Here is a 288,358-nt window from a genome sequence, read left to right on the forward strand (position 1 = left end):
ATTAGTTCGTGAGATATAGCATTGTGAGTGAAGCAGCTTTTGTTATTGTGAAAAAAGGGATAAAAATAATTTCGTGTGTTAATAAAGCATTGCTTTTTGGCGAAAAAAAATACTGTTGAAGCCAAGGCTTGGCTTGATAAACATTATTCGGACTCTGCACCAGGAAAATCAACCGTTGAGAAGTGGTTTGCTAAATTTAAACGAGGCGAAATGGGCATCGAAGACGATACACGCAGTGGACGCCCCAAAGAGGCTGTTACCGACGAAAACATCACAAAAGTCCACAAAATAATTTTAAATGATTAAATGATCGTAAAGTGAAGTTGATCGAGATAGCTGAGATTATTACATAGCGTTGTTGGAGCGTTTAAAGGATGAAATCACGAAAAAACGGCCTCATTTGAAGAAGAAAAAAGTGCTGCTTCATCAAGACAATGCACCGTGTCACAAATCAATGCAAACGATGGCAAAATTATATGAATTAGACTACGAATTGCTTCCCCATCCACCATATTCTCCAGATCTGGCCCCCAGTGACTTTTTCTTGTTTGCAGACCTTAAAAGAATGCTCGCTGGAAAGAAATTTAGCACTGATGAAGAGGTAATCGCCGAAACTGAGGCCTATTTTGAGGCTAAAGAGAAATCGTACTATAAAAATGGCATCGAAAAATTGTATGACCGCTATAATCGTTGTATCGCCCTCAAAGGCAACTATATTGAATAATAAAATCGAATTTTGTCAAAAAAATATTATTTACTATGTTAGCCTACGAACTTTTCAGCCCAACAGTTATGTGCCCCAATTTACCCAGATGTTATACCCACTAAATTTCTCTATTTACGAACAACCATAGTGGAAATTTGTTACATGTTGATGCCCCTTCCAAGTGTGGATCCTTCTGATATAACAGTCAAATCTCTATCAAAAATGCTGCAAAACCGGATGGAACATATTCCGCGTATTGTCCCATTATTCCCCAGTGCGCGCTGGAACATCGTGTGGAGAAACATATCGGCGACCCACCTCCCCACTCGAGTGCGCTCCATATGGTACTTAACTGTACACGATGCTATCGTCACTAGAGTACGATTGCAGAGATACCTTATGGCAGACAACTCCCATTGTACCAAATGTGCACAGGACGACACCTTAGTGCATCGACTGACGACATGTGTGACAGTCGTGGAACATTGAAAACACCTTAAGAAGTTACTTGGAATCATCTGCCGCCGCTCCCCGAACGACTTCACTGTGAACCATTTATTAACTCCAGAATTTCAGTATTTTCCTCTCACAAGAACACGTGCAGTGCAATTTCTCATAGGACATTATGTCTATTATGTGCTTGGCAACCAACCTCATGTACAAAAACTGTCATTCAAATTCTATGCCAGTGAACAATATTATCACAATGATCAGATAACCTGTAAAGCCTTGTATGCAAATTTCCTACATGTGATCCTTTGAAAATGACGTCCAAATGTAAAATCTGTGTAAGAAGTAGCTAATTTCAATAAAGAAAATTTAAAAAGAAAAAAAAAGCGGTTAGCAGAGCACGCTACAACGCCAGGGGTTCCGGGTTCGAGTCCCGGGTAAGGCATGGGTATTTGTGATTGTCTGTCCTGAAAAAGTCCTGAAATAGAAATGTGAATGAAATGATATGAGTGAATGTGATGGGGGAAGCTTCCGCTTAGGGGGCTTTCCTTTAATAATAATAAAAAAAAGTCAGTTAAAGCGTCGTCCCGGAATGCCAGAGGTTCCAAGTTCAAATCCCGGAGCGGTTGGAGTTTTTGGTTGCTTCCAATTCATTACCTCTTCAAGCCCATCCTTTACCCTTTCCTTCTAAGTCCTTTCCAGGTTCTCCAACTCTGAAGCTTGGAAGTACAAGCTTCAGAGTTCTCCCCATAGATGGCAGCACTTTTCTACTGAGAGCTGCTACCACCTGGTGGAAAGTACTGGAACTACGTCCATCTTAAATTTGCATTGTTCTCCGGACCCGTACCCTCCCTCCACACACTCATGCTCGCTCTTATCTTATTTTTATTATTAACAGTATCATGCCACCAATGATTTGTTGCAGCAAAGAATCAAACTACATGCTTTATATTAATATTTCTGCAATTGTGGATTTACTTCTCTTCTCTCTTTCACATTTGAAAAAAATATATTAGCTTATTTGTTCATTACAATTTTCAATAAAAAGGGAAAAGGTTATAAAAACCAAACACACAAATTGCAACATTAATAAATTTATTTTTTTAACTCCAGAAGCTATACAAGAATTTACATTGTCTTTTTAACAAAGAAATAAAATTTTGGCTAAATATACAAAAACATACAAACAATTATATTTTACATTTTGAAGTGTAACATACAATGCAAGGCAAGATAACATCCATCTTTTTTTAGAAACATATGGAAAAAATTATATTCACACTGAAGTATTTTTTTTCACATATAATTTATTTCAGGTTCCTTGCTTCACATCCTCCAAATATATTTGTAAGTTTATAAACAGTGACCAGAACTAACAACTTTATAGTCACTATAATCTTCTTATCTTATAATCTTTTTGGAAATTGGATTACAGTTGCACTAGAAAAAAAACATGTATTGTATAATAATCATTTTTTAAAAATAAAATAATTCCATGCATAAAAGCCTAAATTATCATTCACTATGTTTTAAGAATAAGAAACCTTCTAGCCAAGACAGTCAAAATATAACTCGTGACTATATTAAATGTACTCGCTTTCTTTTTAAACAAAATATTGCACAAAAAACATTCACTTAACAAAAACTGGCCATAATTTCTTGTTAGTATCACAGTATTTGCATGAGAGATGGACAGATACATTTTACAGATATAAAGATATGCAGATGTAAGGTTTAACAGGTATATTGATATACAAATTGATACATAACTATAAATGTTCCTTGAAAGACATGAATTCTTTACTAACCTTCTTAATTGACATATGTAACCAGATGACTGCAATGAGTTTAACTTTGAAAAGGGTATATGAATTTATATGTTTAAGAATATAAAAATAAGAACAAAATGGTGGAATTTTGCTCCAAACTTCAGGCTACCACAAATACAGATGTTATCAGATTGATAAAATGATGGCAATTTTACTGACAGATGGATAGGTTTGTATCGGCAGACACTAATAGAGAAAACACATTTATACATAGTGTATGTTGCGACAATTTCATCTTTTCTAACAGAACCTACAATAATGTCCTGCCTTTAATGACATGTTAACAGTATGTATGTTCTTTGTCCCTGATGTCTTCACATCTGCCGGAATGGAAGTGCTGTTTGAAGATGATGAAGAGCTGCTTTTCACACTATTTGCCTGGCATTCAAGTCTCCTTCCAATTGCAAAAACCTGCAAATGCAAATATGGATCAATGTACAGGTGCAAGATAACAGGAAAATTGATGTATTTATGTATATAACTGATTATACATAAATACCACAGATGTGCTTATATGTCATTAGTATACCAACAGAAAATTTACAAACACTAGTAAATTACAATGTACAGATCCAATGGAAAGTTACCAAGTCTCAAATCTGTACAAAACATTCATCTTAAAAATACATCTGCAGCTTAGTTCAAAAATAAATTTAATTCAGCTTGCCTGGGTGCTAATTTCATGATAGAAATTATGCCCACTGAATAGTTTCAATTCGTCATGAACTACAGCCCAATTTGGCCTTTTTTTGTTCACAAGTAAATTAGCATCCAGAAGAGCTAGGTTAAGCCGAAATCTTACTTTCATCAAAATGTAACGTTCACACATTGAGAAACTTTTAATTTTGCTTTCAGTATTGTCTAGGGTTAGAGCTAGGGTGCAAAATGGTTGAAGACTGGTGGGAGGAGAAGGTTCATACTGGGGCTGTTAATTGCTAAACTTTTCTGGTGGTGGCACTACTCCCATTGTGTCCCTAAATAATTTCGTTCGTCACTTGGTTGCCCTAAGTTTTACATTGGAGAGCAAAGGTATGTTATTTTCAACTAAGGTTTTATTTACACTAGAGTTTTAGTGTAAATCGATAATACAAATGTGTTTACTTTATGATTATGCAGTAAGTTACAAGTTTCCGAGGGCCTCCCCAATGGCACAGTGGTTGAGCTGGATGACGATGGCATCGTCACCTTGTAATCAAGGGGTTCCAGGTTCGATTCCTGGTGAAGGTACATAGTGGTTCGGATCCTACTTTATACTGCATGTTTAGTCCCGATTAGCCTCATTGTGCATGAAGTGGATTTAAAACACCAACTCAATCAAAAGTTTCCGAAAATTACATTATTCTGAACCCAAGAATGAATATATTAAAGTGCAATGGCAGGGTACCTTGCACTAAACTTAATGTCATTTATGTTGTCCCTAGCTGCCATAGGTCAATAATACAAAAAATTAGATTCTACACTATGCTTTGTTTTTCTGGTTGTGAATATGTATAATTCAAGGGTGGGAGCAGGAATGGGAGAAACTCCCAAAATTATAAAGAAAAAATGTATTAAGAGCATAAGCATATGATATTATTATTATACACTATGTCCTATCTGATAACTTAATAGTAACCTATGTTTTCCTTTGTGGCCGTACGATCTAAGGCACTGTGCCTTGGGCTCTGGCTGTGGGACAGCATGGGTTCGAGTCCACATGAATTCTCAGCCTGTGTATAGGACCGGTGGCAACCCACGATTGTGAGGCAATTGGGGTGCTACGAGTGAGTAGCGTAACCCAGTCACAGATATCTCCTCTAACGGCTGGGAGTTTGACATGCTGAACCCCACGTCACTCCATTACTGGTTGAAGATCTCCACACCTCTAGGTAGGACTGTGGGAGGGACACTAACAGTCAGGATAGGCCACGGCCCTTACGAGTTTTAGAGTCAGGGGTTATTATTATGATTTTATTATGTTTTCCTTGCATTAATTAGACATTTTTCCTTCATACTTTCATCCTTGTTTTTTACCAACAATTTCAAAATTATAATTACCATAAATATAAAAGCCTTAGAAGTTGCGAGACATGAAACAGAATGTTTTTTTTTCAATTAACAGATTCATAACAATAAAGCACTTAAATTGTGAAAATTGCAGTGATGTAAGCATATGCTGTGTAAAGTTTAAGGTTTTTGAATCCCCATATCTTATTGACGATCATCTTTTTTAAAATCTTAGTTTTACAGCACTGATTATTCATCTATCATATTCAGATATGAGGTTAAGATAAAATTTAACTTGCAAATATAATAGCAGCACGTTCAGCAACAAATTCCCCATGTATTTAAATGGAAGAACAATTGGGACACAACAGGGGTGCTGCCACCTACAATACATTTCATTGACCAGGACCATTCACGCACATTCATATATTTATGAAGTAGCAAACTAATTACTTTACCAACTGGTTAAAAATGTCTATTAATTACAAAACAGTTGAAATGGTTTTACAATGTATAGGTTTTTATTTTCTATTAATATTCATCAATTACATTTCCTACTTATATATTCTAGTTTTACTTCTATTTTGAATGTATTATTATTGGTGTAAATCTGTTAATGGTCTCTTGAAAAGAGAGAGAGAGATCTAGCAAAACACACACACACAAAGAGACAGACATTATCCTGCATTATTTTTGTGCATTTTCAATATTATCCTTGGTAAAGTACATTTGAAGTCAAAACTAATTGCTTATCTGTTATTTGTGTCCCCTCCACCAAATTCTGCATCCCCACCCCTGCAAACTTAGTTCTTTTTCTAGCTCCTGCTAATAGAAGGAGTGTGTAAACTGTATATGTAACATATATTTACTTTCACTTGTTATTTTATATTTCTGCTACTTTATGTCAATTTTCTGCTACTTTTAGCTATAAGCAATGAGGAAGAGTAATGATTAAATTAAATTAATGAAAGGACACTAATAAAGAACACCCATGCCAGGACTCCAACCTGGAAACTTAGTAGTGAGATCAAAATTCCTTAGGGACCAAGCTGGCTCTAAACCCATTTTGTATGAATGCATATCTTAATCTAGATGCCCTACCTGGTGACTGTAGTTCCTAGATGCAATCAACCGCACTTCCTAGTATACCTGTAAATGAAAAACGTAATATAAAAGATGCTATCAAAGTAATATATTTAGTAAAGTAAAATAGTTGTGTTAGTGGCATAGCAATATAATTGTTTACTAATATATGTCTAAATGCCATAGGAATTTTGAAAAAACACTTTCAAGTGTTGTTTTTCATTCCTTTCTCATACGTAAGCATAAAAGCTTCCCCGATGGTGCAGTGGTAGCATAGTTGCCTTGCAATCAAGGGGTCCCCGGTTCGATACCCAGTGGAGGCACAAAGTGGTTTGGATCCCACTTTAAACTGTAGGTCCACTCCCGATTAGCCTTACTGTGCATAAAGTGGACTTAAAACAACATCAACTCAATCAATAAGCATAAAAGTTTGAAAAAATACATATGCGCATCCAGAAAGTAAGTTTCCCACTCGCCCACAGGTGGCAGACCATGAATATTGAAACCGGTTTTCCGCATGCGTGTTTTAAGTTTTTAAGCCTACATTCCTTCTTTACCCCTCTTTTTTTTAAAAAAAAAACATCTTCCTTGGTTGCTTTATTGACAAGATATCAAATATTTTGTATGACTGTATTTTCCCTACACAAAACATTCAACAACTGTCTATTTGGTTCAGCTTAGAGGAAAGAAAGAACAAGCACCTTCTACCCTACCTTCCCTCTATGAGTATTGGGAGTACATTGCAGCGATTGTTGCAACAATGTGATCTGGGTTTAAGCAGTAACAAAAGCATTGTGAATTTTTTTTAGAATAGTTTTGACTTTAATGTGTGACAGTGACGACAGTATTGAGTGTCAGTGAAATGGCTAATCCAGGTACAAGTGGCAGCAAGCTATGGAATGTGGGAAGCTGTTGAAAGTATGATTTCATCGAAATGGATGGTAAGATTATTCGCTATAGTTCATTTTTTCACTCCACTAAACATATTATTTTAAATGAAAGCAAATGTATACCATTTATAAAAAGGGGATACATTAAATGTCTTGCATTTTTTTACTTTACTTCATACGAAATTTAATGTATCCCTTTTTATATATGAATGGTATACTCATATATAGTGCTTTCATTTAAAATAATATTTTTAGTGAAGTGCAAAAATAAACTACCTCTAGTCCTTTTTTATTTCCCTCTTTTGAGAATAATTTTCCTTTTTTTTGTCCATTTCATAGTATTCTTTTCCCTTTAAACTCCAGTATCTACTGAAGACCTTGAGTACCTATCATGGTTCATATTACAATGGACTATTCCATTTTACTGGTGCAATATAGCCCCATTTGCCTCATAGATAAATGTCTTTGAACCAGGCTACTTTTAACTAGGATTTGGGGTGTAAGGGGTGTTCCTTCCACGTAGTGCACCCAATAGTCAACCTCACTTCCACATAGTATACCCTGGACTTCAGACTAACGAGGCTCTGGCGACTGGCCCTATGGCCAGTATAATTTTGTTTGTGTTGTCCTGTGTTTTGTCCTTATTTGTGCTGAGTGCTGCTTTACAGCCTCAGCTTTTAACAAAAATCAGAAGATTTTAATATTTTATGATTTTAGTTCTGCAACGATAGAGTTGTTATTTGTAACGATAAGGGGCTGGACCTCGTATAATGTGACGGGTGCAAAATAGCCTTAGTGCTGACACACCCACAATTTTAAATTCAAATTCAAAAATTCAAATTTAACTAGGATTTGTATTATGGCTTTCAAATATATCCTGGATAATTTGACAACATTTAGGAGACGAAATCTCACATGCGTGTACAGCCACTGTGAATAGAACCTTTGTACGTGCCCATTTTTCAAAATTTGTTAGAGTGCACAAAAAAATCTTAGTTCATGAACTAATTGTCGTAGAGAGATTTTTTCCCCAGAATGGCGTAAGAAAATCTAAAATTTACACAACAATTTGTATTCAGTATGCCTCTGCGATAACTACAAGACCAAACTGAATTAAAAATGTAGTACTTCTATAACTGTGCCAAGTAACGTTGAATATGAGTGACGCTCCTTTGGGGAAAAAAATTATAAAGTATAACAGCAGTGTAGCCATCTTAAAAAATAGATTTTCGGAAAATTGCATCTAGCATTGAATACATGAACGCTGGATGCACAAAATTTGAAGGAAAGCATAAAGACCCTTCTCCCCAAATATACATTAATAAAAACGTTTTTTTTTTTTTAAAAAAAAATCATCTTTCTTGCAAATTTTGAAAAATCAAGGGCTACCACCAGGCCCTACATGGAAAAAAAATAGAGATTTTTTTGTAACTTACTGTGATTACAAAGTGATTGTTGCACCTAGTTTTAAGTAGGTTCAAATAGTTTAACATGTTTTAAGCCAACTTGACTCATTCACTGGAATCAGGTTACATTGTCTATGGCTGCCAGGTACCAAACTACAGAGGAGGGGGTGCATGGGCACTTTGCAAGGAATCAGTTTCTACAATCGTTTTCAGAAGACCATCTTCAAATGCTTGAGATGAGTGTCTGTGTGGATAATTTTCCAACAATGCTTTACTTGTGAAATGGATGGCATGTTCAAGAGCCATATCTGGTCCGAAAACAATGTTTATGTTTTCTGCAGTAACACAAACAGTATTCAGTTTGACAAAGTTTGTTATTCTCAAATAGGCTAATCAGGACTCATCCTACAGTTTAAAGTGGGATCCTAACCACTGCGTATCCACAAGGAATCAAATCCAAGACCCTATGATTGCAAGATAACCACCACTCCATTGGGGAAGTCCACGACATTTTGTACTACTGGTAGAGCAGAAAAAATTATCCTTAGTTCATTTTGATGGACCATTACTACAGAAGAGCACACCTTATAATTAAATGGGCAGCACAGCTTATCAATCACCATTTACTGTACTAGGTGTGTGATGACACTGATTGCTTTGAGCCTTGAGTGGTCTTACCCATTGTGTCATGAAAACTGACATTTGAAATGCACCAACCCAATACATAACATGGCAGACCTGTGCACAAAGATTATTTACAGAAATATTGGAATTATAAAATTCTAGCAACGTTACTGATGGACAAAGTACAACAATGTTGTAACCAACAGTTTTGCCAACAGAGATATTAAATTGGAAAAAAAATATTTTTGGTTTCTAGAATAAAGTAGTGACATGTTTTATGAATAGATGAAAGAGTTTTTTGCAATGTGGAACTTCCTGTTAGAGAAAAAATGTTGAATACAACATTGTTGGTGTGAATGATTCAATTGATATGTCGATCCTATCCCTGCTGAAATTATGGAATGTATCTTTACGCCTTCATTTGATACTTTTGCCTGAACTGGTGAAGGACAGATTTCTCACCTCTTGCCAACTGTACAACAGAAGAGTTGGAATCTAGTAGCACTCAGTGACGTGCACTGAGGAGTAGCTAGTCTAGCAGAGATAGATCAATCAATCTCACATCTCGAATTATATTCAAATCACAATATTTACTGTCTTGTTAAAGCCACCACAGCTCATACGCAACACTTTCTTTTCCACGCCCTTCTCGCCCATCGGTGTTCTCCGCGGGCAAAGCTGGCTGGATACCCTAGCTCGCTCTTCTTCCGCCAGACCAGTTTCCAGGTAGAAACGGCCGGCCCAAGGAAAAGGAAGATTTCTACCTCTAACTCCCTTGCCTCCTCGCCCCCCGCTGCAATGGTTGAAAGCCCAGGCTTTCAGGTCCCCCAGTCTATCTCCTATAGGACAGATAGGGGATTGGTTTCTCATAGATTTTTTGTAAATCCTCTAAAGAACACAGGGTAAAATTTTCTGCAGTACTTATGTTCTCTGTATTTACACAACCTTTTACACGTTGTACAATATGTGCGTATGTATAATATGGGATGTAGTTTTATTATTTATGAAATGGGAACGTGTTATGAGCAGACAAAAATGTTATGCTTTCTTTCTTTTTTCTTTTTCAAATATGGAATATATAATGATTAAATTACAAATATGTGCTCAGGCTCTCTCTGACTCTCGTTTTAGTAGTGTTTTATTTAAATATACTCCTCTTGGTCTCTAACAGTCATAAATACGGATGTATTTATTTGGGCAAGAGAACGCGTGTTCATATTGTTGTTGGTTTGGTTTATTTTACTTCGCTTTTCTGCCACATTTGGTAATCGCGAAAATGAGGATTGAGTGCATGGGCGTCCGGAAGGGGGGGGAAGGGGGGCCGTGACCCCCCCTGGAAAATGAAAGTCAACCAAAAATTAAGTATTTCACACATATAATTTCATTTTAGCCACAATAATATGTGTTAATTATTGCATGAACACCATAAATTCAAATTTAAGCAATTTTTTTCTAGGGAACAACACTACTTTTGGGGAAAATGTGCCTTGTTTGCCCCCCCTGGAAAAAAAATATCTTCCTTGCCCCTCCCTGGAAAAAATCCTGCGGACATCCATGATTGAGTGATAATATGATGAAATTGGTTAAGGGACCTCATATGAACAATCCAGGCCAGGATTCGAACCCGTGATGAGTGCGCATTCTTGTCCTATGTGTTGCAGTCAATAATGAAATAATTTGAAATAAAAAATGTATCTCAGAACTCAAAAAGTCAAATGAATATCATTGAAGAAACTACAAAAAAAGTATGTTGTGTTTTGTTACCTGTCACCAAATCAACCAAGCATGGGGGAGTGGTTATCACAGCGCGCTACGACACCAGGATTTCCGGGTTCGAACCCCGACCTAGGCATGGGCGTTCCTTGTGCTCGTCCCTTCATCAATTTCATCGTATCTTCGCAATTAACCAAATGTGACAAAAAAGCGACGCTAAGTAACAGAAATGAAATCAAATCATTGATTGATTGCTCAATTTGGTTTATTTTACTTCGCTTTTCCGCCACCTTTGGTACGACAAAATTGATGAAGAGACACACACAAAGAACACAAATGGCCAATCCGAGATTTGAGCCCAGGATCTCTGGCATAGAGTCAAATCAAATAGTTTTTTTTATTTTCGAATGTCGGTGGGGGTTACGTGTACTTTTTTCTAGTACTCATTCATAATTTTGCAATCTTTTCCTGTTATTGACATTCTTCTTTTTTGAAGGAATACTGGCCCTAAAGGGAGGAGGGGTGTGACCCACACCCCCCTCCCCTTGAGCACGCCACTGACTGCTACCCCAAGTGTCGACGTCACCGCAAGTCACTGGTAGCACTTTTAAAAGTTTGAGGAAACATATTTGTAATATTTGCAGAATTGACTTTAACTACTCTGCTGGATCGAGGTGTCACAGGGAAATGCTGAATGCCATCCAGGACTATGTGACAGTATTTTCGCCAAAATTACCATTCATTCTTCATTCCTGTATTCCTTTATGCATCATATGAAGGAATAGCATATTTGAATTACAATACAGTACGAGTTCACCAAAAAATTGCCACCAAATCAACCAAGCATGGGGGAGTGGTTATCACAGCGCGCTACGACACCAGGATTTCCGGGTTCGAACCCCGACCCAGGCATGGACGTTCCTTGTGCTCGTCCCTTCATCAATTTCATCGTATCTTCGCAATTAACCAAATGTGACAAAAAAGCGACGCTAAGTAACAGAAATGAAATCAAATCATTGATTGATTGCTCAATTTGGTTTATTTTACTTCGCTTTTCCGCCACCTTTGGTACGACAAAATTGATGAAGAGACACACAAAGAACACAAATGGCCAATCCGAGATTTGAGCCCAGGATCTCTGGCATAGAGTCAAATCAAATAGTTTTTTTTATTTTCGAATGTGGGTGGGGGTTACGTGTACTTTTTTCTAGTACTCATTCATAATTTTGCAATCTTTTCCTGTTATTGACATTCTTCTCTTTTGAAGGAATACTGGCCCTAAAGGGAGGAGGGGTGTGACCCACACCCCCCTCCCCTTGAGCACGCCACTGACTGCTACCCCAAGTGTCGACGTCACCGCAAGTCACTGGTAGCACTTTTAAAAGTTTGAGGAAACATATTTGTAATATTTGCAGAATTGACTTTAACTACTCTGCTGGATCGAGGTGTCACAGGGAAATGCTGAATGCCATCCAGGACTATGTGACAGTATTTTCGCCAAAATTACCATTCATTCTTCATTCCTGTATTCCTTTATGCATCATATGAAGGAATAGCATATTTGAATTACAATACAGTACGAGTTCACCAAAAATTTGTATTGTTAAAACAAATCTGAATAGTGAATAGAAAATTAGCAGTGCTCTGCACTACATTTGTGCAAAGTATATTTGAAAATTGAATTTCTTGAAAATTTCTAAAAAAAATGAGGATATTTCAAACCACAGGCTGGCGCTATTTGTCCCCTACTTAGTGCATAGTGAGGGAAGATTGTTGAACACCACAACCATGATGTGGCTGCCTTTGTCATTTCACAATACAACAAATCCAAAAGTTTTGTATTTAAATAATAATCATAATGCGCCCGCTTTCTGACACTACATTGATTGGTTTTGGTTATTTTATTTGTGTATTTTTGCCACTTTTGGCTAATTGCAAAGATGAGTGTGAGCGATATGATGTAATTGAAGGTTGATTGATTGAGTTGGTGGTTTAAGTCCACTTTAAGCACAGTAAGGCTAATCGGGACTGGACCTACAGTTTAAAGCTGGATTCAAACCACTATGTACCACCACTGGGTATCGAACCTGGAACCACTTGATTACAAGGCGATGATGCTACCACCATGCCATTGGGGAGGCAATGAAATAGATGAAGGGACACTTACAAGGAAAACCCATGCCCAGGCTAGAATTTGGACCCAGAATGCATGGCATTGTAGTATACTGTGCTACCCATTATGCCACAAAGGCTGGCCTTCTAACATAGCCAAGCTCTTTGGGTGGTTTCCACATGGGAAAGAACAAAACATTGACAAGTTCGAACAACCAGCTTCACTGGTTCAATATGAAATGGCAGCAGTAGTTCACATCAAAGATGACCGTAAACAAGTGACTGCTCACTGGGAAACATGTATCGGAGCACATGGAATGGAAAACACATAGTACATAATTATTACATCTGTTCAGTATGTGTTCACATACATGAATCGAAATCAAATCATATACAAAATGTAAATGTGTATGATTCATACATGAAATTATACAATTAGAACCTGGGCACTTACTTGTTTCATTAAAATCCTAGTTCTCTGCCTTGCACTGTTGTTAAGACTTGCACATTATGCAATTCAGGACTTATTCACAGATGGTACAGCAGCAGCAAATAGAAGTTTGAAGTGTAGTAGCAAGATTCACCCACTCCATCAATGCAGTCACCCTAATGCTTCATGGCATGTAAGGTCTACTAAAAATCAGAAAAACAACTAATTATAATCTAGCATCAATGTATTCTGGTAAAGAATGATGTTCATATTAGTGCATTAGAATAATAAATGAATTAGTTTGTAAGCAAAACTCACTTTTGCTACAAAAAGATAAGTAGGTGAGGTGGTTGTTCAATAAATTTCAAATATTTTCTTTCATCTGGGCATTGATTGAATAACACAGACAGATGTCGGGCAGTACCCTCTGACACAACCAATGTTGCCACTACACTTCATAATTTTTAAAAAAAAACATACATTGTAATGAATATGTCATAATTAACCCCATAAATCATCTAGAATCCATTAAAATGCATAAAAATGTATTGTTCTTTCTTTTAAAATCAATAAACACCCACACAGATCCTCGATACACATTTAAAATTATTGCAAGCAACTCCATAGATGTATTTTATTCATGTTTCTTTTTTACTTTGTACATTTTTTTAACACATTAGTAAATTTTTCCCCACACTGATTGTTCATGTAAAGAATCATTTTCTTATTTTATGTTTAAAAAGTATCCACATGGACAAAGTTAATACCTAAGCAAGGTTTATGTGTCTATCACTTCTAAAGGGTCCCAGGTTCGATACCCAGTGGAACCACATAGTGGTTCGGATCCCACTTTAAACTGTAGGTCTAGTCCCGATTAGCCTTACTGTGCATAAAGTGGACTTAAAATACTGACTCAATCAATCAATCAATCTATCACTTTTTGTACAAAAGTTATGAACGTTCACAGTCTGAGATGCATAACTTCTCAGACACCCTGTATTTGTATTGGCTGAATTATATTGGCATGTACATAAGAAATAAAATTTTCTGGGTGTAAAAAGAAAATTTAGCAAAGGTCAAATATACATAACTCAAAAGTGAGAACCATCAACTTTAAGGATATAATACTTATAATGGCCTATTGTTTATATTTTCACTGTAGAATGGTTTGAAACTTGACATGTTTTCTATTTATTACAATCACTTAAAATGTACCCCTCAGTATTTGAGACGCTCCAGATGATTTTACAGAAAAACTTGGCATAATTTATGTTATATTACTCAGAAAAGATGAATCAATGAATCAATGAATCAATATGATGAATCGATCTAGTGAAAATAGATTTCTTCATTTTTACACAAGAAACTTACCAAAACCAGTTTCTATAGCATTATCAAAGTTCGTCAATGTATTTTCTTTCATCGTGTAATCTCTTTTAGCGCGACTTCATAGTTTTTCTAGAAAAATGAATTTTTAACTATGTTTGCCTAACCTAAAGGAACCTAATCTAACCTTGCCGTGAATGGTTTTTGGTGCTATGTGTGAATGGTGTTTGGTGCTATGCATGAATGGTGTTTGGGGCTATGTGTGAATGGTTTTTGGGGCTATCCGTGAATGGTTTTTTGGACTATCCACTTTTATTTTCATGAGAAAAGCATAATTCCACCCTAAAGAATGTTCCGCAATGCATAATACGTAAGTAGGAATGTTAAAAACGATGAAATAAATGAGTTATAGGTGTTTTCACGAGATCAAAGTGGTACCCAATATAGAAACAACAATGTTACACCTAATTGTTGGAAAATAATTCATAAAAAATAACATGATGCATGGCTAGGAGATTGAACTCATACGAGATCTGCCACCAGTGATGTAGCAATGAGAGCAAACAAGTTGGGTTTCACGCTCAGCCCTCCATTAGCTTGAGAGGAAAGGGAAAGATAACGAATCACACGCACCCAATCTGGCGCAGGCAGCTATCCTCTGGCTTCTTTGGACTTGGCAGCAATGTAGGCCTGTGGTGACAACGAAGATGATGTGACAAACGACTAAGGTAATCCCGGGCACAGCACTTGCCGCAATCTGTGACTCTCTGCCTGACCATGGCTGTCACAGTTGGCAATGCAGATTCCCCTCTACTGCATTCCGAGTCAATATCTTCTCACTGGCTGCTGGACATTCACTCCCTTTGCACCCTTGCATTCTGGCAATGGATTATGGCCATTTTGCCTCAATGTATCTGTAAACATTAGACAAGTCAGGATCCTAGTTTCTAATGCAATATAACCAATAAATATGATTCAATGCAATTAAGAACAATCCATTTAATTGTCAGTTGACATGCACAATCACCACCATTGCTATACACTGGATCATCTGCTATGCAAATCCTAGATAATGCATCAGCCAACTCTACATGAGCAGGATTGGAAGAGTTTTGAAATTGTATTCATGCGAGATCAACTTTCGATTACTTCTAGGATCCAATAATAAATAGCAGTATCCATGGTTAGCTTGGGATCTGGCAACGGCCTATTTCTTACATGCTCACTTTTTATGCCTAAGATAAACACATCGCAGCACATGAAATCAACTATCAACGATATCATACCTAGATGGTTTTTTTTTTATTATTATTTTGTCTGCACGATGAAATCTGGAATACTCTGAACCAGGTTTTTGTTTAATAAGAGAAATTTGTGCCTCTCGAGCACAAGATTTTCATTGAGACTGAACTGTGAATTGATTTGGGTGCATGTGATTGTATAAATCAGCATGTTTACTGTGTCCTACTAAAAATCGGAAAAACAACAACTTTATATTATAAACTAGCATAAATGTATGCTGGTAAAGAATGATGTTCACACTGGTGCATTAAAATAATGAATGAATTAGTTTGTAAACAAAACTCATATATGCGACAAAAAGATATGTTGGTTAGGTTGTTGTACGATAAATTTCAAATCATTTCTTTCATCTGGGCATTGATTGAATAATACAGCCACATGTCAGGCACACCTGATACTACCCTCTGACATGCATCTTGGAGGCCCTGGCGGTGAAAGTACAAAGGCTGTCACAGAGAAGGTGAGACTAATTCCTGTATAGGAAAATAGCAACCTCCATTGGCTAGCAAATGTACTAGGGTGAAAATTTGGTTCATTAGCTGCCGATTGAGACCAAAATGAGTGCAATATGTCAAAAAGTCGTGACTGCGTAGCAGTTAAAAGACAAGCATGTACATGGACCCCTCCAAGAATCATTAAAATGAAACAGAAAAATTACAAACCACAAATTTTTTATTCACAATCAGCCATATCGAGTAGACGTACATCTTTTTCAAAATAGGCACCATTGACAGCTAAGCAAGCGTCCATACCCTCCTGCCACTTTGTGAATGTCTTTGAAAATTCGTCGTCAGGTAGCGAACTGAAAAAAACTTGCGCTGCGGATGACGACCACGTAAAGCGGCCTTTAAAAGTGGAAACAGCCAAAGGTCACAGGGTGCAAGGTCCGGGCTGTATGCTATGTGCACTTAGCTCTCTCACAGACATATGCCTATCATCACAAATAATTGCTGCAACAATATTCACTAGCGTGTCGTTAATCACGGACGGTCTTTGTCCAGGATGCGGAAGCAAAGCACCTGATTCGCACCCATCTTCGAACAACTTGTGCCATCGGTACACTGTGGCTCTACTCAGTCTGTCTTGATCGGCATATGCCTGTTGATACATTGCATATGTTTCCGCAGCACTTTTCCCTAAACGCCAACAAAATTTTATGGCATGTCGCTGTTCATCTTGAATACTCATAGCGAAAAACAATGTTAAACACAAAAACCTGGAGGGGTAAACGAAACACGTTCCATGTAAATCAACACAGCTGCTCACTAATGTGGTTTTGCAACATGTGACAACTTGCTACGGAAACAGAATGAGTTATCCTACATGACGCGACTAATGCCGAAACCATAGGCAGTGTTGCCAAGCCAGGAAAAAATCTGTCTCACCTTCTCTACGACAGCCTTTGTACATAGTGGCTCGGATACCACTTTCAACTGTAGGCCCAGTCCCGATTAGCCTTACTGTGCATAAAGTGGACTTAAAACACCAAATCATCACCAACAACAATCGGAGACCCCTGAGTAACCCTGGGAGTGGGAGGGGGGGGGGTAAAGGCGGCTGGAGCATAGTGATGATTACCTCTAAAATGGCAGAGATCGAGAATCTGTGGGGCCATACGCCCACAACCCATAAATGTGCCTTAATGGCACGGTGCACTTTGCCTATTTTACATTGAAAATAGTATCAAACTCGTACGTACCTGGAAAGAGATGTCCTCCACGTACTTGCACAAATGTGAAATGTCAATTGCAACATAACTTGCATGTAACACTTAACGCCATGCAATGTACAATTTATGAATATGCATCATTTATCATTAATATCTGCATACAATTTGAAAATCTTACGATGTGACTTAATCACACAATCAAACAACAACCAGCTTTACAAAAAGCATTTCTTTTAACATTTTTTCTAGCATAAGTGACTGATAATATCTTAAACGGTTTGCATTTGCGATTGCGTTGTGAAGCATGCGGAGAAAATTAGATAATGTATACAGCACGAAAGACTTCACTCTTCCTTTTTTTTCCCACACAAAAAATGTGTGGATTCAAGCATTGTGAAGAAAGATAGACACTTCTACTGGTGGTCACGGGGGGAGCTGATGGAGCTGCAGCCCCTCCCAAAATTTTCATAAGAAAGCAGTAAAACAACTCTGGAAAAACAAGTGGTAATTGCAAATTGCTTAAAATGAGCTCCAAATTACCATTTTTGTCTTTCAATACCTTCTAGTACGAAGGTTAAGAATATAAATTATGAAATATTTTATTTTGTATCCTGGCCCCCAGAATGCAGGTATCTAATATCCACACTTACATTTAAATTTCCAGCTTCCTCCGAAAAATTTCTGAATATGTTAGTGTCGACACCAGACGGCACAGCACAGACACGGCTGTTTGTCAACTTGCATTTTGTTACAATCATGTGCATCATTTTACATATGCATAGTTTTGTGATGTAAAAAAAAATTGTTAGGGAGATTTCAGACTGAAGGAAAAAGCGAGCAGCAACAGCAAAGGTTCACACCAAAGTTACAAGTGGCACAGGTGCAAATCATGGCAGTTGGGATGGGCAATTGCCCTTATTGCTCTCCCAGTGGATCTATGGCTGAAAGCTCCCTTACTGTCTGAAGCAAATTCATGTTAGGCAAAGTGGTATGTTTTTTTAAGGTTTCTCCCAAAGCCTTCAGGCACAAAGGCAAAGTTGATAGCACACATATTTTACAAACATTTGTATCTGAGGTCTGCAGAATTCTTGACCGGGCTTCACATAATAACAATATCACCAAGTTTATACCATTCTATTTCCCTCACTTTTCCATTTACAAAATAATTGAATCCATCTAAACGTTTGAACACTTTTGAGTTCATCGTGGATGTACTGCCCATAGTGTACATAAGAAATTTGTTACGCAACTGGCGGCCATAGTGACATATTGATTTTGAATAGTCTGTACAGCAGTTGATCATGCAAAGGATTCAGCAAGTCCACTCCTTCATGGCAAAGTTTGATGTTGACTCAGCACTGTGCTCTTGTCTGGTCTTACTGCAAGTGGCCTACATGCTGGCAAGGGGAGTGCAGCGGGGAATATGCTGCAGACCAACCAGACAACAGCGGTGGCGCCAAGATTCATGAAGTTGCGGGAGGAGGTGCTGCGTGCACCTCCTCCTACAAGCTACTGTGTTCCTCATCACATTTAATTGGTCTGCTTCCCCACTTCCCTTGCCAGCATGTAGGCTGCCTGTCTCAAGACCAGACAATATCTTTAGACACCCTAGATATATTATGCTTGTCCCATCATTTCTTCAGTTCATCATTCATCCTCATTGTCATGATTAATCCACAAGGTGGCAAAACAACATCAAATAACAAATTTGGAAATGGAAATTAGTAATATCCTCTTGAAGATGGAAAAGTCTACACCACTGCACAGGAAAGTGATTTATGCTCCCACAAACAGACAAATCACAACAGGAAATGCTTCATGACTACTTTGTTTCTCTATATTTCATGATAACATCATGTAACTATTATTCACTAAATAACTTAGGATAAATTATGTTTGTATGTCCAAATAATAATTGTGCAACAACAGCTGCCACTGCCACATTTGCTGCTGAACATGAAGAAAACAACAAAGTCAAAACAGCATGCAGAATTTGGAAGCTAATAAGCTTAGAGCATGCAGCTTGTTAAAAATTTACCGCACACCTCCTTCTGTTCCTTAAGTGAGGGAGTGACTTATTCATTACTACAGTCATGTGTTTAGGGGCAGCCTTGGTTTCCGAAATTTAACCTTGAAACTTCTATTACATGAACGTACACTATGAGAATCTGAAGTAGGAATGAGAATAGTTTCCGAATAGCTTCAGAAGGAGTGATTTAAAGTGTGACCCAAAGATAAAATGGACAGCTGGTGCCATCAGTCTATTGGGTGCAATTTTGAACTGGTGAACAGGCCAGAAGTAGGAAAACGAGTTTTAGAAAGAAAACTCTGGGGTTCATGCCATGGACAGTGTTTCAAACTCGAAGCAACATTTACTAAAGAACTACTTTGCAATATTTGTCATCATAGGAAAATTTCCAGTAAAATACAGAAACACATGTCGGGGTCTCATGGATCTTTCAGTAAGCTGGAAAAACTGTCATATCAATCCATTTTCAACAACACTGCATGGTTGTGGGAATGTTCCACTGCTACATGTTACATTTTTCTTCATTCACTTTGATTTATTGTGGTGGGCACAGGGCATGCCGAATAACATTTTCTTTTTCCTAAAATGATTATCCTTCTTCCATTCACTTTCATTGTTGGAAGGTACAATGTACAAATTTAACCTCCGCTAAAAGCCCTATCTTTAAGAAGGAAAACAAAACCATAGTTCCCAAGCTACAATTTTTTTTGTACATCGCAGCAAGTTTGAAGAGCATACACTTGAAAAGTTCCTGTTCAGAGATGCTATACACATGTGCAAGGCTCCATTTGCCAAACGTTAAATATCAGTCTTATCTAGTTTTACCAGGTGTATAAGCTTAAATCTGCTGTTTTGTAGTCAGAAAAACACATGGTTTGTTCATAGAAAGCAACAAGAAATTTATTCAAAGTACTTGCCCTCGCGAGCTACACATTTTGCCCACCTCTCGGGCAATTTGTGGATACCATGCCAAAAAAAGTCCTTCTCTTTCGAGGCAAACCACTCATGAAGCCATTTTCGGACGTCTGCATACGAATCGAAGTGCTGCTCAGCGAGGGCGTGGCCCATCGACGAAAACAGATGGTAGTCGGAAGGGGCCAGGTCTGGTGAATAGGTGGGATGGGGTAGCACCTCCCAGTTGCGTGTCTCCAAGTAATTTTGGACCAGTCTTGACGTGTGCGATGGGGCGTTGTCGTGGAGGAAAATCAGCTTGTCATGTCTTTGTTGATAATCCGGCCTTTTGTCACACAGAGCATAGTGCAATTTGATCAGTTGTTGGTGGTAGCAGTGGGCAGTGACAGTTTCACCAGGTTTCAACAGCTCAAAGTAGACGATACCCTGTTGATCCCACCAAACACACAGCATCGTCTTCCGGCCGAAGTGATTTGGTCTCGAGGAAGATGTTGATGGTTGGCCGGGATCAACCCACGATTTCTTGCGTTTAGAATTCTCGAAATATATCCACTTTTCATCGCCAGTCAAAATCCGATGCAGGAAAGGCTTTCTTTCTTGTCTGGCAAGCAAGATTTCGCATGTGTTTTGGCATCTCTCCAGCTGCTGATCGGTCAATTCATGCAGCACCCATTTTCCGATCTTTTGAACCTTTCTCATGGCACGTAGACGCATGGAAATGGCTGCTTGAGTAACACCCAATTGCTTGGTAAGAATCTCTTGCATTTGGGTATCGTCCTCGTCCAAAAGAGCCTGCTATTGATGACCTTCCTGGGCCGATTTTCACGATTCTTGTTGCTCAGGTCAAAATTGCCATCTTTGAACAGACAAAACCAATCCCTGCATGTTGTTTCCGATACAGCACTGTCACCATAGGCCTCCACAAGCATTCGATGCGATTCGGCAGCCGATTTCTTCAAATGGAAGCAGAAAAGCAGAGCTTCCCACATATGCTCTTTTTCTGGCACAAAACATGACATGCTTACCACAGGAACATTGTCTATTGTTGTCTGCACGTGCTGACGATGTGCACCGATTCGTGTTGGCAGATGTCCAACTCATACAAACACCAGGTATGGCATGCCCATGGTAGCTTCATACGCTCACTAACGCCATCTATGAGCAAACAGCAGATTTAAGCTTATACACCTGGTAATTTAACACAAATCTGCCTCAGTCTCATCTAAAGTTTTGAAAGACCACCTTGGTCTTGTCTTGAAATTTGTAAACCTGTGAGCAGTTGAAATTGAAGATTTTTTTGGGGATACCCTGCATTACAAATTTAAAAAATTACAAACCATACCTCAAAAATATTTAAACAGAATTAGTGTGTATGTATATATATGTATATATTATTTATTTTTAATAAATGTCAATATTTACAGTCTCACAGCACATCTCATATTGCTCTCTAGATAACCCTGCAACATCAATATATTGCACCAAACTGTATAAACAATATGTACATATTACAAATAACAATAAAAACATAAAATATTTATGTAGCAAATTTGCCATGTTCAGTCATCGTTTAAGAAAAATTATTTTACAAATAATGTACACTCCTCAGCCATAACACAACAATGAACTTGAGGTACATACTGCCATATTTATTTATGGCAAAAATACAGCTGATCATAGAGATGAATTGTGAAAATTTTATTCTGAAGACAAAAGTATAAAACTGCAGAAAGACCTTGATTGTCATTCAAAAATTGTGCTTTCATTTCAAACAATGTTTACAAATGTTCCAAAACACATTTCCTTCTCTAATATTATGCAAATTTGTTATCTTACAAATGCTTTTATCAATAAAATACTGTTTCTGTTCTTAAAGTAATTAACAGCTTCATGTGTTTTCTTGTAACTCTTCTATATACTCCGGAACTCGCAACGTACTATTAAATTTTAAAAAGGTTAAATAAATATGACATGCCTATTGATAATTCAGCTGCCAAAAATAGTGGAACCTCAAATTTACATTTTTCAGTGGACCAAAGTGAACAAAACTTGTGTGAAAATGTAAAATCTGGGAATTTTTTATAATATTTTTCTCCATTCACACCATGATCATTGAATGTACAAATGCAGTAAAATATACAATCCAGGAACATAAATTTAGAGTTTCACCGTATATGATATTCTGAGAAAATATAATCACTGAAAATTTCTATATATAAAGACAATATATTGCTAGGAAAGTTCCTTTACTAAACGACAAGTGGGTAATGTTGACAAGTTGTTTACTATTGTGATTTTGCAGAAAAAACTGATAGATTACAGCAGCTGCTGGTGGGTCCAAATTAGGTAAAGGGCCACTAAGAAAAAATGGGGTAATAGAAAAAATTGTATCAATAGTTACACACTTATTAGAAAATTGAATTTCCAATAAGTACGTGTAACTATTGATCTAATTTTTTCTATTACCTTCTTTTCTTCCTATTAGCCCTTCGCCTAATTTGTACCCACCACCACAGAAAGACTGCAATAGTCAAAAACAAAGATTACAGCCATTCAAGAAAATTTCAGAACCGATGAAATGAACATACATATTCATTTAGAAACCTAGTATAAGGTGGGAAAATAGAACGTATCAGACATTCAGATTTATGAAATTTGAAGTCACGCGCTAAGCACTAAAGAAACTCAGAAATTACAATATCGTAAAATATAACCACTTTTTGTATTCATGGCTTTAGATTGATTGATTGATTGATTGATTTAGTTTATTTTACTTCGCGTTTTGTGCCTCTTGGCTAATTTGCGAAGATGGGGATGAGTGATGAAATGATGAAATGGATGAAAATGGACATTCACAAACAACCATACCCGACCGGGATTCGAACCCGGGACCCTTGGCGTCGCAGCGCGATGTGCTAACCACTCAGCCACAGGGTCGGGCTTCATGGCTTTAGACAAAAAAAGGTCTGCAGAAGGAATCTTGCAATCTGAAACAAACAACGAAGTGATTCTTGCACTTTTGAATCCACATTTATAATACATAAAAAAATAAAAAAAAAATGGACAAATTGGAAAGATTACACAACAAAATGGTTCTGTATGAAATTTAATTCCATGGAGGAACATACAGGGTGTACCAAAAAGAATCATCCGATTTTAAACAATAATATCTTTTCTGTCTTTTCAGATATGTGAGTGAACAACGTACTGTTGGAAACAAGAATATCTCAAGTTTTACACGGTGAATGCCCACTTCAGTTCTGGTGAAAATGACATCTGGACAACAGAAAGTGTTTTGTGTACTACGTTTTGCGCAGTGCAAGTCAGTGATAACTGTTCAGCGTGACTTTCGTACTAGGTATGGTGTGGACCCTCCTACTGCACAGAGCATTAGACGATGGCATGCACAATTCCGAGAAACAGGCTGTTTGTGTAAGGGAAAATCACCAGGCCGCCCCCGAGTGTCCGACGCAGACGTGGAGCGCATCCGTCAATGTTTTACACGCAGTCCGCAGAAATCCGTTCGTCGTGCAGGTCGACAGCTCAACATGTGGGGGTTTCTAAAAAGACTCCGTTTATGTGCCTCCGTTACCAAGAACAATGAATGAACTGAGACATCGCATAACAGCAGCTGTGGAAGCTGTAACTGAAGACATGCTAGCTGCAGTTTGGGAACAATTTGAATACCGTATGGATATATGCCATGTATCTCACGGGGGGCATATTGAACACCTATGAAGGGGCAACAAAAACTTTTTGAGTTTCACTTTCATGGGCAAAAAAAAATATTTGTATATGTTTATTTGTTTCAGATATATAGACTTGCCAAATTGGATGATTCTTTTTGATACACCCTGTATTTCCGATAGGGTGACAATATCAAATTGCGAAAATGCATCACACTCGCATCCTCACACATATTGTGAATCTTACTTTTAAGAGCACATGGTAAAACATAGGACACCGATTATCATAAAGAAATATTAGAAATATTTATGTATTTATACAAGGGTTGGAACTTAAATAGTGGCAACACTGCTGTGGAGACACTATGCAATGGAATGTAGTAGTGGCGCTGATAGCACACGTTGTTGACATACCTACCTTACCTCCGAGCAAATGGACTCGCCCGTCCCACGTCACAGGCAGGCGCACAAGCGAGGGAAACACAGTCACTTGTGAGCGAGCGGTCTAACGTGAAGGTCACTATGTTTTCCAAATAGGAACAACGGAGTTGGATCAAGATTGAATGTGCCAGAGGTAATACAGCACGACAGTGTCATCAAGGGCTTCAAGAGGCATGCGGGGAATCGGCATTGCCGTACAGAACAGTGGCACGGTGGGTAAAAACCTTCAACGAAGGTCGGCAAACATGCATCGGGCAGGTCATCCTAGCGTCTCTGAAGAAGAAGTGCAAGCTGTTGCCGCGTTAGTGGACAGTGATCGAAGCATGACGATTCGTGAGCTCGCCCACAAAACCGGATTAGCGCATACGACTGTGCTTCGCATCCTGAAGGAACGCCTGGGCATGCGCAAAATGCATCACGATGGGTTCCACATGAGTTGACGGAAATTCAGAAATGGATGCGTTACGACGCTGCTCAGACGCACTTGGAGCGCTATGAGCGCGAAGGTGAGGCTTTCTTATGCCGTATCGTAACACTGGATGAGACATGGGCCAGATCTTACGAGCCAACACTGAAATGCCAATCCAACGAATGGCGTCATTATGGGTCGCCGCGAAAGTCGAAAGTGCATCAGAGCCCCAGTGTGGTGAAAGTTATGGTGATTCTCGTGTACGACTGTGATGGTGTTATCCTAACGCATTATGTTCCTCCACGGCAGACTGTCAATGCCCAGTATTACTGTTCATTTTTGGAGCATCAACTGCGACCAGCTTTGCGAAAGAAGCGGCGACACTTTCTGCGCAACCCACCCATCATTTTGCACGACAATGCATGGGCGCATACAGCGCAAGCTGTGGCTGCTCTGTTCGGTCGATGGGACTGGGAAGTACTGTACCATCCACCATACTCCCCGGACTTAAGTCCTTGTGACTTTGATTTGATTCCGAAGATGAAGGAACCACTTCGTGGCATTCGCTTCAGAACTGTTCCAGAGATTCAACAGGCAGTAGACCGCTCCATTCGCACCATCAACACAACAGGCTCTGCTAACAGTATACTACGCCTTCCACATCGCTGGCAACGGGTTCTACACAACGCTGGTGACTACTTTGAAGGACAGTAACAGGTACAAACATGTAACTTGTGTATCGGTTGTGAATAAATAGTTGCCACTATTTAAGTTCCAACCCTCGTAGATAGACATTCATGTGTAAAAAAGAAAGTTACTTAGCAAAAATGAAAACAGTGAAAATATTTTCCCAAATAACAGTTACTTAATCACAAAATTAGTAATTATTACAATTCTCTGAAAATATTTAACTGCATGGGTTCTTTGCGTTTCAAGTTCATTCTAAGTCTCATTAGATCATTTAATAGTACACAAAATTTACATAAGATAACAAAAATTGTGACATACATGAAAATCATATGTCGAAGTATTATATTCTATTAATAGTACACATTTACATTTCACATGTCACTCCCTCCATCACCCTAACATATCCATTCACACAAACAACAAATTTCACTGTACTGTTTTCTGAAAACTTACAATGTAGGAAAAGGAAGTTCTATCTCTAGCCTCTATTCAGCAAAGAAGAAGTAGAAATTTTACATTTTACACAGCTTTTTACATGCAAGAACAATTACATGTTGCTGCAATAAATTCATCTCTATTACATGTCTCTACAACTACAGGTAGGTACTAATAAATTATTATCAACTTCTATCACAATAAGATCAATAATTATTGCAATCTCCTTATGATCATAAAGGCTACAAGCCATATCTCTACAGAAATCTTTGTAGAGAAAAAGTTCATGTATGAAAAGTTACTAATACATGTAAACTTATTCAGAAATTGACTTGAATATCACATTGTGAAGATCTCTTCTACACTATCTCTTTGTTACAGAGAAAAATACTCCTGTATTTACCCTCATACTTGCAACATTTCACATAAGTTGGCTATATTGTAAACAAAAATCTGAACGTAGTTTAATTTGTATGGAAGATGACCAAGTGCATTTATCACTTGACACAATTCCGTGATACGGTTTAGATCCGTAACAGAGCTTTTAACTTTGTAGTCACAAATATATACCAATTAACTTTTACAGTTCCAATACTGTTGAAATACAAGAACAGCACGGAGGTATTAAACATTATGTATTTCTCCCTATGCTATTATTTTCAGAATCACATTAGTTTCTTATGAGGAAAAGTAATGCTCCCATTACAACTTCTGTTTTTGACTAAGCAAAGCGACATTTTTGGCATTTTTAAACAGAATTTAGTTCTGTTCACGTCCTTCTAGCGCTACTCCAAGCCAATATTTGGACAGCAACTCATGCATGGAGAAGGACATATATCTTTTCCCCTTACCATCAGATTTCGTTAATAACCATATGGCTGAATGTAATGGCCAAGATATAGAGTCATTTAGTGGCTCATATATCCATCCAAGTTTATCACATGGGAAGAACAAATCATATAATCAGTGCTTGAAGTAAGGGAGGATGTGGGGTGGTGGTATGCAAAGCAACCCCCCTGATTATCCTCCAGCACACATTCCTCCACCTAGCAATTTCCTCAAGCACTGCATATCATGAGTATAATTGACATTACTCACTGAAACTTCCTTATATCTGTAAATACTATATAAAAAGGCATAAACCCATGTTTACGGAATTCCACATACAAGGTACATTTATCAAGTTACTCATTTTCCATGATGCCTACAAGTACAGGAACAAATAATTATCTTCCTGGGTATTTTTATTTCTACATTTAATTTAAACATGCTACCAGCAGTGATGTCATGAAAGATTAATAAGAATTCTTTACTTTGGGGGATGGTAGTATGTATGCATGTAAAGTTCTACTATAACTAACATAATAAGACAAAGAACAGTTTCTATAATATATTTGTGTTTACATTCAGCTTTCCTGAAAATTATTAGATTTGAAATTGTAGACTTTAGATTTGGAATGAAATCTCAAAGCATTACTAATGTCCAAGCATATCAAGAACGAGAATAAGATATATACCACTTTCTTTTTCATATTTGTATATAAAAATGAGCAATGATTACATAACTTGCTTATTACCATTTTTTATTCTACCCAATATTTTGGTAAGATTCAAAATTATTGCTGAATCATATCTCTTTGTGGAAACTCACTTTGCACAAAATACTTTGCATCTTACAAAGAAATTAACATCTACATAAAATATTTCACAAACATAATTTTCATTTCTTCTTTCTTTTCAGGAAATACAATGTGTAATCGAGTTCACAAATTGTGTAGTATGATTGTAATTAGTACTCGAAGTGAAGGGGAATACAAGGGGATGGCATTCCCCCAGCTAGCCCTAAGGCTCAACCAAATGTCCTCAGCTAAGAATTTCCACTTGGAGCACAAGTTGTGATAAATTTAAAATGCTGACATTAAGCTGAGTTGGGACTTTTAATTTTCTTTCAAATTTCCTTTTTTTGTGTGTGTGGTGTTGGTTAAATATTTGCCATTTCAAAAATTATCTCTGTTTTTCAGGGCTTTTCAAACTTTTTATGTATATCTTGGATAATATTTGTATTAGCTTCGTTCACTGGCATTTCCACACACCTAGTGAACTATCCCTGAATAGGAATTTACAAATATTTCTCTCTGTATACTTTCAAGGACATGTCATTTACAAAATTACAGAACATGAAGTCAGTGCTTTCCAAAACAATGTATAAGAATAGGCTCAAATTATGCTGACATATAAATTAAATCCGAAAAGTTCATTCATTCACTCTTTACAGAACCTAATGAATTATTTGTAAAGAGAAGAACCAATCAGAAATTAAAAAAACAACTAATGTGCTTCTTCTTATCATACCCTATTATAGAATATTGTCACTACAGGAACTTCTAGTATGTTACACTGTGCGTTGAAAGTTGATATCAAGTATTAAAATTCCAAAACTGTCATTTGTACCAGGAATTGCAACAACTTGCAGTATTATCTAATATGTGATTAGACAGGTGACTCAAAGTTTGAAGAAACAATTAGGGAGAATCTACAGTGCTGCCGGCAAGCAATCACAACACATAACGGCTATTTTAACAAAATCCTGTTCCCCTGCTGGCTGGTTTGGGGAGGAGGGTTTGAAAACTGTAAGAATCGGTAGGCAGCGGGTGACAGCCATAAAGGGGGGTCCCATGCCTGGATTTAGCTTGACCGGAGTGTAATTCAAATTATTCATAATGTTATGCAGAAAACATGGCTAAAAATGCCATGAATTGTAGACGATAGTTTAGGAATTCAGGCAATGAAGATAGTGGCAGAAATCAGTAGCTTCAATACTGAAAGAATCTAACAATACAAGTACTGTGGTTTTTCATGTGATTCAAATTATCCTTAGAATGAAATCTACAGAACATAAATTCAAAAAAATTCAAGAATTAGTACAGATCAAAGGTTTCAGAATACCTCACTGAACATCTGAAACAGTAATTTTCCAGGAATTAGTTCATTCATGTGTCCAAGGAAAGCAGACACACAGCGAGGCTAAAAATCCCATCAAACCCCAAAGCCTCAGCTTTGTATAAGAACATTATAATACTAAATTGTAGAAGATAGTTTTAATCAAATCGTCTCCTTAGGAATTCAGACACATTATTGTCAGTTACATTTTCCTTAAATTTACTGTACAAAATAAAAGGAGTGAGAGTGTGCTGAGGTTCTGGAAAGCATATTCAACCCCATTAACAATGAACAACAGAAACAGTCAACAATGCACACTGCTACCCAAAAACATCAATACCCAAACAATGGACCATACAAATTGAATTTTGTAACTTGGAAAATGTTAAGTCATCAGATTTAATTGATGCATAACATGACACTTCTTACCATTTGTCACTCTTAATGTTTTGTATAATTATATATGAACATAATCATAAATCTACAACATAATGACAAGCTTAATTGATTTCCTATCATACATTTATGTAACTTTTTAGTAGCCTGGCTTTGGTAAAAGGATACACTTTTGTTCTTGAGTCAAGATACACATACGGTAATTTAAAACTGTATCGATAAAAAACAGGTAAGATTTACTCATAAAAATGTACCAATATATTTTTGAAGGAACAGTGAAAATACTGTATTAAAATATTCATAACTTGCATAAGAAGTTTCAAACGTCAAATGAATATTTTTTAGGTGTAAATATTGGTGTAAAGCACCAATACCTTTCTCAAGCATGCTTATCCATACCACCTTCTTCTTTTACATAAGTGAACCTGATGGCGAGATAGCAACAGGTTTTCATGCTGTATTAGAGATCAAATTCATGATGGATTTTTTTCCCACCGTAGAAGAAAAACTTACTAAATATCTCAGTGTAATAGAAAGAGGTCGTTGTAAATTGTATCAAAAAATAGAATGCACATTATACAAGTAGTTTCTGTATGAAAAATTATTTTCTATACAGATACTACGCAGATATAGTAATCTTGTCTTAGGCCTTAGCAAAACTTGTACGTCAATAAAATCAAGATAATGAAGTCTCCAGCCCATATGTTACATGGTTCTTACATGTTGAATGGTAAGACAGAAAATGATAATTGCATGAATTATCATAGAAGTTTATAGATCTGATACAGTTTCCACCACTGGGCCATCTTTGTTGTTGCCAAAATGCATGTTTAGTGCGAGTATGGTGATTGGCCTTACTGTTGGAAGAGCAACCAAGTAATGATGAGTTTTCAACAAGGATTCAGAGGTCGAGTTCATTATTGCTACTTAACTGAAATACCTACCCCTCATGTTGGTTCCCTGCTCCCCTGACCCCCATAATGAAAATGTGGCAACCAAGAGTTCAACGGAAATCATGAGCTCTAGGGAGAACCAAGTATGTACAATCCTATCAGTGAAAATCAAACTTAACTGGCCTAACATACACTAAACCACTTACTACTTCACAACAACGAAGTTTGTTTTAAGTCCACTTTATGTTAGACGAGACACAAACTACTACACAATGTGCTTCCACTGTGAATTAATACTGAACCAGCTGCCATAACCCCCCAAAACTGTTGAAATAAGTCTAGACCTTCCTAACTTACATCGATCATACATTGTTCTAGGAAAGATTGTCAAAAGTTGTGTTTAAAATGTAGTTATTCCACAAAGACTACCAAGAGAAAAACATTAGTTGTACAGTTTTAGGACAGATCAAATCTTAGTTTCCTTGGTGACGATACATCTTTCAAACTGATGATCTACAGGATACATTTAATTCATGTGGATTCTTCATTTATTGTTTTGTTAGCTACGTACATACATTTTTCAAATGGTTCATTCAATTAATTCGTGGGCATAAGAATGAAATGTCCCACTTGTAAGCTTAATTTCAAAAGTATGATGTTTAATATTACTTTTGTGAGAAAAAAGCATACAGAATGTTTTAAACACTTCAATGCTTGAATATTTCTTTGCCTTCGACGAAAAGGAATTTATCCTTACAAAGATTGCTATAATTACAAACGAGCCAACAAAAAAGACACTGCAGTCTTTATTTGAGCAAATTTCATTTTAGACTATGAAATTTACTCTTTCATGTTATAACTCTGGTTTTGTTCAAGAGCATGTGATAACTTGTCAAAATGTCACACAAAAGTTTATAAAACATATTTGTTAGTGCATGTGCAACATAACTCATCCTATTGCATACTCTTTCCCTTTTCTTGCTTCCATTTTAATTGAATCCTCTCCCTCTTTTAATTCCTCTTTTCCTACTCTCATTTTGAGTGACTGTCGTTCAAAGTAAAATAACCAGAATTCAAAACTCAAGTGTTACAGCAAAATGAAAGTATCAACAATGTGAACATTAAACTTCAGTCACATAATGTTGTAATACACGTGACTTTTGGAATACCTTTTCATTTTTCTTAAGTACCTTCAGATCACAACCAATAAAAAACAATGTAAATAAATGTGAACAATGTAAAATATGCGAGATCTTATCTGAAAAAAATGCAACGGTCACTATCGCCAAGGGTCTGTCTCGCTGTACATCCTCTCAATATTGTCTCTAAGCATCTTCTCTTGTTCTGAAAAAAACAGAAAAGAATGTTGTCAAGATTAAACAAGTAGTTCAATACAAGGTATCATTTTAGTTTTTTTCATATTTATTCATGTATCCTGTTATCTAAATTTTTAATTTTTACCAGTCAGTTCTTTCTGCATGTATTTTCTTATCAGTATTTACTGATAATGACAAACTGGCATTACAGAAGAATTGTTAATTGCAGTGATATGTTGATATTACAAAGAACTGGTAACACAGTGTACACAATGTTAATATATTTTTCATTGTTACTTTAAATATAAACATATCTACCATATTTACACGTGTATAATGCACACTCTAGTCTTTGATGGGGAAAAGCAACAAACTATTATATCTCGTATATAATGTGCAGTACAATTCAGGTTCAAGAAATTGCTTTCTTGGTTGTAGATCGTAAAGCTGTTGCTATGCCAATCAAGAATGAATGACATCATGAATATTCAATGAGTCACCTGTTATGTGGGACCAAGAGGAGAATATCGTCTTGTGTATACAATGAGTCACCAACCCATGCCACCTCCCCCCTCTCCCTCCACTGTCTTTAGCATCACAAGGCTTTCACTTCTGTCTGTAACCACCTTGTTTATTCTGTAGTACAAGAAAGAGAGATCAAAATGATGTTATGGATTTCCAGTACTCGGGAAGTTATTTTCTATTATTTCTTGCACGACAAATACCACTGATGCACATTCCATGTGATTAAAGTGAAAAATCATGAAAAATGGGCATTTCACTTTATAGTTGTTTTTTTAAAAAATTATTATTATTAAGGATATCCAGCCTGGTAATATGCTTTATACACAGTGACAAAGTGAAAACGTGTGGTTTCATGTTCGCTGTCCAAATTATTTTCTGCATAATATGCACAAGTTTTGGGGGAAATTTTGGAAAAAGGTGTGTATTATACATGAGTAATTACAGTACAACGTAAACATAAAGAGATTTATCAGTTTCGGAAACTATGGTTTCAAATTTAATCACTGATACCAGATAATACTTTTCTTGAATCCAACTTGGAGACTGAAGTTCTCAGATTTGAGTTCCAGTCTGCATAGTGTTATTTGTGAGCATCAAGTCATCACTCATCATCATTGCCAACTAGCCACAAAGTGATAGAAAAGCAATGTCAATTCTCTTGAATTCAAGTTTCCCCATTGTCTACAGAATTCTATGCAACACTTTTGTAAGTTTCAATATCCTCATTTTTTACATGTTGAATTTTCATTAATTTTATGCCAAATATTGTGGCAAAAGTGGCTTTCATGATTAATTTACAACTATTTTAATATTCTGATTATTCCATGTGAATATTTTAAAGCAAAACTCTGGTAGAGAATTCTGCTACAGCTGGTATATCATAATACTGTATACCATTATGATATACATTATCTTATACAAATCTTGAACAACTTTAAATTTACATTGTTCAAGTATCAATATTGGTAACAGTACAAGCGTCAGTATATAACACCAGAACCAAAAATATTGTTGATAAAAGTACACTACATACCATCCCTCAAGTTGGCAATGACACACTGCTTCCGTAGAAAATCCAGACAAAGCTCTTTGCTTAATCCAAATGCATGCATGTTGCAAGTGAAAGTCCTGGAAAGAAATACAACAACAATTGAAACAAGTAATACCTTGGTACCTTGTAAAATAATCCATTTTAACCTCATTTTACACATTCTTTTATTGTAAATAGGAAGAAATTGTTCAAAATTTATATAGTTAAATCAAAGGCATTCAAATACACAGGAAAAAATCAACTGTATTTTTGTTTTTACTGATGAAATGCCACTATTACTGATGCACTATTACTTATAGCAAATTTGCACCTCAAGATGCCAACTACTTACCCTAACTGACCAAAAGTGATATTCTCTTGATACTGTTTCTCGTCTGTAATGGCTTCTAGACTGTTCTGTTGGATGTCTTCCCGTGTGACGACAGGTCGATGAGCTCTCTCGCACTGCAACGCATCAAAGAAAGCTGCGTTCCAAAATCGAAGTGTGTGCCATATAGTTTGATCTTTGAGGTAAGTGCACAGGTACTCCTTGTATGGTTCGCATCCAGGTACATCAACTAAAAAGAGTAAAAGTTTTGCTACAACAATTCTTGCATTCAATTAAACTGATCTGCTCCAGGTTGTCTACCAAAATAATCAAAAATTCTTGAACTTTCTTTCACTTTCCATAACCTATATTCATTCAACACCTACTTACGTAAAGTTGGATATTAACAATTAAGAAAATAAATATTTATTTAATGAAAAAACCATAATAAAATGCTAGTTCAGATGAAAACTGAAGCTGTATTTAACAAGAGAATTAGACTTGCCATATCTATTAATGCATCCTGGACTGCATTTGGCAGATTAACGAGGCTCTGATGTTGGGACTCGCAGCCAGTATAATTTTATGTGGGGCTTGTGTTGTCGTCCCTATATAATTGCGATTGTCCCTTCATCCATCTTATCACCATTCAACCTCATTTTAGCAATTGACCGAAAGGGGCAGAAAAGTGAAGTAAAATAAACTAATTCAGTCATTGTGATAGCTAAAATTCTTCACAAGTATAATTTCTTGACTTTTTATTGACTTCTTGACCTACGTTTTCTTGACTTTCTTCACTGGTATACACCCTGTGCTATGAGTAGAAATTAAGAAAAATTGCTAAATATAATACAATGAACCTACAATCAGAAATTCATATTTATGTATCAATGGGAGTCAGAAAGTGCAGTTGACATAAAACAAGAGAGAGTAAAGAGCAGGGGTTTTGCAGAATCTTCCATCTTGGGGAGTATAAATTAAAATTTTGGGGAATGCAAGGGTAAATTTAGGGCCAAACTAACCATAAATTGAGCCTCTGTGAAAACTTGTATGAGGTGTTGATGAAAACTTTTGAGCAGTGTTATGGGTGTGTGGATTGAAGAGTAAGGCCTGCTGTGATGTCAATAAAATATACACAGCAAAAGGTTTGTGTGGAAAGAATCTATTGAAATAAAATGTAGAACATCACCAATTGCAACTAGAATCTGGTGACTACATGGCAAACTAGTCCCACTCTCATTCTGTGGAATTTACTACATTACCATATTTGTATATTATCTCGTGTGCTTTCTCATGCATAGTGTGGCAAAATGACTTCCATGCTTAATTTACAGCTATTGTAATCCATCTGCAGTTGGTCTTATTTTTAACATTAAACACTGTATGTAATCTACATAGATAAAGTAAACAATATTGTGCCAAACGTAGCATTGCATGTATAGACAATGCAGTTGTAGATTTATAATTGAAGGTACATCAATGTACATAATGACATTTGCTGAAAGAGCAAACACCTTATCCATTTAAAATGTTTTCTTTCTTACAAGGAATTGCACTCAGCACATGGACAAATCAGGGTGAAACGCACCTGAAAGTTGATGGAGGGTTGGTTGGTTACCAGGTGGAATAACATATACCTTGTAATATAAAATACAATATAGCTGTCCATACCAGCCAATACCATAGGTGGATAGGCCATTCGATGAATATGAAATCGGTCCACAACAAGTAAGCCCTATGGACACCATAAAAAATGATGTCCTAAATAAAATTAGGTCCCTTACTCCCTAGGCAAGGAATGAATGGATAGTCCCAGTCCTCCCTTCATTGAGACTAGGATTTGAGGAGTTGAAGTCATCAAGTTAATAGTGCACAGCAATGGAAAGTATAGTTTATTTGAATGATGTACAGTGAATTTTAAAAGCCTGATGGAAATGAAACAGGTCAAAATGTTACAAGAGATTATTTCATCCTTAGAATTCACAAAGATGTTATGAACGTTCAACTGGGAGAAGACAAGCATTGAAAGTTTAAAAATTAACTCTGTTCCAGTGAAAGGTTCAAGGACTGTGCTCATCATGGAAATGAAAGGGGGGAAAAGATCATGGATCTAGACCCTGGTTTTGGCTGCTGCGAAGACCTTGGAGAGGAAAGAGAATATTTGGTGTCAAATGTGGAGTCTCCAGTAGAGAACTCTAGGTGCAGAATTGCGCTGGTGCGACATATGGGATAAGCAAAGCGAGAGTGGGACGAAAGTAGCTGGTTCCCACGCATTGTGTGGCAATGTCAACCGGGCTGATTGCCTAGTACGAGCATCTGACCGACCTTTCTCTGGAGCACTTTCGAGTCCCATTCGATACAGAACTGATGATCGTATGAATTGAAAGTTCATCACAGGCCACATAAATGGAGTACCATATCTGTATGTCTGACTGCTCTTACACCTCTGACATGGCAACAGCGTGAACTTCTGCCACCTGCCAAATTTAATGGCCGTGGTTTTAATACAGTATGTACGTAATGTAGAGGCATGCATATTTCGTTTTTGACGAAAAAACGAAATTTGAAAAAACACATTGTAGTGTTAATTTTTCATGTTTTTGAAAGGCGTGAGATGCATTTTGTGACCATATTTTGTCACGAAATAATGCGAAATGAACTGCAAAAAGCGAAATTAACTCTTAAACACGAAATTCAGTGTTTATTCACCGACGCGACACCTTCTGAAGTCTGAATTATCCTGAGAGTTATGCAATTTCCGGAAAATTGATTAATTCTGCTGTTAATATTGGAGAAGCAAAATTGGACCCCTTTACACAGAAATAAACTTAATACTCTTATGGCTACATAAATGTGCTATTAGAAGTGAAATGTTAATTCTGTGGAATAAGTGTAGTTTTTAAATCAAATTTAGGATTATATTCACAATTTTAAAACCAATATGTCTCTTTATATACCGCTTTTCATCCATTTTTTCACCGCTATAACACCGATATTTTATTTTATTTACCGCTTTTGAACCCGAAATTGACTCAGTTTTTGTACCGAAATTTTGCTTATTATTTACCAAAAATATGTGCCTCTAACGTAATGTTGTAAAACTGAACTTACCTTCATGATAAAAAGTGAAGCACATATTCATGAGAGACTTCGCTGGTGAAAAGTCATCAGCCTCCGCACACTCAAAGAGGACGATGGCAAAATACTGTATTAGGCTGTAGAATGTGGATTCATCCACTTTCTTACTGTGCACTCGTTGAGCATTCACAAACCGAGCAAACCATAGCCTTCCAGCTTCATGCTATAACAAGGAAAAAATACATGTATTTTAATGCACATATAATGTACTTTCATGCTGTGTAGAACAAAAATAATTGAAAATACAATGACATGTAGTACTCAAAAATGAAAAATATATACATATTAAGTGGAAAGTAAAATTTGCTGTGGAGACATATAGTGGATCCCACTTGAAACTCTAGGTCCAGTCCTCATTGATCTATCTATGCATAAAGTGGATTGAAAAGTAAAATTTTCTAAATGTGCACATTGCTCCCAAATATGAATATACCAAGAATAATTTGAAATCTAATTACAGTCTGGAACTCGCCACTTAATGGTTGCGAGTGTTTCTAAGAGTACAAGTTTTCATTTCCAAAAGCACACAGGATGTGAACGGTTTTAATTGTAATATTCATTCTTAACTTTGTCAGAAAGTTCCAGAACTTATGTTGAAAAAATATCTTCATCTCACCAACTAATGGTCCTGTCAAAGTATCTACACAGCTTCCAGCATTTCTGGATGCCATGAAAGCCACTTCTGGGATGCTTCTCTCTCAGAACCTCTGTCACAGCCTTTTGGATTACTGGAATATCTTCCCTTTCAACAGTATTTTCACACGTAAAAACAGATGATGTGGAAGAGCAGGGATATAATGTTTGACCAGATTTTCCTGTACCAATACAGCAGTATGGGGTTATCTACTATCATACAAGAAGAACCACAGACCAGAAGTCCACAAGTCACATTAGCGGTACCGAACTGCTTCAGGTAAATGTCTTGGAATGGCCTTCTTGAAGTAATTTCCTTTTACATTCCACATTTTCAGCAGTACGTGCTCTTGAAGGTTAGCCTGGTAGTGGATTGCCTATCATTGAAACCCTGCCCTCCCGAAATCCCTTGTGCCATTCAAACACACAGCCTCTTGATTAAGCCTGCTCACAACAGGTTTGCTTGCCATGTCTTCACAGGTTTTTTTTCCCTAGCTTAACACAAAACTTAACATTAACTTTCTGCTTCGACTCCACGTCCATCACGTCCCAGTTTGACAATTAAATCATAGAACTTTTCAGACAATGGTTATAATTACTATCAACACCAAAGATCTACATCTGAACTTTCATAATATCCAACCAAACAACACTCAATGCAGAAATTTCAGTGAAAAATGTGTGTGCCAAATCATAAGGTAACACCCAATGAAACTTAAAAAAATTGTTCCAGAAATTGGTTGGCACCAAATAAGTTCAGAGCTCCAGACTGCAAGTACTAGAGTGCTGAAGGGAGAGTATTTTACTTGAGCAACAAATACTTCGCACAGACGATGCTAGATAGCATACGGAATTGAGAGCTGCTTCGCTCAAACAGGGAAAACAAGTGGTGTACACTCAAAGCCCAGAAGTACACATATAACCATCATTGTCTGTTAGTAGGCCCTCAAATGTGGATCGTCACGGGAAAATTAAACTTAAGTGAACGTAGTCATCATCACCATGTTAAAATGTAGTTTGGTCTATTTTACCAATGCACAATGATATATGAAAATGAAATAGATGATTGTGAGCTGAAACTACCAAGGCAGATATTTTACATACGAGGAGGTACCCAAAAAAAAACTGAATCATAATGTTGCACGGATTACCGATGTAGTTACAGCTTGTGCCGCTAGGTGTCATTAGTATGGGATATCTTGCATCAATCAGCAAGTTGGCATCTGTGCTGAGCGGTTCGTTCGTAGCGTTGCATTGTTTATAGTGTTGCGGCAAGAATCTGGCGATTTTTGAGTGATTGTTGAGATGGACCACAAGGAGCAAAGGACCTTTGTTTAATTTTGTTTCTTGTTGGGAAAAACGACTGCTGAGACAGTTGTTATGCTTCGCCAAGCTTTTAATGAAGCTGCTTTTGGGAGAGACACAAGTCTACGAGTGGTTTTGCCGGTTCAAAGATGGTGACATGTCAACTGAAGACTTGCCAAGGCCTGGCCGTCCTTCGACAGGCAGAAATGAAGAAAACATTGGAAAAGCTTGATATGCCATTAATGAAGATCGTCGAAAGACCATCAAGCAAATTTCTGAAGTGGAGTTATCCTGGAGTACCTGCCAGCGCATTTTAACTGACGATTTGACGATGAGACGGGTGTCTGCTAAATTTGTGCCTCGCTTGCTGTCAGAGGAGCAGAGAAAGAATCGAGTGAATGTTTGTCACGACTTGAAGGCTGAACTGCACAAGGACCCAAATTTTCTCAAACGAATTGTGACTGGGGATGAGTCATGGTGCTATGGGTATGATCCTGAATCAAAACAAGCATCCAGCCAGTGGAAGACTCCAAATTCACCATGTCCCAAGAAAGCACGTCAAGTTCGATCCAATGTGAAAACAATGTTGATTTGTTTCTTTGATGTGAATGGGATTGTCCACAGGGAATTTGTTCCTCAAGGACAAACAGTGAACCAGCAATTTTACCTGAATGTCTTGAGAAGATTGAGTGAAAGTGTACGACGGAAGCGTGCAGAACTGTGGAGAAGTGGAATGTGGTTACTGCACCATGACAATGCCTCAGCCCACACGGCCATGTCAGTGCGACAGTTCTTGGCAAAGAACAACATGATGCTTGTGCCCCATCCCCCGTACTCACCCGATTTAGCACCCTGTGACTTTTTTTTGTTCCCGCGGATGAAGAGGAATGTGAAGGGAAGCGATTCCATGACGTCAATGAGGTCAAAGATATTACGGACAAAACCTTGAAGAGTATTGCACCAGAGGAGTTTAGAAACTATATTCAACAGTGGAAAAAACGTTGGGACAATTGCATTAAAGCACATGGGCAATACTTTGAAGGTGGCTAGAGTAGACATGCTTACCTGAATGTACCTACAACATGTACATGTACAGTCAAAATAAAACAAGGTTACAAAATTCCATTTTTTTGTGGGTACCTCCTCGTATATGTGTCTACAATTATTGTCATATTAAAATGATACTCCATTGTACATGCCAAACTGTAGCATGCCCCAGGGTGGGAGACTTCAACGAATGCAAGCAAGCGAAAAGTAGTCCCATGCAAAACTCTAGTAGGGGACATGTAAAATCAGAAAAGATTTTTTAATGCTTTGCTTTCTTGGGACCATGAAGACTGATTACAGGAAAATGTAATATCCAGGAACATAAAATCAGTGTTCAACTTTACCTTTTTAATTCTTCTTGGTGCCTGACAAAAAAAATTAAAACTTTTTGAAAGGTCTAAGTCTACAAATGACATGGAAAGAAAAAACTTGCGACAAAATCCAAATGAATTTCAGTTACTTTGAATAATTTCAAATATCCTCATTTTAATTGCAACACTACATCTGGTTAATTCGGATTTTAAAGGGAAGTCCTTTTCTATTTTTCAACGCTGATCATGAAATAAAGAACAAGTGTTGATAATTATCTTCCACTAACAAGATTACATGGTTTCACTTCCATTTTTCCCCCTTTTTCAGAACATTTTCCTTTCTGGTCCCTTCATTGACTAGTCTTTCACAAAACCTTCAACAATTGTCTATTTGGTGCAGTTTAGATTGATTGATTTGCTTTATTTTACTTCACTTCTTGTGCCACTTTTGGCTAATTTGTGAAGAAGGGGATCAGTGATGCCATGATGAAATTGATGAATAGACACTCACAAACATACATACCCAGGCCAGAATTCGAACCTGGGACCCCTAGCGTCATAGGGCGATGTGGTAAGCACTCTGCCACGGGGGCCAGCGGAGCAGTTTAGAGGAAAGAAAGAACAAGCTCCTTTTACCTTACCTTCCCTCCGTAAGTATTGGGAGTATGTTGCAGCGATTGTTGAAACAATGCAATCTGGGCTTACGCAGCAAGACGCATTGTTTAAGCAGCATTCCTGTACTTATCTGCTATATTTAGACTTTTATTATAAGTTTTTTTAGAATAGTTTTAACTTAACTGTGTGACAGTGGCGACAGCATTGAATGTCAGTGAAATGGTGAAGCCAGATACAAGTAGCAGCAAGCTATGGAATGTGATAAGCTGTTGCAAGGAAGATTTCATAGAAACGAATGGTAAGATTATTCACTGTACTTTACCTTAAAAAAAAAGGAAATGAAAAAGGACAGTTTATTTTTGCAATCCACTAAAAATATTATTTTAAAGGAAAGCACAATATATACCATTCACATATAAAAAGGGATACATTGATGCGAAATTTAATGTACCCCTTTTTATATATGAATGGTGGTACATATATATTGTGCTTAATTTAAAATAGTATTTTTAGTAAAGTGCAAAACACTATAGTTCTTTTTTTGGCAATAATTTCCCCTCTTTAGAGCAAAATTTTTCCCTGTAAAATCCAGTCTCTAGTTATTATCTAAAAAAAAAAAGAAGACGACACAAACATCCACATGCCTTGACTAGGCCTCGGATCCATTAACCAACATGGCCGAGACTAATGAGTCAAACACTCAATATGCTCAGTCATACAGGATGACTAAGCTAGTTCTGTGTCATCCTTAACATTCAAACTATTCCACATTATATTTTTAAATGGACTCTGACTTCAAGATTATATACAATAAAAAAGTTACCTGTGCCAACTGACCAAATTTGGACTTCTGATCCAAAGGAATTGAAGAACTGTTCTTGAACAAATCTGCTACAAATTTCCTCATAAATTCAACTGCTTCGGCTGTTATGTCATCAGACTGACTGTCTAAACTGATGCTAGATGCCCAAGATTGTACAGATGCATCAGAACCTGAAAGGAATGGAAGATTGTATAAAAAAAATATTCAGTTGGCAAAACTGATGAATTAATATGACCACGGGTTCAAAATTATTTTCCATTTTGTCACGCGCTAACTAACAGAACTGAGCAACGCAACAACGCAGAATCGCTCGCCGTGACACGTGTCACGCGAATTAAACATTACATTAGTTATAATACGGTCAGGATAAGTGCCTACAGTCGGAGTTACCAAGAATAAACCTAGGAGGATTTGTTTTCTTGCACCTGAAATGATGTGACATAATACTACGGTGGTTCTGAATATACACATATATTAAAGCACAGATACCCAAACAGTACATCTTGCCCTCATTCTCTCTCATTCATACACACATTCCATGGCATATTGCGACAATATGACAATTACAAAGGTTCGATTAATTAATACTTTGACTATACTCATGCTATTTCTTGGCTGCATTGCCGTTTACAATTTACCGTTTATGGTTTTTAAGTATAAAGTGAATAATTGTTCCTTGTGCGAACCCCTTTTATCTTTTCTGAAGGTATAAATATATTCAATGAACTATTGTTTGCTGTTAACATAAACTCTGATCTGTAACATTGATTACTCCACCGGAATACCGATGTCTAGGGATGCCATAGCACTGATTTAAGTTATGCAATGATTTGATTTACGCAGATTCGCGGTAGATTGGCGTCATCTCTCTCACACACGCACATGGTTAGATCTTACCTTCGCTGCATTCCCTCTGACCTGGGTTGGGTGAAAGTGGTCCTACAGTTCTGGAAGACGTCCGCACTCCAGTGTTGCACTTCACGGTTATCCTGGTTGGCGAAAGTGGATCAGTCGGCAGCTCCATCTGGCATCATCGGATCCTGGCTTCACTCGTTCACTTCGCAGGGACGTCCAGGATGGTACACGTACACTGTCGACTCCATACGACAACTTTCGCAATAATAGGTCAGTTCTTCGCGGTCACTCGTAAGTACAGATACGTGGCTTGGGCGATGCGACGAACATACGCTATGAGCCATTCGAGGTTTTACATGGATATCAAATGTTATTAACTTTTACTACTTAGGACGTTGTTTCGGACGATTGACACAGGTGGACGTGTCTGGTGTTATTCTCACATAACCACACGTATGTGCACGGATGCGTTGACGGCGAGGGGGAAAACGACCCCCTGGTTCTACTCTGCTCTACTCCATGGCTCTGAAACACTCACTCGACGAAAAACAAGTCCAGACCATGGGTATGATTGCAACTCGCAGCTAGGTCGCGCGTAGCTCACACTCCGGTGGCGATTCTAGGCAAACTGTGTCTCGCTATTCCAAATCATCCCTTTTATTCCAGATTTGAACGAGGTGACGCTCTAGTCTCTGTGATCAGGTGCTTGTTTATTGTTTCTGGTGCTTTGACCGTTGTCCTCCTATCCTGGTCAATGATCACTCCGGTCCTTAACCTCTGGTAGCAGCCCCTTGTGTAGAGATTAGGTTAAATCCTCGGCTATTGTATTTGACACGTTCAGAGAGGCCAACTCAGTAGGGTAGCGTCTCCCATTGAATTCAGCGATAGATCTTTAATAATTCATAACTCCCGTACTTCTGTTCTGATAAGGCTCAAATCTTGGAATCTGTACTTTCAAGATGTGGTCTTTCGCTGGTTAAAATCTCATCCAATTCGGTCCATTGGTTTAGAAGTTGCTCTTTTCCTGCTATTCCCCATAAGAATGCATGTAAATCCAAATTCGGGCGAAAAACGGTGGTTGAGCAAGTTAGTGTTGGCTAAGACAGTCGCTATACCGCGTTTGTTACAACCTGTCGCCTTTCCCGCGCTAGGGAGCGCTCGACAGTTTCGGTGCCAATGAGAAACTAGGAAAAAATCATCTGCTGGGCAGCGAGGAACGAATGGAAGCCAGAAGAGAGGCGCTTACGTAGACGCTGTTGCGACGTTGCGTATTTTAATTGGCTGCCTGGCTTTGACTTTCCCCAGCACCGAGAAAAGCCAGGGAGCAACTAGCACGGGAACCGGGACAGGTTGTAACAAACGCGGTATAGACACCTTTATTCGCAACGGATTTTAATATTACCAATTGCAATTAATTCCTAATAACGGGTAATTAGATTAATTACCTGTTACTCAATATTTGACCGTTATAATTTAATGTTAAGTATTAACTTACAAGAACATTTTTACAGGTTTGATCTGGTATATAGTATATTTTCCCTCGTATATAAGGTTTAGCATAGTGTGGGAGCAAAATTGGCAAAAAGTGGAGGGGCAACTGTCCCCCCTCACCCCCTCCCCCACCTAATCGCCACCACTTATGACATGTATTTACATATAATCAGGTGAGCATTTCTTTATAAAAATAAACTATGTATTTAATCTTTCAATGCTGGCTCACTTGGGACCAGTACCTGCAAGCCTCATATGAGAGCTGAACCCAAGGTGTGTGACTTAAGTTTTTCAAAATTCCTTCAGAATAGCTATTCATACTTCACATCTATTTTCTTTTCTCCATTATATACATATGGAGGGCTTCAATGTCGTTGCAATATAAATATTGATCTCTCGTAGATTTCTTGAAAGCAGTTTCTTTTTAAAGAAATTGGCTTGAATTTAAAAGCAAAGTTTTTTCTAATATGATGATACCTAGGTATATACAAAAAAAAGATCATCAAATGAGAACTGTTTGTCACAGAATAGCAAAGACTTTCATGGTAACTAAAATTTAGACACCCCATCTGCATACAAATGAAATATTTGAATTAAAGATTTGAATAAAATTACATTCCTTTTCTTGTTTTTCAACTACGATTGTTGGAAGAGAGGATGGAAACACTTCCTTGCAGGAAAAAACTGCAAGACTATACGATAAGTACCCTAGTTGCCTTTCAAAGATGTGTTCCTTTTGGTATATTACTGCACATTTGAAAAGTGGGTGCCTGAAAACTTCCATCCAGAGAGCATTAACGCACGAAAGTTCCATTCACTACAGGTTAAATATCAGATTTCTGGCATAAATTAACAGACTAATTATGTCATTGACACATGTAATGCCCTAACAGATGACTGAATATTAAATTTAGCTCCATGGTTTGAGGGTTTAAGAAGGGCCCAGGACTAAGTCCTGGTTCACTTTGCATTTTTCCTAGGCCTCTGTGATAAGACAGAAGCAGTAGCGAGCACTCCACATACCAAGGGTTAGTGCCTGCTATCCCTGTCTAGGTTGCAAGGTAAGCTGGTATGGAATATTTTTGTCAACATTTTCATTGAGTGACACATGGCCAGGACATTTGAGTCTTATCAACACAGTTTTCCAGCTTTTGAGACCAGAGCCCACAATTTCTTCTTTTCAAGTAGCCCTGCAATTGTCCTCATGATGCTGGGTCAACACCAAAATTTTGAGATCTCACCAGGATTTGAACCCAAATGCAAAGACAAGAGCACCAACCACTTGGCTATGTGGAAGCCTTATTTGGAAGTTCATAAAAAATAGGCTACACAAGCCTCGCTCTACATTAACAAAACCATAACACAAAATATCTGAATTATGATTTTTTTTAAAAAAACATCAGTTTGATTGATTATCAAGAATTTCACTGACGTTATTATGAACTGATAAACACCTTCTAGTGCAATTAATCATTCATGTTCATTTTTTTAAGTATAAACCTGAAAACACATATAACAGCCACAATAAAAACTACCATTATGTGTTACACATTTTTCATTACATGATTTTGCTGAATTATGAGATACATTGTGAAAAAAGAGAAAGTAGGAATATAACAAAGAATCATATCATTTATACAAAGTGCAGCAAAAGTACCCTTTCACTAGACTACACTAGTACACTGTTATACTGTACAGATGATTACTGTTTGACATGTCTAATTGCCATCATTGTTTCTTACTTGGAAACAGCAAAAGAACAAGTGTCAGTCTATCTTCGCTGCACCCTGCATGCTAATATTAGACTGCACATGCGTATCTAATTGTAAATCAACTGTCATTAAAATCCATGGTTAACAACCATAAACTTGCTGACCAAAGCAGTTTATTAAGATTTAAAAATACTTTACATGTAACGTTTCTACACTCTATCACGGTCTTCCTCAGACGAGATACAACTTTATGGTTTTTAATATGGAAACAAGGATTAATTATATTACCATGTTCAACAATTATAGCACATTCAAATGTACACATCAATACGTAACATCTGTCAAGCCGCTCGAGTCTATTACCTGATCTCACCCAGAATCTCTTGGCATCATGATCAGAGGAATCTATACTTGTACTTGGTCCATATCCGTCACCTTCACTGGCTGACCCGCTGCTAAGAGCCTCTGGAAACATCAATAAAAAATTTAAAATACTACACTTCCACAATTACACAAGAAATTCAATATTTAAAAATTGAATAACATGACTAATGATGCTGATTAATGTGACTGTCTTGCTAGCAAAAGTTATCATCTGCACTGGCGGTGCTTTGCTTTTCTTAAATATCAGCCATTGAAATGGAGTACACTATATTACTTGTGGGATAACAGATTCGTCATGCAAAGAAACATATGGCAGGTTACTTAAAGATAACACATTACTCACTCCTTATCTGATATAAGACAGTATGTTCGTAATTGAGCAATAGAGATATTAAGAAGATAATTTACATGGTATCTGACACCAGTACAGATAATCAACTTAATAATACACAACCATCACTCTCACAACCAAATGTATTTATATGGTGATACTTCTTTCACCCAATTAAAAGACAAAAAGTTGCTTCAAATTTTCAAAATTTGTAACTTTCAATATATTTGTTTGACAAGTCTAATATTACACATTTGTCATATTGGACCAAGTATCTATCAGTAAAAAAAATGGAAACAAATCCACGACTATGAAGCAACCTGCTCAGGGTGATTTCACATGGAATGGCCCATAAATGTTATTACCTGATAAAAAAAAGGTGACACAAAAACACTTGCATCACTAAAGGCTAGGTTTTCAATTCAAATTCCTTGCTAAAAGCAACCAGATGTAAGTAGTCATTAGTACAGTCATGGAGACTTCAGGGTTGTAGCGATCCCATTGAAAGTCAGTGAGGTTGTTACAACCCACACGGGTCCACAACTGTACAATAGAATAACCAGTTTGAAAGAAAAACATGCAATAGCATTTCAACTATATTTTATAAACCTTGACTGCCTTACTTAACATCTTGGAAGGACACACAGTAAATAACCTATAATTTTAAAGGAACTAACAACTAAATTCCAATGAATTTAACCAAGAGCTTTAAATTTGAAGAGTACTAAACAAGTTGATTAATATACAAATATATCCTGTACCTGTTTTGTATTTTAACTTTTCGTACGGATCAGGACCAGTTGCTCTTAATTCAATCGAGTTGAATGAAAGATTGTAAGCATTATTGCTGTTGCTGGAAATATTAGAATGTTCTTCACTAGATTTCAGATCATTTAAATCCTCAGCCCTATCTTGTTCTTCTTCAACGGTGGCTTCCGGCACATCTTCACCTGCGTTTCCCTTCCTGTGCTTCCTTAGGTTGGCGTACTCCTCGAAAGCCAGCCCAGACCCAAACTGCGGGAACCTCAGCTTCGTATTAAAAACTTCCGAAGTCTTTTCCACGCCCGCATTGCTCGTGTGCACACTATCCCTCTCGGAGTTTGAATCTGTGCTGAGGCTTAAGGCAGACTCTAGCTTAGATGAAAGGCCTGTTATGAGACCGTTGCTTCCTTCTATCACAGTCAGCAGGCTAGATTTCAGCACCCCATGAGTCCTTCCCATAAAGTGCCTCAGGTGGCCTTCGCCTCCATCTTTAGAGGTCAGGAAATCAACCATACTGACTGTCGAGTGTCTGCAATAAGTATAAAATCAGAAATGAAATTAGAAATTATTGCAAGCAGAGCATTGCTGATAATAATGCATGACAAGATGGAACAGAAGGTACAAAGACATACATCATACAACCTTTCCCTTACAATTAATTACAGCCCAGAAAGTACACAAGCCCATGTCACATACAGCTTGCCAAAGTAAGAAACCTTGTTCTTGTGTGCATGGGCATCACCAGAAATTTTTATAAGTAGGGTTAGACCAGGGCACGAAATTTCCGGTTGCCAGGTCGCCATTGGCGACCAAAAGTTTGGGGCTGGCGACTAAAATTTTGTTGTTTCAAATGTGTGTCAAACATGCCCGAACATCTCAATCGAGACGATTGAAAACCCCGTGTCCACTCAACGCCGACCCCATCTTACAAATTTATTTAATGTAGCATACTATGTAGCTTAACATGGGAAGCCATTTAAAGACTTTGTAGATCTGCTGTGTTTGGCAGGAAAATTAAGTGTGAGTGTTCTACCTAAGTATGGCAATGAAAAGCAATGAGGAGAATTTATTCATTTCATAGCTGAAACTTTGAAGTTAGATCTAGTGGTGAAAATAAAGAAAAGTACATGCATCAGCCTTCTGATGGATGAATCCACAGATAGTTCATCAGTCGAGCATGCAAATGTGTACGTATGTTCGATACGTGGATGCAAATTATGGTAACATCAAAGAGGACCTTTTAGGAGTAATAGAGCTCACAAACTCTACTTCTGCTGGTTACTTCACAGCCATAACTGATTACTTTGAGAAGGCAATAGGTTCAAATAAATACAGAAACAAGTATTACATTGTTGGCTTGGGTACTGATGGTGCAGCAAATATGGTCAGGCACAAATCAGGATTGGCTGTGCAAATGAAAGCTATTTGTAATAAAATGATAACTATTCACTGCCTTGCACATCGTTTGCAGTTAGCTGTGTTGGAGTTAAATATCGTAGAGCATTTGATTCCTTGATTAGGAATATTTTTCAGTTTTATCATGGCTCTGCTAAAGACTTCACCTCTTGAGAGAAACTGCAGAAGTTATAGGAGAAGAAATTCTAAAACTGAGTGGTATTCACACTATTTGGTGGTTAGCCAATAAAGAAAGTGCTGTAAGAGATCTCTTGAAATCATGGAAAGCTGTTGTGACCAATCTTGAACAGGTGCTCCATAGAAAAGACAATGATGGCGCTAAAGCTAAGGGTTTGCTGAAAAGTTTGAAGCAATTTAAATTTGTTAAGCTTCTGTACTTCCTTTTGGATTTTTACAGGAAATTGAACCCTTTAAGCGTGGCACTACAAAATAAGAATCTTTTGATTTCATCTCTGAAAATAAGAATTGAACACTGTATTTCAGTTTCGGCTGACCTGGAATCTAATGTTGCACCTAGCGAACAAGATTTCTTGGACCATGTATCCATTTCAGGGAAGATCAGGGATGTGCAGCTCACAAACATTCAAAATGGAGAGCAAGAGTTTCAGACTGTTAGAGGAAATGTAATTAACAATGTGAAGGTGTACATCACAGAAAGATTGCAATCTACTATATCAACAGATGTGATTGCATCTCTGCATGTTTTCGTCACCTTGGGTTGGCCTCCCAAAGAAAATATTCTTCAGTTTGGGATAGAAGAAATAAAGAAGCCCTACATGCACTTGAACCCCAGCCTCTATAATGAAAAAATGGATGTTCTGTTAGCAGAGTGGACAACAGAATACAAACTTTTGTTTTCTTCTCTGACTTTGAATCAGACACTGGAGAAGATTCACAGTGAGGAGTGTTCAGCAAGATTCCCAAATTTGTTCCAGATTTTGACATTTTCTGCTGTTCTACGAGTGAGCACAGCTTCATGTGAGAGAGGTTTCAGGTGTCACAACAGACTCAAGACTACTTACACGAACTCTCTGACGACTGAGACACTGGATGATTTGCTCCCAGTTTCCGTAAATGGACCCCCCCCCCCCCTTGTCAGTGTTTGACCCAGCTTGAGTCCGGCGACTGACTTCAAACTTGAAATTTCATGCCCTGGGTTAGACCGTTGATACAACTTGAATAGAAATAATAGCAATAATAATTATTAAATTATTATTATTATAGCCTTTGGGATAGTTCTACTAGATCCACGAGATTAGTAGTGAATATTCAACACAACTGTTTTCCATTTTTTTCCTTACAGTTCAATTTTTACACACTTCATTGCAAAAAAAAGCTCTAAAGATTAGGGTGAAATTCCAGTCTTAAAGATTATATTGTTATATACACAGCATGAGCACGTGAACACTCATGTATATGTTTTAAATTACGTAGATATTAAATGCGCGCGCGCGCACACACATGCACGCACACACACACACACACACACACACACACACACACACACACACACACACACAGATATATATATATATATATATATATATATATATATATATATATATATATATATTCGAAAAAATCCTTCTTTGATGTTCAAGTATATACACACAATTTACTCTGACACGACGTCTTTCACGTCTGATAACTTTTTTAGATAGTTGGGAACACTGACTCCCACGGTGTTCCACGGATTGTGTTGAACACAATTCCTGTGCATGTTGCATCAAACTGGCAGCTAAGGGGCTGTTGGCCACTATACCCCCAAAAATGTTCACTGCGCTGAACGAACACATGGTGGTGAGCCCTGATGCAAGCGGCAATACTTCTTGGATCATTAGAAATTCAATGTGTGTCATCGACTTCGAGGGAAGAATATCACAATCAACATCGCAGAATGGAGAAGACACTCAACCTTTGGCTGTTGATACATGGAGTTGCAGTAAGGCAGCTCAGGGTAAATCTAAGAAGAGGAAACTTTGTGAATAAAGCAGTAACTGAAGGAAAATGCATCCAAATTACACAAAGGTAGCACCTCGTGGTAATGAAGTAAACATATCTGCACAGGAAATGAGAAACAGTGTTTTACCATTGACACCAAATGAACTCTTTGAAAATGGAAAGGTGTTTGGGAACATATAGTGAAGGAAACGGTAAGATATGCAGTGTCAGAGAAGAACTTGCAAAATTTTCAATTGAGTACTAATGATGTGAGTGGGTTCATTGGCATATTGTTATTTTCGGGATATCACAAGATTCCGCCAGAACGCTTTTACTGGTCACAGGAAGAAAATTTAGGTGTTGATTTTGTGAAAGAGGCACAGGAAGAAAATTTAGGTGTTGATGTTGTGAAAGAGGCTATGTCAAGAAACACTTTTCTAAAACTAAAAAGTTTGATTCACTTTAAAGATAACAGTTTGGCTGAAGCAAACAAGAATGACCCAGGATTCAAAGTGTGACCATTGATTAATATGATGAATTCTGTTTTTCAGCAATATGGTGTGTTTGAAGAATGTTTGTCTATAGATGAGATGATTGTAAAGTACTTTGGGCATAACAGACAGAAAAAAATTATTAGAGGAAAGCCAGTAAGGTTCGGGTACAAATTTTGGACTCTCTGTGGAACAAGTGTTATTGTTTCAATTTTAATATCTACTGTGGTAAGGAAGTGACAAATACTGGAAGAGATGACATTGCCCTTGGATCAAGAGTGGTTTTACAAATGCTGGATTGTGTCTCATCTGCAGACAGCCACAGTATTTATTTTGACAACTTCTTTACAGCCGTGATTTACTTACGACTACAGATTCAACACGTGTGGTGGAATTTTATTTGTGCGATGGAAAGACAACAAATGTGTGACCATAGCCACCAACGGTGACACAATTGAACCTGTTAGTGCTCCTTCCAAGGTGGAACAGAGCCACAAGACAGAAAGTTGGTATAACACAACTGAAGGTTCTGAAATCATACAACACACACATGGGTGGAGTAGACCGTCATGATTGGCTGGTGGGAAAGTATGCAAAAAGTATCAGAGGAAAGAAATGGTACTAGTGCCTTTTACTCGACTGCTTGATATGGCTTAGTCAATGCCTGGATTTTATATAAGATAGTTCATGGAAGAGAATCTATAGACCTTTTGGAATTCAGACTAGATGTAACGGTACCTTACCTAAAGTTAGGAGAAAACACATTATGAGAAAACTGTGAATGCAAAAAATATTTGTTCATTGTAATACGTGTATGTAAGAGTTTTTCAAGTGAATACAACAATAAAATAGCAAAAAAAATTTAAAAAATGGGCGTTTATGGGTTAATGACGACGATGAACAGATGCTAGCTATTATACCCTTTAAATCAGTGGTTCCAAAAGTGTGCCGAGGCACCCTGGGGCACCATGATTGACTTACAGGTGAGCTGCGAAATGTTTCAATATTTTCACTGAATTGTTAGTCAATGCTATGAATGTTTCAAAGATGGGTTTATTTAGTACATTTTTACATATGAAATGTTTCTGAATTTGAAATACGTTCTTTATTTTAAACTTAAGGCATGCAATTTTAACCGAGCGTTGCAAGTGTTACAGAGGGCTACATTCTGGCCGCCGCTGAAAAATCTTTAAATATTCAGGGTGCTGTGAAGCAAAGAAGTTTCGGAACCCCTTCTTTAAATGGTCGAAAATCAATCTCTCTGAACCATGGCAAAATGATGCTAGGAGGAAAAATACGAAACACTAGGAAAGATGGAATATGATTAATGTCACATTGACTGACACTTCAATCATAAGCATCACAACTGAGTTTTTGTGAGATGGGGACATTCTGTATAATACCCAAATATCTTAATGCACAAAATACATTTTTGTAACAAAATATAAGTTTTGTAGCACTAGCTTCCTCGCTGTGCAAGAGGACATTTTTCTAGAAGAACGCTCGAACACTGTTGCCAAACCTACCTCTAATCAAAGTCCACATTCCACATGTTCTACTACCTCGTCTAATGCTCTGCAAGTAATGAAGGAACAATGTGGCAATGCTGTAGACAGCCCAACGAATGCCGAACGTCACTTGTTCATATCATCAAACATGGTTGTTATGTTTATGTATGGAGAATGATTGGGGTAATGAAGAATTTAATCTTGCAACATATATAGACGTAAGTGTACAATTTTTACACGTGACCCCCAAATCTTAACTCCACATATGTTACCAGGACTGCATATTTAGCGAGTATAAGAAGTAGGAAAGGAATTGGAGACATTCTCTGTGTTGTACCCATCCTTTCTGAACTGGACACATCCTCCCCTCTGGCACAGGTTGACTAGCGTTGTCGATCACCAATGGGTATGCAGTGTTTCCAACCTTCTTCACTGAAAAATACCTAGTACGACTAACATTTCATTAAAATACCTAGTACGATGAACCATCCAGGGATAGCCCCTAAAACCATTCAATAGCCCCACGAACCATGTACGGCAAGGTGAGCTTAGGTAAGTCAAACATAGTTAAAATTGTTAATCAACGCCGTGCAACTTCACGATGCATTCTGCACACGTCATCCTTTCGCAAGTTCGTACTGAAAAATGATGCACATTAACATGCACATTCACGTACGTTCTGGAACGTTTACACAGTTACAAAACTGCGTGGTTGGAAACACTGACCGGGGGTTACGTCATCAAATGCACAGAACATCTGATTCACGTAGTGAAAGGTAATGGAGGCAAGAGCTTTTGTGCATCGCAGAGACATTAATGTCGAAAAATACATGATTTACCGGCCGAAGGGAGAAAAGAATTCCATGATCTTTCTAAAGTCTACAGAAACTCAGTTCCATACGTACTTTCTCCTGTAAAATTGAAGAAATAAGTTTCCCGAAGATTAAAATTTTACCAAGTGGATCAAAACTACATTCCCGAACTTCTCCAACACACTATTGATGCTGCCGCCATTTGCTTTCTGCACGAGAGCACAATGTTCCGTGTGTTAGATGACGTAAACCCCGAAGTCTGTGTTTCAAACCACACCGTGTTTTCGCTATAAGATGATGTGTCGAGGATGCGTTGTGAAGTTGTTGCCGGGTCTGGAAGATGCAGTGGAATTTGTAATTCAACACGGAATCTTGAAGAAAGAAGTGGAATGCAGAACCTGGAAAGTTAAAATTCAAAAGAATTCTGTGTATTTTCTTTCATCGAGAAAAACCGATGTTGTCCATATATGCTAAATTGAACAAAATGAGTGCTAATGGAACCTAACCTAACCTCGTGGGCATACCTCGTCCCAGTGATTGTTCGTAGGGCTAACGTCAATGGGTTTTTGGGGCTATCGTCAATGGTTTGTGGGGCTACCTGTGGATGGTGTTTTGAGCCAACGTCAATGGTTTAATAATTACTCTTTATGTCAAAAAATGATTTTTTTTCGTGAAAATTTCAAATCCGGGCACGAAAGTAGGTATTTTTTATGAACAAGGTTGCAACAGTGCATGCACACTCCAAATCGACAAAACAGTGGAACAACGTGCAATGAACGAGTACGCTATCGCCATATTGTGTGTGGAAATAAGGAAGAACAGAAGTCAGTACTCAAAGTAAGAAATATGTATTATTTTCGTTAAAAATTCATTATTTCACCTAAAGAAATGTTCCGCAATGCAGAACAGTACGTTAGCAATGTAAAAAAGTGTGAAATAAAGGATTTATAGGTGTCTCACCTTTACGAAAGTAGTACCAAGTTCCAACTATTTTTTGCTATACACTTTCCTATTTGGGAGAACCTTAAATTCAAGAAGTTCCCTTATATTTCATTTTCAGTTATATCTTACTGAAAATACCAAAATATAACTTCGTAAATACATCTTAATTTACAGACATGTGATCGCTCTGCCCTTGTACATACTTAGTTTTCTTGCATTATGTACAAACTCAAACGCAAAATTCTAGCTGGATATTAAATTTCGTACGTACCACACAGTAACTGTAATGTAATGAAATAATAACACCAGTATTGCAATAATGCCACAAATAGAGTGCGTACCGAAATGCTTCCCATACTTGATCACTCGGGCGAAAACGAATTCCATGTTATAACAGCATGACATGCATCATAAACTAAGTGTGACTTATCCGAATAATGTAAACATTATTTGTGAAATAACATTAAGCTTGAAATTCATATCATAAACAAAATCCGCAATGAAAGTGCCGAATGTTGCCGATAGCTGACAACTACAACAAATCGATCTCATCATTACAAATAATATAATATGAAACAATTCGTATTTACTATTTTCGAAAACTACATACGTAAAATATATTTACACCGAGACATGCGTAATGGTAACAAATTACTATTTTCTGTAAAGTTGACGTGCCGACCAGCAGTGAAAACCCTGCATACCCCGCAGTGACGTTCTAAAATGTCATCGTCAGCTGATCTTGATCATAATAATTTTCTACAGTTAAACAATACACCAACCTGTTATTATCCGTCAGAAATAACGTCAGCAATTACATATCATGTTCCCTCTTAACAGGCCTTTTACAACCACCACATTACAAGACACTAAGAAGCACAGGCTCTACATATCCAGGTGCCATGTGTAGACAGAGAAGAGGTGTGAAATCGTTTTAAGTCTCCCATTGGGTGATACATTACACGTGATCGTCGTCATGACAACGGGATTAATCGCAAGTTCCGAAGATAATGTGACCTTCAGAATTATCCACATACTGTTTTTATATTCTCATAGTTTAATGATCATTTTTCTGGATATATTACTCTGAATTCTCTGTAAATACAAAGATTGAAAGCCTGATGAACGTTTCCTGCCGAACTGGAGCAGTGGCGTATTAACGACCTTCTCTCGTGGGTCACATATAACACAGGGCCGCAAATTAAATTCAATTTAATGTTTGTTTTTTTTAATAGGTGAACTTTATTATTTGCGCCATGCTGATCACGAATATGAAATTCGTTTTTCTCTATCACGCAAGGTTTTCTTACAAATCAAATTTCAAAATTTGGGCTTTGTCCAATATTGCATACTGTTTTATTATAATTTTTCTTTTCTTCAATCAGAATAAGTAGCTTATCACACTAAACGCATCAACATGTTTATTTTAAAATGAATATAGACAGACACAAAGGACCCATATAATATAGAAAACGACATATAGCAGTATATAATATACACACAAGAAAATCATTACACAATACATATTTTTCAGTTCTGTTTAGCACGCTTTCTTCTGTAAGCTTTCCTAACTTTCTTGTGATTTTCTCCTGGCGTTTCTCTGTACAATGCCCAACAGTAGTCAGCCATGATGCTAACACTCCAATGTCCTTGATACCTTTTCTCCATATCCCTCATGTTCTGATGGAACCGTTCGCCTTGTTCCTCACTTAATTGACCGAGATTTTGTGGAAAGTTATCAAGGTGTGAATGCAAAAAATGTAATTTGTGATTCATGTTACAACCCAGCTCTTGAAATTTAAGTAACATATTCTCAACAACTTCTCTGTAATCAGGACTTTTGTGGTTCCCCAAGAAGTTCAACACTACACTTTTAAATGCTATCCAAGCATCTCTTTCAGCTACAGTCATTGTTTCCTCGAAGTCTTTATCATTCATTAATTTCCTAATGTCTGGTCCAACAAAAACACCTTCTTTCACTTTGCCGTACGACAGGGATGGAAATTTGTTGCATATGAACTGGAAACATGTCCTTCCTTGTTAAGTGCCTTCACAAATTGTTTAATCAGCCCTAATTTGATATGAAGAGGGGGAAGTACAACTTTCTCAGGACTGACTAAATGTTGTTTTACGATGTTCTTTGAACCCGGGTTCAACGTTTTCCGCATTGGCCATTCTTTTCTTTCCCAGTGGTAATTTCGTGCCCTACTATCCCACTCACACATGTAACATGGCATTTTCGTATATCCACATTGTAGTCCAGGTAAAATGATCAAAACTTTAAGATCACCATGGTCCTCATATTTAATTTTATTAAGAACAAGTTGCATATTGCTGAAGGTTTCTTTTAGTGACACAGAATGAGCAATAGGAACTGAGGGGAACGTATTTCCATTATGTAACAAAACAAATTTTAAACTTGTTTTATTCCAGTCAATGAATAGCCTCCAATCAGTTGAAAGACAAGGAAAATTTAACTTATTCAGCAAACCGGACACGTCACAAGAAAACACGAGAGAATCTTGTTCCGAGAAATAAGGTACAAACTCATTTTCTCGGTGTCTGTACCAGGAAAATGTTGTTCCACAAGCCAGCAAGTCTTTTCGTTAAGTCTGGAACCAAGAAGCTCAGCTGATTCTTTAGATAAATTTAGGTCTCTAACTAAATCATTGAGTTCGCTTTGAGTGAACGGTATAGGGTCACGAGATCCGTGAGGGGTGTCATAAATGTCATCTTCCATTTCACTTCCTTCCACTGAATCACTTAGTGAACCAGGATCACTTACACACTCAAGACTTGATGGAGGTGTCGGTACAGGCAAGTCTGGACCGTGCAACACAGGTCTCATTGCAGATGGAATATTAGGATACACTATCCTCTTCTTGTTTCTAATATTTCGACCTACAATTTCACAGGAACAGAAGTAACAATCATTGCTGTGATCCTGAGGCTCCCTCCACACCATGGGTATTGCAAATGGCATAGATGGCAGCTTTCCCGTGCTCCAGTTTCGTAAAGATTCCACACTTGATCTACATACCTTGTGTGGGGCCCACGATTTATCTTGATCTCCTAGTTTCATTTTAAAGTATGCGTAATACGCTCTTCTTGCAAAATCTGTAATTTCCTGTCTCTGTACCCGGGGAAAAAATTCACCCCAGATGTAGCAAAACACATCTGGGCTATTCAGACTAGGGATGGCCAGATCCGGATCCTGGCGGATACGAAATCCGGATCCGGTTGGTTCCGGATCCTAAGGATCCGGATCCTAAAATTTTTCGGATCCGGATCCAGAACTTTCGGATCCGGATCCGTTTTGCCATCCCACATGCGCTTCTTTGGAAAGTAAGAATGTGCTTATAACATATTGTTACCTGCTAATATACATATATATGTAATACATATAATATACATACACATATATATATATAGTGTGTGTGCGCGCGTGCGCGATTTGTAATTAATTAATACACTTACAAGGGAGGTCTAAGTCTCCCCCTCCGATTTCCATTAAACTTGGCAGGTGTATAGAGGCCCCCCCTCAAATGTCAAGATGAGGAGAAATTGAAGTGGGGATCTGACCCCGAAACCACGTAAATATGACATAGGAAGAAACAGGTGGCATAGGATCTCTCTATACAAGTGTCAAATTTCATGGTAATCGGAGGGGGGACACAGGGGTCACATGATCCCCACGTCAATTTGTCCTCATCTTGACATTTGAGGCGGGCTTTGCCCCCTAAAACAGTTTTTTAGCCGAAACAAAAAAAAAAACGTATTTCTTCCTTTGGGCCCCTCTATACACCTGCGAAGTTTCATGAAAATCGGAGGGGGGCACAGGGGTCATATCCTTACTTCAATTTGTCCTCATCTTGACATTTGAGGGGATTTTGCCCCCTAAAACAGTTTTTAGCTGAAACAAAAAAAACACGTAATTCTTCCTTTTGGCCCCTCTATACACCTGCCACGTTTCATGGAAATCGGAGGGGAACACAGGGGTCAGATCCCCACTTCAATTTGTCCTCATCTTGACATTTGAGAGGAGGTTGCCCCCTAGAACAAATTTTTTGCAGAAACAAAAAAAAACGTATTTCTTCATTTGGGCCCGTTTATACACACACCTGCCAAGTTTCATGGAAATCGGAGGGGGACACAGGGGTCAGATCCCCACTTCAATTTGTCCTCATCTTGACAATTGAGTGGGTTTCGCCCTGTAAAACCGTTTTTAGCTGAAACAAAGAAAACACGTATTTCTTCCTTTGGGCCCCACTATACACCTGCCAAGTTTCATGGAAATCGGAGGGGGACACATAAGTCAAATGCCCACTTAAATTTGTCCTCATATTGACATTTGAGGGGGGGGTAGCCCCCTAAAACCGTTTTTTAGCTGAAACAAAAAAAAACACGTATTTCTTCATTTGGGCCCGTTTATACACACACCTGCCAAGTATCATGGAAATCGGAGGGGGACACAGGGGTCAGATCCTCACTTCTATTTGTCCTCATCTTGACATTTGAGGAGGTTTTGCACCCTAAAACAGTTTTTTTAGCTGAAACAAAGAAACACGTAATTCTTCCTTTGGGCCCCACTATACTGCCAAGTTTCATGGAAATCGGAGGGGGACACTTAGATAACCTCCCTTGTTAGTCTTACACTTTGTAATTATTTAACACTGCATATATTATAATGTTTTATTTTAATTTGTAAAACTGTAACTGTAGAACAATTGTATAATTTTTGTATAACATTTCTATCTTGTTATATGTGTTAAAGGTTTCATCCTGGAATGGAATGTCTCACATTCATAGGCGCCGACTCCATGGGGCTTAGGGGGGCTCGAGCCCCCCCAATGTTAATGATGAGGGGGCAGAGCCCCCCCAATAATTTTGCTTAAGAGGATTTAATGTATTATTTTTCTTCTCTTGTAAAGTTTACTCTGAATTGTGCCACATGAACTTAGACTTAAATACACATTTGAAATGTTCTCTAGACCATCAACTTTGGGGGCTGAGACCGCTAAACCATCAACTTTGGGGGGACTATGACCGGAGACAGCAAAACACACGACTTATTACTATGTACTAAGTATATAATTATTATTTACTATTATATTAATCAGAGACATAATGAATTTAGCCAACGACTGGTTAAAGACTGTTTGGGAATCCCCTAAAAAGAATGCAAATATTTAGGAATATTATTGATGTGAATGAGACTGCGACCACTTTCCCCTCGTCGGTGGACACTGAGAACCTCCAGTATGCAACAGATCTTAAGGAACTATGAAAACCTTCTCAATTTTCTTGAGAAATTTTCTGAAGAAGATTCTACTGACGCAGCATCAAAATGTGCTGGATACCTGAAGACAATGCTTCACTTCAAGACATTTTTCTTTCTTTCCCTCTACTGCCATGTGATGGGTCCAATAGAAGAGCCCCCCCAGTCTCCACGCATTGGTGCTACAGAAGTGGAATCAAAACTAAAATGCTTGACTGACATCTTTCAAGAAAAGCGAATGTGTTTTGAGCAGTTCTGGCAGAAATGCACAGAGGGCAAACCCAGCCTCATTGATGAGCCAGAATTGCCACGGCAACATCACGTCTCTAAGAAACTTGAAAATCCCGATGCTGCCAAACATCACAAGTTCTACACTCCAAAATAGTATTATAAATCAATATACACTGACGTGTGTGACACAGCAAAATCATGTGTTAAACAAGGACATGAATCTACAGGACTACAAAAAGTAACAACCGTAGATAAAGAATGCATCTCAGCTGTGAACAGTTGCACAACACACTTTCAGCAAACGCGAGAATTCTTTCGCCAAGATTTGGATGCCGATAGGCTCTCTTTTCACATGTCCATGCTTGATGATATCGCCAAACAGAAGAAAGTGGTTCTAACTACCATGCGTGACATAAGGAAGTTTCTTTTGGAAGACAGCACCCTCCAGGAGCCAAATTCATGATGGTCCTCCGCACTGTGCCAGTGACGACAGCCACAGCCGAAAGATCATTCAGTGCTATTAGCCGACTAAAGACATATTTGAGATCTACAATGAGGCAGAAGAGACTAAGCAGCTTAGCGGTACTCCACATACATCAAACTGTGCTTGATAATTTGTACCCGAGACCGCTCGTTAATGAGTTCATAAAACAATAACCCACTGCGTAAAGCAACTTTTGCTTTATTTTGAAATCATGTTCATATGTTTTTGTTGTGTATGTTACTTTATATCTTAGTGTACATGCTATTTTTTTTATTATTGCAAAATTAAATTTAAAAAGTAAAATTTTGTAACAAGAACAAAAAAGTAAAATATTGTAGCAAGAACAACAAAGTAAAACTATTTTCCTGCGATTTGTGTTAGCATTTATGTAAATAATGAAATAAAACTGTTAAATATTCGTTATTTTATGGGTTATTTGAAACCCATCACATGTCTGTTGCGGACATTAAAACACACCCATGCCCTCGCCGGGACTCGAACCCGAGACCTCCCGATCAAACCGAGTTGAGTCGACCACCCAACACGCTCGGTTACCGAGGCCGGCATAAAACTGTTAGGTTGGTCTCTTAATGTAAATACATACTTTTCAATAAAAATGTTAATTGTTATCTAAAAAACAAATGAGCAGACACAAAAGACATGTTACATTTCATTTGCATGAGGAATATAATAGCTGCTTCAAAACTCCTATACGAAGACGTAATTTTTATTTTTAAAAAAGGGAGGGAGTGAGTCATTCATTCATTTATTTCAGTGATCAGAGCCCCCCCCAATAATTTTGACAAGTTGGCGCCCCTGCTCACATTTATGTGTGTTTTCATTTCCAATACATTCGAATGAATACATATTCGTTTCAATAGCATTTACAAAATCACCTCTGACATTTGTGCACGAGTGTGTTAGCCGATGCGTAGCAAAGTATTTTAGGAACAACACTTGAAAAAAATTCTTGTAGGATTAACGAAAAATTTCTTTGTAATCGAAGATCATAATACCTTTTAAGGTGTGGTAATATTATAATGGGATTGAGATACGAAATTTTCGGATCCGGAACTCTCGGATCCGGATCGAGATCCGTAACTTTTGGATCCGGATCTGGATCCGAATGGATCCGGATTTTTCGGATCCGGATCCGTTTGGCCATCCCTAATTCAGACAACCACGAGATGCCATGGCCACACCACAGTAATGTACCACACTGAACAACCAAATGTTAATGTAGATCAACGTATCTTACATGCCACCATGGAAGCAAATTAGGACTTTTGACAGTTACATATAAAATTAATTTCAAATGACATATCAATGTTTTACATAATATTATTTTCAGCATTTAGGCAAGACACATATTAATTAATTTAAATAAAACAAAACTTCTCTGTATTTAAAGCTTATCCGTCTTTATTACTTGTTGAATAATTTTGAAACGTACCAGTGACATCTAGCGACAATCACTTCAATTGCACCGAAACGTGCATACCACCAACCACATAAATCGTGAATTGTAAAAAATTCTTGCGTCATGTGAGAAAACTAATGCCAGTTTCAGCATCAGCAAGTTCAAATACATGTAAAACACCCTAAATTATAACAACAACAGAACCAATGCGGCCCTGTGTAATGAGATAACTTTTACGTTGATAAATTATTTATTGCTGAATAGCAGTAGCGGCGATTGAGTGCAAAAACTGGGGAGGAGAGAGGGGCAAGGACAGTTTACGGGTGACGAATCAAACACAATGATAGATTCATGCCTAAAAGTACCGTAACATTTGAGTTGATTTGGGTAGAGATATGCTGTATAAGACACCAATATCTTACATATAAAATACATTTTCTAAATTATTGAGGGAACACGCCCTTCGCCCGTCCACCTGCTAACGACTCCCGTGTTCATGTCTGACTAAGGTTAAAACCTGAGCATGGACGTCCGGAAGGGAAGCAAGCGGGGCCACGGCTCCCCATGGAAAATGAATGTCAAGCTTACCAACCTAAAATTATATATTTCACATGCAAGTTAATTTCAGTCAAAGTAATTTATGTTAATTATTATAAGGCGTTGCAGGACCATGATAACTTCAAAATGAAAGAGTGATTTCTTTTAGGGAAACTATTATTATAGAAAAACTCCTGGGGACGTCCATGAATCTGGGACCTCTAGTTTCTCTGGCCGTAATTATTCTCATTAATTTTTCACTAATTTAATTATTGCACTTGTCTTAACCCAAAACTGCAATTAAAATAGATGAAAATTAATTGCATTATGAAATCAAAATTTCAGTAAAGTTATGGGGTGCCAAAGACAGTTTGCATATCATTGGGCGTGTACATACTGCGCCGAATACGGTTACAGGGGTAAATAAGAAAAGAGTAGGTATTGGTTGCAAGTACGTATATATTTAGTACAATTGCATTTTATAAAGTAACGTTGGGAATATTTAAGGTAAAAATATATCCTGTATTTCAATTAACAGTTGGGCTGAAAAGTTCGTAGGCTAACATAGTAAAAAATATTTTTTTGATAAAATTCGATTTTATTATTCAATATAGTTGCCTTCGAGGGCGATACAACGATTATAGCGGTCATACAATTTTTCGATGCCATTTTTATAGTACGATTTCTCTTTAGCCTCAAAATAGGCCTCAGTTTCGGCGATTACCTCTTCATCAGTGCTAAATTTCTTTCCAGCGAGCATTCTCTTAAGGTCTGCAAACAGGAAAAAGTCACTGGGGGCCAGATCTGGAGAATATGGTGGATGGGGAAGCAATTTTATTACGGTTGAATATCGCTAAACATTGCTCCGAATCATCAAAACGTTGTTGCTTTTGATCGATTGTGAGCACGCGCGGCACCCATTTTGCACACAGCTTTCGCATGTTCAAATATTCATGCACAATATGTCCAACACGTTCCTTTGATATTTTTAAAGTCTCAGCTATCTCGATCAACTTCACTTTACGATCATTTAAAATTATTTTGTGGACTTTTTTGATGTTTTCGTCGGTAACAGCCTCTTTGGGGCGTCCACTGCGTGCATCGTCTTCGATGCTCATTTCGCCTCGTTTAAATTTAGCAAACCACTTCTCAACGGTTGATTTTCCTGGTGCAGAGTCCGAATAATGTTTATCAAGCCAAGCCTTGGCTTCAACAGTATTTTTTTTCGCCAAAAAGCAATGCTTTATTAACACACGAAATTCTTTTTTATCCATTTTTTCACAATAACAAAAGCTGCTTCACTCACAATGCTATATCTCACGAACTAATTATCCGGCAGCTGTGAATTTTATACACGTATCTTTTGAAGGTTAGTACTAAGTAAAAATCACATGGATTTAATTCTAGTAACGCCATCTATGAGTCAGCCTAAGAACTTTTCAGCCCAACTGTTAGTTCTCCTGTTCCACCTCAAGAAACGTGATTCTCAATGGTTGAGAGAACGTCTTACTCTCTTTCAACGCCCACAGTTACATCATTCCTGATAAAACATTCAATGGTATCAGCATAATTCAATGTACCAGTAGATATATGAACTACACTATATACTCACATTTCCATTTTTCTAATGTTAAAAAACAAACAATACGATGTCGATTGCACTGTTCCCTAATATTATAGGATTTGTTTTCGCATACGAACGCAAAGTTTGTCGCGGCATACTTTATCAGTGCCTCCTGCTTTCTTTAAAAAGTAGGTCAGTGTCCCATATTTGCTATCGGAGCTGTTACATGCTGTCAAAGTGCTGCATTTCGAGATATGGCATGTCCTTGTGTCAGTTGCGTAACGATAGGCGGTGCAAAAGTAATCTTTTTTTTCCTAATATTTTTCCGGCACTGAAGATAACTTGCTGTTATTGTTGTTTCTGTAGTGTCAAAATTGTTACTATTCCAATGTCGAGATATTGAGACGCATTTCCACCCAAGGTGAAATGTATGGAGATTCGCAGGGGCGGCGCCAGGGGGGCGCGAAGGGGTGCTAAATTTTATTCCGCACCCCCTCAGCACCCCCAGATGATTAATCCTGGCCCCGCCATTGAGAGATTGATCCTTGAGAAAGGTTGTCACAAATTGTTGAAGGCTCGTTCTTGGCATTAAGTTTCTAATTCCCAAAACTACTTGCTATCAAATGAAATCAAGGAAAGTTCGATATTTTTATGTATAATACTGAACGATACGTATTGAATACAATTGACTTGAACAGTATAATTACCTGCCTCCGTGAGGGAGTGGCCAGCGCTACGAAGCCAGAGGTTCGAACCCTAACCAGGCATGGAAGTGTCATTGTGTTTGTCCCATCATCCATTTCTCAGTTCGTCTTCGTCGTCGCGATTAACCCGAGAGGTAGAAAACCTACGTCAAATAGAAACAGAATAGTACAATTGCATTCTGTGCTTAGATTTTCCTGTGAAAACTGTCAACCCACAACACTCTCAACATCGCCCTACTGCTTCGATATTATTATTATTACCCTCATCTCCTGTATTTGACTCCTTTAACGTGAACGTTAATTTTCTATGTTTTGGACGTAGTTTATGAAAGATGCAGCAGCTCTGCTAAACGAAACATGTGGATTTGTAGCTATTGTGTTGGGATGAAACTTCCTAAATTGTACGGCGATTGACTGAACAGCTGTCTCTTGCTTCCTACTTCCAACGGAAAATTCCACTACGAACAGGAAGGTTGAGTCCTGATCTCCATTTTCAATGTTAAGTAAAACCACGTCTTTCCGTTCTTTCGAAAGAGACTGTGTCATGTTATCTGCCCTTCATTCAATCCCACGTTCTGTAAAACATATCGGGGGAAACGAATTCTTCCTTTGATAACGAGGAGAAAACAAGTAAGGATGTAAAGACTGAGGAAGTTATCATTTAAAGGTTCATTTCAATTTTGTTTTAAGAGCACTTCATGCACACATAGGCTAATCTGAATTGGACATGCAGTTTGAAGTGAGATCGTTGGCTGCGGCCTGGATCATGGATGTGTTTCACAGGACAAATTTAAAACATAACACTAACAATTACCAGAAACTCGTATAAATATAAGTACGGACGGTAGCAGCTGGTTGATATTTACGATGCCAAACAAAAAAACGCGAAAAACAGGATAATCAAAGCAGGATATTGCTTTGGAGTTTGAACGGCATTTCTTCTTGATTGCCATGCCATTCTAGCCGCCTGCATTCCAGTGGCAATGCTTAGCGACTTACGGAATCATCGAACTGGCATGCAAGCAATATTCCCTCATAAGGCTTTCCCATTCTGAGGCAATGCACACATTTGTATTTTCCACACACGTTTGGTTAAGCAACAAATGTTTCAGTCTAAGACGCTCCAGACGTTACTTTTCATTAAGCAATTTCGTTTGAATTGAATTTTCGTCTTAAGTTCACTTTATGCACAGAAAGGCTAATCGGAAATGGACCTACAGTTTAAAGTGTGATCTGACTACGTGTCTCCACCTAGAATCGAACCCGGAACCCCTTCATTACAAAGCGATAACGTTACCGCACTACGTGGAGACCCTTCAATTTTTTTGTAGAATAATCCTTGATTGTATATTCGTTTCACCTAAACTCATAGAATACACTTACAATACACCACAACATCAAGGACGTATTTAGGGGGTCCAGGGGGTCCGGACCCCCCCCCCCCGAAAGATTTATCAAGTATTAAAATTAAATAATGAAAAATATATTCGTTTAGCCGTTGTTATATAAATTCCTCTGAACTTTTTGTAAGACAAGGATTATATTGGAATCATACGGCTTTGAAGGACACGAAGGACGTATTTAGGGGGTCCGGACCCCCCTCCACACACACACACACAAATACCCGAAAGTCTTATTAAGTACGAAAATTAAATAATGAAAATATACTCGTCTAGCATTTGTTGTATAATTTCCTTTGAACATATTGGAAAACAAGGATTATATTGGGATCATGCGGCTTTGATTTGATTGATTGATTGATTTGGTGTTTTAGTGCACTTTATGCACAGTAAGGCTAATCGGGTCCGAACCTACAGTTTAAAGTAGGATCCGAACCACTATATGCCTCCACCGGGCATCGAACCCGGGACCATACGGCTTTGAATGACATTACATAGATGATTTATGTACACTATTACTCAAAATAATATGCATAATATTTTAATCAGAAACTTACTTTTCTCCAACTACATGAACATCATTTTTGTTATTCGATAAATATTCAATTATTCATCTATTTGACATTAATTTCATTGCCAGGGCACTTGTTTTTATGTAAGTTATTCCGATCTTAACTACAGGTAAGCTACGTATGAATATGCGCTGTTATATCTCTTTTCTTATACAGTCTTTGGACCTAATCGTGTGATAATTATATAATTTTAGTTTTTGTATTGTAATTAGTATTAATTTGATTTAATATAATTACTTTAATTTAAATATTATTATTATATTTTATTATTATTATTATTATATTATTCCTGAGACACTTGGTTTGGACCCCCCCCAAAACATATTCCTAGATACGGGCCTGCACAACACATACAATAAACTTACAAGTTTTGCATGTGATTATATAAGGTTGCATATTTGCTTATTGAGGTTAATCGAAACGAAGAGGATAAATTATGACTTCATAAAATAAATGAAACAACAAGAGAAACATCCATTCAGGGATTAGAACTCATAATTTTCGGCGTCTAGATCCTGAGTCGACCAATGCGTTTCGTCGTCGACGTTACTTGGCCACAGTGGCGTGGCCAGGATATTCGAAAGGGGGGAGGGGGTATGTATACATTTTTTTAGTAGCCGGTCCATATTTTGCTTCCTTCATTTGACGTTCTTCTTTTTAGGAATACTGAGCCAAAGGGGATTAAGACCCCCCTCATCCCTCTTTGGCACGCCACTGCTTAGTCATGTCAATAAATACACTGATGGTTAAGCATATAACATGAATACACACACACAATGGAAAGGTGACGATTTTAGAGGCTACAGAGTCAATTGCAAAACATGTGGGTGCCCGCAGAATTAAAATATTTGTGTCATTGTCTTTTCATGAGAAATTATTGAACTTTTTAGATGATTTTTTTCGCAAATGCCGCTTGAATATTTCATCTTAATGAAAATCAATGTTAGCACTACAACGATGTTTGGTCGATGCCAGCGAAGCCGTTTTCGAAACTTTCTGTCCTTCCAAAAAAACCGCTATGGTATTCAACATTATGAAAAATTACATCTGATTGCAACTAATGAAATAAACACATTCAATTCGAAATGTATTCCTATTATCACTATTATTTCCTTGGGAAGCCTCTTGCGGGCATTTTGGAAATGGGACATAAAGTTCCTCCCATCCCCCCCCCCCCCCACCAAAAAAAAAAAATCGGTGCCGACAGGCTAGTGACATTTCTCAACCTGGTGATGATGATGCCAATGTCTTCATACCAATTTTGTTGATTTACTTGTGTTCTACATAAATTATTATGGTTATCAGCTAATGAAATAACCGGCAAAGGTAAGAATATATTTAAAACAACAAACAACGCAGACATATTTCGTAGAAATTTAAGCGAAGAAAGCGAGATCAGATCATGAATCCGGTCTCTGGCACACCAATTTCTACGAAGCAGGAGCGTATTTTATAGGCTAGCTAAGCTATCTACGAAGCCTGAAGTCTAGAGAATAATATACACGGGAAAAATCGATCAGAAATTGTTAATAATATTATTCATATCAGTGAGATGATGATGATGCTGATCCTAGAGTTGAAAACCTGATTTCCTATGAGTTGGCAACCTGATTTCTTATGAGTTGGCAACCTGATTTCTTATATGAGTTGGCAACCTGATTTCTTATATGAGTTGGCAACCTGATTTCTTATGAGTTGGCAACCTGATTTCTTATATGAGTTGGCAACCTGATTTCTTATGAGTTGGCAACCTGATTTCTTATATGAGTTGGCAACCTGATTTCTTATGAGTTGGCAACCTGATTTCTTATGAGTTGGCAACCTGATTTCTTATGAGTTGGCAACCTGATTCCTTTTATGAGTTGGCAACCTGATTTCTTAGGAGTTTGTAAATTTATTTCTATTCATAGCCTAGGACCACTTGACATTGTGAGATTGCCCACATCTTGGACTCAGTATACGCTACTGCTACGAAGTATATCTCGTGTGTGTGTGTGTATGTGTGTGTGTGTGTGTGTGGTGGGTGTGTTTGTGAGTGTCAGTTCATAACGCAACGCAGACTTTTTTGAAATATTACTAAAAATAAAACATAGAATCTTATTTTTTGTGTGAACTATCAGTATTTTAGTATATTTTCCTATGAAAGAAAAATAATCTACTGTGGATGTTTCTGAGAGCCGAGCCGCACACATCGCAGGCAGATGGTTAACGCTCTCGCCTTTGGTGCGAACGGTTCATGTTCGATTCCCGGTGCGACCAACCAAAGTTTCGGCGTTGACCCAGCGACGTGAGAACAATTGAGGAGGCCCTGGTTCTTAGAGGGTTGTTGCGCTAAGAAGTTTAATTTATATTTACACATTTGACACGGCTTGGTACACATAATTTCGTTCCCTGATGATAATATAATAAAAATAATCGGCGCTTGATAATTGCTCCTATGGTTTAACATGGTGACAATGAGACAGCTGGGGGATGCTTTGAGAAAACTTTGCTAGCTCTGGGGATGCATACCCATCACTTTGAGCACCGATAATAATAATTAATAAATAATAATTAATAATACTAATTCAAATAATTACATTAGACAAGTAGATACAATCTCATTAACCCATTAATTATAAACTTTATTATTATTGTTGTTAATATTGCTAATATTATTATCGTTAATATTGTTCTGCGTCTTGCATATTTGTGTATTAGGTTGCATACTGTGCTCAGCACTTACAATAGACAATTATTTTTATTATTACATGTGAGACCCTTGGTTCTAACCTGATGAAAGGGGATGGGTAGATGAGTTCTCTCGTGTCGAAGCCGTTGTGAATCAGAAAGCATTAAGAATCTTCTCGTGTAACAAACACGTTATTTTGACGTAATTATAGAGAATAGAGAAAATTGAGCTACATGTCTGAATGCGATGGAATTTTGGAAGATTTTTAACGTGATGCAAACGAAATCCAAAAAGCACATTTCCTACCCAATCACATCCAGCCACGAGAGCCACCTGTGTCTATTGTCGGAACCCAATCTGCAGTATATCCTATTCTTAGCTCGTGTCGTTGACTCTTGGGGCCAAGGTATCAGGCACAACCATAGCCAGCCTGAGCATCTTAGCATTATGTGCCACGAGGAATAACTTAGAAATCTGTAGGTTAATTTCAGCAGCCAGAGGAAATTCTGGATAAGCAGAAATGAATGAAGAAATATATGTATCATCTGATAAATATTATAAACATTGATGAATTAATTTGTGCATTATATTTATGAAATTGCAGCATGGAAATTCGCAATCAAGTCAGACTTGTTTGCAAAGAAACTAAACGGAATTCCATAAATTCCACATGTCTGTTTCTGGGTTATTTTCGCACTTTCAAGCAGATATTTTATTTTGCTAGAGCTGTTCCAACTTGTTCCTCAAGGTTTATCCGGAATCTGGTATTCTATGCATTGGCACTCATAATTTGCATTCTTTCCTCTATTACGCAAGGCCACTGATCACCTGATATGATATGGCGCTTTCTCTTGCATATACTTCTGTGATAGTGTGTGTGTGGGTGGGTGGGGGGTAGAAGGTGACTCTCATGAAGAGAGCACATATAATCCTATCCAGGAGAACTTACCTACTGAGAGGACATTGACATTCCCCTGTCCAGGTTTCAGAGACATAAGTATAACTTATATGTGTGCGTGCTGCAAGTTCCTTAAACGTGAGGAGCATGGTTTATTGTCTATATTGCCCAGACTTAGTGTTACGGCTATTAATTGAACACAGAGATGGCAAAATTGCAGGAAGGTTCGGCCCACGGCACTTATCACCCGAGGGAGCTACTTGCCAAAATTAGTAGAAAGATGAAACGAAATCTAGATACGATATACAGGAAACGAAAGGCAGAAAGAGAAACATAACGATGAAGAAAAAAGGGGTAAATAGAAGAATATAAGATAATGAATGAAGGAAGCCAAATAGACACAACGTAGACCGGGTAAAAAATGCTATATTTGAGTAGGAACTAGGGAAGTAATAGTATTCCTCAGTACAGAGGGAAAGGATCACGTGATTCCTCTTGATATTTTACATATCTACGTATCTAGAACTCTTGTGCCCTCTCCCCGTTTCGCAGTTAACGATCTCACATGTTCGCTGTGGATTATTTTCAATGGCAGAAGTTAACGTTGGAATTTCAGACAACAATTTGTTTACGTGTGCAAAATACCAAGTCATAATAAATTAGAAGAACAATTCGTGGAATTTGCCTCCTGCAGTCCCATTCCACGCTGCAGTATCTTCAAGTGCAGTATTTCGTTAGTGTCATTTATCGTCGCATCTTCTTTTTTTTAACTAACCAACACGCAATATGTCGCATGCATGCTATAATATTGATATTTAAATTCTTTTCTCTCTCTCTCTATGTTTTATTTACTTTCTCTCAATTTATTTCAGTCTCACTTCCTCTTCTTTCTTTTTATCTATCTGTCTCTCTCGACATCCTTCTACCTCTTTCTGTCTCTCTTTCTTTTTATCTCTCTCCCTCTCGATATCCTTCTACATCTTCCTGTCTCTTTCGATATCCTTTTACAAATTTCTGTCTCTTTCTCTTTATCTATCTGTCTCTCTCGACATTCTTCTACCCCCTTCTGTCTCTCTTTCTTTTTATCTATCTGTCTCTCTCCATATATTTCTACCTCTTTCTGTCTCTCTTTCCCTTTATCCATCTGTCTCTCTCGACAACCTTCTACCCCTTTCTGTCTCTCATTCTCTTTATCAATCGGTCTCTCTCGACATCCTTCTACCCCTTTCTGTCTCTCTTTCTCTTTATCTATCTGTCTCTCTCGATATATTTCTACCTCTTTCTGTCTCTCTTTCCCTTTATCCATCTGTCTCTCTCGACAACCTTCTACCCCTTTCTGTCTCTCTTTCTCTTTATCAATCGGTCTCTCTCGACATCCTTCTACCCCTTTCTGTCTCTCTTTCTCTTTATCTATCTGTCTCTCTCGATATATTTCTACCTCTTTCTGTCTCTCTTTCCCTTTATCCATCTGTCCCTCTCGACAACCTTCTACCCCTTTCTGTCTCTCTTTCTCTTTATCAATCGGTCTCTCTCGACATCCTTCTACCCCTTTCTGTATCTCTTTCTTTTTATCTATCTGTCTCTCTCGATATCCTTCTACCTCTTTCTGTCTCTCTTTCCCTTTATCCATCTGTCTCTCTCGACAACCTTCTACCCCTTTCTGTCTCTCTTTCTCTTTATCAATCGGTCTCTCTCGACATCCTTCTACCCCTTTCTGTCTCTCTTTCTCTTTATCTATCTGTCTCTCTCGACAACCTTCTACCTCTTTCTGTCTCTCTTTCTTTTTATCTATCTGTCTCGCGATATCCTTCTACATCTTCCTGTCTCTCTTTCTCTTTATCTATATCTGTCTCTCTCGATATCCTTTTACCTCTTTCTGTCTCTCTTTCTCTTTATCTATCTGTCTCTCTCGATATCCTTCTACCTCTTCCTGTCTCTCTTTCTCTTTATCTATATCTGTCTCTCTCGATATCCTTCTACCTCTTTCTGTCCTCTTTCTTTTTATCTATCTGTCTCTCTCGATATCCTTCTACCTCTTTCTGTATCTCTTTCTCTTTATCTATCTGTCTCTCTCGATATCCTTCTACATCTTCCTGTCTCTCTTTCTCTTTATCTATATCTGTCTCTCTCGATATCCTTCTACCTCTTTCTGTATCTCTTTCTTTTTATCTATCTGTCTCGCGATATCCTTCTACATCTTCCTGTCTCTCTTTCTCTTTATCTATATCTGTCTCTCTCGATATCCTTTTACCTCTTTCTGTCTCTCTTTCTCTTTATCTATCTGTCTCTCTCGATATCCTTCTACCTCTTCCTGTCTCTCTTTCTCTTTATCTATATCTGTCTCTCTCGATATCCTTCTACCTCTTTCTGTCCTCTTTCTTTTTATCTATCTGTCTCTCTCGATATCCTTCTACCTCTTTCTGTATCTCTTTCTCTTTATCTATCTGTCTCTCTCGATATCCTTCTACATCTTCCTGTCTCTCTTTCTCTTTATCTATATCTGTCTCTCTCGATATCCTTCTACCTCTTTCTGTCTCTCTTTCTCTTTATCTATCTGTCTCTCTCGATATCCTTCTACCTCTTTCTGTATCTCTTTCTCTTTATCTATCTGTCTCTCTCGATATCCTTCTACCTCTTCCTGTCTCTCTTTCTTTTTATCTATATCTGTCTCTCTCGATATCCTTCTACCTCTTCCTGTCTCTCTTGCTCTTTATCTATCTGTCTCTCTCGATATCCTTCTACCTCTTCCTGTCTCTCTTTATCTATCTGTCTCTCTCGATATATTTCTACCTCTTTCTGTCTCTCTTTCCCTTTATCCATCTGTCTCTCTCGACAACCTTCTACCCCTTTCTGTCTCTCTTTCTCTTTATCAATCGGTCTCTCTCGACATCCTTCTACCCCTTTCTGTCTCTCTTTCTCTTTATCTATCTGTCTCTCTCGATATATTTCTACCTCTTTCTGTCTCTCTTTCCCTTTATCCATCTGTCTCTCTCGACAACCTTCTACCCCTTTCTGTCTCTCTTTCTCTTTATCAATCGGTCTCTCTCGACATCCTTCTACCCCTTTCAGTCTCTCTTTCTTTTTATCTATCTGTCTCTCTCGATATCCTTCTACCTCTTTCTGTCTCTCTTTCTCTTTATCTATCTGTCTCTCTCCGTATCTTTCTACCTCTTTCTGTCTCTCTTTCATTTTATCTATCTGTCTCTCTCGATATCCTTATACCTCTTTCTGTCTCTCTTTCTTTTTATCTCTGTCCGTCTCGATATCCTTCTACATCTTCCTGTCTCTTTCGATATCCTTTTACAAATTTCTGTCCTCTTTCTTTTTATCTATCTGTCTCTCTCCATATCCTTCTACCTTTTTCTGTCTCTCTCTCCTTTTATCTATCTGACTCTCTCGATATCCTTCTACCCCTTTCTGCCTCTGTTTCTTTTTATGCATCTGTCTCTCTCGATAACCTTCTGCCTCTTTCTGCCTCGCATCCCCACAAGGGGAGAGCTCGGAAATTGCAAATGGAGAAACCGATCAATGCCCTTCTATGCGCGCCAACACATTATTCTTATCATGGGAAAGAATGGAATGGGGGGTAATCTGCTGTCTCGGCAAGCGAAAACAGACAGGTAAGAGAGTTTTGGCTGGCCTTTGTTTTGCGTGCTTTGCTCCCTGCGTCGTGTCCGTCATGTGAAGAATATGTGAAGTTTTGTGAGTGTATGTGCGAACTTGACGGTTCGCTGACACTATCGCGTTGTGAAAGAAGGTGACTCTTTTTCTATTTCGTTAGATGATTGTTTTCATTAACGACTTGCATAAACCACACGAGTTAAGCATGTCTCAGGTGGTAAAGACGCCAGAAAAAGTTAATGGAGGTACTACAACGAAATATAATTTGCTGCCAAATGCCATAGGTAAAAGTTCATCAAATTTGCAAATCTTGTGTGTGTGTTCTTATTGATTTCCCAATCATCAATTCCTTTTAAGCATCATTCATCCTCATAATCGCGATTAGCCTGAAAACGACGAAAAGCAATGTAAAATTTGAATACAAAAAAATCCCATGCCGTAATATAACTGGAAAGATAAATGTTTCAAGGTTGCAACACCCTTTAGATTAGTTTTAACTATCTAATTCACTGCCTGGAAAGTTATTTACAACTGAAGATTTACAGCAAAACGTGAGCGTATATCCGCACTGAGCACCACCCGCAGTTACTGCCCACAGTTAATTTCTAACCATATCTCCAGTACGGAAAAAACATGTCATTCATCCAATTTTATGGAGTAACATATAGTTAAAAATACTGAAATCTACAAGGCTTATTCTTATCAGAGTTATGTATCAGCGGGAACTTTGTAATTTTACACCAACGTCCAAAAGATACGTTACGTCTTGCATTTATAGTTAACCATTAAATTCTGATTATGTGTTTTGTAATTTTTACTTTTTCCCTTGCTTCTCTTCTACTAGTTCCTATTTGCTTTCTGAAAATCTTCATCTAAAGACTCTTGGAAATATTAGTTGGCAGTATTCAGGTTTAACTTTAATCTTCATTGTTCATATTTTTTTAAAAATATATATGAAAGAGAAAACAAAGAGTTCAATTCCATTTTGCTTCTAATTTATGTTTTTTGACGAAATTGTAAGGTGATGATTATCATTTTTTTAAAAAAAAAATTATTTGATTTATTTTACTTCTTTACTACTTTCTTTTGCCTTTTTTGGCTAATTTGCGAAGATGGGAATGAGGGATGATATGATAAAATTGATTAATGGACACAGAAACATCCATGGCCAGGCCAGGATTCGAACCCAGGACCAGTAGTGTCGATTCGTGACTCATTTAAAATAAATTATATTTGAATTGTAGTGAAATAACAGAAGTAGCTATTACGCGGGGGTTAATCGTAATTGGACTTAGTTTGACCGTGCGTATCCCTTCCAAAAATCGAAGCATATCATATATATATACACACACACACACATACCCACACCATTCTTTCATGGTGTAGTTGTAACGTCGTCATCTTGTAATCAAGGGATCCTGGGTTCGATACCCGATGGAGGCAGTTAGTGGTTCGGATCCAACTTTAAACTGTAGGTCCAGCTCCAGTTAGCCTTTCTGTGCATAAAGTAGAATTTGAAAACAAAACTTGAGCACGTACCCGAAAAATCTGACGTTGAGACATTTTCAAAAAAACGACTTGTACCAGCTGAACCCTCCCCGTGTACACTTCCGGAGCAGTCACGTTGCCAAAATTAACTGGCGAGAGTCTCGACGCTTCCACGTGAACCACTCTCCGTTCCGCTCTCTCTCATCTTCCATCGCCACGACCCCGCAACCGAGAGTGCTAAATAATCAAACAGCAGTAATCGAAAGTGCCAATAAAACGAACGCAGCACAAAAGAAGCGAGGAAAATCTTCTGCAACGGTGATTGAACCGAGAACCCTCTCGGTCTACTTTTCATCGCGCTTTTAAAAAAACTTACTCTCTCTGTCTCTGAAGAAGCACTGCGTGCATGAACTAAAATTAAAGGCAGAGTTCCGGAATGCACATGAGTAAGGGCGTCTTGGCTCTCATTCTATTTGGCGATGTTTCAATTCGTTGCCGGCAACAAGGCAGCACCGACGAGCAGCGGATTTTTGAACTCCAAAATTAGCGACGTCTTCTTCCTGCCCAAGACGCCCTGCCAACTGACATCGAGTATCGAAGCAGGTGCGAGCGACCGAGGAAGGGGACGGGGTGTGGTGGGACAATAAGAATAACTTATAATAATAATAATTATTGTTGTTGTTGTTTATAGACGAAAGGAACTCTTATTGTGGTGCGGTGTGTGACAAATGGTGCTATGAGTTATAGCTGAAGGATACAATTACAGTGAAGATGTTGAACGTGAGTACTTTGCTAGCAACATTGATCTATATTTTTAATAACCTAATAGTTGTAAAGAAAAATGGAAACACAAGTAGCTAACCTAAACACAATATCTTTTCCGATTTTTGGTTTCGCCTGGTTTTGGCCAGTGGAGCAAACTGGATCTTTGGGAAAAAATTACGCTGCAACAGATGCTGAAACAAACGCATTTTAGTAGAAGAATGTAAATATATAAGATTATAGTGAAATAAGCTTTCCTGGCGGTGAATAATGAAGAGGTGTTCTCGGGATATGAACCAGGTGATTTCCGGATAGTCTTCCGAGCTTTCAAGAGCTAATGTCACTCTCATCTTCATTTTCAAACAACTTTAATCCCTGAAGATGAGAATGACATTAGCTCTCGGAAGCTCGGAAGATCATCCGGAAATCAACTGGTTCATATCACGAGAACACCTCTTGAAGATTATAGTGCTTTGAGTGGAAATATGATATCGTGGGATCCATATGCAGGTTCTTCATCACTTACACATATAGCCTATGGATATGTTGAAATCATGGAGTGAGAAAAGCAGATAAGTGAAGAAAAATAGGCATCTCATATTTCAGTCTCAACAGAGACTTACTTCATGATAAGCTTTGTTGTGGCCTTAGTTCTCAGTTCTCTGTTCTCAGCATCAGTGGCTCATTTGAATTTTACATACTTGAGGCATTTCATTGCACTTCTATGCATTATAAGATCCAGTCTTGAAACTGAAGAAAGCATGCGTAGATTGTGACAATATTACATTGTAGAAAGTTGACTGGAAACATGAATCGTGAACAAAGTAATTTTAATGGTTCATTTTTAAGAATATATTTGTGATGCACACAACTGCAAGTTATAATCATTATCAATCTACAAAATAAATTATTAAATTTGAAAGTTTTTCTAGCGTGTGTGTGTCTTAATATTCCACGCGGTTACTAACGCCATCCTTATTTATCAGTCTAGCGACAATAGAGAGAAGTAACGAATAGTTAAATTTTAACGGTAGCCATTTGTAAATTTTACTGCAATTTCTAACAGTGTAGGTCTGTAACAAATAATGTAATGGGAGAATTATTTTTTCCTTTCCAATACCTCATTTTTTTAAAACTGTTTTCTCGTGTTCCATATCGGTTACGGTAAAGTCACAAAGATCGTTATATTTTTGTTCCCTTTTGGGAAATAGCACTGGTTCTAATTGAAATCATATCCACACTTTCATTATTTGTTATTTCATTTTAGATCCATGTATAATTCTACCTATCTCACAAATGCATTTAATAAATTTCTGATTTCGGCTTCGGTTACTGAGATACGCCAATCAGTAAAAATGAAATACAAATGCTATTGATCTGTCGGTAGCATATCACAGGCACTGTCAGAATTAGAACGATGGCATTTATGTTGACAGAAAGATCTGGAAGATACTACATAAATTATCTTGACAAGTCCGTGTGAATGATGGTGCAAAATAACAATGTGTCATTTCGGATGCACTTCTTCATAAGGGATGAGACTCTTGATTTATTGGTTTTGTGTATTTTACTTCGCTTCTCTACCACTTTTGGCTAATCGTGAGGATGCTTTGACTCAGTAGGCTACCATACTTACTCTGTAAGAGTAGCAGCATATTGACTTGGTAGATACAAGTATATTACATATGTTGCTGCTTCATGTTCAAGAATGCTAGTAGTAAGCCAATGATAACAGACTAATAAAACCTTCGTTCTTGTTTTTGAAATATTTTCAATATTTGTTCTTGGGACATTTGTTTCTATGGAATCTGCACATATATGATTATATATATTACTATTCAATCAGGCTTTCTCTGTATTTTTTCGGACTAATAAACCTATCAGGTATTTACATGGTATAAAATATCTACATTTATCTTTGCGAATGATTGACTGTGCCTTACATATGAGACATAGCCTCTTAATCTTTCATCGTTGAAACATGACACATGACAAGATACGAGACATCAGAACCAATAATATACATCATCATAATGTAATGTGAAATCACATCATTCATAATATTTTCATGTTTGCTTGTATGTGGAAACAATGGTGAATTTTCTACAAACAAATTCAACAACCTTTTCGTTGAAGAAGTTTAATAGATAGCAACACCGTATGTTTCATCTTTTCGAAGTATTTTACATCTGTGTGTGTTTTTAAGTATCAAATTGTCGTTACACCCCAAACATTCAAACCAGATATTTAATTTAGTGAAATTATCTTAACTTTTTGTTGACTTAGTCGAGCTACCACATTGAAGAACGTGCTTCAGAGAGGAATAACGGTACTTGTGTCTTCGTTAGTGGAACATGTCCAATGTCACCAGACTCGTTCTTACGTGGTTTATTTCTGTTTCCCGGACCGCCTTCTGATACCAAATAGCGATGGTAGCAACAGAAGACGAGAGAAGGAGACTTCCAGACTTAGCGAGACGAGACCAAGAACGAGACAGCTGTAAAATCGAGAACTATGTGTGATGTTTGAAAAATTTACCTGAACCAAAGTTGTCTTCCGACATGCGAAGCAAATATCTCTAGGCCTAGCTGTTCTTTTTCTTGTGAAGAAATAACCCATTTTATTTATAATACTTAATACTTGCAAGTTCAAGTCAGTAATGTCCATTGTGAACTTGTGCTGCTAGGTTGCATACATGGTCAGGACAAACATCCCGTTGTATCGATTGATTGACTTATTTGGATTATTTTACTTTGCTTTTCTGCCACTTTTGGCTAATCGCGAAGATGAGAATAAGTAATAATATGATGAAATTGATGAAAGAACACTTACAAAGAACACTCATTCGCACCCGGAACCTGGCTATCCTCCTCTTAAATCCTAGCCTACATGCATTCACAATCACACAAACACCCGACATGCTTCTATGTCGAAATTTCCCATGTAAGAGACACTTATCTGTCAAATTTCTGGGGACGATATAAACAACGAAATCTCGTCGTTCCTGACTTATTTACTTTTTGATTTGATTTGATTTGAACTTGAACTGTCGGGTGCGTCAGCACTTAAAGGTTATTTTGCACCCGTCTCGTTATATGGGGTCCAACCTTACCTAAATTAACTGTAATGTCGTTAACTTAAAAATTAACGCATTCTGACTTTGGTTAAAATCTGAGGATATAAAAGGATAAGGACAAAACACAGTCGCCAGAGCCTCGTTAGTCTGCAAAATGCAGTCCAGGGTGTACTATGTGGAAGTGAGGTTGACAATTGGTTTTCCTGCGTGGAAGGATCACCCCTTATTTACTTTTTAAAGATACGCTGTAACAGATACATTTTGGGTGAAGTAACAGTTGAAGCAACCGGACGGCTACCATATCTACAAGGGAAAATGTACTAAGTACTTTGTTATACCCATAATTATTTGATCTAAACAGAGGCGCAGCCACGAATTTTCGTCTGGGGGTCAAGTACCAGGATAAATGTACCAATAATAATAATGATAATAATAATTTAAATAACAATGTCATTATTTTAATTATTATTATTATTGTTATTGTTGATTTGCTTTATTTTACTTCGGTTCTTGTGCCACTTTTGCCTAATTTGCGAAGATGGGGATGAGTGATGATATGACGAAATTGATGAATGGACACTCACAAATTTCCATGCCCAAGCTGGGATTCGAACCGGGGACCAACATTATTATTATTAGTAGTAGTAGTAGTAGTAGCAGTATCAAAGACATTATTACCCTCGTAAAGCATTTGTGTTCGAACAAACTATTTGAATTCATTTTTCAACACGTTCAATTTCACATTAATAATGGAAAACAAGCACACAAACTATTTTTGTTAGACAGAAAATGCTTGATAAATGCATTCCAAATATAATTCTTTTCTAAATTAGCATGTATAACTTTCATGCACGATATATGTTTCACACATATGCAACATGGAGCGACGTGGACGTTACATTGTGTTCGTATTCAAAGTTTCTTTAATACATATTATATACAACACTGTGTACATTACACATTCAATTCATGCATCTCACAATAAACCAACAGAAAAATTATATAAATTGTCTCTCAAATTTGCAAGCTCCCTTCCCTCAAAACATGCATTTAAAACACAATCAATTAAGACAGGTCTTATTTCTCTGTCTGGTAATGCATTACAGAGAACAATGGCATTTTTTGGATCCAATTTTTTTGCAGGCTGAAATCAATATTGATTTAATAGGGCGCAAATAATTTCATGCATTCTCTCTTTTACAACTTGTGTGTAATGGTAACATCGTTGCCTTGTGATTAAGGGGTTCCGGGTTGGATACCCAGTGGAGGCACATGGCACCGTGGTTCGGATCCCACTTTAAACTGTAGGTTCAGTCCCGATTAGCCTTTCTGTGCATAAAGTTGACTTAAAAACCAAAAATAAATAAATAAATCTTACAACTTATTTTCATGTAGATAGTTCGGTGCCCAGGGCCGACGCCCGTCTACGGTCTGAACTTGATAAGACTAAGAAATTGCGAGCGAAGCGCGCAAGAAAAGTTTACGAAAAGTATTTTTATTGGCAAAAATTTGAAGTTGTGAACTGTAATTGCCCCCTGTAGGTACACTTGGCCGTTAATGTTTGCCCCTTGTCCCCCCTAGAACTCATTTCAGTCCAAGGTTGGGGAGGCAATGTCACCTGCCCCCTGTGTGGTTGCGCCACTGGATCTAAAGAAATATTTATTATAAAAATAATATTCGAGTAAAAAAAATGCATATTTCAATGTTGTATTCAAAATGCGTTAAATTTTAGGTTCAGATCTATACGATCCAGGTTAGTATAGTACACCCTGAAACCCCTCGCATTCATCATTATCTATTTGATATTTGAAAATTTCATCTTGACAGGGTGGATCAGCATGGATTTTTGGGTACAACATAGCAAAGTCTGGTCCACCTTTGACACAGCTACTTTTAAAATGTAATTTTCCAAATAGTGGTTATCATAACGCGCCACGATGCTAGGGGTCCCTGGTTCGAATACCTGCCGGGGCATGCGTGTTCTTTATGAGGGTCCATTCATCAATTTCATCTTATCATCATTCATCTTCATCTTTGCGATTAGCCAAAAGTGGCAGAAAAGTGAAGTAAAACAATCCAAATCAAATGAAACCAAACTAAAAAAGCATAATCCTCACGCTGCGTGTACTATTGTTTGCAGATCTGCAGGAAATGACCCCAACGTTTCACTGCAGGCCCAATTTTTAATTGATTTCCGGACGTTCGTGTATCAACGTCTGTTCCATAAGGGAAGTGTTCTGAGTGAGCAGACGTAACTTTTCCTTTTATTGTGGCCTTCACATTTGCAGCAGACACTTCCATTGTGTATAAGGCCATTCTATTATGCCGAGAGCGCATGGTTCACTTGCTTCTGGAAATGAAAGGAAAGAAGAAAAAATCTCTCCTGACGAGAACACAGCACGTACGCACGTCATCATTGCTTCAAAAGTACAGGATTCCACACTCCTTTCTTTGTACTAGACTTGAATACATTTCGTACAAAGGCAACGAAGTAATAAAAATGACAGAGATAAGTTAACGATACAATCAAAAGTTCTTCTCAAGCAGAGAATGTATAGCTTCAATAGCAATAACTTATTATTATAATCATCATTATATTCACGTTACATGACTGTCATGACTGCATTTCCAATAAAAGTTAACTTTCTTAAAAAGTAAAAATCCTATCAAAGAAATAAGATCACTTTTATCAATCAATGTATGAGTCTTACATCGAAGCATTTATTATACATACATTATATATATATATATATATATATATATATATATATATATATATATATATACAGGATGTCTCATAAGTAATAGCGCAAACCGACACAGGTAAAAGTACACGATACTAGAAGCAGAAAAGTTTCAGTAAACATGGGTCTGCAAACGAGCCGTTTTCGAGATAATCGCGAATGTGTGATTACAAGCCGCCACTGACTTCATTGTTTGGAAACGTCGTCCTAGTTGTAAAATGCTAATAATGTTTGCGAATGTGTGGGTACAAGTCGTCATTGATTGCATTTTGTAAACACCGCGCGGTCCGAGTTTTGCTCTTTGTTTACAAAACAGAAAATTTCCGAGATGTGGCGTTGTAATCAAACAGAACATTTCAACATTTACAAATACTGAAGTCAGTGACGGCTTGTACCAACACATTATTAGCATTTTACCAACTAGGACGACGTTTACAAACAATGAAGTCAGTGGCGGCTTGTAATCACACATTCGCGATTATCTCAAAAACGGCTCGTTTACAAACCCATGTTTACTGAGACTTTTTTGCTTCTATTATCGCGCACCTTCGCTTGTGTCAGTTTGCGCTATTACTTTTCAGACACCCTGTATGTGTATGTATATGTGCGTGTGCGTGTGTGTGTGTGTGTGTGTGTGTGTGTGTGTGTGTGTGTGTGTGTGTGTGTGTGTGTGTGTGTGTGTGTGTCCATGACACAGTGACGTATTCTGAAAATTTGACCTGGTCTACTTATTTATTCTATATATTGATTACCCGACCCATCTACATTAATTAGATGTAGTAGAAATAAAACACAAATTCAATCACGCAAGTAAAATAAAAACTGAACCCCAACGACGTTAAATTTTCGGCAATTTCTGTATTTTTCATAAAATCTTCCTTTTTACCTGAAACTGGACCTAGATTTACCTGCACCAAGGGAAATGTCACTTCATATAGCAAAGCTGTTTCTGCTACAATCGGGGAGGAAACCCGTTCGTCAGAAGGGCGCGATGGAGAACGATTAGTGGCTTATATAAACTAGGGATGGCCAAATGGATCCGGATCCGAAAATCTGGATCCGGATCCGGATCTGAGAGTTTCGTATCTAAATCCCATTATAATATTACCACACCTTAAAAGGTATTATGATCTTCGATTACAAATAATTTTCTCATTAGTTAGTCCTTCAAGATTTTTTTTCAAGTGTTGTTCCTAAAATACTTTGCTACGCATCGGCTAACACACTCCTGCATAAAAATAATCTTACTTGTTTAACATAAAATGGCAGACGTGATTTTGTAAATGCCATTGAAACGAATATGTATTCATTCGAATGTATTGGAAATGGAAACACACACAAATGTGATACATTTCATTCCAGGATGAAACCTTTAACACATTTAACAAGATAGAAATGTTATACAAAAATTATACAATTGTTCCACAGTTACAATTTTAAAAATTAAAATAAAACATTATAATATATGCAGTGTTATATAATTACAAAGTGTAAGACCCCCTCCGATTTCCATGAAACTTGGCAGGTGTATAGAGGGGCCCAAAGGAAGAAATACGTGTTTTTGTGTTTCGGCTGAAAAACTGTTTTAGGGGGCAAAACCCGCCTCAAATGTCAAGATGAGGACAAATTGACGTGGGGATCTTACCCCTGTGTCCCCCTCCGATTTCCATGAAATTTGGCAGGTGTATAGAGGTGCCTATGCCCCCTGTTTCTTCCTATGCCATATTTACATGGTTTCGGGATCAGATCCGTATTTCCATTTCTCTTCATCTTGACATTTGAGGGGGGGGGTGTTTGCCCCTAAAACAGTTATTTAGCTGAAACACAAAAACACGTACTTCTTCCTTTGGGCCCCTCCATACACATGCAAAATTTCATGGAAATCGGAGTGGGACACAGGGGTCAGATCCCCGCGTCAATTTGTCTTCATCTTGACATTTGAAGGGGGGGTTTGCCCCCTAAAACCTTTTTTTTTAGCTGAAACACAAAAACACATATTTCTTCCTTTGGATCCCTCTATTCACCTGCCAAGTTTCATGGAAATCGGAGGGGGACACTTAGATAACCTCCCTTGTAAGTGTATTAATTACAAATCGCGCACGCGCGCACACACACTATATATATATATATATATATATATATATATATATATATATATATATATATTAGCAGGTAACAATATGTTATAAACACATTCTTACTTTCCAAAGAAGAGCTCATGTGGGATGGCCAAACGGATCTGGATCCGAAAATTTTTAGGATCCGTATCCGAATTTCGGATCCGCGAGGATCCGGATCTGGCCATCCCTAATATAAACCAGTCTTAAATTTGTTTAAATAATTTACTTAAATTCTGCTTTAGAAGCTTGTTTTAATAATTTGTATAATAGACGGTGTTCAAAAATTATTGTTCGATTTTGTAAGGCCTTATTTTCACCATGATATTATCACAATTTGAAAGTGGAATGAATATCTATAGCTTCACACAGACCTTAAATGCATCTATGTTCAGCCGGTAGTTCCATTCTAGCCAAACCTTCTCAAGCATGTTTTATGTGACGTTTCCGATGAAACTCAATGTGTGATTTCTGTAAGTGGGGTTTCATCAAGGACAATTTTTACGTTCCTTCACTTCCATAGACACTGTGACAGAATTGCGAAAGTGAATCGACATCGCCATCGGAAACGTCACATAGACATGTTTGATAAGGTTTGGCTAGAATGGAATGGAAGTACCACCTGGATATTTGTCGTGAACGTATCGAATGAATTTAAGGTCTATGTGAAACTGCACTGAAGCCCTCCCCGAAATCTTACAAATATCTAATTAGCGATAATTAATTTTAATTCCTTAGCAGGATTAAACATCTTGTATAATAACTTGTAATGCACTGAGAAATTGATCTTCAGGGTTTCTACCCCCCCAATTTTTAGTATATAGATGTCGGCTGCTGATATGGGACGACCCCCCCCCCCCGCCCGAAATAAAATTCTGGCTACGGGTCTGCATGGGTGTTTATGCCTTCATCAATTCATCACTCATCCTTATCTTCGCGCTTCGCCAAAAGTGGCAGAAAAGCTAAGTAAAATAAATCAAATGAATCAATCAATGTATTTACTTGAGAATACAACAAGTAAAAACAAAACTATTTCTTCTTTAAATAGTTTTATAATAGAGACGAAGTGGTTATTGTCTAATAAGGGCACATGGAAAATGTAAAATGTGACCATCTTCTAGCCATTATAAGATACACGAGCAAAAGCAAAAGAATTAATCGATTTCCAAGCAAATGATGAACTATTTAAAATACGGGTGCCCGAAAAGTCTTTCCCTGATTGCAAACTTTATTCATATCCGCTATATGAAAGCAGAGATATGAAAGTGGTGCCAAAATGTTAGAAAACTAACCAAGTTTTCTTGTTGCAGGTTTCAGTAACGTGGCTGCATTGTAACAGTGTCAGTGCCCAGGAAACCGAAATGTTCACAAATCAGGAAAAAAAGATGTGTGTGTCCTCTGGTATCACGAGACCCGGTCACCAATAACAGTGGAGCGGAACTTTCAAACAACTTATGGAAAGATGCCGCCCGATGTCGAGAGCATTAAGTCGTGGTATGACAAGTTCAAGACCACAGGATCTGTTCCTGACTTACCGAGAAGTGGCCGACCATCAACCTCAGCGATTTCAAACAACGTAAAACATCAGCCAAAAAGTTCTCTTCATGATATCTTACACAAACGCTTATTGTTTCGTGCATACAAAGTGCAAATTGTATAAGCTTTATTGCCTAATTATACCAGTGAACACACTGAGCTTCTTCCTGATTTGTGAATATTTCCGGTTTCCTGGGCACTGACACTGTTACACTACAGACCCGTTACTGAAACCTGCAACAAAAAAAACTTGGTTAGTTTTCCAACATTTTGGCATCACTTTTACATCTCTACCTTACATATAGCGGATATGAATAAAGTTTGTAATCAGGGAAAGACTTTTCGGACACCCGGTACTATATTGGTATCAAATTAATAATAAGCTAGAAAGTTTATGTTATTTGTGTGATATGAATGAAGAATAGTTAGTTCGAAACAGGTGGTAATAGGCTCATTTAGAGTGATGTCGTTGAACTCCTTCGCCTCGATGTTGATTTACGAAAACAAACTCTGGTGCTGCGTCATTGCTGTTAGAAATGCAAATGTGCATTACGGAAGTTAACAACTCACTACCAACCTTATACAACGTGCATGTGGATTTTGTCAAATGAGAACAAACGCCATAACTATGAGAATGAGTAGAGAGAATGTGGTATAACATTTCATCCAAACAATCTCATTCTTTCCACAGTAATGATGCTGTAAAGGGCGCTCAACAAAAACCAGCGCAATAAATAAATAGGTTCTGTTTATGTTTTAATGTAGACGAGATGTCCCTGGTGTTTGTCAGGGGCGCAAACTTTTGACAAACATTGACTGGGCATAAATACTTGAGTTATAAGGTCATTAAAAATATATGCGATTGCATGTATCATGACATTAATTCGCACCAACAATGCATCTTTAATTATTTTCTTAAAAAGTCTGTTGTTTACTGATTTCAATAAGCATTTCACCGCGATAATAAATATAATAATAATAATAACACGAGAAATTATTGGGTAGGCTCGGATGCCACTAGTTACAATTTCATTAACGTGTATTCAATTTATAGGAAAGGCATTTGTTCTTAATTTTACAAAGTTTAAAATGCCCAAATAGAAAATACGGAAGCGTATAGAGGTCAGTGCATCTGCATACATGTTGTTAGGGTTTTATTTTTGAGCCACTGAGGAAGTCAAAGCGTCCTACATTCTAGAGCTGCAAAGTTATTCAATCGAGAAAGGGAGGGAACGTGGGCAGGAAACAAATCAGCGAATTGCAGAAGACCACACACATCACGAATATAGCCGTGATGTCAACAAATGTGTTTATGCACATCCCGGAAGACGATAAGGCGATTGAGAGAAGGGGCCTGCTGCGGTGCTGATAGTTCACGGGGGCATTGGTCCGCGTATCATGTGAGTCTCAGCTGGTCGCTAATCAACGCGTGAAGTGAGGTTTTCATCCTCGGAGCTGAGGATCTTTTCTCTCTCTTTGGATGGACTAGGCTAACCCCGTCGCGGTAGCAGCCTTTCGTTAACTGTTTTTAGACCGTGTGCCAAATAAGAAAAACGCAGACGGCGTCTGATCTGGCGGGCTCGGGACAGACCCAGTGGCGGACGTGATGTTTTCTTCCGATTGATATCCAAGCTTCCACGTTAAAGAAACGCTCGCATGGAAATTTTCAAAGTATTATCCATACACACCCTTTCTTTTGGTCCAGTATCCCTAAAAAAAAAAGAACATCAAAGGCAGTAAAGGTTGGCAAAATGAGGGCTGACTACTAAAAAAATATCCGTAACCCTCCCCCCTCCCTTTCGAAAATCCTGAGCACGCCACTGCGTATTTTGATTTTCTTCGGTGTACCGATATTGGCGTATCTATGAGGAGCCGATGGAGCTACAGCCTCTCCAGAAAATTTGAGAAAGTAAACATTTTAAAATGAAAGCAAGAAAGAATTCGTTAAAAAAAACCCAAGTGCACCCTCCTTTAAATGAACCCCCGTTAACCATTTTTGTCTTTGCACAAATTTCAAAACGACATTTAAAATGGTAATCACATTATAAAATATTTTACACAGTGTTATCCGCCCCTACCTACTTTTACAATTCCAGCTTCCGAAAGAAAGTCTGTCGTCCACTAGTATTCACATCCACGAATGAAACCGATTTCGGCGTACATTACTACATCGTCTGGCACCATTAAAGTAATTCTTGCTAGTCCCACTCTCGCAACAGACTCAATCTATAGCAAATCTAGCCTATCGCTTCGGTGACCAAGCGCGTTGGCTAGTCAGCTCGCTGTCTCGTCACCACATGTTCCAGCATCGAGTCCGTACTTTGGAATGTCCGTGTCATAAATATCATTCCATCATCATTCATCGTCATCGCCGACCTTCGTGGGGTAGTGGTTAGCACAGTACGAGGCCAGGGCTTCCGAGTTCGAATCCCACCTTGGGAAAGGGTGCTCTTTTGTGAGTGTCCCTTCATTGATTTTCTCTACCATCACTTCGCATCTTCGCGATTAGTGAAAAGTGGGAGAAAAGCCAAAAACAATAAATCCATCATATAAATCAAAATTATTCATCCTCATCGTTACAATTAGTCTAAAGAGCCAAAAAAAGTAACGTGAAATAACAAAAATATACGAAATGTCAACTCTAGCCTGGTACTTCATTTGTAATATTGATAAGTTGTGTGGTTGAGATAATTTGTTGACTCGCAATTCTTGTACATAGCATTGCCCTTATGATTGTCCTATACAACTGCAATAATGGTAATAGACACTGAAAAAGTTGACAACCTCATAGATAGAAAATCATAAATACAGACGTATATTACAAATTTAAATAACATACATGAGAATGAGTTAAGTAAGCAAGCCTTAATTTGTCCAGGGGGTCTCCTAAGCTTGCCTGAGGATCAATGTTAGACAACAGTATTTTTTTTTATTAATAGCAAATCCGAAAAAAAATCACTGATACTTGCCATTGGGTTTAAATGCAAGTTAGAAGTACAATAATTATTATGTACAGTGATAATGCTCAAGAAAGATTTTGAAAATTCTGACTGTCACTGTCCTAACCTTCAACCCCCTCCCCCTGGCTCCTCTTTGCTCGTGTAGAAAAAAGGAGGAAGTTTCGTTGCTCATTTATACACGGCACGTGTTGAGACATTCTGTAAAAAGAAACGTCGCTTAACAATTAAAGCTAAGAATAACTTAGGGCAAACGCTGCCACCCAACAGACAAGACAACTTCAAAAGAATCTAAGAGACGTGGATGGGAGGGGAGGATCAAATGCTGGCGATCTCTTCCCGCTTTTGTTTCTATTGGGCAATACTTTCTGCTTCAACTCGAAACTATCTTTAGTTGGATTCGGGTTTTTATACAATTTGTCCGTAGGTTTGTTTAAACTTTAGGATTGAAACTATTGGCGGGAGGGGCAGGTGCCACTTACAGAAGAAATGACTAAGAATTATAACAATATTGATAGCATTATATTACAACGATAATAAGCAATGCAATATTGGCAAAAAATAAACGTTCGGGTAATCTTTCTCCAGATAGTAAAAGAATAAAACAAATTTGAGAAAAAAATGTATTAATCAGGAAAAGATTTACTAGACAAATAAGTCAACACCGGAAATCGAATCCGGGGTTTATTGGTTACAAGACAAATCGTTAACTGATGGACATATGAGAGCATTTTAGGCGAAATGTTTCACATGTTCGTGACAGTTTCTCTTAAGGAAATGAATTCTCAAGTTTCACCCTTTTTGTAATTACTGTTCATACAAATAACAAAAAAACTACTTCTGTTTCACAAAAATCTACTTCTGCTATCACCTTATAATCAAAGAGTCCTGGGTTCGTTTCCTGGTGGAGGTACGAGTACATTAGCATTCCACTTTTAACATTCAGTCCCGATTAGTTTACCTACGTTTATATACATACTGGACCTAAGACGAGCCCTTGTAAATGGTCTTGATATAATGTCCAAAAATGTTGACATTTATTTCTAAAGTTATACATTATTCATGTGCTTGCAGCATATTCCATGCCCCTCTCAGGAATAACTTCTAGATCGGCCTATGATTAAAACTAAGTTTCAATCAGCCCTTTGAGGGCTAAGGCCTGAAAACTGGCTCTTCCATTGAGTAAGTAACAGCAGCTCACACAAGATGATATACTCTATAGAAAACATAGGAACCATATACACAGTTCCAGAATACATGTACGGGAAACCAGGGGGGGATTCTCTCTCATCCCCCCTTCCAATACAACCCTCTTAATACATATAGTAAATAAGTAAGTAATCGACATTGATGGCCTAAAGATATAAATACACAAAGGTAGAGAGACAACATAATATTTTTCTTTTATTTTTCTGTTTTCCTATTTGAAGTTTCATTTTCCGCATTCTCCCCGATTTCCGTGGCGGAGTGATTGTCACAGCGCGCTACGACGTCAGAGGCCCTAGGTTCGAATCCCGGTCTGGGCATAAGCGTTCTTTGTGAGTGTTGCATCATCGATTTCATCATATCATCAACCCACCTTCATCTTCGTGATTAGCCAAAAGTGGAAGAAAAGCGAAGTAAAATGGACTAAACCAATTTTTCCGGTTTCTCAGGGTAAGCGCGAAGATGAGAAAATTGACGATTGCATGCAATTGACACACACATGCCCTGGGAGGGGTCGAACACAGGAGCTTGTTGTTATATAGTGAACGAACGAGTTCAACACATGTGGTGGTAAGTGTTTACTTTCAAGATTCCGAATGAGTTATGCTACATCATTTTATGTTGAAATAATGTAACAGTGAAAAAAAAGACAATGGCTAACTGCCCCAGTATCAGTGGCGGCGATTAGGGGGGGGGTTGCTGCCCTACCTTTTGCCCCCGCACTGTAGTTGATTTGATTTATTTTACTTCGTTTTTCTGCCACTTGTGGATAATCGAGAAGATGAGGATGAGTAATGAAATTCATAAAGGGACACTCACAAAGAACACTTATGCCCAGACAGGGATTCGAACCCGGTTCCGCTACCGTACTATGACCTCATAATGCTAAGCATTGTCCATTAAAAGAAAGTAAATCGTTTTGCCCCCCCCCCCCCCCCCAGCGGTTTTGGCTCCCGATCACCGCTACCAGTGGCGAGCCCAGGATTTTCGAAAGGGAGGGGTTACGTATACTTTTTCTGGTAGTCAGCCCTTATTTTGACTTCGTTTCCTACCTTTGATGTTCTTTTTTTTAGGAATACTGGGCTAAAGGGGAGCTTATGACCCCCACCAACCCTCCTTGGGCACGCCACTGGCCGCTACTGCCCAGAATTATTTATTGGTTAATCTTGTGTTCCATATCCTAATCGGAATTCAATTAAGAAATCATCAAATGTTCACTATAAACATCTGGAATAATAATGGGGTCATTGCGAATAACCCAGAAAAGTAGAAAATTAAACTAAAATTAAGGAATTTCTTTCCGCCCTCGTGACGAAGTGGTTACCGTAGCGGTCCTGTGTTCGAATCTGACACCAGGCATGTTCTTCTCCTTCCTCGTTTCAGGAGTTCAACATTCATCTTCATTGCATTGATTAACCTCGCGGGTAGCAAAGTGACGTAAAATAACGAATATGCTTATTTGTATTAGTAGTGACAGGCGCAATAATGATGGCGATGACAACAAACAATTAACTTGAAAAAAACATTCGTAAATGAAGCAAGCTGGTAACTGTTCCCTGTAGTATGTTGCATGTTGAAGGTATAGCTCACTCAAATGTCAAAATGCCAATGCAGAAAACAAAGTGACTGACTTTTTGATCACCCTGTACTTTGTGGGCATTTTCGTCTTATGGAAACCAGACAGCATTCCCGAACATCTTTTACATGAAATAATCTCTATATTTAAAATTTAGCCAGTCTGGCTTGGCACATATTGAAAAGATGTTGAACTAGATGTCCCGAGAAGAGCATCCAGTCGCAACCCGATATTCCGACAGTTGGCAGAGGTGATCACTGCCAGAAAAACCTGTGCAACCTTGGTAACATTTGAACACGAGATTTGGCTCCGACTTCCGAAATGGTAAGAAGTTCCCTTGAATCACGGGAAGATATCGTCCCATGGCTCTGATGACGTGGGTCGGGCGACGTAGGGTAATAGAAAAATATCCACTCTAACCCTGGAATACTCTAATTTTAACGTTATTTTGCAATGGGCAATAGGTTTCATTTAGACGCTGATCTGGCAAGCGTGCAAATCTCACGTTCAAGCCAATCAAAGGAACTGTTTCCAGTACCATGACGACACTGAGGAATGGTTCGTAAATACGATTTAGCAACACTGCACTGCTGTTGCATGCGTTAAGAGACCACACACGTCACGCACACGTACGACCTGTGTAAAATTGGATGCTTTCACGTCATTCTTGTTGAGTGCTGTACGAGAAATTTTGCATACTTTTGCAAGACTAAAGTAGTTTCAGTCGGAGTGGTTTGTTTGGTAGAGGCATTCTATCAGTTGGGAGCAGGGTGCAAAATCCTGGGGGGGGGGGGATGGGGATTTCACCCCACCAACAATCTTGGCCTCAAAAATCCCCCCAGCAAAAAATCCGGCGGAAGAGTTTTTGATGTAACAACAAAAGCTAAGCAATTAATTTGAACTTCAAATAAGCTATTACTTGGACTTTACTATGGATAATATTGAAAACACACACAAAGTGGTGTTCGTGAATGTTGCATGCTATTTATTCCTCTCTCTCTCTTTTTCAAGATACTATTAACAGATCTACACCAATAGCATTTATACACACAATAAAATTAAGACAAGAATACAAGACGAATATTAATAGATCTAAATGATTAATATTAATAGAAAGCAAAACCTAAACAAAAACTTGTAGATTATAAAACTATGTACTGACATCTAGAAACAGTTAGTAAAGGAATTACTTTGTTACTTTATAAATATCTGATATACGTATGTAAAAGTAACAAATTAATTTCTTTATATTTAATAATAAATCATTTTCAAATATTTAATTTAATTTTATATTTACTAACATTATAAATATGTACGTGTATCATATAATAATCATATGTGTGTGTGTAGATCTTCCTTCCCCCACCAGTCTTCAATGCAAAAGTGTGAACTGCAGCTATAAAACAGGATGTCAAAGAAATGTCACAAAATGTCAACAAATATTTATCTCTTTGACATTCAATTAATGAATTCATACCACTAGGTTCGAAAGTTAAGTTGTAAGTACAGTTACCGACAATAAAAATGGGACATCTATAGTCGCTTACCTTCAAGTGTGTTGTCTAACTCAACGGGCGACAAGTGGATTTAATAGCAAAATTTTCAATGGCAACTTCTAAAACCGCCGTAGAGTTAGGCAAAACACATAACGCCTTGCAGCGAAGCGAATATTTCAGGATCTAGGTGTCCCATTTTTATTGCCGGTGACTGTACACTCAAGGTTCATGGAATGGACACAGAGGGCTGCTGGAAAAGTTTCTGCAATCAATGTAAAAAAAAGACGTGAAATTCTGGGAATGGCTTTATTGTTTTTCAAAGTATTCACCCTTATGATCGATACACTTTGCATACGCTCAAACCAATTGTGAAAGCATTTTTTCCACTCTGAAACTGATACCTCAGTAACCGCTGTTGAAAATAAGATCCTTAGGAAAATATTTGGGTCTAAAAGAGATGAGGAGACAGGTGAGTGGAGGAGGTTACATAATTTAGAAGTACATAATTTGTATTCATGTCCAGATATTATTAGAATGATTAAATCAAGAAGACTTAGGTGGACAGGCCGTGTGGCACGAATGGAAGAGGAAAGAAGAGTTTACAGGATTTTTGTTGGGGAAACCTGATGGTAAGAGACCTGTAGGAAGACCAAGACGAAGATGGAGGGATAACGTTGAGATGAACCGGGATGGAGAAGAGTATATAGATCTTGCTCAGGATAGGGACAGATGGAAGGCCTGTGTTGCTGCAGCCATGAACCTTCGAGTTCAAGAAGGCTAGAGAGTTAGTTAGTTAGTTATTCAAGAGAGGCTTTTCCCCCACAAATAACTCTGCCTTAATTTGCATCAGTTTAATTTAACCAGTATCACTCATAATTGCCGGTCCTTTACAATAATTAACACAAATTACCGTGGCTGACATGTGAACTATATACTCATATTTTTAAGCTGACGTTCATTTTCCAAGGGGCAACCCTCGGGTGAGCTTTGGGGAGCATTCAGACGGAAGCGACACGCGACAGGAGACAAGCGGTACAGGAGTTTCGCACCGAAGTGACAAGCGACACGAGCCAATTCGTTCTCTAAGCAAGCATTCACCGTGCATACGCTACCAACAGACCGTGGAGACAAGATGCACGAAATTGATGAAGAGGTACGTGTAGCTTGTCTTGTCGCTTCGGTAAGATTGATTTCCAAGCGACTCGTGTCGTTTGTCACTTCGGTCTGAAAGTTCCATGAAAGTGTGGGGACAAACTTAAAAAAAATAAGTAAGCACTTTAAATACACAACCATTCGAAACTTCCCGATTCTTCCTGTCGTCTTAATGCAATTTATGCATTGCATTGCACAAAATGTAGCGTATTTACGATTTGTTTCAAATTCATTTACAGACATCGGACCAGGGTGCGAAATCATATTTATAATCTTAATAGATATAAAAGGAAATTACTAAATATTTAAATATACATTACTATTAAATACATATAAAGCAATTAATTTGTTACTTTAATGTAGGCTATATAAGATATTTATAAAGTAACAAACTAATTCCTTTACTAACTGGTTAAAGATGCCAATAAATTACGAAATAGTTGTATTGTGTATACATTTTTGTTTAGATTTTTTTCTGTTAATATAAATCAATTAAACTTCAAACTTATATTGGTCTTTCTTGCATCCTTGTTTAACTTCTATTGTGTTGTGTATATTGGAATAGATCTGTTGATGATCTTTTGAAAGAGAGAGAGAGAGAGAGAGAAAGAAAGAAAGCATTCAACAATCGCAACCACACTACTTTGTGTATGTCTTCGATATTATCCTTAATAAAGTGTATTTGAAGTTAAAACTAATTGCTTATCTTATATTGTTTAAAGAAAAACTCCCTCCCCCCGCGAATTTTGGTGGTGGGGATTATCAAGGGCAAGATTGTTGGTGGGGGAAATTCCCCCTGTCCCCCCAAGGATTTCGCACCCTGCATCGGACACAAGCTAAAATTTGCCAGCTAGCAACGTGAACGCTTCAATAGCCAACTGTGCGTCGGCGAGCGTCGACCTTGGCAATGACAATGGTATCCCGTGGCACCAAGTGTGTAGCTAATCACATGCTGCTTACTCGTTATCTGGCCTTGGGGCAGAAAATAAATGGCTTATCAATGCAACATGTTGCCTCGAAGTCTTGTTAAAACTAGGAGTTCTACGATGTATCGGAGCATCCACCAGCTTACTCTTTGCGTTACGCAATCACCACCGTTGATGATTGTGATTTATCTCGTTACACAATCGTGCATTCCGCAATTAGGAGAAATTGTAGGATGGAAAAATGCTGCACGGTGTTTATGTATTTGGCTACGCCACTTAATATTTATCCATGCCAGAATTTTCTTTTAATGTCTTAGGACACACCACTGAACAATTGAAATTGCAAAGACATGCAGCAGGGTTTGAAGCTGTAACCTTCAATATACGAGTACAAAAGTTTCAGATATTATTAACATCTTGAAATATAATGTGAGACTACAAATTTAACATTATATAAAAGTGATTGATTGATTAATTTGGTTTATTTTACTTCGCGTTTCTGCCACTCTCTGGCTAATCGCGAAGATGAGGAAGAGAATCAAGAAGACTTAGGTGGGCAGGCCATGTGGCACGAATGGGAGAGGAAAGAAGAGTTTACAGGATTCTTGTTGGGAAACCTGATGGTAAGAGACCAGTAGGAAGGTCAAGACGAAGATGTAGGGATAACATTGAGATGGACCTAAAAGAAATCGGTAAGGATGGAAAAGAATGTATTGATCTTGCCCAGGGTATGGGCAGATGTAAGGTTTGTGTTGCTGCAGTTATAAACCTTCGGGTTTAAGTAGGCTAGAGAGTTAGTTAGTTTAGGATGAGTGATGATATGAAATTGATGAAGGGACACTCACAAAGGAGCCATGCCCGGGTCGGGATTTGAACCCAGAACCCCCGCTATAGAAGAGTGGAAAATTATGCTAAATTTACGTGATGCAATAAAATAACATAGTTATCTTATTTTAGTGGAAGTACCATTTGCCTTATGTTTTTGCATCTTTCAATTTTAACCTTTTTATTGCGTGGGTGGATTACATTCTCAAAGGACAATGTTAACTGTTTTTTAAAGAGTAAACCTAACATAAGCACAAGTTACATTGCATTTGTATTTTGTACCTTATCTATATATTTGTGGTTAGTAACTACAATGAGGGTGAATAATGAATTCATGATATGAATGAAAAACAAACGGAAATGAACATCCATACCATTTGTAGTTACGGTCTCTCTTTGATCCAGTTCTCCTAAAAGATGAGTAATTTATTACTGACTAACCGATTAGGTTACTCGTGCTTCTCTGATAGCGTAATGGTAACGCCGTCGCTTTGGAATCAAGGGCTCGATCCCAGATGGAGGCATATTTTGATTTATTTGATTTAGTTTATTTTACTTCGCGTTTTGTGTCTCTTGGCTAATTTGCGAAGATGGGGATGAGTGATGAAATGATGAAATTGATGAATGGACATTCACAAACAACCAAGCCCGACCGGGATTCGAACCCGGGACCCTTGGCGTCGCAGCGCGATGTGCTAACCACTCGCCGACAGGGTCGGGCTTGGAGGCATATTGTACAGTTGTTCGGACGGCAGGTCCAGTCTCCATTAGCCTCTCTAAGGGTACAACAAACTTTGTCTAGCCTGCTATAAGGAACCTCCCACCTTTTTTAAAATTTCTGGTCATCACTAAGTATGTCCTCAAAGACTGTCAATGAAACAGTTATTTATCACACTATAAAATCAATTTATCTGCTTATGATGAGGAAAATGACGCTTACTTCAATGAAACAAAATAACTAGAAGGTGCTTGAAAATATGTTTCAGTGAACATTCATCAGTGCTAATTTAAAGCAAAAATTGCTCTTACATAATTGAAAAAGCAAGGTAAAGTTTCTTTATGGTGAATCCTTTGGAAAAGTAATACCGCAGGGTACATCTTCTCTGGGGACACTCACATTTCAGGCTAACGGACCCCTGGCGTCTGGATTCACAGCCAGTATATAATCCTCTGCTGGGGATTGTTTTGTGTCTTATCATTCACAATCAATCCCGTCGTCGCGATTAGACAAAAATGGCATAAAAGCAACGTGAAACTTTCAAAATCAACAAGTTAAAGGTTCCTCAAAAGCAACCGTGAGTTACATTTGAAGTTATTTTCTGATTAATAAGCACTACCCACTCGGATAAAGATCTAACAAGAATGCCAGGCATTTTCTTCAATATGTTAATTGGATAATGAAACAATAAAATGTTTCTCAATATCCTCAAACTTAATACCTTAACTTCCTTTAAAAACTTTCGCATTCCACACTAAATGCGGAAAGAGAGCAAAATGAAGCAAATATCGAGTTCAATGGTACGTCTAGAGGGTCAATGGTGCCTCATATTATTTTAAAGAAAGGAAATGTGTCCACAATCACAAAATTATAGGAGGTTAGGGGTCGGACATCCATCCCTACAGCCCTATCTTTCTTCCCCTGTTTATCTATCTCTCTCTTTCTCACTTCCTTATATTCTCTGTACTTATTTTCTCCATGTCTCCCTCTGTCTACTGATCTCTTTCTTTCTTTACTCTTGGTCCTTCTTTCTTCCTGCCTTTCGTTCTTCTCTCCCTTTATATGGTATATGTTACTATTTATATCTTTCTATCATTGCGACTCTCTGTACTCCTGTATTTATTATCTCTCTCTATCACTCTGAGTATACTGTACATGCCCTTCACATGGACGTCCGCAGGATTTTTTCCAGGGAGGGGCAAGCAAGGTAATTTTTTTCCAGGGGGCAAAGGACACATATTTTCCTCCAAAATAGTGATGCCCCCTCAAAAAACACTGTTTCAGTCTGAAGTTATCATGTTTCTTCAACGAATTTATAATAATTAACATAAATTACTGTGATTGAAATGAAATTATGTGTGAATTATATATTTTTTAGTTACCCCCCCCCCCTTCCGGACGCCCATGGCCCTTCATGTAGTGTGAACATCTCTTTCTCGTCGACCCCCATGGAGGAGTGGTTAGCACATGGCTCTATGACGCCAGGGGTCCCGGGTTCGAATCCCGGCCTGGGTATCGATGTTTGTGAGTGTCCATTCATCAACTTCATAACATCACTCATTCCCATCTTCGCAAATTAGTCAAAAGTGACACAAAAAGCGAATTAAAATAAAACAAATCAATCAATCAATCAATCTCCTCGATGTACTGTCAACTAATCAAAATACTTCTCTTGCCGGCTATTTGGATGGGCAAGAGGGTGCAATGATACTATTGGCGACGACCCTTTTAGGGACAAACTATTCGGACGTTTACCCCCGCATACGCATTTTAAATGTGATACTTAGGCCTACATAAGAAAGAACCGCTCTTCCTTCCCTCTACAAAATATTTTTTCACCTCCCCACTCGCGTTTATTGTCGTGTTTTTTCCCCTTTTCAAGCACAGTTAAGAGTATGAACAACGAGTCATTCATCGCAGAATATAGAGAAAGACGAAATAAATTAATTTAAAATAAATCACTTTCTTAATAAGGTCAGAATGAGGTCACCATTTGACATTTTCTAACATTTGATTCATTGTCCTGATTTAACCACGCAAAAAAACACTTCAGAACTCTTATTCCAGTCTCTTTGTCTAATTTATTTGGCTTTCCTATTTTAACATCAATCGCGACGATGATTAATGAATGGATGAAATTACAGAAGTGGCAAGCAACACCCACAACAAGATTCGAACCCAGAATCTTCGAGCACTAGACCACGTGCAATCAGATCTCCTAAAACAAAACGACGCCAGGGGTCCCGGGTTCGAATCCAGACCCGGGCATGGGTGCATGTCCCTTCATCAATTTCAACATTAACTCATCCTCGTCTTCTCGAGCCCGACCCTGTGGCCGAGTGGTTAGCACATCGCGCTGCGACGCCAAGGGTCCCGGGTTCGAATCCCGGTCGGGCTTGGTTGTTTGTGAATGTCCATTCATCAATTTCATCATTTCATCACTCATCCCCATCTTCGCAAATTAGCCAAGAGGCACAAAACGCGAAGTAAAATAAACTAAATCAATCAATCAATCAATCAATCAATCGTCTTCTCGATTAGCCGAATGCGTCAGAAAAGCGAAGTAAAATAAATCAAATCAATCAAACCCTACATCAAAACTGGGAGACAAGCGGATTAAGATCTGGCAACACGTGGCCACAATCTCGTACGATTTCCTGGGCCTCCCCGATGGCGCAGTGGTGGCGTCGTCACCTTGTAATCAAGGGGTCCCGGGTTCGATACCCGGTGAAGGCACATAGTGGTTCGGATCCAACTTTGAACTGTGGGTCCAGTCCCGATTAGCTTTTCTGTGCATAAAGGGGACTTAAAACACCAACTCAATCGTACGATTTCCTGATCGCGTCGAAATCGAAAGCCACTGGCAACACTGTTCTGGATTCCGGAAGAGCTACGAACTGTATTTAGATTTGATTTTATTTTTGTAATTTAGCGTCGCTTTTGGCGAATATGAAAAAAGGTGTTGATGTGATGAAATTGATGTGGAGACATGCACAAAGAACAGCCATGCCTAGGCAGGAATTCGAAACCGGGACCCTTGGCGTAGAGCTCGATCTGCTAGCCCCGGAGGTCGGCGAACTATATTTTTTTAGGACGCTACTAATATGTACCCAAGCGTTTTCAAACTTGAAGTGAGAGTAATGATAAATAAAACAAAAACAAATTACATTTTCAAAATTTATGATAACTTTCCGTTTCGATTTTATACAAATGAAAAGTAAATAAAATAAACGCAGCAGGTAAACTTTAGAATTGAAAATTTGTGTGGGGAATTTTAAACTTAGTATTTTCCGCTGACATTTCTACATAGCACATTTCCTGCATGTACCACATCACAATACAGCACCCTTGGAGAAAATAGGCGCAGTCTACGTCATCAGTGATGCGGCAGCACTGACATAACTCAACTCAACAAGGATTTATTGGACTTAAAGCTTTACAGGTGGCTGTTTATGCTCAGCATACTAGCACTGACATAGACAATTTCACAAAGCTGTAGCGAAAAATCAGGGTTGGTTCGATATCTCAGTTCGTAGAGCAATTGCTACCTTTAATTACATCCTTGACATAAATCACCAATCAAAATTATAGTAGGCCTCCCCGATGACGTAATGGTAAGGTCGTCGGCTTATAGTCAAGTGGTCTTGGGTTCGATACTCGGTGGAGGCCCATAGCGAATAGGATCCCACTTTAAACTGAAGGTTCAGTACCGATTAGCCAATCTGTGCATAAATGGACTTAAAACTAAACTCAAATATCAGAGTAAATGATCACCAATTAGAAATATAAAAAGGTGGTAGTTCCCTATGTTCAACGAGATTCTAAAATTAAGAGATGTCTAAAACTATCAATCGTCAATTAACACAATAGTAAATCTTGTTGGATTTTCTTGACATCTAAAATGAGGCGATCGCCTTTAGAAATGCCTTCCAAAATTTACGGCGACGCTGATAGGAGGAAGTTTGAAAAAAATCATCCGACCCACGGGACAACGCAGTTAATTCGCCACTGCTGGGAGAGAGAAGGAGGGGGGGGGGGTAATGTCACGTACTAGTAACCTTCAAAAAGATGTAACTTGGGGAACATATGTTCTGATGATTCAATAAAGATTTACGCAGGTGTGTCCCATGTGTGAGTTCTGAGAGTTCTCACATCCTACACTGACGCAAGACAATTTCTCTTCTTCCGATTCGCCTTGCTCTAATTTAGTTCAAGGTCTCACCTCTATAACAAGTTATTCAGTCGATAACTGAGGGTTGTAACTAGTTTTATGAGAACTTCGCATGAATTGTAAGCGAATGCGTGTGGGAGGACATTCTGATGGCTGGAAAATGACCCATTTTGAGTGAATTTTACATTGCCAAATTTCCAGGTTGCGCCCCGAGAGAAGGTTTTCAAATCCCCTTAGAAATATCTGTGAAAAAGTCGTGCTTAAAAAAGCACGTTGATTTTCCTCGACTTCTTTTGTGTCGTGATATCGCGAAATCTGATTTTATTGTCCCAGGTGGAGCAGAATTGTTATGTAAACAGCTGGCTGCAATAAAAAATGTTCTTGAACTTAATCGCGCTCAACAAGTAGAAGAAAGCTTGAAAAGAACAGTGGCTCTCGTGTAAAGTAAGTGATGGGGAGAATTTCACAGACAAGTTTTTACAAATCACTAGGAGTAAGCACGATATCGACATTTTATCGGGAAGCAAATCTCCACGTCATGATTCCAATTTCGGAATATCATTTTCTGATTTCCGGGTTCCCGAACTGTTTGGAAATTCCAAGTATCGTTTTCTATTAGATGTGTTTAAGTGCTGGGCGTAATGTCTACTCCACACGGTGGAGACTCGCAGCCACTCGTCCTCTCCCTTCCTTTAGGAACGTTAATCATTTCCTAAACTGCAGTTCTAAATTCAGTCCTAGCCAAGTAATTAACATTTTCTCCCCTCTTAGAATACCAGCTATCATTTTACCACCCATCAATAAATTTCTTTATTAGAAGTTCATTTACTGCCAAGAGTAAAATTAATTAATTTTCGGAAAGTAAATGAAAATATCAAAAAGTAGTTCTCTAGAAATACCCTTTCTCAGTGCTCGGGTAAAATTGTAACATTTTCTGTCAGTTGGTTCTGAAAATAATCGTGACCAAAATTACCCCGTAAGCCTGACGAGGAAAATGCTCAAATTTTCGTCAGAGTATAAGATCACCTTAAATAGTCCACTATTATTATAACGGCAAGATATGAATTTACATACTTCCATTAGGCAGTTCATTACACATAAAAAAGTTAACAGAAATTCCAGAATTTTTGTTCCTCGACATTTTGGTTCAATTCGAGCACAGAATAGACACGCGCTAAAGATAACACCTCAAGTGGATTTTATGAAGGAGAGTACAGAATCACTCGTCTCAGCTCAGTACAGATGTGACGTAGAACATGATCGGACACACTTCCTCCGTTTTTACTTCCTGCGTCAGTGACGACAATGACAACAGACCGAGGATAATCGCTGTGTCCGCCTCGACCACGGAAACCATGAATGGACACGTACTCCAATGTGACCTTCGCCTTGTTAACGTGGAAATCCGAAGAGGGAGGGAGAAGGGGTACTGGTCATGAAGAGGAGATGATATTGACGTAAGTTCCTGAATACATTAATACACATTATATCCTTTGCCTTTGGAACGCGTGATTATCATTTGTTGGCCTATGAACTCATCTGCCATAGCAGCTGCTTCCGTTTATCGTTTGAGTGAACGCCTAGTTGTTTGTTAATACTTCCTCTATAATATATCGTTGCCAGGTCTCTACTACCACACATGCAAGAGGAAGGGGGGAGAGGCAAATCAACCAACTAACAATTAATGTTCATTGTCGTTGTCACTGATTGATTTATATTTTGGTATAGTGCCCCTCATCAATTTCATCTAATCTTTCTTCATCCTCATCGTGGAGATTATTCTAAGAAAATGAGAAGAGCGACGTAAAATCTGAAAATCAAAACACTGAAGTTGGGGCAGGGGAGATCTTTCCAACAATAACGCAGAAACACAGCATATATATATGGTAATGACACAGTCTAACGCTGGAATATGAATGTTTCACACAAATCATTTCAGTACTCTGTGTTATTTACTATAAAGGACTGTCAATTATTATAAGCGTTGATGGGATTCGATGCGCTGACAACGTGTCACCAAACGAAAAGCCGCTTGGCAGGTCTTGACTCTCAAAGAGTTGTTGGCCACGGGGAGAGAGAGAGAGAAAGCAAGAGAGACTGTTAATTACGTACAACTGGTACAGATCGGTGCACGAACGCGACAACTTCAAACTGAATCACTAACTTGCGAAGAATGCCTTGCTTGCCCCTTCCCTCGGAAAAAATCCTGCGGATGCACAAGCTGTTCATTTATTTTTTACAGCCCCAACAATTGAAAGATAACAACGCCTCTGGTTTAGTCTATTAACGATATTCCTAAAATATTACAGCAATTTTTCTATCAATAAAAGTAGGGTAATTAGGTGAAATGAGCTTCTAGCCAGTGGCGTATCGTAGCCTCCCCGCAGGTGACAGATGTCCTGAAATAGTAGAAAGTCGTCGAAAAGAAAAAGCATTGATGACTGGTCGGTTGTTATATATGATTAGCTACCCCTTCCTACCTCACATGGGCTCCTGCAAAAAGTTTTGCAAGAGGTCAAAATCGGACAGTTGTGTCCGTAGTTGGCATATAGTCTCTGTCCGAAAGGTACGAAGTACGTACTTGAAGCATGGTTTTGGCAGAAGTGACGTCACCTAGTACAGTTCGAAAGCGCCAAGAACAGGAGTACGCAAGTGCATAGCTCGCAGTGCAGATGAAAGCTGACTCGGTCACGTGATTTCCACACTCGTTGTTCGCTTGCTTAAAATCGCGGAGATAGAAAGCCAGCAACACAGGTTAAATACACGTTATGGGTCAGCAAGTTGTTGGTTAAAGTGCTTCTAATGTGTGGAAATGTATGTGTACGAACATTTGAAAATGCTATGTGATATCTATGGTGAAAAACAAGTGTTTATAACGTGGGGGAAAACAACGAGTACTCAGCTTTATCTACTGATCGTATTTGGCGCTGCAGTCGAAGTGCAATTCGGAAGACTTTCACTTCCAGTCCACGACTTCAAGACCGCACTCCAAGACCATACTCGGAGGATGCTCGCTTCAAGTACTGTCTTGCATCTTTCGGACACGGCCATAGTAATGTAATGTTGACGACGTGTCATTAAGGGAAAAACATGTTTTGAGGGAGAGAGGAAAGAAAATATGTGAAGGAAGTTAGGAAGCTCTAGAGAATGCGAGAAACGAAGGAAGATAAGTCAGAAGATACAAAGACAGAGAAGAAAGGAAAGATGAGAAAAAAGAAAAAGGGGAAGACAAAGGAAAGGAAAGAAGGGAATTTGGAAGAGAAAGAAATATAGAGAAAGGGAAGAAATAAAGAAAGAGGCAAAGGAAAACATGGAGCAAAGACAGAGAAATATAGAAAAGGGAGACATACAGAGAGAGAGAGATTAAAGTGGAAAATACAGCAGAAAATGGGAGAGAAAAGATTTCTAAAGAAATTATAAAGAACAGAGGTAGTGTAAGTACGAACGGAGGGTTACTAAGAATAAGGAAAGGAAATCGAAAGCTAGAGAGAAAATAGAAGAAAGGAAGATAGTTAGAAATAAAACGAAAAAAGAAAGAATAAGTATGTAACTTTTCCTTATTCCAAGAGGAAGAGGGGGTTGTTGGCTCCCCAGATATTATATTTTTCTTTAATAGAATGGCGAAGCCGGGATTCTTTCTTGGAGACGGGACAAGCTTCATGTAGTCAAGCCAGATATTTGGCACATGGACTTCTGAAACTTGTTTCTTTGTTTTAAACAATTAAGCTGCGTATATACGTACACAGACATAAAAATACTGTTTAGGAACTTTTTAAAGGATAGTAAACACTTCTATTTTGAACTTTGGGAGGACTTGAGTCCCAAACTGACCCCTTGACTGCTTCTATGTTTTAGTGTAGATATTCACCGTATCCTATTAATACTAATAAGTAAGTGACCTTACTATTTCAGTGCTGTGCGTAATGATTTTTTAAAAAATATTCCTCGACACTTTAATTTCTTTCGCGAACAAGGGCATCCAAGCCCCCCTAAACATGTGGTTAGCGTTTGTCACGCTTGATGCCAGCGATCCCGGGTTCGAATCCCGGCCTGGGTATCAGTGTTCTTTGTGACTGTCTCTTCATCAATTTCATCATATCATCATTCATACTAATCTTCGCGATGTAAAATAAACCTAATCAATCAGTTTGAATGTGTTAGAATAAAATAATAGCGGACCCTAGTCTTGAACTACAGGATCCCACTTTAAACTGTAGGTCCAGTTCCGATTAGCCTTTCTGTGCATGAAGTGAACTTAAACAACAACTCAATTCAATTCTATTGAGAGACATGTGTAAAGAAAGAGGTGATGGAAATTGACACTCTGATAAAGCATCACTTTAGAGTCCTTGAGGGGTTAAACCTCGCCCCCCTTTCTTCCCCGACTTGCTTCGAGTCCACTGACAGAGTGAAGAATGTACAAATTCGATAACTGCATGAGACACACCATAAAATGAATCGACACGACTGGTTAGACCAAAATAAGAGCATAAACACAATTGATAGTGACTTATCGTACAACAGGTATCAGCCACGACCTTGAAAAAAAAAACATACAACCAACGACACGTGCTCAGATAGGCCTACTCTACTTTCAGTGCCATCTTGTGTTGAACAGATACACTATAAAGAGCTTATGGTATGTAGATAGAGTGCACATGATTGAGACAAATATATTGTAAACAAAGGCAACAGATGGCGCTGGTGGGTCTTAATCCATTGAACAATATGCAATGGGAAGGTAGTAAAACAGAATAACACAACTTGGTGTACTTTTAGAGGGCAATTATAATCTGTGTGAGAAAAGGATGGTATGTTTCAGAGATATCGTTATAAGCATGGCCGACGCCAGAAATTTCTTTAGGGCCATCAATATAAACTTGAATTGTAGAAATACTAATAATGCAACCATTTGCATTAAAATAAAGTAATATAATTAAAGCATTAAAATTATTGTTGATTTACTATTATTTCATTGGGGGAGACTACTTCTCTCGGTAACATCAGATAAATAATTTTCCGACACAATTATTTCTCTTGCTCTTTTACATTTGATACCGTCAGTATATTGAAATTCATAGTTATTCTATTTTGTTATTAGCTTTAACAACATCGTTAATGAAAAGAATCTTTGAAAGTTAAAGGATTTTTTTTAATACGTAATGATGTTTAATTTGTGCGACCTCTGAGGCAAAAATCTATTTTTTTTTGGAAATTTGACAATTCTGACCTAGTTCCTGAAGCTTCACTGAATTTTGTGGATGTTTTTACCCCCTTAGAGTCATTCTGATGAAATATTAATTTATTGAACTTTATTTCTGATTTCAACAATCAAAACAATAAGTTCAAGACAGACGTTGTTTGAGTTTTTGTTTTGACTGCATTTCTTGCACATATTGGCTAACCGGGACTGGACCTACAGTTTCAAAGTGGGATTCGAACCGCCATGTGCTTCTACCAGGTATCGAACCCGTGACTCCTTGATTACAAGGCGGCAGCAGCGTTATCACTACATTCGTCGGAAAGGCTCCGAGACAGAGAAAACAGCCATACTTGTTGCTGTGCTTCAAGTGCTGCCACATACGAGAGTGGTAGCCCCAGAAACTAAGGGCGAGGAAAAATAAACGAAAACGAATTTTTACATACGAACTGGTGTATGTCCTCTTCCCACCCTTTAGCTGGGGAATGTAAAGAAAGCAAACCTTACAGCTGATTCTCTTTTTATATACACATGCACTGCAGTACAAAGAGTTTCTGTATATCTATCGTTTTCCGCAAGTGGAAGAGAAGAGTGGCGCAGATTCCCGAACCTAGAGGGCGACGTGGAAAGTAAATTTAGACCGGAACTTACCGGAAATCAACACTTCTTGGAGGATGTCGAAGAAAATTTAAGAATGCGTTGAGAGAACGTGCTTAAATTACTGCCGTAGACATGCGTGAGGGAGGTGCGTTAACATTATATTTGCTTCAAGCTTCTCACTTTTAACTTTCTACAGTATATATTTTTCTTATTACACGTGACATTTCTGTCTGGTTAGGTTAATCGCGCCGATGAGGTTGTTTAATTTTCAGATGAAATAACAAAACATTGGAAAGCTCAAGCCCTGGCTAAACTTATAACCTTCGGAGGCGAGGTCTTGAGTGCACAACTCAACGTTCTGCCACCGAACTGGCAATATCAGTCATGATATTTAACACTATGTGGCTGGGATGAGCTCAGAATAAAATTATTAAGTTATACAAGATTGTATATACCGTGAAATTGCATGTCCTAAGAGATAATAAAAACAACTTGAATGAACTTCACAAAATTTTACACATCTCAACCACTCCCACTCACTTTTATTCGGTGACATTTGTGGTTCTGTTTGATTTTATATATAGGGTGGTCCGAATGTCTTGTTACCCACATGAAATTGTGTACTTATGTTTCATCATTTACTTAAAATGGCCAACACAAGCTCCTTTAGTGTGGAAGACCAGCTAACTGCAAGTGTATGGGCTCAAGAAAGAACTTGTAGGATGTGCAATGGGACTTTACAATAAGATTTAACTAAGTAGTCCATACTAAACGAACAACATTGAGGTGGCAAAACAGACTGTTTATGACAGGATCAATTATGCACAATAAAGAGGACAGGACGAACATCCACACGACAGGAAACATGTGTAGTCACTGCGGCTGAACTTGGATACCCCAAATCACAATGATCTCAGCACAGATGACGCCACTGCTGCACACGTCTCACTTGCATGCACACTGTAGGTGCTTATGTTGAATGTCTTTTTTTAAGTCCATTTATGCACACATAGGCTAATCGGGAGTTTAAAGTGGGATGCAAACCATTGTGTGCCTCCAGCGGCTATCGAATCCGAACCCCTTGTTACGAGAGGACGACGTTACCACGCGCCATCAGGAAGGAATGTTGGCCGTCTGAGATGAATGATGGAATACAGATACACAACTTCATATAACAAAGACATTCGGGGTACTCTAATAGATGTCGTAGCAGTGTGATCATTTACGTATCAACAGTAACTTAGGACGTGTCCGAAAGGTGCAAGACCGTACTTGAAGCGAGCATCCTCCGAGTATGTTCTTGCAGTGCGATCTTCAAGTCGTGGACTGGAAGTGTTGTCTTTCGAATTGCACTTCGACTGCAGTGCCAAATACGATCAGTAGATGAAACTGAGTACTCGTTGTTTTCCTCGCGTTTTAAACACTTATTTTTCACCATAGAAATCACATAGCATTTTCAAATGTTCGTACACATACATTTCCACACATTAGAAGAACCAAACCAACAACTTGCTGGCCCATATCGTATATCTACCCGTGCGGCTGGCTTTCTATCTTTAAACAAATGAACAACGAGTGAGGAAACCACGTGACCTAGTCACCAACCATCTGCACTGCGAGCTGTGCACTTGCGTACTTCTTCTTGGCGCTTTCGAACTGTACTAGGTGACGTCACTTCCGCCAAGACCATACTTCAAATCTGTACTTTGTACCTTTCGGACAGAGCCTTAATTCGCAAATTAAATAATTTTATTTTAAATTTGAAAGAAGCATGCAATTGAACCGACAGGAATTATTCATTTGAAGACACTTTGTCAATATAGCCTATAGCACTTATTTTTAAAATGAAATTATATAGCAAATTCATCTCTTGGTCTTTGACATGCCTTGTTGTGGTGTGCGCTTATTGCTACTCTACCAATCTTCTCCTCAGAGTTTGGACAGCGACAGATGGCGCATCATGCAAGCCAGTGCCGGAGGTCGATATAGACCCAGCTCTGGCAGGGCAATGCCACAGTGGGTCTCGGCTTCGTTGGTAAGTTTTGTTGGGAGAAACCTCCATGGAGTACACCCTAAACCAATATAGATATTATCAGAACCTCTTACCAACGTAGCTAGAGACCTGGAGTTTTGCTTTAGTACTGTTTGGTTATTATTGAAGTGTGTTTCATTTGAAAGCATGAATAGAAATTATATGCACTTTACCGTCTTGGATTTGATTGTTTATTTTCTCTGAATGATATTTTGAAGTAGAATTTGAAAGTAGGTTGTAGTTGCACGACCATTGTGTTTCTTTCATTTGGCTTCAATTTGTAAATCATTATTTTAATACACAAATATCAGTATGTATTGCCTGTATCGAAACTTTTTTTTCAAAAATTCCTCGCTACATAAACACACTATATTAGTTCTATTGCATGCAATATTTATTTGTAATTTGAAGGCCAAGCTTTCAATTATTCTCTGTTCGCTGTAAAGTCGAAGTTACTATAAACAAATGCACATGGCTCGTGTGAAATCCTATTAGCAGCTGTGCAGAAATCTTGCCCAGCTTGATAGAGACTGTTGGGGAAATTTCTAGGTTGGGGGGCGTTGTATACAGTGTAACAAGGATAAAAATAAGAATAATGACAGTAAAACCAGAATTATTAACTTTTCAGCTGCTTGATGCATGCCATTTTATAAGTTTGTTTGGAAAGATGGAAGCTTGGGCTATCATTTAATGAATTGTAGGGGATTGGTAGCTTATCAGAATGTGGGCTTTGTTCTAAGAACAGCCTTGGAGCTTTTATGTAGATTGCAGAAATTGCGGCATTTGGTATTGGTACGTGGGATCCGGGTATGAAAAGTGGCAGTTAGTGAAGAGCTGTCCATTAATGATTCTGACAAGAAAATCTGAAATCTGAAGATGAAATGGAGGTCGTGTAAGTATAGAAAAATAGATAAAATTTCATGTTTGGATAGGTTTGCAACTAAGGTTTGTTTAACTATTCTGATGAAGACATTTACTATTTTGTTGGCCTCTTTATATTACTTTCACAAGCCATGGACCTGCCAGAACCATACTCAATGATTGATAAAACGCATGTTGTGAAGTAGGGTTTTGAGGACGTAAACTAATCCTACAGCGTTCCAATGCGCTTGTTCCGTCATCTGATTTTCCAGTTCATCGTCATCGTTTCGATTAACATGAGATAGATGATTATCGCACTCACATTTGGTGCGATCGGTCCGGGTTCGATTCCCTGTGGGAGCCCCCAAAAGTTCGGCGTTGATCCAGCATTGTGAGGACAATTGGGGAGCTATACTCTATCCCGGGAATCTCTGAAGGTAGCGAACGAAAACAATTATCTGCGCAAGTATGAATATATTGACTCGAGAGGGCTGGGCTAATGAATGCATGACAGTCGAAGTGAGTGCATGAAGAGCAAAATGAGGCTGCAGCTAACAGCCGTTAGCAGCAGTGCGTACTTCTTCGCTCTGCCAACTCGCTTTCTCCTCTTCTCTACCGTTATGCGGGCCTCGCTCGACAGATTCCCGGGACAGAATATCCTTGAAATGAAGAAGTAGCGGGGTCTGGTCTCGAAAGCCAGAAAACAGCGGCGATGGGACTCGATGTGCAGACCACGCGTCGCACAATGAAAAAGCCGCTGTGGCAGTGCCATGGAGTTACTCTAGTTTAGAGTTTCATAATGGCAATGTAAAATGAGCAAAATACAAAACAAGTTTCTGCAACACAAACATTCACCTACTTTCTTACCGGTTTACCGATGGTGTAGGGCCTCCCCTATGGCGCAGTGGTAGCGTAGTCGCCTTGTAATCAAGGGGTCCCGGGTTGGATACCCGGTGGAGGCACAAGTGGTTCAGATCCCACTTTAAACTGTAGGTCCAGTCCCGATTAGCCTTACTGTGCATAAAGTGGACTTAAAACACCAACTAAAAATTCAAACCAATGGTGTAATGATAACGTCCTTACCCGGTGAAGGCACATAGTGGTTTGTATCTCACTTAAAACCATAGGTCCAGTCCCGATTGGACTGTGCGCAAAGTGGACTTAAAAAAAAACTTAAACGTACATTGTTGAAAGAAGTTAATCTAGTGGGAACGTGGATCTGTCGCCCACGTGGTGCCACACATTGCACCGTATTGGCTGCCAGCCACGACGTAGCTGCAAAGTGACCACAAACAGGAATCTCAGGCAAAATGCCAAGGACTCACACCGCTCCATTTGATTACTAATCAAACCCACACGAAAGTTCTTGGAACTACCCGAAAGATCAGCACATTCCAATGATCCGTTGAAACACTGATTCGTGAAGGACCGCACGACGTAGGTGAAAATCGAATAAAAATTACGAAATTCCTTCATATTAGTTTAACTTCGGTTTATAATCTATCAGAAACTTCTTAATTGTTTGTTTTAGAGTTACTTAAGTTACTAAAAAGAAAGAATAGTTATATTTCTATATTTTTGGTTGTTTAGAGTCGCTTTTCTGCCTCTTTTGGTTAAGGATGATTGATGATATGATGAAACTGATGAAGGGATATTCACATAAGACACTCATGCTCAGGCCTGGATTTGAACTCGGGACCCCTGGCATCGTAGCGCGCTGTGCTAACCACTTCGCCACGGAGGACGGCTAGTAGTAGTAACTTTCCGAACAATGAAAAAATCTTCACTTAAACAACATGGCTATTAGTATTAGATAATTATTACATAGTGTTCACACGTGCTCACACACGCACACACACAGAGAAAAACTTGACCCTGTGTAGAGTACATCTTGGAAAACAACTTTTCTTGATAACTTTTATTGTTAGTTGAGACCTTGATTCGGTGCTACGAGCTCTTTGGAAATATATGTTATCACTTTGTATGCAGTCGCACTACAGATTCATTGCTGCTTACATTTACTTTTCCTCACAGATAATCTGACGTTAAAATTCTATGGAAACGGAATCGTGCTAACCATGGGCGTAGCCAGAAACGTTTTCGTGGGGTTAGGCCATTGATTTAACTTGAATGATAGAAATAATATCAATGTTAATAATAACTAACTAACTAACTCTCTAGCCTTCTCAAACCCGAAGGTTCATGGCTGCAGCAACACAGGCCTTCCATCTTTCCCTATCTTGAGCAAGATCTATATACTCTTTTCCATCCCTACCGATTTCCTTTAGGTCCATCTCAACGTTGTCCCCCCATCTTCGTCTTGGCCTTCCTACAGGTCTCTTACCATCAGGTTTCCCAACAAGAATCCTGTAAACTCCTCTTTCCTCTCCCATTCGTGCCACGTGCCCTGCCCACCTAAGTCTTCTTGATTTAATTATTCTAATAATATCTGGACATGAATACAAATTATGTAGTTCTAAATTATGTAACCTTCTCCACTCACCTGTCTCCTCATCCCTTTTAGGTCCAAAGATTTTCCTAAGGATCTTATTTTCTTTCAAATACTCTCAATTTATGTTCCTCTTTCAATGTAAGGGACCAAGTTTCACATCCATATAATACTACAGGCAAAATTACTGTTTTGTACATTTTAACTTTTAGTTTCTTAGATATTAAACGAGAAGACAAAAGTTTATGAAGAGAGAAGTAACATGCATTTCCTGAATTAAGCCTACTTTTTATTTCCTCCTTAATATAATTTTCATTTGTTAATATTACTCCTAAGTATTTGAATTTGGAAACTGGTTCAAACGAGTTGTTATCAATAATTAGATTTTGATTATTACCTAACACTTGGTTTCGGCCTGTAAGCATATATTTAGTTTTCTCTTTGTTAACTTCCAAACCTATCTCTTTAGCAGTTTTGAAAAATACATTTCATCAACGCGAATAAGTGGCAGAAAATCGAGTTTAAATAAAAACAAATAGAAACAAACTATCTTCTTATGTCTATATCTCCAATGTTCTCTTTTTCTAGGCAGTGTCAAATAGGGTTTGGTCCTCCATCAACACCATAGGTACGTTGGTAGTTCCCTTTATTCCCTCTTCTCCTTTCTTATTGGACGACCCCCGACGGCGAACTGGTTAGTACAGTTAGTTATGAAGACAGGGCTCCGGGATTCGAATCTCGGCCTGGGCATTGGTGTTCTTTGAGAGTGTCCCTTCATCAATTTCATCATATCGGCACTCATCGTCACGACTAAATAAAAGCGGCAGAAAAGCATCGTGATCTAATTCAACCTATCCCTAACTTCCTTTACTTCATGCTGAATAGGTCTCTTTACTTTAGTGGCACTGTGGTTAGTGATACAATCTTATTTATCATACTTTCCGCCTATTTGAAACATTATTTTTCTTCTTGCAATTTTGCAAAATGTGTCATTTGTTGTGTATCGCAAAAATTCCTTGCTTGTACACTATTCACACTGAATGTTTCTTATTATTAAAACAACAAAACGGGACGGCAAAATGTACACATTTTAACATAAAAACTGTTTTATCATAAATACTTATATTTGAAAATTAATTAAATATATAAATACTGTGTAAGTAACTTACATAAAATGGTGATATGCACTGAACTCTGACAAAACAGTCTTTTAGAATTAGAAGTCATTCATTGATATTTTGCCGATTAATGGATCTTCTTCAGTACATCCTTCCTTTCAAATAACATTTTGTATACGTTTACACACGTGTGATTAAAGTTCACCTTATTAATCAACATAGCTTTCAAAGTTTGTACTAAAAGAGCGTTCTTGTCACTTGTTCGCACAAAAACGATTGTTTAATGGGGATATATTAGTTCCTGGTAAACAGAGAAGGAACTCCCAATATTTTAAGAAAATTGGAATATATTGTTGATATTGAAATGTGAATTTCTACCCAACAATGCCATAGTGCTCATAAGTTACAAAACAGGGACATTTTGGCGTCCTGTTTTACGTTGAAAAAATTTGTGACAGAGACTCAAAAAAGGGGAACTGCTGTTACCTTAGGGAAAAGGGAAGTTAGGTTTAGATCACATACCATACTAGGATAAGGAACTAGAAATAGGTGGGAATACTCGTCTAGGGACATTTTCTAAAAACCTGCACTTCACGAATGTGTAAACAATCAATGAAAATCAGTTGTTGATATAGAGAATTCCATTTGGAATGCCGGAGTGCATCTACCGTCTCGTGAGAGTTAATACAAGAATCTCTACTCGCTCTTTAGGGTATGGACTTTATATTTTTACTTTGGCATTCTTCCAAAGTAACTTAGTAGGTTAGACAACTCGACTCTGGCATTAAGCTCTTCTGGCACCGTTTCAACAGGGGCTATCGCCTCAACGAGATCTACGACAGCCACTTTTACAGACAAGACAAAGACCGTTACGAACCCTGCGAGAGGGTAGAACCGAATGGAGAACCGTGTCCCCTCCCTGGAAATTGACGAGGGACAAATTTGATATGTGTAATTCCAGCTTAAGTTTAATTAATTATTTATAAATACAAGAATATTCTAATTGTTCAGCCTGATAAATGATCATTGGAAACTTAAATATAACCGATTTGTGAAATGCTAAAAGATAACTCGACGAAAACAGATTATACAGGCTCTATCCCCGTACCCAGGGGGGAGCTCATCCCTTACCAGCAGCCACAATCTAAAGGCGGAAAAGTGAGGGGTAGAAGTCCTGCAAAGGAATTTCTCAGTATTTACAACTTATTATACAAGATGTTTAATCCTGCTAAGGGAGTAGCATTAATTACCACTATACGCTATTTAAATTAGATATTTGTAGGATTTCTGTGGGGGATTCAGCCTCCCAAACCCTCCCATGGCTAGTGTCTGAGAGGCTCTTAATGAATAACAAGGGACTGGAATATTTAACTGTTAAAATGAGTTGACTGCACGCGTTCTTTAATACTATGGTCTGTTACTGTTGAATCAGGATTATAATCCATGCCCATAGAATGTAGTTAGACTGATAGCTTCATTAGTAAAGCTCAAATATCATACTTCAAAATAATGTCTGATTATTTCATTTGTAATTTAATTATACTGAGTTATAGTGGGGTTGACAAACAATGCTCACCGCAGCAACACAAGATTTTAATTACCTGAGTTTCCCTTTCCTTCTTGCTTTCATCTCTTTTTTATTAAATCCCGCTTACATCTTTTTCTTTCCTTCTCGCTCCCGTTTCTATTTCCTCACTTTGGCCTTCCTGAATTTTCCTCTCCATCTTTCGCCCACTATCGTTCCCTTTAGATTCCATGACTCGTATATATCTCTCTCTCTCTCTCTCTCTGTCATTTCCGTATCTCCCTCTCTCTTCTATCTGATTTAATTCCAGTTTCTTTCGATGTTGGTTTCCATCTCTGAATTAATCGTATTAGTCTGCTATTCCTCTATACTTCTTTTTTATTTCCTTCTCTCTACTTCCCGTATTCGTCTCTTCTTCCTTTTCACTTCATCTCTCCTTCCTTTTCACTTACACCGCTCTCTCTCTCTATTTCCAGTATTCGTCTTTCCTTCCTTTCCACATTGTCTCTCTATTTCTTTTCCCCTAATTTCTCCCTTTTACATTCCTCTCTCGCTGTCCTCTTCCTCCCTCTAGCCATCGGATTCTTTCCCTACCCCATGTGCTTTCTATTCAATTCTGCCTCTCTTTTCTTCCATTTATAATTGCTTTGTTGTTTTTCAATTTTCGTTGTTATTTCATTCGCACTTGTTACTGGATTGCAGTCCCGCGGTGATGCTTATCACTCATACATCTTAATCGTTCTGTTCCCACGTTCGGATGAAAAGTCACTCAAAAAGTAACTGTAGGCCAAGGTCTGTCTAGTTCTTCTTTTGACATTTACTCAGTAACAGTTATCTCATTCCATTTCTCGCATATTTCCATTTCGCTGTTTCATTTGAGCTCATTGCAGTATTTTCATTTCGTACTTACTCCATATCACGGTAATTCTTTTCGCATTTTTTGTGCGCTCTGAATCTGTTGCTAGGTTATTTCTCTCGAGTTCCATCTACCTTGTGTCCATTCAATATCGGCTATTCTGATATATCTTCCGCAATTATTCATTTTTTCTATACTATTGCTTTCTCGTGTACAGTGGGATCCATGAGTATTACCATGCAAATTGTCCATCACCATGTTCGTGCATTTTATTTGACCCAATAAGAGCTTCAAGAATTCAAATAAAACTCAAAACAAGCTATTGACAACTTCTGCACCGGTATACATAAAAATCCATCGCTTAAAGACACTTAGGATGTAAGAGAAAAATTAATGAAAATAGTCATAGACAATTTGCGCGGTAATACTCATGATCCCACTGTACATACTTGAGTTTTATGGTTTGGTCTCGTGCTTAGTCTGTTCCAAGAATATTCTTATCACATTCATTCTGTTTTACTGCACACGTACTTATTCTAAAACGTCGATTGATTTCGTGCATACTTCTTACTGTTACTCTCTCGCCGGCAGTTTTTGATCGCTCTAGTATGTAGGGGTGTATCTATGAGCTTATGTGTGTGGTAATTCATTCCTCCACTTGATCACTTCGTCATTCAATTTCATCGCATCGTCGCGACTCACCAAAAACTGTAGAAAGGAGTAAAATGTAATACTAGTAGCGGTGATTGGGTGTCACAACTGTGGGGGGCAAGAACAGTTAACTTCCTCCTGGTAAACAAGAAGACATAGTGCGGGGCTAAAGCGCAGCTAACTGACTTTCTGTTAGTAGAATACCGTCCTGTGCAGATTTAGCTTCCAGTGCTTGCAGCCTTCTTTTAACGCTATTTAGATCATGTCTAAGCAAATCACTATTTTTTTTATATTTTGCATAAATTTCTTCTTAATTATTTTCATTTTTATGTCAAATGTCAAAAAGGTTTGGAGGGGAACTGCCCCCACTTCCCTTAATCGCCGACACTGTGTAATAACCCTGTACTTATAATTATTGCATGATAGAATTACTTGAATTATTAAATAGAATTTTCTTCGAGAATACAAATAAGGAAAAATGCTTATTATCGGATTCTAGCAAAGGATTACAATTTTCGCAGAAAAAGAGAACTATGCTAACAAAAATAACCACGAGGTTATTGAATTGTTTTGATTAACATGTGTTTGTGAGTGGAAAATTCCACTCGCTTCTGTTTGTACTAGCTATCAATAAAGCCTTGTCTGATTATATAGGGCACCAGATGAGCCAACGATTAAATCGGGCTAGCCGATGTGGTCACTTGTTTAAAACAAGATTTAAAAATTATCAGAGACTGAGGATATTGAAGTGGTGTGTGATTGGAATCAGCCATCGATAGCCTAGATAGTTGAAGTCAAAACTTACGTAACAACCCCATTTTTATCTTTCGATTATCCCAAATCTCCCCCTCCCACTCCCCAAAAAATCTGCGGATTAGGAAGAGGATCCATACGTAACTCCTAGTTTATTGGACATAGAATAGAATGATCTTTATTTAAGCAGGCGTGTTTCTACCTCGTGGGCCGTTCCTACAACCAACCCTTGTCAAAGATACAATAAATGAATTAAAACAAAGAGAAAAAAACACATTGATCATGATTGGTTGGCATACAAATCTATACGCAGCTTATGAAGTAGAGGGCAATATAATAAAGAAAATAAATCAATAATTTAATGAATTAATTAAAAGTTTATAAAAATTAAGGCAAAATAAATACATAGATGTATAATTATAATCCGTAATCCGTCGCGCAACAGCCCATGAAGGACCTAGGCATACCTACCGACAGCCGGTCTCCCTCCCACGCTTTCCTTCGTCACCTCTAAACGTGGAGATCTTCAACCAGTATTGGAATAGTCGGGGGGTCAGCCCGACGTATCCCCAGCCGTTATAGTAGGTCTCCGTGACCAGATTACGCTCACTCACTCGGAGCTCCCCAATTTCCTCACGATGGTGGGTTGCCACCGGCACTTTGTGAAAAACACAAAAACTTGCTATTATACAATATAAGTATATATAACCAGGGGACTATACCAACACAACAGCGGCGAAGATATAGTACAAGCAATGCAAGCACTGCTGCACTATTAAAATATTATTTAATGTACTTAATGTTTTAGCCTTATTTAGTTTCCATCGCAATCGATTTCACACTTACGGCCTCAAACTCCTTCAACAGCCCGTTGCAATCAGCAGACTCCTCTGCTTGCACCGCCGACACGGGGAAGCAATGCACCCAAAGGATCATGTGGCGAAGCGTGAAATCTTGTTGGAGATACGGGCCTCAACCCTCACAGAAAAGCTGATCTTCTTAGTGCTTCTCAGAAAGCAGAAGGAAACATTGCCAGCAGACCAATAACCAATGTGTGTCTTCATGAACACATAAAAAGGATCACAAGGATGCTGATCATAAAATAACTGAAAGAAACCATTGTCATTACTTAAAATTCCATGTAGGTCACTTAAATTACAAATTATTTTGTATTTCGCGAGTTTTAAAACGCGTCTTTCCCGTAGCTAGAACTGACCTCCAGGGGGAACTCACAGGTTATCAGGGGAAATTTGTAAACCAAGTCCATTTTTCAAAAGTTTAATAGTATTAAATGAAGTTAAATTACGTGTGTCGGGGGTCATTAAGTTAATTTAAAATATAAAATTTAGAAATATCATACAAATACTACAGCTTTTTTTTCTATATTTTCTAACAAATACTACAGTTTTTTTTCCTATATCTTCTAAAACATCTCTTGAAGTGCTACTTACACCATCCCTTAATACACACTCCATACTATATTTGATGATACAGATATTTATATCATACGTGTTAAAATTTACTATATTCACTTCAATCATAGTGCCTACCGTACATTCCACCCCCGGCCGAAGCAATAAAACTTGGGATCTTTTGACATTTGACGCAGTTCCGGAAACAATGCGGATAATGAAATCAAAGTCACAGATTTCTGTCAAACGAGAGGCTGCAACAGGGGAAGAAGGCTCCCTATGAAACAACTTTCCGCTGCTTATACTTCCGCTCATAAACAAGATGAACGAAAGAAGTTGTAAACAAAAAAATATATATATATTCTGTCTACATTTTCACTCTTCTCCTCAAACAAATTAGAATTCAAAATTGTTTTACCTAATATCAAGGGGGCTGAGCCCCCCCTGACCCCTGCCTGGCTACGGGCCTGGTCTGGTCCAGCTCGAATTACATCACCAGTGTTGAGAGCTACAGTGTTGGCAACTGTCAAGTTATTTACACGGTAAATCAAGTGAAATGTTTAACAAATTTTACAAGTTAATTCCATAAACTGATGGCTTTTGAATAGAAATTGGGGTGGAAAAAAAGTATCTGAAAAAGGGACTATCTTCTGATATTTGTAAACATCACAATCTAAATCATATAGGTGTACACATTAAGAGCAAAGAAACATTCTGTATTATTATGACACTTTATTACATACACATTGTACACATACTCTTTCTGTTATAATGATTCTGATTCCACAGCGTAATTTCTATCTCCAAACTAATAAATCTTCTCTCCCGTGAGTGATAAAATTAAGGAAATAGGTTGGTATCACTTTCTGTTGTTTCAGAGCTTTTCAAAGTGATCTTGTTTGGATTCTTTGTAGTTGGGGAAAGAATCTGTGAGGAAGTGAGTGTTTGTATTCTGAATTAATCGAAACGAACATGAATTTGGGAGCGGTTGATACGGCATACTGAGGGTGCTTTACTGTTTGTTTGAGTTGGGGGTATTAAGTTCACTTTTTGCACAGATAGGTTAATCAGGACTGGGCCTACAGTTTAATGTGGGATTCGAACTACCGTTGAATGTGCCTCAACCGGGTATTGAACCCGGACCCCTTGACTACAAGGCGACATTACCACTACGCCATCGGGGAACCCAAAGAGGTGAGTGTATTATTTAGCAATTTATATCTGCTTCGTTTAGCTCGAGGGAGAAAAGTGTAGAAATGAAAATCGTGGAAGCAAGGCAATAACAATAATATAATAAAGAATAGTGAATGACAGCTTGATATTACTGTAAAGAGAAGACTGGTGTGCCATTTCACTTACAAGTCTTATTATATGGAGCTTAAGATCTGATATTTGTATTCTGAGTTCTGACTCTACGAAAACGGTTTCAGGACTTATTTTTAAGATAAAGGATTGCAGAAAACTATATTTCATACGGAAGGCATTTATACCTTGAGAGCCATATTTGATGGAAAGTTTTGTAAGGTCAGAAATTCAGAATCAACTTTCCCTTGAAATGTCGATTTGATAATAGTAAATTTTATAAGAAGATTTGTACTACAGACAATCTTTAATATTAAAAACGATAAGAAGTTTTCACCTCTAGCAAATCCTTTGCTTTAACAATTCACAGTTAACTTCCGCAGAATTTTCCCTACAATTATAGTCCCAATGGACCACAGCTTAAGAACCACTGCATAAAACTTTCATTAGTAAGCTATAAAGATGCGCCAGAAATTTATGGGGTATGGACTAAGAACTTGTGTTATGGGTTATTACTAGGACTGATCCGATACCGCTTTGAACCGATACCGATGCTCTTACCGATTCCCACCGATTTCAATAATTAATTAAAAGTTGTTTTAAATATCGATCAATATTAGTGTGTAATCATTCTTATCCAATTATAGTCATCAAATTACCAAGAAATTTGCATTCAAGAATTACATCTTAATATTAAGAATAGATGTTATGTAAACATAAAATCCAGTGTTTCGTGTGAAACTGGTGCGAAATAAAAAAAAAGTTGAATTTTGCATAATTCCCAGGATAATTAGAGTCAGTGAAAGTGTCTCGCGGCGCGGCAGTTTTTAGACCCCGTGAAAGACCAAAATGCCGGAAAAGTATCGGCAGGTATCGGTCAACCGATACTTTCCGATATTGATGCATCGGTATCGGCTCAGTCCTACTTATTATACGATTACGCAAGTTTGTTACTCTTCGTTCCTGCTCTGCTTCTCTACAAAATGATAGTGGTGTTCAACAAGCTTAACATTCTTGTCTTGAAGTATTGTCTCTTGAACACCTAATGAATAGTCTCGCCTTTTCTGGGATTGGGAACAAAAGGAACGGACTCTTTAACAAAATAAAGAAAATTCAGTCTCTCTCAACTTTATCACAGAAACATTCCCAAAATCCGAGAAGTACGTAGGTTTATATTTAAATCTCGACTGTCAAGCATACCATGTAACACGCGTACATTGCCATACCTTCCTGCTTCGCTTCCGCCAATTCATTGGCATGGTTATCTTGGGACAGCCATCTCTACAAGTTGTTTTGCCTCCGCGAGCTTCAACAACAGACCGATTTAGAAACAAGCGTGTTTGCTTCTCAGCACGACCGAAAACGAAGCACGAGGCTTACACGTTTCTTAAGGAATGTGCGTCAATGCTGCATTGCATCCTTAATTAGGAAATGTAACTCATCTACACTTTAAAATATTATAGAAGTAGTACTAGACTATCTTTACAAACCTCTCAATTAGATGTTTCAATTACAACTTGCATTCAACTCCTTGACATACTTTATACTTCGTTTCTGCTCTTCTGTTGGCGAACTAATTTCTTTTATCCGTTTATTTCGAAATGTGTCCCGTCAACCTGACATGCCTTCTGTTCTATGTAGTTTCCGGCCATTGTAACTGATATTTTTGCGATGCACTGTCTTGTCTTCCCTCAACCTAACTCAACAACAACTCAACAAATATTTATTGGACTTACAGCTTTACAGATGGCTGTTTATGCCCAGCATACATTATAAGTACATAATATACATTTTTAATATAAATTTTTTACACACAAAGTTCATAAACGCTCTTAAATACAATTTTATGTAACTACATTAAGTCAGTCAGTAACAGAAGTATATTATAATTTTATATCAGCTTTTCTCAAAAAAGCAAGTATAACATATCCAATTCTAATATCTGGAGCATACAACATTGAAGTCATATTAATAGGGAAAGGAACATTAATTTTTGACAATGTTTTGTATAAAGTCTTTCTTCTCTCTGAGTGAATTGGACATTCCAAAATAATATGATGAGCATCACCCCTTAAATCACCACAATCACAATTCGGAGATTTTAAAATGTGTATTTTAAATAAATGATGATATGTTCTCGCGTGACCACTTCTTAGTCTATTTATTAAAACAATTGCATTTCTTGAACCTTTACAATTATAAAACCAAGGTTTTTTTCTAGTGTAATCAACATAAGGACGATAACTTTCACCAACGCTTTCTAATGCATTATTACACCATAAGTTCCATTCTTCAAAAATTTTCTTCCTAACCCTCGGCAGAAGATCTGTGTAATGCAATGGTAACTGGATTGTTTCATTCATCTGAGCAGCTTGTTTTGCATATCTGTCTGCTTGTTCATTTCCGTAAATATTAATGTGTGATTTTACCCACACATAATGAACTACCTTTCCATTGCTAATTAAGCTATTTGTTGCACGAATACAATTGATGACATATGGTGATATTTTAAATAAATTTTTATAATTAGATTGTATTGCTTGTAAAACACTTTGTGAATCAATTAGTAATAGAAATTTCTGTTCAGGAACTGTACCAATATAAATCAAAGCTTGATATACCGCATATATTTCTGCTGTAAATATGGATGCCTCCACTGGTAACCTAAACATTTTTGATATATTTCTTTCAGTATCATAAAGAGCTGCTCCTACTCCACTTTCAGTTTTAGACCCATCTGTATATATATGATAAAAGTCTTCCCAAGATTCTCTAAACTCAGCTGAATGATTATATTTCGGGAAATATATATTTTGAATTGGTTGTGTGGGAAATTCTAACGAGTATACTGGCAATGTTCTTGCTATAAGTACTTGACTACATTCATGATGATATTTACTAAATAGTTGTACCCAAAGCGTAGCTGATTTATCATTGGTTATTCCTGAATCATGCAGCTCTAAAAGATTTAATAACACATCATTGAAAGGATGCCATGGTGAATGTTGAATTTTAAATAACATTTTTATAGCAATTAACTTTATCCTCACAGAAACCGAACATTCTACTGACTCCATATATACCACTACATTAGGAGTACTGTTCATTAATCCCAAACATCTTTTTAGAATTTTTCGTTGCTGGACTTCTAGTGGAGAAAGTTTTGTTACTGGAAGATTACACAAGACCATTAATCCATAATCTAATACTGCTCGATAATAATTCTTATAAAACATAAGCATGCTGGTAGGATGTGCTCCCCATTTGGTATTCGCCATAGCTTTAAATAAATGAAATATTTTATCGGATCTATTTTTCATCATATTTATTTGATACTGCCATGATAATGATGCATCAAAGTATACACCTAGATATTTTACTTGTGAAACAATTGGAATTTGTAATCTCCTATGAATAATGTTGAAAATATTTTGAAGACCCTTATGTTTAAATACTACTATTTTGGACTTTTCTAAAGATATTGATAATTTTTTCTGCTTCAACCATTGGTTAAATTCTATTAATTTATCTTCAAACATTGAAAAATCTTTCAAGTGATTGTTTGAGTCTAAATATATACATACATCATCAGCATATTGTAGAAACTGAAATGGGGAATCTATTATTGTTTTAATATCTGATAAATAAACATTAAATAATAATGGGCTAAGAGGACTTCCCTGTGGTAGTCCTTGTCCAATATATATTGGACCTATCATTTCTGAACCAAAATGAAAATAAAGTTGTCTTTTAGATAACAATTTCCATGTCAATATGAGTATACAATGTGGCACTTTTAGTAATTGTAGTTGTCTCAATAGAACAGTAATATCTACGTTGTCATATGCACTTTGAATATCAATAAAGGCTGAAAGTACTGATTGTTTTTTGTTAATAACGCTATAAATATGAGAAGATAATGTTACTAATGCATCCTGGGTTCCATAACCTTTACGAAATCCCATTTGTCTGGGAGAAAATACCTTTTGACCTTCCATAAACCACTCTAATCTTTTTAATAAAAGCTTCTCGAAAATTTTTGCCAATACGGAACTAAGAGCTATTGGGCGATATGACTGACCCAAGGAAGGGTTTTTTCCTGGTTTTAGAATTGGCATAATAATTTGAGAGGTCCATGCAACAGGAATTTTACCCGATAGGAATATTTGATTGTAAATTTTACATAAAATGCTTAGTGCATTCTGTGGAAGATTTCGTACCATAGAATACGTAATTCCATCAATGCCAGGAGCAGAATCTTTAGACCCTTGAAGAATTTCATGAATTTCATTTACAGTGATAGAGGAATTGAACCCCTTTGAGTATTTTGATGTAGATGAGAACGTGTAGAATATATTAGGAGGTTCGCAGGCTGATGTAAAGGGTGTAGGAATTACTTTATTAATAAATTCAGTTTTCCATTCAGTGGACAAAGGTAAAGTCCGACTTACATGTGCTTTTCTAAGTGATCTGAACTTGCGCCATATAACATCTAATTTTGTTTTAGGGTTTATTTCTTCGCAATATTTTTGCCATGAAAATCTCTTAGCCTTTATGTATACTTTTCTAGATTTTGCAGTAGCTCGTTTTAAATTTATCAAAGTTGCAGGTGAAGGAGCACTTACAAATTGTTTCAATGCTTGTATTCGCTTCCTTTTTGCTTGAAAACATTCTTCATTCCACCAATCTATTTTAGGAAAATTTCGATCATATTGCGGTTTCAGTCGCGGACAGGCATAATCCATAACTTGAGATATTATATCCACAAATTTTTCATATTGTACAGTATATTGGTTTTGATATTCTTTAGCTGAAAATTTTAAGTCTAAAACTGAATTATATTTCATCCAATCTGCCCTCTTTACGCTCCACTTACGAATTGTTTTATGTTTTATTAATTTTGGGAAGTTTTGAGATGATGTTAGCGTGATGAAACATGGAAAATGATCACTAGTTCGTAAATCAAAGTCTATTTCCCATACAAATTCAAAACACTGATTATCAGATATTAAAGTTAGATCAATTGAGGACATATTGTTTCCATTTGGTGGTACATGTGTTGGAGATCCATCATTTATAACTGTCAAGTTATTATAATCCATCCAATCTTCAACTGTCTTTCCCAAAGTATCAATTCTATGATCACCCCACAATGTATTATGACAATTAAAATCTCCTGTTATGATAAAGGGATGTTGAAAGCCAGACAAAAGAGAATTTAGATGAGAGCTCTGTATTTGTTGAGAAGTGTAATGAGATGGAATATACAAACTAATAATATTATAAAGTAAGTTGTTTAACTGCATTTTTATACCGACCACTTCTACATTATATTTGGAAAATAAATCATGTGTTGAATTAAACTGAATTTGTTGAAATGGTACACTTTCATGAACAAAAATTCCCACACCCTTATATCCCACATTATAATCATTTAATATAGTATGATAGTGAGCAATATGAATATTTTCTGATTTTAAACCCCATACCTCACTAACGCAAATAATTAACGGGTGACACTCATCTATTAATTTAATTAATTGAAGTTTCCTTGCAGAGAAGGATCTTAAATTCCATTGTATTATTAATGGCAAGATTTTTCTTTGCTGGCAACACATTGTTGTTTTAAATTAGGGGGTGTCCCCGAAATCTTGTAAGTCTTGAATTAGTTTTAAAATTTGTACAGAAATTTCGTTACATTTTAATATTATTTTCCTAATATATAATAAATCATCACTCACTGAAATTGTTGTGGTTAGTTCTGCTATTAGATGTAGCAGATTTACTAGCGATTCTTTCTGAGAAGGACTCTCTGCTGTTGTCCGGCGTCCAATCGAATCTGATTTTCTATCCTGTTCCTTAGAGGAACACGTCGTGCTCACAGGTTCACTTGAATTAGCCACTGCTGATGATGTTAACGCAATTGGTGGATCCTTGTGTTTATTTTTGTCCTTTATCAAAACAGGTTTAATTGTTTTCCTCAATTGTGAAGCAGAATGCAGTCTAAAATTTTCCCCGTGTTGTTTTTTAAAACTTTCATAAGACCGGTCAGATTCTGGTGGCACTTTCTTCCAACAGAGGTTACTTAGATATGTGTCATTTCTTCTATTTTCCCAATCTGTAACAGAATTAAATCTGTTTGTAGTAGAATTTTCTGATGTGCAAGGGCTTTCCTTGTTTATTGATTCCTTTCTTATCTCTAGCAATTTAGGAAAGTCTTTAGCAGAGGTCGCATATGTTCGCCGTTCATTTCGTGGATCAATTCCAAAAAGTACTTGTTTCTTTGCATCTTGATAGGAGATGTTGTTATAAGCAATCAGCCTTTGTATTTCTCTCTCTTGCTCCCATCTTACACAAGACTTATCGGTAGATAAGTGGTTTCCCTTGCAATTAATACATTTAGGACTGGCATTGCAGATTCCATGTTCCGCTTGACCGCATCTATAACACACGGGAGAGGATTTACACTGTGTTTGTGAGTGTGAGAAACGGAAACATTTCTTGCATAAAATCACAGATCTTACTTTTGGCTTCACTTCAAATATTTGTCTCCACAACTTCACTTCTTTTGGTAACTGTTGAGATTGGAATGTTACACTAATCAGTTTGGTAGGTTCTTGTCTTACTTCCCCCTCTTCATTGAAAAAAGTTTTCTTCATCCTTATTACATCTATTATTGGAACTTCAGCTCTAATGTCTTCGATTATCTCGTCTACTGGGATGTCGGTAGGTACACCATATATTAATCCTTCTCTCACTAAAAGACCTTTAGGAATTCTGGCTTCTAAATGGTATTTTTCCTTGATGAATTCATTTTTAGCAAATTTATTTGCATCATATGCTGTGCGAAATGACAATTTTGCCTGCTTCAAACCACTTTGTTTAACGAATTCAACATCAACCTTCTCCTTACACAAATTATAACCTAATTTTACCGTATTCAGGCTCTGTGATCCAGGTAATGTACTGTCCACCAACACGATATATGGGCCTTGATGTCCTTCATAATATAATGACATATCATATGCCTCATTTCTATATTTAGCAACACCAACCTTTGTACTTGCACTTACTTTCGGATTTTTGGGGTTTTTCTCCACTTCAGGTTCCGTGCATTCTTCATTAGATCGACCTCTTTTGAAAGAAGTCTTATCACTAACTTCCATTTCCGCTAACTGTTCAGGTACAACCACATTCATATCACTCTGGATTGCTTGAATTAAATTTTCTTCATTAATCTTCACATCCTGAGCCATCTTGGGAAATCACAAGCGTTTTTATTTCGCTTTTCTCTTTCACATATCAAATGTAAAATGTATAGAGAGATTTAATCTTGTAACTCTAGAACTATTATTCTCAAATCAAACTTCAATTAATTAGATCTCAAACTAGAAAAACAAACAATTCAACACGCTATTCACACAGAATCCAAGCGATACCACCATGAAAAACCAATTCTTCTCAAATTCCTCCCTCAACCTAAACTTCACCTTGCTGCAACCCATATTGGCTTCATATCAAGACGCGTTCTATAACCTGCGTACGCGCGTTCATTCGTTGGTAGAAATACGTCACACTCTCTCATTTACATCATGAACTCGATATTTTATTGAACTATGGGAATGCGAGGGCAGGCCCGTACCCAAGGGGGCAGGGGGCTATGCCCCCATCCCGAGCCATGAAATTTTTTAATTTGAACGTATAAAAACCTACAAAAATTAGGTTGATGGTTGATTATAGAAGTCTGCAGTCTGCAATATTGGGATAATTAGTTTTATGACCATTGATGCAAAGAGCTATCAGACGTTCCGATTTAGTCGGGACAGTACATTTTAATCCATGTCCCGACCATTTCGCCTCGGCTCGGACACTACTTGCTATAGCTAAGGAAAGAAAGACTCTTGCGCCACTACAGACATTGTACTGGTTATGTATGACTTTCTGTAGAATACTGTGTACATTATTAAAATTGTCTAAACTTTTTATTAGTCAAAAACAGTTGTTTGACACTCGACAAATAGGAAACCCTTGATTATTGAATGGTTTCTTCCATTACAGTGTCACAAATATTTCACATAATTAGAATAGAGGGAAATTTTCTATACTCTTTACATTATGGAAGAAAGGTTCCTCAATGACTGCAATACAAAAGCAACCATATAAGGGGCATTTAGTTCTCCACCCGCACCGCAAGATCTGTGATCCCTTTTCGCCACCACTGATCAGGGTTTTTCTGCAACTAATGTCCATTCTGCCACTCAATGGCTTAGGGTTAATTAATATTATGTAAATAGGATAATCCACTTCACAGCAGAATTGTTGCTAGATTTTTGGGGCAAACAATTGTCTGAAGTACTTTTAAAATATATTGTTATTTATCCAAAACACTCAAGAAATTAAGTACATTATTATTTAAGAAATTCTGTCAATCGGAATTTGTTTTAAGTGTAATTTCTCTTCTTTTCTACGTAGCGGCTCGTGCCTAAAACAACAGGTGAAGAAGTACATTTATAGGCAATGAAAAACAAATAGTAAGTGTCAGTGAACCCCCCACAATTTAAAACGACGTCTCTTCTGTCTTCATCCGTCCATCTGGAAAATGGTGTCTGCAACAAACATGGACGTCCGCAGGATTTTTTCCAGGGAGGGGCAAGGGAGGTATTTTGTCCAGGGGGGGCAAACAAGTTACATTTTCCCCCAAAAGAGTGTTGTTCCCTAAAAAAACATTGCTTAAATTTGAATTTATGGTGTTCATGAAATAATTAACACATATTATTTTGGCTAAAATGAAATTTTATGTGAAATACATAATTTTTGGTTGACTTTCATTTTCCAGGGGGGGGCACGGCCCCCCCTACCGGACACCCATGGCAACAAATTGCACACTAAGTCATTTACTGGGTTCATTGTACAAACCACAGTTCAACACATGAATACAACACACGATAGGAAACGCGAAACACACACGCGGAACAAGATCTCGCGAGAACGGAACGATTTTGCCACAACCAGTGGATGCAATGTTTTCTGTCGACGAGAGAACTGATGCACCTAGATGGCGACACCCGTTCAATTCCAACGCTAGGTGACGTCACCGTTGCCATGACAACCGGCTAAAGTCTTCCGCAAGCTGGCGGCGTCTGCTCTTGGTTTGTTTATGCTAGGACGAACTCTTCACATGCGTAGCGCCGAGCGGCGTATTATTTGAGTATTATCGTGTGCGTTCTGCTGAGAAATAGTTTAATTTAACAAGCAAATGAAAAATGTCAATATTAATTTGAAAATTAGGTGAAAACATCTGCACTTGTTGCACTTGGCCAGCCGCCACTGACTTGTAATTGTCTTGAACATACACACACTGTGATGTGACCATACAACAGACAACTTCCACAGTGTGCAGAAGACATCAAGGCCAAAAATTCGATGCTACGAGCCGTTCATAACGGCATTTTCTATCCCACATGGATGCAACCCCATTTAATAGCTTCTTGGTTGCCACTGGCATTTATTTTTACTGTCGAATAAGATTCTAAAAGCGAAAATACACCATAGAAACAATATTATGCCAGCAGACACACTACCAGGGTGAATTCACTTAGCCATTTGCTTCAGAAAATTTATTTACAGGGTTCGCACTGACTCCAAAGTCACAACTGGAGGAGTCAGAAAAACAAGGCTAGAACTGAGGTCATTGGAAACAAATGATTTTATGTAAAAAAGCTTTCAAAACCTCGAAAAGTCAGGGGATTAAATGATTTTTGCTTGACAGAATTTGTAACCGGAAACACGTTTCATTTTATCGTCCCACAATCTTCCTTTTTAAGTAATATTGCTTATAAAAAGGTTCTTTCATTTTATTTTTAATTTATTTAAAAAAAAGATCAACAAACGTGATTCATTTGATTAACTTACAAAGTTGAAGCGTAACTCTTATTTTTAGCATATTAAATCATTACACAGTTACGTAAAATACCTAGAAAAGTCAGGGACTTTTGCAAAGTGGGTGTGAACCCTCATTTATCAACCTCACACACATAATGTTGCTTTTCGTAGGAAATTTTAATTGTTTGCATTATGCACACATGTAGTTTACCCGTATCAGACCCTCTGATTACGGGGGCAAAAGCCTTGATGAAAGTTCAGTGGGGAAAGAGAAATCTCATTTTATCTCACTCTTTTAGTTTTATGGCATTGATGGGTGTATATGTGTGTGTGGGGGGGGGAATGTATAACATATTATTTAAATACATTACATAATCAATTCATCTGCCCCATAACAAACCAAATGCAAAAATGATACAAATTGTCTTTGGAATGTGCGCGCTCCTTTTCCTCCAAACCAAACTGTTATAGCAGCAACTGTCTGAAGTACTTAGTTGTTCTTACTTGTTCCTCTGGTAATTCACAATGCATTACAGAAAAGAAAGAAACTGCGAGCGAAGCGAGCAAGAACATTTTTTGATCCAAATTTATATAAATTGAAAACAGTATTGATTTAATAGCAAGCAAAAAATCTCATGGGATGCCATGGCATTCTCTTTTACAATTTTTCTCATTCAGATCGTTCGGCGTAGAGGGACAACTCTCGCAGCCCCCTAGCTACTACTGTTCTGAACTTGACGAGACTGTAAGGAAAGGAGACATTGCGAGTGAAGCGCACAAGAAAATTTTACGAAATGAATTTTTATTTGTATAAAATTTGAAGTCGAGTGGGCAATTGCTCAGTGAAAGTATAATAATATAGGGGCATGGAACGTCTGGAAGGAGAGGCAAGAATGACCACCCCTCTCCCTTCGAAAATTAATGTCAACCTAAAAGTATATATTTTACATGTATAATTTGATTTCAGTCATAGTAATTTACATTAATTATTATGCGATAATTTCAATTCAAGTGGTGTTTTGCGAGGGGGCAACACTATTATCGGGGTAATATGCCCCATGGAAAATTACCTTGCTTGTCCCTTTGTGGAAAAAAATCTGCAAACGTCCGTGATTAGGGAGGCAACTGCCCCACCCCCCTTGGCCCCCATGAGCATGCCTATGATATATATATATATATCATACAGTGTATAATATGAGAGAAAAGTTATTTAAAATTTGCCTATGGGTCTGCCCCCCTCAAAAAAATCCTGGGTACGGGCCTGGTGGAGGAGATGGTGAAATATCAATCATATAAAAAAATCAGTTGGAGATATTAAAGTCAAGTCGAAGTCGGATACGCTAAAAATAGGGCGAGAGGGGAGAAAGAAAGGAAAAAGCGAGTCAGGTATCCAACAAAATTTCAGAGCCGTTCTGAACAGCTGATGACGTCAGATAAGCGAGAGTGATCAGACGTCTCGAAGAGGCAAGAAAATTTGGTAATTAACTACAGACCAATTGCACTACTGTCAGTGTTCTCTAAAATAATCGAGCATGCAGTTGAGAAACGACTAAGAAATCTTTGTAACACATGCCAAACTATAACACCAACCCAACATGGTTTTCTGAGACAAAGTACAACTTCAGCACTTCATGAATTCACAGAAAATATACTTCTCCACATGGAAAGGAAACTATTAAACACAACAATTTTCTGTGACTTAAGTAAAGCTTTTGATATCATAGACCATGATATACTCTTTAAAAAACTAGAAAGATATGGGATTAGAGGAATTCCTCTACGTTGGTTTAAATCTTACATGACAAACAGAAAGCAAATTGTAGAAATATCACATGAAGATAACCTATGGCAACATTACCAGGCACATTTCGAATACCAATACAAATAATCTTGGTGTGCCCCAAGGAAGTGTACTAGGTCCCCTGTTGTTTCTGCTATATATAAATGATCTCCCATCTGCTGTGCCTGCATCAACTACACTACTCTATGCAGATGACACCTCCCTAAGTATTGTAGATTGTAAAACGAACTCTCTTCAGCAAAATTCAAATAACACTTTAAAAAAATTAAATGGATGGTGAAAGGAAAACAGACTAATACTAAATCCAACAAAAACTAGCAACATGGCCTTCCACATGACACAACAGAAAAACAAAGATTGCCCAACACTCGAAATAGACTCAAAAATCATACAAAAAACCACAACAATAAAATTTCTAGGCATACATTTTGATGAAAACATGTCTTTTGGTCATCATATTGAAAATCTATGTAAACATCTAGCCACTTTACATTATGCAATTCGGAAAATGAGAAGTATCTCTAACTTAAAAATGGTAAAAATCCTCTATTTTTCACGTGTAGAATCTCGACTAAGGTATGGCATATTGCTATCGAGGAACTCAACAAAACTGTCGAAGGTTTTCACTCTACAAAAAAGAATCATCAGAACTATGGTCGAAGAGGCTCCACAAACATCTTGTAAAAATCTGTTCACCAAACTTTCAATACTCACAGTACCATCCCTATATACACTGGTCGACAATTGCTAAGGAACAAACACATATTGACCCATATCTTTTTCATACACAACTCCGTGTCAGTTTGTTGCCAGAAAGGGACCAGTAGAGGGCAGCAAGGAATCATTGCGCCCATTCAGAAAGGAACGTGTGCGCTTGGAGCATCGTTATCAGGAAAAGACTGCAGTGCTGTGGCAGGAGGTGGTACCCACGGGAGACAAAACACGGTAGAGGCCGTTGGCAGTGAAATACTGGTGTGCAACAGAAGAAGCATGTAGAAAGATGGCGAGAAGAGTTCATTTAAGTGATTACGAACGAGGCAGAGTGGTTGGTCAGCTGGAGTCAGGGCGAAGTGGCACTGAAGTGGCACGTGTGATGGGGGTATCGAAAAGTGTCATTTCCCGACTTCAGAAAGCTACTCGTACCAGAGGAACAGCTTTGCGTATGCATGGTGGAGGTCGTGGAAGGTGTACAAGTACAACTGCTCGCCAGGACCGGTACATCGTCCAGGTGGCAAAACTGAATCGATCTGCCACTCCAGCCCAAATTGGTCAAGACCTTGTCGGTGCTTCAGGTGTCCCCAAAAACCATTACACGACGACTGAATAGTGGTGGCTTGTATGCCCGGAAGCCAGTTAAGTGTGTGCCATTAAAACCAGCTCACCGTCGTGCCAGATTACACTGGTGTGTGCAGCATCATAACTGGGACCAAGACAAATGAGCAAATGTGATGTTCTTAAATGAATCGTGGTACTGTGTGACAAGTGATTCTGGACATCAAATGGTGTGGAGAGAACGTGGAACATGATATCATGCACAGTACATCTGTGAACGTGACAGGTGTGGGGGACCTGGAGTCATGGTATGGGGGGGGGGGGGGCGGGCATAATGAAAAATGGGAAAACACCACTGCACATCTTCACCGCAGGATCCGTTACTGGAATACGGTTTTCTACCGAGATCCTGGAAGGTTATGTTCGTTTTTTTCGGGGTGCAGTGGACCCTGACTTTCTTTACATGGATGATAATGCACATCCACACAGAACTGTCCAAGTGACAGAGACACTGGAAAGAGAAAACATCACCCACATGGACTGGCCTGCATATTCACCAGATGTCAATCCCATCCAACATGCATGGTATGCTCTCGGAAGGCAGGTTGCACAAAGGAATCCCCCACCCCAGACCCTCCAAGAGCTAAAAACTGCACTTCAGGAAGAATGGGACAATATACCCCTCGCGCTCACGAACGCTCTCATTGACAGCATGCCGAACAGGTGTGCAGCTTGCTGTGCTGTCTGCGGTGGCCACACACCATACTGATTTCCTCTGGACTCACTCTACACATGCCAAATTGTGATCCATGTGCTTTCCTCACTTTGTTTTGCTTATGCTGGTTTGGCTTTATGATGTCCTGTTTCTTTGGTTGGTTGGGAATCCTCATCATCTTTTCTCAATAAACCTTAACTGATATCTGTACTTATATATTGTTCACTTGTTGCACCCTGATCACGTAGTCAAAAGTTATTGGTCAAAACGTGTTTGTTCCTTAGCAATTGTCGACCAGTGTATATTAAAATGCCTCCTATTTGTAAAGCACAACATAAAAAAACTCAATAAAAATAGTAATATACATATAATCATAACACAAGAACAGAGGCAAATATACACATAGACAACCACAGACTGAACCTATACAAAAGGAGTGCCAGAAACACAGGAATACTACTATACAATAAACTTCCATGTGAAAAAAAGGAGGAAATAAATCTTAAGCTATTCAAAAATAAAATATAAAACTATCTCTTAGAAACATCACCCTACAGCATAGAAGAATTTCTACAGCATATCTAAAACTACTTTCTCTGTCTCACCCATGTACATTAACAATTGGACACAATATATATATATATCAATATGTATGAAACCTTAATTAATCTGATATGCATCCCATATATGTAATCCAGTGGATGTAATATATATTTGAAACTCAATTATGCTGATCTATATCCCAAATGTGTAATCAAGGGTATGTCACCTATTATCACCTATTCCTCAACTTAAAGACTTTCCTATCTGGGAAGCGATTCAACAGCGCCGATGAAGCCAAACAGACCGTGACGGATTGGCTGTCTGACCTGGCAGCAGATTTCTTTGATGAGGGTCTACAAAAGCTCATCTACCGCTACGACAAGTGTCTCAACAATATGGGAACTACGTTGAGAAGTAGCTGAATGCACATATGAACAGCCACAGAGGTATTTAAATAGTGTGTGTGTGTCTGCTCCTTCCCTACACCAATCTGCAGCAATTTCGCACCCTGATGCAATGTGCCTCCACCAGGTATCGAATGTGACGACATTAGAATGTGACGATGTTACTTCTATGCCATCGGGTGTAGAAATAATACACAATAATATTCATCTGAATTCATTGCATTAACTTTCCATACACAATTTTAATAAAAGAATTTATGTACTGTACTGTGTTGGAATTTGAAGTATTATTTTTTTTTAAAATTGATAAGCAATGTTAAACAATTTTATAAGTGTAATTAATTATCAACAAATAGATCACCATTGAATTTAATTATTTAAATGTTTATCTTTAATTTACTTCGATAATTTTGTAAAAAAATATGGAAGGGATAAAGAAGAGTTCAAGTCAAAATTATTGTAGATTTTAAAGAAGAAAGAAAAAAATGAATTACGAATGAATCAGCAACTGAATACATGCATCCAATAAAGCAACCCATATTTTGAAATTGTTCCTACAAAAGTTGTTTGTTATTAAGAAACCTTTCAAATGAGTTATCACTAAACCCATTTTGATTAGAAAAAATCAATTGCCTCCAATAAAGACTAGCAAAGTGAGAAATAATATCTACTGACTCATACCTGCAGTGAGGTAAGAAAAATTTTATATGATATCCATAGGAGTTGAACAAATACAAAACATGAATTACTAACTTGCATGCTGAGAAATAATGGGAGATTGTTAACCATTTCTCTCTCTTATGCCACAGATTCGAAAAGGTGGTAGGCCGTCGACACCACCACCACCTCCTCTTCCAACAACAGAACCGCCCCCTCTGGAATCTGATTATGAGGAAATTGGATTCCCCTCACAACAATATATTAATTCCCCCATCACAAGGAAAGTTGGAGGTAAGTACAAAAAAAATGCTTGCAAGTACTAATTCTACCTTGCTTCCTTATTGTGGGAAATAAAATTTTTGGCAGATTGGATATATACTTTTTATCTGGTAAAATCAATTTCTTGACCAATATTTTGGTTTGGTATAATTTTTAACAAGTGATATGCATTACTAATTTACATACAGTAATCAAGATCTATTTTACACTCCATTCTGTACATGTAAGTGTGATTTGCTACATAATTTTCTATTCATCAGAAAAATATTTTTTTGGCATTTGTATTCTTTACAGATTCAAAAGTGGCTTAGGCACTTGTTAAATATTTCCATTTTGTATGTAACTGGGTAAACATTTGTTTTGTTCCTGTGTTCGTGAGAGTCTCTCTCTTGTTTTAATGAACTCGTGTAAAAAAAATCTGTGATTAACATTTTCTATCACCTTTCATCACAAGGGCCCACAAACATAAATATGTTTGTTGGTTGGTTGATTTAGTGTTTTTAGTCCACTTTATGCACAGTAAGGCTAATCAGGACTGGACCTACAGTTTAAAGTGGAATCCGAACCACTATGAACTTCCACTGGGTATCGAACCTGGGACCCCTTGATTACAAGGCGACGACGCTACCACTGCACCATCAGGGAGGCTTAAACATAAATATGTGATTCTCCAACTCAAATCTCAATTTACAAGGGAAATTTGTTGTAATAATTATATTCTGTGATATGTTGACGACAGGACTTTTATCATGCAAAGCCTCTCCGGTCAGAAGATTTTCAAGCACTATTGTTCAGATCACAGTGCTCTACAAAAAAAAAATGTTGAAGGAATACTACCTATTGTAGAGAGTTAAGTTGGATTTGTTATTTTCGAACAGATGCAGCATCCCACTCCATGAACTCTCCCTCAGAGTGCCCAGACATAAAACACGGAGCAAGGAAACTTTCCACACTGCAACTCCCAGACTCTCACTCGTAAAACGTTCACTATTTCATAGGCTACCGAAACAGTTCAACATCATCTCAAACCAAATCGATATATCCAGTTCATATTCATCTTTCATCACCAACATAGGAAAAATTGTACATAAGTAATGCTTTTATGAAAATCATCTGATTACCTTGGTACTGTCTTGGCTTATGTTTATATTTGTTTATATTTTATTTTATCTTGTTTCGTGTGTTCGTTTTAACACTAGTGTACTGTTTTACTGTTGTTTCTTTCTGGTTTAAAATGGTTTCTGCTGTACTGGAAATTTCAATAAATAAATAGATACCCTTGTATGAAGTGGGTTGTGCAACAGTAGATGAAATGCTATGTTGCTTCTACTACCCACAATGAAATGAAACAGCAATTCTGTATCTAAATTTGTTTTGTACCTTCAAACTTTGCACATTGTATAGGTAAGCCATTGGAATTATGCACATTTGGGTTTTTACCAAACACACTTAATGCTTTCCTCTTTTGCAATTAGAAAAATGAACAATGGATGAAGATATATCAAGCAATTATGTCCGTAAAATATACGTAAGTTATGATATTCTGCTAACTTTATTCTTGAACTGTCACAGATATTTTTTACATGTTATCATTGAAAAATATGGAGCATTTGTAAAATTTTATGCTTCTTGTCTTTCAACAGGTGAATTGAAACGTGGTGATGGCCGGCACTGTGATCTCTGTGGATGCTCCAATCCTACCGTGAAATGTGATAAATGTGGGCAGCAAATTTTTTGCCTATCCTGTGACGATATGTATCATAGGCATCCAAAACGACAGAGCCATTCAAGAAAGGTAAATTATACCAGATAAATGCAAAGATAATTGTTAAAGAACATTTGTAAATTGCGTGGCTTTCAATTGTGAGTTATATGCGCTTCGTTTGATGAGTAAAGGGAAGTGAAATTTATGTGGGGGGGAAAAACCTCTGATGTAGAGTTTCTCCTCAACAGTGTAATGGGCAATGTTATCACTTTGTAATCTAGATCCTCTGATCTTGATTCTCAGTGGACACAATTCAGAGGTTCGGATCTCATTTTAAACTGCAGAACAGATGTCATCCAGATTAACCGACCTGTGTATAAAGTAGGGCTAAGCCGATACCACTTTGTACCAATACTGTTGCCGATACTCTTACTGATTCCCACTGATACCGATGCTGATACTTGAAAATTGCAATAATTAAAAATTGTTCAAAATACCGATCAATATTGGTGTGTAAATAATATTCACCAATTATATGCACGAATTTGCCATTAAATTTGATTTGTAATATTCAAGAATTACATAATAATATTAAAATAAATGTTATGTAATAAAAAATTACAGTTTCTCTTTCATAATTTATGTAAAATAAAAAGAAAGTTTAAATTTTGGATGATTTCCAATATAATAAGACTCCGTGAAAATGTTGCACTGCATTTTTGCGGACCCCATGTTGGACAATTATGCCGAAAAAGTAGCGGCTGATACTTTTCGATACATCGGCATTGGTATCAGTTCAGCCCTAGTATAAAGTGAACATAAACAAATTTTGCAAACTTTGTTTACTTTGTCCCACTAGCGTACACAGGATACTTTTTCAGAAGTTGTTGGAATTTTAAAGATGGCTATGACATAGCTGCGCTCTAGGGGGCAGAGGGATGCACAATAAAATATTTCATAATTACCATTTTTAACATACCTTTTAAAAGTGGTAATGGGGGGTCATTTTAAAGGGAGTTTGCATTTACCACTTTGGTTTTTACCTAAGTTTTTGACTCCTTTCACTTGAAAATTTTGATTTTTTCAAAATTTCAGGATGGGCCGTAGCCCATAAGTACCCCCCCCCCCCCCCGCCTATACCAGTGTTTATCACTTGCTCTACTGCTGAAGTTTTATTTCTTTCTAGTTACAAGATCATGTTTTAATATTGCCATGTGAACATAAAGCTTGTACTGCCCAAATAATACATAGAAATGAAAAGTCCTGGAAGTTATATAATACACCAGTATTCTACATAATTCATTTTGTTTGAATTATTGGGGGAGGATGCCCCACAGTAATGATGCCTGCATCCTAGCTAGAAATAAGATTTCTTTATTAAGAATCTTGCAGATGACTGCATAGTATTCCTGACAACATATGGAAATAAGACACTAAAAGAATGAGGAGGGAGGGAGGAGGAGAGGGGGAGAGAGAGAGAGAGAGAGAGAGAGAGAGAGAGAGAGAGAGAGAGAGAGAGAGAGCTAGCTTGCTAGATGTTCAGAATGTAAACAAAAAGTATTACCCATCTGATGTACATACAGTTTCAGTTTCCGTATGATTTTTGTTTCAGGCCTTGGATACAAAATTTCAGACAATAAGGCCACCCCTACCACCAAAAGGTGAACTAATTTCAGCACCAGTTCCCCCACCTCGCAGAAACAAGCGCTCCAGTGGATACAGATCTGGAACACCAAGTCCGTTGATGAGCCGCAAGGAACAGGTAATGAAACATTGTGCTGTGTGTTAATTCCTTCCCTACACAATTCCTACTTCCCATAGTTGAAAATATATATAAACCTTCACAATCATACACACAATACTACTAAAAGAAAGAAAACTGACAAGTATCCACTGACTTTCTAAACAAAATCATACAACACATTCAAAATAGTTAAGAATGATAACACTGCATTCTTTCTTTCACAACGCTTTAAAATGCTACTATTCTGCTGGTATGAAACAAAAATAGATGCCAATCAGGAAGATGGAAAGGTGTTCACAAGCATTTCTTATCCAAGGGAAACAAACAAGCAATTTTCCCCCAAAACAATGGTTTAGTTTAAAGTTAACTTGTTTCTGCAAATATCTGTACCAGTTTTATTTGCAATTATCAGCCCTTTGCAAAAATTAATGCAAAATATTGTGGCAAAATGAAATTATATGTGTGAAATAATTCATTTTAGGCTGACATTCATTTCCCAGGGGGGGAAGGGTGGCCTGGGAAGACATAAAATTTAGACAATGTAAAAGTATTTTTACTTGCACATGTTGACAGCACCTGCAGAGAAAATTCTGAAGTGCTACTGTTGACTATACACAATTATAAGCAACTAAAATGTCACTTTTCAATTCTCCTATTAAATTGCTATTCCTAGATCAAATACATGCTGCACATTACCCTAACTGGCTTGGCATGATGTCAGTCCCAAAACTATGAATTAATACCCTGTAGTAGTTCCTTTCTTATGTTTCTCCCTCAGAAATGAGCTATTCTAACTTCAGTCTTCTGTTCGGATTGAAGGAGCATTAGTGACTCAGTGAAGGAAATCAATATGATTCAGATGGCTGGGGTGGGGGGCATATTCCAGGCTGTAGTTCAGAAAAAGTCTTGGGAAGTAATAACAATAATCCCGTAATGTACTAGAACCATTCTCAATCTTGCATGGGACAAATTGTTGATAATGATTACATAACAATAAAAATAAAGTTGCTTTGTAGTTGGAGATCATAAGCAGAGGGTAGAGACTGGTGGTGAAAGATTTTAGAGGAGACCAGCAGAAAAGAAAAGAACAATTGAAAGAGTTTCTATATAATATAATATATATAATATCTAAATTTGTTGCAAGTAGCAAATATGAAACTTAACATCAACTCTCTTTTAAAGTTTATGATCACATAGTTACTTTAACATAAAGTAAAATGTTTTCACTTGCAATGAAATTCAGAATTTCTCGATAACAACACAATACAAGAAATTCTGAAATTCATTGATAAATTGCCAAATATATTTTTCTCCTCTAAAAGGTCAATTAACATATTAACTTCAATCTTAGGTGAATACTATTCTTGATACTTTGGGGAAAAGAACCCAACATGTTGCATCTATTTTTGTTTTACATTTTCACTACAAAACAATTTTAAATACAACTATTATTTACTAGTCTACCTGGTACACTATGATAAATACAGTAACATAGATATTTTATAAGAACCCAGTTTCATGCACAAAAACGTAAACTTGTTAAATATAAAATATTAATATAAACAACATTCATGAATATGCAATTTTCTCAAAAATATATCTGAAAATGGATAACAAAGTACAGCTTCTAATATGTATTTAATAGAAAATACAAAAGTGTTATGTACTACTGATACTTGTCAGATTTCCTTTGATAATTGTGATGATTAGGAATGATAGATTTCTCATTTTGTATACATACATACATGTATATGAAATACAGGTAGCATGCCTGGGAATTTCATAAGACAGAGATATTTTTTTTTATTAGCAAGTGCTATATATTTACGTGTACCAGATATTCCTTTTCTTAAAGGAAATTATGGCAATGTACATTCTCCATCAATCTCCAAACCCTCCTTGAGCATGCTACTGAAGTAACAGTTTTCCAAAAGATAATTTAGATTATAAAACTATTTCCAAATAAATATATACATTTCTTATACACATATTTATAAATTTGATTAGTATGTAAATGGGTATGTGCTTATACATATAGAGTGGCAAAGGAACAATGAAATGACTGCAATAAAAACAAGTCAAATGAACTGAAAATCACACCTGATTATTGTAGTAGTGATTTTTGTGATTTACAAAAAAAAATGTACGTAGAAATGATTTACTTATGTTTACCATGTAACAGTTATACATACTATAATAAGTGATAACAGTTGTGAACTTATTAACCTCACTCATCTTGTTCCCTTAAAAGAAAATATGTTTTATTCTGAAAAAACATGCATGACCTCTATGATTCATACATTATGCTTGACTTTCAACTTTGTTATATTATAGAAAAAATGGTGGAATGTTTAACATTACAGTTTAAAAACATGTGATATGTGTAGAGTCGTAAAATGTAATATTTGTAAGATTGCTTTAAAATTCTATTCGATATTGCAATATATGCAACCATATTTACAGGAAAAAACCTGTTCAATGCAGATTCTTTAGAAAAAAATTATAAACAGGAAAGAGATTAACACATTGTGAACATTATGACATAAATTTTTACATTTTACTAAACAATTAAAGCATTTCACACTTGCTAATTTATTTAAGTTTAACAGTATTGTCCCATACATGGAATTGGTGAGATTCTATAGTTTATTTTTATTTCAAATTAAAAACATTCCAAAAAATAATCATGTATTGTTAGTCCAAATGTACATCCTTGTAAACCTTTTAGAGCAATCTTACAGTAGTGAAAAAATATGTTTGAATATATTATATATATTTTTATAATGATCTGGCATTAAAAAGAAACAATATATATCAACAAAAACCAATACATATGATCTGTGATAACAAAGAAATTCTGTATGTATATGTTTGCAAAATAAACTAGTGGATATCGATTATTAATTTTCATTTTTTAAAACATTGTAATTTTTATTTTTCAAAGCCCTTTTTATCTATTGAGCCAAAAGTTTATGATTGCTAGAGCTCAAGTAAAATTACAAACATACCAGTACTTAATGAAAAAAGTCTTCCAAATATAATGCAGGGAAAATGGGTTAGAGCAGTGCCCTTGAAAAGGTAATCAAGAAAATTTATCTCAAAAGAACAAAATTTTGAAAATGTTAACGAATGTTGAGTCTGAGATAAATGCTCGAAATGGAAACCTTTAGAACCTTAATTTAACTTGAAAAATGTGATTGTTTGAAATGGGTATTCAAAACTAGAAATGTATCTGAAATTTTTCACAGCATATATCTTTTATCTTTGAATATATATTTGTAATAATTCGAAATGTGCACCAATCTGAAAATTTGAAGCAAGAATATAACTGTCATATTTTATATATTCATTAACTTATGGATGAACAGTCTCCTTTCCTGTAATCAATTTAACTTTTTGGTTTTCATTTACATAACTAATTACTGGTATTAGTTTGTAATAAAAATTAAATGCCGACCCAGCCAGAGGCAGGAAACGGTGAACGATGATGACTTTGTAATAAAATTAGGATACACAGAAATATAAGAATATGAAAATATCCTTTCCAAGTCAATAATTGCCAGTTATTAAAATTATTTCACAGGTAAGTATAAATGTCAGTGCATCAATGTGTAGTGATTAATGAAATTGATATTAATCAAAGGATTGTTTACTTGTAAATAAAGCTAAAAACGTACAGTAAGAGTATGTCCTGTATTAGAAAAGTAGAAAATATAGCATCCTGTAAATAAAGCTAAAACATGTACAGTAAAAATATGTCCTCCATTAGAGAAGCAGAAAATATAGCATCCAGTAATATGTCAAAGCAATAACATTTACACATTCAATTTCCTCAATGCATGACAGTTTCCAAAGCAAGGAATCAGTAACAACATAATTTAATACAACAGATTTTGAAGAACAAATGTCAGAAATTTAAAATGAATACTGTTGAGATAGTAGAAATGACTTCAATTCACAATTTGAAGCCAATACTATATGAAAGAACTGAAACAACAACGAACATAAGAAAAAAAAAATAGGCAATATTAAATTTGAACTGCAAAATTCTTAGGTTCATACACATGTTACACTGTTAGATGTAATTTGAGCAAAAACAGTTAATACACATAGGCAAACAAGCAAAAACATGTACTATGCAACTATAACAAGAAATTCCAGATTTAAAGCAGGAACATAAAAATCATTCAGATTTCCTAAGGAAATGAAAACGTTAACATCAAAAGCAGGTAAGTTCATCTTTTGATTTCTTGTTTAGTATTTTAGTATTTATTTGAAACAATAAACATTGTATGTATTTGATGGAAATTTCATTATTTGAATTACTATATGAAAATGTATTATTTGAAGTTGACGATCCAGTTGTTTTTTGTTTTGTTCTTTAAATAGAAATAATATATTATTATTATTATTATATATTGACTTCTGATCTGTATTAAATCTCTGTTTATTCATAAATAGGGACCTTGTTTGATTCTCTTAAGTAATTCTGAAAAAACGAAGACTAGATAATTTTAAAACTTTGATATTTACCCCATAACTTTTTCATTTCTGCAGATTGTTACAAGATCTGAGGGAAAGTCATTATGTACGTTGCAAACCCATACAGCATGAAAGCCATTTTAAAAGGGTGTGTGTTTTGTCTGTACATGGTAGCACCAGTGCACAAACATGAGAGTGCTGCATGCCACGGTTAATCAAGTTGAGCCAATTGAGCATGGCAGTTATGTTACACAAGTGTACACAAGAAGAACAGTGTGGAATCTCCACCTTCTATATTATGTAACATGTCATCACAGAGACACAAGAAGAACAGCATGCAGCTATGCGGTTCCTGTGACTAGTCCTTTGGTGCATAAAGACATGCATGCAGTGTAGTGATAAGTAGTCAACACAAAAAGCCGTGTACCAGTGAATCCAGCACTTCAACAATGGACAAACGGGCATTGTCAACAAGGAGCATTTAGGTCATCCCATGGGGTCACAGTGTGGAGTAGATAATCTGTGCTAAATGCATATCAATAGATGAAGAAGCCGAGGCAGTGAGTTGCTCTCATGGAATTGCCTACAGGCTGACCTCCGTTGCAGAGTGGTTAGCACAGAATGCTACAATGCCAGTGGTCATGGGTTCAAATCCCATCCTGGGCATGAGTGTTCTTTATGTTCCTCATCACTCATCTTTATCTTCGCAATTAGCACAAAGTGGCAGAAAACCAAAGTAAAATAAACCAAATCAATCAATCAATTAACATCATGCACATGCTTCCATAAAATGTGTGAACGATGGGTCCCACATCAGTTGTCTGATGAACACAAACAGAACATAATGGGCTTATTGCAGAAACACCTTATGCATATCATGAAGAGGGAAGAACTTCATCAAATGAATCGTAGGTCTACCACATTCAACCAGAATTGAAGAGTGCCCCCATGGCATGAAACCATACCTCCTCCTCAAGGTTATTCCATAGGTATGCAAGATTCTGCTAACTGTGCTTTAGGACTCGCAGGATGTCATACCGGTGCAATTAATGCCTCATGGTGACACTGTCAACATCGCCACACTTTGTCCTACCTTGAAGAAACAGTACAGTCCTTGTCTCCCGAGTGATGACAATGCCCACCTGTGCACAGGCAAACCACAGGAACTGTTGAATACTTTTTGGTTGGGAATGCTTGGAACATCACTTTATAGCTCAGACTTCCATCTCTTTAGACCCCTCAAATATCACCTGGCTGGTTGCAGTTTTGACAATGATGAAGCCGTTGTCAATGAGATCAAACATTGGCTGCACAAGGAACTGGAAATCTTTTCTGACAGCTTTCAAAGACTGGTCAAATGATGGGATAAATATCTGAATGGGTAGAGGAAATATATGGAAAAATAAATAAAAAATCAGGCAACTAACTCCCAGTTGTTTATTTTTGTATTCCGTTTTGCAACTTATATACTGACTTACTCTCATATATATATGTTTGTGTTTTCACTCTCTTACCTTATGGTTTCCATATATCATGAATTTGATTTTTTTTTAAGTGAGCGTACCTAAATTTACAATTTACTTTACAGAATTAATAGAGAAAAATAAATGGAAGAAGGCAACAGGCAATGAAAGAATATCAGAAGCAAAATTTTAGATTTCAGCAAAAACAAAAAGTTATATGGAAGAGTGCATAATGTGTACATTCTAGTGTTAAGTTCTAAATTGTAAGACGGAAAACTAATGAATACCTATTCTTAAGAGCTAAGAATTTATAATATTCATATACTTTCTGGAATTCTATAAATGCTTCAAAACGCTATACAGACACATTTTTTAACATTAAAACTGAAGCTCTGCAATTCTTTACTGTATTATTTAAGGTTTCTTGTGTTTCTGCCAATTATATGCCAATGTATGCAAATCATCAATGCCTCTTTGGGAAGTACTGTATGAGCTGGATATATGATAATACTTAGCATTAGTAATGACCTAGTAGTCACTGTTGCTTCATGTAGCCACATAAGTGGATAAAATTTCTGGCACAAATGAAGGGCAAGCAAAATTATCTTATGTGCAAGTTGACAATTTGAAGACTAATAAAAACAATTGGAAACCAGATATTATTTCTAACTACAGTAGAACATTGTTTATCCGCACGTCAATTATCTGCAATGTGAGTTATCTGCACACTCAAAAAACAGGTACACTACTGTAATTTAGGCATGTACTGTACGTATATTACGAGTGTTTTCTTATTTTCTCATGTCTTTTGTTTTCTCGTACTGTATACGTTGTAGTACTGCGTACTGTATGTATAAAATGAACCTGTACTGTACGTGCTTTTCTTTGTTAAATAAACACGTTTGATTTCATGATGGATGCGGTAAACGTGGTTTAAAATTACTTATGTCAAATTTAGAAAATTTCACACTTCCGCATTGCTAAATGTGAATGAAGACAGTAGATCTTCGAAATTAATAGAACCATTAAATTGTGCAATGCGGAAGTGTGAAATTTTCTATATTTCATGTAAGTAACATGTTTGATTATCTGCAAAAATCGTTATCTGTATAACCTCCAGTCCCAATCAATGCGGATAAGCGACGTTCTACTGTACTTACTTGTTACAGAACACTTGTAAATTTACTTTGCTTGGCTGTATATATGTGTGATTACATAATTTCACAAAGTTTTCATTTGCATCATGATAAATCTTATTTATTTCACTTTGAAGATTTTCATCATGCTCAAATGTAACATCAGCTCAATAATACAAGTTTTCTACAGCACAAATATTCTAATGTTCTAGATATACCTCTGTAGAGCAATATACTCTTGTAACTGAAATTAAACATAAGCATGTGACAATATTATAGATCATAATCTTTACATAAATTTATTGTTATCTGGATATATTTGAGCACAATGTGACATTGACTGTAACAGCTTTACACGAAGAAGAATACATGGTGAAGTATATCTACAGAGAGGCAGCAACAGATTTGGGTAGTTGTGTGTTGTTAAATGAAAAAATATAGTGGAATAATTTCAAGCGCACTGGTGTTTGAAGATGAGAGAGAGGATGGTGCAGATTTTTCCAAATACAGGCTTCACACCTTCCCGCAGAATGAGATTTCATAGCACTACACTATTTGAGGAGTTCATCAGCAAAGTTACATATTCCGAAATTTTAATCTAAAAAAATTAGGATTGCCATAATGGTTTACACAGGTACAACAAACTAATATTGAAAAGTGTAAAGCATTTCTCAAAAGATTAGAGAAGCATATTTTTAAAAAGAATTCCCAGGTAAATAGTAACAAATCTAGAAAGAAATTTAAATCTCCCAGTGTGATTTGAATCAGTTAATATCTAAGATGCAACAAAAATTACAAAAAAGGTAATTTACTTCCAGAAAGAAAAAGTTTCACCTCACTGAGTATCAATGGTGATATTTGGAAGGCTTAAGTTTTCCTCCAATTGATTCAAAATGTGTACATCTATTGGAGGTATTCTGACCTGTCTATGAAAATATACTAAGAGGTGTGCCACCATTTTTATATTATTTTCTTTTTATGTTTTTGTACAACCAAATTCCCTCTACATCCATTTAATGACTAAGATCTTTATTACTTATTATGACTAAAATTTATAATTTCTTAATGTTAGGTACCAGCGTTACCAAAGAAGGAATTCTCTTTAAAAGACAAGATGGGGAGCTTAAAGAGAATCATGGGTAACAGACCTCTTCCTCCTACACCAACACAAAAAAATCAGTGTAAGAGTTTGCTTACTTCTATACTTACTAAATCTTACTAATATTTGTGAATTGTATATCTATTAGGGTGGATCCAATGAAAATGGAACAGGGGCCACAGAATTAAATCAACAAGGTTTATTTCAAATCTAATCTCCAAAGTTACACAAGCACTTGTCCCACTGTTTCACCAAGCGATGAATTCCCTGCTTGTAGAACTCCTTTGGTAGAAAACGGAACCAGTTGCCAACATTGTCCATGACTACATTGTCCCAGTGGAAGCACCGACCCTTCAATGCCTTTTTCAATGAACTAAAGAGATGGAAGTCACATGGTGATAGATCAGGGCTATACGGTGGGTGTTCAAACACTGTCCACCCAAACGTCGCCGACGTGTTCTTTGTAACAGCTGACGTATGTGGCCGTGCATTGTCATGCAGCAAAACCATTCCAGAGGACAACAGGCCGGGATGTTTGACCTTGGTTGCTGGTCGGGAGATACTGCTGCCCGACTGCCTATGCATATCACATGCTCACGCATGACTATCTATGGGGAATCCATTATGCAATAGGAGTTTACTTCATTACCTCCTGCTCTACTTCTACACACGGTTGTCGCCACACACATACATAAATATAACCCAATACATCCACTGTTCCATTTTCATTTGATCTACCTTCATACAATGTATGTTTAGAAAAATTCAAATATATATATGCTTTTTCTAAAGTACTGTTTACTTAATTGAAAGTAAAATGGCTTTTTTGTCACATTACTTTATTAGTTACCATTGTTTGAGTTTGGTTTAAAGTCCACTTTATGATCAGAAACGATAATCAGGACTGGTCCTACAGTTTGAAGTGAAATCCGACAGTGCCTCCACAGGGTATTGAACCAGGGACCCCTTGATTGTATATTAGTTATGACTGGTGTGCTGTGATTAAATATATTATGTTCATCTACATCAAGTACAAATTATATATGAGTATCAACATTGAAATTTATAATATTAAATATTTATATATTTAAGAGAGTATCCAGAAAATTTTGTACATGACACTATTTAAAAATTAAGTTATAATTTCCATACATTAACAACTATATTCTTGATTTATAGCAAATAGGAATGATTTTGACAATTCCATTCCATCAGAGCACAGCAATTTTGACAAAATCTCAACACTGAAGCAAAGATTACAAGATTCCAGACATCATTTCCAGCCACATGGCAGCAACAGAGCTCCACAGTCAAGTATACCAATCACAGTTATGGAAATGAGTTCGAAATCGGAGAAAAGCAATGAAATGCAAAATTCAGGCCAGAAAACCATTCCTAAAATGCATGAAAATAGACACAGAAGCAACAGCAATGTTCCTAGAAGTCAAAACAGCAGTTTTGGAAACCTCCAAGAACAACTGGTAGGTAGATATAACGGAAACCGTTTATGTTCTTTAAACTTTTGAGAGAACATTGCAGAAATTTATGCAGTTTATTTAAAACACCATTTGTCTCATGCAGACCTATATTTTACATCCTACATTATTCTTAAGTTAGGAAGCCATAAAAGAAATTAGTCTTCAAATAATTTTCCACTAATAGTAACCTTAAAGTATTTCTTTTAGAATATATTAATAAAAAAATATATTGTGTTAAAATATCTTGTAGTCCACATTTTCAATGCACATATAAGACTTTAAACTCACCTAGAGGTTCTTTCAAATTTACCGAAATTCAAAGGGAAGGTAAACCTCACTAACAACTACACTCATGCTTGTTAATACCCTTAAATTCTCTCAGTAGTATGTCTAGAAATACTTAACACGTTAACTGCCATGTCTGGCTCATACCAATCACTCCATGTTGGGTCATTATGACCAAAACATATGGCTTGAGTTTGATGTTCCTAGGGTGCCGTCGGTCATGAATATAACAACGATGCACATAAGGCATGACCGAAAAGGTGTGGGAGTCGAGTGCACATTAAAACTTTTTTTGGCTGTTCTATTTTTTACAGCAAAAAAAGAGGAATTTTTGAATTTGCGAAATAAAGTCCAATAATCATTTTGGCGCAGGAGGCAAAATTGATGAAACCACCCTGGCAGTTAACGAGTTAAGAGAGTCTGTTACTCATTTTTCCTTGTGTGGTTGTCAGTACATTAAAACATTACACAAAAATATCTTTAATATATGACTTACATATGTGCATCTAATTTGTTTCATGTTTAGTTTGGTGGCTGAGCACGTTAAGTTGTCAACGTTGCTGGGTTCAAGTTCCAGCCTGAACATGAGTGTTCCTTGCGATTGTCTCTTCATCAATTTCATACATTCATCTTCATCATCACAATCAGCCAAAATTAGCAGAACAGTGACGCTAAATAACAGCAACACATACATACATGTATCGGTCCAATATGTTAATTCAATCTAGATATACACAAAATATAAAAGTTACAAACAAAAAAAAATACAAAAAATGTAGTGAAGCTGGTGCAGGCACTGTCTTCTGCTTCATTGACACTTTCCTTGCAATTTTTGAGCTATGTAATTACTATTGGCTGTACATTTCATACTGAATCTGTATATTTAATGTTACAATTTCAGGGTGTCTACCAAAATAAAAAATTCAAAATTCTTGAATTTTTCTTTTTATCTTTTTTATTTTTCTTAACCTTTATATTTGGCCCCTACTTGGAAGTTGGAAATTAGTAATTAAGAAAATAAATATTTATTTAATTAAAAATCCTTACCAAAAGCCTAGTTAAGATGAAAACTGAAGCTGTATCTATTAATGCATCCTGTACTGCATTTGGCAGGCTAGCGAGGCTCTGGCGTCTGGACTGACAGCCTGTATAATTTTATGTCGGGTTTGTGTTGTCTCTATATATTTGTGATTGTCCCTTCATCCATCTTATTTTACCACCATTCATTCTTATCTTTACGATTAGCCAAAAGGAGCACAAAAGTCAATAGACACCCTGTTTATAATTCTCAACTTAGGATGTGGTTTAGAAATTATGATAAAACTGATAAAGGAGTATGAAGTTTGTTATTTACAACACAGTCGATAACAGGAAATATATTTTCCAACAGCCTCCTAGCCGGGACAGTGGCTACCCAGACTGGGAAGCCGAACGTTTTGGTTCAGGCTCAAGGAATCGCTCCGGTAGCATCTCAGGAGGGTCCGGTGTAGAGATGGGATCCAGGATGCGATACAATCAGAATGTGCCTAGTGATGTGTCAGGATTTGTCACCACTTCCCGACGACGAAGTGAGTTCCAGTCACCACCGCATCACAACAATGGGTTCTTTGGCAGAGGAATGATGCAGAGTACATCTGTTATGGATTTGCAGAACATCACACCACATCACCAACAGGGGTTTAATCCCATGCATCATGTAAGTATTGAAAATACTCTCATGATTTCAGTTATAGCTGATTTCTATAATATTTCATAAATGTGCATGTTTTGTTGAAAGATTTAAAGAGTTCACGTTGATATTTCCTGGCAAAAATACTACTACTATTTGAAGTATATTTATTGAAAATGTTAATATGGCTGTAGAAACCCAGGAAAAATGTAAAAAATTAAAGCAAGTCTTGTTTTTTAAAGTGAAATACATGCAAATTTTTGCCATGTGATTTACAGTAATGAATTACACATAAAATAAAGATTATATAGGGTAATGCTAAGCTAGATCTAATTTGCAACTGAGAAAGTCTATGATAATACAATCAATTTCATAAGTATGTCTGTACAACTGAATCACTCTTCTGAATTTGTGCCAACATGGAAGAAAATATAGGTTCACCAAAATACTGTAAACCTGGTCCAATTATAATGAAAAAACTGAACATCATCCATATATATAAATATGCTTGAGGATTATAAGAAAGATCCACTAGCAAAAAAATTAATTAACCTAACTCTAGTGATCCAAGACCTATGAGTTGAATGATCTGTTATCTAGTTTTCTAGTATTTAGCCTCAACTGTTCTCATGATGCTGGGTCAACACCAACATTCTACCCATCAGGGATTGAAACTAAAGTTGTTCACACAAAAGGCTAGAATGTTAACCATCAGGTTGCAGAGTAACAAAGTTTTAAAATAAGATTAAGTAACAAGTTACTTAAGTAACTTGAGTTTGAAAGACTTGGACAAGAATTTAAAATAACTTGATAAGAGTATACTGACACATACTTCAGATTGCATACTCCAAATTTTGAGTGATAACAATCAATACAGTTAAAACCATACCTTGTCTGTATATATGTAGTAGCTACATGTTGTGATCACCAACGATATGCTAAATATTCTTTCTGAAAAAATGCTTATAAACACACACACAAATTAACTGCACAAAAACTCATTCTATTATTTACTTAAATACTGAACCCTACAACATTCTGTTTCATAGATGATATATGTTTTTCATTTCAGGCACAATCTATGGCTCACTTGAATTGTCCACACTGTCACGGTATGGTATGGATGCCCCATGATCCCTGGAATTACACGGGTAACAATCAACCGATGATGATGGGAATGCCTGAAGACAATATGAAACGGACACCAAGCAACTTAAGCGTGAATATGCCTTGCGGAGATATGGGCTTCATGCCCATGTGGGGGAACCCTATGTATCCCGGGCCTCATGGGTCAGTAACAGCATTAAGCATGTCGCAAGCCCATCTGATGGGTCAGAACATAGGAATGAATCAAATGATGCCTCAAATGAACCAGAGATCAGCTTCACCTGCAGCCAGCATAAAGTCAAGAAAATCACAGATGAGCAATCAGCATAGCACAAGGAAACACAGGGAGAGGATATCGTCTGATTCTGAGGACTACTTGTCGCCAAATCATGAAGAAGAAGAAGGTGCTGAACAAGAAGAAGAGGAAGAGGATGCTCCAAAACCATACATTCCTGATCATAAGTGGGAATGTGAGCACTGCACATTCGTCAACAAGGCTGGAACAAGAGTATGCGCAGTTTGTTGCAAGACACCGATGAGCATGACCCAACCTCCTCCACGACCCACCCTGTCTGAAAGGGACAAAAGAAGAAGAGCAAGGCATCGACGTGCATTGGAGACATCCAGCAATGGTCGCCTATCACCGAACAGCAGAGTACGTCGTAGCAACTCAAGTCCATACCCAAAAGCAGTCAACAATGGCGATTATCATGAATATGCTGAGTCTATCAAGCACAAATCGAACGAAAAGTCCCAAGAACGGCAGAAGCTCAATAGGAACCAATCTTATGATGAAAGTTACCTTGCTGCCAAACTAGGAAAAGAACTGTCAGTGACACGTAAACCCGTAACAGTCAATGTAGACGAAGCATATGAAAGTGTTCACGTTGCATCCGATAACGAACCAACTGATAGAGTCAAAAAGAAAGGTAATAAAAAAATAACATTTTGGCCTGGAACAATGTTCTACCCACTATACTAGAAGTGAAAGTTTTTTTCTTTTTTCCGTTTATATAATAATAAATATTTCAGCATTTATCTCCAGATTTCCACTAACAAATCAATTATGTTTTCAAGTAACTTTTCAAATATTTAAATTATAAAATTTGCATAGGTTTTAATAATATGAAGGTCCCATATAACTGCTTTCCTTTTCTCTTATATTTAATTCCACTTTTCTTTCTGTTTCTTAAACATTTACACTACACTTAATATCTGTGACATGAGTGTACATGGAATATATTAAACAAAAGATGCTGATGATGTTCTATAACCCGTTTTGTAGGCCAAAAGGACATGGAAAGGGCAGAAAAGTCAGAAGCAAGTCAAGTACCAGTGGAAACTATTGACATTATATTGGATAGCGTATCTGAACCTTCCCCTCCTGCAGAACCCGCACCAAATGAACACAAGTCCCCCTCCCCCGAATCTTCACCAACGCCACCTGCTACTCAAAAGAGACCTGTTGTTGACAATTCCAGCATGGAGAGTCCAAGTGTTAGCCCACAAAAAGGTGAGTCACACGAAATCCCAGATAATGTATCACGCACGACATCCACTGGAGTTGGTCCATCTCCTCCACCCCCTCAAGAATCTCCTGTATATATTCCTCCAGATCCACCCTATAGCAAACATAAAAGAGCACGGTCTCCTGATATCCCTTCCAAAATCCAACATTCACGCTCTTCTGCAAAGATGACTTCAACTTCAGCAACACAGTCCATGAAGAAAGAAGCTACAACCAAGCCTGAACGAAGAGTTATTTCTACCGGTACTTCACCTCCACCTCAAAGTATCTCCACACAGGTAATTAACCACTTATAGTTACAAACTTTGATGGCTTCCGAACAATAAAATGTCACTGTTACTTATATTTCATCCATGCAATACAAAAACTTTTTTTTCAATGTACTGAAATAATAAATTATACAAAAAATCATACTTTCATTTTTAAAATGCTTTTGGAAAAAAAATTAGATTGAGAAATTTCTTATTCATTTTATATCTACAAAAGCCATTTATTGATCCAATAAATTTATTCCATACATTTGACATGTGAATGTACATTGGATCTTATGTGATTACATACTTACAGCATTTCTTTAATACTTCTAGAAAGATTTAATTTAGTCTGAGTTAATTGACTTATTGGAAAGAGACAAGTCATAAGTACGTTTTATTATACTTGCACAGCCAGGTTTTCCTTCCATTAGTAAATGCATGAACAAATTGATACTAGGGCGAAACCAATGCTGATGTATCAGTTGGATTTTATTAGCCGATACTTTTCTGGCATTTTGGTCTTTTCGAGGGGTTCACAAAAATGCCAGGTAGCCCTTTCACTGAGCATGATTACCCTGGTAATTATATAAAAAAATTGAAGTTTCCATTTATTTTGCACCAACATTATCCGGAAAAACTATATTTGATGATTACATAAGATGCATTTTAATATTCTGATATAATTCTTGAATATTTCGAAGCAAAAATCTGATAAATTAATGCTTATAATTGGAATTGAATGCTTACACACTAATATTAATCAATACATTGAACAACAATTATTACAATTTCTAAGCAATGGTTTGAGTATCAATATGGTTATGAACCACTTTAGTTCTTAACTGTTATCTATTACCACAGCCACAATACCGTTACAAAAATTCTTGCACGTAACATCTGTGATTTGCTGATTTCCGTAGCGTACATGGCAAACATCTTTCTTCTTTCTTCAGCTTTCCTTTCAAAAGCACATATGCAGAATGAATAGAAATTTAAATCCTGACCTATCCCGCTCGAACTATGGTAAAAGATTTGCCTTGAAAATATACCACCATTGGTGCATTTCGATAACTAGCTAACAGACAGTTTCATGTACCAGTATTTTAGATAGCATATGAACAACATTGCTGCAACATTATTAATTTCTGCAACTATGACCACACAAGATTTCATTTTGAAAATTTCATGGTTTATATTTCAACATTGCTGAAAGCATTTGTGTATGTTTTATTCATATCTGTGAAGTTATACTTAAAAGTTTTTAATTTCAACTACAGACTTATGAGGTGCCACCTCAGAGTGCAGATCGTGCAATATCTCCAACCAGAAAGATTGAGAGATCTAGTTCACGCTACACAATGACCGGAGAAAATTATGAGAGAACGCGCTATCGTCGTGCTCATTCTCCAAGGCTAAAGCGAGCCATTTCTCTACATATGGGAACACAAACTGGTGAGCAGGATCCTTGGGCAAATTCCCATTACTATTATCGATCTCTCAGCCGACAGTCTCTGGCAAGTGACACACAGGTATGTTATATTTTTAAGCATTAAATGTTTGTTTTCTAAAATTGAGGATGGGTGCATCAGCATATTAGGATATTTGCACCCATCTCAATAAACACTAAATGTCAATGCTATGTATTTATTTCACAAAAAAATCTATACATTCATTTTGCCATTATTATACAGTACTTATACACTAAAGTTATTGTCAACAATTTTACACACAACCCAACGTATTCTATTCATAGAATGATCTATTAAATAAATCTATTAAATATAATTTATTAAAAATATTAATATGTAACTTGGACAACAGCCTGTAGAAACTGTGATAACTTCTTCCACTGTAGAAGTTTTAACTTCCTTAATCTTTGTAAAATTTGTGCACACAGAGTCAAAGTTGCATAGCACATTATCTACCCCATGGGGCTCATGTTGCAATGCAATTATCATTTGAAATTGGTAAACCTTTTCCTCAGTTGCACGCTTGTCATGGTACACACTTGTTTATTTTTTGAAAATTTTACTTGGAATATTTATGTGAATTTCAATCAAGGCAATGAGAATGAATGGCAATAATAGTTACATTGTGGCTGAAAGTACTATCAGAACTACATGTATTCATATCTTACTTGCACACATGGATCTTGGTTATTTTGCATGGTATTGTAACTATTATATATCCTGAGATATAAGAAGTACAAAAAAATATATTCTATTCATATACACTTACCTTTTATTCATATTTTACTCATATTGATTATACTTATTCTATGACTAGACAAAGCTTAAATATGTATAAAAAATATACATAAAGTTGAAGGAATTAAAGTTAATCCTCTAAAATTAATAAAAATACTCATAGTATTGGAAATCAGTTTTCTTGATACTAAAATCCTCTTAGTTGTCACTCACAGCAACACACATACAAAGGTAAAGTTAACCCCTGTGCTTTGTACGGTGCCATGAAGTCACACACATTCTCAATCTCCACCCTGGTGGAGGTGATGTGATCAGCACCATGCTCTGCTCATCATTACACATCACCCTCCCCGAGTGTTGCTCTTGATATTCCTTGACCAGAGATCACCTACATAGGGATTTGAATTTGTACATTTTATTTCTAGAGCTTGCCTGTGTCTGGGCCACCATCACGTGATAACAGTCCGGACAGATACGGAGGAGGTCGTTATCAAGAAGACACCATATACTCTGGAAGGAAGCACCACATGTACGAAACAAGTGGCGATCTGCGGAAGGATCATCCCGAGGGAGGACGGGGATATACGGAAGCCATACGAGATTTGCCGGAATCCTACAAAAGTGAAATGGATCTCAGCAGAGAATTCTTGGAATCAAGACGGCACTATGGAGATCCAGGATATGGTCATTTAAGGGTGTGATATTCAAGTCCCTCTGTAAAGAACATGTGTGGAAATGGCTGTTTTTAACTGTATTTTTTAAAAAAATTATCTTATTACCCTTATAACTATTTGTGAGACTAAGCAAAAATAGCAAACCCAATTCATGACGATACATAAAGCATCATTATCTTAAGGTAGATTACAATAAAGAAGTATGTGGGTTAACTTTAGTTTGAATAACATTTGTAAGGTTCTTACATGTTTATTAATTATCTATATGTCTATGATGTAACAAATATGTGCTTTTACTTACTTCTCTCGACTTGTATAGGTCTGTAAGTTGGGCACAGGTGTCGAAATTGTGTGAGTAATTCTGTAAGGTGTGGTTTTCAGTGTGTGTTGACTTCCCCTTTCTGTTAGTAAAATGTAGACGTATTGTGTATAAACTTTAACAAGAGGCTGTCATTCATCTTAATGCTTTCTTTCTCCTCCTTTGCATTCATCACATGACAATATTTTTATGTAGGTTCTTTATTTCATATTTTACTTGTGTTGTAGAAGAGCAGAGAAATGCAATAAAAAACTGGATGAAAATATTGGAAATAATTATATATTCTGAAGAAAAAATGTTTACAGAGCAAACAACTAATATTACAACTTTGCTACAAAGTTCCCACAAAGTTTAAACTCGTCCAAAAACTTATTTTCTCCTGTGAAGTACTATATTTTTTTTTTCTTTATGGATGTTAATAAAAGAGATCTAAAATAACCTATGGCCTGACAGCCCTTTAAGGGCCTAGGCTGATCTCCCGACTGCCAGTCTTCCTCCCAGAATCCTACCTAGAGGTGTGGAGATCTTCAACTGGTAATGGGGTGACGTTGGGGTCAGCATGTCGAACTCCCAGCCATTATAGATTTCCGAGACCAGGTTACGCTACTCACTCATAGCTAACCAATTTACTCACGATGGTGGGCTGCCACCGGTCCTATACACAGGCCGAGAACCCAGACTGAACCCAGGTGGACTCGAACGCATGTCGTCCCGCACTCGGAGCCCAAAGCACAATGCCTTAGACCGTACGGCCACGGAGGTGGACAATAAAAGAAATCTAACTTCTTGAAAAACATACTAAATTAAAAGCCAGAAAGATCAGAAAACAAGATATTTGACTCCTACATGGGTGGATTGCATTCAATCTCCATGAGGTGTCACATATTTTGTTCATGCTCAAATGAACAGGGGTAATCATTATCATTCTATGTTGCTCAAGGCAGCTTTCAGACTGAAGTAACATGTGACAGGCGACAAGCAGCTTGTGTCACTTGGAAACGAACCTTCAGTAATAAATATCCATGTGTCACACACTTCAGCCTGAAATGCATCCTAATGCACTCTGGATCTGGTGTGGGGCACTAAAACTAAATGCTAAGGCTCTCCTAACCTAACCAATGTGCATTATAAGACCTAATCAGAATTGGTGTGACTTGCACCATACCAAGGTACTTGGTGTCGTATCAGAAATAAAGATTGTCAGAGTAAGAGCACACTACCTTCATCTACATTGAAGGGTGAAAATGTATGAAACCTTCCCTGAACATTTCTCTTGTGCTTTCCTGATACAGTGATAAACACACCGAGTAATTTTATTTGGCATTTAAATACAATAAATTAAGGTGAATGGCAGTTTTTGTCAATAACTTTGGTAACATATGTAACGTCAAATATCCCTAGTTTGACACATGCATGATTGGAGTGACCCCTAGAACTATACTCTTGTGTTTGATTTGATAGAGTTGCTAGATTAAAGTTATCCAATTGACTTGGCAATGTTGTCTAATAGTGCAATGCCTTTTCAGCGTGACAGCAGTGCCGTGACCGGTCGCTCCAGCAGAAGGAGCAGTGCAGCTGGACGGGCAGGGTCACAACCACCTGAGCAAGGCCTTGGTGTTAACCGCTCCGATTATTTCTTAACCCTAGAAGATCTTGTTCAACGCCGTCGGCAAGAAGCAATGAAGTCTCAGGGACTGGAGCTTGTCAAATTGCTCAGGGTAAGAACTGTGTGGCAATCTTTGGAAGATCTGGCCTCCCCGATGGTGCAGTGGTGGCGTCATTACCTTGTAATCAAGGGGTCTCGGGTTCGATACCCGGTGGAGGAACATAGTGGTTCGGATCACACTTTAAACTGAAGGTCCAGTCCTGAGTAGCCTTACTGTGCATAAAGTGGACTTAAAACACCAAATCAATCAATCAATCAATCTTTGGAAGATATATTAAATAATAAGAGCTCCCTCATAGCAAAATGACTAGCACTCTCACCTTTGGTGTGAATGGTCTGCGATTCGATTCCTGGTGGGAGATGCCAAAATTTCAGGGTTGACCCAGCATCGTGAGGACAATTGGGGAGCCACTTGCGAAAAAGAAGTAGCACTCCATTCTCGAAAGCCAGAGAAATGTGTTGACCACCTAACGAAATGCTGCTTGGCAGATCTTGGCTCTCAAAAGGGGTGTTGGAACACAGAGTTTAGTCTTTAGTTAAATGTTAAGATTTTCCATAAAGAGTATTGGATAGCATTAGTGCAACTAATACAGGATGTTCCATAAGATTCTGGCAGATTTCAGTCATAGCTCACAAACTACTGAGGATAGCAATTTGCGTTGCTTTACATTGCAATCATAAAACTAAAAAAGTTTCTGCATATTCTGCTAGATGTCTCTAGTAGTTGTAGCAGTATCGTTGTGTGTTCATTCAGAAAATGTAGATGCAAAACGAAGCACAATGACCACCAATATGTTTGGGCATAGATATGGCACCTACGTTTGTAATTATTATAAGAATAAATTAATAGTTTTCAGAGAGATATGAACGTACAAAATAACAAATTCCATTTATTCCTTCAGGAAGCTGAACAACAAAACTTTACAGCAGATGATCTACAGGTTGCTATGAATCATTGTGGAGAGAAAAATCCCATATTGTGGTTGCAGGAGAACTGGAGAAACATGATAGACACTGTGGTTACTCTAGCAACAAACTATGGCCACGAAAGAAAAGAAAATAACATTGGAACCATCTCTGCTGCCGAGGCAAGAGACGCACTTCGCATGCACAAGGGAAATGTTTGGGCTGCTGTTACCGAGTGTGTTGAACAGAGACAGAAAAAGGTAAGAAAGCTCTTAATTTTATAACATTATTTTCAGTTTAGATCTTTCATGTAGCTTTATATATATATATATAAAAAAATATTTAGATCAGGCAATTAAACAAGCCACAAGTAGCAATGGAGTTCATGTACATGCACACATGTAAGAAAATTGTGATTACTAGGTTCGCTTTCATAAGTAATATTGAATTCTCAAAAGAGAAAAAGTAATAGCAATTAGTTGTTGCATTACTGTGCCATAATGCCTCAAAGAGAATGTGGAGTTAAGACTATTCTATAGATGGAACTAGTGTGACTCGCCTTATGGTCTTGCACCTTTAATACTTGAAATATCCCCATAGACCACAGAGCTACTTGAACTAACACACAAAAAAAAGAGGTCACAGAAATCAGATACATAATCACATGATCACTACCATTGTTTTGGTATTATATTAAAATAAAAAAGTAAGAGAACAAGAAACCAATGTAAGTTATATTTTAAATAGTAGTGATTGTATTATTTACACAGAGTAACAAACACATGCAAACACAAAATCTCTTACTGTACAATTTTCCAAATTTACTTTCGATATAATCTTGCATTGCATCTCCCTTGTAGACATGAAATGATGACATTGTGTGAGAAAACTCAGTCTTTTACAGAAAAGATTGATCGTTGAATTTTACTTTTCTTCTGGTGAATCGCGAAGATGGGGATGAAATTGACAATAGACACCAGAGCCATGTTAGCCTGCAAGAATGCAGACCAGGGTATAGTATTACAGTGTAACAGTAACAACAACAAAGTTTCCTACCACTATAATTAATATTATGTTAAACAACTAATGGTTATTTTCAAATCACTTGTTCAAAAGCATTTCATGATATAACTAAAATTTTACAACAGCAAAATGTAATATTTTTATATATATATATTTCAGTATGCAGAATTATTAACACGTGGTAACTTCACCAGAGAGGACATAGTAACGGCACTGACAGCGAACCATGGAAATTTGGAAACAGCATTTATTGAACTAAGCAAATCTCAATTGAAACCATTCTTAATGAGAATTTGGGGGCCTCCTGTTGGGACGGACAATGAGTGCGGAAACATAGATATAGACAGAAACGTTGCAATTGAAACACCAAGTGGCATCAAGGGATGTCATGCAACTGATGAAGGTAAAATTTCGATGATTTCCTTCTTGTATTACAATCAATTGAAGCATGAATTATTCAGCATATGTAGCATTTCTAAAATAATAAGTGTTCAATTTAGAAGTAATTGCAAGGATCCCTTCACACCTCGTGATGGTTCCATTGAGTGGCATGTTTGTGGATTATGACATCATCAAGTGTGAAGCAATATAATATAGAATGTAGTACAAGGAATTTTGAAGTTTAAGTCCACTTTATGCACAGACAGACTAATTAAGACTGAACATAGTGTTTAAAGTGAAATCCGAACAAATATGTGCATCTCCTTGATTACAAGGCAATGATGTTACCACTATGCCCACAACCCCCAAAGGGCTGTTGTACCATGGAGTGTACATTTTTATTTTATTTTCATTACGTCATAATGATTTTACAAACCAGGAAATTATAATAAGCTGTTAAACCCACATTTTTTAGATCAGCATGCATTTCCAAATCTAGCAAGAAGCTACTCTGGCAACACAATGAAAAGTTAATAAAAATGTAGTGAAAGAGAGGAAATGAGCAGGGAGATGGTAAGATATGAAGCAAAAAGTCTAATTACTTGTATTTTTCCTGTCTCTCAAAGTACAATTAATGTAATACTCCATAATGTTGTGTTTCTTTCCTGCTTCTTTTTCTTTGTTTGGCACATCTTCATAATACCTGTATTTATTAAAAGCATAACGTGGTTTAATTTGGATTTTAGTAAATTTTTATTGCTAGGGGTAATGATTTCTACATCATTGTATCATTTATAGAGCCACATAACAGTAAATAGCCAAAATGCAAAATAATCTAACAGTTGTTTTTAGTTGTTATAACTGTGTTAAATTATTTTGCATCTACAAAAACTGTTTTGTGCTAATGCAACCAGAATTATGTTTGAGTCTTGTTATTGTTTATTCAGCTCCTCGCAGTTAAATATTATTGAAATTCCTCTTCTTTCACAAAGCTCTTAATCACTTCTATGTATAAAATAATAAAATTTCAATTTTACTTGCGAACAAATAAATTAGGTTTACTGATTTTGGTTATCATACTGGCACTATTCATAATCAGCAGTTTGTTGAACTTGGCCTGTGTTACAGATCACAATCTCTCCAAAAAGGTATCATTGTTAATGTGTGAAAAATTAAATGCATAGTTTGTGTACATAATTCCAGCTAAGTGAGCCAACATAATCAAGGCAATTAATATATATACACTGCCTGACAAAAAAAGTTAAGCACCCAGAAGGAGTTGTTGGACGTGAATGAAACTACATATGCTGAAAGTCCATGTACCTTTATTGAACTGATTACAATATAGGATGCAAGAGTCAAGCCCGTTGGCAGTTACAGGTGGAATGGTGGCGCCAGGTCAGTAGGGTGTCGCACCCCCTCTGGCCGCAATGCATGCCCTTATGCGGTTCGGAATAGTGTCAAACAGCCTTTGGATCCTCTCCTGAGGCACGTTCGTCCACAGTTGTTGCAGCTGTCCCTCCAGATCCCGCAGGTTGGCACTAGGACGGAGTCCCCGTCCAATGTCATCCCACACATGTTCAATGATGGAGAGGTCCGGGGATCGTGCTGGCCACGGGAGGACCTCAACATGCTCTAGGCAGTCCATAGACACATGGGCTGTGTGTGGGCGTGCATTATCTTGTTGGAACACTGTCCCAGGGTGCTGTGCCATAAGGGGTAGGACGTGTGGACGCAGAATGTCTGTGACGTATCGCTGTGCCGTCAAAGTCTGCCGAAGCACTATTAGAGGTGACCTGAACGCATATCCAATGGCTCCCCACACCATGATGCCAGGGGTCACACCTGTGTGTCTCTCCACAATGTAGGCAGGATGTGCCCTCTGCCCTCGACGCCGCCAAACCCACACACGATGGTCATCGGAGGTCATGGAGAAGCGGGACTCATCACTGAACATGATGCGACGCCATTCGTCCTCTGTCCATGCCTCCCGAGCACGGCACCACACCAACCGCAGGTGTCGGTGTTGTGGTGTCAACGGCAACCGGCGCATGGGGCGGTAGGACCCGAATCCGGCGGATGCGAGTCGTCGAGACACTGTGCGGGAACTCTCAGGATGTTGTAGAGTGTCCAGTACATGTTCTCGGATGACGGGTGCCGAAGTTGTGGGATCCCGCACTGCTTGGAGTGCCATACGACAGTCCTCCCTCGGGGTGGTGTTTCTTGGTCGACCTGAACCTGCACGACGTGCATGGGTGCCCTCATGTACCCATTGATTCCAACATCGGGCCACTGTGACATCTGAATGGCCCACATGCCTGGCAATTGCCCGATATGACCAACCCGCCTCATGCAGTCCCACAATGCGGCCTCTGTCAAATGCTGTCAATTGCAGGATCGGCTGTCTAACGCACCTGCAAGGCATCGCCGATGCTTCGTTTTCCTCTCTGAACTTCGTGCTGCACTGTCTGACTCGCAGCAGGTGACTTGTCCCACCTTATCAGCAACAGGAGGTGACGTCACAAATGCCCTCTGGTGGGCGTTCTGCACATTACAGATCCTTGTACATCTAATCATTTACTCACACATCAATGGTATGCAGGTATACCGAAATGGGGTAATCTTCGACCACTCCTTCTGGGTGCTTCACTTTTTTTGTCAGCCAGTGTATTTACAAGTAATGAGATCTTTTATTATTCAATCATGTGTGCCACGATACATTTTACTTGTGCAAGAATGAGCTCATGCAAAAATTAAACAATCTCATCTTGTCTTTACAGAGGACAGTGCATCTGTGGCCGACTTTGTCGATGCCCAATCAGATGTAGAGGTAGAGGAAATCCCCGAAGAGAATAAAGCGGTGAGTCCTTTAGAACGTATAGACAGTGCTGATGAACTCAGTAGTAGGGAGAGCAGTGAAACTCCTCCTGAAGAAACACAAATATCAACACAACAGCAAACGTCTGAGAGTCAGAAAGACACCCCTTTGGAGATTGAACAAATTACGATTGATTCACCATCTCAGGATATATCGCTATCATGCCATGACGTTGGCTTGATGGATATATCTCTAGATGGAGATGACGATACTAAAAACAGTACTTTGGATGTGACCTTGGACGAAGAACTGATAGGTAACATCAGTATTGATGCTGTGGAAGCATCGGAAAGTGACATAAAAATTGATGATCTAAGCAGTAGTAGAGTAGAATCTGAGACTACTGATGATCTAAGATCTAGTACTCAGAATGATGAAAGTCCACTCGATAGTCGAAATGAAACACGAGCCTCAAGTAATTTTGATGAAATATCAGAATTATCATGTATTGTAGAGGAAAGTGAAATATCAAGTACTGATGATCTGAAAACTACAACTGAAGCAACAGAAAATATAACGGATCTTCCAAAAAACAATTTTCAAAATGCAACCACATCCATGCTTGGGGTGAAAGTTGATGTAGTTAGAGATGTCAGTGGCAATGCAGACCATGTGGTGCCAAATAGACTTGACGAGATAAGTGCAATGAAAGAAGAAATATCTACTGCAAGTGTACAGGAAAGTGAAAAGAAAGAAAACACTCAGTGTGAAACGGCAGAAGAAAATATATCAAGTACAAAATCTCATGTAAAGGTAGATGTTCCTACAAATAAAAATCAAGTAGAAGACGACACCTGTTCAGTAGATTCTGTCAGTGCTAAGATCAGTAAATCTGAAGACCAGAAAACAACAAATACCACGCAAATGGAAGTGACTGTAAAAACAGTACCGCAAGAGCATGGGAAATGCGAAAAAAGTGAAATGCATACTGAAAAGGCAACACAACAAACACGATTCGAAAATGGCAAGCATGAAAAAGATGAGATGAAAGCTGGAAATGCTGCACAAGCAGCAAAGCAAGATATCCATATGAAAGATGGTAAACATGAAAAAAGTGACGTGAATGCTGCACAAGCGGTCACGAAGGATTTGCAGGTGAAACAGGACAAGCATGAAAAAAGTGAAACGAATGCTGCACAATTAGTAAAGCAAGATATACACGTGAAAGATGGAAAGGATGTCAATATACAGACTGAACCACAGGCAAAGAAAGCACAAAAAACACAACAAAGGAAGAAAGAAAATGTTAGAAAAGCACCTGAAGGTGTGAAGAAACAAATACAGGCTACTACACCAGCACCACCATCTCAAAATGCACAAACAAAGGGAAAGAAAGTTCATCAAGTACACCAAACTTCACCAAATTTAGAAGCAGAAGTAGAAACTGTAGCACAGCCCACTGAAATCAAAAAACAAGAACCGGTAAAAGATGAAATTTCAGCACAAGAAACAACTGTAGGAGGAAGCACAGATAAAACTACTCAAGAACCAAAAGTTACAAAAACATCTACAGAGCAGGGTACTCAAGTAGTCAAAGAAGACACAATGATTCAGATTATTCAATGGGTACCTAAAGATGAAGCAGAGAAGAAAGATGCAGTTAGTGATACTGAAATTGCTAATGATGGCAACGTGGATTCAACACAAAGTGAAACTGGCAATGAATCGAAACACGTACTCACGCCAGAGAAGCAGGAAATGTCACCATCAAATGACGAGGTGGTAGTCTATGATGAGGTGTGTGAAATCGATAATATACAACAGCCACATCAACAGAACGCAATCGAAGAAACAAAGAAAGGGTCTATGGAAAACGACACTGAAAAGATGGAACAGGCTGGCAAGCCTGACACACATTCAGAAAATGCCATTAAGACTAATACAGAAAATGCTTCAAGGTCATCGACGAACAGCAGGGATACCTCCCTTGAACCTGCTACACAGAGACAACATACACCTGTTAGAAAAACTGACTCCCACAGTACACAATCGGGACGGGAGGCCACACCTAGCATCTTGGATCGCAGAAGACAGACAATCCAAATACCATTTGATCAAATGCCCAAGAAGGAAATATTGGCGAGCATTGAACGTTCCGCACAAAATAAAGCAAATATCCATCACGAAGTTTCGGTGCAATCTCAAAAGCAACCTGAAAAATCTCCTGCACTTGCCGTTATCTTATCGCAGACAAAAATGCAATCTGTTGTAGGTGAACAAAAGGGCCCTGAGATTTCTGATTCAGTTGAAGGTGAAGCTAAGAAGACAACGGTTATGGACCAATTTCAGTTTGAGGTAGGTCACTCTTTAGCATGACATATCTGGTCTTGGTATCTGGAAGCAACCTGTGCCTGTTGTGTGTTACTCACAATTCCCACCTGCTGTATTCTTCTGTCAATATTAGTTGGTTTTGTTTTGCCTGAAATGTCCTATCATTTGTCAGCTTTTTATTGATATATATATATATATACCAGATTATATTCATACAACAAAACAGGTATTATGATGAAAAATATATCTGTGATGCTTGCGTTATTCTGTGCTGTTTGTAGAATTATGAATTAGAGGTTTATATGTATTTTTTGTGTATTATAAATTTTCTATTACAGATATTCTTCATGTGTTCTTGTTTTAAAAGGCCTGTATTCCTTTTAATCTTCCTTAAATATCATATTTAAGTCTTTATATTGTGAACTTTGAAATGTTCTCCAAATTGTTTGGCCATCAGAAAAAAAGTAAAGATAAAATTGAGACACACATGTTTGTAACTTTTTTATTTTGATATGCATCCCACCTGAAATTTCCAAATTTTATATCCTATCACAACAGACAGAATATCAAAGCATATTTCAGAAAAAAATATATTTGAAAGAACATCACTTATAAAAGTATAGGTTGAATTTAAAATTCAATTAGATGACTTTCTTCTGTCACATATACTTGCTAATCAATCAGATTTACAAATAGGACTATTGCACATTTGATGTAACAGCAAAACAGAATATTTTCTCTATATCGCACCTTTCTTGCAATAAATTAAGTGATTATGTATTCTCATTGTCAGAATTTAAATATTTGCTATTTCTTCCAAGTTTTTTAACAGGAATAATGATTCAGGTAAGTATGAACTTATATGTTCCAAGAACAAGTGTAATAATACACACATGAAAAGTGCTAACGTATCCACTCCTGTATGTTAAATTCGATTAATTTTGGTGTCGAGTCACCATCCATGTCGAAACTTATTCTAGTCTGCTTCATGGGCTTAATCAAATTAAATAAACAGGTACACGGATATGTTAGCACTTTTCGTGTCTTTATTAATAGCTTACCATGTCTAAAATCCTGTAACATGAACAAATGGATATTCTGGATCATTTTTGCAAGTTTAAAAGTGTGGTTTGTAAAAAAAAAAATATAAAAAGTTGAAACTTTTATTGGCAAATTCATATTAATTTGAAAAAATGTATAGTATTCTTGACAACTGTTAAAATTATAATCAAAGATGAATTTCAAGAAATACATGATGTAGATTTGTGAATAATATATGAAAATAAATTTGAAATTATAATACTCAAACTTTAAACTGTAGGTCCAGTCCCGATTAGCCTATCTGTGCATAAAGTGGACTTAAAACAACAAATCAATCAATCAATGATACTCAAACAGTTCTAAAAAAATGTTTGCATAAACAAAAATAAGAAATCAAATGTTAATTATGTTCTTGAAAGGTGTAAAATACTAAATTTTTTTAACATTGTTCCACACAGAGACATGTAAGAAGATACTTGGCAGAGGGCCATGTAACGTCATATGAAAAGGCTGAACTTGCAGTGAAACTCATGGAATTAAAATTCGAGGAAGAAGAGTCCATCAATGCAGCTCAAGAGTGCAGCAACATCTATTCAGCCATTGCATTTCTTCAACAAGAGTGTGAACTGTGCACTGGAAAGTATCCAATGAAACAGGTATTGCTGAGTTTTGTATATTGCTTTAACATCTATGTGGATACTGCATTATTTTGAGTGTCATCATCCTTTGGTGTATACATACTCCACACTCTCTCCCTTAGTCGAGTCTTAAGTAAAACCCTTACACTCCTCTGCCCCTTCTGTTAAGTTTATATTAAAGCAAAGTTCAAAGCACAAACAGCAAAAATGGGGAAATAAAGGTTTCATTGCAAAGCATGGCATGCCCTATATAAACAGTGGCTTGGGGATAACTGTAACAGAAAACTATGTGGCAGTGCAAGTGTTAAATACAAAAGTAAGTCAGTAAGTAGGCCACAAACATTTATTTAAAAAAAAAAAAATACTTATTGAAAAAATATTAAGTGATATATTGACTTGAAACAAGTTTTTATTTTTGACATAACCCCTACTAACATTGATCCACGTATTGCTTTACTTTATCAGTCACCTAAAACCTGCTGCATAATGTCTTTGGGCTGCTGTCCCAAACACACTCACACCTCATGTTCAACATCCGCAAAATGTTTTCTACCACCATGCACACACTTTTCGGAAATTCAAACGATCATGCATTATTTTGTAGGCTAAACTATGCGAACATTCTATTGCAGTTGCTATGTTATCTATCACAGTTGCTGTGTTGTCTATCATCACTTGCCTGTCAGCTTGAATCATCTCCTCCACCCATGCAATCTCAACTTACATTACTCAAGCACAGTCGCCATTTCTAAACTGACCTGCCCATATGTGCATCTGCTAACTGAATATCATCAAGCTGGATTGTGCTGCCACCTGATGACACCTTTAGAAATGACTCACTACTCTTCGCAGCTACCCACACCAGTTTGTCACCTACTACTGACTTTCACTTGTAAATAAACTTTGTAAGCCTAAATTAATTTATGTACTGAAATAATATTCTATTTCAGATGGTGTCGATGTTGAAATGTACACACCGGTGTTGCAAAGATTGTGCAAAGAACTATTTCACCATTCAGGTTCAGGACAGGAATATTGCAGACTGTGTCTGTCCCTTCTGCAAGGAGCCCGAGCTAGAGAACGATGACGAATCACTGGAATATTTCAGCAACCTAGATATTCTTCTTAAAAACATTCTAGATGCAGAAGTGCATGAATTATTTCAAAGGAAACTTAGAGATCGTACTTTAATGCAAGATCCCAATTTCAGATGGTGTGTGAAGGTATGTACAAGGTGGTTATAATTAAAGTGACGGTGTTCAGAGTGCTACAGCACGGGCTGTAATAAGAGTAGCAGTCTGAAACTTCGTAGATATGCTAATGAAGCAATGCGCTCGCGAATTATGCAAAAAAAAAAATAGTTCCAATTCTCGCCACCAGGGTAAAAAACGGCGCTGTAAGCAGTCAAAACGTGGAATTTTCCGTAACTCTGACGTCAAAGTCGGTGAAATTGCCTAACCATTGTGTGAGCTCCCTGGTTGTTGTTGGTGACGCTTGTTGCTTTTTCCTTTAGTAATGTTCATGTAATTCGAATAGTGAAATTGTAGCGATATTTTATTACAAAGAGTATTGTTTTCTGCGATTTATAGTGTTTTTCCTGTAACTATACCAAGTTTTGACTGCTTACAGCGCCATTTTTCACCCTGGTGGCGAGAATTGGAACTTTTTTTTTTTGCATAATTCGCGAGCGCATTGCTTCATTAGCATATCTACGAAGTTTCAGACTGCTACTCTCATTACAGCCCGTGCTGTACCACTCTGAACACCGTCACTTTAATTATAACCACCTGGTAGGTTCAGACAACATTTCATACTGCATAAAATTGTAAAATTTCCATTATTGTGTTGCATTCTGAATTTTAAAATATCTATACAGCACTGCAACAAGTGTATTTTCCAAGATATTGTAGCTTTAAAGTCAGTCAGCTTGAAGAGCTTTGACTGATTGTGCTCAAATGCAATATGAGATCAGCCATTGCAGCTATCTAGTTGTGTATAAATTGCAGCCAAGAACCTTTTACAGCAGTTATTGCGGCTATAATATGCCTCGGCAAACTTCATATGAAAACTTATAGCTTGAATGATGACTTAAAAGAGCTGATATATGCAATTTTTTTTTATCCTGACAGAGATTTAAAATTATCAACAGAATTTGGAGCATCTGCCATCTAGAAATACTTCGACCAATTTTACTTAAAAAAATTGTCAGTGGTATCTACAGGGCGGCTACAAACAAGCAGAAATAAAATTCCCTGACTCTTCCAGGTTTTCCAGGACAAAATTTACATTTTCCCTGACAATTACAAACTAAACTAAATCGATGTTTTTGCAAATTGAAATAATAAACTCATACAGATCCAGGTATGGATTTGTTAAGTACCAATATTATCTTCAATGAAATTGACTTAATTTCTCTATTGTCTATGATTTGAATTCAAACTGCTAAATAGTGAATTTGGAAAATTATTACAATTCACAAGCTAGGGAAGTATTGTGGAATTTTATCGTACGCAGTAAGTTTAAAATAAAATACTTGAGGGTCATTTCATGTCAAATCAGTCAGGAGTTGACCCTCATAATCACAGATTTTGATGATATTTGGTACACAGCTTTGCTTTGCTCCAAAACCGATACCTGTGAAAGGATGAAAATCATTTTTTTTTCTTTTCTCTGCAAACTTGAAATTTGCCTAACAATGAATATTTTGATGTATTTATTTATTTGCTGCAACAATTTCTGGTAAATCACTTTACATTGATGGGAAATACTGTAGTCCCAAAATTGACATTGTTACTACTCTCCACCCCACCTCTTCCAGATCACACATTACATTTAAAACATTTTAGTGCTGAGTTACAGTACTAAATATGAAGTAAAATTCTTTAGAGTTTTGTTTCATAAACAGAAATGTAGCCTTCAGTGCTCTATGGTTCAGATTCCAGCAATACACCAATACAAATGCCATAGTTAATTTCCCATTACAATTTCCTTATGGGCAAGTTTAACAAATGCTATTAATTAATTCCATGATAATCACAGCATTATATACATTGCTTCTACCCCTTAATTTTTTTCAGTGATTACCTGAAACATAACAGTCATATTATTTACAAAAAAAATTTCATATGAAAACTTATAGCTTGAATGATGACTTAAAAGAGCTGATATATGCAATTTTTTTTTATCCTGACAGAGATTTAAAATTATCAACAGAATTTGGAGCATCTGCCATCTAGAAATACTTCGACCAATTTTACTTAAAAAAATTGTCAGTGGTATCTACAGGGCGGCTACAAACAAGCAGAAATAAAATTCCCTGACTCTTCCAGGTTTTCCAGGACAAAATTTACATTTTCCCTGACAATTACAAACTAAACTAAATCGATGTTTTTGCAAATTGAAATAATAAACTCATACAGATCCAGGTATGGATTTGTTAAGTACCAATATTATCTTCAATGAAATTGACTTAATTTCTCTATTGTCTATGATTTGAATTCAAACTGCTAAATAGTGAATTTGGAAAATTATTACAATTCACAAGCTAGGGAAGTATTGTGGAATTTTATCGTACGCAGTAAGTTTAAAATAAAATACTTGAGGGTCATTTCATGTCAAATCAGTCAGGAGTTGACCCTCATAATCACAGATTTTGATGATATTTGGTACACAGCTTTGCTTTGCTCCAAAACCGATACCTGTGAAAGGATGAAAATCATTTTTTTTTCTTTTCTCTGCAAACTTGAAATTTGCCTAACAATGAATATTTTGATGTATTTATTTATTTGCTGCAACAATTTCTGGTAAATCACTTTACATTGATGGGAAATACTGTAGTCCCAAAATTGACATTGTTACTACTCTCCACCCCACCTCTTCCAGATCACACATTACATTTAAAACATTTTAGTGCTGAGTTACAGTACTAAATATGAAGTAAAATTCTTTAGAGTTTTGTTTCATAAACAGAAATGTAGCCTTCAGTGCTCTATGGTTCAGATTCCAGCAATACACCAATACAAATGCCATAGTTAATTTCCCATTACAATTTCCTTATGGGCAAGTTTAACAAATGCTATTAATTAATTCCATGATAATCACAGCATTATATACATTGCTTCTACCCCTTAATTTTTTTCAGTGATTACCTGAAACATAACAGTCATATTATTTACAAAAAAAATTTCATATGAAAACTTATAGCTTGAATGATGACTTAAAAGAGCTGATATATGCAATTTTTTTTTATCCTGACAGAGATTTAAAATTATCAACAGAATTTGGAGCATCTGCCATCTAGAAATACTTCGACCAATTTTACTTAAAAAAATTGTCAGTGGTATCTACAGGGCGGCTACAAACAAGCAGAAATAAAATTCCCTGACTCTTCCAGGTTTTCCAGGACAAAATTTACATTTTCCCTGACAATTACAAACTAAACTAAATCGATGTTTTTGCAAATTGAAATAATAAACTCATACAGATCCAGGTATGGATTTGTTAAGTACCAATATTATCTTCAATGAAATTGACTTAATTTCTCTATTGTCTATGATTTGAATTCAAACTGCTAAATAGTGAATTTGGAAAATTATTACAATTCACAAGCTAGGGAAGTATTGTGGAATTTTATCGTACGCAGTAAGTTTAAAATAAAATACTTGAGGGTCATTTCATGTCAAATCAGTCAGGAGTTGACCCTCATAATCACAGATTTTGATGATATTTGGTACACAGCTTTGCTTTGCTCCAAAACCGATACCTGTGAAAGGATGAAAATCATTTTTTTTTTCTTTTCTCTGCAAACTTGAAATTTGCCTAACAATGAATATTTTGATGTATTTATTTATTTGCTGCAACAATTTCTGGTAAATCACTTTACATTGATGGGAAATACTGTAGTCCCAAAATTGACATTGTTACTACTCTCCACCCCACCTCTTCCAGATCACACATTACATTTAAAACATTTTAGTGCTGAGTTACAGTACTAAATATGAAGTAAAATTCTTTAGAGTTTTGTTTCATAAACAGAAATGTAGCCTTCAGTGCTCTATGGTTCAGATTCCAGCAATACACCAATACAAATGCCATAGTTAATTTCCCATTACAATTTCCTTATGGGCAAGTTTAACAAATGCTATTAATTAATTCCATGATAATCACAGCATTATATACATTGCTTCTACCCCTTAATTTTTTTCAGTGATTACCTGAAACATAACAGTCATATTATTTACAAAAAAAATTCTAAAATATCATGTACTCAACTTCTTAACTGTACTACATTTTTTGATAAATGAAATGTTTTATTTTCAGTGTTCCTCTGGATACATTGCAAATCCTAGACAAAGGAGATTGGTTTGTCCTGACTGTAAAGCTGTAACATGTGCTTTCTGTAGAAAACCAGTAAGTAACATTTTTTTTTGTTCAGATTTTGTTATTCAAAATAATATTATCTGTATTCTAAGTTAATCATGATGATGGAAGAGTGAAGACTTTGAGTAAATTATGTTGATTAGTGCATTCGTTATTTTGAGTGAAACAGTAAGAAGTCAAGATTAATAGTACTTTAACCTTCAACATCTCTAAGACAATTAAAGGTTGCACAGGTGTAGTTTGCTAGGACAAAACACCTCTAAAATATAAACAAAATGTAACATATTCTCAATCTGCTTCTCCATTCAGTCAAGTTACCCCCAGTGGCTGGTCAACATAAACACACAATGAAACCAGAGGTCTAAGGTTCGAACTCTGGTTAGGCATGTATGTATGTATCATTGTGTATATCTCACAGAACACTTCATAATTCATCTTAACTCTCCTAATTAAGGCAAGAGGCAGAAAAACAACATGCATAACTGAATACAAAAGAAGCAAGAGATAACAATACAGTTCGATATTTGTTGACTTCTGATGGATTATTTCAGATAGAAATATAAAACATGGTGTACTGAAAGAGCCATTGATTGATTGAAGTGTTGTTTTAAGTCCACTTCATGCAGATAGGCTAATCGGGACTGGATCTACAGTTTGAAGTGGAATCTGAACACTGTGCCATGTACCTCCACTGGGTATAAGGTGACGACATTACCACTGCACCATTGAGAAGGCCAAAAGAGCTATAGAATGTTAGTTTAATTTGTTAAGATAAAAATTTATCATCACTTTATTTGAATTTCAACAACCAGAGAAAACAATTCAAAACATAACATAGTGTTTGTTTTACTTTCAGTGGGAAAAGCAACATGAAGGCATATCATGCGAGAAGTTTGCAGAATGGAAAGATGCCAATGATCCAGAGATTCAGGCAGCTGGTTTGGCGAAGCACCTTGCAGAAAATGGCATCGATTGCCCCAAATGCAAATTCCGCTATTCCTTAGCTAAAGGAGGATGCATGCATTTCACATGCTCTCAGTGCAAGTACGAATTCTGCTGTGGGTGTGGCAAGCCATTCATGATGGGAGCAAAGTGTAATGTCAACCCCTTCTGCGCGAAGCTTGGGCTTCATGCACATCATCCACGCAACTGTCTGTTCTATTTGCGTGACAAGGAGCCTAACGAACTGCAGCGATTACTAGAGGTGAAAATAATGATCAATTTAATACAGCTTAAACTTGATAATTTGCATGGAATGAACACATGTAGTCACATATTACAGCAAAATCCTTATCCTACTCCAGCTTATATAGGTATATTTATTAGCGAAAGACTACTACAAAATTTTTACTGATACCAATGTACAACAAAATTGTTCACATTCTGTGAAGAAACTTTATGGTTAAACCACTTCCATAATTAATATGTAAACAGGTTTGACCAGGCGACTGTCAAGGGTTTCGTAAAAGAAAATCGTCTAGAAATCGCACACCAAACCCGTACCTTCTGCGAGTGCAGTGGCGATTCATGTAAGATGTGTGGATTGTGTGTTGACTAATATCTGTTGTTCTGACTATTGATGTAACCGCTAAGGTGAAAATACGCCTCATCACTAAAAAACACATTATCCAGGAAGTACATCCCATTACTTTCCACCTGGTTTATAAACCTCTGGCAGTACCTTATTCTTTTAACAGTGTCTGGAGGTTTCAGTTCATGTACGCAATGTATGCGGTATGCATGCATACCTAATTTCTTTGTGGCCTTTTGTGCACTCCCGAACAATATTCCTGTCTGCGATGTTAATTTATGCAAACTTTTCCTTGGAGACCCTTCAAGTACTGTACGTACCTCTTCCATTTTTCCTTCCGTCGATATTGAAGCATGCCTATTCTTCTTCTTGTCAGCAACACTCGTGGTTTCTCGAAAGCGACTAATGATTTGAGTTGCTGTTGACTTGTTTGGCACAGGTGCACGTGGAAATCTAACATGAAATTGTTCTGTAACAGTCATATAACTTGCTTTCGAAGTACACCTTGACAATAAACACCTGCTGTGCTATTGAGAACGGCATGATTATTCACAAGGAACATGCCACCCCACACCACACGTTCTGTAATCACAGACCATGTGCTCTGTACATGCGAAAACAAGTATTGCATACTGCACACTGCTGCCACCTACCGATAGGTTAGCTAACTACGTAGCCAACACCTAGACAAGCATCAACTCCATTTTAAAACATACGAAAACGAAATGAAAACATGGTCACTCAATGTCAGTGTGCTCAAGACAAATGATGTGATCCCAATGTGCGCAATAAAAATGATCGCACTGTATAAGCCGATCGCAATAGAGTACCAATTAAATAAAAGTTTCTTCTTTGAGACTCCTGCATAGTCTAAATGGTTATTATTCTTGAGATCTGAAGTTAACTATGCTATACCAATACAGCCATGGAGACAGAGATCCAACACAAGGTGACTCTGGAAATCAGTGGCACCCAGCAGAACTGACTCTCAAAAGGCTGATTCCAGTTCAATTTGGTGCAATATGAAGTTAAAAGTAAACTGTAAATTGGAACCATTATAATGCAGTGATTATACAGTAATTACTATTAAATTATTCACTGCATAAACTACCATTTTTTCAAATTAAAATTTCATACATTGTAACAACCTTAAATTGCATTTTTCCCCCCAAGAATTTTGTAAAACAAGGATTTGATTGTAGACTGAGGAACTCTTGTTTTCTTTCTTGGGAGGTTATGAATGCTTATTTTTTCAGATTTTCATGTGCCCAACAATATTTCATTACAAGATCTAAGGCTTGCATGGACACTTAACTCATTAATTCCACCCCTGGAAAAGTTATCAAATTTGTGTATGTAAAAGGAAAAAAGGTTCATTTAAATCCAAAGCAAATATGCATACAGAAAGAATTAAGATAATAATTAACACTATGAGACTGTTACACTATTGTAAAAAAAATCTCAATAATGGAGCATTATTATTCCGTCTCTATGCAGGAAAATGGCATACATTACGCTACAGAATCACCAGAAGGATTTAAGCAGGATACAGATATTCAGCCGAAATGCCTTGTTCAGTTGCAGCGAGAAACTCCAGCAGGGCTTATAGATACCACATGTGGGAATGAAGTTTCTGAGAAACATGCAGGGCTTTGCAGGTAAAGTAGTCACATGGTTCTTTGTGTGGTCATTAAATTTACTTTTAAAATAACACAACATACATAAAAAGGAAAGAAAATAAACACAGCCTTGTATCTAAAATTGTCCATTTGGTGGTTACGCGGAGAGAGGTAATCCATTCTAATCCACTTACAGTTTATTTTGCATGCTGTTTTTCTCTATGGTGATCGATTTCGCCACCTATCTGGTAACGAAGTTACCAGCCAGGTGGCATATTCGATTGTGATCAAAAAACTGAGTGGAAAAATGAACTGTAAGTGGATTAGAATGGATTTTAAAAAAACATGCATAACAAGATGATTAATTAAGTAGTATGAATCTTTCCTTTGATTTATATTCTTACCTATTCTTTTGTCATATGGCTTTTATTTTCTCTTGGTGGGTAAACCTACTTACTCCACTGAATTTCAACTGCATCATTACAACCTGGCAGTATATGGCAGACCATATTCAGATCATTAGATCTAAGTATTCGAGAACAGCCTCACAGTTAAAATCTGTTATTACTTACTACTTCATTCCTATATTTTTTCAATAAAAATGTTAACATATTTTGTCTGGTTTCTAATCAGTAGGGCATCTGACTGCCACATGGAGAGACGGGTTTGCTCTAAGGTCGGAATTTTTCCGGCCTTGTCCCTGCATAAAGTGGCTCTGGGGTTCACCCAGCCTCAAATCAATGGGCACCTGGGGAGTAAAGGAGGCCACAACATGTTGCTGATCACATCACCTCCAAAATAGTCAAGATCAAGATGTGTGGGCCCCTACCCCCATATCCCCAAAATGTGCCTTTATGGCATGGTGCTGTATGCACAGGGAACTTTATCTTTCATTATATTTCCATACTGACTAATTTTGAAGTTATATGCCAAATGTGATTCAAATACAAACCTTTAATGTCAGTCAACTAAGTTAATAATAATAAAAAAAAGTAATGCAAAAGTTTACAAATTTCATCTCTATTTTGATTTAGAATATATATTGGAAATTCTTTGATGAATATGAAGTATATTATTTCTTTACAGGAATCATTACCTTGAATACTTGTGTGGCCTAATCAAAAAACATAACTTGGATCCAATAACTGTCCTCTCCAGTGATGACCTTGAAACAGTGATAAAACGAGCTCACAAGAAAATGCCTGCTAATCCATACGGGACCCCAGAGGAAGTTTTCCGGGAACGTTTGCTCAAGGTAATACATAGTTCAATTTGTTTTCTTTCATGGAGGTAACGTCACAAAAAAGTTAAATATATTTGTATTGAGAGAAACAAGTTTTCACTGTGTCTGTGTGACAGAAAGAGATATATTACTACCGGAAAGCACTTGTATTGTACTATTTCCACTGTATATGTCACCTTAAGGAGAATTTCACATGAAGTAACACTTTCCCCACAAGCAAACCAAAATGCCATGTTGCACATACAAAGTGAAAATGACAAGTAACAAGTGCAGCATCATGACACTCCAGTGTGCAAGTTTATTTGTACTTCCTAAGTTTCATTTTGAAGTGGCAGGTGACTCAGGTTCCAAGTACAAAGTTATTCGTTGATGCCTGTCACAATGCTGTGAAATCTCCCAAAGTTCCTCTGTAGACTATATACTATGGTAGCAAGTTTTAGAACTGTGCACATAAAAATCCTAATATATGGGCATGGGCATCAAGATAGGGGGTCGAATCGACCCGTCTGCAAATTGACATTGCTCATTTCAACTTACAAAAAATTAAGAAGCGTGTTAATTATATTGTTAATACTGGAAATAAAATTCAGTTAATTATTATTAGAATAGAATGACCAAGTAAAAATATGTTAAATATAAAAATAAGTGTAAAATATACGAACCAGTTTATGTTTTCATATTCTACCATTAAAACCAAGAAAAAAGTTGTTCCACTTTCCAAAAATTTGAATTTTATGCAAAAGGACAAACAATATGAACACAATAGCTGAAACGTCATTCTAATTTTAAATCTCTTCTTGAACGATTGATAGATTGATTGATTTAGTTTATTTTACTTCGCGTTTTGTGCCTCTTGGCTAATTTGCGAAGATGGGGATGAGTGATGAAATTGATGAATGGACATTCACAAACAACCACACCCGACCGGGATTCAAACCCGGGACCCTTGGCGTCTCTTCTTGAACGAGGTGTGTTAAAGTTAATATCAAAATTGAATAACAATGTATTTCAATACATTAACTGCATAAAATGTAGTGAAAATTTTAAGAAAAGAGTAGTGCTGGATATTCACTCATCTTGTTAATCGAGTATAAAAAATCTCCCCAAGGATATAATAATAATAAATGTGCAATAAAATTAGTTTATTAGATTGACTTTATAATAGTTATTATTTTACAATAATAATCATAAGCATGATAATAATAATAATTATTGTTGTTATTATTTTTAGTATTCAATTCAGAACAAGAAGTTCTGGTGATGCCCATGTACATGTGCAAAATTAATTGTACTAATAAAATATTAATCCCTGGAATTGTGGGGTAACAAGTAGAGAAAAATCAGAGAATAACTCAGTTTAGAAAAAGGTGTTAAGTATGGGAGGCAAGACGCTCCCTCCATTTCCCTTCCTAATTTGTTATTACCGTATACATATTATATATATATACAATATCATTTATGTTGACCTGCCCAAATTTATTTGAAAGTAATATTGGCCTTGTAATTTATTTGCATCAATTAAATTATCCCATCTTTTTTCAGCTTGTGCAAGAAGAAATTCCACTTGATTGAAGAAATTCACCCAACCACACAGTTGAAAATCAGCACTGAAACTGTGAGATATACATCAGGGTCTGCATTTCACTTCAGAACTCAGGAATACAATGGATAACACTCTCCATCCTTCTCAGTAATAAGAAATAATGTATTATTCCTATTGGATTAAATCACAAAACAGTTCCATTGCATAAAATATTAAAAAGTAATGTATTTGGCATAATTCATCAAAAACAAAATTCTGTCTTAGTAAAAACTTCAATTTCTTCCCGTATTTTCTGTCTCCCCATGCATGTGTTATTAACCCTCAAGCAAGAAAAATAAAAAGAAGAATGTTTTCTATATCCAACATCTGACTACAGTATTTCTTTCTTTATAAAAAAAACAATGCATTTATTGAATTTAGACTTCACACTACTTTCTTAGAAAAAAGGTTAAAGGCAAAAAATTCATTTATCCATATATTTTCAATAATTTAAGATTAATCAAAATATCTTAAATGAAGGAATGAATATTAGAAAGAAGTCTGTAATTTGAAATTACAAGAATCTTATTCCCTCAATATATTACAATCTTTTTACTCCTGGAGAAAATACTAATTATTTTCTCTCTCTTCAAAATTACCTTAGCATTGTCATATCTACAAAATGGAATAAAAATTTATTACATAGTAATGTAACATAAAAAGTAGAATTCCCCCATATCTTCAGTATACAAAAAAGTGTATTCAAACATTTTGGGAACAACACTTACTGACTCATGGTGCAGTGCTATTATGCACAACCAAATGTGATACAAAGTGTGAGAAATATATCAAAAGAACAAGGATTTTTACTGTTACTTGGAAGTAGCTATATGTGTGTATACATGAATTGTGTGTGTGTGTGCGAAAGAGAGAGAGAGACATGTCTACCCACAAAATTTTGGTGGTATTTTTTGTAGTTCCCATTAGGAATCGTTCCTTGCCATCACATTATATATGTGTTTTGTAGGAAATGCATCTAGATGAATTTAATGGCATTTTAGTAAGCCAAATTGTATTCATAAAAATAATTTTTTCAGAAAAAATTTAAATTTAAATCTAGGTGATTATCTACAATATTATAATCACAACTGCACTACAGACAAAGAGAAGTACATTGTTAATGTATTATAAAAGGATGCTAGCACACAAATATGTGGATTTTTGTTTACAAGGTAGAAGGTTAATAGATTAACTAAGGTATTATTTACAACTCTCAAAACAAGTAAGTCTGAAGTACTACGAATGTGTAAAATACTTGTAAGCAAACTAATGAAAATACTGAGCAAGAGTTATGGACATCTTACCAATAACAAATTGTTCCTCATATATTGAAAAAGTCATTACCAAATTGCAGTTTGTAATAGTGCATCAACATTTATAAAATTCTACACATCACAATAATTGAAATTTTCATGGATTCAAGCTTTAAATAAGTTTAAGTTTTCACCACATACACGGAAAATCAGAGATCTACATCAAACTTACGCTGCAAAATAGGAGAAATTTTACATTTCCTTACACATCATTCCCAATTTTACAGTTAAAGCATGAATGATAGTTATCTCCGGTACTGACACAGGCAAGATTTTTGGGCTATGGAAACTATAATACATATCAGATTCAGAAATATATTTTAGGGTACAAAGATCGAAAGAATACGGTAATGGATTGCCTGTAGTGAAATATTCTCGGTTTTAAAAGCAAAAGATCCGATTCCTGAATCTAAATAGGTAAAAAGACCATTACTATGACATATGCCATTAATACACTTCCTTGTCAGATAATGCCAACACAGACAGACTGAACAAAACATAAACTACATGTAAAATTCTTAACTTGAAAACTATAAAAATCCAAAACATTTGTGAACTTTAGAAAAGTTTACAGTTTTGCAGGCACAGTATTTATCGATTTCAGACTAAAATTTCTAACAACATAAATGTAATGTACTCGAGAGTTAAAAATTGCTCACACAGAACTAAGTTTGCAAATAGTGTACTAAGGAAGTCAACGTATTTACAAATGCAATATCTCAGTTTTTTTTAATATATGCAATATATTTAAGAAATGTTACAAAGTAAGTTTTCTCTGTACTAACTGGATTGTTGCAGACTGTTTTCTAGATGTATATCATATGTTAGCTGTGTGTAACAATGTATGTATGAACTGTTTTCTTTTTTTGTAAATTGTATTTATATACAAAGTTTCAAAGTATACAATGAATAGTAATATGAAGACCATCTTATTTTTGCACTCCTTTTACCGCAACTACATAAACATGCTAGTAGTAACAGTAAGAAGGGATCTAGTTGTACTCTACTTCCCAGCTATTTTCTAACTTAAACCTGGAAGAATTCGTGGGAGAAAAAACAAATCTTATGGTGTTAATTTATTTATCATTACACCACACCTTTCAGGCAATGAAACAAGAAAGGGGGTAAACCAATGGTCAATCGTGAGCTACCAGTAGCTTGCAGGGGATTTGAACTGGCTCATATCATTGGTTGACGTCCTGGCCGTGCGGTCTAAATCAGCAGGCTTTGGGTCCAGGCTACGTGATGCAAACTAGTTTGAGTCTCCAGGGAGGAAGCTAAACAACTTTTCTCCTATATTTCGGGCCTGTGTATGGAACCAGTGGCCACCCACCATTATGATAAAATTGGGGACCACACGTCATCCCATAACTGGTTTGATAATTGCTCACCTTGGCAGGTGGGAGTAAGGCAGTCGGTAGATAGGTCTTGGGCTGCAAAGGCTAACAACTTTGCACTTCATGCTGACTGCATCCCCACCACTAGATTAGAGAATCGCACAGACTGTAGCTTGGTCAATATTTCAAGTAGTAACATTAATCCTCCAATACACAAAAACCGTTCTGTCTCACAAATAACTAAACTTTAACGCTGATTATAATATACGTACCAATAAAATAACAACTTCTAAAATCAGCAAAGCTGAAAAAAGTATTTCTTATCACTGTTCATTCATCGAAATCAGTAATTACAACAGTTAAATATATATTTTAGTGGACTGATGGACCTACTAAATAGTGGCTCAAGGCAGCATAAAACAATTCAAGGGCCCATCTACTTAGCCATGAGACACAATGATGAATTCTAGTCCAGCTTGGGCAGCTCACGTGTACTTGTGGAAGCTGGCAATCACTTCGAGCAGGATGAGCCCCACACCTCAAAGCCTCCTGCTTCGCTTTCTCCCTCCCAGCATTGTCAGCATGTGTGTATTATCAGTGCCTGTGCGTAATTTTATATGTAATATAATGTGTTTTTCTTCTATTTTTTGGACTGTTTTGATTATTCACTTGAAATCTTCGACAAAACTCAAACAATTTTTTCAGGTGCAATAATCATTCATCTAAATACCATACAAGGAACTGCAGTCCGTTCCATCATACGAAATGTTAATGAAACAACAATGTTTACTGGATAATTGTTTTTACTACAGCTCCCTCCGAAATGTGGAATGGAACAAATGTCAACAGAAGGAACAGTGACAACTTGAGCACAACAGAGGGTGAAAAACAGCATAACTTCAAATTTTCTAAAATTTTCAGAGCTAAACTTGACAACATTTCAGCACATTTTAGGAGCACCCCAGACTTCAAACCAAACAATTTATCTTACAACAAGATAAACCTAATCCACATTTCTTATTCCTTTACAAGACTCCCTCAAAAAACAATGAACAATTAGCAAGGTAAATAGCAAATAGTAAAAAAAAATAACTGATACAGTGGAACCACAATTTTACGTTTCTCAGGGAACCAAGATGAAAAAACTTAAAAAGTGGGAAAATGTAAAACCGGGGAATGTAAAATTGGGGCTCCACTGTATTCTACTAATCTGATATAAAATTCCAAATGCTTCTTGAAGAACCTAACTGGTTCATTGACCTCTTTAATAAATGTATGATACCAGATGAACCAAGCCTTTTCAATGCAAAAGAAGCTGCATATTCTTACATTTACTTAAAAAAAAAAAGTACAGAATAGAGACTAATATGTTTATCACATAAAAATTATAACACAATGGCACAATATTGCACTAAACTGTAAAATAATTATAGACAGTTGAATCGGTAAAATTATCGGTAATTTTACTGATAAACTGATGTACCTATATCGATCGATACTGATAGAGTACCGATTGATGTGTCCCATCCCCAAAAAATAAAATTTCCTAGCAGTTTCCGTGTATTTTGTGCTTAAGTTTCTGACAATGGTGCTCCCTTCCCTCTTACAATGTTATTGTACCCTTGCTTGCTCAGAGTTCCATGTGTGTCCAGAAAATGGACAAGTTGTGATCTATTGATACCTAAGAAGTTGGGCAGGTGTTGCAACTATCCAGATGTGCACTGTGATTTTTGTACTAAAGCAATCTGACCAGTTTTTAAAATTGTCATATTTTTCCTTAAAAATGCTAACACCAGCAACAGGCATGACATGATAGAATATGACAAAGTGACAATGGTTAATGATGTTATATACGTCATGTCATACTTATTGTGCTAGTTCATGCATTACATTTGCCTAATCTGGATTAACTAACATCTTTACGCACAATGTGGATGTCGTAATTTTCAGTTCTCCAGAGAATAACAAAGCATTCAATATTTTGAAAACGTTTAACATTTCTGCCAAGCTTCCAATATTACAGATGTAAAAGCTAAACCCATATTATTATCAACTATTGGACACAAAACTTACGCCGATCTATATAATATTATGCAGCCCAAATCTATCTCACAGTTCAATCCCAGTGAGATTAGGCAGCAAATTAAGCAAAACCCTTGTTAAAACTATTGTACATTTCATGGTTTGTATCAAAAGAACAAACATCAAGACATGATGACGTCAACTCCCTTGACGTATTCATCTTAGGCATAAAAAATAGTGTGTGTGTGAGAAATAGGATGTACCTGGATCCAGACACACACACACACAAAGTAGATGGCGGTATGTCTGATGGATGATAGTTGGAATGTGCACAAAAATTACAATAGCGTACTTTCCAGCACAAGAAATAAGAGGTTCTAGTGTCCAATAATGTAATATATTTAGAAAAAAATATTACTCCTTACATGAACTACACAAATATTTTTAACAGACAATGGATCCACAGCTTGTTGCTTTCATGCAATTTCATTTAAACTGTTACCTAGGCATCATGTCAGAGAAAGTTAGCAGATTTTCCTTATATTCTGCCTGGTCCTCTAAATGTTGCAGTTTTTTCGGTTTAGCTGTGAATTCACGAGTTGCTGCAGTGCGGAATGGAGTTGATTGTACCCTGTCATGTTTACTTGCACCAGAAGATGGGGTATTTGTTGGGGTATACTTACCTTCAGAACTGGCTCCTTGGCCCCAAGAAGCTTCCCGTGCTAATGCGTTCAACATTTTCCTCTTCTTCCTGGCTGACATATGATTGCCTGGAGTTAAAGATCCTGGAGAGATGTTAGAAATGTTCAGACCAGCAAACGGATCTTGAGATCTCCTCCTCTTCTTAGCTGAACCCTGCACCTCTGGTTGCCATTTTCTCTTTGCTTTGGATTGTTTTTGCATCTTTATTTTGTTTTTCTTCTTACAGAGAGGACACAAAATAACCTGCAAACAAACAAGACAAAAAACACACATTATACAGGGGATGGACAAAAATATGGAAACACCTGGTATAAAACAGGTAGCCATTTCAAACACGATTTGTGTCTGAATGGTAAGTGGTGCGAGTTATACACCCTGACAGATAAGGGCCTGTTACAGTACATCGACTGGTCCGTGCAGGTTATCGTGAATCATGTCTGAGCTGACAGAGTTTCAAAGAGGGCAAATTGTGGGTGCGCGTATGGTGGGAGCTTCTGTGACGAAAGTAGCGGAAATGTTTGGTGTATCAAGAGGCACAGTCTCGAAGATCATGACTGCCTACGAGACTTCTGGAAAAAAACGCATCAGCGAAGCACCAGCGTGGATGCAAGTGTGTGTTGCGTGACAGAGACAGACGCACATTGAGTAGGATTGTGACCAAGCAGAAGATCACCACGGCTCCTAAAGTCACTGCTGAGTTGAATACAGTGCTTACAAACCCTGTTAGCATCAAAACAGTCAGAAGAAAACTCCACAAGCAAGGTATTCATGGCAGATCTGCAATTCCCAAACCACTCGTGACTGTTGACCATGCTGCTAGACGGAGACAGTGGTGCAACACCCATAAAAACTGGACAAGAGGAAGACTGTAATCTGGTCGGATGAGTCATCCTTTACATTGATTCCAACTGCTGGCCGAGTGTACGTGTGGAGAACGCCAGCACAAGCGTACGATACAGACTGTCTGTTACCGAGAGTGAAGCATGGCGGTGGTTCAATGATGATTTGGGCAGCCATCTCCTGGTATTCTGCCGGACCCATCATCACCCTGTATGGACATGTCACTGCCAGGGACTACGTAACCATTTTGAGTGACCAGCTGCATCCCATGGTGCAAACTTTATTCCCAGATGGTGATGCCATGTTTCAAGATGACAGAGCCCCTGTTCATACAGCTCACATCGTCCAGGACTGGTTTGATGAGCACGAAGATGAAGTGTCACATCTGCCATGGCCTCCACAATCGCCATACCTAAATATTATTGAGCCCCTGTGCTCGGTTTTGGAGACCAAGGTGCGAGCTCGCTACCCACCACCATCGTCTCTACAAAAACTTGCAGCGGCTTTGGAGGAAGAATGCTACAACATCCCTTTGACAACCATACGCGACCTGTATTTGTCCATTCCACGTCGACTGCAGTCCATTCTGCATGCCAAAGGTGGTCCTACACGATATTAATAAAGGTAATGTGCATTTCTGCAGGTGTTTCCATATTTTTGTCCATCCCCTGTGCGTATATGGGGAAAAAGGTTGACAATTCAGATACAATATTTCTATAGATAGACCTCACTATAATTCATGTTTGGGGATAAAAGACGCGGTAGATGTACGTATTATCTTAGCAACAAGTTTCCAAGTGGATGGTGGCAGAAACTCTACAAGTAAGTTTCGCAGAAAATTTAGTAACTTTCTCACTAAAGATGATATGAAAATTGAAGGAGTAATATCCATCACTTGTTTGATTGATTGAATATTGTGTTTGAAGTTCACTTTATGAATAGAAAGGCTAATCGGGACTGGACCTACAGTTTAAAATTGGATATGAACCATCATGCGCCTCTCGACGACATTACCACTATGCTATCAGACAGACAACTCACTGTAAAAAAAGAAGCACATTTCCTTGTTTTGACAGAGTTCTAACTAAATAAATTTGACGATTATTCTAACTTTTTATGGGATTAAACTGTTTGTCTGCTTCGATATAATCTTATTTCCCACAATCCTCTCTTTTCCTGTGTTCCAAAAAAAGGTGGCAACATGATTCTTTACAAATTCGCAAAAATGCCTGGAACAATACGTACATTGTTTACCATGTTATTTATGATATTTGTTTCCTTATAACAAAGGAAATAATATTAATTCTGATTGTTGTAAGGGTGTTCTTTATTTGTATCTCCAGAGCAACAAGTAATTTCATAAGCCATGTGGTTTGAAGATTAGAAGTAAGAGTGATAAAGGAATTGTACATAAGCAGTGATTAAAATGGGATTGAAAACAGCCAAAGGTGGTCGTACGAAGTACTGACAGTACTTGCAGTGTGTATGACGATGCAATGTGTATCACAAAACAGTAAATCTGTCACATTTCTCTACATAAAGTGAGTTTATCTGTCTCATTTCTTCAACTAATGAGTCCAATAATTTGGTCAATGCTGTATATTTCCTGTATACATTAGTTTTTACACCAGACTTGTGGAACCACTTTTGGGATATCAATGATACAGGTCACACTTTGGTTCCTAGTGGTTTCAACATCTCCATACAAATTTTATACAAGGCAGGTCAGTACGTAAGTCACAAACTGGCAACACTGATAAATAAAGGATATGCGAGATATGAACCTGAAAACATTTAATATCGGTCATAATCTACCAGTATTCATATTTCACAATTTATGATGTGTGAAACTTACTCACTTTTATATAGATTAATTCGTATTCTCAATAAATTAATCAAAAATACAAAACTTTTGTACTTGCGTGTAGCGAGTATCTATTATTTCAAACGGTGTTTCAGGAACAACTGTTCCCTTCTTCAGGTTCTTTTTTCTCGGCTACCAGAAATATGACATAGCCACGTCAAATCATCTCAAACGTCAGGAAAAAGAAAACGGTACAGTTTCGGTGAAGGCAGAATTTGGAAAAATTTTCTAAATCCTTTACTATAGTGGAACCACAAGGAAAGAAACCTGCGCAGACCCCATCGCGCTGGCGGGTGGGGGAAAAAGACAGGAGGAAGGAGCCTTCAGAGCGGCCAACGTCAGTGTTGCCAGGCCTATTGATTTCTCGGTAGGATTCCATAATAAACTATTGCTATGGCACCTCCGACGGCCTGCTCAAAAACAAGTTTCCTGGTCACCTTACTTGAACATGGAGGGGAGAGTGGAACTCCACTCAGCCATGAAAAGTGCTGTTTGAATTGTGAAATTATGCCAAACGATGTGCTAGGACATTATTACTATTTAAACTACATTACCATGGGCGTCCGGAAGGGGGGGGGGGCGTGACCCCCCTGGAAAATGAAAGTCAACGAAAAATTATATATTTTTCACATATAATTTCATTTCAGCTGCAATAATGTGTGTTAATTATTGCATGAATATGATACATTGAAATTTAAGCAATGTTTTTTGAGGGAAGAACACTATTATTGGAGAAAATGTGCCTTCTTTGACCCCCCGGAAAAAAATACCTTCCTTGCCCCTGCCTGGAAAAAATCCTGCGGACGTCCATGTACATTACTATTTTTAGATGGTTGTATTTTATCCCACCCGAAAATAGAGTTGTTTTCAGTTACAGTAATTTACATCCATTATTATAATAGGGATGTAGGAACGTGATAATTTCAAACTCAAGTGGTGTTTTCTGAGAGGGCAACATTATACGGGGTAATATGCCTCGTTTACCCGCCTGATAAAAATACATTGTTTCCCCCCCTCGCTGGAAAAAATCTGCAGACATCCTCTTGCCCCCCAGTGCGCACGCCTATGACGCCCCCGAGAAGGTCGTTCATCCTCAACTATTAGATCATCGGATTTTGTAGCAGATCTTCTGGTTTCCCAAGGAACAATCTCCCGATTTTTTCAAGTCTGACCTGGCAACACTGCCCTGAGCACCGATAACGGCAGGGAAGATGCGCGAACGCTTTTGAGGGAAGGTTTTTTTCCTTGTGGTCGAGCTATACCCCCATATTTCCTCGTTTGTTCGAAACCAACACTGCATAAACTTCTCAATCCAAAAACCTATATACAATCAAAACAAAAAGATGCCTGCCCGTTCACTTCCCCGTACTGACCGTTGGTTTCTTCCTCGTCGTATGCAGGAGGTTCCCCACTGTACTGTTTTCTTCTGTCCTGACGTTTGAGATGATTTGACGTGGCTATGTCATATGTTTTGTATTTTTGATTAATTTATTGAGAATACGAATTAATCTATATTCATATATTCATCCATCGTTTTATCAGTCACGGTTCGGACAGATTTTTGAGTTGTACAGGAAAATGACAATGCATTCAGAAAACTGGATATTATGATGGAAGTAATTTTGAAGTCAGAAGAAACTAGTTTATGTGATTTAACAATGCAGAAAGGAATAATTTGTAAGAAATTGTGTCATTAAAAGTAAGTTGTGCACATATTCAGTATTCATGCTCGTCAGTTGTCACTATCTGAGTGATAAACAATTGCAGGAGGTAAAAAAAAAATTTAAAAAAATGTCAATACTACAGCAATCAAACCAAACACTCCTAATCTACCCAGCATGTATAAATAGTAACATTGTAACCATGTAGGAGTGTAAATATAATTCTACACGTATAAAACATGTATAGAAAAACACACATTCTGCAAAAAAAAATTTAAAAAATGCAATAAGTAATCAGAAAATGCATGTGTCATGATGATTGAAAATATCCAATCAGAACTTGGGCCCTTGCAGCATCAAGATGTTGCAAGGAGAGGTCCTTTACCTTCCTTGTGTTCCTATATCATTGATATATAAATTTCAGATCCCTTCTTTCATCTGGGCATTGATTGATTAACATAGCCACATGTCGGGCACACCTGGTACTGCCCTCAGACACAATCAATATTGGCAGTACACTTTGAAATTTTGAAAAAAAAAAAACATACTTTTATGAATATGCCACAATTAACCCCATATATCGTGTGTAATGCATAAAAAATTATTGTTCCTTTATCAGTTTGATAAATACAGACACAGACTATCGATTCACATTGAACATTTTTGTAAGTAACTCCACAGCTGTGTTTTATCCATGTGTGTATTTACTTCGTACAAAAACTTTTTTACAATTTAGAAACTTTTTTTTATATACAGGTATACCAGTAAAACAAAAACAAAATTACCGACAATTTCTGTAAATATGAAAAAAAAAAATGGTTTACTGCCGGTAAGCCAGGTAACATGGGACAATACATCGCTGTACTGAATGTTCATATAGAACAAGATTTTCTTTAAAAAATATCCACATAGACAAAGTTACCCAGAGTAAATTTCATGTTGCTATCGCTTTTTGTACAAAAAAGTTCCATATGTGCAGTCTCGGTTGCGTGACTATTCGAACACCCTGCATTACAAATACTTCACACTTCTGAATGAACATTCATTGCATGAAGTCATTTTACCCTTGCCAATAGAAATGCACAACAGTATGTCGCACTTCAGTTGTGTCATCCTGAGTACATTTTCAATATTGGGCAGGAGATAACCAGCATCTCATAATTACATACGACCTATTTACTAACTTTAACTCATTTTATACAAAACAGCAAGATCTGTTGATATTTTTAAAAATGCGATTATTGAGGGAGTACACTTGCTCACTTTTTGTTACTTTATAATTTTGATAATTACTGTCTCTGCTGCGCAGGCTGTTGTGTGAAAATAAAACACTAAGCCATCATTATTAAAATCTCATGTGCAAATATGCAAATAGTTTTTTTAATTAAAATATTCTGAGCAACTTTAAATTGTTCAAGCATTGGTATCATTAACCTGATTGGTTCAGTGATATAGGCTCTTACCAATTTATTCATATTTTCTCCATACTTCTTCAGAAGATTTCTGTCATATTTTGATACAGAATATGGATTGTTGTTAAATCTCGTCTTAATTTTAAGCATCTTCTTTGAGAGTTGTCCGCTTGGTATAATTTTCAAGTGGCATCTCTCTTGAAACAATGGATTGCAACAATACTTGCATATGGTAATTTTAGTATAACGTGAAGCGACTGATGTGGATGAATGCTTTTCCCTGATGTAAGAGTTTCTGGATCTGGAAAGAGACGTAAAATGAGTACAGGACAGATTCATATGCACCTCGAAATGCGAACAATGTGTTAAATTTTCCATGTGTCATCTGTGTGACATTTCTGGAACAAAGTGTGTTGCAAATATTGAAATGAATTATTGTTGTTTTAAGTCCACTTTATGCACTGAAAGGCTAATCGACACTAGACTTACAATTTAAAGTGGGATATGAACAACTGTGCCATGGGCTTCCATCAGGTATGAAAACTGGGACCCTTTCATTACGAGCCGACAACGTTACCACTATGCCATCAAGGAGGCCCTGTGTTGCAAATATGATTGATTAATTGAGTTTATTTTACTTTGCGTTTTGTCTCTCTTGGCTAATTTGCGAACATGGGGATGAGTGATGAAATTGATGAATGGGCATTCACAAACAACCAAGTCCGAGCGGGATTCGAACCTGGGACCCTTGGTGTTGCAGCGCGATGTGCCAACCACTTGGCCACAGGGTCCGGCTGTTGCAAATATGAAACTGATGTAGTATCATCATATTTCTTATTTGACTTTTGTTATGTTATGGAACATAGTTATTCTGCTATTGTTTTGGCTAATTGTGAAAATGAAGATGAGTGATGGTATGATGAAATTGATGAAGGGCTGTTCACAAAGAACACTATGTCTAGGCCAGGATTCAAACCTGGGACCCCTGGCATTGTAAGGCACTGTGCTAACCACTTCACAACTGAGATCAACTCATATTTATTATTGCGAGTGTTTTTCATTACTTTTGGCAAATGGCAACAATGGCCATGAATTATGATTGATTTGGTGTTTTAAGTCCACTTTATGCACAGTAAGGCTAATCGGGACTGGATCTACACTTTAAAATGGGATCCAAACCACTACGTGCCTCCACTGGGTATAGAAACTGGAACCCCTTGATTACAAGCTGACGACGCTACCACTGCACCATGAATTACAAATCCATGGAAATGATAAAGGGACATATCTGAAGTGGTACTGTTGGAGTTATTGCATTTTAGCTTCAGATTGTAGATTCATAAACAAAATACACATTTAATGTGCCGTTGGCCCACTTAGCCACTTTTAAAAAAATGACAAGATTCAGATGTTTTACGTAATATAACACAAAAAATGGGAAACATTTCATACCAAAGTATGGCCCGCGTAAGTAAAAACTTGACATCTCAAGAGTTTTTTGGTACTTTTTATTAGTAAAATAGCAAAAAAAAAGACCCTCGTTAGTCTGAAACATGCAGTACATACGTGAAACAGAAGTTGACATTTTGGTGTCTTCCAAAAAGATCATTCCTTATAAGTAAATCACGGTTAGAGTAAAACTACTTTGTAAAACAAAATCAATTCTTATGAGCTCTAGGTCGGCCGATGTAGTATTCCATTTGAGCTATTAAGTCTTACAAGTCAATGAATGTGGCGCATGTCAGTTATTTGGTAAATGTCTGTTATATCAGACACACATTTCTATAGGATATTTTCAGTTTTAAATGGTTCGTACTTGCCAATTGTGTATTGCGGAACATAGTTGAAGGTGCCATTATGCTTTTTACACGACAATAACTTCGATTTTTCGCATTACGAGTAATTATTTTGGGTCCTTTCTTCCGTTGTGGAACATACAATGTGGTGCGCAAAGCTGTGGATCATCGCATGTTGTGCTTGTGTTTTGTCGATTTGGAGTGGGTATGAAGTGTTTCAATCTTCTTAGCCGAAAAATACCTACTTTCGTGTCCATTATGTCATCATAAACCATTGACGGATAGCCAGTGATGTGCGTCTACGCTTAAACAACGATAGTCTACATTCTACACATAGACTATTTTATACACGTAGATTAGGTAATCTATGTAAACAACATGGCAAAAGGTGATAACTTAACAAAGGGTGCCGTGGAATTAAAAGAAAATTATATTGCGTATCAGTTGCTGATGTGTGAAGAGAACTTTTCATACTCTTTCTTCCAAATTCGAACAATTTCTCACCTAGGAAGAAACCTAATATAGGAAATATTCTAGTGTTTTATGGGGAAAAGACCACTCTTGTCTCACGACTGCCATCTGTTGTTGATTCTTGCATACAATTTATCTTCTTCCATAGTTGATGATAGAAGAGAAGAGAAATTTTGTTGTAAATAGGATTCTTTTCATTTCGTGAGGAACTAATAAAGTTGAAAATGTCACTTTCCTTTCATGAAACCCTTGAAAATTAATTTTAATGCACTTTAAATTGTCTACGTAGTCTATGTAAACTACAACCCAATGTAATCTACGCGTAGATTACGTGTAGACAACGCATGTAGACGTAATCTTATAGTCTACGGCACATCACTGCGGATAGCCCCAAAAACTATTCCCGATAGCACCAAAAACCATTTACGATAGCCCCACGAACCATTAACGGCAACGTTAGGTTAGGTTGGGTTAGGTTAGGTAAGCATAGTTAAAAAAATAAAAATAATAAAATCCTGGTAAAAAAATGCACGTTTGGAAACACTGGCGAGACCGCGTGACTTTTGACGCTCGCACAATCTGCAGGTACATAATTGAAACAACGGCATAATGTTGTCGCTTTGCACAAAATGCAAGTTTATTATATCCACAGTGCTTCTTTCTTGTTGTGCAGCATTCTACGGTGAGAAAATACCTCCACGAACTTTCAGAATACTACAGAAACACATTTCCGTAAGTAGTTTCTTCTGTAAAAATGAAGAAATGTGTCTCCGATATAACAGACATTTACCAGTTATTTGTCTATTTTCACACTTACAGCAGATTTGCTCGAATAACAGAAGGTACAGTACAAGGCAGAATTCTTGAAGCTTCCCACAAAAAATTAGCCGTTGTTATGTCCGCCATTGCAATGCATACAACTTCACACTTAAAATATATTTCTTCTAAATTAGTTTTTGACGCAAATCATTTCTTTCTTCATCTCGTTCGTAATTAAAGCACAACTACAGCGTCCACAGATTATTACAGCGTCATAGCACAAATACAAGGACGTTAACTGAACAGCAGTGTTGCCAACCACTTTTCGGCAATGTCCATACAGACGTAGTCAAAATGTCCCTACGCCAAGTAAAGCGATTAAAAAAACACCACCTCATGAGCATGCAAGAACATGCTCGACATTTCCACAATTTATGAATAACGGTGCATCGTTTACTGTTGATTATGTTTAGGGGTGTGCGAGACAGATTTTTTTGGGCCGGGTCTGCTGCCACGCGCGTGTCAGCAGTAAGAAGAAGCTTCAAATTTGCTCTTGCCACTTAATTAGTCTGCTAAGAAGATGTTGCAAATCTTAGGAACATATAAAGACGAGAAAAATGTAAGTTTATGACTAGTGGGAATGAATGTACAGGTAATTTAGAACCTTTATCTTTTCTAGAATGCATATAGCGATATTATTTTAATGCTAACACAACCTAACCTAACTATGAGAACATTTAGGTTTATTATTAGAAGAATGCTAAGGTACCAGGGTTGGCAAAATTTGTGTTTTTTTTAAAAAGAACAAAACAAACTGGTTTTTTTTGTTTAAAACATGTTTTTTTTGTTTTAAACATAGTTTTAAACATGAGTTTAAAAAAACATGTTTTAAACATGTTTTAAACAAAACAAATTCAACCTTTTCCCAGTAAATTATACGTAAAGTCGTTAAAGAGAAAAAATACTCATTTTTATGAGTACAATGGCGACAAGGACAGTTTATTTACCTTTGGAGATAAGGTTTACCATACTGCAGGGAAGGGGTGTGCGGGACAGAATTTTTTGGGTCGAGACGGGAAATGCTTTAAATCCCGACATTCGGGACGGGTAAAATTCTCAATTTCCCGAAAAAGCCGGAAAATTTTCGGGACGGGATGTGTTCGAAATTTCGCCAAAGCTCTTGAAATCTCGAATTCTACCCGTAATTTCCATCTTAAGTGCTTGTTTTTGCACTTCTGGTACAAAACCACAATGCAGAGAACGTCTAGAATTGACGACGTTTTAAAATGACCATTCGGAATTTGCAGACTGCTTGGGATCCCAAAAAGTTGGGAAGTCATTTCCGGAAGTCGGGATCGGGACGGAAATTTTCTTTCCCGATCCCGGTCCCGACTTTTCGGGATCCCGCACACCTCTACTGCAGGCATAGGCGCCGACTCCATGGGACTTGGGGGGGGGGCTCTAGCCCCTCAATATTAACAATGTGGGGGCAGATCCCCCCAAATAATTTTGCTTAAGAGGATCTAATGTATTATTTTGCTTCTCTTGTAAAGTTTACTCTGAATTGTGCCACATGAACTTAACTTTTAATACACATTTAAAATTTTCTAGACCATCAACTTTGGGAGCTGAAACCGCTAAACCATCAACTTTGGGGAGGCTATCACCAGAGACAGCAAAACGCATGATTTATTACTAGTATATACTAAGTATGTAATTATGAGTATTGTTAAAATTTTTACTAAAAAAGAGTTTCAAAAGACGATGTGCATGAACTAGGGTAGTGGATGGGACGTTCGGGGTACAGTGGGATCCATGAGTATTAACTTGCAAATTGTCCATCACCATGTTCGTGCACTTTATTTGACCCAATAACAGCTTCAAGAATTAAAAGAAAACTCAAAACAAGCTGTTGACAACTTCTGCACCAGCATACCTAAAAATCCATCGCTTAAAAACACATAGGATGTAAGAGAAAAATTAATGAAAATAGTCATGGACAATTTGCACGGTAATACTCATGGATCCCACTGTACAAATGGCTCTCGCATGACATTCAGAACGAGATCATTGATATATTAGGGAGATCTCTTTTACGCTCCGTGGTAGCAGATAATAAAAGTCGGGAATATTTTGCAATTATGGTTGACGGTTGACGAAACTTGTGACATATCCATCCGTGGACAATTAATATTCTGCATTCGAACTGTGAATAAAAAAATGATATTTTTGAGGAATTCATGGGCTTTTATTAAGGGTGTGCGGGACGGGAAAAATTTTCAATTTCCCTACTGAGTCGGGAAATATTCAAAATTTCCCGAAGCTCTGAAAATCTCGAATTATACACGTCATTTTCACTTTAAGTGATCTCTGGATTAAAAACTAACCATTTACGGTAAGTTCCAGAAATTGACAATGCAGAAAACGTCGAGAAATAACGACATTTTCAAATGAGCATTCGGTATTTCCCGACTGCACGGGATCCCGAAAATTCAGGAAATCATTTCCCGAAGTCCGGCTCGGAACGGGAATTTTTTTTTCCCGATCCCGGTCCTGACTTTTCGGGATCCCGCACACCCCTAGCTGTTATGAGATTCCGAACACTGAGGCCAAAACTTAAAAAAGGGAGAGAGTGAGTCATTCATTAATTTATTTCAGTGATCAGAGCCCCCCCCAATAATTTTGACAAGTCGGCGCCCGTGTCTGCAGGGACAAAAGTTGTGGGTAATAGCCCTCCTTTTTCCGCCACTACTGAAGTAGGTTAGGATTTATATTCATCTAAATTTCAAGAAACTAAATATTATAGAATTACTATCCTCGTCCTGAAAAAATCACGGTGAAATATTTACTGCTGCCTGAACAGTTTATATAGCAGAAAACAACCTGCAGTGTCATAATAGATTCTCCAAATGAATTTATCTTTCAAAGTACAAAATTATGTTACCAATAGTAAGCATCTGCGCTTCATTCAGTTATACAGACCAATGAATCGTATCGCAAAAGAAAAAAAATCACGTCATGATCAAAATCACGCATTGTGTATTTAGATAATTAGTTTCCATTTCAAGCTTCCACCAGTCTCAAACTTACAGGACGATACGAAACAAGGAACTGAGAGGTTTCGATTTCTACAGTAAAGAACGGGTCTTTCTTGTCGCACAACAATTTTGCTACCTTGTGCATACATAGCTAGCCTGCCTAACCTAACAACATAGGCATTTAGACTAAAATTAAAAAGCTTTCTCCCGTGACGTCAGAACAAAAGGTTGCTCAAGTGTTGTGCGATAAGTGAGATCTGCAAAGCACGGATTAATTGACACAGATTAAATGATAAATAGGGTTGCTAAACAAAAAAAATATCACAGACTATAAAATATCTACCACCAAAATGTGTTTTAAACACTTGTAAAAAAAACATGTTTAAAACACATTGTTTTAAACGTTTAAAACATTTGTAAAAAAAACAAAGCCGTGTGTTTTAAACGTTTAAAACAAAGTGTTTTAAACACTTTTGTTTTAAACATGCCAACCCTGTAAGGTACCTAATCTTCAAACATTTTTGTGTAAGTAACCGCTAAAACTTCGCAGTATGTGTTACAGCCGTAATTGCATACATAGTATGATGAAATCACGATAAAACAAAGACCGAGTCTGCTGCCACGCGTATGTCTCTTTTGAGGTTAGAGTAGAAAAAGAACGTGGTAGCAGACACTACCATTTTTTTGGGCGGGACGGGATGGGGACGGGAAATTTTTTTAATGGCCGAGTCTGCTGCCACGCACGTGTCAGCAGTAAGAATAAGCGTCAAATTTGCTGCTGCCACGTAATTCGTCCGCTAAGAGTATGTTACAAATCTTAAGAACTGATTTAGACGAGAAAAATGCAAATTTATGATTAGTGGGAATGAATGTACAGGCAATTTAAGCCCCTATCACACGGAACTGGATTTCTAGTTGGAATGATCTAGTTGACGCTGGACTGGCTACCCATTTGCTAGTTTTCGCCTCACACGGTAAAGGCCGTGTCCGGATTGGCAAGCGCTCCGTCCCGTTCTCTCCCGTTGCACTCTCATGCCGTCGAAGTCACGTCAAAGTCGTCCGAATTTACATGTCCCCTTGTAGTACGGTTGTCACTTTTCCCGCCAGGTGTCAGCCCGAACTTCACCCACAGCGCTCTGGGGCGCAGGCGCACCGCACGGAAGCAGAAGGCACACGCCAAACAAACATCACAATGATTTCCACCTATTTACTACTCATATTAAAAATGTAACATGCTATTTCATCATTTACAATTTTTCTACATTCAGTATTATCGATAAAATGTTAAAGTATCACTGAGTTTTACATCGTCTAATCTAAATGTTGTCTGTACAAAGTGAAAGTTAGAATATGGCTGCCAAGCGCAGCGTCACAGCGAGTTCAAGCGTGCATCTGTCGCCCCTCTCAGCTCTCCCCTCCGACTCAACGTCTGCCGCCAATTCGGACAACGGAGGTTGGCTGAGTCCCCGGATGGAACGGTGCTCTAGGTGACATCTGCTGCCGATTCGGACGCGGCCTTGTTATACCGTACTTGTCGATAGTCTTTCGTTCCCATAATGGCGGCCGCGCGAGATGTAAACAACGTATCACTTCACACTTTTAAAATACGATAACTATCCAACCGAGAGGAATATCGCATCGCATTAAATGCTTTTAGGTAGAGAAGAACGGCGCTGATAAAATACATACTTTACAACGTTTACTATACACGTATGGAAGAATATTTTAGCTTTTTCAATTGTAAACATGCCTTTCGTGTTGTATGCACTCGGAAGCCACAGACAAAAAGGGCTACTTTACAAACTCGCAGAATATCTTCACATGGCCAAACTTTGCTCTGATTGGCTGTTCCACACAATCTAGTCGAAGAAGTTAGTAGCAATTAGAACATGTCCTATTCCTCAAAACCAGTCAAGCAGTCAGCCAGGCGGCCATGATTACTACCCAGAAAGTCAGTTCATCGCCAACTAGGGCATTCTAACTAGAAATCCAGTTCCGTGTGATAGGGGCTTTAGAATCTTTTTCTTTAGAAAGCATTTAGCGATATTATTTTAATGCTAACAGAACCTAACCTAACTACGAGAACATTTAGGTTTATTATTAGAAGAATGCTGAGGGACATAATCTTATAAACATTTTTGTGAAAGTAATCGCTACAACTACAACTTCACAGTATGTGTTACAGACGTAATTGCATACATAGCATGATGAAATCACGATAAAACAAAGACCGAGTCTTTTTTTAGATTCCAGCAGAAAAAGAACGTGGCAGCAGACACTGCCTTTTTTAATACCGACATTCGGGACGGGAAAAATTCGCCATTTCCCGACAAAGTCGGGAAATGTTCAAAATCGCCCTGCTGGAGTAAAAGCAAACAATTTTCGATAAGTTCCAGACACTTGCAATGCAGAAAACGTCGAGAATTAACAACTTTTTAAAATTACCATTACTGTGTAAAACAAGTATCTTCAAGTAAGTTCCAGTGCAAAAATCTGTGCTCCATTTCTTGGAGATGAATTATGACCTAACAGTATAGCAGTATTTACTATAATTCAGCCACTCGGTCATAGGCGCCGACTCCATGGAGCTTAAGAGGGCTCGAGCCCCCCAATGTTAATGATGTGGGGGCAGAGCACCCCAAATAATTTTGCTTAAGAGGATCTAATGTATTATTTTTCTTATCTTTTAAAGTTTACTCTGAATTGTGCCACATGAACTTAACTTTAAATACACATTTGAAATGTTCTAGACCATCAACTTTCGGGGGCTGAGACCTCTAAACCATCAACTTTGGGGGGGGGGGGCTATCACCGGAGACAGCAAAACACATGACTTATTACTATATACTAAGTATATAATGATTATTTACTATTTTACATATATTAATCAGAGACATAATGAATTTAGCCAACGACTTGTTAGAGACTGTTTGGGAATCCCCTAAAAGAATGCAAATATTTAGGAATATTATTGATGTGAATGAGAAGGCTGGCCATACTGGACTGCGTCCACTTTGCCCTCGTCGGTGGACGTTGAGAGCCTCCAGTATGCAACAGATCTTAAGGAACTATGAAAAACCTTCTCAAATTTCTTGAGAAATTTTCTGAAGAAGATTCTACTGACGCAACATTAAAATGTGCTGGATACCTGAAGACAATGCTTCACTTTAAGACATTTTTCTTTCTCTCCCTCTACTGCCATGTGATGGGTCCAATAGAAGAGGTAAACTGTAAGATTCAGTCTCCACGCATTGGTTCTACAGAAGTGGAATCAAAACTAAAATACTTGACTGACATCTTTCAAGAAAAGCGAATGAGTTTTGAGCAATTCTGGCTGAAATGCACAGAGGGTAAATCAAGCCTTGTTGATGAGCCAGAATTGCCCCGGCAACGTCACAAGAGACTTGAAAATCCTGATGCTGCCAAACATCACAAGTTCTACACTCCAAAATAGTATTATAAATCAATATACACTGACGTGTGTGACACAGCAAAATCATGTGTTAAGCAAGGACATGAATGTACAGGACTACAAAAAGTAACAGCCGTAGAGAAAGAATGCATCTCAGCTGTGAACAGTTGCATAACAAACTTTCAGCAAACGCGAGAATTCTTTCGGCAAGATTTGGATGCCGATAGGCTCTCCTTACACATGTCCATGCTTGGTGATATCGCCAAACAGAAGAAAGTGGTTCTAACTACCATACGTGACATAAGGAAGTTTCTTTTGGAAGACACCACCCTCCTGAAGCCAAATTCATGATTGTCCTCCGCACTGTGCCAGTGACGACAGCCACAGCCGAAAGGTCATTCAGTGCTATTAGCCGACTAAAGACATATCTACAATGACGCAGAAGAGACTAAGCAGCTTGGCGGTACTCCACATACATCAAACTGTGCTTGATAATTTGGACCTGAGACCGCTCGTTGATGAGTTCATAAAAAATAACCCACTGCGAAGAGCAACTTTTGCTTTATTTTTAAATCATGTTCATATGTTTTTGTTGTGTATGTCACTTTATATCTTAGTGTACATGCTATTTTTTTTATTATTTCAAAATTAAATTTAAAAAGTAAAATATTGTAGCGAGAACAAACAATTAAAACTATTTTCCTGCGATTTGTGTTAGCATTTATGTAAATAATTAAATAAAACTGTTAAATATTCGTTATTTGCAACCCATCACATGTCTGTTGCGGACATTAAAACACACACATGCCCTCGACGGGACTCGAACCCGAGACCTCTGGATCAAAGCGAGTTGAGTCGACCACCCAACACGCTCGGCTACCGAAGTCAGCATAAAACTGTTAGGTTGGTCTCTTAATGTAAATACATACTTTTCAATAAAAATGTTAATGGTTATCTAAAAAACAAATGAGCAGACACAAAAAACGTAAAGAGACTTTGAAACATTTTCTAAACGTTTTTCCTGTTACATTTCATTTGTATGAGGAATATAATAGCTGCTTAAAAACTGCTATATGAGGACGTAATTTTTATTTTTAAAAAAGGGAGTGAGTGAGTCATTCGTTAATTTATTTCAATGATCAGTGCCCCCCCCCCAATAATTTTGACAAGTCGGCGCCCCTGCACTCGGTAGAGGGTTTCCCATTAGGGTGACAAAGCAAAACTTGTAATAATCAATGGCTGAACACGTGAACAGCCTTGTTCATTGCGAATACATAGGTTGGTTCTGACTGGAATGCCTTTTCTGGAATTACAATTATTTCCGTCATAATATTTTCTTCGCAAATTTTAAGATAATACCATAGAATAGTTATAATACGTTTAGAACACTCTGGTTTACACGCCAATTTCTGCAATATAAGAAGTGATACGGTATAAAAACGTACGGGGAGTTTTTAAATTTCCTGCAGTAAATGACAGTTTTCTTCAGTTAATATATATATTGCAAATTTTTGTATTTAGCCTACTTTTACGTTGCTTTTCCGTCACTTTGTTTAACCGCAACGACGAGAACGCATGGTTAATTTAGTATGTATCTTCTCGGTAAATTTCTCGTATCGGACAAACGGATTTCTTCAAATTTACAGGAGAAATTACTTACCGAATGCAGTTTCTTTATACTTGTGGAAGTTCGGGGAAGTGTTTTCTCACATCGTTCATTGAATTTTGCAGTTAAATCATCTATTTTTTGATATAAATGTGTGACCGATGCACGAAAGCTCTTGCATTCATTTTCTTCCCACTTTTGACTAATCGCTACAATGAAGATGAATGACTGCAAGCAGTATTCGAAGTCGGCGTGCAGGAACCCCTCCCCCCCACACACAAACCTGGAACATGCGACTTCCTCAGAAAAATCATGAATTTTCTGTATAATAATTACAACACCAGTTCATTGCTGGTAATTCTGAATCTGCGGTTTGGTTTGCATATACCTATAGGAGGATAATATTCAGTTTTCGAGGACTCGTACCGTCGAAACGAGGAGTAAAAGGAAAAAAAATATATTAAGAAGGTTTTTTTTTATATTGATAAGCCTTTGCATACGTTGTTAATTCTATATTTCTCGAGACTTGAGACGAGAACGAGATTTGCCCTACCAAACCGAGACGGATGTTTATAAATCGAGACGAGACTGTCAATGAGATATTTACAAATAAACACGAGACAGACATTTACAACTCTCAACGAGAACGAGACCAAGGCTGCCATGTCTCGTCTCGATAGGATCCTTAGTTGTGAAGTTGTGAACAAACCAATTAATGCGTTCGGGGTAACGAGATGAGGCGGTTTTTCTCGCAGTACAAAATTCAAAACATATCGTACCATTTCAGTATGGGATATTGTCATACAGATGGGCGTATATATAGTTCACGCGGTGGTGGGGGGGAGGGGTGGATCAACTTTTGGTATGATTAGGTTGCTTTATTTCGTAAGTGAAAATGCAGGAGACTGCTGGCCGGAAGCTTGTTGGGGAGCAGGGGGTGCTGGACCCGACAAAGTTGTGTATGTGGTCACGAAGTCACGCTAGTATTGATACCTTTCTGTTCATCTTCTGTCACTGCGTTTTTAAAAAACCAAATCTCTTTTTGGATGACTCGAGGGGGAAAAATAACTGATTTGACAGTCTCAATGCAGTTTCTTATCGCAGAAATTCCGAAACTATCAGGAAATTGCAGACATTTTGTCTGCAGTCCCATCTGGTATGTGGAATTACGTATTTTCCTTCCCATCCGTATCCCGTCCTACGTCTCTAATTTAAGAGAATAAACTAAGTCCGAAGAAATTTTTATTAACAAGCGGATAGAACAGGTAACTCAGGTAATTTTACTGAACGAAAGGGGGGTGAACCCGTTGAACCCCCCTTAAATACACCCTTGGTTATACACATTATTTCCTTGTAATAATTATACATTAACTAAGTATTAATATGCACTGTGCAACTGATGTAATCTTCTCAGTGTATTTTCTCTTAATTGCTCAAAAATATTTGATCATAACTTGCGCAACAGAAATGAAACACAAACTGAAATTGCTTTATGGAAAATAGGCTTTATAAATAAAGTGAAGAATGTGAAAATTCTTATTTTGCACTACATAGGTTACGGTAAATTTCGATAAATATAAGTTTAAAATATATATATTTTTGAAAGTTTGTTCAGCAACCGAATTTGACGTCATTTTTGGTGCACCAGTCTGATGCACGCTGGTGAAATCTGGAAAGCGCAGATAGATGCATTCTATGGTGATAACATCTATGATAACATTTCCGTAGTAAATCCTATGGTAAATCTTTGATTGGAACATGGCTACCGAATGACTACTCTTCCGTTTATGGTCTTTGCCACTGTCGTTATTGTTTTGTTTACATTCTGACAGTGTTGCGAATTGCTAATAAAAGTATTTATTTGCATTTTTTTTTCAAAAAAAAAAAAAAAACTGGAAGAAATTAATACATTCTAGTTTGAGTATAAGGAATAGCATCCACCTCTTCACTTCGAGTACTGGTACATTCAATTAAAATATAAATGCATGGCAAGTAAGTGAAAGGAAAAAAGAGGGGCTCCTAGAAGATTTGGATGCATATAGTCCTTTTAGTTTGAAACATTGTCTCGAACGCTGTGAATGGTAGGGTCTTCCTTGTCGCACTACAGTTTTGGTATCTTGTGTTCTGACGTCAGAGGAGGAATGCCAACGAGGTTAGGTTGGGCGTGTTAGATTAGGTTACATTAGCATAAATACAATAAAAAATTATTATTTAGGCTAAGAAAACTAAACATAGCTAGCCTAACCTAAAAACGTAGTCATTTAGCCTAAAATTAAAAAGGTTTGTCTCGTGACGTCAGAACACAAGGTTGCTCAAGTGTTGTGCGATAAGTAAGACCCGTGATGGTAGTGACCATCCTGGATATCAACAAAACGAGAGAAATGTTAGTGTTGTAGGTTTCCCTTAGGTTCGTAGTTAGTTCATATTTCGGAGTGTTGTGCTTGAAATTAATTACAGCCAGTAGTGCAGTTAATTAAAATTACCATGTCGTCTAATGACAATTGTGGATCATCAACGTGTAACGTGATTCAAACCACGGATAATACTTTCACTTTCCCGTCGTCAGACACAAACGAAACAGAGAATGCAGCTCTGGAAGAGACCCAAACGCTGAAATTACTTGAAGAGTTCAGGAAACTTTATGAAAAACGTCTTCAGCGCATAGATTTGGAAGCTTGCCAGTGTAGTGATTCAGGAGAGTATAATAAGGTAAGATTTTTACCTCATTTTCGTAATGTTGCACTCAAACGACACTCAAAAATTTCCAATGACGGGGCATTTGAAAAATAACAAAAAATTCAAGGACCAAGTTCCTATTGTGTAATGAACATATGTGTTTATTCTGTTAGATTGATGTGGTCAGGTTTAGTGCATTTATCATTATTATTAATGGGCCAAGTTCCTTTTGTTTTATTGCGATTTCATCATGCTAAGAATGCAATTTTTACATGGTTCGATTTCGGTTTATGTCTGTTAATACATACTGCGGAGTTTTAGCGATTACTTAAGATTTTGTTCAATATATGCTTTCGTGGTTAGGCAGGTCAGGTTTGGTTCTCTTAGCATTAAAATAAATTCCCTAAATGCATTCTACTAAGGTTCCGATTTACTTCTACATTCATTCCCACTAGTCTACAACACTTACTGACGCTTGTCCATGAGATGTGCATATGCTTGCATAAGGTATTTTTTAAGTTTTTTTCAACATAAATAATCTTTTTTCAAATCCAAACAGTGCTCGTTACGGTAAGACTCTAGTTTACGTCCTTTTCCTAAGGAATACGTGTCATATATCGTTGGAAAGGTTATTTTATAAGGAATTCAACGAAGTAAATCCCAAGGCGAGGAATAATTTCCTGGAGGAGAAAATCGAGAAAAACCGATGTTGTCTGGATATGCGTGATTGAACGTACTGAGGACATTTTTCGATGATGAAGCACATATTTAGGGGTGAAATGAGTGCTAATGGAACCTAACCTAACAGGCCTAACCTAACCTCGTAGGCATACCTCGTTCCCGTGATTCCAATCATGAAATGAAACTTTCATGATTTAGTACTATCCCAAATGTTCATTTACATATTGGCTGGGAAGGTCTGGTTTCTGGGATTGCAACCCTGCTGTAAGGGGCGCGGCGTGGGCGTGGCTTCTATTTGTGGCTGAGGAAAATGTGGCGAACTTCACAGACGTGTGACAGAAAGTGTAAAAAGAAAAACTTACTTACCCTACGGATGCCGGAGCGCCGGCTGTCTGCTAGCACGTTTTTGTAAACGGGCAAGAAGGATGTAAACTAGAGTCTAGCCCTCGTTACTTTGAGGAAGGTTCAGATTTCGTGTGACAATGATTTCCAAAATTGTACGATAATTCGTCTTTCTGCTAGGAGAATTTTAAAATATCATAAGACAATCGGCTAAACTGTATTGGTCACTTGCTCACCCTTCCTGTAAAAGTCACTACATATTTGGAACTGAGAGCAGGTTCATTTTCAGAGCTTTGCAGTATCAAAATGAAGGGCTTTCTTATTACATTCTGGTGGTAGGCATGATTTTTTGGTAAAAATTTACTATCCTTCGGACACCTCTAATTTTTTCGTTCCGTCAATTTTTGACATTCGTATCTGCTTCGCGGAACATTCCTGAAGGTGTAGAACATCTAGAAATTGCAAAATAAGCGAAAATAAGGCGTTAGTTTTCGGAATGGAAACTGTTGATTTTCGCGATTTTCTTTGTTTCACAACCAAATATACCTGTATATATTCCTGATACTACCACGACACCAAATTTTAACCTTGTTTGCCTAACCTAACCACGTGCCAATGATTCGTGGGGCTAGCGCCAATGGTTCGTGGGGCTAGAATCAATGGTTCGTGGGGCTAGCGCCAATGGTTCGTGGGGCTAGTGTCAATGGTTCGTGGGGCTAGTGTCAATGGTTCGTGGGGCTAGCACCAATGGTTCGTGGGGCTAGCGCCAATGGTTCGCAATTATTTCCAATTTCTTGATCCTGATACTAACACGACACCAAATTTTAACTATGTTTGCCTAACCTAACCACGCGCCAATGGTTCGTGGGGCTAGCGACATGCCATCCTTCTAACTCTCGTTGCAAACGTAGCATTTTGAAACACTGGATACCCAATGAACATGAACAAAACACAATCACGACGCGTGATGGTGTACGAAGGTGTACGTGCCAAACGCTATTCTCCACCGGAGAATTAATTTTCAACGAACAACATGAATTTCAGCTATGAAACATTCCCACTTCACAGAAAACACCTTCCTGATGTTCGACAATGCTACAGGAACTTATTATGGTAAGTAGTTTCTTCTGTAAAAATAAATAAATGTGTCCAAAGGATAGTAAACTAGTACCGGATAAGACCATCTTGCTACCATGTGATTCTATGATATGATTTATTTTATTGCATTGGCCAGTATACAGTGGTTGATCTCCCACAGATGGTATAGAACATGCCAGTACAATGTATTACCATAGCCAGCTACGATCCTTCCAGGCTCGGCACTCTACTAGCTCTCATGTTGTTCCAAGAACTTTCAATTTCTGCCACATGGCGCTGATGTCGGACCAGTCTGCTTCTACCAAGATGTATCTAAAGGAGGTGAACTTTACGACTGAGGAACTTGTGATTTAAGTATTTAGGTCTTTGAGATATTTCTGTCATTGAGGAGGCAATGCATTTCAACACTATCGCAATGAAGAATCTGCCCATGGAGATAAGTACACTTACGTCTTCAGAATGATCATTATTCATGGAACAGAACAACACTGTCTCAAAGCCGGTACTAGGGTCTATATTTTCTTGCATGTTTCTCCTCAAAAACACTGGGTAAGAGAGGCACAGCATTTTCGATGAATATTTTAAATGCCCATGAAACACATGTAAGGCTGGTCGATGGATAGGGCGTCATTTGATTTTTGTAACTTTTTATAAATTAGATCCATGTAAATACCGAACTACAGGATGGGGTAGATATTTGTGCGTTGCATTTGGAGCAAGACATGATTTCTATAACTTTTTCGTTACAAATCCAGCAACTAAACAAGGGAAGCTAGTTGTACAGTAGGATCCACCAGTATTGCTCGACAAATTGTCCATGACTATTTTCATTAATTTTTCTCTTACATCCTATGTGTTTTTAAGCGATTGATTTCTATGTATGCTGGTGAATAAGTTGTCAACAGCTTGTTTTGAGTTTTCTTTTAATTAGACTTTGACATTGCCTGGTACCTCCCAGGATAGAGATGTTAATGCATTTTTGCTTAAAATTTCTACGTAGTACATTTCCTGTGTGTGCCTGATCTTCAATAATTAACATCTCTACGCTGGGAGGAACCAGGCAACGTTGAAGTTTACTGTATTTCAAAGGCAACATATCCCGTTGCGTTAGAACTGGTAGACACAATTCCACACAGGTAAAATAGCGACAGCGAAAAATCAGGCTCAGTGGTTAGAGACCCATGTTCGAGTCCTGGTCGAACCTGCATTTTTCGCTGAAAATTTCTATGTTGGTATATATTGTTGAAAATCAGTTCTCAGATGTTTTCAGCAAATTAGCAATATTTTTTAAAATAATGTAATTGCTTTTATTTGGATACATGCTAACATAAATTTATTAACCCAGTGATAGCGTACATGATTAGTTTAGTGCAGAAAACCTGTTGTAAATACCTCTTACGGTTTTTATGATATACATTTTCAAAGTTTGGGTTGTGCAACTTTTGAAACACACTGTAGTATGCACAATTGCTAGTAGGTAGTTTCCTGGTGCCTGATTTTCAGAGCTGGCACCTAACTTTGAAGAAAATTTTTCGAGCACTGGTAATAATTAAAACAAATAAAAAAAAAGATGAACTGTGTGTGTGTGGGCACCAATTTAAATTTATAAATTATTCAAAATTGGGCCCAAACGTTTACTGCAACTAAAATAATTATTGTAGTGTGATGTGTGTTTGTCTGTCTGTTCCTTTCCTGCACCAATCAGCAGTGATTTCGCACCCTGGTTTGTATGAAGGTTAGGGTTTCACACATTCTCGATCTCGGACATAGTGGAAAGTGGTGTGATCTACACCATGCTCTGGCTGAATTTTCTCACCCAGGTCTTCCCTTAGGTACCCACCAATGTAAACCTGGGTGGAGAATTTTACATGAGATGATCAAACACGGAATCAAACCGGGTCCCCCATGTGGTAATCTGAAGCCCTAAGGCTAGACCACCTTGGTTTCTGCTTCCTTAATTAATGTAATCGAAATTCACACTAAGGCGATAGAATTATCTTACTTTAAAAGAATATGCAGTAAAGCAGCATGTGAGCGGCAAAGAATTTCATGTTTCTTTGGGCATGCTATGAAAAGATGGACCATTATTGCCTAGCCAACTTCAAGCGGCAAAGTTGGATATAAATATTCGGTACTAGTTTCCTATCCTTCGGACACACTTACTTATTTTTACAGAAGAAACTACTTACTGTAATAAGTTCCTGTAGCATTGTCGAACATCGGGAAGGTGTTTTGTGTGATGTGGGAATGTTTCATAGCTGAAATTTATGTTGTTCGTTGAAAATTAATTCTCCGAAGGAGAATAGTGTTTGGCGCGTACACCTTCGTACACCATCACACATCATCTTCTTCTTCTTCTTCATGCATCACTCGTCGTGATTGTGTTTTGTTCATGTTCATTGGGTATCCAGTGTTTGAAAGTGTCTGCGTTTGCAACGAGAGTTAGAAGGATGGCGTGTCGCTAGCCCAACGAACCATTGGCACATGGTTAGGTTAGGCAAACATAGTAAAAATTTGGTGTCGTGTTAGTATCAGGATCTAGAAATTGGAAATAATTGCGAACCATTGGTGCTAGCCCCACGAACCATTGGTGCTAGCCCCATGAACCATTGGTGCTAGCCCCTCGAACCATTGACGCTAGCCCCACGAACCTTTGGCACGTGGTTAGGTTAGGAAACATAGTTAAAATTTGGTGTCGTGTTAGTATCAGGATCTAGAAATTGGAAATAATTGCGAACCATTGACGCTAGCCCCACAAACCATTGGCACGTGGTTAGGTTGGTTCAGTTAGGTTAGGAAACATAGTTAAAATTTGGTGTCGTGGTAGTATCAGGAATATATGTGTTTGGTTGTGAAACAAAAAAATTCGCGAAAATCGACAGTTTCCATTCCAAAAACTAATGCCTTATTTTAGCTTATTTTGCAATTTCTAGATGTTTCCCACTTATTCCAGGACGGAAAGCCCCAAAAACGATTCACGGATAGCGCCACGAAAGATTACAATTTTCTTCGTAAAAGAACGCGAAAGAAAAATGAAAAATAAATAGATCTGATGAACTTTGTTCGCAAGCATTTCTTGGGTTCCGAAGGTTGAAACACTGCATAACAATTGAAAATCGAGGAAAGACAAGCCCGACATGCCATTATGTAGGAAGGTGTACGTGCCATATTGTGTGTGAGGCAAGCGGAAAGGCTAGGAGAAAGAAGTACTGGTAATGTGAAAAATTGCTCTTAATTTCATCAAATTATCGTCAATACACCTTCAGGAATGTTCCACGAAGGAGATACGTAAGTACGAATGTCAAAAATTTTACAAAAGACAAGCAGGATGCGCGATTATGTAGGAAGGTGTACTCGCCATATTGTGTCTCAGGCAAGCGAAAAGGCCTACCAGAAAGACGTACTCGTAATGTGAAAAATTGCTCGTACTTTCGTCAAAACAATGTTGATACACCTTCAGGAATGTTCTGCGAAGCAGATATGTAAGTAGGAATGTCAAAAATTGACGAAACGAAAAAATGAGAGGTGTCCGAAGGATAGTAAATTTTTACCGCCGGTACATTCAAAATTAAACTACTGTTTATAAATAGTTTTCCTTTTACGGCTATTCTTGTTTTATCTTGTTTTAAGAGAAGTTTGACATTGTAACTTTGAACTTACACAACATAATAATTAAACATTTACTCACTACCAGCATAAATGTACACATCTAAGCATTCAGGTCCGCCCAGCAGTGGTCAGACTTGAACACCTCTAGCGGAGAAAAGTGGAGTTTCAGCAAACACACAAAATCACATTTGCGACGGCAAAGCACCGAGGCTGTATGGATCATAGTAGGCTATGGTATTACAGTTATTAGTTACCTCTAATTGTTCTACATGTATGGTAATAATACCATGCGTCCATTTCGATCTTCAGCCGAGAGATCGGGAAAAGCGTGGCGGGCGGCGCTGACGGAGATGCCGACATTTGCGGCCTGTAATGCCCGCTTATTTTTATGGATGTATGCAGACATTTATATAAATATTGCAAAACGAGCACTAACCTGTGTTATAAGATTACGGTTTTAATTTTAGTAGCTTAGTGGCTGTATGTGCCGATGATCTTGACACGCCCACCTCTTGTGAAACACGGCGTAGAGGTTTGTTTGGAGAACGTTCTAACGCTGCACCAATATCATCGAGTTTTGCTTCGGTTAGAATCCGTCGTTTTTGCTTAGGTGTTTTAAAATTTAACGATCCAGTTTCTCGTAATTTAAGGACAAGATGTCTAACCGTATCTGTATGTGGAGTTGAAACGCCTGGGAATTTCTGTACAAATTGCCTACACACGTCTCGACACGAGTCTGTTTTCATGTACGTGTCATACATAATAAATCTTTGTTCTAACGTGAACCTTGCGGCGGACATTCCAATCGTCTAACTGACACAACACACATACACACTGCAATAACACAAACAAGTAACTGCAAGTAACCAAGAATAACACTCTTGCGCACAGTACGAAATTAACACACTCTTGGTTTACATTGCTCGCCAGTATATTCACAGCTCTGTCTTCATCTAGTCGCGAAGGAACAAAAAAACTTGAGCTCGGAGATATCGGATTGCAAGGAAGCTTACGAAAACCATTCACTTTTAACGGTTTCGTCTGCAGCGTAATCTTGATACAGTGTTGCACATTCGAAACCTCCAAACGATTCCCATCGCCACAAGACTCTTTCAAGGATATAAACTTAAGCAGGACGTTACTGGTCAAAATTATGATTAAAATGTTCTATTATCTGTGGCTCTTAACATCGTTTCTAAAGCGTATTTTTTGTGTATATAAGGGCAGAACTTGGATGAATTACAGATGATACATTATAACACAGATTAGTGCTCGTTTTGCAATATTTATATAAATGTCCATAAAAATAAGTGAGCATTACAGGCCGCAAATGTCGGCATCTCCGTCAGCGACGCCCACCACGCTTCTCCCGATCTCTCGGCTGAAGATCGAAATGGATGCACGGTATATGACATTAATTTGTTATCATCTTGGATATGGGCAGCTGCAACCATATACTCCAAATGCATGGGGTGCGAGGAGGTATTAGGTTGCTAAATGGTTTCATTGTTAGGTTTGGCAGGCCAGGTTTATGGCTCTTAGCATTAATAAAACACACAATGTTTTTGTTATTAGGTTATGAGATTCAGGGTTAGGGCTTTTTTGCATATTATCTGGTCTCAAGCACGAAATACCCTTCGGGCCTCATATGAAAATCTGCTAACAGTCCATATCTATGATGACTAGAGCCCGGATTTGTATGTAATTACATATTTTATTTCTTTGTAGATACATACCTCGAACAGGAAAATGCCAACGAATTATATTACTGACCTGATTTTGCATAAGCTTTCTGTTACATATTTGCCAGGATTTTATGTATTTGCTGATTTACTTTACATAAAACAACATATTTCAATATTTTTTTCCTATATTTGCGATCTCTGAAACGTGATGAAGAAAATTTGAAGCTCATGTGATGTCACATTTTGTAATGAATGAGATGCTTAGTGCTTACAGTCACCTAACATTGACTGCCTAGTCGAAAGACAGGCTAAAGACAAAAAAGAAGTACAAATGTAGCAATGTATTTTCTGTAGATGCTTCTCTTACAATTTGTTTCGAAAGTTACAAAGAGCTTTCTTACATATTTTACAATAATTTGCGATGTGAAAAGTAATTATTGGACAAAATTGGTTTCTTAAATATGTACAATTTTTAGTTTTCCTGGTGACATGATTTGAATAGGTGTTCTTGGGTTACCAGTCAGGTTAAATCGGCGTTAGCTTCCAACGTTTTGAGTGCATACATAGGTATCATCTTCAGAGAATGTAAAAATGGAGACCAGTGTAGGGTTATATATATATGACTACCATGGGGCAGAGCTTAGATGCTGTCTTCCTATTGGCTCATTCTGGATCCTGGTGCTCTCATTGGCTGGTGTCTTATTTTTATGGAGGAGTGGGTTCCAAAAGAAACTCAAGGTCCCCCAAACTCTTCAGTTTTGATGTAGTTTCCCTTTTCACCAGAGTTCCAGTGAGAGACACATTGGAACTTCTAGGAAGCCAATTTCCGTCAGCCATAGTTAATCTCTTCCGCCACAATTTAATTCCACATATTTCCTCTACCGTACAAAGTCCTGATAGTTTATATTAAGTGATCGTAGATAGGCTATCTGAAGCCTAATATTCGAAGTTATTTGGCTGCGAGAGGTGTATCATGAGAGGGGGTATAGCTCTGAAGAGCTACGTCTACACTTAACCAAGCAAGGGGGCTAGCCCTGTGAAATAAGAACTACACTCACGATTAACTTTAAACACTACATTTGACTGGTCTGGCAAGGGTGTGAGAGAATGAAAGACAAGGATAGAGGAACGTTCGTTACCTGTAGATCTCAAAGTGACGATCGACTAGCTGGTTCGTTGATGAAACTCTGATGAACTCTCCTGAAATAAAACTCCTTTCTGATATTGTACTACTCCTCGCTGTAACTCCTTTTGTAACGTTCGGTAACTACTATTCACGCCATAACTTTCTTAGTTCAACAACTTGTATAATTCCGAGGCACCGACTGTGCACGCGATAGTTTTCAGATACCGACTGTGTTAAGAAATATTCTCCCGAGCTATTTAAATGAAATTCGAACTTCGGCTGTTGTGAGACCGCGTCTCTCAATAACGGTGCTTTCAGCGTAAAGCTGTGTTTGCAGTTTTACATCCGCTGAAGATTGCAGGTGGCATTTGCTTGAAGAGCTTCTTTCATACTCGGACCCTTTTTATGAAATAATTAGACTATCGGACTATGGTGCCCGGGGTCCCGGATTCTAGTCATGCCTTTGGCATGATACGCTACAACGGGAAATATTATGAACAAACTGACGGAGTTGCCATGGTTCACCACTCACCGGTGGTCGCAAACTTCTACATTGAACATTTTGAACACGAAGCACCAAACAACCTTCGTGTTTCTACAGATATGTGGATGACACTGTCGTCATCATCATTTGGCCACATGGATGACCGGCATTACATAGTCTCCTGGATTTTCTTAACAAACTGCATTCAAGCATCCAGTTTGCCATGGAGATAGAAGAAGGTGGGCGCGTCCCATTCCTGGACATCGTAATCTGCCCTCCCACACTGACCTCTTCCTAAATAGTTTCCATCACAAAGCACAACGTCTCACCATTCTGAACACTCTAGCTCACAGGTCAGTGACCATTTCGGACCAGGAGAATCTACAATCAGAATTTTCTTATCTCAAAACCACGCTATACCACATTAGAGATATCAATGTATCATTTTTAACTTCGGTGTTAAAAGTTGTTCAGAGACAAATATGTTAATCATGGGTCATTTTAAGAGGGGGTTTGCTGCAAATGGTACTGCAAGGACTAATGCAAATGTACTAGTGTGAAAGTTATGAATTTCATTGTGTATGCCAAAGTCACATCCCATTAACTCTGTTTCCTGCACAAAATACACAGACTGAGAAGCAAGATTATTCCATTAAAATGGTCTTATAGCAATAGACTTGTGTGTAACACAGTAGTGTTTGTGCAAAATAATCTAACACAGTTTTTTTATTGGTTTTTATTTGATTTTATCTTTGACTTTTCGTTGTAGTTTCCCAGAACTTTTTCAAGCTGCACATACAACAACACAACCTCACATGGCTAGTCACTCTACACGAACCAGAACGAAACGTCGCAGATAAAATCAAATAAGAACACTAAAAATAACTGTGTTAGATTATTTTGCATGTAGAAAAAGTGGTTATGCGAACCTTCAAGAAGAACATTGAGTAGTGTTTGTACCCATCTGAGCCAGAAAGTAATTGTGATTTCATGAATCACTTAAAACCAGTCCATTTTGTTAAGTGTTACTGATTGTTTCCTACAGTGAACTGAATGTGAATTGGTTACAAACTGGATGTACACTATTCTTTAGCAGTGAGGTGCCTAACATTTTCGTGAGGGGTTATGTCATGTTTTTTTTAAAATATTTTGTTATATTTTTCTGCATTCAACATTTTTATAGGAATGCTAGACCGAAAGAGTGAGGAGTTATGATCCCACCAGCTCCTTCTTGTTTATACCACTTGTCACTATGATATTCCAACATTGGACGGTGCCAATGTCAAATGATGGATAAACCCAAATTGCTGGTTTCACACGGCTGCTAGAGGTCATGTGTAATGTCTCAGAAATGACAGTGGTGTTGCAGTGTCACACTAGAACTAATATTGCAACTTACATTCCCCAGGAGATCAGAATTATTGCAAGACTGCTAGGCAGGCAAGGAGAGGAGATATCCAACATTGTTGTTCTCTGCCCCTTTTGCCTCTTGCTTCCGCCAGCTGGACTGACCATAAAACTGACATGACATATAAGTTCATAGCAAAATCTTGTGAATTGTGGTGTATGTTCGGTTGTCGTCATTTAAAATTGAATACAGGAGTATATATTTGTCTGGTCTGTGCTGAGTCGAGCCAACTCAACCCAAACCTTCACCTGTATCACCACATTTTGAAGGTATCCAATCTTTTACTTTCAACTTCAGCCATTGTCCATGTTTCGCATTCATACAATGCTCTGCATGTGACAAATCCCTTCAGGAATCACTTCCTTGTAACCAAAAGAATGTAGGATTGTAGGTTAGTATAGTTTCTTCTGGTAAAAGCTCTTCTTCACCTGTGTTATCCTAGCTTGCGATCTCTTCCTACATTTTCCATCATTAGTTGTTGTACTCCAATTCCTGTACTTCATCAATTCTAGTCTGTCCTACATTATGTTTATTCTTAAAGGCTCAGGTTTCCTTTTGCATACCATTACGTGCATTTTGTCACATTTATTTTCATTTTGTAACCGGGACAACCTTCTAGTAAGGCACCAAAAAGTCAACCTCACTTCCACATAGTGCACCCCAGTAATTGCAGTGTAGCAGGCAAACGAGGCTCTGGCATCGACCTACAGCCAGTATAATCCTCCATAGGGCTGTGTTGTACTGTGTTTGTCCTTCTGTACTGCTGAGAGTCCATGTACAGCCTCAGCTTCTAATAGCTAAGTATATTTTAGTCCTCAGAGACAGTATAGTTTTAGCTCATGTTAAGCACTGAATGAATGAATTAATTTTAGAAATTGAATAAGGAAGGTTTTCTGTCCTTCATTCGGGCTTAGGTAAGGGACATGTGTGACGGGCAAATATAGCCCATGTGCTGAAGTGCCCATAATATCAAAATCAATCAATTCATTTTGTAATCACTTTGGAGGACTTCTTCTGCTTTGTTTATTAGTTTGTTAAGGTCTGCTTCTTCCTTCCTAAAGAGTGCTGTCATCTGCAGATGTGAGCATACTAATTTCAGACCCTTGTCTTTAATTCAAACATCCAATTTTCCCTTTTACTTCTTTCATTGCTTCCTTAATGTAATGATGACAGAGAACATCCCTGTGCGGCACTTTTCTTAATTTCTGCTTCCTTTTCCTATTTGTCCACTTCATGTCTTTTTGGCTTCTGTATAGGCCGTGAATAATTACTCTGATCTCAAAGGTGATCCTTCCTTTTTTTAAGAATTCGTAACATTGTGTTCCAATTATTGATATCAAATTCTTTCGCTACAATATTTCCTTATCCTTCCTCATCTTGCCTTCAATCAAGAGGTTTGGTGCTAGCACACTCTCTTGTGTTCCTCTGTTCCTTCTAAATCCAAACTGATCTTGGGTGATCTTTTGATATCACTTCTACCCTTTGTTCCATTCTTCCATACATAATCCTCATCAGTACTTTTGAAGAATTGGATATTAGCATGGGCAGCTTAAGGGCGAGTCACCAAAACACCTTATTTTTTATTACCTAAGTGTGGCTATTTGTTTGTTTGAGTTTATTTTTAAGTCCACTAATCAGGACTAGACCTACAGTTTAAAGTGGGATCCGCACCACTATGTGCCTCCACTGGGTGCTTGACTATTTGTTTTCAAAAGAGTTGGATTTATTGGTGAGAGGAATTAATTGATGTTTTTTTGTTTATATTTTAAATAAACACATACCTACCATAAATGTGTTCTTTAACAGTAATACTTAAAAGTATTTGAAAATAAGGCAATTATTTTTATTAACAAAACCATAAATATGTGACATTGTCATGTTTTTTATTGAAGGAAAGTGGAAAGATGGAGGGGGGCAGTAGCGGGCACAGAAGTTACAGTTGAGAGGGTCAAATTTCAGTCAGGGTGGCTCTGTCGGTAACGCGTCTGACTACCATGCTAAAGGTCCCGGGTTCGATCCCCGGCCGGTTCAAATCCGGGAACTTTTCTAACGGTGGAAGCGGCCCCGGCGCCCACCCAGCGTCGAATAACATGGGTACCTGGGGGAAACCCTGGGGGGTAAAGGCGGTCAGGGGCGTGATGCTGATCACATCACCCCCACTCATGACCGGATCAAGAAAGTGTGGGGCGTTACCCCCACACCCCCTATACGCCTTCATGGCGTGGTGCTATGCACAGGGGAACACTTTACTTTTTTACTTTTACCTCACTTCACGGAGGATCAATTCTATCTAACCTACACTTGTACTGTTTTATGTAAACAAATCATCATACTGTAAACAGGAACCAAGCTGACTTCCATGTTCTCGATATTAAAGTATTGTTTTGCAAAAATAGGGGTCAAGGACTTGAATACAAGTGCCTGTCCTTATCATAATCTCCCCCAGGGTGTACGGGGGACCTTTGCAGGGGCACCCAAAAGTCAAACTGATTTTCCCTGTAGTACACCCCAGTAACTGCAATGTTGCAGGCCAACTGCAGCTCTGACATATGGATCTACGGCCAGTATAATCCTCTGTAGGTGTGTCTTGTCCTGTGTTTTGTTCTTATGTATGCTGAGTTCCCTTTATGACACCAGCTTTTAATGTAAGAAGATTTTATGAAAAACTCACTATGCTGACCAAGGCAGAAATTTATTTTACTTATAAAACGTAAACTAAACGTAACGTTTCAACCTTCTAGCAAGGTCTTCTTTAGACTCTGCACCAAGTACAAATGTAACAAGGTACAAAACAGGAAGATATACATATATACACAAAATTTACTCCCCTCCAGACTATTAGAAAGTTGTTTGGAACATTCTAGAAAACTGTACTTTCACCTGAAAGGCTAAACATTTTCTTCCATCTGAGAGAGAGAAATGCGATATTTAAACACACGAGAGAAACAGGACATGACATAGAGTGGGATGAGGCTAAGCAGATAGGAAGGGAGAAGAGAATACTAGTGAGAAATGGAAGGAGCCCAAGGAAATAGAGAAGATAGGTGAAGAAGACACAATGAACTGGAATGGGGGACTGAAGATAAACAAAGAATGGAAGAACGCGTTAGAGAAAGTGGAAAGGACAAGAGAGAAAGAGGAGAGAATGTTAGAAAGAGTGGAAAGGACAAGAGAGAAGAAGGAAGAATAATGACGGAAAAAGAGCGTGAGATAAAGAGCCCAACCACATTCCAGATGAAAGAAAATGTTTAGCCTTTTAGGTGAAAGTACAGTTGACAAGGGAAAGCCACCAGCTAGAATGTTCCAGAACAACTTTCTAATAGTCTGGAGGGGAGTAATTTTTGTATAGAATAGAATAGAATAGAATGGTCTTTATTTAAGCAGGCGTGTTTCGGCCTCATGGGCCGTTCTTACAACCAACCCTTGTCAAAGATACAATAAATGAATAAAAACAAAAAGAAAGAAAAAAAAACACATAATGATCATGATAATACAATAAAGATAATATAAAGATTATACAATGATAAAATAATACATTGAATAGATTAGTATATATACTGTTGAGTAAAGATAAGTAATAAGTCTTCGGTAGTTCAATGTGTATGCGGGGGGGGGGGGGGGTAGGTTAGGTATGCATTATATGATATATAAGTGCAGGTGCAATTGTTAACATATGAAGGTTAATTAAGTTGTTGGGACAATAGTAAGTTCTTCAGATTTTTCTTAAAACTTTGATGGCAAATAATGTTAGTCAATGGTGCAGGCAGTTTGTTCCATTCCCTGATCCCTGTAACAATGAATGACTTGTTATATGTGGCGGTTTTATGTTTGGGGATTTTTAGATTGTGCTTGTTTCGGATATTATGTTCGGCTGATGTTCTACGAGAACAGATCTTATCGGATAAGTATTTTGGGGAGCCACTCTTAAGTATTTTGTGCATCAAGGTGAGTGTTAAGTATTTTCTTCTATTGTTAATGTTTAGCCAAGAAAGTTTCTTTAAATAGGGGGATACATGTTCCTTTCTGTTTAGGTTAAATATGAAACGTATACAACAATTCTGAATTTTTTGAAGTTTATAGTTTAAGCCCTGGGATATATTACTGTACACTGTATATCGTCCTGTTTTGTACCTTGTTACTTTTGTACTTGGTGCAGAGTCTGAAGAAGACCTTGCTAGAAGGTTGAAACGTTACGTTTAGTGTATGTTTTATAATAAAATAAATTTCTGCCTTGGTCAGCATATTGAGTTTTTTATATCATGGAAACAAGGGTTAATGGAGTTATAAGAAGATTTTAGTCCTCCGAGACATGTATTGATTTTAGTTGATAAGAAGCTGGGTGTAAAGTGCTGATTCACGCAATATTTTTATCCCAATCATTCAATCACAATTCGTCCCAGATATGAGGAGCAAAGTGAATAAACATAGAAATCTAAGATCTCAAGGGGTCCCGGGTTTGATTTCCCACTGGATATACATTTTGCACAATGGTTCAGATCCAAATTTAAACTGTAGGTCCAGTTCCGATTAACCTATCATGTGCATAAAGCGGGCTTGAATCAAACTTTAAAATATATTCTCGAGCCTGTTAAACTTGATGATAGAATACAGAACACCGAGTTGTCAAAAATATTAGGCATATAATCAGGGCTAGGAATGGAAATTTTCAGGAAACGGAACGCTTTACTTTCGTTAACATGGGGTTGTCTTTTTTATCTTTGATTACGACAACGACGAGGTTAAGGACTAGTGAAATGACGCTCTGTGTTAAAATTAATGATTGTTATTGTTAAAGTACTTACATAAATATCAAGTGCAAAATATATTGGACACGAGTCTTCAGGAATTTTCTTCCATTTTAAAATTTGCATAGACGGGGATCGTAAATGGTAGTCAGTTCGCCAACTCGAAAAATATTGAACTCGGTCTTAATAATATGTATTAATAGAATCAATTTGCTTCTATTCCTGTGTTTCTCTGAATATGTATTATTTCACTTCATGTGGGTTATTAGCCCTACGGTGAAGCTAGGGCAGTGGGAGGAGTGCTCCCTTTAAGCCTCTGCTCTTGCTTGGTTTTCTTTCTGGGTTTGCTCCCACAGCCTTCGGGTCAAAACCCTTACCACAAGGCAGTGGGGTTGTAGCTCTTCCGCCTCTTAGGATGTTGGGACTCTACAATCTTTTCCATCTCTAGAGCCGTTGGCCGGTTTTCTGTTAGGGTTCCTTCCCTTAGCCTTTGGGGATCCCTCCCCTCCCTACAAGGCAGTAGAGATATGATACGAAACACAACAATAAGAAGAGAATGCCTGAATCAGAAACCACTGATTGAAATCATCGAGAAGAGGGAATTAGGCTGGCTGGGACATCTTATTAGGATGGAGGAAGAACGTAAACCGAAACAAATATTTGAGGCCCGACCAGAAGGAAAGAGAGGAAGAGGACGACCCAGGTTGAACTGGAACCAGTACATTTATGGACTGGCACAGAAGAGAGGGAAGACACCGGACGAAGTGAAAAGACTGGCACAGGATAGAACTTCTTTCAAGAAATGGCTGAAAGGACCCGACGCCTAAGTGTGCATAAGGGAGAAGAAGAAGAATCAATTTGCGAAAGTGAAAGTTATTTCCGTGCTGTAATATTGCGAATGGTCAAGGATTAGATTTATTGTTTGACAGACTTGAAATTTTACTGTTGGGTTAAACGAGCCACAGAATAAAAGACATCACTGAAAAGGGGAATTTCAAGAAAAGAAGGAAATACTGCAGATGGTGTGCTGGTTGCAGATCCAGCGATCCCCACTTTGTTAGCAACTTACCAACAAGCAGAGTACCTATGCTTTTGCGTAATGGAGTTCACAAGGGACAAGAGTCAACGAAGAGAACAACCCACAAAAGTGATAATACCACGGGTGGACTCCACCTCTACCCAGCTCGGCTGGAACTTTGACTGACGCCAGCGAACCCATTTTCGAAAATTCCTAGTTCTTTTAAGTAAACCGCTACGATATTAGAAATTCTGAAAAAATTACATTCTAGAATTCCTTGGTTTGCTCTCGCTGTTATCTGGATATTATTTTTTATTTGTTTTATTAGACATAACATACATACATAACCACGAAATTATGCCCATAAAAAGAGAACCCGAATTTGTGTAAAGTTCTTGTGCACGAGGATACCTCTTTTGCCAAACCAATCTACAAGACGTGACACATTACAATAATTAACAAATATAAAAGTAAGAACGATTGGTTTATTTTGCTTCGCTTTATTGCCACTTTTGTCTAATCGCAAAGATGAGGACGAATGATGATATGAAGAAATTGATGAAGGGACACTCACAAAATAACACCAGTGTCCAGGGCGGGATTCGAATTCGAAACCAGGACAACTGGCACTTTCTCCCCCCCCCCCCCCCCGAGATAATATGGAAAGTCTTTAATGAGAGATTCGAATGATGACATTGCAGTGATATTAAACACGGTCGCGTGGATGACTATTGTGATCCATAGAATATTGTCGTTTCTACGCATTATTTGTCAAAATTTATCTGGTTTTATAGCGAGAATGTCCTACACCAAATTTCCTTCTCAATTGATTGTTTTTACACTTCTGGAATAAAACATTGTTTTTGCACTTCTGGAATAGAAACCATCAATCTCAAGAAAATTCACATGTAAAGTGCAAAAATACCAGGAATTAATCATTTTTAAATGCGATCCTGTGGAATGTATTGGCCGTTGACCGAAATCATTTCTCTGAGCTAGGAACTGACTTTGACATCATGCACTATCATTTGAAATACTTTTTGTTACATCTTCGGCGCGTAAAGACATAGATAGAGGTGCGATGAAAGAGATCAGATTAAGTGGTCTCTGTCTTCTGCCCAATATCTGTGCATCGGGAAAAAGCAGGAAAGACAAATAACTGTTCATCAAGAGAGTGATACATGTTTATGCAAAGGAAGCAAGGCGAATTCAGTCTCTATTTGATTGGTGCATGATGTCAAGGTCAGTTCCTAGCTCAGATAAATGATTTAGTTTATTTTACTTCGCGTTTTGTGCCTCTTGGCTAATTTGCGAAGATGGGGATGAGTGATGAAATTGATGAATGGACATTCACAAACAACCAAGCCCGAGCGGGATTCGAACCCGGCACCTTGTGCTAACCACTCGGCCACAGGGTCCGGCAGTCTCTATTTGAATAGTGGACTCAACTCTGATCTTGGCCTCCCCGATGGCGCAGTGGTAGCGTCGTCGCCTTGTAATCAAGGGGTCCTGGGTTCGATACCCGTTGAATCACATAGTGGTTCGGATCCCACTTTAAACTGTAGTTCCAGTCCTGGTTAGCCTTGCTGTGCATAAAGTGGACTTAAACATCAACTCTGAACTTGTCAACAACGCCAAAGTGTTTTCAATTCAATTTCATGATTTGTATAATAATAATAACAACAATAACCATCTTCAAATATAAAATATAAATTTCTGTCAATGAATGGTAAGATGTGAAATCTTACTCTGTCCCGCCCCCCCTCGAGATTAACTCCTGCCCATTGCCTGAGATCAAATCCCAAAGAAGAAGCATCGTAATGTCTCGCAAGGAAACGACACGTGGCAATTAATAAATTATAATAGAACTTAATTTAAGGAACGAAAGTAACCGTTGATGAAAGAAAACAAGAGGCGTGTGTACAAGGTTACGCCAATCGTCAGTTTGGGAAGGGCCTCTTTGGCTGCCTGAAGCGGATAGTGCGAAGGAGTGGCATGTGATCGCGTGCGGCCATGAGACAGCCTCACGCCGAGTATGTTGAGGACAGTTGACTGTGTTAACTTCGATATGCGGACGCATCCAGCATGTAACTTTGGTTAGCTTTACCTTTTTATTCCATACTGTATATTTGGTATATTTCCTGAGCATGAATGTTCCTTTGTATATGTGTGTGGCAATCTAATCAAATCGTTGTTAATCCTCATCGACGCGATTAACGTAAAAAGGGGGGGGGGGAAAGTCGACGTAAAGATACAATTTATAACACCTGGTAAAGTCAGTGGCATAAGAATTCCGTGTGGGCCAAGTTAGTGATTTTCTCACCTCTCCAACCTAGTTTCGCCAGTTTTTTTTTCATTGTTGTTTTAACTCCACTTTATGTACAGATAGGCTAATCGGGACTGGATCTACAGTTTAAAGTGGGATCCGAACCTTTTGTGCCATGTGTCTCCACCCGGTATCGAACCCGCCAGATTTCGTGTTTAAAAAAGAATCATCCGATTTCAAAAGGCTGTATTTAAGAAACCAATGAACATAGAACCTTCCAGTAAGTTGTAAAATACATGCTGGAATATAAAGTTTTACATACAATAGGTTTTACTTTGTTGAGGGTAGGTGCCTTTCTGGTGCAGCTCACTCTTTAGTCCGCGTCAAGATAGCAATCCAGCAACAGAAGGCATTCTGCGTGCTCTGCTTCAACAAATGTGAGTTCGTTAAAGCTGTGCAACGTCCAATACTGTGAGCAGTAGGTGGTGCAGTACCGTATTAATAACGAAACTCACGTTGCACAGTTGTAACAAACTCACATTTGTTGAAGCAGAGCACGCAGGATGTTTTTTGTTGCTGGGTTGCTATCTTGACGCGGACTAAAGAGTGAGCTACACCAGGAAGTTGAGCTACCCTCAACAAAGTAAAACCTATTGTGAGTAAAACTTTATATTCCAGCATGTATTTTAGAACTTACTGGAAGGTTCTATGTTCATTGGTTTCCTAAATATAGCATTTTCAAATCGGATGATTCTTTTTAAACATCCTATATTTAATTTCTGTCAAATTGATCATTACACTTATTTAAATAGTATTTTCACCAAATTGAAAATTCTGGATAAATCCTCTTTCCAGACAGCTTTTCTTTGGTTTCTGGTTAATACATCGAGTCCCATCACCGTTGCCGACCTCCGTGGCGGAATGGGTAGTACCGAGCGACGCTAAATGACAAAAATAAATTTCATCGCCGCCTCTGTCGTTGTTTCGAGGCCGGATTTCATCGTTCTGTTTTTCCAAGCTGCTTTCCTCTTCGAATTTTTAGAACTGCAGCGGGTATCGAACAAAGTCTCTGACAGAAGGCGAGAGCACTATCCACTCGACAAGGGGGATCTTCATTTACAATAAGGAATTTCGACAAGTACATCGATTATTCCTGATGAAATAGTTCCATTTCTCGGCAACTCTTTAATAGGTGAACGCCGTAGCGTAAAGGCAACAGTAACTCTCCGCGAATTCAGGAGTCTTGTGTTTAAATCTCAAAGTATTTGTATTTTTGTTATTTAGCTTTAGTCTTCTGCCACTTTTGGCTAATAACGACGATGATATTGAGTGATGATATGACGAATTTGATGAAGGTACACTGACAGAAGAACAGCAATGCCCATGCCTGTATTAGAAATCTGGAACTTCGGCGACGATATCTAAGACAAAAAGTGATCAACAGTAATGGCCATTGAACTATTTCTAACGGGGATATTACTTACTCAATAGTGCATATAGCTGTAACACTTTAGGCTGGAGGTCTGTCGACCTATGAAGGCCAGTTCTCGGTATACCCTAAGTCCTCTAAGTATCACCAGTTCGGCATCTTTGACATAACCCCAGAGGAAGTCGTCCGGAACCGTATCTGGTTTCGAGCCACCACCTGTTTTTCGGCAAAGCACTGTTGTCGCTTTTACCTGCACTGTTTAGACATCCATTCATTCACTGCGACGTTTTACTCCCATGGTCTTTATATTGTATTAAAAAAAATGTACAGTACAATAACACAATCTAGCAGAGATAAAGAATCGCAACCTCGCGTTCAAAAATCTCTAAAGAAACTGAATTAGCAACATCTCATTTAGTCCACGTGGAGTTGACGAGAGCTGTCATTTCTTGGACGGACACTATTGGTGGAAAAGGTTTCAGGGGAGGATTTGCTGGACTCCACGTGGACCTGATATATGGTTGTAAGGGGGAAAACTGATCTTTCGGAACTTTCTTTGAAGTAAAGTGAGGTTTCTTTGGGGACCAGCACACTACAGAAACTTTTCCAGAAGTCTTGTATGCATTAGTTTTCAGTGGAGAATCGTCGCCGAACAGCAACAATGCAACTGGTTTGAAGACCTGGTTGCGGGTTCGAGACACATCCTGGACTTAGGTATTCCTTTGCGCATTTCATTTCATTAACATTATCTAATTATCATCGATCCTCATTTTCGTGATTAGCGGAAAGAGAAAGCGAGGGGATGGATGTAAGATGAGAACAAGTAAATAATTATTTAATTTTCCTCGTCGCGGTTTTGGAAAACTATGTGAATGCGACATGCTTCATCTTACGTTGTACCTTCATACCAAGGGCGTACCGAAATTGGAGGTTGTGGGTTCGCATCCTCCCTCGGGCCTCCCCGATGGCTTAGTGGTAGCGTCGTCGCCTCGTCGATACCCGGTAGAGGCACATCTCGTATAGAGAATAGGATTTTGGATCTTGTATAAAGAATGGTTTGGTTAGAGTTGGTGTTTTAAGTCCACTTTATGCACAGTAAGGCTAATCGGGACTGGACCTACGGTTTAAAGTGGGATCCGAACAACTGCGCCATGTGCGTCCACCGGTATAGAGAATGGGATTCTGGCTGATGATTTTGGGTCCAATACACACTCAAATGAAGCTGTAAGCTGTAGGTCCAGTCCCGATTAGTCTTACTGTGCACTTAAAGTGGACTTAAATCACCAACTCAATCAATCGCACCCACCCGAAATTTCTTCGAAGTTTAATGCAGGAACAAAATAGCATTCGTTGACAGATGGGGTAGAATTGTCATGTAAACAGCTGAACTGTGTTGTATTGAAAGCTTTCGTAAATCAACTGAAGTAATAACAATATGCATGAAGAAGTAGGCCTGCACTAGTTCTCATTCAAAGTAAAAACTAGTTTAATTTTGTCCTTCAAGTTAGAGAATGGCATCACACATTTTATTTTATTTTATTTGGAAATCACTGAGGGTGTGTAGGATCTCGAAATTTCTATACCGCAATAGGTGGGGGGGGGGGGAATCCTTACCCTATCGCGATTTCCAGATTCCGAAATAGTAGGAAAGTTGATCGGTCGAAGTTTTCTTCACTATAAGGGTCGAAACAGTGTTTTAAAAATGTGACCAATTTGTTGAAATGCGAGAGCAGTCACTTTGTGGAGAAATGGTGTGCAAAATTCGAACGTATGCGTACGTGTTATTAATTAATTTTCTGTGCTAATCTCATTCTCTGTCTCTCCCTCCCTCCATCACCCCCCCTCTCTCTAGCCTATATACGTATGTATATATAATTAATATTTTCTTGACACGCGCTGCTCCATACCCCGGTTGTAATCTGTATCGTATCACATTTAGAACGTTAATTTCTTTGATATTCAAACTATAAAAAAACTTTAAAAAACAGATTGCCCGAATTATATTGAGAGAGATGGGATTTAATTTTTGTTTCAGCCGTTTGGCGATTCTCCAAGCGACTGCTGAGTAAGCACGTTGATGTGACGTTCGAGGAAGTCTTGATTAAGAGGCTTCATGCTGTGGCAGAGGGTGCAGTTGCCACATTTGTAGAAGTTCTAATCCTGTTCTGTAGAGCCTCGAATAAATCGGATAAAAATGCCAGCAGCGTACCATATAGGATTATGTCCGTTCAGGCGTACTTAAAATCTTCCATATCAAACTGTGTAGTTTCCACCTTCATATGATGTATTTACTTCCGTTGTTTTGCATGTTTGGAACCGCTGGCGTCAGGCAGAGGCTCTTTGGGCCCTCTCGAAGTTCTGTTAAATGACGCTGCTTATACCCCGGGGTGTCTATAACAATCAAGAAAGATTAAAGAAATCAACAAGTAGCTAGGTAAAAATAGAAGTCAATAAATTATACTTATTTTCAAGATTTTTTGCTATCACAATGATTGATTGAGTTTATTTTACTTCACTTTTCTGCCCCTTTTGGCTAATCGCGAGGATGAGGACGAAAGGACAATCACAAACATAATATATGGACAGCACACAACACGAGTCGCATTGAAGATTTTACTGCCTGTGAGTCCAGATGCCAGAGCCTAGTCTGCCAAATGCAGTTTTAGGTGTACTACATTCTGAAGGGAACATGAATTATAACATGCATTAAAACACAAACCAAGTCTAATTCTCTTGTTAAAGTACGGCTTCAGTTTTCGTCTTAACCGGCCTTTTGGTAGGGATTTTTCATTAAATAAAGAAAATATTTATTTTCTTATTTGTTAATTTCCAACTTTACCTAAGTAGGAGTTTAATAAACAAAGGTTAAGAAATGTTTTTTTAAAAATGTCCAGAAATAGCAAGAATTTTGGATTTGTGATTTTGGTAATCACCCTGTAACGGAAACAAAATGGCCATTCTCGCTGAATTAGAAAATGACGTCAGCTTACGTTGATTGGCTCTTGTTCTTGTCTTTATGTTATGCCAAGAAATGTAATTGAAACCACAGATCAACCAAGATGAGAAGAACCTTGGGGGAACACGCAAACTAAAGTGAACAGTTATTTGTTTTCTCGTCTCGCTTCCCCTCTGTAAGAGTGCCCCCCGTATTGCCACATGTATAGCTCCCCCCGTCCCCCTGCTTACTTGTCAAAAACCTGAACAACGTTAAATATCACGTTTCTGTGTACTTTCGCCGTGTGCAGTTTTCCCCGTCTGATGATACAAACGCTTGGCATCGAGTAAAGCTGACATTTTTTTGCAGGATTACATGTAAGCAGCTGATTGCATCACCCACACTCGGTTGAAAATTTGATGACAGTGCAACAGGGGTTTTCTTATGTTGGCTATGCTGTGCCCGCGAATTCCATATCTTAATCCCTATGCATTAGTCCATGCCAGGAACTACTTATGAGTGAATAATTCTAGTATAACAGAACGTTTTTCGTGTATACTATATTGCTAAATAATGCCGATTTGGTGTTTCAATTGGTTTTTTGCACTTCTCGCTAATTTCACCAAATTTGGCACGTATATGTGAAGAACACAGCGAAAATCGTAAATTTTCTGCTATGCTAGTATAGTACATTCTGTAATATTCTGACAAAAGTAATGTTCTATGAATGTGGTGGTAGGGAGGAAATCATATACATAGTGGCAAATACATGGCAGGTTATTTCAGTACTATCCACCCCCTCCCATCCCATCTTACAATTTTTCAACACACTGGTTTTGGCCCCGTTCGACAAAATGGTAGTTGTAGTTTTGAGCAGAATAACGGTTGCAACTAGAGAGGATTGTTTTTGCTAAAACAATCTACTTTCAGGAAATCTGAAAACTCCAATCTGATAAGGTTAATACTTGAAGAGTTTCTAGATAACTTCGCTCTGATATAATCATAATCAAGTACTGCTATCCATTTTAATGATGTCATAAAATATAAAAAGCAGAACTAATTTCAATATTTTCTTACACTGGTGAAATATGGTAATATTGGAGAAAAAAGTCATAGGGTTTCCTTAACATAAGAGCTTTTAATATTCCAATTTGGGTGTAAGTGTTCGAACACACTGTACACAGTGCAAGAGGGATCATCGAGTATTATTTTCGTCGAACTTCAAAGAAATGTAAGACCCGATTGGGATAAATCAGTCTCCTATTCAGAAAATGCATTTTAAATGCCATTTATATGTAGGAAAATGCAGCGAAATAATTGTAATGACATATTTTCCTCAAGAACATTAAGTCCAAATGAGAGGGTTGATTTCGTTTACTCGTGCTTAGGCGGATTAATTAAATAATGTCTGCTTAAGATCTCAGTTGGTTGTGTTGAGCCAGTGTGTGTAGTAAAATTAACCTGGTGAGGGAATTAATATGTGGTATGCATAGCCATTGCAGCAAAAAATTCTTCTTGTTAAGAGTAGCTTTTATGTATGCAATTCTATGTCCTATGGGGGAGGAGTGGTCAGTAGCGTGCCCAGGATTTTTGAAAGGGAGGGGTTATGTATACTTTTTCTTGGTAGTCAGCCCTCATTTTGTCAAATTTACCTACCTCTGACGTTCTTTTTTTAGGAATTCTGGGCCAAAAGGGGTAACCCCACCAATTATGACCAATCTTTTAACCTAGCAAAAGGTGGGGGCTAATAAATTAATTTTCATAAAAGGGTGCTATATTTTTCTATTATATTGTACTAGCTGATTGCCCGGCGTCGGCCGGGTATTTATTTATCCCAATCTTCTATTTCACACGAATATAATGAATTCTAAGTTTAGTGTAAAATAAACTTGGAGTTGATCGGCATTGGGAGTGTCACTATTCATCTTAGCGACCCCGAAAACTATGTATTCCACACTAATATCGGTAGTTTTACGTCACCACCTTCCCACCCACATCCCTAGGGGTATCAGGTGTGTCTTGGAGTTGAACGGCATTCGGAGAGTCACTATTCATCTTATCGACCCCGAAAACTATGGATTCCACACTAATATCGGTCGTTTTACATGTCACCCAGTTCCCACCCCCACCCCTAGGGATGCCGGGGTGTCTTACCCCCACAGTATTTCTTTCCAGATTGTAAGTCATATGTGTACCAAGTTTGGTCATCCAAACTCCGAAAACTATTGATTCGACACTAATGTAGGTCATTTTTGACATTTTATTTTTCACCCCCTCTCACCCCCCCCCCCCCCGCATTCCAATAAGTGATGAACTTAGAGTTGAACGGCATTAGGGGCGACTCCAAAAACTATGGATTCCAAACTAATATCGGGCGTTTCCGATTATTTTTACATGTCACCCTCTCCCACCTCCACCCCTAAGGGTGCCAGGGGTGTCTTACCCCCACAGTATTTCTTTCCAGATTGTAAGTGATACGCGTACCAAGTTTGGTTGAATTCGCTCCAGGCGTTCGAGAGTTGTGCCTGAACAAACACACACACAAACACACATGCATCCATTTTTATATATTAGATAGATTATAGCCCAGTAAATAAAGGGCTATACATAAGGTCGAGCTCAAATCCAATATACAGGGTGTCATTTTAATGGCGCCCACGGACCACAGATTCGTATAGAGGACATCAAAACAAACAACTTTTCCCAGTAACATTTTTCTCGTTGGTGCGTCGATTCGACGCTACAGCCGTTCAAAAAAGACCGTTTTGCCGCCTGGATGCTGGCAACCCAACACAACATTTGATCGTACCTGTGACGTCATATCCTGCGGCGAAACAGCGCACGGCAGGGTTGCAAGGAACACACAAATTTTGTGAAAAATGACAAACTACCAACCACATTATTAGCTGTAAAACGAAGCGAGAAACGCGTCCAACAGACTGAACATCATAGCCTACCAGCCAGAAGATCAGCAGTCATCCCAGGGGAAGGGCGAAGTGAACCAATGATATGAGAAATGGTAAAAAGCGTATTCAAAATGAAATGTCAATGTCGGATTTTGTCTCAGCCTACATCTAAAATATCAACAACAATACATTTTATTGGACTTACAGCTTACGCGTGTCTGTTTTCGCCCAACTACATGTCAAATATTTGCAATTCTCGTTGGAAGGTTGATATCTACAGGTTTGTGTCCAGATGCCATGCGGTACTTTTGTGCTGATAACGGAAGTATCCGAGGTTCACGTTGTTACATTACGGCTAAAACAAGTACAACCACAGTAACAATCTAATGATGAATCAGTAGCGAATATACTGCCCTGTTCACATTTGCAAACTATTACATGTGTATCCGGTGCATAGATAAACACATAGTCGTCTTAGAGCTTGTATTACTACTACTTATATCCCTGTATTTTCAATCATTTTTGCCACTTGCCTCATAATTCTCTGAATATACATTATATTATCTGTTGCTTACCTTTGAAATTTTGAGTTCTTTCATTTCTATTTTGTCACCCGTTCAGTGGTCACAGATAACTAGTATCAGAAGGACGAAGTGGATAGACTAAATTGTAGATGTAAATTTGGCAACTAGATTTGCAAATATTTGACATGTAAGCTGAGACAAAATTCGGTATGACCGCTTCCACTTCTTTCTACTATTTTCGTATCGTTGGTTTACTTCCTGTTAGGTTACAGAACGTGTTTTCTCGTCTTGTGTTACGGTACATAATGTGGCTGATTGTAGCTATGTCCTTTTTCACAGAGTATGTGTGTTCCTGGCAACCCTGGAACGCATCGCTTCACGACGGGATATGACGTCACAAATGCAATCAAATGGTGTGTGTGGTTGCCAGCATTCAGGCGGCAAAACGGGCTTTTTTGAGCGACTGTAGCGCCGAAACGACGCACCAACGAGAAAAATGTTACTGAGAAAAGTTGTTTGTTTTGATGTCCTCTATACGTTTCCGTGGTCCGTGGGCGCCATTAAAATGACACCCTGTATATATAGCCCCAATCCCACTGACTCACTGACATAAATGTTCTCCATGAAGGAAGCCCCCGAGGCGAAAAATGCCCGATTACGACCCCCCATGACATTGTCCAAAAAGGCCGAGAAAATTAAAAAATCGCTCAATTGGCCCTTTCTTAAGGGTGAAAATGCCCTTTTTCCACGTCCCTAGCAACCGTTTCCACGGACATTTTCTTGCAGCACACATTGTTTCCTTCAATTCTTAATTGTCGAGATACATTATATTTCTCACAGATCATTAGCACACAGATGAATCAACTCCTGGTTAGGAAAGGTGCTTCAAACAAGGGTGACATCTACTACATAAGCAGTTTCAGCCCAGATTCAATTACGTATGTATTGTTATACTCAATGCGTAAATATCTGCATCGTGCTTGTTTCAACTAAATGTTTAGGGGGTATAATGACATGCAATTCCTTAGAGCTTGCCGTGCTTGTTGTTCACCATGGAAACGGACGTTGCTAGGAAACTTAAAGAAAATTTTCACCCCGAATGCTACTGTAAGGGAATTATGCTAGAGTTTTCGTTTGATTGGTTGATTTGGTGTTTTAAGTCCGCTTTGTGCACAGTATTAGAGTTTTCGAATTTTAAAATGTGAGCATCAGAATTCATTGCAGAGGAGAGATAGAAATTTGCGAAGAATGAAGGAAAACATTTCTTTATTTCAATTATGTTTAAAAATGTAAAACTGACTACAGAAGTAAAATGTTACTTTTCCAATTTAGTGTCCTATTGAATTCGTTTACGTAAAACATCTAACTAACTATCTTGAAACTGTTATTACTTACCCAGCTTATTATTAAGAAAAAACAATAATATTTTGATTATTTGTACATATTACAGCGCAAACACACATAAATTTACGTTCAAAACTTTCCAAATAAGAGAACCACGTCGGCGAGCGCACGAGACATGGCCAAAGGCCACGTCTAAAGTGCGCGAGTAATTTATATAAAGCTAAAAATTTCAGGATTTGTTTTTCAAGTTATTTGGAATAACTTACTGCAAGTCGCGGAGAATGGCATGTGTGCGTCGTCCTCAAAATGGCGGACAAAGATGGCGGCCAATCGATATGAGTACAGTTCGGAATTTTGGTCATAGTTCGGAAATGATAAGTCGTAGTTCACTTGTGTAAAATTATTTGAACTCTAAAAACATCTAACTTTAACTCGAAGTGTAACAGTTTTGGATCCAATCACTCTTAAAGAATTTACATCCATTTAAACGTGAAAAATGTAGGAATTTTGGCCCTTACTCTGGCAGTTTATGCAAAAATCTCCTTATCGATTAAGAAATAGACGGTACAGGTTGTAATATTTTTAATGAGCTAATCATTACCTACAATTTAAAAGAAAGCTCGTGCAGATCAGATAAAAATTATCTCAGATATTTAATTTTGAAACAGACAGGGTTGTCCGGACTCGAAATCAAAAAAATAAAAAATATTGCATATTCTGTTTATGAACTTCCTTATGAACATAAACATTATCCTTGTCACTGTGAAGGACTTTTAATTCAATGGAAGCGTCACACTGTAAATTGTTCGCGACAACCATTCATAACGCGCAGCTCTTCGTGGATGTATCCGATTAAAATCGTGTGCAATGGCATGCGAACTTCTCTCCCTCGACATCACTTTGATCTCGATGCATTACCAATACGCTAAACAAATTTTAAGGCATTTTTCTAACACCTCGAAAAGGAGCAAATTGGTACAAGAATTCAGTCATAACTTTTTACTGGTTAAAGATACGTCGAAAAAACCTTCACCATTGCATTTCTCGTGAAATTCTAGCCTGATTTGATATATCATATAACCTCTTTCCCATTTAAAATTCTGAAGTTGAATTCAAGATGGCGGACATGAAGATAGCTGCCGACCGCGCGGGTGGCGTCAATGTGGTTCTCCCTTTGCCTGATAACGATTATTCATCACTATTTCCATGTTGCGCGCTGCAGTGGCCTTGTATCGGGGGTGTTAAGTGACTTTTTGAGCCACCCTGTATTTTGTATGCGAAGTTAGAGGTCTTAAGAGACAAATCCAGGCTATAGCATTATTTGTGGTTATTCTTTCACGAATTTTACCAAGTATTCCTTTACATTCAAAGCGATGATTAAGTTATTGAAATATAGAGGTAGTTGGCGAAATAAATGTAAATTAAATTACCAGTCGATGAACTTGCATTAAAAAGATTCAAGATTTTTTGGCTTCCGTTTTGTATAGTGTTGCCCACGGGACGAGACGGGACAGGCTTTTAAAAATTCGAGACGAGACGAGTTGATCATGTGTTCCTTTGACAAACGAATATTTTCGAGACGGGACAGCATTTCCACGAGACGAGACAGGCCAAAGTCTCGTCTCGTGGGCAACACTAGTTTTGTATTGGTTCTGCTATGCCGCATAGAGTACGACCAGCAGAGCGTTGCACATAATATTTAATGCGATAACAACTGATCTTGCGCAACTTATTTGCGTATATAAGTACTAGTTTTCAGCGTTACAGATAATTTTAATTAGTAAGTACTCCTTCTCTTTCATTCAATTTTGCGTGATAACGAAATGTTTACATCTTTGCCACCGTGGTAGTATGAATGTTGTACACGTGGACAGATGCTCCAGCCACACACCGACAAGAACACTGTTCGAAATGCAGCAGGGATGGGAGTTTTTTTTTGTTTTTTTTCTGTATGCAGAACTGAAATCAAACTTCTCATAGTCTATGACAGTTGTTCTCAACCTTCCTGAGCCCGCGGCCCGGTAAATTCGTTTTTTAAAAGTCGATTCCCGATCCCAAGAATTTTATTCGTAAATAGGTTTTTAATTTTTTTAACTTTATACGCTAATTATATCCTTGAAATGTAATATTAATAAAAAAAATTATGGGATATTTATAGTGAGTATTTGTTCGATGATGTTTTAGGTTTAAATTAGTCGACAAGGACTGGGTCTAATAGGATCTTTTAGTTTCCACTGGCCAATATCATTGTGTAAGTGCTGATTTTCATTGGAGTGTTAAATTTCAGACCCCAAAAAATTCCAATTAATCAGAATATTTCCACATCAAGATATTTGTTAATGAAGATTGCTGCGCAAACGAAATTTACCGTGGTGCCTGTCCGTCAACCTCCAAATTTGTAGTCGGGAAACAACGCACTCCTTTGGTTAGATCGTCATCACGAAAGCATCTTCTGTTATCGCAGTGCAAACCCGAACGAAATGTAATCTTTCCAGGATGTTGCCAGCTCGGGCTGCAAGTCGCAATCTTCAGGAGAATCTCTCCCGGTATAATTGACGTCATGGCCCGGCAGTTAAGAAACGCTGGTCTGCGAGGTATAACATTAATCTCCTTCCGACATACAAGACAAGCCACACATATTTTTTGGAAATTTTATTTGATTTGCTGCTGTTTTAAGTCCACTTTATGCACAGATATGCTAATCGGGACTGGACCTACAGTTTAAAGCAGGATCCGAGCCACTGTGCAATGTGCTTCCAGCGGGTATCGAACCCGGGACCCCTTGATTACAAGGCGACAACGTTACTGCTACGCAATCGAGGAGGTCCATATTTTTTTAAAAATATGATAAGTATGAATGTTCAGATTCCACACATTATTTATGAAGAAGAAAACCGCAACAACTTTAACTGGAAGTTACAGCTAATCAAATGGGAATTTTCCAGTTTTTCCTACAACAAAACAAATCTTCAACGTGTTCTCTTTCCGTTCATATGTTTTCTACACCATCGGAAGTTTTGTATTTCCAGGAGAACAAGTAAAATAATACTCTCATAAGCATAATGCTAAGTTTTCTCCTCCTACGACAAGCCAGTGCACAGACCTGTCTTTCCCCAACTCGCCGTGAGGAAAGAACGTTTTGGGAGGAGCAGTTTAGGGTCCTCGCATCTGGCAGTTCGCAAACTGTTCCTCCTGTCCTTAAAGGTCCGCATAGGACGGCAACTTGGGGATGAATGCATAACCTATAGCTCTCTGTTTTGTTTTTCTAATACTCGCGAGCATTTTTACAATATTTAAATAGAAGTGCACTCTGCGAAAGTGTACCTCATCCCCTTAACATGATCTTGGCTTTTTTTCATGGCTAGGTCGTGGTGTGTTGTTGTTGCATTACTACGGCAATAAATGTAAGCATTGCAATACATAATGATATATTGCTTGGTACCTCTATCGGGGAAACTTCAACATACCGTAAGAAAAACTAATAATGACCTTGAAGAAAAAAAAATCATTGCCGACTGACATTTTACTATCACACAGTTTCTGACTCTTGAAGTGCTAAGCTGATAATTTCGACGAAGGTCACGAATGTTTGTCGTGTTTCTTCCACCTCGTTATTTGCCACCGTTCTATTTATAATTGTGTCGCCGTTTTCAACAGATCTGATATAAATATATATGACGTCACAGTTTAAAGGATAATTCTTCATTCACAAACTTCGAAAATATTGATACCTTACTGGAAAATTATATAATTTGGACGAGATGTATGTCGTTTTTCGCGGTTACAAGCACGATGTGGCAGTAATTTTTCTTCTAAAGACACCCAAACCCATTTCAAAAGGTAAACTGAACACATCGAAATATTCAGAGGATTCCTTGGAGGAAAAAGGCCACGTTCCTTATCGCCCTCCCTACTTACAGCTTTACCTTTGGCTATAGACATGATATATATATTTTTTGCATATTTATTATTTTACGTCGATTTTCTGCCGATTTTTTGGCTAATCGCCACGATGAGGATGAGTGGTGATTAGATAGAATTGATGAAGCGACAGTCACAAAGAACATCCAATGCCTGGGAACTTACAAGACCATTTCAAGAGGAATAAAACTAGTGTTCGGGAAAAAGCACATAAAGTCACAAACTGCGATTTTTTGTTGCTTTCATCTAAGATTCTATTGTAGTTACATAGATTATTAAACGTTACTTTCATTCATGCATTGGAAGTTCGCGTTTGTTCTATTATTATCATTTGGGAAGGCACCATTCACAAACCGGAAATGATAATTATACTCGCTTCTCTCTGACGGGCAAAATATTTTTAAATGAAATTCGCTTAAAATGTTATTAAAGGTCCAGTTTGTTTAATGTTTTTTAACATTTCTTACATTTAATATTTTTAATTTGAACTTTCGTTTTGCATGAATCGGCAATGAAGGAAAGACAAAAGTGCAGAGGCTAGAAAAATCAAATTTCTCTCTGGTAATGTATTGTGAGCTAGTTTTCTCACAATTCCATTACTGTTTTTGTTTTTTTTTACTGGCAATCTGCAGTACTGGGGCGGAGGGGTATAATGGCGGGAACCGCATCATCAAAATTTTGGTGGTGATTTTTCCTTAAAATAATATGATATTCAACACACATTATTGTTAAAATACATGTTTACACCTTGGAACCATGCTGCAATAGGAGGTGACTTCCATGTAGTACACCCAATTGTCAACCTCACTTCCATGTAATACACCCTGGACTACATTTTGCAGACTAACGAGAGTCTGGCATCTGGACCTACGGCCAGTATAAACTTCCTATGACTGTGTGTATATTGTCCTGAGATTTGTCCATGTTTGTGCTGAGTGCCTCTTTACAGTTGTGTTATTAGTTATATTTTAGACAAGGTAAGGGTCTGGACCCCGTATCATGTGACGGGTTCAGAATAGCCTAAGTGCTGATGCACCCAAAATTTTAAATTCAATCAATCAAAAAAAAAGTATGCTGCAATATGTGCGATGAGGGGCGAAAGGGGGCGAATCAAAGTATATTTTCTTAGTAATTCGCTTATTTTTGCTGGTTCCAAGTCAGTTTTGCTAGAGGGAGATTATTTCCATAATCATAGGAAATATTTAGCTGTTATGCATTTGAAACTTCGGAACGAGTCACAACTTTCGAAGCAGCCAATCAACGAAGCGAGCCGCTGACGTCATCTCAACCCAGAACCTATCGCTAAGCCCCTGCTCAGGCTCTACACGCCCACTAGGCTCGCTAGACAGACTCGCGTACTCCGCTGGAGATGTTCCGAAAGTAATTCGACTCTACTAGGTGCATCATATTTAATCCGTTAGATGAAGAAAAGGAGTTATGTAAGGGGGCAGATCAAGTAAAGTGTTCAGTAGTAGACACACTGTCGTAATTAAATACTTTATGGGGATTATGAAATGATCTGTGGAAGGTGGTGATCACCCCTGATCTGCAGAATGCAGGAAATAACATCGAGCCAAACACTCAAAAGAAAACACACAGGCGGCATGACGTATGTAAAATGAAAATGAAAAGAAGTTGCTCATTTCAAAGTCCATTGTATTGCTTTTTATTGAGAGCAGCAGGATCGGTGTTTGCGTTTGGACTCTGAGAACATTTTTAATGGGTTTATGGCGTGTCCGTTGTTATGAATTATTACCGATTCGTGCATGCATGCGGTCTACGAGACGCACTTAAACAAAGATAACGGTCGTAAAAAGATGAATAGTTGACAGCATATGACTTTTTTATTTTTTAAAAAAATATCTGCCTTAAGTGGACCCTGCAAATGTACGGATCGTTCGAGTAGGTGAACGAGATCCTATGGTCCTAGGGAAGGGCAATTTGATAATAATAATAATAGTAACCGTGGCGTAACATCCCTGAGGGCCAAGGCCTACCCTATAGTGGAACCACGAGCAAAACAACCTGCGCAGACCCGCGAATACTGTGCACCGTACTCCCGCGAGTAGGGGAGTGGACCATGCTTCTTTATGGCCCGAGGTGGAGGGAAGAAGGGAAAGCTGCGCGGGGACTTTTCGTCCCAAGTTTTTTTTTCCTTGTGGTCGATCTATACCTACCGACTGCCGCCCTCAACTTTACAAGCCTCATCAGAGGTGGACGATCAACCAACCAGTTACGGGACGACGTGTGGTCAGTACGACGAACCTCCAGTCGTTGTTGTAGATTTTTCATAATTCGTTCTTAGCTCCCCGATTTCCTCACCATCGCGAGGAATGCACTGGCCGAAACTTCAGGAGAAAAGTTCTCCAGGAGATTCGAGCCAGCGTGCGTCCCGTTGCCCGAGCCCAAAGCCTGACGGCAGAGGTCCCAGGTTCGAATCCCGGCCTAGGCATGGATGTTCTTTGTGAGTGTCCCTTCACCAACTTCAAGCAGACGTTTTGGAGGTTTATAACTGGCCCTCATAGACCCAATTAAAAGAAATAATAGAACGTCACATGCATGTAAAAGAAAAGCAAAATGCAACCACCATTACTAGAAGAAAATAGAACTCTTGGACAAGCAACCATAAAAAATATTAGGAAATAATTCCCTTCTGCAAAGAAGCTCGTTGAGACAGAGCAATCTCTTTTTCTTTTTTATTTTACATCCGTCATGAGAGCAAAGCTCTATTGAAATATATGACACTCTGTCGTACATTTCCCGTTCTGTTGTGATTGATTGGGGTGGTTTAATTTACTTCGCTTTTCTGCAACTTTTGGCTAATCTCGAAGGTGAGGATAAAACCTTCCCCCATTTGAATTTCACGTTTGTGAAGAACACCTCCTGCTAATTGATATTCATTGTGTGTGTTTGTGAGCGCATTTATTTACTTATTTTTAAAATCAGTATTGCTTTTTTAAAGATCCACCTGGCAGGCCTAGTGTGCTGAGTGTTCGACTCACAGTCTCCATCTCAAGGGTTCTGGGTTCGAGTAACAGTGGGGTGGCATTCAACATCATCCTCGCGGATAACGTTAATAGGTATAGGAGCGACGATAAATGCAGCATTCAAACAATTTGAAACAAGTTATCCAAGGCCCTGACTCAATTAGAACCCACTTCCGTTCCTTTTTATTTATAAGATAGATGCATCCTGTATGTGTATAGCCAGTGTGCATGCAAACTAAGCTGTCTCCTTTGCAGGATAGCGGGGATGCTGCGAAACGAGTTAATGCATTGTTGTTGTTATTATTGTTAGTAGTAATACTGGATTTCTGCTTAGCCAAATGGTTAGCGCTGTTGCTTTGACGCAAGAGATCCCGTCGAGCTCGGCGTTGACCCAGCATCCTTGAAATAGTGTTGCCACAATGTGAGGGTAGAATTTCCATTTTCAAGGAGCAGAATTTCCCTTCTTCACCCAGTTTTTCCCTTCATCTAAAGAAATAATAATAGTCTCTCCTGTTTCCAAGAAATATGGCCGTTTTAATGTAAACAAAATTAAATTCACTGTATGTAATTTTCGAGCTCTGTGTACATTACGTTGCGAAAATGTATGAATGACGAAACGATTTTATTTTGTTTTTGTTATTTGGCGTCGCTTTTATGCAAATTCTGGCTAATCACAACGACGAGGATGAAATTGATTAAGGGACACCCGCAAAGAACACTCATGCCCAGGTCGGGATTCAAGTCCACGCCCTCTGGCATCGTAGCGCGCCGTGCTAAACACTCCAGCACAGAGGCCGGCGAATAATGAAACGAGAAAAGTCTTGCATTAAATTTATACCTTTTTACTTCTTTTTAGCCATTGACAACAAACACTTCAAATATTGTTAAATAGTTGTTAATAACAAGCTGGGTGTGCATTATCAGTTTCATAATACAGTATGCGCCAAAATATACAGTACTGAAACTCGCGCACCTCGAACGCGCATGTGCGTTTGTCGATGGGGCATAGCTCCAGCCGCTCGTGTTCTCAGTAGTGAAAAGAAAGTTATAACTCGCTAATAGTGTGTATGTAGTGTTTCTTTCAGGATAAATAAACTCACAGATGACAACAATGTAATGTTCGTCTTTTAATTTCAGTACTGTATATTTTGGCGCATACTGTAGTTTGTGAAAATTTATTTTTATTTTCGGCAAACTTACCTTTGTTGTCGCACTTTTTACTTTGGTTATTCTGTTTGAATATGGCCTACTAACTAACTGAACTTTCCGGTGGCACCCACCATCGTGAGGAAATTGGAGAGCTACGAATAAGCGTACCCCGGTAATGGAAACCTACAACTTCAAGGGGTTCGTCGTGCTGACCACGCGTCACCGGTTAGGCCGGTAGTCTGTAGGTAACCACTGGCCCTCACAGACTGTTTCTCCAAGGGTTAATTTTTTAACTAGCTTAACTTTATTTATTTATTTAAAAAACAACAACTGCTTTTTATAACTTCAACCAAACTATGCCAGTTCCAAAAGGGGCAGGGAACTCTAAAAAATAATATAGTGATGAGAAATTTATCTTGAATAAGTCAAATGATGATGATGATAACTATACCAAAATTGTAATTTACAATGGGCCAGGATTCCTAGCATTTTCCATCAAACCACACCCAGTATTGTTTTCAGACTGTGCTTTTGAACGACATTCACACTGGACTTCAAGATCATACATGAAGATGAGCGTCACGATCTTGCATCCGCACGTGCTGCTTTCTTTCCGCTTGAGAATTAGATGTCATTTATGAAAGGAAGTGGCAGAAACGTGACGTACATTGCACGTAATGCGTTTCACAGCCAATGGAACATTATATGCACACGTTTATTTTTCTTCTTCTTTTACATATGGGAACCTGAAGGCCATAGTTTTACGAGTGTTGTTAGCCACACTGTTTCCACGTTGCAGGGGTAAGATATTTCCAGTTTTATAATTTTATATTCTAAGGAGTCAAGATTCGAAACTGGACTTCGATATTTTTAACGCCTTTTGGCGACTAATGTTACAGCTCCAAATCTAGCAACTTAGTCGCCAAAATGCGATTCAATAGCGAAAAGCCATATGCCAGAACTAGCGTGGACAAGATTCTTACATATTAATGCGCGTTTTTGTACCACGCAACAGAGAATAGAGTGGTTTATTTTGAAATATTCACATTCAATCGTATCTTGTGAGGTGAGAGGTGAAATCTGGTCAGAATAGTGCTTCGAAAACCTCGATTCGTCACACTTCAGCCGGCAGTATAAGGAGGGGTTACTCTTTAATTATGTTGGCTACTTCCTTCCTTCCTTCTCCCATTTACTTGTAACTTTCTCGTTTTCTTACTCTGATATCCGGTGTAGGCTCGTGGGGGTTCGGATCCCACTTTAAACTGTAGGTCCAGTCCCGATTAACCTATTTGTGGATATAGTGTACTTGAAACAAAAACTTAAATATCAACGTCTTTTCATGTCGCTTTCGATCTTTCTCAGTTTTAGTATCTCGTCCGATTTTCTTCTCTATTTTCACTCTTTTGATCTTCTACTTTTCTAATCTTCTTTGCTTGCCCCCCTCCTGCCCACCCGTGTTTCTATATTTCTGTTTCTTTCCCCCTCCCTCTCTGTTGCTGTCGCCTGGTTCTTAAGCCGCCCCTGAATATAGTATGAATATTTTAAATTTCGTAACATTCTGATGTAAATCTTCGAAGATATAAAGATGTCAGAAGTCTAGTATTGACAACACTACTTCCATTTGCAATAATAGTTTGAAAAAGGTGGCAGAAAAGCGAATTGAAATAAACGAAATCAATGAAATGGCATATATCATTACGTACAGCTAGAAAACATTTGTTATTGTTATATCAAAGATAAATATATATACACAAGATCTATCCTTCTGTCATTTCAGTAAATTAGTTATTATGTACATAACATCGGTATCCAGTGTAAGAGCAGGTTTGTGCATCTAAATGTTATGTGTGGAGCCCGGAAGTTTGGCAAAATGCCTCTTTTTATCTACTGCATATATTGATAAAATTTTCCCGGATATACGTTTCTTATGTTGTTTTGGAAGCCTTTTCATTTTGCCTATTTTACCTATTTGGGACCCCACTGCCTATTTTTAATGATAATGCCTTTTTTTCCTTTTTCAATGAAATTTAACATTTTTTTTAAAAAAATGTGTATATAAATTATTTTTCTCCCAAAAAACGTTGTTGGCATTATTTTTCTTCCGTTTATTATGTGAATAATTTTCGCCTTATTTAAGTAATATTGAACTCACGCATGTTTCAACATTGCTGAAGGAGAAAAGTGTGAGAAAAAAGTATTTCATGCTGAGTCAGGATATTGCCTTTCTTGTGCATGATTGACTGCTGAAGTGGACAGGTTGATTTCGAACACAAAGAAAATATTTCTGAAATCTCCCTCTCGAACCCGAAAATTTCAGGAAGTTGCGATTGAGCTTAGTTTACCTCAGCAACCAGTCTTGACGAGATAGGGAACCTGGATATCAGCAGCTATATATTATGCTAACAACCTTCAAAAAATCAGTGAGGTGATCGATGCTCTTCCAGAAAATGAAGCGGCTTCAATTCGTGAAGTGAAAAAAACTCCTGTGCTATTCAAGTTTACTTTTGCACATTATGGTGCATTGCCAGAGACAATTACAATTATAGCATCCATGAAAATCTTCGAGGAATGTATGCAGCAGATGATGGAAGTGCCAGGAGAAAAGGGGTGAGCTGTTGCGGAAAAGTGCTAACGGGTAGTGAGTGCAAATGAGGACTTGAAACAATTGAAAACAATTTGTGATATTCTAAAAGGTGAAAATGCTGTTACCAAAATGAGTCCAGCTACATTAGCTTGTTATATGTATGCTCCAATAACTTCTGTCGAATTAGAAAGATTATTTTCTATTATGAAAAACATTCTCTCTGACAGACGACTATCAATGAATGTTGAGAACTTAAAAGGACCTTGTAGTTATGTGCAATCAAGACGGAGAAAATTGAAATGCTCTTCCCAATTTAAATTTTAACATTTTGCCAGAAATTATAGATAAAAGTAAGCGACTTCTAAATGTGCCTTTTTTCGGTTTATTTTGCCTTTTTTTTCATTTTTAGTGCCTATTTACCACATTATAAATGCCTTCTTTCCTGCCTATTTTAACGAAAATAAATGCCTGAACTTCCGGGTGCATTATGTACTCACAGTCTCAGACACACATTGATACTTTTTCACTAAATTAATGTTATTTATGGTCTATTTGCGCTTTGTTTTATTGGTATTTGTGGCACAAATGTATTTTTTGAATATTTCAATTGTTTGTGTTTTTCTTACTCGTTTGTTAATCTATCCCGGTTATAGTCATCAGCAACCGAACTGATTCTTTAGTAATCCACATTCACATGCTTGATTCATTGATTTGGTTTAATTTCGAAAGTAATCATGCCCAGGCCGATATTCGAACCCAGGGTTCCTGGCATCGTAGCGCGCTGTGCTAACCACTCCAGAGGTTGACTCACGTAGTACACACGAAATATTCACAAAGAAATCACGGCATTTCGGCTTGAAATTCGGCCCTACTACTACGACTAGCGGCTGTTAGTCCTTCGTGTGTTAAAAGAAAATCGTTTATACTTCTATGCAAATAGGACGTGAAACTTCCAAAACAGTATTCTGCGGACATTGAACACGAATACCAGGAATAAGCAGAAAAAAACTCGAAAAAGTCCTTGATAAAGAAAATCCAGGGGCACGTAGATCATTACCGACGAATTGGCGTTTTCTGCGTCATGTTGTTTATTCACACGCGGTTACCTTGCGTATGTGACGTCACTCTCGGCTGCTCTCGAAATAGCTGACCTTGTCCAACATACCCAGATTTGTATTGTCAGAGGCGAAATATTGATAACAAGATGTCCATGTAGGGGGGAGACCACTCTTTGACCCGTCGCCGTTAAAAAACTTAAACACCAGATCTTAATGAGGTAATGGGCACTTGGGAAGGAATTTGAGTGCCCGTAACTTCGCGTAATTACCGCGCTTTCCTCGCATAAGATGAGAAAATAGATTTCGGTGAATGCACATGTCGGGACTGTCAATGGCCTTGCTTGGGAAAAACCGGTTCGTGAAGCCAAACTGTCTGAGACTTTCGTCTCGGCGTTAGTCTGACTGACTCTTTTATGTTTTTTTTTTCCACAGTTCTAAAACGGACTTTGGGAAAAGATTGTGTTTTGTTGCCTACTTTACGTCATTTTTCTACCTCTTTAGGGCAATCACGACGATGAGAATGAATGATGAATACATGAAATTGATGAAAGGACATCACGAGGGCATCGCGAAGTAATATCCATACCCACGCCAGGGCTCAAACTTCGAGAGCAAGATCGTGAGTAGCACTCTACGCTGTCGGGAAATATGTAATAGTTTGTCATTTTCTTTTTTAAATTACTTTATACTTGGGTCCAGTGGCGGCGATTGGGTTCCAAAACTAGGGAGCAAGGACAGTTTACTTTCCCTTGGTAGATAAGGTTTAGCATAGGGGGGGGGGCAAAAGTGGCAAGGGGGGGGCAACTGCCACCCCTGGGCCCCTAATCATCGCCACTGCTTGGGTCAATCGAAAGGAGGCAAGTCAGAGCCTAAATTTATATACTTCACGCATATAATGTCATTTCACTCATAGTAATTTCGTTAATTATCATGAAGGACTGATAATTACAAGTAAGAATAATACAGATCATGGAAGGAAGGTGATAATTTAAATTTTAAGCGGTGGGGGGGGGGGGGGTTGTCCTGCTCGCCCACCCGGCCCGCCCTGAGAAAAAAAACCTGCGGACGCCCATGTTCTAATTGGCCCTGGACCTGCAATTTAATGTGCAATTCTTACCGCTATACAGTGGCGTGCCCCCACCGCTATACAGTGGCGTGCCCAAAGGGGTTTGGTGGGAGTCATAGCCCCCCTCTTTGGCCCAGTATTCCTAAAAAAAACTTCAAAGGCAGGGGAAGATGGCAAAACGACTACTAAAAATATTATGCACAACCCAACCCCCTTTTGAAAATACTGGGCGCCCCACTGCCACTGTACAATGTGCCTCCATCGGGAATCGAACCCGGGACCCATAGTTAGCAAGGCGACATCGTTAGGCACTATACTAACTGGAAGTACATTCAAGGTTTGGCTCCTGTCACCTCGGTGGCCAAGTGCAGTGAGTGATTGACTTGAGATCTTGCTTCTTAAACGAATTTGTTCAAGCCCTGTCCAGAGCACAGCCGCTTCATCTATTTGTTCTTTCAAATGGCTGAACTAATAATCATGCATCAGCATAGACACAATTAATTTAACAAGGCAGAAAACCTGCATTAAATATCGAATGTCAAATGTAAAAGTATACACATGGATACGCCACCATTTGAATATTCCATATTTCTAGAGAGAAAAAAATTTGGAGAGGCGGCAGTGACCCGACATTCCATCCTGAGACTACCAAGAGTATTTTCAATACGTATTTGCTAACACGTGTAGATAATTTGTTCGTGATGTGAATGATTGTATCTTTTCCTGTCTATTTTGTAAAAGTGTCCTTGTAGAGCTAATTTTGTATTACATTTCAGCGCCAATGGATTCCTTACTCACTGCAGGCAAATGCTGGAATGATACCTTTAACAAAGGCCCTGACCCTTACCTTCCATCAGGTTCTCATGTCCCTGACCAAATATTGAAATTTATTTCTAATAAACAATTGTGAACATCTCTATTTCTCTTTGAAAGCCTTGGAGCAAGAAGCATTGGACAAAACATATGAAAATTGTAATTTTCAAAAAAATCTTATTATATGTATTGTATACTTTTTTTTCAGCTGAAAATAACAGTACTAGAAGACTGGGTCCATGATTTGACTGAGCAAAATATTGCCCTTGTAGAAGCACTCGAACAGCTGGAGCATGAGGCTGCAGACAGGGTTGAAATGTTGGAATTAAAACTAAAGCAGTCATCGTACTCAACTGGGGAGACCATGCTCAGACTGAAGGAGTATGAAGCAGAGTTGCAGGATAGTGTTGTGAGTGATATGTATTGTTTTATTTTCTTAAGGTTTCGTATGAAATTATGATGAGAAATATCCACAAGCGTGTGTACTAGACTAGATGCATCGTATGAAATTATGATGAGAAATATCCACAAGCGTGTGTACTAGACTAGGTGCATGTAGACATATATAATGGTTATATATACAGGGTGAACAGAAACTATAGGGACAAACTTCAGGAGGTGATTCCTGAGAGGTAAAGGAACAAAAAAAGTTCATTTGAACATATGTCCGGAAATGGATGGTGAGTCTGCAATACAGCAATTAGTACCGGTACACATTACATGACATGGCTTTCATCCATGTTACAACAGGTGTTCGAAGTGGCCTCCATTGGATGCAATGCAAGTGTCCACATGTCACAACATGGATTGCCTCACTCGTTCGAATGTTCCAACCCAAATAGCATCACAGGCCACACGGACACGCTGTTCAAGGGTCTGCATATCAGGAACTGGCTCAGCATACACAACACTTTTCAGATGCAAGTAAAAATCAAGGGGGTTTAAGTCCGTTGATCGAGCGGGCCATGCCACAGGGCCTTCTCGTCCGATCCATCTTCTAGGGAAGATGTTGTTGAGGTGTTGACGAACAATAATGCGAAAGTGGGCTGGCGATCCATCATGCATCAGCCACATTACCTGTCGTATTGCCAAAGGCACATTCTGAAGCAAAAGAGGCAAAGTTTCTGCAGGAAATCCAGATATGTCTATCCGTTAAGGCATTGTGGAAGAACAAATGGTCCAAGTAGGTGGTCACCAATAATCTCTGCCCAAACATTGATGCTGAACCGTTGCTGATGAAAAGATTCAACCCCCCGAGGATTGGCTGTAGCCCACGGATGACGATTGTGTAGGTTGACGATGCCATCTCTACCAAAGGTCGCTTCATCGGTGAAGGGGACTGGCGACAGACATCCCAATATGGTGGTGGCTTGTTTCAAAAACCAGCGACAAAAGAGTCCCCTTGGAGGAAAAACTGCTGGTGATAATCCCTGCACATGTTGCAGGTGATAGGGAAAGTAGCAGTTTTCATGCAGGATACACACCACCGTTGCTTGTCTTACACCATGCTGGTGGGCCACTTGCCTGGAGCTTGTACTGGGGTGGTTCTGAACATCGTGTAGCACTTGTTCCTCCAGAACATAACACGGCCATTCTCCATGTTCGCCTGTATGAAAGGACCCATGCTCACACAAACACCCATAAATGGCTGCAAAGGTTTTGTGGTTTGGGTGGTGCTGTCTGTCCGGGTATGTTGCTCGATAAATCCTAGCAGTCTCTTGACCGTTTCAGTCACCTTGACCATATGCGAAGACCATCTTGGCTTGTTTCTGGTATGAATAACGGACCATGGTGCTTCGACGTAGCTCCAATCACACAATCTCCAACACAAAAAAGCACACTGTGAGTGTTATGAGAGGATGATGTCGTTCTTCAGTTCCATCTACCTTGGCAAATATGCGTTTCCAGACATATGTTGATTAGAACTTTTTTGTTCCTTTACCTGTCAGGAATCACCTCCTGAAGTTTGTCCCTATAGTTTCTGTTCACCCTGTATAAATAATATGGGGACAGGATTTTAAGGTGCAAAATTATGGTCGGGAAAGGGAAAAAATATTTGGAAAATGTTTTCCAAAAGGTGCAAAAAAAAAAAAAAAAAGTGCTGATAAAATGCCTTTATTCAATGCTCTTTTTTTTCTGCACCTTCTGGATATAATGTACGCGGACCACATAGAGAACTGTTGTTCTGCTGAATAGGTTTTGTTAAAGTTCGTGTTTTTTCTTGTGGGTTTTGCTACATTATCTTGGGAATTATTGGGGCTGCAATGATTACATTAAACCATTTTATAGCTCTCGTTCTGTTGTTCAAAATGAGACAATAGGATATTATGTTGCTGCTCAATAAGAGTGAAAATTATTTATTTTTCTGTCCAATTTTTTAACATCACATAAAAGGAAAGGAAAGAAAAAGTTGCTGAACCATCAAAGAGGGGGTAAAAAGGGGATAAATGTGCTAATATCACGAAAAGCTGCAACAAAGTGTGTTTATTTTACTTGATTTCATGTCTTAAGATGCATATTTCAAATGATCGGTATGAAAACAGCTATATTTTTGTAAAAGTGCTGCACCTTAAAATCCATTCCCTAGGCAAATAAACAGTTGCCTGCCCAGGAGAAATTTGTGCTTGTCTAAGCTTATTTTATTTGGCTTTATTTTGCCTCTAGGTTGATTATGAGTATGAATAATGATAGTAGTCAACAATGTGGCTCAGTTTGGATTGTGAAATGTGTTCTTCATGAGTATCCCAGCACTTTCATTTGAAAGTAATTTATTCATTCCCACAAAATTAGAGATATTATTTATTTTAGGAGAGAGACAGGAAGATATTATATATATATATATATATATATATATATATATATATAAATCAAAGAAGGTAAAAGGAAACACTCACCGGACAGTAGAAAAATTCAAAATTTTGATTTTTACTTAGCCCTTTTGGCCCTCCTTGCTTTTATCCATTATATATATATATATATATATATATATATATATATATATATATATATATATATATATATATATATATATATTAATATATAATATGCTGACTGAACGTATTCTGTAGGTGTTTAATGGGAAATTGATTGATTATTTCATAAAATTGTGAACATGTAAATGGTGTACAACAGTGAAAAATATCTGCCTTCATGTGATTTTTTTGTGACCAAGTTATCATAAATTCAGAGAAACCAGAAAGTAAGTTCTGATTAGCCATAAAATAAAACAAGAACATCAATAATAATTGACATTTGTTGAATTAGTTATAGTGACTCATAACCACCTCTCCTTACCTGCATATGCATGTTACACTCTGACCCCTAGTGTTGTGCATGGACACTATTGGAAGTTATTTCTGGGTGTACCCCATACATATCATTAGAACCCCATGAGAGCCATCGACATATGCATACCTATTGACAATATTGCCGATGAAGGTGTAAGGGAAGAAAGTATTGTACAGTTCTAATATGTGCTTGTTTCTAAAATGTCTCCAAATTTAGCATTGTCATTCAAGTTCATAAATTTTCACATTGCCATTAGTTACCAATATGACAGTATTTATTAGATTCATCCACTGTTTCAACCTTACCCACAAGTCATCAGTCCAAAATGCCACATAATATTTTAATTTGTACTTTGGATTTCTGATGGGGTGTGTATTGCGAAGATTGAAATGTTGGATGCAACAAAGTTTAACCTATTAAGTTGAATAAATAATTTCATTATGTAATATTTGTGAATTGTATTAGAATAATTTGTTATTTTGGGAAATCGAAGTATATATTTTGTGTATATTTATTGTCCAGAATATTCCAACAGTTGTGCATCTTACAGGACCTTAGATGTAAATGTTCAATGCTGGAAGAATCCGTTGAACATTTCAGAAACTATATTAATAGCCTGAAAAGTGACCTTTGTAATCTTGCAAAGCTGGCACGTCATGCAAAGTCTACCTCTGACTGGAAATCGGATGGAGTAGTCTTTCAAAATTTCAACTATGATGATATCTTTCAAAACCATGCCTTTTTTAAAATGTAAGTATAGCAGAGGTAATAGCATACTTAGTGATTAAGCAATTTTTGACTGTTGTCTAAAACAATGTGTGAGCAAATATAGTCAAGTAGTTCAACCCAATTTTCTACTGAAATTTTCCTTTATTCACCATTTTTATTATAATATCTGATTTTCTGAACATAATGTACAGCAATCTTTGCAGATTCTCAATGTGTGTGTGATTTGTTTATTTATTTCCATCTACGTTTCAATGCAATTCATATGTTTTATTAGCCATTGAGAAATACAGTGTTGTGAAATATCAGACACATAAATACTTAATCTCTGCAATGTGGATTCTCTATATTTTGAGTCATTTTTATATTAGGTTTATCATAATAGCCAAGATAAGAAATGAATTGATGAAAGGGAACACACACAATGAAACCACCATGACTTACACAAGATTGGAACCTAGAACCCCTTGCTTGGCTAGCCACTACAAATACAATATTGGAATTAATACTTTTATCAAGGAAATTCTCTTATATTCAGTATTGTGTTATCCAGTTCTCTTTGCTTCTGCTCTCTATATACACATACACACACACACACAAATTAAACATAATCTACATGATTTGCTGAACAAGATAATTTTTTTTGTAACAATTAGGATATCTAAATATTCAACTGAAATCAATCTAATGTTCCAAGTCCAGATTATATTATATTATTATATATTATTATTATTATTATATATATTATATTATATTTCTGCTATGGACAAAATAATTTTTTAATGTCAATGTGGAAATGTTCCATTTAGTGCAAATGTGAGAAATGAGCATAAATGTTTGTCCAATCTATTTAAATGGCAGTACAAAAGTAATCTAGTTTGTATTTGGGCCAATAATTCAATATATGTGTATGGCTATTCGTTTTTATTTGATATAATCTGTGACACACAGAACCAAGACAATGAAAGCACCAATTAATAAGTATTTTATTATTACCATTATCAGTGTTGTTTATCCAAATATTGTGTTTTGTGTGTGTTTGTTTTTCAAAACGAGATGTGCCATTTTTGTTAACCATATTTCTATCAGTATAGTAGTATTACAATTTTGAAATTAAACTAGAGAAAAGCTCAATTGTTACACTACAACTTATTACTATACAAAGAGAAGAAATGAGAGGATAGAAGATGCTATTGGTGCTACAAATAATATTACATGTCAGATTATATAATAAGCTAATAGAACAAAGACGACTCAGAATTTTTTTAAAAAGTATTTTTGCTCCTGTTTTTTGCAGGCACTCAAGTAACGAATGTCTTCCAGCTTCTGAAATAAAAGTGCAGCATGAATCTGACGAAAGAGGTACACATGTGAATAACCTAGGGATAAGAGAAGCACTTCCACCTTTTGAACTGAGGTCTATTGACTCATATCATTCAGCCCTTGAATTAAGAGCATCGAGGGAAAGGAGTGACCTAACATTGATATGCCAAGATTTAAGAAGTTCTTTTCAAGAAGATATGGTTATTAAAGATAGGTATGGTTGGAGGAAATGTGTGAACTCAATATGTACTATAAATCTGAGGTTTTGCTGTTAGTAGGAGGGCTCTTGTGTAGCCAAATAGCTAGAGCTCTCACCTCTGGTGTGACTTGTCCAAGATTTTATTTCTGGTGGGAGTCCCAAAAGTTCAGTATTGACCCAGCATTATGAGGACAGTTGGGAAGCGGCTGTGGTCTCAAATGCCAGAAAACGGGTGATTGGACTTTCTGTTAACTATGCATCACCCAGTGGAAATCCACTTGGCAGGCCCTGCCCCTCAAATTCCTGTTGTGCCATGGATATTGGATTAAAAATTATGGCTTCTCAGAGTTTGGAGTCCAATTAAAAATAACCAACAGTTATTTTCCTGTAGTTTACGGTTATTACAAGCATAAGAAAACAGTTTTTCATTGTGACATTTCAGAACACACACTCCCTTCATCAGACATTTATTTTCATTTTGACTAAAGATACAGTTATAACAATGGTTAGCAACTTTTTAAACAAAAAGAATCCGTTATATAATGGATGTTGTCAATGAAAAATTGCTAACCATTGTTATAACTGTATCTTTAGTCAAAATGAAAATAAATGTCTGATGAAGGGAGCGTGTGTTCTCCTGAAATGTCACAATGAAAAACTGTTTTCTTATGCTTGTAATAACTGTAAATTACAGGAAAATAATTATACAATGCAAGCAATGTGTACATACAAGAAAAACTATTAACCAACAGACTTACATAAAAATGAGTTGAAAATTTATTTTTTTCAATTGTCACCACAGAGATGTCTGTTAAACTGTGGAAACTGCAGGCTGTGACTGTGAGCGGTGTCACCACATTCAACACACATTTTACTCTGTTGAATAAAAATCGGTTTTGCAATGTAGATTTAAAAACAGCTGCAAGGAGCTTCAAAACAAGACCAAGATCGTATTTGTAGAACTAAACAATACTAAGAAAAGGAGTTGTTTCAGAAAATTGATAAGAACCTCTTTTTGGTCTATTTAAAAAATCTGAAAATTAAGAATTGCATTTAAAACCTTTTTACCAGTATTGTTTTTAAATTTAATCGCAATCGGAACACAAGTTTTTTATTTATAGAATTTCAAAGAGAGAGGTCGTTTGGAAAACACAAAAAAACCAGCACTTTGCTTGTTCTCATGACAATGAAAAATCAAAGGCATACTCGAATAAAAATTTGTTGCGGTAGCTTAACACATAATTGAATAACTAAATTTTGATGTAATTTGGTTTACATAGGTCTACTGGTTAATATGGAGTCCAAACTCGAGTATTCATAATTTTTAATCCAATAATAGTTACTGCTAGTATAGTTTACAGTAGTCTGATGTACTTGACACTAACTTAACAATATATATGATTGGTTTAGTTCTGAATTATGATTCTCTGTGGCTAAATCATTGGAATTATCCACTTATCTTAACCCATTGTAAGTACGTAAATGCCAATGGCATAGTACCAGAGTTCCACTTTGGTGGCCAAGTGGCCAATCATGATCTCTCCACCATAGGTTCTAAGTTCAAGTCCTGGCCTGACCATTTTCATCATCAGTATTAGCTTAAAAGGCAGAAATGTGCTGTAAAACCAACTACTACTACCTGAGCTACCAAGGTAACCATAGCATTGAGCTGCAATTTTCATGAGATTTAAATAAGTTATAATAGAGCCTTTATATACCATAACTATTCCACATAGCTTGTTAGTTGTGCATTTATTGCATGGTATGATGTCTGTGAGTTTTACTTTTCTAATGTCCTCTAAGAGCTTCCGTCTCATATATATATATATATACATGGATAAAAGCAAGGAGGGCCAAAAGGGTTCTACTGTCCCGGTGAGTGTTTCCTTTTCCCTTCTTTGATTTATATATATATATATTAGCCCTTATATATATATATATTCCTTAGCCCTTTTGGCCCTCCTTGCTTTTATCCAATATATATATATATATATATATATATAATAAGCAGAAGCATCATTGATATTGTAGTGGAAAGGGCTACAGAGACTAAAACCAAAAATGAAGGTATTTGGAGAGTCACAGTAGGAATATACTGATATTTAAATTGATTATGATAGTCAATTTCTCAGTTTCAAAGTTTTGATCACAGAAATGAAAACCTGAAAAGTTTTGGCAGGTTTAATGCAGTATAGTTTTGTACTTGAAGTGAGATGTAATAAATGTGTTTTTTGTAATAATTTCAAATCTCATAACTTCATTCCTTTTAAGTAGGGAAGGGATTTTAAGGTGCAAAATTATGGTCGGGGAAAGGGAAAAAAGGTTCTGAAAATGTTTTCAAAAACATGCAAAAAAATGTGCTGATAAACTGCGTTTATTCAATGCTCTCTTTTTCTGTGCCTTCTGTATATAATGCATGCGGATCGTATAAAGAACTGTGGTTCTGCTGAATATGTTTTGTTTTCTCTCCTAGGTTTTGCTACATTATCTTAGGAACTATTGGGATTGGAATTATTACATTATACCATTTTATAGCTCTTGTTTTGCTCTACAAAATGAGACTATCTGATTTTATGTAGTTGCTCACGAAGAGTGAAAATCATTTACTATTCTGTCTAATATTTTAACAAAACATGAAAGAAAAGGAAGAAAAAAGGTGCTAAAGCATCAAAGAGGGGGTAAAAATGGGATAAATGTGCTAATCTCATGAAAAGATGCAATAAAGTTCATTTTACTTGATTTCATGTACTAAAATACATCTCTCAATGAACAGCTACAGCCAAATCTTTTTTGGAAAGGTGCGGCACCTTAAAATCCGTTCTCTACTCATAAGTATGTGAAAAATGCTTCAATACAATTGTAACGTATATAAGGATATTTCTAATTTAAAAACAGGATTTCTTTTTCTTTTACCATAATGGAAAGAGCTTTGTACTAATGTTAAATATTCATATGTATCAGAATTGGCTAGATTTCAATTTTGAAATCAGTTAGTACATTGTTATTAGCAAATTTCCTATTCTGTGACATCACTGATTTTCACTATAATGACTAATCAATCCCCTTCCCCAGCTTGAAAATTTTTAATGAATTTTAAATTGATTATCAATCATTTTGTGTTTTCGTGTCTTAAACTTAAAATAGTGAGCATAGAGTTTTGATGAAAAAAAAATTACATTCATTGTATTTTATTACAGAGTTTGGATGAATAAACAAACATTTTTTTACCTTCGATGTATTTTAACATGGTATTGTATCTTTCAAAACAATCAACAAGATGTTGTCAAGGTCAGGAACATTCCTATTACCACAAACAGGACAGTCCTCATTTTCCAGGACAATGAAATCAAAGCAATAATGGAAAAATAACCAAAAAATATGTATTTACGGATCTGGTGCCGATATCCAATGCTATCAATTTGTGAATTTAGTTTCACTTAGTACTGATATAGAGTGATGAATATCCTGGATGTTGAATGAGGTTGGACTTGAGAGTGGACCTGTAAAATGCCAATGTTGAACCAGGTCTTACTTACAAATGAAAAGGGTTAATCTTTATTAATAGTTCATAGGATTTTTTCCCCTTTCATTTTAAAGGGCTATTGCTGATTTGGAAGCTCAAGTAACAGACTTAAACCTCCAACTGGATACAAAGGAGTCAAAATTGAATGAATTGTGGTTGCAAGTGAACGATCTCAAGGACAGCTTGAAAACCAAGGATGAGGTATGTATATTGTTTACTGTAAATTGTTCTACTTTCAACATTTGGAAATTAAACCATAATATTTGAAATACATGTTTGTGCTAGAGGATACAAAAAAAATATTGCTCATTGCAGCAAATAAAACATTATCTAGAAGTGTTTCATCAGGATGGAAATTCCTGAGATGGGAAACGCTCATAATTCCACAGGGTTTCTAAAATTCTCGTTCAGTATTACACTATAACTTCTCCCTGATGTAATTGTGTTCAGGGTATCCAGCATAAAATTGCCCGTTATTACAACTGTCTATTAATCAGACGCAAAGTAGGTTTATAGTGTACCATCACTATAAATGGAACCCATGACCTTTGATTACAAATTTACAACATTAGACACTAGCCTCTTTGATTATTGAGAATTTCCAGACTGTTAAAACTGTAGATTATGGAGATCTAAATGAGAATTGTGTTGGAAAAATAATGCTATTGTGTATTGCAGTCTATCATTCCTCTTGTTGCCCTTCTTCTCAATCTTCTCCTTGGTTTGAGATCCTCCTCTTCATCTTCGTGGGTGATCTTTTTCCCTTTGCGCTCTTCCTTCTTCAATTCCCTCATCTTGTCTTAACAACCTAATTCGCCACTTCATGTCCATTATCAGTTAAATTTGTTTCATCAAAAAAAAAAGACATTATACTTAACTAAGGAATGCTTCATTACTTAAATTTTCCTGATTAAGTACATGTACCAAGTCAGATCTTGCATTTGGAAGGAAAACTATGATTTATATGTGCATTAAACAAGACTGCTCCTTTTCTTTTTTTTTTATGACCATAAGGTGAATTAAAATGGAGGAATTGTGAAATCAAGTCAAGTGTTATTTATTAAAGATAGAGAATCAATAAATTGAAAGATAAAGGATCAATAAAATAATCGGCAAAGTTACCACTAAATCACTATCTTTTCCATCCTTGTTAAATAGTACATATTTTGTCATTTTCTCCCCAGGAATTTCAAAACTATATAGACTCGATGAAGAAGGAAAATGCAAGGCTAAAGGAAGAAATCGAAACGTTAAATGTTAAACTTAAAGAGAGAAGTTGTGAAGTAAATACATTACGCCATAACTTGACGAATGCAGAAAAGGTAAGTGCTGTCAATTTTTATATGGTGTATGGCATGCTACTCTTTTTTTCGTCCATGACACTTGCTGTTTGTGCTTGTGAACTGCAGTCTAATACAAATAAATTAGATAGTTGTCTGAGCAAAATGCTTTTGAGAGGATTTTTTTTTTTTTAATGCTTGTAGGTCCTCTTGTCAATAGCAGCTTCTGCCTATTCGCACGTTGATGCAACCCATACATCATCGCAAATTGAGGGATTTTTTTTTATGAAAGGGAAATTTTGATGGTATATTGTCCCGAGCATAACAGGGGAAGAAAAAAAGGAGAGGGGGAGGGCAACTGATACCAAAATGGGTGTTTTAAGCATACCTTTGCTTCATGCATCTTGGTCAAAATAAACAGCCTCTGTGGTGCAGTAGCCGAATTATCAATCTGCGGGGAGGGAGCGTTCATCAAATAGTTAGCTGTTTTGCATTGTGTGGCTGTTACTCTTTACAAAATTATTTAACGCTGTCAAAAGGTCGTTCCTGTTTCAGTGCGAAGTGTTTGATTTCATGATGAATAGGGAAACTTTACATAGCGAAAGCAGACTTAACGTTATTGAATTTTTGGAGGGAAGTTAGCTACAAAGCCTGTAGCAACTGCAGTAATATATGGATATGGCGGAAGACAAGGAAAATTCTGAAGTACGATTACGAAGCAGGGCAGTGTGAACTTAGTGAGTACTATTATTTGCTTTAGCATTTATTATTCTCTTGATTTCGCTTGATTTGATCAGTCTGTCATTAGAAATAAACAACAGCTACATAGATTACAACTGATTACCTCCATGTGGTAGTTGGATCGGCTTCTTTGGTGTACACCAATGTTATTATTCTCCTTGTTCATTAATACCAGCAGATCTGGGGAGAAAGTTTTACGAAATATTTTGCAAATCGACAATAGTATTGATATTGTAGATCTGTATTTCTATGTTTTGAGTGATTTTGCCAGGTTTTTGAATGCTGAATTACATACTGCAAAATAACATCGCTCTTCTCGTGATTGGCTGCATAATTTCCGAAATATTTGAAATTTGAAATAAAATTTGCATTAAAAAAAATCATGAAATCGTATAACTCTGTCATAGCCCCATTTTCAGTGAAAGGTGACCAAAACGTGGGTTGCCAATATATTAACCTTCATTATGTATGCAAAAATGGGTGTGAGTATTTCACAGCGCTGGTATAACACTTCTGGACGATAGACTGACGTGCACACCAATAGAGCCAGACCACGAGCCGCCACTGCCTCTTGTGCATTTTGTTCATTCACTCTTTGACGCCCAGGATGTTTTTCTGATATTTGCAGTCTTGCCTGGCATGCTTTCAGTGGCAAATTGGAAATTCCGTACTGTTCTTAAATACAATTTAACGTCTTGGAAACTATGGATGGTACAGTTACTAATCATACCTTGTTTAGTTCAGGCTATGAGTCTATGGCAATCCCTCACTTAAGCAACACAGCAACTTGGGGATTGAAAATGGTAACTCCATATTGTTTCATGTATGTGTTACTTTCATTGCAAGAATTTCACACATGCTGCTGATGCTTTTGAGGATTTTTTTTTTACAAATTAAAACAATATGCTTCATATATACCCTAAACTAACCAGACAAAGACATTTAATAAAATATATATATCCCAGAAACTAATAACAATGTAGTAACAAGTCATACCTTTAAGGTCATACAAACCAACTGTGCTTTATCATGTAGAAGAAGAAGAAAATTTTTTTTAAAAAGATTAATAAGATTAATGTTAAAAAACCCATTTATTTTGTGTATGTGAAATCGGAAATTGGAAAAAATGCTATGAAATTCGTAACGCAGAAACACAAAATTTTGCGTGCACAAAATAAATGTATTTGTTAACTTTAAATCTTGGACCCAGATACCGTATCATCAGTGAATGAAGGCAGTGAGCCTTCGAAATTATTCGAAAAAACTATGAGATTTGTAACGTGGAAACATGAAATTTCACATACACAATATTAAAACTGCATTTACCACATCCATCATCACAAATACGTTTATTTTACGTATTTATGATTTTTTTAAAACAAAATTTCAACTTTGGCAGTCCCTCATGGAGGAAATGCCTGCAGTATGCCACCGATGCAGCACAATACAAAGAAGCAAACAAGAAATGTTGGCATTCATTTGCACGTACAGAAACCAAGTTTGGAGTGTTCTACACCCTCCAGAAGAAACATTCTGAACAACTGTCCCCTTTTCGTTCGTAACCTCAAAGAACTAGAGTGTACCTGTACTTGCATTCCTTTGTTAACAGGCTGACAAAACAACACTGCTAACTTCCTCTCAGCCTGGTTCCCATTATTCATTCGCTCCCACATGCAGTGGTTGTGAAAACATGCTACATTCTTGAATGCTCCATTGCAATGCCCAAGAAATTATTCCCTTCCCATTCCATTAGCACTCATCTTTGAAAAGGAAACTGTATTTGCATGTAGAAACAGATTGCTTTACCTTTGCAAAACTCAGGTTTAGGCTACAGAATTTAAGAATAGGAGTGATGTTCTGAAAATGCATGGAAAAAACACACGCACGGAGAAAAGTACACATTTAGTACAGGACTCTCAACCCCCCCGAATGTACCCATAACCAAATTACTATTCACTAATTACTAATGATGTCCCGCACCGTGGCCATGTGATCTAAGATATCATGCTTTGGGTTGGTTCCAGCTACGGGATGCATGCAGGTTCGAGTCTCCTTGGGGAAGCGTAACAACTCTTTCTCCCGAGATTTTGGCCTGACCATGTGACTGTGGCCATCCACCATCAGTAGGAAATTGGGAAGCAATGAATGAGTGGCGTAACCCAGTCATTGAAACATACAATGACTGGTGGTTCGTCATGCTGACCACACGTCACCCTGAAACTGGTTGGATGATCTCGCACCTCGGCAAGTGGAAGTGAGACCGGCAGTCTGCCATGTTGGCCCTGGCCCTCATGGGCTGTTGTGCCACGAGTTATTTATTATAATTACTAATGATACACTTCAAGGTTCATATAGCAATAAGGGCCTGCGACTCTGCGTCACAGCAAGTTACAAAAGTCACATTCCACACGATGACACTGACAAAGCGGTAATCTGAATACATTGATTGCAGCAAATCACAAATTCTGTGGTAGAATGATTTCTGAAATAAAGAACGAAAAATAAATGCACTGATTTTAACACCCCAAAATATAATAGGTAGATATTATTATTTATGATTTGAAGTAGGGTTACACTTAAGCTTACAGTTTATCTTACACTGATTATATCTTACTATAATAACAGCTGCCCGACCCTGTGGTCGAGTGGTTAGCACATCTTGCTGCGACGCCAAGGGTCCCGGGTTCGAATCCCGGTCGGGCTTGGTTGTTTGTGAATGTCCATTCATCAATTTCATCACTCATCCCCATCTTCGCAAATTAGCCAAGAGGCACAAAATGCGAAGTAAAATAAACTAAATCAATCAATCAATCAATATAATAACAGCTTTTTTTCCTATGGTAAGTTTGTTCATTTTGATTTGATTTATACCACCTCAGTGGCCGAGTATGTTCAGTTCTCAAACTTGCCTCCTAAAGTTCTGGAATTAAATCTTAGTCAAGCCATAGGTATTTAATTGTGTTTTTTTTCAGTTGTGACCCAGGTAGGGGTCTTCCTTTACGGGTGACTATCAATTTCAATTAACCATTATTCATTCTCATTTCAATAGTGCAAAATATGAAAAAGTACATAACATGAAAGCGAATGTCTTTATTATTTTCAAACTATGCAGAAAACTCTGTCCACTGTTTTTCTGAGGGATTACACATTTAGGAGGAACACCACATTCCATGGAACCTCGATTTTATGTTTTTCATGGGACGAATCTGAAAAAAAAAAGAAAAAAGAAAGGAACTTAATGTGGGATAATGTTAAATCGAGGAAAAATTTTGAACACTTTGCTAGGTTTTGACCAACAAGATTGAATGTATAATGCGGGAACATGTGAAATCCGGGAACATTAATTCAGGATTCCACTGTGTATGGAAAAAGTTTTTTTACGTAATTATTTTCAATCTATTGAAGTTTCATTTGGTTATTTTCTCCGAGTTAATGGCAAATGGAGAATATGGCAACAAGGTAGAAAGTAGAAAATATACAGCCTAAATCTACTAGAAGCATATAAAAAAAATATCAGTGTTCTTTTGTGAAATGATAATTATTCCATGTAGATAGATGATGTGTTTGAAAATATTTGCTTGATAATTTCTGCTACTATTATTGTACTATGCGACTGAAGTAAGTTATTAAATCGTGGTCACTGGGAAGTGTTGATAGCAACAACAGCCTTTTGTGAATGCTGGCAGTGCAACCTAGAAATTGATAACCAAATTATGTCTTTTTATAAATTACGCCGATTTATATTTTCATGTGAGAAGTGAATGTTAACTGTGATTGTTGTGCAAATTTAAATATGCTATTTATCTATTTATATTTGTCACAGTTCCAAAAAAGAGGTCATTCTGACAGAACAGCACAAATTTTACGTAGCCTAAATGTGTGTGTAGCGTAGAGCTTCAATATGCTTTTCAGCTGTAGAGTATTCATTTGTATCTGAAACTGTGTCTGCTACTGCTATTAGTATTATAATCTGCTTATTTTTTCTGTATGAACAGCTTATAATTTATATTTTTTTTTCTTTCTAATTATCATGTTCTTGCCTGTATATCCAAGCTAAGCTTGCTGTATTTGTAGTATGAGTTCAAGAGTATTTTAGCGCATATGTAAGAATGCATTGTAATGTGTAGTTCTGCTTGTTTAATTTTTGTTGTGCTTGTTTTCTCGTAGTCAGCTCGAGAGATTAGGGATGTGTTGACAACAGAAGTGGCAAATAAGCATGACCAAATACTTGCCTTGAAGAGAGATGTGCAAGCATTAGAGGAAAACCTAAAACAAGCTAGTACTCAGACCCATTTCAAGGACGAAATAATAAAAGAAATGAGGAAAGATCTTAAGTTGCTAAGGAGTAGGGTATGTTTGAAGTACTGTTTCTCGCTAACGTATTACTAACCCATTTGACAGTATCGAGCACATGTTCTCTTCATAGAATATGGTACAGATACTGTTTAGTTCTTTTTTTTAAGGATTGACTAACCGAAATAACAAATATGAAATTCCAGGATTTGAAACAATTTGTTTGTGCATATTGTTTGTATTGTCAGCTTGTGCTTTTTGAGTGAACATTTCCTTTCATTGGTTATGTGAAATTCACTCTTAAAATAAATTTTCAGTGCCTTGATTTTACATTTTTCAGGGTGCCAAGGTGAAAAACTTAAAAGGCAGGAAAATTTACAATCCAGGAAATCTTTATAACATTTTGCTGTATTGCAACCATGATGATTTAATGTATAATGTGAAAAAATGTAAAATCTACAACGAGAATTTTCATTCTGAGCCGATAGCATCTTGAACCTACAGGGCATACATAAAAGAATGGTACTGTTTGAAAAGTTAATAAAAAATGTAATTGTCATCTTACACGGGCACAAGATACACCGTCAGCGACAGTAACTGTCAAAGTTTCTTATGTGTTAATTACAGTCTGTGCACCCTGGGTAACACCACACAGTAATCCACTCATCCCAAACTCGTAGCATGTCCTCTGTAATGGCCTGCAGTGCATGTGTTATCCTATCATGAAATCATGGATGGACATGGGCAATGGTGATACATAAATGCTGCCTTTAACAATCCCCCAAAGAATGAAACCATATGGTGTAAGATCCAGCAAACGGGATGGCCAAGGAAGAAAGTTGTTGTCTCCATTTACAACATGTTCGATCCAGCACTGTGGAAGAACGCCATTGAGAAGCACTCGTACTTTCCTGTGAAAATGAAGGGAAAGAGGGGGCTCCATCCAGGTGTAGAATGTAATCCTTATAATTAGTATTTCGTCGTTGTGCCCTTGTTCTAGTCACTGACTTTTATGAAGACTTCACTGAAATGCATCATACACTCAATGTAAAAAGGTAGAACATTCGCCCCGCCACTCCCCTTTATGCCGAATTATTTACTCCATTTATTTTGGTCAGACAAAATTTGCGGAACAATATAATACAGACATATTTAAGCAATATATGTTTACTTCAGATACACGAGGTCGGCCAGGACTCTTGCCTTTATACAAGCTTCCAGTTTCCACAAACTGTCGGTACCAGCTGGTTATGTTATTCTAATGTGGTGGTGTGTCTTTTTTAAACCATGCACTTTACTCATGCTGAACTGTAATCAGAGACCTGAACACCTCAAAATGGAGCACACAGAAAGCCTTCTCTGCGGTTGCAGACGTTATCTTGGAAATGTGTCCCCTCAGCCTCACAGTAAGGATGAGAAGCGAATTTCTGGTAGCTCATGAAAAACTTGGGACAATTGCCGATGCTGACTGTGTATGTTGTACTTGTGTAAGGTGAGAAATAAATTCTACTTTTGAAACTGCACCATTCTTTTGTATATGTCCTGTATATCAGCAATGCTATTTTGTTCAGAATGCTTATAAATATTTGAATATAAGAATTCAATTTCAAATATTGCCAGAATTTGAGTACCTGTTCACTGTCTGTCTTATCAGTTCTGGAAACACATTACAAACAAAATCATCACAGGGTGCAACAAGTTTAAGCATTTACGTAAATTTGCACCCATTCTGCATTCACTGTTTTCGAGTCATAAGTTCCAAGGCCCTGCATTGATGTACTGAAATGAATGTTCAAGTTTCATATGGTAAAGTTCCTTTTACTTAAGATAAGTGTTGAGGTTAGAGTGTAAGGTCATATGTTATCTGCAATCAGGACAGCTTTGTTACTCATGTAACTGTTGATGGACAGTGTATCATTATTTTCTGCTAATTCAGATTTCTGTGCCTCAGGAGTTGCACTGAATTCTTGCATCCCAGCCTTATTTTTGAAACCTTACTTCTTGCTATGATTGTCATTTCTACCTTACTGAAATATGTTCTACTGTAATGTACATTTTGTCTCAGTTTAGTTGAGTGTTTAGGCATTGGTATGAGCTTTGTTAATCTGGCAGGACATAAGGATGTGTGCTTGGTAAAAATACCCACAAGAGAAATTGCTTCTTGTGTGAATTTTAATTGTTTTGAAGCATTAAATAATAGTATCTTCATTGATTAATCTAATTTTATTAAGTTTGAACATTTTTATTTCATTATGCAAAGATTAAGTTCAGAAAAGATGAGAAAGAAAAGACAGTAAGAAGAGTGTTTCTATAACATGAGGACGTGCGCTGTGTAAAAATTACCCAGATGAAAAATTACTTCTTAAGTCCGAATTTTAATTGTTTTAAAGCATGTAATTAGTAAAAGCTTCATTGATTAATAGGGTGGGCTCCGATACTCGCTGGAAGTGATCAAAAAATATGTTTCAAAATTGGCTGGGTAATTTTTACCTTAACTTGAAACTTTGGGTTCCATTTTCGACCCACCTAAATACACACAAGATTATCTATGATATAGAAATTGTGAGAAAATTATAGATTGTTTGATATTTGATTTGAATACTATTATGAATTAGCAAGACAACAGGTTTAAATTCTGATCAAGCCAGTTTCAGTCATTCATTTCAAGGTCACTGCATGCCTTACGTTTTCTATGAAAGTAGAAGTCAATGCAGATCATAGAAAGGATGAACATGCTTAGCTTGCTGATAAACGTGACCCTTGTTTTGAGACTCAATATGGTTTGTTCTTGCAGATTGCTGTTTACGAAAACACGGCAGACAAGTGGAAAGACGGACAAGGTGAAATACAGTGTTTGTGTGAGTGTTCAGGACAGTGCATGGGTCAGTGTTTAGTGCATCGTAATCATAATTTGTTAATAAAACAACCTAATAAGGAAGTGGACGATAACTTATACAGTGTGAGTGACTCTAAAGGAAATTCTTCTGCAACGAATAGTGAAAACCAGGTTTCCGAAGTTTGTACCTGTGATCAGGTAGGATGAATTTTTTTTTTTTTGCCTGTGCATGCTTCTTAATTATTCTTGCCCTTTGGAACACTGTGTTGTTAGTCTATGTGGTGGAATTGAAGCACTAATAGTCTGAATAAAAAAGTGTACTTTCTCATTAACAAAAAAGTGTGCAACTATAAATAGCAAATCATTTCTTGGATTATTTGAATTACTGCATGTATGCATGTAAGGTGGTGGTGCCTTCTCTGTAGTATTTGTGCAGTGTTCTATGTTATTATTTACTATTTAGTAGTGTGTAGGTGGTTATTATTATTTTTTTTTTGTTAACCCTTATTATGGTGTCTATATGTGCATGTGCTTTGTGTTATAGTGAATCACAAGTGCCATATTATTGTAAAATAGAGTTATCCGTAAAGGGGGGGCACACATTTTTCATATAGAGTGAAATTGTGAAAAAGTGTGGTTATCTCCTTTATCATATTTGCACATTTATTTGTTTTTGTCACAAGCAGTGATGTTTCGCAAATATCATTCTTGTGCACCTCATGAGATCTGATAGAGTTAGAAGAAGAATCCAGCGCTATGGATTGCATATTATGTTGAATCAGATCCGCAGTTATTGTTTAGTTGTGATAAAAAATATTATCTCATAGTTGCCAGGTCTGTTTGTCAGTTCTCAGGCAAGTTACCATTTTAATTGTGGATTTAGTGAATTCTCAGAAACGTTAGTAACAAAGTGCAGTTTGTTGAAAATGGTTACATTTTACTTCCCATTCAAGGACACAAATATGAGGATTTTAATCAACTCCTTTTATTCTGAAATACAGAATTCAATTGTACTTATATTACATGCTTCAAGAGCAAAGTTCGAACAGTTGTTGTGTTGCAGTTACACAGTGAAAATGCCTTGTTATAAGTGCTTTTATAGCATCCATTTATTTTAAGGTAGAAGAACTTATTATATTTAAGATGCTATTATCCGCACACACACGCATATAAATACACATAAATACATACATGTATATATACATTTTATCACATCTGGGATATGCTTTCAGTTGCAAATGTGGAAAAGGAAGATGAATGCTACATTCCCCCAGAATAAAATAAAGTTTTATGCTTAACTGTGATTTATTTTATGAGGTTCTAAACTGTTTTATCAACATGGAATTCACAAAATGCTCTTATTTAGGATCACTGTGCACATAATTGAACAAGTGGTTCACCTTCAAGAGACTGAAAACTCAAAACAAAGCAAATAAAATGCAAAATTGCAATCTTTGGAAATAGTTCTAAAATTGCATATCTATCGTCTGTATTTTTTTATGATAGCAGTTATTGTTTTTATTAGGTTAATAATAACACTAATGGATTTTTATTGTACTAATTACAACAATATTCTGTAAGTAGTATGCAACTTTTCTACATGCATTGTTGTATTTATTAGAGAGCTGGGTTTTATTATATGCTTTAAAATCGTTTGTAATATACTACTTAATAAAACTTTAGATTGCTTGTATTGAGATTTTCTATTTCATGTGATCATCAGTGTAGTGACACAACTATTCATATTTCCATTTTCATTAAATATATGTATGATGCCAAAAATAAATTTTCTGCTGCTTTTATAAAACTTGCTTATAAAACACTTCTAAAACGTGAATTATATTGATATGTTGGAAATAGTGTTCAAACTTAGCAATTGCAACACAACTATAGTTTTTAGTCTGGCACCCATCAGAATCTTTTAGGTTGCCACTTTTGTCAACTGCACAGGGCTTGTTCTTATAAACAAAGTGGAAAATTGCATGTTTTCGTGAACTTTTTTGGGAATATTGAGTATATATTGATTTCAGATAATTGGACAGTTGATAATTTGATTAACATTTGATGTTTGACTTGTTGCTATTGTATCAAGTTTTGCCATCTAAATGTCTTACGTTCAGGTCATTTGACTCCTAAAGATCAAAGTCTTGTATCAGATCGTCATTGGTATATATACCATATGTATGTATATGGTAGTAATGCAAACAAGTTAGGGCAGGAATTAGAGTTTGTGACATTTAAAGTGGCATTGAATTATTGTTAAAATTATGGATGTTATTCCTATGTTGATTTGTTGGTGGAATCATCTAATTATTCCTGTGGTAAGTATTATTGCTCTGATTGCTCCTGTTGCTTAGGAGACCCAGAAAATTTTACCCCCACAAATCCACTAGTAACCCCAGTACACATCCAACCAGAATGATACTTCCTATTTGCATATGCAATTCTACATTCAATTCGAAATAAGTTAGGTGGGGTATTAACATTACTAATATCTACTTGTATTATAATTGTATTAATTATACGAATACACCAAAAAATGAAGTTTCAAGGATTACAGTTCTACCTGGTTGGATTGTGGAATTACATATTTTTCAGAGAGCTATGGGTAAAGAAAAAATAATGAATAATGCTGGAAAATGTATAATTTTACTTTATTGGGACCATACAAGTGAAATGTATAAAGGAGGAGAATGTAACAAGACTTAGTAAGTGAAATGCAGAAGCATCTATATTAAAGTAATATTAGGTCTCTATTTACTGTTCATTATTAGAACAACTTTAAGGAAATATTCAATCCATTTTAAAAATTCAAATATCGGATTAAGACCTGTGTCCTAAAGTTATTTGAAAGAGGTACATAATAAATCAAAGGTAGAAACTGCTTTATACCATTACACGAGCTGTGTCACTACTGGCAAACATATGGAAAGAGCAAGGAATGTTCTGCAGGTGAGAGAGAAGTATCTCATGTGGGACCATCACTCATGAAACGAGAATAGCCAACCTGCATGACAGAGTGGTTAGCACAGCATACTATAATGTCGGAAGTCCCAGGTTCAAATCCTGATCTGGACACGTGTGTTCTTCAATGTCCCTTCATCATATCATCACTCAACCTCATCTTTGTAATTAGCCAAAAATTGTAGAAAAGTAGTAAAATAAGCCAAATCAATTAGGTGGTAGAACAGCCTCAGGCTGAACCTCGCCCTTTAATAAAGGAAAATTGAAATTGAAATCAGTCAATGAAATTAGAATACTGACTCAAAGATTGAAAATCAGCAATTGTGCTATGAGCACATCACAGATTGGAGGGCGCAGTGTGGATATTGGTTATTCCATCACATCACATGAAGAGCAGAAGCCTTCATGGCAAACTATTTCCAATCCAAACAGAAGTGTAGACGAAGGCATCCAACACTTTGACATACCTTTCTTGTACTCAACAAGCCTTGGGTTCAATTCCCCAGTGGAGTCACATTGTGCAGTCGTTTGCATCCCATTCTAAATTGTAGGTCCAGTCCTGATTAGCCTATATTAGCATAAAGTGGACTTAAACAAATTGTGACAGAGTTTAGAATGAAACCCATTATGAAAGACTGACATGGCATGGCATAGTTTGACACTGCACAGACCAGCATTGATGAGCTGATTTAAAGGAAATCAAATTGGAAGCAACTCGTGAGTGCCCAGTTCAGTTCTGACACTACACTGCAGCTTCTACATGAGTAGGACGATGTGAATACCTCCCTGAGAAATAACATTGATTGTGGGTTTCATATTGAACCACCTCGACAGCATTGGTACATATTTTTGTTTGTTTACCGTACACAATCACAATCTTGTGTTCTTGTGTGAGTATCCAATGTTATGATTTAGTTTGTGATGTTTGTGTTCCACTTGTTCCCACCCTCCCCCTCCTAGCAAGGTGCAACCTTGCTCCCTTGCAACTTCTGGCTGGTCCATTGCCATGCTAGCCATCTGTAACTGCTTTTGTGCTTTATGAATGTTTGTGGGGGACCATGGTATATATTCCCATAAGTATTTATTATCAATTTACTTACACAAACAGAAAAGCAAAGCTGTTATCAAGGCTAAGACAGGCTAGGTACATAGGCTCCTCAAAAATTGTGCATGTAAATATTTGTCTATCTGCACTACCATATACTTGGCAAACAATAGAGATGTTGGTGTAGATTGCTGTGCACTTGGACAAACATGTATTTATGGCATCAGTGGCATAGAGGGGAAAGAGAAGGGGCACTATGGTGGTTCTTATTTTACAGCTTGTTGCATTTTGTCTACGGCACCCTTCAACTGATGCCACTCAACAAGCAAATAAACCTTGTAAAATTTCAATTCACTCCAACAATGCGAGGTATAGAGCACATGAAGTTTTTAAATTTTTTCTCCTCGTTTCAAGGGAGTAAGACCAATATTCTGATGTGATTAAGTGTTTATTTTTGGTTCAATGTTTTTTTGTTTTTTTTAGCAAAATTTCCAACAACTTTTTGTTAGTGCAAACAATGATAATTAGACAAAATTTGTAAAGGGGTGACTCGCAAAGAACACCCATGGCCAGACCAGGATTTGAAACTGACATCTTTGGAGATGAGATTGAAAGTCGACTACTTAATGTGTGCCACCAAGCCAGCATGTGAAGTATGCAATCCTCTGAAGTCATAAAATCAGTTTTAATCATTCACTGTACAGGAAAAAACTGCTGTAATTTTATGGTATGGTAAAACGTGTACTATTCTGTAAGAAAAGTAAAGAAGATTAAAAATAAGAAAAAAACTGGACTGGACATAATTTGCCTACAAAATATAAAACAGCAGAGAAGATTACTGGGAACTTACTCTAGTGTCGTTTCACCTCAATGAATATCATTTAGAGATCCTGGAGCTATTCACCATGCTAGACGAGTGGCTAAAACAATTTCTTGAAGATTTTACTTTTCCTAGATGAATTTGCCTTACCAAAATTCATTTCTGGAAAAGCTGGATGATATTTTGACATTGTTCATTTATTTATTTATTTATTTAAAACAGTATTTATAGTGCAGTATACAGAAAATTCCAAAGTACAGCACTTTTATCCATTCACGTAAGGCATTGTTCTGTGTTGGACATGATCACCAAAGATGAAGAGAGACTGTTTCTCCTAAATGAAAGAAATACAGGATGGGCATGGTGTAGTATTTATTTAAAAAAAGGAAAGGAAATATGCACTTGGGAAACAGCAATAGGAGTGTAGAAAAAAAGCAACCTAAATGTCACAAGGAAATGAAAATACAGACAGTTGAATTAGTCTTCAGGTAGCAGTGATGAGGAACCAGGATTGAACGATGTGATTTCGAAAATTCGGCAGAAATACCTTGTTCAAGTGGTCAACCTAGTCTAAAGAGAAAAAGAGCTTGTCAGAATTTCATTTCTCCAAAACTTGTTGCAGCATTAGAAATGCACTGATGTTGCACAAGATCATTATGTAAATTTTGTGATTATTAACAAATCACCCATCTGCCACTTTCGTGAAAGTTTGAGAGAAGAACATGCTGTGAAACTTCATAGAATCTATCATGATACAGAAGTGAATGCAGGTAACCGCACATTGTGATGGAAAGATGCTTCCTAAGATGATGAAGAAATTCGTTCATAGATTGCCAGCCGAAGCAGAACAATTCATTGGAGTGCCAGATCTACCATTAGCAACTGGGAGAGAGAAAGCAGTTGCTGTTTGAAAGGAGCCTGCATTTTGTTTGAACAATTATTGGAATATGATATATTGTATCCACTGTGCAGACACCACATATGTACATTTATTTTAAGAAGTCTCTTTGAAATGAGATTAGTTGAATTCTCAGGCCCTAATATTCCTCTTTTCAAAAGTTTTTAAAATGCAACTCTAGTGTTAATACGGTGAACTTTAAATTTGGCATGCAAGACCAATAACTCACAGAAAAAGTGCCAAAATGTAAAACAGTGTTACAGCAGAGAAAATTACCGGGAACTTACTGAGCTTATTGTAGAGTCCTTTCACCTATAGGAATACCATTTAGAGCTCCTGGAGTTTTGAAACCTTGAATGGGCTTTTTTTTTTTTTCATGGGCCTAACCTAAGCTCTAATGCCAAAATTTTGCTAGATGTGTGGCTAAAACAATTTACTGCCTGAAGATTTTTCTTTTCATAGATAAATTTGCCTTACCAGATGTAGAAGAAACTGGAAGCTGCTATGTCTGCCTTACGTAGTAACTCTGTGAAAGCTTGGATTGGTGTATATCGAATGCTGTGGAAGCTTCTTGCAAAGATTTTGAATTTTTGAAAAGTCTCTATGAATTGATTCTTATCTAAGTTCTATTGCTATGCAAAATTTGTAAACCACTTTTAGAATCTGGCACAAGAAACTGCTGAAATAACACTAAAATGCTGATGATGCAAGAACTGAACTGGAGGAAAGTCGTTGAGGATTGTATGCCATCAGTCAAAGTAAAGAAATTCACTGTGTAGCCAAAACATCTGCGAGAAACAACTGAAGCAGTTCATTTTTCCCAGTTCAAAGACATTTTTCTGCAGATTCTGTATCGGAATGATATTTATTTATTTGTCTTTGTCATTCAAATGGTCTCTCATTACAGATGACAATTTTCAGATTCGAAAATGCTTACTTTGTCAAAAGAGTTCTGAAAAATGAATGAAAATATTGCAACAGTGTTTCACCGGGCCATCACCATCAGCGACACAACACCTTCAAGATGAAATAAGACATCTATGCACAGCTTTCAGACAGAATGGATACACTGAAAGCATTATCAAGAAGACACTAGAACAGGGCATGAAATTTCAAGTTTGAAGTCAGTCGCCGGACTAAAATCTTTGGTCGCCACTATTTTATATTGATAAATAATAAAAATATGAGCAATTATTAAAAAGAACATACCTTAGGAATTAATGTTTATGTAGCGCTGTTGTTCTGCACTGAAGTACCACTTATTAATCGCAGCTCTGGGTCAAACTCTGACGGGGGGGGGGGGGTCAATTTACGGAAACTTGGAGCAAATCATCCAGTGTCTCAGTCTTCAGAGAGTTCCTGTAAGTAGTCTTGAGTCTGTTGTGACAGCTGACACCTCTCTCACATGAAGCTGTGCTCACTGGTAGAACAGCACAAAATGTCAAAATCTGGAGCAAATTGGGGAATCTTGTTGAACACTCCTCACTGTGAATCTTCTCCAGCATCTGATTCAAAGTCAGAGAAGGAAACAAAAGTTTGTATTCTGTCCACTCTGCTAACAGAACATCCATTTTCTCATTATAAAGGCTTGGGTTCAAGTACATGTTGAGCTTCTTTATTTCTTCTATCCAAACTGAAGAATATTTTCTTTGGGAGGCCAACCCAAGGTGTCGAAAACATGCAGAGATGCAATCACATCTGTTGATATAGATTGCAATCTTTCTGTGATGTACACCTTCGCGTTGTTAATTAAATTTCCTCTAACAGTCTGAAATTCTTGCTCTCCATTTTGAATATTTGTGAGCTGCACATCCCTGATCTTCCCTCAAATGGATACATGGTCCAAGAAATCTTGTTTGCTTGGTCCAACATTAGATTCTAGGTCATCCAGTGTTCAATTCTTATTTTCAGAGATGCGATCAAAAGATTCTTATTTTATAGTGCCACGCTTAAAGGGTTCAATTTCCTGTAGAAATCCAAAAGGAAGTACAGAAGCTTAACAAATTTAAATTGCTTCAAACTTTTCAGCAAACCCTTAGCTTTAGCGCCATCATTGTCTTTTCATTGGGGCACCTGTTCAAGATGGGTCACAACAGCTTTCCATGATTGCAAGAGAGCTCTTACAGCACTTTCTATGCTGGCAAACCACCTAATAGTGTGGATATCACTCAGTTTTAGAATTACTTCTCCTATAACTTCTCCCGTTTCTCTCAAGTGGTGAAGTCTTTTAGCAGAGCCATGATAACACTGAAAAATATTCCTAATCACGGAATCAAATGCTCTAAGATATTCAACTTTACCACACGTATCCAGCACAGCTAACTGCAAACGGTGTGCAAGCCAGTGAATATTTTATCATTTTATTACAAATAGCTTTCATTTGCACAGACAATCCTGATTTGTGCCTGACCATATTTGCTGCAGTACCCAAGCCTACAATGTAACATTTGTTTCTGTATTTATTTGAACCTATTGCCTTATCTAAATAATCAGTTAAGGCTGTCAAGTAACCAGCAGAAGTAGAGTTTGGAAGCTCTATTACTCCTAAAATGTCCTCCTTGATGTGGCCAATCATTTGCATTCACATATCAAACATACATATCCATCAATCAGAAAGCTGATGTATGTATTCCTCTGGAACCATTTCGCTCACAGGCAAAAAAAACAAGAAAACGAGGAAAACAGAACGAACGTTACTACCACGTCGACCAACGTTCACGAGTGCATTTATTGCATTCTTTTGTCGACAAAGACTGGACACTGGCGCGCGCAAGAGCAGTTCACAACTGTGAAAACAGGGATTTTCCTTGCACAAGCAAGGAGCCTTTGTTGGGTCACGGTCTGCTCCACTCTACCCCTCCTCTCCCCACCTCAAGTCTGCTAGGTGCACAATGCACACATACTTTCTGCATTGTCGTCATTTGGAAACAACAGAGTGGAGGAAAAGCAAAGCAGGGGAAATGGGTTGGGTTGGGTTGCATGTGCATCCAAAGTGGTAGCATCCCAACAGTTGCAGAACTGTTGTGTCGATTAGATGGTGTCGTCGTTGAGTGGACACGGGGATTTCAATTGGCTCGCTTTCCAAAACCATGTACGAACGTTGGAGTGAGATGTTTGGGTGTGTTTGACACACATTTGAAACAAAATTTTAGTCGCCAGCCCCAAATTTTTGGTCGCCTGGAAATTTCGCACCCTGCACTAGAGCGAGTAATGTGCAACTAGAACAACAAGCCAAGACCTCCCCAGACAACCAAGAGAAGAAGAAGATAGCCATCATCCCATACACTGAAAACTTCTCCACAGTATTTCAATATTAAGACAAGGAGCCATCAAAAGTCAGAAGCCGACTTCGAAATCCTAAAGATGGCCAAGGACAGAAGACACCCAGGGTTTACTGTATCATCTGTTTCCACGGGAAAGCCTTCATTAGACAAACGGGGAGGTCAATTGAACAATGTTGCAAAGAAGATGCAAGAATTTTCATCCCGAAAAATCAGGGTTAACAGAACATTCCATCCAGAAGGGCCATAGAATTGACTTCACAACTACCAAGACCATCAATAAGTTATCCAATTACTGGGACCGAGTCATCAAAGAAGGAATAGCCATTCATGGAGAAAAGGAAAACCTGAACAGGGACACGGGACTTGAACTGGACCCAGCGTGGTTACCGATAGTCAACTGGGAGCGTGGACGTCGGAGAGACGGCACCTGATTGGCCTGCCATGTACACCAGACTCCTCCCACACCAATTACATAAAAACCTTACCCTGACACATCTCTGCACTTCAATCCCTGAAATATATAATGATAGGAGTTCAATTACTGTTTTTGTGTATGAAAAGGAAGATGAGAGTGATGTTAGCTCTCAAAAGCTCAGAAGCCTACCCGGAAATCACCTGGTTGATATCCAGAGAAAACCTCTTCAGATTAATGTAAAGTTTGTTGTTCCCGATGCAGGTGATAAAGATTATTGTAGACATTTTTAACCATGTATAAGATACAAAGGCTGTCACAGAGAAGGTGAGACTTATTCCTGTATAAGAAAACGGCGACCTCCATGGGCTAGCAAATGTACTAGGCTGAAAATTTGGTTCATTAGCTACCTTGAGTCCAAAATGAGTGCAATAGGTCAAAAAGTCGTGACTTGCGTAGCAGTTAAAAGACAAGCATGTACATGGACCCCTGCAAGAATTATTAAAATGATACAAAAAATTACAAACCACAAAATTTTTATTCAGAATCAGTCATATTGAGTAGACGTACATCTTTTTCAAAATAGGCATCATTGACAGCTAAGCAAGCTGCCACTTTGTGAATGTCTTTGAAAATTCGTCGTCAGGTAGCGAACTGAAGAAAACTTGCGCTGCGGTGATCACTTCTTTGTTCGTCATGAAATGATGACCACGTAAAGCGGCCTTTAAAAGTGGAAATAGCCAAAAGTCGCAGGGTGCAAGGTCCGGGCTGTATGCTGTATGCGGGAAAATTTCTATTTTTCTTGTCGTCGCGTAATCCTGAAAAGCCCACACGGTTTGCGGGCGTGCTTTATCGTTAGGGACACAAATTTATGGTAAATAAAAACTGAGGAGAGCGGTAAATAAAATGTTAGATCAGCGGTATATACCAGCGGTGAAAAAAAAAATGCACACACTTTTTCATTATGAGAGGAAACAACATACAAAAGACCTATAAATTGATAAACTACTTCATTCTTATATACTGTACACATGCACAAGTACTTAGTTGTCCAACCAAAAAGAAAACATCAACACAAAATCACTTCATTTCTAAATTGCATATCTCAAGTGATTTATTCATTGTATGTATTTAAAGGATATCCTTGCTGTCCAACAAATAAAATAATCACTTCTGCACATACACAAACACATGTTAAAAATCACATGATGATAAACAAAATTCATTCATGACTGAACACCAATGACACCATTGTTTCCCTTGATGTGCGGGAACAGACTAATCTTATCGCTGCTACAGCTAGCAAGTTCAATGAAACTGGAAGTTGGGTAGACATTCGGGGGAAGAAAGGAATGCAGCTTGACAGGGAGCGAAGTTTTCGAACTGAGATTATGTGCATGGGAAATCCCAATTTGCAGCATCTTCCTGATGTGATCGAAGATAAAACGTTCTTCAGCTGCTAGTGGTAGGAAACTTTAGGCAAACGTTTCGTTACAAATCGACAGTTTGCGCGCGCAACCTCGATTGCAGGTTTTTGCGTGTTTTCTACTTAATTTGATGATATTTCACGGTTATTTCGCGAAAAAGCATTCATTTCGTGGAAAAGCACACATTTCGCATTACTTCGCGAATAAAACTCATGCATAATTCATGATTGGGGGTGTAGTTACGTGCAGAATGTTCAAAATTGAATCTTTTTTTTTACATTTCGCGATTTCGCACATCGCGAAAATTCAATGTCCCTAGTTATTGTGGTGCAATATGAAGGAGTTCTTCAAATGCGGCCTCTTTTTTGCTACGTGCTGGCGCAGTGTCTCAATGACTCCTTGGTAATACTCTGCATTCACCATTTGCCCGGGAGGGATAACGTGTTGATACACCATGCCTCTTCGATCCCAAAATGCAATTAGCATCACCTTACCTGCACTCTTCTGTTGCTGCACTTTCTTCTTTCGAGGCGACTGTGGCGACTTCCATGTGCTGCTTTCTTGTTTTGTACGTGGGTCAAAGTAATGGATCCATGTTTCATCGGCAGTTATGATTTGATCCAAAATGAGGGGATCATCTTCCATACGTCTCTTCCACTGGGTGCAAACATCCACACGCTGCTACATCTGTTCTGCTGTAAGAAAATGCGGTAACCATGCAAAGCAAACCTTCTTCATTTTCAAATGATCACGCAAAATTCGGTGGACATTGTCCCTCGATATGCCCAAATGTGCACTTAGCGTGCTCACAGACATATGCCTATCATCACAAATAATTGCTGCAACAGTATTCACTAGCATCTCGTTAATCACGGACGGTCTTTGTCCAGGATGTGGAAGCAAAGCGCCTGATTCGCACCCATTTTCAAACAACTTGTGCCATCGGTACACTGTGGCTCTACTCAGTCTGTCTTGATCGGCATATGCTTGTTGAAACATAGCATATGTTTCCGCAGCACTTTTCCCTAAACGCCAACAAAATTTTATGGCATGTCGCTGTTCATCTTGAATACTCATCGCAAAAAGCAATGTTCAAAAACCTGGAGAGGTAAACGAAACACGTTCCACGTAAATCAACACAGCTGCTCACTAAAGTGGTTTTGCAACATGTGACAACTTGCTACGGAAACAGAGTGAGTCATCCTACACGATGCGACTAGTGCCGAAACCATAGGCAGTGTTGCCAAGCCAGGAAAAAATCTGTCTCACCTTTTCTGCGACAGCCTTTGTATATTTGTAATTTTTATTAGTACAGTAAGAGAAAACATTTCTGCTTGTAAATAAATTCATTCATGGAGGGCCAAGTGGTTCAGATCCCACTTTTAAACTGTAGGTCCAGTCCCGATTAACCTTCCTGTGCATAATGTGGATCTAAAACAAAAACTCAAACTCAGTAAGCGAAAGTAAACATGAGCCGGTAGCCTTATATCTGGCAATTCCACAAGTTCTTGGAAAGAAGTCGCCTTCACAGGTAGAATCTGGTTTGTGGAATTCTCGACTCGCTTCCTGCACTTTCATCTTCTTGTTAATCATATGGTGTGCCGCTTTCTGATGTCTTCCTCCGCCAAAGATGCTCGTTCCGTTGATCTCTGGTGCGTTCTTGGCATATTTCTGTAAATGTGATTGATTTGGTGTTTCAAGTCCACACTATGCACAGTAAGGCTAATCGGGACTGGACCTACAGCTTAAAGTGGGATCCGAACCACTATGTGCCTCCATCGGGAATCGAACCTGGGACCCCTTGATTACAAGGTGGCGACGCAACCACTGTGTCATCGGGGAGGCCCATATTTCTGTAAAAAAAAAGTGGAAAGGGTAATGCCTGAGGAATGAAACAAGTAGAACATTTGGTTTATGAGTGATAAAACAATAGTATCAAACTCCATAGTAGATTACTGATATTGTAAACTTTCATATAAATATAAAAAATGCCGTCATCTGTCCCACTCAACATTGCATCATCTTACCCCACAACGTCGAGATAAATGTTTTCACAAAACCTCACCAGATGGCAACACTGACCTGAATATACACAAGTATGGAAGTACAATAGACAAGCTTCCCAAAAATTCGTTTGAAAATTTCTCAATTGCTTCCTTTGTGATTTCTATGATGCTTACAAAATAGTGGTAATAAATTTATTTCACTTACCAGGTATGTCCTGATGATGTAAAAGTCTTGTAATTTCTCTGCTATCTGATGTATCGGGAACACAACACAACACACATTCGTTCGTCCTGTTGTCTCTTCTACAAAACTGTGGAAAAGTGGCACCAACGGCCTGCTCATTCTATGCTAGACACGTGATGCTCCATCTGTCCACCCTTTACCCTATACAGTTTGTTGTAAATTTAGAGTGTCACTTGTCTACAGTTTGCAATATACCGGTATATATGGATATTCCTGTTGAACCAGTTTCTTTTGTAGTTTGTTATGATCCTTTTGCTGATGTATACAGTGCAACCCCATTTTACGTTCCCGGATTTTATATTTTCCCGTATTATACATTCAATCTTCATGGTCCCAACAAGCAAAATGTTAAATAAAAATTTCCCCGATGTTAAATTTTCCCGCATTTTAAATGTTTTCAGTTTGATCCTCTGAAAAATGCAAAATAGAGGTTCCAGGTTCCACTGTATTTTTAAAAGGTAATGTTTCATGAAAAATACATGTATGTTCAGTGGTTTTTCATTAAACGATATGTGATCAGTGAAGGGTGGGCAGCAATCTATAGGGCCAGTTAATCCCCAGCACTGAAATTGTAAGTTTGCTTGGACTGGTGTAAAATTAGTTTTTTTTTTTTAGTTTACGCTAGATAAAGTCAAGTTTTTTGATAATAAGACTACAATTTAAGGTGATAAATAATTACCGAGGCAAGATGGAGAATGTTCTATAACCTTGTTATTGTAAATAGCATGTATCCAAGGTGGGGATCAGGGGGCTGGAGGCCCCCCTCCCCACCATGACATTTTTCAGTTTACACTACATAAAATTCGTTTTTTGTCATTTTGGAATAATGTAACGATAGTTTAAGGAGAGAAATAATTATTAAGGCCAGACTGAGTATGTTCTATAACCCTGTTGTTGATACGCTTTTGGTGTTGTCGCAGCGAACTTGAGCACTATGTAAAGACTTGTCAGCATTTGGAAGCTGCACAACAAAGGTAGCCCCACAAGTAGAACGATTCGTTGTAATTTAAATCTCTGGAAAGCGCGAGAGGGAACATTCTTGAATAAGAGGAGTCGAACTACTAGCAATATTAACGAATCGTTTTACCTGCGGAATATTCTAGAATATAATGAGGATATAAATACGCGGATTCAATTTCCCGGTTGATCTGTACAAAGAATCGGTAAGGTAAGTGTGGCAGTTCATATAGTTGATTAGTGATCAGTCAGTATCCATTGATAGCTTTATAAGATCTAGTGAATCGCAAATGAAAAGGTCTAAATAACATAAAGTAATGAAGTCTACTACTAGTTCCAGTTCAGTTCCAAAGTTGAAGACATTGATGACAGCGGAACTTCCGGAACCTCAGTGTAGTGCTAGTTCGGGTCTAGGGCCGAAGAGATCGAATCGAAGGTCTCTCTCTAAAGTGAATATTTCAGCAGTACTGGATATTGGAGCTGTTTATTATAATAATAATAATAAAAAAAATTAAAAAAATTGCACAGATCAACTGAAAATCAGTCTGAGAATTTAATAGCATAACAAAATACTTTTGTTTAAGCCTACTGGGTTTGACATACACTCAACACTTAACTACCATAAAGAGACAGCCGAAAATTTTATGAATGTCGAGAAGTGAAAGCAAGAAGATGTTGCATATGTAGACATTTAAGCGGAAATTTCAGGCTCTACCAGGACCCGAAGGAGGGCTCTGTCATACCGCACCATTGCTCTACCAACTGAGCCACCCTTGACTTCAACTGATTTTTCGCTAAAGTGTCTACATAGTACATCTCCTGTGTATGTCAAATAGTAAGATGTTGCTTGTTTAGTTAAAAAGCCCAGAAAATAAAGGAGATAGAAGAAAACTGAGGTGCATTCCCACCGGTTGAGGATACATTTTTATTCTGTGGTCAACACGAGCTGCCACTTCGAGGTGACGATGACAGTGGCCTACTAAGGGAGATTTCACACCGTGTCGTCTGAGGATTTCACAAGTCGAAAATAGGTTTGTGCTGCCTTTTGTGTCGCTACGGTGTGAAACGTTGCTGTTGATTGGCTCATCCCAAACAACATGTATCGCGTGTCCCTTCGGTCTGAAATCTTCCTAAGTCTTGAAGATCCAAGTCACAATGACGGGAAATTATAGTGTGAAGGCAGGTGACAACACCCTAAAGGATCATATTCAAGCCTGCAGGAAGAACGCTTCTTACTTCAGTCTCCAATACGAAATGATAAAAACTTCTGGGGAGTTGATATTAAAAAATGTGTCCGAGATAAAGAGTGGCGTTCCCAGAATTTTCGGAGGGAAGAGGAGTTACGCATACTATTTTTGGTGGTCCGTTCTAATTTTGCCATCTTTTCCTGTCTTTGGCGTCCTTTTTTTTTATTTTTTTATTTTATATAAGGAATACTGGGTCAAATGGGGTTATGACCCCACCAACCCACCCTTGGGCACCACTGGAGATAAATGAGTAAGCATTTGATCATTCTGGGAGACGAAACACTAGATGTGTTGGGAACGGAAAGGTTTTCACTGTGCATTAATTGTTTCGCGATCCAGCTGTCTTCGAGAAGACTTCATATGTTTCGTGCCGATATACGTATGACAAGACTGCGGAAGCTGTGACAGACAATTTGGAACACTTGCGATTGCTTAGGCTTGAATATGAACAATGTGGTGGGTTTCGGCTTTTATAAGAACTGCAAACATGGGAGGATAAGACTCATTAGTGGTGTTCAGACTTGAATCAGAGAGAAATATGCGAGAGCTGTCTGCATCCACTTCGCAGCCCGCAGTTTGAATCTCGCGTTGTCGAGTTGATTGTCCATCCCGTGCGTAGGAGCTTTGTAAAAACATTCAGACACCATAAATGTTTTGATGCCTGATGAGAAGAAATGGATAAACACACATACTGAAATGATTTCTTCATACAATGTTATTAATGCATGGAAACAGAGGAGTAGAGGGGTAAAAAATGTTCCGAATTCACATTCTGATTAAAACGGCAGCCTTAAACAGTGGCGACGATTTCTTTGTCTTTCTTTGTCTCCACACTGTGGCCTCTTAAAGCTAAGCCTTGTCTACCAAGAGAAAGTAAACTTTCCTTGCAACCCCCCCCCCCCTCTCCCCGTTTTAGAACCCAATTGCCACCACTGGCCTTAAACATACAATTGTGAGGTTCTGTCTATACCCCTTAAAAATATGGTGTTCAGCCCCCCCCCCCCCCCCGAAAGGAATTCATGGATACGTGCCTGGTTCACAAGTAGCCTATCCGAATACTCTCTCTGTGTGGAACGAGAACATGTGGAAATTCTGCTGTAAAACGCCTTCAAATGTATCTACAAGAATTCGAAATAACGTAAGAGTTGCGCATTAGAAATCGTTGTTTTAAATTGTACGTATAGTGTGGCATTATTAGACTGCAGAAAAGCACCAGTAATACGTAAACTAAGACAAAACAATCTAAAACACTTGTTAACACCTTAACACTTCACAAACACGTGTAAACTGGACTCCAGCTATCTACGTAGATACTGAAGCACGGATGAGTCCAGTGCCAAGGTCAGCGTACTGCTGTGGGTCTAAATGCCGGCAGATGCACTCTTAGTTACCGGCGCGCTACCCGCCGCTCCACCGCCCCCTCGAGCGTGAAAGGCACTGTATAATTGCTGCCGAGTTGCATATATATAGGATGAAACGTCATAACGACGCTTTAAAGATTGAAAGGTTATAGAGAACTGATGTGCGTCATTTCTACATGCCGTGAAAGTTCATTAGCGTTTTGTAATTTTGCGATGTGCGATTGATGGGTAATTTATTATGTATTTTACGTCGCTTTTAGCCACTTTTGTCTAATCGCCAAGATGATTAATGATAATTGGATGTGAAGGGACATTGAAAATGAAACTGTCATAACCAGGTCAGGACTCGAACCCCGAACATTCGATAACGAGACCTTCGAGTCGACCACGTCTCGCTCTCGGCCATTATGGATGGTGACGAGACGAGACTGGCGGAGTCCATGGTCGTATTTAGAGGTGTTTTTTTTTTTTTTTTTTTTTCAGGATTCAAACCCCCCCCCCTCCCCGAAACTTCCGGCATGTTGGTTTAATGGAAGTTCAGACCAAAATTTGTAACACATTTTCAATTTTTTTTTTCACAGTTTCACAAAAATATAACGGAGATAATCCTGGAATGAACGCGCTAGAATTTTCAAACATTTTGAATTTTGAAATTTGAGCGAAACTGATTTAATTCTCCGAATCGCAGCCCACCCGCGACCCCTTCATTTTCACTTCTGCTGTCCTCTTTCCAGTGCTGTTCCTGGATCAGTCTGAAAATTCCCTTGTGATTGCCCCAAAATTCCCGTTCAAACTTTTAAATTCCCCCTTTATAAGATTTCAAACTTAGGATATCCAGCTTCGTAGCACGTTACATTCAATATCCTTCACCCAGCGGTTAATATACAGAGCATTCCCTTACATTCGCTACGAGACTCCGCGGCAAGCGGCCCGACGTCAGCGCTTGTCTTTCCCGGTGAACGGGGTCCGCGACAGTCGCTAGAGTCGGCTATTAAAATTACAGTTTTCATATTGTGTACTAACCTTGACTACAGAACGTGTTGAAAATGATGTCCCTCTGCTGCAACACAATCCTGGCATCTCCGAAGGAAATTGGCATTTACACGTGCAAGTTCGTCTAGTGTAATTCTCCCGATTTCTCGTACAATACTCTCTTTTAACTCACGGATGGTGTGCGGATTGTCTTTGTATACTTTATTTTTTAGATTTCCCCATAAATAAAAATCGCAATCTGACAAATCGGGGGACCTAGAGGGTTTTTGAAACACCCGTTTCTTGTGAGAGGCGGCGGATAGATTTCCGAGGAGACTGTTCTAACCTTTGTCCTATCTCATAGAGTTTTTCCTCAGTAAGTACACGTGGGTTTTTCTTTCCACTTTTATTCAAAACTGACCCTGTTACTCTAAACTTTTTTACGAGGTTTAGTATAGTGGTCCTATGTGAAACTGGAACATCCAGAAATTTCGTTGCAAAACGTCGCGCACTTCTCCACAATTTCTCTTTCCGAAGTAACACTCGACAAGATAAATCCTATGTTGTAATGTAAACTTTTGTGGTGTCATATTAGGCCACAATCTTCAACACACGGACACGACACAACACAACACAACTTCCGAGGGAGGATTATACTGGCGTCAGTCTGCAACGTCAACAGAAAGAAAAAGAGAGCGAAGGCAGGGAAAGCGAAAAAAACAGACTGTAGCGTGCGACTGTTGCTGACCCGTTCACCGGGAAAGACAATCGCTGACGCCGGGCCGCTTGCCGCCGAGTCTCGTAGCGAATGTCAGGAAATGCTCTGTAGTACATACATTTAACACATATGCGGTCCTATAAAACATATACTTTTATAGTGCATAGTGGTTGTATATAATGCTGTTTGGTAAGTATATGAACAATATGAGCGTCGGAAAGTGGGATCGAACTGGTCTATAGAACACCCCCCTCCCCCCCGAATTGACATAGTTTATTGCAAGTTACAAAATAGCAAAACGTTTGTTAGTTTTATTGTTAATAACGGAAATAAAGCCAAGTTAGTTAGTATTCCAACAGAATAACCGAAGAAAAACGACTTTAGATCGAAAAATTGAGGTTACAATGGCACCAGGTTATGTTTTACAATAATAACTGGTTCCACACTTTTCGAAATTCCAAAAATTAAGTTTTATGTCAATGGTCAAACAACATAAACTTTTTAAGCTCTGCATTTCAGTACACACTGCATGAAACGTAAAAAGAAAAAAACAGTTCTGCTGCATATTCACATTTCTGATGAGTAGAAAAGTCTCCTCAAGGATATGACAGCAATAGTACGTTTAGAATTAATTACTTTATGCTTTTTTTTAAAAAAAAAATATTATATTAATAATTATTGTTGTTATTTCTATTATTCAAATATCTTGCAACGCCCATGGGAACAATTATGAGTGACCCCCCCCCCCCCCGAAAATCGCCTTGTAATCAAGGGGTCCCGGATCCCACTTTAAACTGTAGGTCTATTCCCGATTAGCCTTACTGTGCCTAAAGTGGACTTAAAACATCAACTCAACTCGAAATGTATAACATAAGCTATATATACTCTTGTCATCGCAAGAACTTTCACAGTGTATAGAAGTCATTAGATGAAACAACCTTTTTCTTCATAGCATTGTTTGTTTGATGCCTCGTTTCGAGACGCTACCATCCTTTGAATAACGGTAGCCCGGAATGTATGCAATCATGATGCACAATTTCACGCAGTTTGCAATTACAAAAAGCAAAATATATGATGTATCTACAGGTTGATTCAAAAGTCATAGAACAACTGCGTTATTTATATAGCGAAAATGGAAAGAAGGGGAAGTTGTTAGAAACATGTGGTTTTCAATCTAAGGTGCTAGAATTTTTAACGCAGAATGCACCGTTGAAACTATAGTGGTATGAGCCTCAATGAGAACGGAAATTGTCTTGTTGCCACATGCTTCATCCTTAAATCGCATAACCGTACTGTTCTAAGAATTGATGATAGAGAATTTTACTACTAGTACAGTACAATTTTGCGATAACGTAGGCTAAGGGCCCCCTTTAAGGACGAAGCATGTGGCAACAAGGAATGTTTCGTCCTCATTGATGCTCCTACCAGTGTACATTCTCAGCGGCGCATGTTACGTTGAAAATTAAAGCACGTTAGGTTGAAAACCACATATTTCCAACAACTTTCCCCTCTTTCAATTTTTCGCTATCTGCACAAAGAACCGAACTGCCCTATGGTGCCAGACGTTTGAATCACCCTGTAGAAATAATGGTGTAGAGTCTGAATAAGTCGCATAGTAAAGTTATTTTGGTTTTCAAATACCACAGTATGGTTTACCAAAGTCCAGAGCCAGACCGAGACCCTAACACAAATTCTCGTTTCGTCTCGATTTGACATATGTCCGTGTCTCGTTCTCGTCTTTTTAAATTGCCTTCTCACTCACGGTACCATTCCTCTCGGCCACCAAGGTGACTTATAGTATTTTTTTGGAAAATGTCATAGGAAGAGGCTACACTCTGTATCAGCAATCTCGGGAGCATGAGAACGAAAGCAAGTCCTCTTGAGCAAGAGGACAAAAGCAAGTCCTCGTGAGCAAGTAGAACCCTACCAGTGGCGTAGCGCAACTAAAATATTGGGGCCCCTTAGTAAAAAAAATATCGAAAACACTACAACGTAAATATATCATCGATGACGTCAGAGGGTGACGGACGTACATCACTTGGCTACCCCCCTTTGAAGTGTTAAACAATTAAATGAAAATTGAACTACCTTGTCACACTATAGCTAAAATAAAAAATAATCTGTAACACTTAACCGGTGTGGACTATGTGAGAAATTTGTCTCGGTTCTTATTTAAATATGAAGAGGCTTGGGCCCCCTTTAAAAATATTTGGTGGAAAGTTCCATTTTAAATATCACACATAAAACTAATATTAGTGGTACAAATTCATGAATTTCCAAGTTTTCTTGTTTGTGTGGCAATAAAAAACACTGTCCGAGCAACTGAATCTTCTTACTGAATTTATATCTGCAGACAATTTATACTCTAAAAGGTTCCGACAAACGGTATATCTATAAAGGTGTGAGATGAGGGAATTTTCCCCTACTTTAGGCGATCTGCGAGCATGTAAATTAGTACGGCTTTTCTGAGGGCCCACAGGTTAAGTTGGCAGGCCCCCCCTTTGATTGAGCCAGTACGCCTCTGCTTATTATCACAGACATTGTCTTATGACATGTAACTGAGAACCCACTCGACCACGTTCCACATGAAAATAAATAAATAAATAAAACAGTTGTGGTGTCCACTGACTCGTAAATTTCAGTAACTCTGTTGATACGTATTCTAAGTTCACCGATCGGGCGTTTCTATTTAGTGCTCACCTCAGTGAATTTCGAGTTCAAATTTTTGTCATTGTTCTATGTTTTGTCTATTTCGTATTTTAAAAAAAATAACCGACACTATGTGTTGAATTTCTGAAATTATACAAAATTTCAGGAGCGCAGAGAAAACATTGCGGGGCCCCTATACCTCCCCCCCTCCTCCCACATTGCGGCGGTTGCGGAACGGCCGCTACGCCACTGACCTCGACCAGTGAACTCGTGAGTGAATGAGGGGGAAGTGAGTGCACAGAAGGGAAAACGCGACCGCTTCAGAGCGCACTGCTTTGCTCCGCCCACTTGCTTTTACCCCTTCTCTGCCGTTATGCGCGGCCTTGATCCACAGATTTCCGAGACAGTGTGTGGATGTAAGTAAAGGGGGGGGTCCTCATTATCGCACAATTCTTACACATATTTTTGGTGAAGAACCACCCTTCGTCGTCTGACGTCAGTGACGTGCGGTGACGTCGACACTTGGGGTAGCAGTCAGTGGCATGCTCAAGGGGGTGGGGGGGGGGTTGGTGTGAGTCACACCCCTTCTCCCTTTAGGGCCAGTATTCCTTCAAAAAAGAAGAATGTCAATAACAGGAAAAGATTGCAAAATTATGAATGAGTACCAGAAAAAAGTACACGTAACCCCCACCCACATTCGAAAATAAAAGACTATTTGATTTGACTCTAAGCCAGAGTTCTTGGGTTCGAATCTCGGATTGGCCATTTGTGTTCTTTGTGTGTGTTCCTTCATCTATTTTGTTGTACCAAAGGTGGCGGAAAAGCGAAGTAAAATAAACCAATTTAAGCAATCAATCAATGATTTGATTTCATTTTTGTTACTTAGCGTCGCTTTTTTGTCACATTTGGTTAATTTCGAAGATGATACGATGAAACTGATGAAGGGACGAGCACAGGGAACGCCCATGCCCGGGTCGGGGTTCGAACCCAGAACGCCTGGTGTCGTAGCGCGCTATGATAACCACTCCCCCGCGCTTGGTTGATTTGGTGACAGGAAACAAAACACAACACACTTTTTTGTAGTTTCTTCAATGATATTCATTTGACTTTTTGAGTTCTGAGATACATTTTTCATTCCAAATTATTTCATTATTCACTGCAACACATAGGACAAGAATGCGCACTCATCACGGGTTCGAATCCTGGCCTGGATTGTTCATATGAGGTCCCTTCACCAATTTCATCATATCATCACTCAATCCTCATTTTCGCGATAACCAAATGTGGCAGAAAAGCGAAGTAAAATAAACCAAACCAACAACAATATGAACACGCGTTCTCTTGCCCAAATAAATACATCCGTATTTATGACTGTTACAGGCCAATATATTAGTATATTTAAATAAAACACTACTAAAACGAGAGTCAGAGAGAGCCTGAGCACATATTTGTAATTTAATCATTATATATTCCATATTTGAAAAAGGAAAAAAGAAAGAAAGAAAGCATAACATTATTGTCTGCACATAACATGTTCCCATTTTATAAACAATAAAACTACATCCCAGATTATACATACACACATATTGTACAACGTGTAAAAGGTTGTGTAAATACAGAGAACATAAGTACTGCAGAAAATTTTACCCTGTGTTCTTTAGAGGATTTACAAAAAAATTATGAGAAACCAATCCCCTATCTGTCCTATAGGAGATAGACTGGGGGACCTGAAAGCCTGGGCTTTCAACCATTGCAGCGGGGAGCGTGGGGGCAAGGGAAGTAGAGGTCGAAATCTTCCTTTTCCTTGGGCCGGCCGTTTCTACCTGGAAACTGGCCTGGCTGAAGAAGAGCGAGCTAGGGTATCCAGCCTGCTTTGCCCGCGGAGAACACCGATGGACGAGAAGCGCGTGGAAAAGAAGGTGTTGCATATGAGCTGTGGTGGCTTTAACAAGACAATAAATATTGTGATTTGAATATAATTCGAGATGTGAGATTGATTGATCTATCTCTGCTAGACTAGCTACTCCTCAGTGCACGTCACTGTCTGACGTAAGCGTGAATTGCTTTCGTTAGGTTTAGGGCTCCTCATGAGTACACTGCCGTGTTTCAGGGCTTGACCAAAATAAGTATTATTTATACTAAGAACCCTAAACGTAACATGCCTAAGCCCAACATAACAACGAAGGCGTCAGAAGACGAAGGGCGGGCCTTGACCAAAAAAGGTGTTTGAGAATTGTGCGATAAGTGAGACAGGATGTAAATCTCGGGGATAATTGAAGAGACTACAAAATTTAATTTCTTCCTATCCACGTCGGTGCGATGTAACAGTGGTGGTGACGAAGCGGGAGGAAAGTTGCCAACTACAGTGACAGCGGCAGAGCAGGGCGATCGGCCCACACGTCCTTTTACCGTCTCCCACAACAATCAAAAATATGTAAATAAATATATGGTCCTTTGCCCAAAATATGCATACTTGGTGGTATATTAAATTAACTGCCTCTCCGCTCATTTTTTCTGGCGCCTACACTGTGTCTTGACTGTGATTTGAATCTTGGGACTCCATAAATTTTGATGCATTCTTACGAGGTTTTGAATTAAACCAAATTATGATTGAGGACAAGGGTCAAGAGGGGGCGACCCCTGAGATATGTAAAACTAGCAATAAAGTGTCAAATAGATAAAAAAGAAAACAAAAGAAAACATAGCAGTTGCCCATTTCTGATTAAAATTAACAATCTCCCCTCGTAACATCTAAATTTAAACAGACTCCACAATGAGTAAAGTATCTAAAACTAACAATAAAACGGCGCTTAGCATAAAAGTAATTATCGCTCCCCATTCCAGATAATTTAACATCATAATGTATAATTATTAACATTCGTTCATATTGATTGATGACAGTTGCTTTGTTCTCATTCTTGGCTCATGAGGAGAGGTTAGCACAGCACACTACGAGGCCAAATGTCCCGCGTTTTAATCCAAGCCTGGGCATGCGTGATCTTTGTGCTTGTCCCTTCATCAATTTCATCATATCATCACTCATTCTCATCTTCGCGATTAGCCAAAAGTGGCAGAAAAGCGAAGTAAAATAAACCAAGTCAATCAATCATTCATTCTTGATATTTATAAGCGTCACGAAAAAGAGGTGGGGATGCATAGAAAGGTCAAAGCCGCCCTCTCCGTAAATGTATCTGTGTGTGTGTGGAAAGAGGGGGGGGGGGTGCGGAGCAGAACAGTTTCGGAATCTTGTGTGTTCCTCCCTTAAAAAAAATACTTATACTGCAGACCTACATGTAATGCTGCCTTGATGGCGAGAGAATGAGTGTTCGACTGTGAATCACGACGCCGAAGGTTGTGGATTCCAGTCCTGACCACGATATGGATGTTTTTCTGCCCATTCATTACATCTGGCATGTTTTTCTTATTAGCTTGACCCAGCTGTTGGGAAGGGATTCCGTTTCAGTTTACAAACATTGCAGTTTTTTCAGTTGACACATACGTGAGCCCCTCGATGGCGAAGCGGTAACGTTGTCCCGTGTTCGATCTCCAACGGCGGAGGCACTTTACACAGTGGTTCGGATCGCACTGTGAACTGTAGATCCAGCTCCGATTAGCTTCCCTGAGCATAAAGTGTACTTATGGCATGTACGTAAATAATTTTGTACAGAAGAATTGCCAACCCATTCTCCCCGAAAATAACTATTTGCGCATGTGGTGTCTAGGTTTTCGCCTTCCTGCTCCAAATAACATTGCTGCCAGTGTTTTGTACTTTTTATTGAATAAGGTTTACGTGCAGAACGGAAAATCGAACAGACAGACGCACTTCTTTATCAACACGATTAAGCGCGACCATGGGGTGAGTCAGTATGCAAGTCAAACGGAGATTGTGTGTACAGGCAGCTGGGTGCGAGCTATTTTGGGCTCACAATACCCTTCCAACCAGCATCTTGACAGCAGAACAGAGCGACGTCTGGTTCTTGTTCGGGAGGGAATTGGACGCAGTATGGCTGCGGGGAGGCGTTTAGGTAAGTTATCAAAACATTGAGTTTTTCCGCCATCATCTACGTTATCGTAACAAGAAACTGGCCCGTTTTTAGCAAGTGTGCAAAAGTTGATCAGGATGGTAATCCGTCGACCGTCAAAAGAGCGTAACAGACTTGTCATATGCAATATACGTAGTACACTATTCTAGTGTTAAAGAAACATTAGGCCAGTGGCGTATTTACGATGTGATTTCGGGAATGTTTTTTTTTTTTGTCGGTGAAAATGTGTAGGTCTAGGCCCCTCCAATCCGCAAGCACTACGATTGCATTTGCTAACGCTTATAAGGGTCCCGGGCTCGATTTCCGTGCTGACACATTTCAATTTTTCGAATCTCAACTCTTGTAGGCCGAGTTGAGATTAGTATTGAGTGACGTATTTAAAGGAAAGATTCCTGGGGCTTCAGTTCTCTCCAGATAATGTTCTCGAACCAAAGTTAATTTTAGGCTCATTTTATGTCTAGATAGGCTAATCGGGACTGGATCTACAGTGGAGGTCGAACATTGACGCTAATTTTGCGATTTGTTTGGCAGAAATAAAATTGTGCGGTCACTGCATGGGCGTCGCGGGGAAGTTTTGTAGAGGTGTGTCAGACAAAACAACAGCGGGAATAATATTTATTTGGAAACCTCTGGGAAGCGTGGGCGTAACTTGGGGGTGGGGAATCAAACTTTGGGCTTAACTTTGGAGCGGGGAAGAATCCAAAAGTTTTCTATCGTATGAAAATAGCTTGCAGAACTATTTTGCTAAATAAATGTTATATTTGCGAAAACATTGAAAAATACTCATTAGTTTGCTCCTCGGGCGCCTAGAGGTTAAGAAAAATACCATTAACTTGTAAATTGTAATAAACCTGAAAATTTGGGGCAGGTGAAGTTACGCCTATACGTTTATTCTTTGCATTAAGTGGTAGAATATGAAGTTCTGGCGTGGGGATTCTGCATTTTACACTCGATGTTTCGATCTAAAGAATTTTAAACTAAACTTTCCTTTTGTTGTTGACTATAAGAATAATAACTTTTTTTTCTAATTTGAAAAGAACAATGCTAATTTCCAGAGAATGGGGGAGTGTGGACTGAAGGGTTTGACCCGCTTCACAACTCTCATGTGTCAGTGGTATGTGCAGGAATTACATAAAGTTAAAGGGGAATGAGGTGATAATTTCTACTGGGTACTATTATCGTATGAGGG

At 37.7% G+C, this 288,358-nt stretch overlaps 4 protein-coding genes across 15 annotated transcripts in view; 2 read left to right on the forward strand and 2 right to left on the reverse strand.

Annotated features, from left to right (window-relative positions):
- Window positions 1-21,852: 21,852 nt before the first annotated feature.
- On the reverse strand, window positions 21,853-55,011 carry LOC146001559 (uncharacterized protein KIAA0513). Its single transcript, XM_083139032.1, has 8 exons — window positions 54,856-55,011; window positions 46,963-47,492; window positions 45,850-45,951; window positions 41,429-41,598; window positions 36,668-36,857; window positions 33,581-33,806; window positions 33,232-33,326; window positions 21,853-31,701 (listed from the first exon to the last, which is right to left on the reverse strand). The coding sequence occupies exons 2-8, from the start codon at window positions 47,474-47,476 to the stop codon at window positions 31,637-31,639; spliced, it is 1,362 nt and encodes a 453-aa protein (XP_082995158.1). The 5' UTR covers window positions 47,477-47,492; window positions 54,856-55,011; the 3' UTR covers window positions 21,853-31,636.
- Window positions 55,012-75,546: 20,535 nt separating this feature from the next.
- LUBEL (Linear Ubiquitin E3 ligase) lies at window positions 75,547-180,055 on the forward strand. Of its 4 annotated transcripts, none has more exons than XM_083139033.1 (23): window positions 75,547-75,721; window positions 107,937-108,038; window positions 134,389-134,530; window positions 136,162-136,313; window positions 137,836-137,985; window positions 146,121-146,229; window positions 147,327-147,628; window positions 149,301-149,606; window positions 150,652-151,615; window positions 151,972-152,492; window positions 153,746-153,997; window positions 155,101-155,370; window positions 157,195-157,386; window positions 158,237-158,500; window positions 159,423-159,666; window positions 162,425-164,817; window positions 166,293-166,490; window positions 167,423-167,695; window positions 171,792-171,881; window positions 172,708-173,055; window positions 174,880-175,040; window positions 176,088-176,256; window positions 177,787-180,055. In XM_083139033.1, the coding sequence occupies exons 1-23, from the start codon at window positions 75,713-75,715 to the stop codon at window positions 177,814-177,816; spliced, it is 7,641 nt and encodes a 2,546-aa protein (XP_082995159.1). In that variant the 5' UTR covers window positions 75,547-75,712; the 3' UTR covers window positions 177,817-180,055. The 4 variants fall into 4 exon arrangements, with proteins under 4 accessions (XP_082995159.1, XP_082995162.1, XP_082995160.1 ...); XM_083139036.1 differs by having other exon boundaries at window positions 162,425-162,504; XM_083139034.1 differs by lacking the exon at window positions 107,937-108,038.
- LOC146001563 (uncharacterized) lies at window positions 155,346-192,325 on the reverse strand. 3 transcript variants are annotated; one of them, XM_083139039.1, is made up of 4 exons: window positions 192,062-192,325; window positions 189,029-189,278; window positions 183,182-183,443; window positions 155,346-155,389 (listed from the first exon to the last, which is right to left on the reverse strand). In XM_083139039.1, the coding sequence occupies exons 1-4, from the start codon at window positions 192,148-192,150 to the stop codon at window positions 155,361-155,363; spliced, it is 630 nt and encodes a 209-aa protein (XP_082995165.1). In that variant the 5' UTR covers window positions 192,151-192,325; the 3' UTR covers window positions 155,346-155,360. The 3 variants fall into 3 exon arrangements, with proteins under 3 accessions (XP_082995165.1, XP_082995166.1, XP_082995164.1); XM_083139040.1 differs by lacking the exon at window positions 155,346-155,389 and adding an exon at window positions 159,072-159,232 and having other exon boundaries at window positions 192,062-192,324; XM_083139038.1 differs by lacking the exon at window positions 155,346-155,389 and having other exon boundaries at window positions 179,833-183,443.
- A 10,083-nt stretch (window positions 192,326-202,408) lies between these two features.
- LOC146001564 (uncharacterized) overlaps window positions 202,409-288,358 on the forward strand; it is a 155,315-nt gene continuing 69,365 nt past the window's right edge. For 4 of the 7 annotated variants that reach the window (XM_083139041.1, XM_083139043.1, XM_083139044.1 and 1 more), the window contains exons 1-8: window positions 202,409-202,768; window positions 244,122-244,322; window positions 247,752-247,951; window positions 249,225-249,464; window positions 253,047-253,173; window positions 254,157-254,294; window positions 259,161-259,343; window positions 262,081-262,320. In XM_083139041.1, the coding sequence (XP_082995167.1) occupies window positions 202,544-202,768; window positions 244,122-244,322; window positions 247,752-247,951; window positions 249,225-249,464; window positions 253,047-253,173; window positions 254,157-254,294; window positions 259,161-259,343; window positions 262,081-262,320 (1,554 nt within the window). In that variant the 5' untranslated portion in view covers window positions 202,409-202,543. Of the gene's footprint in view, window positions 202,769-239,130; window positions 239,194-244,121; window positions 244,323-247,751; window positions 247,952-249,224; window positions 249,465-253,046; window positions 253,174-254,156; window positions 254,295-259,160; window positions 259,344-262,080; window positions 262,321-288,358 lie in introns of those variants that run through there. The other 3 variants (XM_083139045.1, XM_083139042.1, XM_083139046.1) reach the window with 3 other exon arrangements.

Source organism: Lepisma saccharinum, chromosome 17, assembly GCF_977018435.1.
Source record: "Lepisma saccharinum chromosome 17, izLepSacc3.1, whole genome shotgun sequence".
NCBI lineage: Eukaryota > Metazoa > Arthropoda > Insecta > Zygentoma > Lepismatidae > Lepisma > Lepisma saccharinum.

Excerpts from the sequence above, each read along its gene's own strand:
- LOC146001559 (XM_083139032.1), bottom strand. The coding sequence starts at position 47,476 with ATGGTTGATTTCCTGACCTCTAAAGATGGAGGCGAAGGCCACCTGAGG. Across the intron at positions 45,952-46,962 it reads AAAGTTAAAATACAAAACAG|AGGCTCTTAGCAGCGGGTCA; the intron begins GTACAGGATATA and ends TGATGTTTCCAG. Across the intron at positions 36,858-41,428 it reads AATTTGGTCAGTTGGCACAG|CATGAAGCTGGAAGGCTATG; the intron begins GTAACTTTTTTA and ends TCCTTGTTATAG.
- LUBEL (XM_083139033.1), top strand. Across the intron at positions 146,230-147,326 it reads ACCAACACAAAAAAATCAGT|CAAATAGGAATGATTTTGAC; the intron begins GTAAGAGTTTGC and ends CTTGATTTATAG. Across the intron at positions 171,882-172,707 it reads GTGCTTTCTGTAGAAAACCA|TGGGAAAAGCAACATGAAGG; the intron begins GTAAGTAACATT and ends TTTTACTTTCAG.
- LOC146001563 (XM_083139038.1), bottom strand. The coding sequence starts at position 192,150 with ATGGCGGACATAACAACGGCTAATTTTTTGTGGGAAGCTTCAAGAATT. Across the intron at positions 189,279-192,061 it reads GTTATTCGAGCAAATCTGCT|ATCCAGAAACTCTTACATCA; the intron begins GTAAGTGTGAAA and ends GTCTCTTTCCAG. Across the intron at positions 183,444-189,028 it reads GAGAAAATATGAATAAATTG|GTTATTTTGTGTCCTCTCTG; the intron begins GTAAGAGCCTAT and ends GTTTGTTTGCAG.